Source organism: Leiobunum rupestre, chromosome 7 (assembly GCF_980474605.1).
Source record: "Leiobunum rupestre chromosome 7, qqLeiRupe1.1.hap1, whole genome shotgun sequence".
Lineage (NCBI taxonomy): Eukaryota > Metazoa > Arthropoda > Arachnida > Opiliones > Sclerosomatidae > Leiobunum > Leiobunum rupestre.
The window spans coordinates 29,569,299-29,771,988 of record NC_143390.1 but is presented as its reverse complement, the minus strand read 5'-3'; the positions used below and the strand labels follow the sequence as shown (position 1 = coordinate 29,771,988).

At 37.3% G+C, this 202,690-nt stretch overlaps 3 protein-coding genes across 4 annotated transcripts; 2 read left to right on the top strand and 1 right to left on the bottom strand.

Annotated features, from left to right (window-relative positions):
* The first annotated feature begins 17,589 nt into the window (after positions 1-17,589).
* Positions 17,590-190,934, top strand: bma (SCY1-like protein bma). Of its 2 annotated transcripts, XM_090181104.1 has the most exons (19): positions 17,590-17,771; positions 17,862-18,104; positions 136,169-136,436; positions 167,554-167,714; positions 167,783-167,930; positions 170,366-170,512; positions 170,633-170,848; positions 171,367-171,483; positions 171,665-171,790; positions 176,407-176,706; positions 178,849-178,962; positions 180,829-180,979; positions 182,326-182,444; positions 182,532-182,635; positions 184,186-184,316; positions 186,270-186,490; positions 188,388-188,438; positions 188,503-188,655; positions 189,770-190,934. In XM_090181104.1, exons 3-19 carry the CDS (start codon positions 136,290-136,292, stop codon positions 189,791-189,793), a joined length of 2,430 nt encoding a protein of 809 aa, XP_090037230.1. In that variant the 5' UTR covers positions 17,590-17,771; positions 17,862-18,104; positions 136,169-136,289; the 3' UTR covers positions 189,794-190,934. The 2 variants fall into 2 exon arrangements, with proteins under 2 accessions (XP_090037230.1, XP_090037231.1); XM_090181105.1 differs by having other exon boundaries at positions 17,590-18,104; positions 184,186-184,307.
* Positions 174,937-175,570, bottom strand: LOC149936007 (uncharacterized). The gene is made up of 2 exons (XM_090154310.1): positions 175,429-175,570; positions 174,937-175,371 (listed from the first exon to the last, which is right to left on the bottom strand). Exons 1-2 carry the CDS (start codon positions 175,490-175,492, stop codon positions 175,016-175,018), a joined length of 420 nt encoding a protein of 139 aa, XP_090010436.1. The 5' UTR covers positions 175,493-175,570; the 3' UTR covers positions 174,937-175,015.
* A 2,387-nt stretch (positions 190,935-193,321) lies between the features above and the next one.
* LOC149936005 (pappalysin-1-like) lies at positions 193,322-200,983 on the top strand. The gene is made up of 17 exons (XM_090181640.1): positions 193,322-194,013; positions 194,080-194,309; positions 194,369-194,796; positions 194,863-195,065; positions 195,646-195,862; positions 195,924-196,069; positions 196,136-196,747; positions 196,817-197,106; positions 197,217-197,584; positions 197,645-197,727; positions 197,794-197,996; positions 198,050-198,709; positions 198,803-199,212; positions 199,303-199,474; positions 199,549-199,735; positions 199,800-199,963; positions 200,703-200,983. Exons 1-17 carry the CDS (start codon positions 193,572-193,574, stop codon positions 200,868-200,870), a joined length of 4,983 nt encoding a protein of 1,660 aa, XP_090037766.1. The 5' UTR covers positions 193,322-193,571; the 3' UTR covers positions 200,871-200,983.
* The last annotated feature ends 1,707 nt before the right edge of the window (positions 200,984-202,690 follow it).

The following is a 202,690-nucleotide window of genomic DNA, read 5'->3' as shown; positions in this document are numbered from 1 at the left end:
TATATGCTAGGAAGTTAGAAGGATTAATTTGTTGTTGGTAACGGATGGACATAAAAAGCACTTTGTGTTGGTGAAGAATTTTAACAAGCTGCTGTTTTCTCAAACAAAAGAACGCTTGCTTTTACTGTCATTACTGTCTACAAAGACTTTCAAGTGAAGGAATATTGCCAAGCTTATGGTCCTAAGAGGGTTGAATTTCCTGATGAGAATGAAAAATAGTTAACATTTAACAAGCATGTTATGCAAACGAGGGTTTTTTGTCATATATGCCGACTTTGAATGTTTCATTGAGAAAATTGAGACTCCTAAGCCAGATTCAACAAAGTCAAGTACAACTAATGTTGGGAAGCATCGTCCTTCTGGTTTTGCGAACGTAATAGTTGGTCCCGAGGGAAAATTTATTAAGCAGCCAGTGGTTTACAATGGAAATAATGCGTCAAAGCATTTTTTGGAGTCAGTGGCGAAAGTCTTTTTGGGGGCCCCTTATGTGACTCTTTTTGAGAGGCTATTGTTTACTATTAATAATCAATGGCGTATTTAAGATGAGTTTTGGGGATTTAGCACTTTCAAAGATATTATTTCTGCCAACCTTCCCTAATACCTAAAAACCACTCCGAAATGGATGTCCCGTAGCTACTCAGGGCAGGACACACTGCCTATGTGAAGGCAAAAATGGAGAATTGTCATATGGCACAGTAAGAGAGGGAATATAATAGGTGCACTATGAACAAAATAGCCAGGAGAGCTGGTAGTTGGTTTCATTTTATAAATATGAAGTAGACCAGGGTTTTCTAGGAAGCACATTTTTCATTTAGCCCTTTAATTAAAATTAAATAATTTTGTAAAGTAGGCGATTTTAGCCACACTCTGGGAAATATTCACGATACTTAAATCGCCAAATAAATTCCATTTCTATTTTACTTATCACACCAACAATTCTAAACACGTAACAACTTATACTTTTCAATTTACTTACTTTGCGGGGGAAAAAATAATTAAATAAACTTTGATGTTTTCAAGCGAAAAAAATTATTTAACGTCGGATTAAGTATGTTTATTTAATATAGTATCAGTATAATTAGAAAAAGTTTCGAACCATTTAGAAACAATTCGAAACGGGGTTGATTGAACCGTCCCAGTAGCATAACTAGCTTTTTATGCGCCCGGTGCGAGCTTCTCTGCTTTGCGAGCGCTCGTTGAAAATGGGGCACCTTCGCCATCTACTTAACTTCAGGTACAATATTACGTTTTGTGAAAAATGCAGTGTTGCCAAAACTGGGTCCTAGTCTGGTCATTTCTGCGCCCCTCCAGGGTCTGCGCCCTGTGCCAGGGCACCGCTAGCACCACCCTAGTTACGGCACTTAACCGCCCTCAAAGATATTGATGTTACTTTTACCCTACTTATTTTAGTACAGTTTAACACTAAAATTGCTCTTATTTTTACCCGTCGCGTAACCCAAGTTGCCTTGCATTTTATTATTTTTCCTTTCATCAAAAGCGGCGGTTTAATTTGAACAAAATAAGATACTCTAACATCCAATCAAAAAAAGTAGGAATTTAGTTAATAGAATTTCGGAGAGCATAATCATGATTTATTTATTATTAGGACAAAAAGAATTGCTCAATAAGCCTCAGATGGGTTTTGTTTGAGTATCGCTACAGAAAGACGAAAAAATGCAATCTTTCAAAATAATTTAGTGACTGTGACCAATCATGTTAATATTGACTACCGTAGAGATTAGAAGACATTGGGATGTTTATTACTAACACCCAGTCACAAGCTTAAGTATATTTTAATTTTAATAGATAAAAAATTAACATACGGTTTCATACAAAGTTGAGTCGCGACATACTCTCTAAATCGAGAAGTGAAGAACGAGCTGCACTTACTTTGATCCCTCGAACTAGACTGTGCCTGAATTTCCCTAATTCAGCGTAGATCGGAACTCTGCCGTTATATTACTAAATAAAAGCTCTTAACACGCGTCGACTAAATACGCGAAAATTATGAGACATTGCGATTAAAGGCTGCGTCCGTTAACTGCCAGGCAGAAAGTTTGGTAATTTAAAAACAACATCTTCTACCTAGCAATTTTTCCAATTATCATTTATAATTGCCGTGCTATAATAGAACCAAAGCAAGGTTATAAAATGAACTAAAAAGGGGCCCCTTGGAACTTCGCCCCCCCCCCCGCAACGTGGGGGCGCGGGGGCCCTATTTACGCCACTGTTTGGAGTGTCTTCAAGAGAAAGGGAGTGAACTAATGAAGAGAATGAATATTATCATTCCCATAAATCTATCGGTGGAAGAGCAGAAGCAACTTGAATCATCCACCCATTGTTATATTTGCCGAAAGAAGTTTGAAGATGGTGACAGGAAGGTTCGAGACCACGAATATCGTACCGGACTCTTTTTAGGAGCTGCTCATAATTATCGTAACATCAACAGAAAATCTCTCTTCCACATTCGGGTTGTGATACATAACTTGTGGAATTATGATTCGCGTATAATAATGAAGAGTCTTGAATGCTTCAAAAACCGTCGAATTACTTGCATACCACACATGGTTTAAACGTTTTTCCGTTGCTTGTGGAGCATTTCAAGGACAATGCCGAAAGTTTGACCAGAAAGGGTGTTTTCCCATATGAGTACATGGATGGATTCGACAGGTATTAAGAATCGTCACTCCCTCACAAGAAATAATTTTTCAATAGTCTTACGACCAATTAATCTAGGATAAATTTAACCTAAATAATCTTGGGGATTACCAAATTCTTTACGTTCTAACTGATACTCTTCTGCTCGCTGACGTCTTCGAAAGGCTTATGAGTCTTAGTATGCAATACTATAGTCTAGATCCCTGCAATGTGCACAGTTCTCCGGGATTAGCTTAGTAAGCGTGTCTTTGATGACTGGTGTGAAGCTGGAGCTCTTGACTGATGTCGGTCAACATCTTTTCATTTAGGACGGCATTAGATAGGAATTTCTATGATTTCTTTGCTCTACGCTGAAGCTAATATAAGATACATGGAAAACTATGATTACTCAAAACCAAGCTCTTATCTAATGTATTTTAACGCGAATAACGTTTATGGTTGGGCGATGGCATAGGCTTACAGGTGGATTCCCGTGGAATGTATGAAGAAGAAATAGCTTCGTTTGATGTAATAAAAGTCGAGGATGATAGATAGTCCAGAAGGCTATATTCTGCAAGTTGATTTGGAGTACCCTCAGGAAATTCACGATCTGATAAATATTATAAATAATTGAGAAATATCAGAATTGTTTGAGAAATATCAGAAATATTTGAGAAATATCAGAAATATTTGAGAAATATCAGAAATATTTGAGAAATATCGGAAATATTTGAGAAATATCGGAAATATTTGAGAAATTTCGGAAATATTTGGGAAATCACAAAACAGAGAAATACAATTCAAATATTTGAAATAATTGGGAAATCACAAAACACAAATGCAGTTCAAATATTTCAAATAATTGGGAAATCACAAAACAGAGAAATATAATTCAAATATTTGAAATAATTGAGAAATTAAAAAAAAACAGAGAAATGCAATTCAAATATTTGAAATTTTTTGCAATTAGAAATCTGTTAGACATTTTCTTTTCGAAGTGGTATCCTTCATTGAAATAAAAATGCGGAATAGCGGACGACGGAAGAATGTACGTTTTCAAGGTCAAAAAAATTAGATTACTCCCGTATTGATCATTCCGTTTTCATTTAGTCATTGCCGTAAAATGTACTTTACAACATTTCTAACATCTAGGCGGAATAGGGAACTAAACACTTATCCCCAGAAAGGCGTTTATAAACTTCTGTCAATATGTACTTTTCGCAGACATTTTCAAGAGTGTATTTAAATTTTACCTTAGCCATATTTGCACACGTAGCTGTATTAGATTTTAGATCGTTCATTATAATCGCGTTACTTTTATCCCGCATCATTCGAAATATTCGACTATAGCCAACTAAGTTGCCAGGTAAGGCGTAAACGGGAAGGATTCTTACAGGCGCTTCTGTTCGGACTACATCTCGGGAACGGAGTGAGGTTCCTCGAGCGAATCTTAACTACGTCCACGTACCAGTCGCTATCTAGGAAAGGCAACCAGTAGCTCGCTTTTAAAATCTTCTCGAAAAGTTTAAATCTCCGTATTCTTTCGCTTTGAGTAACCGTGGAAGAACGTCTCGCGTATCCTGGCAAGTAGCGATATAGGTATCTACGTAATATCAACCCAATTATGAGTGGACGAAAGTGTAGTCTCTTAACCGATCAATTCGCGGATTGCAGTCTTCCCTATATCATTCTCCCGGAGTGCGGGCCGACCACTTCACTCTCTATTCGCCTCCCCAAATTAAAACAGTTGACTGAACATAACGGCGTGGGTAAACCGCATCAGGCCTCGCTCCACTCGCTCCATCTATCGGGGTTGACGCTTAACGGACACTACGCTCTCGAACTATATCCTATAACCACCCGTTATAACCCGTATTCTAGTAACGGCACGTGCCAACTGTACGTTATCGCCTATTGATAAGGCGTTGTTAGGTAACGTTTGACCTAGTAGAGCGTCGCCCTCGCCGGAGGAGGAGAGAGGGATAAGGAAAGTAGTCGCGCCTTCTCGTCCTTACTATATTGATCCGTGGCTTAGAAGAGGAATAAGTTACCTGGCCGTTTCCTAGGCCCCCTCTGCCCCCAACCCCCGTCTCTGGCCCCGTGTGCCGGTTCCTAGCTGTCGATTGGCGCTCGCCGAAGGAAATTAAAACAAGGATTTACGAACTCGAAGAGGGGGGGGGGGGCAGCGATATTATTCGTCGCTAAAGCTTGGTAGATGGGGATGGCATCGAGCTGACCATCGTAGATTTGGGGTCACGGGCTCACCGACTGCGAAACTCGGACGCGTTGACGCGTCAATCTAACTGCGGATATCACGCAACGATTTAAGCCTTCGCCGCTAACCCTCCGCCACCTTATTGGTTTCGTTCCCACCTGATCAACCTTAGATTTGCTATTAGAACACGAACCACCTCGACGTCGCTTTAGTTTATTACCGGCTATTTCCCTTCAACATATAAGCCCTTTATATTGATCCGGAACTGGTTCTCATTAATTCCCTACTATCGCGTCACATTTACACCCGTTTATTTATATACAGGTTGTTTCAAAAGGTTTGAAGAAGTTGTAGGGGGTGAGTTGAGAAGTATGTCGGTTTTGGTTCCATTTTCCTACTATGAGTTAAAAGAGCGCCAGAGAGCTTCAAAATGTGGCCTACTAGCCCCTAGAAGTAGGCTGCGACAAGCGCAAAACCAAGCAGCAGGGAAACGCGAACATTAAGGTTTGGGTTCGTGTGATAGGTAAAAAAGGACTTTGTAAACAAATCGAGGTAACCAGCGTAAAAAAGGAAACTTAAACAGTATTTAAAGTCGTGATGGACCGCGATTTGTTTCAAACTGCAACAATGGAGTTCACTTCGGAAGAACTGGCGGATATTCATTTCGTGTATGGACTAGCGGATGGCAATTCTTTGGCTGCTCAACGTATCTACCAGGAAAGGTTATGAAAAAATTTAAGGAGTTGTAGGGGGTGAGTTGAGAAGTATGCCTGTTTTTACCCATTTTCGTACGATGAGTTAAAAGAGCCTTCTAGCCCCTGGAAGTAGGCTGCAACAAGCGCAAAAGCAAGCAGCGGGGAAACGCGAACATTAAGGTTTGGTTTCGTGTGATAGGTAAAAAAGGACTTCGTAAACCAATCAAGGTAGCCAGTGTAAAAAAAGTAAACTTAAACAGTATTTAAAGTCCCTGCTGCTTGGTTTTGCGCTTCGTGCAGCCTACTTCCAGGGGCTAGTAGGCCACACTTTGAAGCTTTCTGGCGCTCTTTTAACTCATCGTAGGAAAATGAAAAAAAAAACAGGCATACTTCTCAATTCACCCCCTACAACTCCTTAAAATATTTGCATAACCTTTTGAAACACCCTGTATTTAGTAATCGCTATTGTACTTTTCATACGTTTAATTCGCGTTTTGGAAAGATTGGCGAAGACAGTTCGAGTCGCCACAGGTTGTTTCAATTCGTTAAATAGTCGAAAGCTCGATATTAGTCCAATCAACGATTTCGATCTCTCAATTTAAGCGTCTTTGTCGCGAAATTATCTCCGTCTTCGCGACCCTCGGTCCCTGAGACAATCATTCTGTAAATTTGGCGTCTCGTGGAATTGAGAGAATCGCTACCTTCGAGCGGATCGACGCCTTCTTCGAATAATGTTCGCCGGATGACTCGTTCTCTGTGTAACTCGTCTTTATTTGCAAATGACAAGATAATTATACTTGATAGACCAAACTGTACGTTTCCACCGTTAAAACAATCCATTATTTCCTTTCTCCCACCCCCCTTTGAAAACTTGATACGAAATATACGTGAAACCGAAGGAAATAACGTTTTCGTGAACGAAATAAGGGACCCCTCCTTTTTTCAATGTTTTGCATCACGCGAAAATAAGGTAAAGCACGCTATACGTTATTATGTATTCCGAACCCGTTGCGATGTAATTTAGATCATTTTTCCGTGTCGGGATCAATTCCGGTATAAACTCGTTTCCCTCCTTGTCGGTCTTTATTCGCGCGGCCATTTAACTAACGATGAGACGAGTCGAAGGCGTCTATTGCTTTTCGTCTTCGTCGAGTGCTCGTGGAAACGCGGCCGAATTGATGATAGGAATAAAGGAATGGCGTATATACCCACTTTATAGCTTGGTCTATAACCGTATACGGCGTACGCGCCGCCTTAGAAAGAGATATTACGCGTGTTCTTCAAAGTCGGAAGCTGCGGTGAGAAAATACATTCAAGATGTCCATTACTGGCGCTTTTCGTTAAAGAAAAATCCATTTAGGAATGGGGAAAAGTGGAGTACTCTCTCTCTCCCCGCTGCGGGGCATACTTCGCCTTACCTAAAAGAGAAACGGTGGGCCACAATTTGAATAGCGGCGTAGGAGGCGCCACCATCCCTAACTTCCAGCCTTCCTCTTTCCCAAGCCGCTCAGGAAGATCAAGTGGAGACAGAGCGCGAATCTCGGACGCACCAATCCTATACTCCCTCCTCTCGGCTCTTTCGAGGAGGCTCTTTCGCTTCCATCCTCCACATATCATCCAAGTATCTTTAGGAATATAGGTCACCGGGTTGAGCCCAAATAGTCCCCTTTCTTCGTTACCGAGATTCGAGAGATTTAGAAGCGACTACGTCCGTATAACCGAATTGTTGACTCTCCGTTGGGAGGCTGCGCTTTCCTTAATAAAGTATTCCCACGTAATAAGCGCTCCCCTGTTAAAACAATGACGCACTTTGGTTTTTTTATACGTCCTTAAAAACCAGCAAAATGTGTTGGTGAAGACTCGTCATCCAGTTACGTTCCTTTTTTGGGGAATTTTGTTTGAAGGAAAACCCTTACTTTAACCCTCATCCGAGACTCCGGGGAATCGATCTACGATTTTTTCTTTGCTTCCCAATTTATCTAGTTTCTTTTCCGCCTCGAGTTCTATTTTTTTTCCTTCTTTGCGCACGCCGTTCTTCGTTAAATTTTAAACAAGGCTAGATAATTAAAACCCTCAAAAATTGATCGACGAAATTTAAATAATGCGGCTTATCTTTTTTAATGGAACCGAGGCTTACTTATATCTTTTGATGACAGTAAAAATTTTATCCGCTATTTTCAAACAGATATTCCAAGTTCAAATTTTAGGTAAGGTGAACTTCAAACCTCGATTGGAAAAGACTGTTTGAGTCCTTTGTACTTAATGGCGTTCTGGAAGCTGAGACAGTAACGGCATCAAGTTTAAAACGGGAGAAGGTTCACCTTAGCTGGTAGTAGGAAGTGAAAAACAAAACATAATTCCGTCTTTAACAGAACTACGCGGTAATGGTCGGTTTCCGCGAGGGGAAAGGTCGCTTATATCCGGTAACATCGGAGATAGTTAATGCGGATAGGCTTCTTATATCAAATACTAAGCCTTGTTCGGTTGGGCCGTAGCCTAGGTCCAATATATACATATATATCTACAAGTATACAATATAGGGTTGGCAAATGTGGAAAAGGACCAGAAAACCCTCTTTCCATTCTGATCAATAGCGGAGAAGGGGAAGGGATGAGACGCGGAGCATTTCTAGTCGGCGAACCCCCTAAAAGCCGCTTAAAATCTCCGGAGACCTCTCTCTTTCTCTCGGTAAGTTGGGAGCCTTCGCTAGCCAGGAGACTGCGGGTTACTCGGCCGGGATGGGTTTCTCCTCAGCCTCCGGCGAGAAACGGATGCATCTCCATCTTCGCGAACGCTCCCTCCTCATCCTTTAGTTTCTACGCTCCGGAGTTTCGTTGAGCGTGAATGCGCCAGAAGGGCGGTCGGGTGAGGGATCGAGAATGAAGGTTTACAACTTTGTATCACCAGTTGCCTCTTCTATGGAGCCTCGTAAAGCCGCCCAACCCACTCCCGCAACTATTATTTTTTTCTCCACTATTTTCCCCCCTTTTTTTTACGAATTGAGGAGATTCCTCCTCGCTTTGATCCAGCCGCTGGTTTTCACCGACCCCTTCCTTTCACCCCCCCCCCTGTTCTTTCATTCACGGAAACACCCCCCGGGTATAGGTAGTGGTAGAATTACCGCATTTTTAGTTGACGTATTTAATTTTAATTAACTTACAAGGAGACGACCCGAGGTGTAACACACCGATTTTGTTCAAACTCGGGGATTTGGTAGACCTTCATGTAACTTGAAAAACCCTAAAGGGAAATGTCTCCATAGGCAACCGTTTTGCCATGGCAACCAAAATTTTTTTTGACAACGCAAAATGGAAATTTTCCTACTGAATATAACATGGGAATCTGACCAATTTTAAGGGTGCCCCCTGTAAAGATTTTAATCAATTTCGAACTTTTTCATAATTTTTTTATTTATATTTTCTATTTATAGCATTTAAAAAAAAAATTACAGAGAGTACCCTTAAAATTGGTCAGATTCCTATGTTATTTTCAATGGGAAAATTTCCATTTTGCATTGTCAAAAACATTTTTGGTTGCCATGGCAAAACGGTTGTCTATGGAGACATTTCCCTTTGGGGTTTTTCAAGTTACAGGAAGGTCTACCAAACCCCCGAGTTTGATCAAAATCGGTGTGTTACACCTCGGGTAGTCTCCTTGTTAGTGTGTTTGGAATTTAACTCGTCCTTTAAAAATTAAAACGATAAAGAGTCTTGAATAATCTCCGCGATAAAATCGACGGATACGCTACGAAGTTAAACCCGCGTGGTCAACGATTTACGCTTACTTAACTTAATTTTTTCCTCGCTTTAAAGGTCGGTTTATCCTTTGACCCTCTTTAACGAGTATAATTAAAGGCGCACCACTCGACGCGGCCCTTAATTACGTTTCGTCGGCAGCGGGGAAAGTCCCGCTAAATTTTCGTCATTTTTAAAGATAATGAAAAGCAACATATTGACGCGTCGCTGAATCCGATTAAGCCTTTAGAAAAATCTAAACGCGCCGCCCGAAATTCCCTTCCGTTCGTAAATCGGATTACGGTAAACCCGGCCTCCTACGCCGCTGCAATCTGGCCTACTTTAAAGCCGGACCATCGTGCCGGAAAATATCCATTATTGTTTTCCATAGCGGTATACCACACTGCGGTATAGTCACCGTAAAATTTTTTTTGGCCCCCTCAAACTGGTCGTTAATATTTGAAAGCCTACGACGGTGGAATTTCTCGAAACGTTATTTTAGACGGTCAAAGGCCTAAATCCATCGGTCAAATCAATGGTCTGAACCTTCGAATATTTTAAAAAAATTGTTCGTTGAAATTCGTATTTTTTTGCGCGCGCTGTTCTGATATCCGAATGGAATATGTTTAACTATCGGATCACCGAAGAGTCCCGAGGCACGTAAAAATTGGTCTGGTACCACCCCCCCCCTCCTGGCGTCCCTCTTTCCGGCAACGCTCCCATCGATTAGGAGGGGAGGGGGGGGGGTTGAGGTAGCGCGGCCAGAAACATCAACAGAAAGATTTTCTACCTAATCCCATGCATGGAACTTTCGGATATTGGGAACCTGCCGAGTTCGTATTGAAATCTCTCCTTAACAAGCTATCGACATGGACAGAGCGTTGTTGTAGTCGTTCGACCGTATTCTTGTTATCTTAACTTTTTCTTCCCTCTACCTGCTCCTCCCCCTCCCCCGCTTAAAATCATTTCAGACTGCCGACGACTTTTAATATTTAATCAAGCGGGAGTTTTATCCGTGATCTCTTCGTCCTTAAAGATAATAAATTATGGAAATTCGCGCCGTTAAATTTATACAGTTGTAAATATTAAAGTTTTTTTGTGTTTTTTTTTCTTTATCATGGTTAAATGCCATTTTAAATTGGTTAATATTAGAGAGGTTAAGCCAGCAACAGAAAATGTCCAGAAAACGTGTAGATGAAACTTGTAGAAGGTGCAGGCTGTACACAAGTTCTCTCTACATGTTTTCGGGCGGTGACTCAACCTCTCTATTACTTCAGGGTTTAATTTTAATTTTTAATTTTAATGTAAAAACTTAAAAATAAAAATAAAATTAATTAATAGTGCTTTTAATATTATTACCTATTTTAAATTAGAGGTTTTATTCGACCGGGAGTTGATCTTCATCTTGGTGCTTAAAACGTTTAACCTCAAAAACGTCACGTATTCTATTTTTAAAATTATAAAAAACAAAAATAATTAAAATATATATTTCATATTTAAAATATTTTAATATTAACCAATTTTAAATTAGAGGTTTTATTCGAGCAAGGGTTAGCGAAATTTAATTTTATATCTTGGTAATTTAAACCTTTAACCTCTGAAACTTCAAGAATTTTATTTTTAATATTTAAAAAGAACATGAAATTAAAATATATTTAATATTTAAAAAGAACATGAAATTAAAATATATTTAATATTTAAAAAGAACATGAAATTAAAATATATTTAATATTTAAAAAGAACATGAAATTAAAATATATTTAATATTTAAAAAGAACATGAAATTAAAATATATTTAATATTTAAAAAGAACATGAAATTAAAATATATTTAATATTTAAAAAGAACATGAAATTAAAATATATTTAATATTTAAAAAGAACATGAAATTAAAATATATTTAATATTTAAAAAGAACATGAAATTAAAATATATTTAATATTTAAAATATTTTAATATTAACCAAATTTAAATGAGAGATATAAATCAACCGGGGTTTAGCCAAATTTAATTTTTTAAACGTTTAACCTCTAGTATTTTAATTTAAACATTTTAAGCCACAAATAAAAATAAAATGTTTAATATTTAAAATATTATAATATTAACTAAATTTAAATTAGATGTTTTATTTAAAAAAATATACAGGGTGTTTTGACTTAGTCTGACTGGGCTTTTTTTTCAGATACAGCAAGAGCTAGAGTTGCGAAATTTTCAGGGTATTATTTCTAGTGTGGGATCGCTTTAAATCCTAAATTTCAGAAAAATCGGAAATAATTTCAGGTTTTTGTAAAACATATTTTATCACCGGTAGGTGCTAGAAAGAACGTTTCAATGAGAAAGTTGTAGAGTGCTGTCGAAAATGTTCAAAGAAATTGGTTTCATTGGAAAAGAACACTTTTTACGAAGATATAAGCTGATGAAAAAAACAAGCTGTCCATAGGGGCCATTAGCCTTCACATTTGGGTTGGCAGGAACGGTCACGTTCGATGGCCTGTGAGGTCTCCGGACCTAACTCCGATGGACTTTTTCTTGTGGAGGTTCATCAAAGCACAAGTTTACGTGACGCCCGTTGAGAACATCGAAGATTTGCTTCACCGAATCATTGCAGCCTTCGAACTTGTCACTCCTGATATGATCAGACGCTCATTTCAAAACATGCTTCATCGTGCCCAAACATGTATCGCGGCAAACGGGGGTATCATAGAACCTCACTTGTAAAATTCTTACGTTTATTCGAATAAAATGTTCAATTAAATCTTTCAGACATTTGTTTCATTTACGTACAAAAATTCGAAGGCTATTGGCCCCTATGGACAGCTTGTTTTTTCCATCAGCTCATGTTCTTTTCCTATGAAACCAATTTGTTTGAACATTTTCGACAGCACTCTACAACTTTCTCATTGAAACGTTTTTTCTAGCACCTAACGGTGAAAAAATATTTTTTACAAAAACCCGAAATTATTTCCGATTTTTCTGATATTTAGGATTTAAAGCGATCCCACACTATAAATAATACCCTGAAAATTTCGCAACTCTATCTCTGGCAGTTTCTGAACAAAATGCCCAGTCAAAACTAATCACACACCCTGTATATTTTACTTTAAACATTTTAAACAAAAATTAAATATATTTAAATTTAAAATTTAAATTAGATACTTTATTTAACTTGAGGTTAGACAAATTTAACCTTGATCTTGGTATTTAAAACTTTAAAACTCTAAAACATCAAGCATTTTATTATTAACATTTTAATCAATAAATAAAAATAAAATATATTTAAATTTAAATTTGAGATTTTATTGGACCTGAGGTTTGACAAATTTAACATTTATCTTGTTATTTAAAACTTTTAAACTCTAAAACATCAAGCATTTTAATATTAACATTTTAAACAATAAATAAAAAGAAAATATATTTAAATTAGATATTTTATTCGACCGGGGGTTAGCCAAATTTAATCTTTATCTTGGTATTTAAGACTTACTTTTAAACTCTAAAACATCAAGCATTTTATTATTAACATTTTAAACAATAAATAAAAATAAAATATATTTAAATTAGATATTTTATTCGACCGGGGGTTAGCCAAATTTAATCTTTATCTTGGTATTTAAGACTTTTAACCTCTAAAACATCAAGCATTTTATTATTAACATTTTAAACAATAAATATAAATAAAATAAAATAAAATATATTTAAAGGAAAGGTTCAGATTGTAATAATTTGTTGTATATAACATTCCCTAAGCTTAGAAACTACAGAAAATTAATAACATCTAAAATTAATTAATTCAAATTAAAGTTATACATTTTTTAATTATTGCTATTGATAAGAGCCATGTTTCTTATATTTCAAACTTCTAAGGCTCAGACTCCTGATTCGTTCTAAAACTAACCAATAGAGCGCGGTATACCGATCACGTGCATACTTTTCGCGTTAAAAACTATTGAATTTTTAATAAACCATTTTAATAAGGATTTTAAACTAAAAGAAATAGATTACTGGATCTATAATGTAAATTTAAAACCCTTTGCCAATATAACCAAAGTTATTCTAGCTATAAGTAAACTTTCAATATATTTCATATATAACAAAAAAATGAATAATGTCATAGGCGATAGCGCAACATTACTCAAAAACCATTTTTCAGTGCGGCTAATGAAATTTATAGAAATTGAAAAAGAGTGCCACAAAAAATATAGTATATCTCTGTACCAAGATTTCTTAGCCAGTAAATTAATTAGAGAGGTAAACGACCTTTTTGTGCTAAATGTTAATCTTTAGCGAACGAATGATATGTATAAATCTTTGAAAAAAAAAAAGGCGAAAAAATATGTAAATATTGTGTGTTGTTTTTTTATCCAATTTTAAATGTTTCTTTCTTGTTTCCCCCCACTGGCTTGTAAATATTTGTTGATTTTTTAAATAAATGCCCCTCCCTCTTTCTGGGAGAGGCTTAAACTGAAAAAAAAAAAAATAAATAAAATAAAATATATTTAAATAAGATATTTTATTCGACCGTGGGTTAGCCAAATTTAACCTTTATCTTGTTATTTAAGACTTTTAACCTCTAAAACATCAAGCATTTTATTATTAACATTTTAAACAATCAATAAAAAATATATTTAAATTAGATATTTTATTCGACCGTGGGTTAGCCAAATTTAACCTTTATCTTGTTATTTAAGACTTTTAACCTCTAAAACATCAAGCATTTTATTATTTACATTTTAAGCAAAAAATAAAAATAAAATAAAATAAAATATATTTAAAGGAAAGGTTCAGATTGTAATAATTTGTTGTATATAACATTCCCTAAGCTTAGAAACTACAGAAAATTAATAACATCTAAAATTAATTAATTCAAATTAAAGTTATACATTTTTTAATTATTGCTATTGATAAGAGCCATGTTTCTTATATTTCAAACTTCTAAGGCTCAGACTCCTGATTCGTTCTAAAACTAACCAATAGAGCGCGGTATACCGATCACGTGCATACTTTTCGCGTTCCCAGTTGTAGCCAACCACGGCCCCCTGCACGCGCTCACGGTGCTCGAGCTTCTATCGTCGCGAGCAGAGCGCACGCGGAGCGAGCGCGTGCAGGGGGCCCTGCCAAAACCAAGTCGAAACGAATAAAATTACTACTATTTCTATCATGTGATGAATGTCTAACTTTCCATTGGTTATAGAAAAAAAAAACAAATGGGAGATCCTACTACAAAGTAGATTTCATACCGCTAGAAGCCAGAGCCAATCAGAAAGCTGAGCCTAGAATAGGTTCATGGATGCATCCATAAAAATTTTAAAACAGCTGATAATTTTAATTACGTAATTAATTAAATTTCTGATTTCCTTATTAAATAGCTTCTTGAGTGTTATAAAGAACAGTATAAAAATACTATCTGAACCTTTCCTTTCAATTAGATATTTTATTCGACCGTGGGTTAGCCAAATTTAACCTTTATCTTGTTATTTAAGACTTTTAACCTCTAAAACATTAAACATTTTATTATTAACATTTTAAACAATCAATAAAAAAAATTTAAATTAAATATTTTATTCGACCGTGGGTTAGCCAAATTTAACCTTTATCTTGGTATTTATGACTTTAAACCTCTAAAACATCAAGCATTTTATTTTTGATATTTTAAACAACACCCAAAATAACTCGTATATTTCAGTCCGTCGATCATTCCTTTGGGGTTATTTATCCAACTCTGGCCAAGTCTTTTATGGACTTAAAGGAGAAAATGCCTTTTGAACCGATTCGGAGGGATTTTTTTTACAGGTTTAATATAAAGGATTTCGTACCGCACAGGGACTTTATATATATATATATATATATATATATATATATATATATATATATATAAATAGTTATATAAAAGCCGTTAAGGAGTTTGTGGGTTTTTTCCCCCGGCTTCTCCAGTGGGTGAGAAGGGAATGGGAGCGCGAAATATGGGACTACTATGTCTGGCGGATTATTCCTATCCTCTCAGGAGAATCCGAAAAAAGAAAAGTACACAGACATAAAAGGGATAAAAGATGGCGCTGTGACCTTTTTTTAATAAAAACCTTAATGGCCGATCTTCGACCGAAACGTTTCGCTTTTTTCCATGGACCAATGTACACCAAACATTCCAGGTATAGGTAGCCGTATATTTTCAACACTAAAAGGCACTGTTTAAAAAAATTCCGGTAGATGGGGCTTTGGAAAATTCCTATTTACTCATTTTCCCGGTTGAGTCATTACCACGTGTATAAACTTTACCCTATTTTATACTTTTAGCTATAAGGCTTACTGTCGCGTTTGTAACTCTAGGAAAAAGGTATACAATGGCGAAGCTAAGGGAATTAGGAGAAAATTTTCCCTCCACCTAGGCTATAAATCATTTTTGAAAAGGAGTCCGGTTATAGAGTTGTAGAGTGCGAGAAAGGGGAGGGGGAGGATATAGGGGGGACGCATTAGACGCTATTTCTGTCCGTCCCAATGATTGAATGCGACGTTTTTCGGCGTCTCTACGAAGAACACGCGATCTTGCCATACACCGATTTTAACTTTTTCTTTGTTCATTTTATTTATTAATATTTTTTAGCGTTTTGAAAGAAAGAACATTAATATAATGACGGAGTTTTGCTTTCTCGCTGTACATTTTTTCTCGTTTTCATTGAACGATCTTTTTGATGCAAACGGAGAAAAGCATCGGGCAATATTTTATGTATCTCAATTGTCGGGCAAAGTCGAACGGATATTAGTCATACGCTTTTTATACTTTTTACGTTTGGAATGGCGATATTTAGTTTAATTTACGCTCTTGGTATTTATTTAATAAGGGGGAGAGGATAGATTCAAGAAGGTCTTACATCATGTATTGTTTTATTTTAGTGTTGTTAATTTTACGGAAAAATAAAACGCGGAAAATTGTCCAGAAACCTTTCCGCAAATCAGAAAAATAAAAAATTTAATCATAAATTACTTATTAAGGGTTTTTAATGTTTTTACCTTTTTATCAATATAAAATGTCAGTAAATATACTACAAAACATTAATAGTGTTACATTGTTAATCAGTTTAAACTAGTCTAGAGGTTTAGTTTTACTTTTAGATTCGAAACAAATTGTAAAAATGCCGCTTTATTTAAATTTGCAACAATATATTAGAATAATCATGTAATGAAAACCTTTTTTTTTCAGAAAAAAGGCCTCGGTCATTTTCCGGAAATTTTCCGACTTACAACACTATTTTATTTTAAATAAAATAGTGTAATTTGTAACATTGTTTGAAACCACCCCTTCGATTTTCTATGGCTGACTTGCCCGCGGAACTTTGGTGTCAGACGTGCGGAACACTTCTACAGGCGCCTGTAGGCCAATTTTAGAAACGGTGAAAATGAAATGAGAAAACGATATTGATAATAGATCAATTTCTCGTAAATTTAATTTATTTTACTTTTAATAATGGGTGTAAAATAAAACTGTAATGGGGATAATAGTTCAATTACGGTGGTAATAATGCGGGTAGGGTTGCCTCGTTGTAAAATTTTGGACCCGAAGCCCATTAAATTTACTACTAAAAGTCGATACTTGGGTTTCATTTTTTGATATATAAAAAGCCAAGAAACAATTACCTAAACATAGTAGATTATCCGTACACGTATACAATTTCCCGAGAAGGCCAATTTCGGAGCTATTACGAATAAAAAGACCTAGTTTCTCCAGAAGGCGAATAGACGGAAAGGAAAATGGGTGGTTGGAAACTTTAAAACTCCATTTTCCAGATCCCTCTATCGAGAAAATAGTGAAAATAGAGAGAGGGGGAGGGAAATAGAGCCGGAAATGATTTACGTGAACAGTTTTCTTAATTTCGTTTCGATGTACATCTGAGCCAGCGATGATTCTACTGAAGATCGAATCCTTCGCGGAAAAATAAACAGAGGGAAAGAGAGACTATAACTAAAATATAAGTATGGGTCTTCCCTTTTGAGTTAAAAACTCCGATTCAGGCACGATCTGGGGAATAAACAGAATGATATTATTTTATTTATTTCCTTTCCGACGCTGCTATAGAGTTTGGGCCTTTGATCTTAGTCGCAATGTTTATCCGCGCGTAACGGACGCCGATTTTACCCCCTCGCTAACTTTAAATTCGCTCTCAGTTAAGGGTAAAAAGCGTCTCTTAAGAAACTCGCTCGCTAATCTTCACACAGCGGGGCGAATTCTCTTTTTTGCCGTAGCGGGGCGCTTCGATCAACGGTCTGGCGGCGTCGCTGGCCGCGAAAACGCTCGTTTGCCGGATGACTACGACAGGGGTCGCCGGCGGCGGCCCGGATTCTCGTGACGTCACTCAGGTGTCGCTGCGAGGTGGACGAGGTTGCTTCAGTTGGGGAACGGAATCGGCGCGGCGGCGGCGAGAACTTTTGGCAAGTGAACGCCGGGGCCACCACCCTCCCGGCCAGCGCTTTAATCGAAGGAACTCTCCAATCGCCAAAGTCCGTTCTTTTGTTCGTACGAGATCCGTTATCGGAGAGTAACGCGAGAAATCCAAGCCGTTGTTTACCTGTCGCCGTTTTGCATTTCAGGAGGCTCGCTCTAACATCTCCGCGAAACCAGAATCTGAGAGAAGAACTTTGGACTTGTTGCTTCGGGTCGGACTCCGACCGTGACTGTTGGCCACTCGCAACCGTGGACGGCGTCCGGGCCACGGTCTCGGCTACCAGACAATTTTGGTCCATCCGGAGTTTCTCTCGTTTGGATTTGGGAGAGGACTAATCAACGCGTATTTGGTGACTCTCTTAAAGGAAGCTCGTTACGATCAGAAAAAGGTTAGGAAGATTTTAACTTTTTTGTTTATATCATCCCTCTGTAACTTGTTGCGCGGCTGGTTAACCTACAAAGTGCTTTCGGGAACTCTATTAAGCTTTGGGGATTTCCGTCTTGGAATGCCCTAAAATATAATGGTCGCTTAAATTTCCCATTATTTTCGGGGAATGTAAATTTCACGGATAAGTATCGACGGTAGGACAATTTATTCTAGTGACTCTCGATGAGTGTAAACTACTCCTAAATTGAACGAAAAAGCGCTCTATTCAGGGGAGGAAATAGGTATTGCCTTAAATAGTTGTAACTCAAGTGGAATGTTTTCATTTTTATATTTACACTGGCTATATTATTTTTCTCGAATATCTAGTGCTTAAAAACGTTTTGACAATTTTAAAAACCATAGTTAATTAGATAACTTTTTTAAAGAGAATCCCCAAGAAATAAAGAAGCAAACCTAGTATAGAGTCATGACTTTATATCATCTTAACTACTCAAATACAACTCACAAAATTTATTTTAAAAACTAAAGAAATGTTTAGAAATAATGTTGTTGGTGTAAATATTAAATCAAACTTTATCAAAGTCATTCTAGATGAATTAAAAACCCATTAATATATTGCAACGACTCTCCTGTTATGTTATTCTGTATGTTTGGTGTATAATTGTTTTGGTGAAAGATTAATTAGACGAATTAAAAACTGGGGTTAGTTAAAAAAAAGAACGGGAAATTTAAATATATCAAAATTAAGAACTTTATAAAATTCCGCACTTATTAAAGTAGTTAATATAACGTTTTTTCGGCTAGGACTAATCTCATCAAAGTTTCAATGCAAAAGTGCGTACAGCAAAATTGTTAACGAAAATGTACTATCTTTAATGGTTTGTAAAATATACTATTTTTTTCAAAACTTTTAAAACACGGTGGTAAATTTTGAGCCAAAAATACTGAAAAGCGAATACTCCAATTTTCAATTTTATTGAGTTTCCAGATGCTCTTATAAATAAACAATTTCTAAATAAACAATTTCTTTAGGAAACAAGTGTTTTAAGTCTCAAAAAGGTATAAAAACTATTTCGTTTCTACAAAAACACATTTCAAAATGAAATATACAGGTTTTTCCTTGGAAAGTAATCCAAAAAAGTGCGGACCCTACTTTAGATATTATCCAAACTGCGTCCCGAGCGGTCTTTTGCCGATTTAAGAATTATATTTAACAACCGATGAATGGTTTTCGTGTTATTTGACCAAACGGGTTTTTAACCCGCCACTCTCAAAATGAAGCTTAAAAATATGCACATTGACCCATTGACCTTTACCTGTGTTATATTTAATTTTTGATATTCCTTAAGTTCTCTATACGCGTAATGATAGAACAACCTCCTGAAAAACAGAAATTTTCCAAGACACTTAAGTGTTAAGTTTATTTTCCGAGTAAAGCCCCGTTCACACTGTACAATTAATTGGGCCACTTAATTGTATCCAATTAATTGTAAGGAAGAAAATTGTATAGTGTGAACAGAAATATTGTAACAATGGTTCCAACTATTTCTGTTCACACTATGCAATTTTCTTGTTTACAATTAGTTGGATACATTTAAGGCTTTAGTCCCATTCGACCGAAATCCCATTCGACCGAAGGCGGTTTTTGAGGTGTCCCATTCGACCGAATTCCGCCGAAACGTGCGGTTTTTATGTGTCCCATTCGACCGAACGCTTTTATGTGTCCCATCCGACCGAACGCTGCTATATAAATTGGCTTTTGCTATGTTTTCAATTTAGTTACTGAAGTCGTTTGCAATGGAGCGGAAAATAAAATGGAATGAGCATGAATTATATTTTTATCTTTACCTAGTCAAGAAAAGTAACTGAACCAAAACTGAAATAGTAAACTTAACCAACTCTAACCTAACCTAACCTAACCTAACCTAACCTAACCTAAACATGGATCTTCGATAGTACATACCTTATAAATAAAATACCAAATCACCCCGCCAATTGGGCTACATTTTAAAATTCTTTCGGTCGAATGGGATTTCGGTCGAATGGGAATAAACGCATTTAAGTGGCCCAATTAATTTCATAGTGTGAACTGGGCTTGAGAGTCACATCTTTTTTGACTGAGCACATCTTCTAACGGTGTTGGTTTTTTTTTGTTCGGTCAAGTGATTTTTTACTAAAACTACTTAAAGGGGAACGGCCAAGCTTTTCGAAATAAGGCCTTATTTCCGTATCAAAAGATTAACAAGACGTTCAATATACTAACACGTACCTTTCTTTGTCTTGAAAAATAACTTTTGGCCCAAAAAGTTGAAACGAAAAAAAACGCCAGGTGTTTGGGTTTGAATTTCCGCCGCCATCTTAGGGGCTGCCGCCAGCGCCCTTAACCCCGTATGAGCGATTTGCGAACTATCCTAATTTTTAAAATCACGCAATTTAGGTTTAGGTCTCTTATAACTGGAAAGCGCAAAACATATTTTTTGCGTCTTCAGCAGCGCGCGCTTTTACGTTGATTTTCTGTCTCACCGACTTCTCACCAGGTGTCGGGGCGGACGCGCGCTTTTTGATTTCCCGAAATTTCTTTATTTTATTAAAAATTAACCACTCAATATTTATTGCGGTTTTCGCCATAAATTTTAGTTTTTAATGGGCTATAGGGCTATCTAACTGGTTAAAGCTTGACCGTTCCCCTTTAAGGTAAAAATTTGAAATTTTTATAGTTAAAGGAGAGCTGTCACTACCCTAACATTGGTTAAAAACCATTTAAATGGATAGAAGACGTCCGAAAATGGTTATACAAAAAATTTCGTGTTAATATTTCCAGTATTTGATTTATTATAAGCAATCAAATTTCGTGTTTTATCCCCCCCGACTCGAGAATCTTAGAACCGCTTGGTTGAACCTACCTGCAGCGCCACCTCGTGAATGAAATATTTTTCCTCGGTTTTATCGTTATTTGGTCGGAACTGTCGTCTGCTACGACATTCTCCTGGACTTTTTAACCTAGTTATATTGGTAGATTGTAGTTAATCGTATTTTTAATATGCCCTTACACGCCACCCTTTCTCAAATTTTTGCCGCTTCATTCTTTTGGCGCTGCACGTAAGTTCAACCGCGATTTCTGAAATTTTTGAAGCCGTTTGATGTAGGTTGCGGAAAAAGTTGCGTAATTTTTTAAATACTTTTCTAATAACTATAAAATTTCAGGGACATAATTATTAATATATTTTATATCTTTCTGTAAAAAAACCCCGTAAATTTTGGTTTTGGTGACAGTTCTCCTTTAAGTAAATACACCGATTTACATTGATTGGTGAAATTTCATCGTTTTCTAAATATATTTTGACACTTTTAGAAAAATTACTTTTTCAACACTAGGTTTGCTAGATAAGTTTGGTCAATTGAAAATTTGTAGAGCATCATCTGAAACCTACGAATACCATTGGTTGGATGGAAAAGACCTATTTTTCACTGAAAAACGTGACTTGAAAAATTGAAAAGTTGGGCAAGCCAAAATAAACTTGTTTGATCCTGGAAAGTGATCGTCGTGCACTACGAAAACTTAGCTTACTCATCTAAAATTTCAATAATAATTTTTGTTGCAAACGTTTTTTATCGTTTAAAAACTTGGAAAGGTATTTTGAACCATCTAATTAGACATACATTTTTAAAGTTTCCGCACATTTTTGTTTTTTAAATGGAAGTAACTTTTTAACATCATCGAGATCTTCAATCTTTCGAATTACGGTTTGTTATTCAAGAGATTAGCGTAACGAAATTTTTGCCCTCTACTTTGGAGTAGGTGGCCGTAATCAAAGAAGAGTGTGTGAGATTTTTCAAGTGCGGCATCCAAACCAAACGCCATCCCTAAATACAGTGAAGCGAGCTGTCAGCTAGGAGCAACAAACACAAGGAGAACGCAGCTAGCCTTTAAACACACCAACGAAGGGTTGTGTACGAATTTCATTGGACGAGCGTCACGAGCCTTTACGCTGAACGTTTTACGGGCCGGGGGGGAAGACAATTTCCGAATTTTTCCCTTCCGACGGCAGCAGGCGCTAAAGTGTCTAACCAATGAAAAATGTACACAAGAAAATCCACGACTTTTGACGGGTTGCGTTCTCCTTGTGTGGGGTGTTGGGTTTGTTGCTCCTAGCTGTCAGTGACTTTCAACATTTTGGTATTGTAAAACCTAGGCTTCGTGGATTGGGTCATCCTAATTTTGATTTTGAGAACACTGTTCTTGCACATTTTGCCGCATACCCTCGAAGAAGTTTCCTGACCGCGAGTGCCAATTTAGGTTGCATTAAAAACCGTGTTTGGAAAATTTTACGCAAATTTAGGTACCGTCCATACAGAGCTACGCTTCACGAAGGACTGATTGATGGGGATTTCCAAAGACGTGACACCTTCCGCAACTGGCTGCTCAATGCGATGAACGACTATCCCCAATTTACGCACCCCGTTCTCTACACCGACGAATGTTCTTTTAGACCTATCAACCATCCAAATAATCCCCTATGGCAGGACGAAAACCCTCTCTGAGGATTCGAACATCATCGCCTAGTTCAGTTCCAGCGCTTAAATGTTTGGGTTGCACTTTTAGGAAATCGTTTGATTGACCCAGTGTTCTTGCCTCAAAATCTCAACAGAACGAGTTTGAGGATGCAATCGATGACTTTCCTTGGCTGAAAGACGCTGATATTGGTTTCAGCAAGATGGTGCCCCACCACATTATCACAGAGCTGTGACCATAGATATAAGAAATGTATATAAAGGTCTAGATAAATTTTGGGGCGTCTAAGCCTAACATAAAATACGGAATTGACACCTAGCAGACACCGAGGAAGGCACGTGACCAAGAGCGCGAGCTCTCTTAGCATTTTAGTACTAAGTGCTTGACCTTTCCGCAGGCCTTAGTCTTTAGACACCATCTGTTGGTGACTTTTAGTATAATTTTTAAGCAGGAGACGATGGCTCTCGCGACGATAGCACGAGCTTTCTTACCGATAGATAGCGTCTTATAAGGATAGCCTGCAGAAATGACGCGTTTCTGCTAGCTGTCACCTCCGTATTCACTCCTTTTGAAATATTTTATCTAGACCTTTATATACATTTCCTATATCTATGGCTGTGACTTAATTTCTGAATCAAGAGTTTTCTCACAGATGGATCGGAAGAAATGGTCCAGTTCTTTGGTCTCCCGATCTGATATCGCTAGGCGTTTTTCTGCGGGGATTTATCAAAGAAAGGGTCTACGTAACTCCTAATGAAACGAGAACCAAACTTCACCGGGTAATTGAAATTGCTTGTCAAGAAGTAACACCAGACATGATAGAGCGTGCATTTGATGATATGATTGTCCGAGCTCAAACTTGCGTTATAGCCGATGGGGGTGTAATTGAACCCTCCTACGCATTGTAACCCGGCCACCTGTTTAAAAGCATTGAGCCTAAGGTGCTGCCTTGGGTATTAGCCTAGCTGATTATTTTTATTTGTAAACAATTATTTAGCGTGTTTGAAATAAATTATTGTATTTAAAAAACCTGAATACAGTTTTTGAACGTGCAAACTATTCTACGTGTGTGGCATTTACATTTTATTAAAAATAGTACAGGTATTTCTTAATTGCAGGTTTCCGTCGATTCCCATGACACCTCAATGAGTGCATATCTTTGCTATCTCTTTCCCGGATCTCACAAGATTATTTCGGCTTGCCCAACTTGTTAATTTTTCAAGTCGCGATTGTCAATGAAAAATAGGTCTTTTCCCATCTAACCAAAGGTATTCGAAGGTTTCAAATGATGCTCTACAAATTCGCAATTGACAAAATTTTTGTAGCACCTAGTGGTGAAAAAATTATTTTTCTAAAAGTGTAAAAATATTTTCAGAAAACAAAGAAATTTCACCAATCAATGTCCCCCATAAAAATGTCAAATTTCTACCTGACTAAAGGACGACTACATAGTTGCCTTAACAGCCGACTACATTGTTGTTAGGTTCACTCTGTCTTTTCACTGGAAGCTGAACGAATGCATTTTAATTTGCCTAAAATATCTTTTGAAACAAAGAAGAGCCGAGCTCACAGGCTAAAAACAAAATGAAAACATTAAAATATAGACATTATTTAGGATATATATAGAAGTAACTGACCAGGGAGATAATGGAATAAATAAAATATTTACAAATATTATATACGAATAAAGAGTATTTTTATTCTTGAGTGATAGCGCGTTTGTCCTTTGTTCTTTTAGTCCACCACAGTTTTAAAAGTGATTTCGTGACGTCAATGAAATTCGCATTTAGCATTTTAGGGCATCTCTAATGGTAGAAAATAATTTAGTAACTTCTAGCTCGTGGAGACTGTGATTAAAATCTTCACTAGACTCCCTACAAATGTCTCGTAACCTTTTACCAGTTGGCAGAGCTTCACAACTAGTTTGAAAGAACAACCGACCGCCGAGACCATTTGCAGGGGCTTCCTTACCGCAATACGTGTCCAGACTGTTATGTTTTGCGATAAAAGGTCCAGTCGATTTGCGCCTTATCTAGACTTTCTTACCCCACTCACTTTCCGATTTAGCCTCGCCTCTGTTAGTACCCTGGCCGTAAAGTTGGTCTAGGTAGGTCACCCTTCGTTCCACCTAGGAGCAACAAACAAAGCACCCCGCACAAGGAGAACGCAACCCGTCAAAAGTGGTGCATTTTCTCGCGTACATTTTTCATTGGTTAGACGCTTTAGCGCCTGTTGCCGTCGGAAGCGGAAAATTCGGAAATTGTCTTCCCCCGCTGCCCGTAAAACGTTCAGCGTAAAGCCGAAAATAGGCCACGAATAGATATCTGGGTAGGTATACGGCATATTTGGGTTCTTAAGGAGAACGCGGCGTTTACAGGGACTAAACCTGAGACCGTAGTCGCCACGCGTGTTTAGAATTTCTCGCATCTCTTCCGCTGAACTAGTCAAACCAGCGCGGTTATGGCGCAGTTAATGTCCAAAGGAGCTGTATTGGTTAGAGGAAATCCACAGGACGTCTGTCTAAAGGCACTAGGCAGTAGCGGCGCTAAGGTTTTTTCACAGGTGGGCTAATTATTTCGTGGCCCCTAAGAATTTTGTGGCCCTTACAACCATGGAGTGTAGCTACACTCCATTTTACAAATTTAGTGACCCCTTATTAATTTTCCAGGAAGCGAGAAGAGCAAGGTCGTTTTCTTGGTGCGGCTCTCGTCGGGTTTACTGGACCCCCTATGACCTTGTATCCGATCTGGAGGGGACAAGTGCATGCCCGGGGTATTTCCCTAAATTCCCTTTCTTTTTTTTCTATTGTTCATTCAACTTTCTATCAATTTCCGCTCCCGAATCTATCTGTTTATGGTTTACTATCTTATTGAGTAAACAAAATGATTTTTTTCATAAAATTTTTCGCAATAAAACCAATTTCTAGAGATAAAGAAAATTCATAAATTAAAATATGTGGACTCTTAATTATAAATATGTGGCCCCATTTAATATAAATATGTGGCCCCTCTCAGAAATGCAGGGGGGCTAAAGCCCACTTCAGCCCACCCTTAGCGCCGCTACTGGCACTAGGGCAAACAACAAGGGTGAAAGTGGGCAGCCCTGTTTGAGACCCACAGAATTCGAAACATATGTTTTCGCGTATCCCATGTGATACTTGTACATGGTTGTTTAGGCTGGGAAACTGCGATAGGCTGATAGGAATCTACTTAACAAGTCGATAGCAATCTAGAAGCGTATTATCTTTTAATCGCCTTTTAAATATCAATTTCATTTCGTTCATATTCCAAGACTCTGGAATTTCGTTAGAAGCTAGAACCTCATTAAATAGGCGAGACAGTCGGAGAATTGCAGTGTTGGGCATTTTCGTCAAAGAGCAGCTCAGCTCACTCACCAATCACCCTCGCTAGCCTAATATCCGCTCACGCTCACGCATATTTGAGCGCTGAAATTGGTGCTCCTCTCTTTTTGCTCGTTTGTGAGCGGTGAAATTGGCGCTCCTCTCTTTCACTATTTTGTGAGTGGTGAAATTGGCGCTCCTCTCTTTCACTCTTTTGTGAGTGGTGAAATTGGCGCTCCTCTCTTTCACTCTTTTGTGAGTGGTGAAATTGGCGCTCCTCTCTTTTCGCTCTTTTTTGAGCAGTTAAATTTGCACTCCTCACTTTTCGTTTTTATTGAGCGCTAAGATTGGAGCCATTCTCTTTTCGCTGTTTATTTAGTGGTAAAATTAACACTCCTCTCTTTTCGCTCGTTTTTGAGCGGGAAAATAAGCACTCCTATCTTTTCGCTCTTTTTTCAGCGGTAAAATAAGCACTCATCTCTTTTCGCTCTTTTTTGAGCGGTAAAATAAGCGCTCCTTTCATTTCGCTCTTTTTGGAGCGCTGAAATTGGCGCTCCTCTCATTTTCGTTTCGCGCTCTTTTAAAAAAACATTTTGCCGCTCAACTTCGCTCATAATAGCACAAAACGCTCACATAGAGAGGAGCGGTGCCCAACACTGGAGAATTGACGTGAAGTCCAGAGCTTTCAGATCTTCTTCTTGATCACCCTTGACTGAGAACGGTAGCGTGGCACATGAGCTATGCAGGCAGCCAACCTTTTAGTGAAAAGACAGACCAAACCGAACAATTATGTTGTCGGCCTTTAAGTAGTTTTCATAAAAAATCACTTGTCCGAACTTAAAAAAAAAACACCCTGTATATAAAAAGAAAAATCCTTGCTACGGGAAATCGTCAAATATGAAATATTTTAAGCTGGTCTTTTAAAATGTGGTTTTTTATGTAAAAAACGTTTGGAACGTTTCGAACTTTTAGAACCTTAAAACCACAGCACCACAGTGAAATTCGCTTATTTTTGGGTACATGGTATGTAGCTCAAGAAAGTAACCAAAAACAAATTGTTATCTTTAGGAAATTTAGATTGAGGCTCTCTTTCACGTCGTGCAGACTCCCTCAGTCAGCCACCCGGGGAAAATCCGCCATCTTGGAAAATGGCGACCCAATTAACATAAAACATTTATAACTCAGGATACTATCATCCAATTCTCACGAGTTATAGCTCAAACTTTTAGATGATTAGACGGGGGGGGGGGGGTAGTCCCCTGGCGATAAGAAAAGGAGATTGAAACCCAGAAACGAACCAAATTTAGTATTTTCTTGCATTTGGAAATTTAATAGATTAATTTAAATTGATAATTAATAGAAAAATAGAAGATATTATAGAAAGTTTCATGTTTATTTTGATACAAAAGCAATATTTCTTAAGGAAATGCATTATGAAACATTTTGATTCTTTGAATAAATAAGGTGACGAAAATTTAGATATCTTCACATTGTTTTATTACAGTATTATAATGTATATTATATAAATAAACAACATGGAGTTTTGAGGAATTAAGTAAAAAATATCTGCTGTACATAATACAAGAACTGGTAATGTAAAATATTTCAAATTAAAGATATTTAAAAAAAATATTTCCGTAGAAATAATATTGTGTAGGGGGTTGTTGACTCGCGTGCCCTGAAGGGCTCGCCACCACCCTCCTACGCGTTATAGCCCCGCCACCAGATTTAAAGGTATTAAAAGTCGCTCGATGACTTGGGACTAAGGAGGTGCCAAGGGAAATAGCCTGATTATTATTATTAACCTTTGTGGTGTAGAGTTTACTTAACACTTGATAATTAATTTTATATTTATATTATGATCGAAACGTAACGTATACAGAGTTACAAGACCGTCCAATTGAGATATCTAAAATTAATCTTAGTTAATTGAAATAAAAGTTTTTGAACCTTGTTTAAGATTTTTAGAGAGAAGGGGATAAATGTGCCAAATGTTTTCAATTACAAATACTTATAAAGGCTTTTATTGCAATTTTGTGAAGACAATTTGCTGTAGACCGACTGACTGTTATAAATGTGTAAGAGGGATATTTCAAGAAACATTGATTTACTTACAGTTTTACACAAAGTGGTTAAATTAATGATATGATACCTTAGAATAATAACTTCTAGATATTATACCTACATTTGGATCGATAACCCGTGAAAATTGTATTCGGGCATTTTGATTTATCAGTGTTAGCGCCATTTTCCGAAATGGTGAATTTTTCAAAGCTGATTGGAGAGATTGCACAACTTGAAAATTTGAAAAAATGCCAGATTTCGTATTCATGATGATAAATATTGGCTCCTGATCAAATCCTATAGATTGTCTAATTTTGCTTCAAAACTGATCCCCGTGTTTTCAAAATTTTTAAATAATCTCGAGAGTAAAATTTCGTAAACATTTTTGTGCCTTACTTTTGATGAGATTTTTCCCTAGCCGTAAAAACAATAGAGGTTAAGCCATCCTTCAAAAACGTGAACGGGGGAACTTGTAGGAGTGTAGTTTGTACGCCTTAAAACTACGTGTTTTCGAGGGGTGGCTTAACCTCCCTATTGTCCAATACAACTTTTAGGGGTACGAATATTTGTATTTAATTTAAAACGCTTAATATACGTGCAATCTCTAGTGGATAAAATTTTATTATGATTGGTTGAGCTGTATGGTACCAAGAGCGTCCGAATGACTCAAAGCTTTAAAATTAAACTATTTCGTGAACAATCGCAATTGATTTTCAAAGCTTAGGAAACAACGGCTTAAACGAAATCAATACGTATTTTTAAACTACGTTTCCCAACAATGAATGAGCTTTACTACTTAAAATAGTGTTGTTATTTTTCCGGAAAATAAAATGCGGAAAATTTTCCGCAAATCGGAAAAATATAAAATGTAAACATAAATTACTTTTTAAGGGTTTTTAATTTTTTAACTTTTTATCGATATAAAATGTCTAATAACCGTTAACATACTACAAAACATTAATAGTGTTACATTGTTTATCAGATTAAAGCTAGTGTAAAGGTTTAGTTTTACTTTTAGATTCAAAAAATGAGGCAAAAATGCCGCTTTATTAAAATTTGTAAACAATATTAGACTAATCATGGAATTAAAACTTTTTTTATTATTATTTTCGGAAAAATACCTAGAATTTTCTGGAAAAAAGGCCTCGGTCATTTTCCGGAAATTTTCCGCGGAAAGTTTTCTGACTTACAACACTAACTTAAAATGAGTGTGGGCCTACGTAATCACTTGTTTTTGGAGGTAAGAAAATATGCCTAAGTCAACCGGACGGAAGGGGAGGAGCAACCGGAAATTCAGACGTTTCTGTGGCTTCCTCAGATTTAGTTTTATTTCTGAACTTTGGAAAGCGGGATATTTTGGAATAACAAGGTTTCTCCGCTTTACAGAATTCATTAAATATGCTTTTGCGAAATATATAAATTTAAAAGTAAAAATAGCTTTCATTTTCAAAGAGAGAGGTTTCCTACGATACTGAAGTGATTACGTAACTAATTACAGATTTCGCAATAGCATAGGCTGCACTCAGTTTCATGTAATCCGTGTACATGTACAAATTCTTAGGACTTGGTTAGCTCATCAAATTTGCACTTACAAGGAGAGTACCCGAAGTGTTTATTGCCGATTTTGTTCAAAGTCGGGCGTAATGTAGACCTATATGAGATATGAAATTTCCCAAAAGGAGACGTTGTACTATCCATTCGATTTGCCAAGGCAACCGAAAATTTTTTGATCACTTAAAACCCAAAAAATCTCCATTTAAAAAAGCATAGGATTTTTTCGGTTTCACAGGGTCCTAGCTACGAAAATTTTAAAAAAAATTGAAAATCACGAAATGTGTCATTTGGACCTCATTTAAGTAAATTTCATCAAGTTTGGGTAAATTGGAACATTTTTGGGGTAAATTTGTAACAAATTTTGGGTAAAATAAGTAGTCAAAACATTTTCGGTTGCCATGGCAAATCGAATGAGTTTCCTTTTGGGAAATTTCATATCTCATATAGGTCTACATTACGGCCGACTTTGAACAAAATCGGCAATAGACACCTCGGGTACTCTCCTTGTCAGTGTCATGTAATCCGTGTACATGTACAAATTCTTAGGACTTGGTTAGCTCCTCATATTGCACTTAGTACATTTCAAATCTAATTTGAATTGTAAAGTTCTATTTTTATTTATTTTTATCGTTCACGTTAAGTGGATTATGTAATTTTAAAATGAAAAAAAACCACGTCATGTTTAAGAATTATTAATATTAAATATTTGTTTTGATTTAGTATATAGTATTTCAATTCGCTATTCCCCATACTTCTCAAATATTCCCCATACTTCTCAAATATTCCCCATACTTCTCAAATATTCCCCATACTTCTCAAATTTTAACCTATACTTCTCGAATTTTCCCCTATACTTCTCAAATATTCTTATTTAAAAAAAACATCAATCTATTTAAAATATTTAAAATATAAAAATTTCTTATAATATTTAATTAACAATTTTAAATTGGCAAAATTCAATTATTTAGTGGGTCCCGAATCATATGGACCAGTAGGAAATAATCTATTTGTTCGGAGAATTTTTTCGCCGATAATCTTAATTTTCATCTTCCTTTGTTTTTTTTCTTTTGAATTCGTAGTCGCCTACTCACACTAATTGGTAGTTATTAATTAAGGCAAAATGAGCCTCTTCTACATTAACGGGAAAGTGCACGAAGGGGAATCTTAGCCGAAGTAAGGAATAGAAACGTTGAACGGATAAACAGTGAAAAGGGTATTTTGAGGAAATGTTGTAAATTAAAACTAAGCTCGTTGAGATTTAGTGGCCGTAAGTTACGATAGCCGAGGCTTAATTCGAGTTCGACCAAGTTTGGAGAACAATAGCCTCAGAAATCCAATCTCGGATAATAGCCACACCATCGCGTTAACTCGAACCGCGTATTAGGCCTCGTAGGCGTTCCCCGTTGGTCGCTTAACCCATCCTTCCCGACTTCCAAGCGTCTTCCCGCCGGTATACGCACCTTCACGGTTTGTAGGTGAAATGGTACCCTGCTATATACTTACTCGTCTCACGTCGCGAAGGCGGTCGTGTGGTAAAACGCCTACGGCTAAATGTTTGACAAAGGCTGTATATCCCATTTCGAAATCTAGAGTTTAATATATGTGAATATTCGTCGCGTTATAATCTCCGTTGACGCGTACTACTCTCTTGATGGGGTCGACTACTTCTACTTTACGAGCCGGGAATCGTGGTCGCCTTGATATTCAACATACCACGATGCCCGCTAAAACGCAACCCTCCATTACCAGACCTTTTCAAGCCGAAGTACTTACGCGGCGATTTAATCCTGCTTCTGTGTCTCAATGGTACCAGACATACATCTCGGGCTCGCTATCGATATGTTCACGCATTCAAATGCGTTGTGGAAATTATCTAAGGATATTCTTTTCAAGAGGAATTAGCCACTTCATTTTTCATTCACAAATATGTATGTTTTTTTCCCATATTTTATTACCGTTATTTCTCAACTATTTCCGATATTTCTCAACTATCTCCGATATTTCTCAAATATTCCCCATACTTCTCAAATATCCCCCTATAATACTCAAATATTCCCCTGTAATACTCAAATATTCCCCTATAATTCTCAAATATTCCCCTATAATACTCAAATATTCCCCTATAATACTCAAATATTCCCCAATAATACTCAAATATTCCCCTATAATACTCAAATATTCCCCTATAATACTCAAATATTCCCCTATAATTCTGAAATATTCCCCTTTAATTCTAAAATATTTCCCAAACTTCTCAAATATTTCCCATACTTCTCAAATATTCCCCATACTTCTCAAATATTCCACATATTTCTCAAATATTCCCCATACTTCTCAAATATTCCCCATACTTCTCAAATATTCCCCATACTTCTCAAATATTCCCCATACTTCTCAAATATTCCCCATACTTCACGAATATTTCCCATACTTCTCAAATATTCCCCATACTTCTCAAATATTCCCCATACTTCTCAAATATTCCACATATTTCTCAAATATTCCCCATACTTCTCAAATATTCCCCATACTTCTCAAATATTCCCCATACTTCTCAAATATTCCCCATACTTCTCAAATATTCCCCATACTTCTCAAATATTTCCCATACTTTTCAAATATTTGCCATACTTTTCAAATATTCCCCATACTTATAAATATTCCCCATACTTATAAATATTCCCCATACTTTTCAAATATTCCTCATACTATTTCCAATATATTTCTCAAGTATTACTGATATTTTTGAAGTTTCTAATGTTTCCGATATTTGTCGAGGTTTCCGATGGTTCTTCGAAATTCGCGAGATTTCTGAGACTTTTCCGGGACTTCTCAAATTTCCTTTATTCCTGGTGAATTTCTAGATTTCCGGGAATAATTAATACGAATTCTTGCTAAATGTATTTCCGTAACGATTTTAATGGTCTAAAAGAGGATTTCCGAACTACTCTTCGGTCTTCTCGATTTTATTTTTTGACCTCTCTCGAAGTTTTTCATTTCCGAATTATTCCACCGATTAATAAGAATAGTATTAAAATTTTCGAGATATTTCCGGGAGAAAGGAAACCAAATTTTAATTAAAACTTGCTCCAATATCAGAAATTCATATTTCACGTGTGGGCGATATTAAAAATATGAACCTCACAATGTCTAGACAATTATATCTCAAACGTAAATGGAGCAATTTCTTCACTTTTTGAATCGTTAATATTAAAATATAGACCTTACGAATTTCCTATTATTAATACCTCTATAGCTCAATAGATGTCGTTGTCGGCAGTGAGAACGAACTAGTATATTTTTAACAATGGTGTTAGATTTTCAAAGCCTACAATTTAAAGGCATATTCTGCATATTATACATATTCATTTTTATTTAACACGAGCGGTGACCAAGGCTTAGCGGCAAATTTTCTTTCCTAAATTATAGCAAATAACTTTTCGACCCAACCAAAATTAGTTGATTATTAAAATTTACTCACATTAATTACGTATATCAACATACTTTGTAATATATTACATGTTTCTTTAAATAATTGCAAGTTATTTCCGTTGCGAAAACCTGGATCGATCAGTGTGATACTTTCACGTATGCGCAGAGTGAGTAACGAATTTTTTCGCCAGTAGAGGGATGACTTTTCATGTGGTTTACGTTTTAGGAAAGCTGAAATGACCCTACGTTAATTATTCCAAGCTGCAACAACAGGGTCGATACTTTATTTTATTGTAATACGGAACAGCATCCAAGGGGATATTTATCAATACTCTAGCAAGAACAAAAACAATCGATAGATTTGTTAAAAATGCAACTCGCTCTCGGAGCGCATTCAGAGTTCATACTAGAGAGCTCCATGGTAGTAAAAATTGCATTCCGTTTCCGCTCCGTTTCCGCTACGTTATATTTCCCGATGTGGTTTTCCTATCCGTTTCCGCTCCGTTATATTTCCCGATGTGGTTTTCCTATCCGTTTCCGCTCCGTTATATTTCCCGATGTGGTTTTACTATCCGTTTCCGCTCCGTTATATTTCCCGATGTGGTTTTCCTATCCGTTTCCGTTCCGTTATGTTTCCCGATGTGGTCTTCCTATCCGTTTCCGCTCCGTTATATTTACCGATGTGGTTTTCCTATCCGTTTCCGCTCCGTTATATTTCCCGATGTGGTTTTCCTATCCGTTTCCGTTCCGTTTTGTTTCCCAGTGTGGTATTTCTATATCCGTTTCCGTTCCGTTTCATTTCGTAATTAACCTTTCCTTCCGATTCTGTTCCGTTTTGTTATCCCATGTAGTATTTCCGTCTGTTTCTGTTTCGTTATCCCCTGTAGGATTTCCGTCTGTTTCTGTTTCGTTATCCCCTGTAGGATTTAGGATTTCCGCCCGTTTCCGCCTGGTTTATTTTTCTCCAACCTTTTCCGTCCGTTTCCGTTCCGTTTTATTTTTCGTCTATTAACTCCGTCCGTTTCCGTTCCGTTTTATTTATCGTCTAATTATTCCGTCCACTTCCGTTCCGTTTTATTTATCGTCTAATTATTCCGTCCACTTCCGTTCCGTTTTATTTATCGTCTAATTATTCCGTCCACTTCCGTTCCGTTTTTATTATCGTCTAATTATTCCGTCCACTTCCGTTCCGTTTTATTTATCATCTAATTATTCCGTCCACTTCCGTTCCGTTTTATTTATCGTCTAATTATTCCGTTCACTTCCGTTCCGTTTTATTTATCGTCTAATTATTCCGTTTAGTTTACCCCAACTTTACAGGTCTGTTTTTTGTTTCGTGTTTAGTTTTATGAATAAGTTATTATTTCCGACACCGCCGAAAATGAAAGAACTATCGATTCCTTTCAGTTCTAAGAAAACCTGCAAGCCTTAGACTATGTATAATATTTACAATTTTTTTGAAAAAACTGCTTTAATACAATTTTAGAGTGCCTTTCCCCATCTTCGGCCGCAGCTGGTCCACCTCGTCGAAGCCTGGAAGGCAAGCTATGTTGCTCCGATTCCGTTCCGTTACTACGATTTTTCGGGATTTTGGTTCCGATTCCGTTCCGTTACTACGATTTTCCAGGATTTTGGTTCCGACTCCGTTCCGTTACTACGATTTTCCGGGATTTTGGTTCCGATTCCGTTCCGTTACTACGATTTTCCGGGATTTTGGTTCCGACTCCGTTCCGTTACTACGATTTTCCGGGATTTTGGTTCCGATTCCGTTCCGTTACTACGATTTTCCGGGATTTTGGTTCCGATTCCGTTCCGTTACTACGATTTTCCGGGATTTTGGTTCCGATTCCGTTCCGTTACTACGATTTTCCGGGATTTTGGTTCCGATTCTGTTCCGTTTGTTTTAATTTCCAGAAGTTTGTTTCGGATTCCGTTACGTTTTTCCTACTTTTGTAAAATCGGAGATGTTTTTATCCCGTTCTCTCAGGTTCTTATATATATTAGCACCGATTCCGTTCCAGCTCCGCGGAACGGAACGGAGACCATGGAAACGGGATAAATTCCACTCCGTTGTAGCTAATCAGACGACATTTCTCGTTTGATTTCTTATTGAGATCGCATTAAGGAAACCGATAAAAGGTAAATGACATTAGAAGCTATAGCTCACAAGCTCGACATAGAAGAACGTCTATTATAGTTTTTTGAAAAGATTCACCGATAGAAGATTGATCATTATGGCTTCCAGATGACTTGGGCCTAAGGTGGTGCCTAGCTGATTATTATATTTATAAAAAAGCTCGCGCAATGGCGTCTTCCATTATGTCTGCCATCGGCTTTGATGACTCTTTGTTCTTCTCGCGCTCTAAGAAAATCCGAACAATGAAATTGTTGCTTCGGATGCCACGATGTTATCTCTCTTTCCTATACCTTTTTCTTCAGTCGATACGGTCGTTGCAACTCCGACGAAGAAGTATCGTATAAATGGGGGACGATCGCGTGATGGAGTATTTAGTCGACGAAAGGAGAGCCACCCGCTCTCGGTCGCAGTGATGGGCACCGCTCCTCTCACTGTGAGCGCTTTAATTATTATGAGCGAAATTGAGCGGCAAAAGGTTTTTTAAAAGAGCGCGAAATGAAAATGAGAGGAGCTCCAATTTCAGCGCTCAAAATAGAGCGAAAAGAGAGTAGCGCTTATTTTACCGCTCAAAAGAGAGTAAAAAGAGAGGGGTGCCGATTTTAACACTCAGAAAAGAGCGAAAATGAGAGGAGCGCTTATTTTACCGCTCAAACAGAGTGAAAAGAGAGGAGCGCCGATTTTACCGCTCAAAAAAGAGTGAAATAAGAGGAGCGCCGATTTTACCGCTCAAATAAGAGTTAAAAGAGAGGAGCTCTTATTTTACCGTTCAAACAGAGTGAAAAGAGAGGAGCGCCGATTTTACCGCTCAAAAAAGAGTGAAATAAGAGGAGCGCCGATTTTACCACTCAAATAAGAGTTAAAAGAGAGGAGCGCTTATTTTACCGCTAAAAATAGAGCGAAAAGAGATGAGCGCCGATTTTACCGCTCAAAAAAGAGCGAAAAGAGAGGAGCGCTTATTTTACCGCTCAAAAAAGAGCGAAAAGAGAGGAGCGCTTATTTTACCGCTCAAAAAAGAGCGAAAAGAAAGGAGCGCTTAATTTACCGCTCAAAATAGAGCGGAAAGAGAGTAGCGCTTATATTACCACCAAAAAAAGCGAAAAGAGAGGAGCGCTTATTTTACCGCTCAAAATAGAGCGAAAATAAAGGAGCGCCGATTTTGCCGCTCAAAAATGTGTGAGTGAGCTGAGCTGCTCTTTGAAGAAAATGCCCAACACTGCTCCGTCGCGGATTTCACTGTCGGACTTCAGGGCGTCTCTGACCTGTCAACCGCTTTTTAGGAAACCGAAATTCCCCCCCGAACGTTAGTGCTAGAGCTTGAAGTATAGCAAACTTTACCAGTCAGCCTACTTTTAAAAGGAATCGTTAGATAAGCCTCGCTACAAAGCTCGCGACTGTCTCCACTGTGAATTGTCTTCGCGATAGAATGGTTGAGGCTGGCGTCGACACTTATAATGAGACGTCATTCTTGCGTCTGACGATTTATTTAGAGTCGCAATTAAGCGGTTTAAAACTTTTATTTTCTTTCGGCTCTTAATTTGACAAATTCCTTATTGTCGTCCCCCTCCCGTCCACACTCGCGGAGATAATTTGCTTTTAGCAGTGGCGTCTCGCTAAGTCGGCTCCGGAGTCGGGCCACCAGTGCACTCGGATTAAACTAAGGACCTCCTCGATGGGATTCCGCATTCGGATTTCGAGCAAAGTGACGGAACGCGTCACTCTCCTTATCGTCGCTCGATAGAATACAATCGGACCCTTTCTACTGATAGAATTATAATCCACGCGACGTGTGTCTTCGAGGAAGACTGTTTGCGAAGGATTTCTGCCAGTTTTAAAGTCCCTTCCCAATTGATTAACTAACCAATTGGACGAATTCCTTTGAACAATTTATAAAATTAGGTGGTCATTAGCGAGATTAAGCCTTCCACGTTATTGATCGGTTACGGTACTACTCGACTAAAGTGAGGTATTCTTTTTTGTTCAAAGTCGGGTATAATGTACACCCTCATGTAACTTGAAAAACCTGCAAGGGAAAAGTTGCGACGGGCTTTCGTTTTGCCATGGCAACTGAAAACGTTTTTAGAGGTCGGGGATGGTTAACTTTTATTCAATAGATAAAGCTCTCAAAATTATTCGTAAAACATTTTGATCAAGTAATTTATATTTCTGTATTATCCGATTAATTTTTTGATAAATTTGTAAAATTAATCGGAAAAACGACGTTTTTTTCGATAAAAAGCTCAAATTTTACGAATAATACATGTTTTTTAATCATTTTCCGAAATATTAACCGGTAAATTTCTTTGTTTACATTTTTCCCGAAAAAAATCAATTTAAACATGGATAATGATTAACCGTTACCGACCTCTAAACGTTTTTGACAACATGATTAGGAATTATTTCCATTGAAAATAACATGGGAATCTAAAGTATTTTAAGGGTCCCCCAATTGACCAAATTGAATTTAAACTTGATTAAATTAAATATTTTAAATCAATTTAAATGTATTTTTAACGGTTTTGAAATTTTCGAAATTTTTCATTTTTTAAAAGGTTTCACAGGGTCCCCCGGGGACCCTTAAAATCCTTCAGATTCCCATGTTATTTTCAATGGAAAAATCCGAAATCATGTTGTCAAAAACGTTTTCGGTTGCCATGGCTAAACGAAAGCCCGTCGCAATTTTTCACTTGCAGAAACTTTAAGGTACATGGAGGTGTACAATATACCCGAGTTTGAACAAAATCGGTGATTATTACCTCGGGTCGTCTCCTTGTTAACTAGTGTCACGTCAATAACCTATAATTTCTAATACATGGTAAAAATTACAGAATATTTCATCTACATAAATATTTATGTTTTTTCGTATTTTCTAGCGCTTAAAATGGGAAATTCACCTCGAAACCAGGCCTGAGTTATATTTGAAAATACGGCAGATTTTAGATGAAATCTATAGGAGCAACAAACACAAGGAGAACGCGGCTAGTCTTTGAGCACGCTAACGCAGTGTTGTATACAAATTTCATTGGACGAACCTTTACGCTGAACGTTTTACGGAAATGGGCGAAAGACAATTTCCGAATTTTCCCCTTCCGACGGCAGCAGGCGATAATGCGTCTAACCAATGAAAAATGTAAACAAAAAAATACACGACTTTTGACGAGTTGCGTTCTCCTTGTGTGGGGTGCTGTGTTTGTTGCTCCTAGGTATATAACAAGATTTTGCAATTATTTTTCATAAGTCTAAAGCTTGATTTGGTGTACTTCTCTAGTCAATAATTGGGAAAAGATACGCTCTTCTAGAGCAGGTTATTGTCCTAAAAAATACCCATCACCGCCACGAGTGACTGAAAAATGATGTGCTGGTGCTTGAGACTAAATAAATACCTGAGTTTATATTCCCTTTTAACTTACAGGAGACGACCCGAGGTGTAACGCACCGATTTAGTTCAAACTCGAGGGATTGGTAGATCTTCATATAACATGAAAAACCCTAAAGGGAATTTATTCAATGGGCAACCGTTTTGCCATGGCAACCAAAAATGTTTTTGACAACACAAAATGAAATTTTCCCATTGAAATTTTAATTAATTTCGAACTATTTCATTATTTTTTTATTTATATTTTCTATTTTAAGCATTTTCAAAAATTTATTTTTTTAAAGGGGGGGGGGGGTACCCTTAAAATTGGTCAGATTCCCATGTTATTTTCAATGCGAAAATTTCCATTTTGTGTTGTCAAAAACATTTTTGGTTGCCATGGCAAAACGGTTGTCTATGGAGACATTTCCCTTTAGGGTTTTTCAAGATTCATGGAGGTCTACCAAACCCCCGAGTTTGAACCAAATCGGTGCGTTACACCTCGGGTCGTCTCCTTGTTAGTACAAATGTTGCCGCTATGTATAGAGAACGAAAACCAATTTTAGTAGTATCATAAGTAACATAATCATCATAAGTATGACACTTCCTATTCACCCAATGCAAATATTTTAATGATAGTCTGTTTCGCCAATGCCAACGTAAACAATTATGTACCGACGGACTGACAACTATCCGCGAACTAAAAATAATAAAATAATAATCAGCTAGGCTGATACCCAAGGCACCATGCACCTTAGGCCTAAGTCATCAAGCGACTTTTAAAGCCCTTAATCCAGGTGGCCGGGTTACAATGCGTAGGAGGGTGGTGGCAAGCCCTGCATGCCACGCGAGCCAACAGCTCCCTACACTCACTATTACTGCTCCTAGTAATTGTAGGATGCCCGTAAAATCGCCGATAGTCCGCCGGCAGTCTTTTCGACGGACCAGCCAAGGCCTATTAAAAATTGAAATGTTTTCAAAAGTGTAAATAACGCTTACTTTTGGAAAATACTGATGCATTTTTGAATCAGAACATAAAAATAACTATTATAAATACTGGCTCCATTTCAGAAGTTAGTTATTTTCGAATTTCAAACCTAAACGCGTGTACGCTCGTATTTCTGGCCATCAAACTAACGAACTATTTTGCCAACGGAAAGAGTAGGAAGGGACGAGTTTCCTGTTCGGAAACTTCCTATTTCGCAATCACTCCACAACAGACTATCATTCACCGAATTTTTACGCTTGTGGTTAATTTTGTAAAATATCGTCGGGCGCGGCGTCTGCAACTAGCCGTCCTCCGTGCTGCTCAATGGACGGTCAACGTGACGTCAAAACCGGAATCTCAAAAAAGCGTATAGTACGAATCCGGGCTCAACGTTAACTGAACGCAGCCTAGGAATCAATTGGGTTTTATTTTAAAATTTTACGAATTAAAACTTTTACTTGTTAAAATATGCAAATAGCGGCTGGAAGGTTTTTGTAGAGAGGATCAAAACTTTCACGTTAGGTACAAATAAAGTACTATATTAATAATTGATTAACGTTTAATAAAACACACCATTTAAAATTTATTTAACCCTATAATTAAACATTGATTAACCTTTAATAAAACAAATCATTTAGAATTAATCAAAATATTCGTATAACCTTATAAAACCCGAAATTTAATAAATTAAATTGAAATTTTTCAGTCGCACTACACGTATATCGGAGTCAGACTAGCAAATTTAATTTACTTTCAAATATGACCCATCTCTGTTCAAATATACTTATCCCCGTTATATTATATATTTAAATATCTTTAAGTTTGCTTGACTTCCTATATCGAAGAAAAATCCACAGCTCGACGCATTTCTAAGTCTGCACTCTCTTATATTGGGGCCGGTGGGACCCCAACCGACAAAGAAGGGAGGTTTCGTATATTCGAAAGAAAATGCGAGGTTTGGGCTCCGGGTTCAGCCTATTTTCGACCATTTTTCAAACGACTTTAAAAACGATAACCGCGAAACAGAATTTACACCGGAAAATCCTGGAAAAGTCAACTTTTCTTTTGAGAGAAGAGAAAAGATATCTTTCCCCTATATCTCGAGTGAGAGGCTTAAGTTCTGACAGTTGGCGCTGACAACGTAGTCTTCACCCTAGCCCCTTCCTTCCTCGCCGCTGTCGACTGGTTCCAGCATTCTCCGCATTTCTCTTTCCAGTATAAATTGTAGAAACTGTAAAAGGGATCCTGGAGTTATATATATATATATATATATATATTTTCGTCCGAATAGAAAAGACGGGGACTACGACTCCGCAGTTTCACTCAATTCAATTGGCGACAGATGAGAGCTCGATCGTTTCCCCTAAAAGGTTCCAATGTTTAGAGAACTGAGGTTTTCCTCTTGGTTTTTTTTGGGCCAACTTCGTACTTCCCAAACCTTATCTTCTGGACAAAATATTCTCGGTTTGGTAAGCGAAACCTTCTCTTTTTGGTGGGGGGACCGCGATAGTATCCTCCGTGATCTGAATGAAAGCGAAATTCTTCGGACCATGAAATGTCTCCTTCTCTTCAATTTTCGATCGGAGAGAGAGGACCCCAAGGAGGTATTTACCAAAATAGATCACCGCCGCGGATCCGTTTTTCCTTCCGTAGTTAACCGTAGTATGGCCCGGCCCTTAATCGTAGATTGGCGAAACCATCCTAGAATTTATCTTCAAACCCCTTCCTTTTCCAATCGTACATTTTGAAGCTATAATTATTTTTTTATATAGCTTTTCCATTGTATTTTCGGGTGTCCATTACTCAAGCCATATAGTATAGAATGGCATTTATAGGGGGAATATTCTTGGTGATTAATATTCGCTATTTAGTCGATGTTTACGAGGTCGTCATTTGATTTTCCAGAAATATGAACGACTTGTTGACGATATATTTGCCATCCTTCGAGCGCTCTCTGTTTACGATATATTTGCTAGTCGCGCTCTGTAACGAAAACGTTAATATCTTTCATTTTTGACGTAATGAGAAGAGGGATTAGCGAACGGACGCTCTCAAATAAATGTCCCTATAATTCCGAAATACCGGTAACGGAGAACGGTAATATTTCGTCCGTCTGTTTCGCAATTAATTCTTAGCTCCTTACCGGCGACCCATTCGTCCAAAAGAGCGTTTTCCTCGCCGGGGATGGACCCCTTAATAGCTGCTCTACTTTCGTCTCCCGCGCGAATACCGTGTTTTTCCGCGAATGATTTCCGCTCTCGACGGATCCCTCTTCTCGATCCTTTGTCTTTCACCGCGAATGGCCCGAATAACCGGGACGAGGCTTAAGCGAATGTGTCGAATCGAAGATCGGATATAGAGAGAGTCTCGATGGGTCTTCGTTATTGGGAAGCGCTTCGTATTCCCGTCGAGGGAACCGCCTTAAGTCCAAATACCTGTGGATTTTATCCTCCTCCGATAGTTTTGAAATACTTATCGAGCGTACGTTTCAAGGTTGTCCGCGACGAAACAGTCGCTATAAAATCAACTTAATGAATCTCGGTCGTCGGCAGCCAATCGAATTTGTAACTGGCTTCGTTCAGAAACGCGTATTTCGAGCGACAGCCGAACCGGAATCGAAGAGCGCGGATTGGAAAGGTACCAAATGCCTTTACGGCTACGGCGGAGGGAGGCAGTTCTCGCCTAATAGGCGATGGAAGCGTCATTAACCACCGGGTGGGCGCCGGCCCCGTGGAATCCACCCACCTCCCGTAACTTTGTAGGAATTTTACCGGTAAATTAACTCGCTAGGAATAATGTTGGAAGCCATGTATAAATTACTTGGCCGCGATTCGAACTTTTAATGGTATCGAGGGGGGCGGGGGCAGAGAAGGCGCGAGCGACATTCGAGTAACCCGATCAGTCTCTCGCTATTTATACTGCACGCGCCGCGATTTGGCTGTGGGGGGCGCATAGGCTTTATGAACGTTAAAGACGAGACCATCCATTCGTAGCATTTCTCTCGCAGCTGCTCGCCTTCCCGACGATTTCTCGCACAATACACTAATAGCTTTATTGTAACCCAATTTCACCGGAGGTTTCTACGCCCACTTTTCAGTCCGGTACAAAGGACTGCTTTTTTGGACAGACATTTCATTTATAGTTTTAAAATTGAGGAAACGGTTTTCTCTATTGGCCGCTATACGTATATCTAGCTCTCGTTTCCAAATCGATTCAAATCGAGCCGGGGTAAATTGCTTTAAACGTAATTATTTTTAATTTGCTAATTTGGGGAGGTTTACTAATGGCTTTTTATTTTTACTTCTTTTTTTAAATATACGATTTGGGTAATTTGAACCCCGTATCGAAATAAATGGGTGCTTGACAGCGTTGCCAGACATCCTATAATTAAAGTCCTGACTTTTAGATAATTTCGTGGAAATTTTTGGGGCATACTTTTAATTTAAATTAAAGTTAAATTTAAAAATATACAATAATAGAGACGAGATTTTTTAAATTAAAATTACAAAATTATAACATAATAATTTTATTTAATTTTAAAAATGATGAGCTTTTTAATTAAATAATTTTTAGTCATGAAGAATCTCATCTCTATTATTATATATTTTTAAATATGTTATTATTTCAGCGTTAATTAATTGGCAACGCTGGTGCTTGAGGTATTTTAGTTTTGTAAATTAAATTTATACTACTTTATTTTTAGCGATTTATATCACAATGATAGATCAGTTAATCTACGCTAATATGGGGTGGCAGAGTGGTTAGCTCTTTCGCCTAACAGCAAGAATAGCTGGGTTCGATTCCAGCTTGTGGCACTGGGTGGCAACTCGGAACCACTTCTTCCGCGTTGTGTTTGCAAGTCCTCTCCACACTGGTTAAAGGGGTTTCCCTCGAGTTCTTCGGTTTCCCCGTCCCATAAAACTTGTAGAGTTTAACGGTAATAGTTTAGGGATATGTTGGCATGAAGGGCTGGCCACCACCCTCCTACGCATTGTAACCCGGCCACCTGAATTAATCGCATTAAAAGTCGCTAGATGACTTAGGCCTAAGGTGGTGCCTTTGGTATTAGCGTAGCTGATTATTATTAATAAAAAGGCACCACCTTAGGCCTAAGACCTCGAGTGACTTATAAAGCCCTTAAATCAAGTGCCTGGATTACAACACGTAAGAGGGTGGTGACAAGCACTTCATGTCACGCGAGCCTACAACTCCCTACACTTACTATTAACGTTAGCCCCAACAAGTTTTTACGGAAAAGGGAATCCGAAGAACTCGGGAGGGGGGGGGGGATTTGAACCCGATTTAACTTCGACCTATTTTGTTGATCGGACCAATAACCTTCATTTTATTCCCAGTCTAGAAGTAGTCCGTAATATATCAGATCCACTCCGCAAATATTAACAGACGATAGAATAAATATTATAAAAGGATAATAAGTTAACTGCGTCCGTAGATGATTGGAGGAAAGCGAAAACGGGTAAAAGGTGGTCTGGTTTTGTAATACGGCAGAAGGGGGACAGGGGGTAGTAAGAGAGGGCCGTTATTGGAACATCGATTAGGCGGGAGCTTCCTACGTCACTTAGGAAACATTAGTCACGAATAGGAAAACCATTAGCAGGGCTCCCGGGATATAATGACCGTCTTCGGAACGGGTCTTAGGCCCCTTCTGCCTATATACCACCCACTAAGCCCCCCTCACGTCTCGGCCTCGCAACTGTTGCACGCGCCGAGTATCAGCAACCGATGGTGAGCGTAATGGCGCTCAGAATGTCCCGCTATTCTCGGGTGTTAGAGAACCACCGGTATGGACTTTCGTTGACCGGTGTCCGATTTCGAGACATATCCAGGAAGCGAAAGGAAAGATCAGCGGCAGCGTGACGATGGAGGGGGGGATGGAAGGGTAGGGGGAGCGCGGTATTTACTCTTTGAACAGCAGGCCCCGTTTTCCCACAGCCTGGGGCCCTGGGCCTCGGGACGCGAATGTCTCTTTCGGGGGGGACACAATTAAGCGATTGAGTGAGGGGGACCCTTTTAATCCATTAGATATCTCCCCCCTTTCCCTCCTCTCTCCCGCGTGACCTACGTGACCTCTAGGCCCAAATAGTCGGATAAAAGGACCATCCGTTAAGCGACGGACTCCGGAGAGGGATAGGATGGGCAAATTTCAGAAACTAGTTGACCAATTTCTTCTTTTTCCATCCGTTCTTCGGTAGCGTGGCACTCACCCCTTATCGTAATGACCTCGCTAACCTTTTTCCGGCAACAAAAACACTTCTACCCAATCAACAATCGATTGGCTAGTTCCGTCGCTTGCTAAAGTCTCTCTTTTCCTCTCTTTATCTTTTAGCGATTGTAGTACGTGTGTGTGCATGGACGCCCTTCTAAGCTGCAGTTTAATAATAGTGGCTCTTCTTTCTGGGGAATAAAACTTAATTGGTGTCTAGAAGGTGGGCCATTTGGATTTAAGAACTTTTTTCCGTTCTATTTACCTTTCTAGGTTTCTTTCATACCCTTAAATTTTTAGGGCTTTTCTTTATGGTAATATTTCGGAATATTATATTTTACTATCCTTGTATTTATGAAAAAAAAACTAGTTTTATTTGAAAATTTATTCTTTTATCCATAATAGACCAAAACGCCTGGAATTAAGTTCTTCACGCGCAACAGCGATGTTCAGGGAGAAGTTAATTTACAGGGTTTGTTCTACTAAGACTTTCTCTATGGGCGCCTATAGAAGTGTTTCACACGCGATACACAAAATTTCGACATAGTTGATTGCCTAATTTATCGTAATTTATCCAACTTTAAAAAAGAATTGGTTCATCCCGTAAATATTCTAAATATTCTAAATACAATACGATGGAACAATCATCAAATTAATTTGTTGAAGTAATTAAAGGCGTAATAATTTACAGCCGGTGTTTCCGTAATTAAGTATACGTCTTTAAAACTTCTCCATTTCAATTGTCTCGTTCACCGTCTTGGATTCCTGGACGACGTATAGACGATTCTCCTTTGGGTGGAATCATAATTACTTCGTAGCTTTTGCAAATAGCCTCGATGTCGTATAATTGTCCGACGCTCTTCAGCGACGTACGTCTCATTTTACGCGAGCCGACGTTTCGCGATCCAATTTCCCGAGTCTATCTCTCCTCGTCGTTCTTAAACGCGGGAACAGGTATTAGAAAACGCAAACCAAACGCTATTAAGTCGACTCGAAGAATTCATCTCCGACTGCGGAAGAATTTCAATTATAAAGTGGCGCTGACCCGCCCGAAGCCAGAAAATGTGCCAAGGAAAAATGAAATGAAATAAGATCTAGAGAGGGGTGAGGAAGAACTCCGTTCTCCGGTGACCACTACCCCTCGAACCCGATTGTACGCCCTCTGGACTAGCCAACAGTCAGAGATTATATATAGAAATATTTTGGGGTCAGCTTTGAGACGTTGCCGGGTGCTCCTAAAAAGAGAAAAATTAGGATTAAACGGTTTTTTGCGCAATTATATCCGGTGCTCGAAAGCCTAGTTTTAATAAAACTGTCAACTGAGAGTTAATGAATAATATAGGAGTGGGAGAATGCGGTCAGCGAAGAGAGGAGGACCCATATAGAGCGGGATAAAAGATGAGAGGATCCTTTTCTTCAATTTTCATTTTGGCCGTGGCTTGGAATGCGAGGTATGTTTGCCATCAACCGGCTCTCGATGTAGGTGCTCGGCTTTTAGGATGGAACCAATATTCTTCCGCCTTCTAGAACTCATCTTGTCATTATCGGACACCGCAATGAATTTGGAGAGGTTCCCCAACCTTGGGATCACTCGGAAAACCAAAATCACGAGCCGTTCTTCGGTTCGTGTTTCGTTTATTCTCTAAGTTACCTGACTTGGCTTTCATTACGTGAATAAATAACTTTATATATTTTTAGTTTCATTTGACTAGACGAGACTCATCTAAACTAATAGGTGTTTCTATAAAATAAAACAATAGATGTTTCTATAAAATAAAACAATAGATGTTTCTATAAAATAAAACAATAGATGTTTCTATAAAATAAAACAATAGATGTTTCTATAAAATAAAACAATAGATGTTTCTATAAAATAAAACAATAGATGTTTCTATAAAATAAAACAATAGATGTTTCTATAAAATAAAACAATAGATGTTTCTATAAAATAAAACAATAGATGTTTCTATAAAATAAAACAATAGATGTTTCTATAAAATAAAACAATAGATGTTTCTATAAAATAAAACAATAGATGTTTCTATAAAATAAAACAATAGATGTTTCTATAAAATAAAACAATAGATGTTTCTATAAAATAAAACAATAGATGTTTCTATAAAATAAAACAATAGATGTTTCTATAAAATAAAACAATAGATGTTTCTATAAAATAAAACAATAGATGTTTCTATAAAATAAAACAATAGATGTTTCTATAAAATAAAACAATAGATGTTTCTATAAAATAAAACAATAGATGTTTCTATAAAATAAAACAATAGATGTTTCTATAAAATAAAACAATAGATGTTTCTATAAAATAAAACAATAGATGTTTCTATAAAATAAAACAATAGATGTTTCTATAAAATAAAACAATAGATGTTTCTATAAAATAAAACAATAGATGTTTCTATAAAATAAAACAATAGATGTTTCTATAAAATAAAACAATAGATGTTTCTATAAAATAAAACAATAGATGTTTCTATAAAATAAAACAATAGATGTTTCTATAAAATAAAACAATAGATGTTTCTATAAAATAAAACAATAGATGTTTCTATAAAATAAAACAATAGATGTTTCTATAAAATAAAACAATAGATGTTTCTATAAAATAAAACAATAGATGTTTCTATAAAATAAAACAATAGATGTTTCTATAAAATAAAACAATAGATGTTTCTATAAAATAAAACAATAGATGTTTCTATAAAATAAAACAATAGATGTTTCTATAAAATAAAACAATAGATGTTTCTATAAAATAAAACAATAGATGTTTCTATAAAATAAAACAATAGATGTTTCTATAAAATAAAACAATAGATGTTTCTATAAAATAAAACAATAGATGTTTCTATAAAATAAAACAATAGATGTTTCTATAAAATAAAACAATAGATGTTTCTATAAAATAAAACAATAGATGTTTCTATAAAATAAAACAATAGATGTTTCTATAAAATAAAACAATAGATGTTTCTATAAAATAAAACAATAGATGTTTCTATAAAATAAAACAATAGATGTTTCTATAAAATAAAACAATAGATGTTTCTATAAAATAAAACAATAGATGTTTCTATAAAATAAAACAATAGATGTTTCTATAAAATAAAACAATAGATGTTTCTATAAAATAAAACAATAGATGTTTCTATAAAATAAAACAATAGATGTTTCTATAAAATAAAACAATAGATGTTTCTATAAAATAAAACAATAGATGTTTCTATAAAATAAAACAATAGATGTTTCTATAAAATAAGTTAGGTCACGTGTGAATGTTTTTTCCACGTCACTAGCTAAAGTTAACGAAGATAGAGAGCGCGCGCTCGAGTCGATAAAGATGTTGGTATTTGAAGTCGACGTGCGAAACGCGCGTGCCAATAAAGCACTAAAAAGCTTAAGTTCGTGACGCGGGAAAAAACATTTTATACATTTAATTTTTTTATTGATTTATTTTATAGAAACACCTATTTAAAAATTTGAAGTATTCTATAAAATGTTTTTATCTGCGTCACGAGCGCCAGTTATTTAAGTGCTTTACTTGCGCGCGAGTTTAATTTGCACGCGGGTTTCAAAATCCGAAAGGTCTCGCGTGCTCTCTACCTTCAAGAACTATACAGCTAAGTGACGTAAACAAAACATTATCACATGACCTGCCGTATTTTATAGAAACGTACACCTATTCTTAATAAGCAGGGCTGCGTTCAACAACTATCAACGGAGAAAAACCGTTGAGTTATCGTTGAGTTCTTTTAATCAACGCTACGTCACAAAAATCTAAAGTTGTTGCACGATTTATATAGTTCGCTGACTTAACGAACAAAATATCGTCTGCTTTGTCGAATGACGTCACGACACCGATGAGCAACGGAAAAACCATTTCGCCCAGCCGATGTTTCCGCTGAGTCTCCGATGATCAACGTGACGTCAAAACGGGAAGTCAAAAAACCCGTTCAGCAAAAAACCGCTCACCGTTGAGCTCAGCGCTGAGCTATTTTAGAGTTGTTGAACGCAGCCCAGGTTTCAATAATATCTGACACACGCGCAGTTAGACGAAAAAGCATACGAGGATGCTATTTTGATGTCATACCTCAGCGTGACCTCGGTGACCCATGACGTCAGCTTAGGCTCTCCATTGTTATTAATTAATAGTTATTTTTAAAGCCGATAGATGGCAGTGCGATTATTGAAACTGGCTTATTATGTTTATACTTAATAGATTCCTACCTTTAATGTATTCAGGGTAAAAGATGATATGTGGCAATACCCTGTATCCAAGGTAATTCCCGGAAGAAAAACCACGCCCCTCCACTTTTTCCAGAGTAATCTTACGCCATTTCTCACTCTCTCAGTTTGGGCGGAGAATATCACCCGCGAATCATGTAAACAAAAGCTATAGTTGCAACTACATATTATCTGTTAACCTAACAAGGAGACATCCCGACGTGTAACCCACCGATTTTGTTGAAACTCGGGGGATTGGTAGACGTTCATGTATGATGAAAAATTCTAAAGGGAATTTATTCAATGGGCAACCGTTTTGCCATGGCAACGAAAAATGTTTTTGATAATACAAAATATTAAATTTTTCCATTGAAAATAACATGGGATTTTGAACTCAAATTGATCAAAAGTTGATAAATTTTGATGTTTTTATTGTCAATTTTTATTTTTTTTATTTTTTTTTGGCATTTTCTAAATTTTGAAATTTGTTCAAATTTTTCACAGGGGGGGGGGGGGCTAGGAATCGGTCAGAATCCCATGTTATTTTCAATGAAGGTCTACCAATCCCCCGAGTTTGAACCAAGAACGTATATATGTATAAGAACGTTGAACGATCAAATTGGCGCCTGGTGCCATGATTCAATTGGTTACAGAATAACTCCGCCGAAAAAACCGCGTGCGGCGCGCGCTTAAGGTTAGAACTGTTTCTAGTTCAAGCGCGTGCTGCACGCGGAGTTATTCTGAAACCGATTAAATCATGGCCCAAGTGATGCCTTTTGTTCAACGTTCTTATACATATATACGTTCTTGGTGGTACCATATTCTTCCATAAGTTTGTCACTTAGGGGAATATTTTTCTGAGAGCTAGTAACGGAGTGACGTCATCACAAGAAGAAAATCTCCCCCTAGCGAGGCGCTGTAAAAGGCTACGTGGGACGCGTTAACAAGTGGACGAAAATCGGTGACGAAGCCTATAATGCAGTCTGTCTTGCGAATAGCTCTCAGTAAAACTTTTGCATGTGAAGAATAAGAAGTGTCACACTTATTTGTAATATTATTATACACTTATGGTGGCACCTTTCCTTCTCGTGTTTCCCCGAAGAAAAACCACGCCCCTCGGCCTTTCCACTTGTAATTTGTCCCACTACGGAGGTAAGACACTCATCATTAAAAAACCAACTATAGTTTCAACTACACATTCTCTGCTAACATCAATACATTCTTGATCCGATGTACCGCCATATCGATACGAATTTATGGCTGAAAGATGCTGATTGATATTTTGATTTTATAAGGTTTCGCAGTATATTAGCGTTATATACAAATCAACCTCGATTCGCCCTTTTCGATTTGGAAAAATCTAGCCATTAGTACCGGAAAATTTCATCTTAATTTCTCAGAAAACCATTAAAAGGAATTGGCTATCACAGCGCTCTGCCATTTGTCTCCGAAAGAGAAATTCTCCTCTTGAAGCGAAACTTTTTAAAGATTTTTTTTGGTCGCTTTTCCTTTCTGGTGTGTTTGGATTTCAGTTGAGGCCATTTAGTTAATAGAAAAGGGGACTGAAGACTGAGGGGGGTGTTTAATTTGAGAGAGGGCAGACGTACAGAGCCGTGCGCAGACGGAATACTTCCTTCTTCGTAATTAAAGCTAAATGCTTCGTATTTTTTAGAATTTTTGGAGGCTCGAGTGTCCCTCAGAGAGAGAGAGGAGGAGTTGATGGTGATGCTTGTTGGACTCGGCAAGATTCAGATTGTTAAGCCTGTGTTTCTCGTCTTGTCCGTTAAGGGACTAGACTTTCCTCCCACGCCTAGAAAGAAGAGAACCTAGTTCGGGAGCTTCTTACACAAATTCCAGCGTCCATTTAGCGTCCCTCATCCCGCGACTAAATCAAGACACGATCCTTCCCTATTGACAGATTTCAAAATTACGTTTTTGTACGCGACAGTACCTTTACATAATGAGGTATAGCGGACTTACAAGGAGAGTACCCGAGGTGTTTATTGCTGATTTTGTTCAAAGTCGGGCGTAATGTAGACCTATATGAGATATGAAATTTCCCAAAAGGAGACGTTGCACTACCCATTCGATTTGCCATGGCAACCAAAATTGTTTTGACCGCTTAAAACAAAAATAAGATTTTTTTTCTTAATTTTACCCAAAAAGTGTTACAAATTTACCACAAAAATGTTACAATTTACCCAACCTTGATGAAAATTTACCTAAAAGTGGTCCATATTACCCATTTCGTGATTTTCAAGTTTTTAAATTTTTCGTAGGAAACCGACAAAATCCCATGCTTTTTTAAATGGAGATTTTTTGTTTTAAGTGGTCAAAAACAATTTCGGTTGCCTTGGCAAATCGAATGGGTAGTGCAACGTCTCGTTTTGGGAAATTTCATATCTCATGTAGGTCTACATTACGCCCGACTTTGAATAAAATCGGCAATAAACACTTCGGGTACTCTCCTTGTTAGTTACCCGCTTTCATACCCACCAATTTTCTACCTTTTTAAAACCAGCGATTTCTCGGTAACGAAAATCGAGATGCGTTGCCACGGTAACGAACCTTTCTCTCTCACCGCATCAGCCCCGTCTTACCCGAAAGCGTAGGGAAAGGCGACGTCAGCGCGCCGATTGGCGGGTAATCGCTGTCGGGTGAGCTTTTCCCGCGTACGCTATATTCGGAGTTCGATCTAAAGCGTCGGCTCTCGACACCCTTTTAATAGAATTTGTTTCTCTCAGGCGCAGCCATTGCGGCCGGGTTGATTAAATAGGGCCGAAGGAGAGACCACGATAGCCGTCGATCCTTTAACAGGACTTAAAGTGATTCCCAGAATTAACTTTTCAATTGAGTGTCTATCTGTTTCGTACATCGGGATCATTCGGTATCCTAGATAACGGAGAGATCTTTGAGAGTGAATTATTCGGGTGTAAAAGGTTTTCCACGAGCCACTAGTTAACTAAATCACAATATTTTAAAAAGGGGATAGCTTTGGTGACAATGCGCAATGTCAGAAGTCAAGGAAGTATGAAATTTTTTTTCTTGAATTTTAAAGTTCAGATCCATGGTTCCTTTGAATTAGTGAAAAGATTTACGCTAAAAGAACTGCTACTTCATGGAAATAAAAATAAAATATTTAATTTAAAATACTCCGGGAAATAAAAATAAAATATTTAATTTAAAATACTCCGAGTATTTTAAATTAAATATTTAATTTTTATTTCCCGGAGTATTTTAAATTAAATATTTTATTTTTATTTCCATGAAGTAGCAGTTCTTTTAGCGTAAATCTTTTCATTAATATGAAATCTTTGTTAAGTTGGGCATCAAGAAAGTAATGGACGAGTACTGCTTTTAATTTCACGCTGTAATTTTGCGCTTTAGTCTACTGTTTAGCGTACTATATTATAGATCGCTATGATCAAGACCCTTTAAATCCTTTAAAACTTCATTTTCGTGATAAAAACATGATTATAATTACATTTCCCTACATTATAACGCGTGTAAAACATTTATATTTTCAGTTTTACTTTTTATAGTTAAATGTTTAGCTCGTAGCTGATATTTTAATCTGGTGCCATTCCAGTATACAAAAGTTTAAGCTACAATGCACAACGGAAAATGTCACAATCACACTTTAAGAAATTAACGTAAAAAATATTTTCATTATGTTTTATATTTTTCATTTACTACGCACTTTTATATAAATATTTAGTTTAAAAAAATGGTAAACCAAATAATGTTTTTTAATTTTGAATTTTCCGATTTAAACCGTCAATAATTTTACAAAATCTACTGCTTAACTCACGAATTAGTTATTGTGATATGTAAATCATTTGTTGGTCCACGTGGAAATCAATCGAGAATAATTCATGCCATCCGATGGTCCGATGGTACTGTGGTACATATTTATAAATAATTCGGCGGTGGATTAATTTCCACCCGGGTCCCTAGACTTGAACATTATTAAAGGCCAATCTGACCTCGCTCTAGCTTGGTCTCGGGCCACCCTACCTTTTGATCAGTTCCGGGCCTATAGGCCTACTCAGCCTATTGGTTATTTAACAATACTGGCAAATTTTGATTCAATTAATCAATTTTGCGTTTTAAATTTTTATTTAGTGTTGTATTACTGTAGAAAAATAGTTTGTATTAATAATTTACCAGTAAAAAATACGAAATTTTGTTTAACCGTTAATTTAAGTATCAACTTGCCCTTAAATAAAAATCTATAGTTTGAAACGTTCAATTACGGTAATTTCTTAGAGTGGAGAAAGGTACTGTTTTACAGCAATTACGTATTTAGATTATAATCCTATCATATCTCTAGTTATGTAGTGTATGGATTGTTTGAGATTTTGAACACGGTTATTCACATCTAACAATAAGTCATTTTAGTAATTGATAGATCGCGTTATGAACGATATGCGTATATTAAAACTTTTGAACGCTAAGTGTTGTTAAATTTCCGAAAAAATAAAATGTGGAAAAATTTCCAGAAAAGTTTCCGAAAAATTTACAGCTAATCAGAAAAATAAAAAATTGAAACATAAACTACTTTTTAAGAGTTTTTAATGTTTTTAACTTTTTATCGATATAAAATGTTTAATATCATTAAAAGTACTACAAAATATTAATAGTGTTACATTGCTAATCAGTTTAAACTAGTCTAGAGGTTTAGTTTTACTTTTAGATTCGAAAAAATTAGGCGAATTTGCCGCTTTATTTAAATTTGCAAATAATATATTAGACTAATCATGGAATGAAAACTTTTTTATTTTTTTTTCGGAAAAATACGGAAAATTTTCCGGGAAAAAGGCCTCGGTCATTTTCCGAAAATTTTCCGACTTACAACACTAGAAATATACATATCGATATGAAAATCCTATTCATTTTGTCTTGTTAAAAGTCAATTTCGACCAAGTTCACGCTATTGCCAAGTAAATAAATGTAATGTAAATATTTAGCTTTTTCTTAAACTTAAGGTCCCCGCCTTTATTTAACGGAGCAACACGCTGTAGAATGGTTACGTATATGTATTGGGTTTCTTTGTTTTGGCAGCTGGGAGGGACCGGTTCGATTCGGGCGATAGATTTTCTAATCGTAACGTTTTTTCCCCACAGCCCGATTTCAGCGGCGGGGGTCGCCTTTGATTCTCAGTCACGCGAGGAGGTTTTACCGGCCTATTACTTCTAATTACTCGTTCTTTCTAAAAGAAAAAGAAAAAATGTTATTTCCTTGTTAAGACTAGTCTATTTGGTAGGTGAGATTCGGAGCGCTACCGAAGTGGTCTGGATGGTTTTTCTAAATAATTTTGATTGAAAGCTTTTTATTAAGTTGTCAGATGGAAATGATTGATTTCGGCCTGATGATTCTTGAGAGAAAATTGCTCCTAATTATAGGTGATAATTAAAATACGTTTAAGGCTATACGTTACTATTAAGAATTCTTAATTGCAATAGGGATTAAACTCTAGTTTTCTGAGTTTAAATAATAAAAATAACAATCATCACTGTCACTTCGCAGCAAAAGGAGCCGGGTTCGATCCCAACTTGTGGCACTGGGTATAAACTTGGAACAACTCCTTCCGCGTTGAGTTTTCAAGTTATCTCCCCACTAGTTTAAGGGGTTTTCTCCCGAGCTCTTCGGTTTGCCCCTCCATAAAAACTGGTTGAGGTTAACGGTAATAGTTAGTGTTGGCTCGCGTGGCATGAAGGGCTTGGCAACACCTTCCTACGCAATGTAACCACCTGAATTAATGGCTTTAAAGTCACTTGGTGCCTTGGGTATTAGCCCAGCTGATTATTATAAAAAAAGAAAGTCTGAACCCGATTTTGTAAGTCTAGTCTGAAAAGTGTTTTTATCAATGCTGATTAAGAGTTAAGTTGGGTCTTGCAATTGTCAATATTTCGTCAAATGTAAAGAAATAATATTTCCAAACTTATTACTTTCGCCGTTGAAGAAATTTACTATGAAATACATTTTTTTCACGATCAATTTGTGTGGTTTTAAATTAGCAGATATAAATGGAAGTGAGGAGAAGAAAATGTCGTTTGCAAAGTTTCCCTATAAAGGAGTGAAAGGCGGATAGATATAGGGAGAGCAAAACGCATAGAAAACCTGTTTTTATTTAGCTTTCAACTCCTATAAAACGTTATGAGGCGAAGCAACTTTGCAGAAATGAGAGAGTGAGCCGGCGCGATGTACGGGACACGGCGTTTTCCAGAGATCTTTATTAGGTCATAACTTTAAAAGACAAGCCATTGCATTCCTCCCACGCGGCCTTTTCAAGCGTAAACTAGCGTTTATGGCTAGTCCCTTCGCTGACTTTCACCCCCCCCTTACCCCCCCCCCCGCGCAGCCAACGTTTTGACCATAGGCTATTGACTCTGCCAGCTCTATCCATTAACGAAGGACCAGGGAGGTCACGCCTAAAGATAGCCTTTTGAACCCGAAGTGACACTTTTGTTTCTCGTTTCGCAGTCTTAGTGGTCAGCTCCATTCGAGCGCGATGGATCGAATTTATTTAACAGATAATACAGACACGGTTCGAGAAACCAATTGTTTTTTTCTAGCGGCTATTTCACACTCCACGCGCGCCGTCTTTGTTGATAATGTAGCTTCCGATCCTAAAAGGGATTCGGAATGGCGACGCCCTCGAGTGGGTTTTCGTATAAAGACGGTCTATTTAAAATATACGCCCACGGTCATGTTTGGTAAAATAAACGAGTGTAATGAATTTTAAGGGAAGCGAGACGTGGTTGACTGTTCGAAAGGCGAAAACTCTTTCACTGTTGCGCGGAAATTCCTCTAGAGGGCAACGTCTGCATGCCTCCAACCGGGTCAATTCCCAAAATCAACAAACTTTTTGGAATGCGAGAAGAGGATATACACTTATTCCATCCCACTGGACGCTTTTGCTTGGCCGTCCCGATAAGACTTAAACTTCCGAGCCTTTTGAATCTGGCCAAGTAAATATTTAGTACTTCAACATTCAGTTTCTTAATATACTAAAGGTCTTTTTGTTCGCAAATTCTGCAAAAGGAATATTCAAATAAAATCCTACTCTCAAGTTCAGAAGCTCTTTAAAACTTTTTTCTTTCTTAATTCGATTTCTAGGAACAGTAGAAATATTTCGTATTTATTCGGAGTGTAAATTTAAATTTTCATCGCCTAGTCTTAAATTTAGAAACTTATAGTTTAAAACTTTCTGTTTTAATGGTACATTCTTTGCGTAACTTGGTGCATTGTAAAACAATTATTTTTATTCTAGAAGAATATTTTACATATCTTACAAGAGAAGTGTCTTCTTAAAATGCTAATGTTATTTTCTGGAAACTTGTACATTCGCAGACTCCAAAAGACGTTTCGAAAGACAGTGAAATTTTAATATTTTTAACGAGGGCTTCGACATACGTACAAATCCCGTAAACTCTAGAGATAAAATGATTTTAGAAATACTGAAATCCACTTGAATATCCTGAAATCTGGGTGATAAAATACGCGAAAAAGTAGATTAGTCCATAATTCAAAGGGGAAGTACGGTAATGAAATTTGGGCACCAACTACGTTTACCGGATTGTCGAAATTAATATTAGGTGATAATATAGCTAAACCCTAAACAATTTTGAAGAAATTTAAAAACTTACTAATAACTCGTACCAATAGGTCTTCGAGCAAACAAAAAGACGCGAATCTCGGATCAAATAGATTTTCGAGTAATAAACTACATAAAAACTAAATTAAATAGCCAGAAATTCGAACGGTAGACCGGTTTCGTTCTATTTGGAACTCATCAGTACCTTGCGGAAAATCTGGCTGGTGACTGTTATATCTAAAAGAGAAACTAAGCCTAAACATTTAAAATTTTAAAACGCGTTGCATAGCAACGGAAAGCCGAAAAGGGGGGAGTGTGGTGTTTGCTCTAAGACCTATTATTGGTACGAGTTATTAGTAAGTTTTTAAATTTCTTCAAATTTGTTTAGGATTTAGCTATATTATCCCCTTTGAATTATGGACTAATCTACTTTTTCTCATATTTTATCATCCTTCGCACAGTCCATAGGTGGTTTCTTCTAACTTAACTGAAATCTGGGTGAAAATCAGTTGTAAAATCTCAAAAATTATTTTAAATAAAATGTCACGGACATTTAAGCACACAGAATACCCCCGATTTATTAACTATATTAAATAAAAAATGCTTTTATCAAAGCAGTTGGAAGGTTGATTTAAGGGGTACTTCGGATCAATTAAGGCACAGATATTGGAAATGTTTTAGAATTAAAGAGTTATTTTTTGGAATTATTTTAAAAAGCAAAATATATTTCTAAAATAATTTCCATCAATTTTTTCTCACCTTTTATATATTTTAAAACTCGTTCCTTAAATTTGAGCCTTGAAACTGTAACAGTAAACTGAGAAAATTTTAAATTGTAAAGGAGTACGCGTGTTTAGTTCAGAATTATGTATATTCTAATGGAAATATTTAAAATGAATTTTAAAATCAGCCGCCATGGATATAAAATAGGGCTGTGGGATAAAAAATTCGAAAGAAAAAGACATACTACGAGCTGAGTTATGTTGCTTGATAAGGCACCATATTTTTGAAACGCTTATTTCTGGCATTGATTTTCAATGCTATAGACGCAGTGCTTCCATATGCGGGGAATTTTTCCTTTTTCCGGAATTTTTCAACCTTTAAAAACGCTAAAAGGGAATAATGCAATTTAGGAGGGAAAACGGGGAAAACGATGGAAATTTAATAAAGGGTCATTATATAAGTAATGAAAGTCACGATCTAAATATCTAAAATAATTTTGAGGATATGTTTATGTAAATTTATTCAAATGTAAGTTATTTTGTAATAAATAAAACCTTAAATTTGGATTCATTTTCTGAATTAATCTGAATATCTATATAAATTAGTATTAAGAGCGAGGGATACAAAATGGAAATTTCTAGGTCAAAAATGCGAAAAACAGGATTTTTTCATTTAATGAAATTATCGCAAGAGGAAAATTTTAAATATCAAATGTGGAAGCCCTGTATAGACGTCTGCTATGCTGTCGTAACTGGATTCTGCAGTTTTGTGTTTCAAACTACTACTCGCAAAATATTATAAGCTTAATTAATATGCTGTTTTATATGTTAAATTAAAATTTTGTTTAAATACATATGAAGTTAAACGGTCAAAGGAGTTTGCAACTTTCTATGTAAGCTAATTCTCTTAATGAATTTATAAAACAGACATGTACTAAATTCTATCTATTCAAGTTCTCACTTATTATTTTAAACTTCTGGTTTAAAGTAGAATTATACATCAGTATTTACATTTGGCATGCATCATGAAAAACTGAAGATCCTCACAAGTGAAGTTGTGGTGGTAGTAAAAAAGAGTGACATTAGAGTTACATTAAAATGACATTTCTTTCTAGAAAGGCCTGATGAAATGTGTGCAGTTACACTGCAGTAGCTGGTTTGAATTGTTAAAGGGACTTTCAAGAACGACCTAGTTGAATATAAGTCATTCGGTCGTAACTTTGGGTTCACAATGTACGGCAACTGAATTACGTATTTTAAATAGACTAGAGGGTCTCTTGAAAGTCTCTTTAATAAAAGAAAATTCATGACTTATCTTTTCTAAGCTAAAGGACAAGACACATGGCTCTCTTTGCACTTGCAAGCTCTCTCTATAGGTAGAGAATATCATCTGTTGATGGTGCACCCAAATGTTCTGTTAACTTTACTAACTTTCTTGATTAAATTGATTGCAAATCTCTTTTATTGATGACTTCTTTACTAGTTTAGTTTCTATAATGAGTTTCAGCAATTTAAATGCTGTAATTTTACACGTAATCCTTTACAATTTAAAATTTTCTCAGTTTACTGTTACAGTTTCAAGGCTCAAAGTTAAGGAAAGGGGTTTAAAATATATAAAAGGTGAGAAAAAATTTATGGAAATTATTTTAGAAATATATTTTGCTTTTTAAAATAATTCCAAAACATTTCAAATATCTGTGCCTTCATTGATCCGAATTACCCCTTAAATCAACCTTCCAACTGCTTTGATAAAAGCATTTTTTATTTAATAGCTGTCCCTTTGCTCTGCATCACAAGGCAAATTTTGACTAAAATTTATAATTGAAAATAAAATCCATAAGTTAGAAAATAAATAGGTTTTATTTTTAAAAATATTTTGTACAGACATTTTAATATTATTGAATGTAATTTAATATATTGAATATTATTTTAAATATTTTACGTAACATTGGGAAATAAAGATGATAATTGGTTATGTCAAATTGAGGTTTAATTTGCCATTAAGACTTAGATAACAAGATAATAGGTGTATAACTGGTTCTAGTAAGCAAGTGAAATATGCTAATTTTAGTAAAACTTTCAATCAAAAACAGACCTTTGATGAGATAGTGTTTATGGGTAGCATAGCATGATTTGTGAAGAGCTTCTAATCGTTTACTTTTATCTCAATCATGTATCAAGAGTTTTTCAACTCTGCGGAGCTTTCAAATAAAAAACCAACCATGTGTAATTTATATTATAATAGAATGGGGTACACAGACATTGTAAATGAAAATAGCCACAAAGGCAATTAATATATATTATATTAAAAATCTAAAAAAAAATTCTAACGCGCTTAGTGTAAGTAAGCACATTTATCAACAGTACTTGAATGGGGGGCTCCAGTCCTGTTCTGGCTGTACTACCTTACAACGGTATGGCTCGTACACTACTGATCCTCAAATAACAATAATTTCTCTTTAAGCTTTTGAATAATTAAGATGCCTTTACATAGAGGATTAAGTTTGAATGCCCAAAACGTTTATTGTTATGAAAAATTATTCAAACATTTACCATACTTCATTACTGTAATTAAAATTCTCAAAATTATTTTCACAATGCTAAATGGATACACCTAAATCAAAATTCAATGATAATTTTTTTTAAACTCTGAAAAAATTAGCTGGGTAAAAAAAAATATGTAAGAGATAAAACAAAATTAACTTCAAACTAAATTTCACTACCGGCCATTCTTAATTTTAAATAATAAATTTAAATTTGAAAAAATTTCCAATCATCAATAATTGTTGGAGTTACCAGGTTTTGGAAATAAGGTAGCGAAACGCAAATGTTTTTTGGAGTTAGATGGCGCCTGCATCAATTGGTACGAAATTCGGTTGTGGAGTCCCGCGAATTGGCCAGAAATCTCACTTAAAATTAAAATATCTTAATGCAACCGGTCTAGGAGCGCGCGAAATTTCAAATTCGAGGTAAAAATGTAACTTCATAAGGAAAACGCCTCCAACATGGGGAGTATAGCAGTCTGATAACTTTGGTTTATTTACTTCTGATATAACCTAACGTAGTTGTATTAGCTACCAAAAGGCGATTTCAAAATTTTCTATTATGATCGCAAACGTTTATTAGTCGTAGGTGTAGAGTTAATAATTAAACGCAGTATGGGCTTCAATGTTTCGGCTCTCCGCGTAAGGATGACGACCACGTGTAGACTCGAAACTTTAATCTAGTTAAACTATTAATTAAAGCTTCGTTGAAAAGCGGAAGGCCAAGGCGCGAGCGATCATCGAAACCCATATTCAGCCTTCAGCGGCAGTAGACAAACAGCGACCGTCTGCCCAGGCCTTGTGTGCTTTCCCATTACGGTAGCCAAAGGGGTTCCCGTCTCGAAATAGTAGCGGTGCAGCTGGGCCAAACCCCGACTAAGGCCCCCTGTTTACGGCCTACGCGATGCCGCCCAGGTCGATATCACTGAGGTTCCTCAAGCCGTAAAAAAGGGCCGACGTAAAAGAACGAATAACGCGGAAGGGAGCAAGTGGCGCGTAAAAGAGTCCCGTTATTAGTCTCGGGGTAAAAATATAGTAAAACAATTCGGTGGCCGCGCTTTATCGGTGAAACGCAACAGTCTTTCCTTTACTAGATGGCTCCTACACACACGCAGATTTCCTTTCTATTTAGGAAATAAGTCGAGAGAATGAAATAGGAGACTGCTTGATCATCCGGCGGTGTGCCTTGTCGTTTTCTCGTAGTCGGGGAGGATGCTAAGGGTTTTTCGGGGGCGTCCATTACGTTCCTTTTTTCCATCCGGATGAGGGTAAGGATGAAACTAAAGCCTAGCGTTAGCGGAGAAATGACAAACCCCCGAAGCCAATCCTCCCCGCTCATTTTCCCCGCGACTTCTTTAGCGGGAGAAGCTCGAGAGCAAAGATGGAAGATGGAGAGGATTCTGGCAGGATGAACGACGGAGGGTCGGGGACAAATTATCGACCCGAATGAAGGCTTTCACTTGTTGGACTCTCTCTCTCTCTCCCTCTCTCTCTTTGGCCCCGATAGATGCAGAAATAGCTCGACCCCCGAACTACACTCATTAGGGATGGGAGGATAAAAAAAGGGGAGAGGTAGGACCTTCGGCGTGCGGAGGAAGCTGAGAAGATGCTTAAAAAAGACGGTCGACGAGAAGGCGGAGAAATAACAAAACGGAAATTCCGTTAACGGGATCAAGTTCATTGTGTGTACGCGCAAGACGGTTATTTTTAGCCTTCTATTCTTCTTTTTATCATCCCAACCCGAAATTATTTTGTCTTCTCCTGAATCGAAATTTGACCGCCAACGAATCTGGTTTGAAAATTATAAAATATTAAGAGCAATTTTCTTAATTGGTGGGTCGTATTGGGCAAAAGATCTTAATGATTTTGGATGGTTCTGTTTAATATTTCTATAAAATAAAATGAATACAAACTAAGAAAAATAATATGTTGCTCTCGAGGGGCTAACCACTTCTCGTAATCGGTGTACACCCTAACTGTAATGATTACGTAATCTTCTGTAATCTTTTGTACTCATTCGTAATACCATAATCATTTGTAATCTTCGTACTCATCTGTAATCACCCGTAATCAATATTAAATCACGCGTACTCATCTGTAATCACGTGTAATCATTTGTAATACCACGTAATCATCTGTAATCACGCGTATTCATTGGAACTCTCCCGTACGAAATTACTCATCTGTAACAATTTTAAAGTTTTGGGTTGGCTGTGTACTCAGCGTAATGCACTCATCGTAATCATTCTGTACTCATCGTAATCATTCTGTACTCATCGTAATCATTCTGTACTCATCGTAATCATTCTGTACTCATCGTAATCATTCTGTACTCATCGTAATCATTCAGTACTCATCGTAATCATTCTGTACTCATCGTAATCATTCAGTACTCATCGTAATCATTCTGTACTCATCGTAATCATTCAGTACTCATCGTAATCATTCTGTACTCATCGTAATCATTCAGTAATCATCGTAATCATTCAGTACTCATCGTAATCATTCAGTACTCATCGTAATCATTCAAACCCAAACACCTGGCGTTATTTTTCGTTTCAACTTTTTGGGCCAAAAGCTATTTTTTCAAGACAAAAAGGTACGTGTTAGTATATTGAACGTCTTGTTAATGTTTTAATACGGAAATAAGGCCATATTTGGAAAAGCTTGGCCGTTCTCCTTTAATGATTTTGGATGCTTCTGTTTATATCGGACTAGGTTTATTTACTTTTGTTCCATCGTGCCGATATCTGTACAGTAGCGGTTTTTATCTCTTAATACTCCCACAGTCCATAAGCTAGTATTTGAATTAAGGTAATGCCTTAATGAATTGGGATGGTTATGTTTATACCTGACTAGGATAATTTACTTTTGGTTTTATCGTGCCGATATCTGTACTAAGTAATTTTAATCTCGTATTTCTTCCAATGAAGATATTGACGGTAATTCTTCCATCAGTACTATAATCAATAGCTCCATTTTATTGGTGGAAACGATAATTTGGTAGATTCTCTCTCTGGTCTTCGGGTAGGGGGAGCTACCGTCGAATGGCGGCCTCGTTAATTAGAGTTGATGCCTTTTAAAGTGAGCGCGCCACGACGAATTGGCGCCAATTATACGAAGCCCGCGTCTCTCTCCTTGGTGGTGGTGGTCTCGGCCTCTTTTGTCATCTCGAGACGCTGGTCGCTTGTAATCACGTTAAGCGAGCTTTTAAAAGTGCGCGTGAACTATTTCGAAGCGCTCTGTCTGAGAATAAAAGCGAGCTGGCGGTGGACGAGGTGACGCAAAGCAGACCCCCCTTCCTACGCTCGATATTTTAGCGACACTTTTCCCGATCATTAATTTCGCTATTAAGTAGGCCTAATCTGATATCAAAGGAAAACCTGATGAATATATTAACTAAGCTAGCTGTGGTCTCTTACTAACAAGTAAATATTACCAAAACTATCTTTGAAGATACGTCATCCTTCGTCTAACGGTCTTGTTGAGACTAATAATCAGCTTGGCTATTCCCAAGTCATCTCAGGGTTGGAAAAAAGCCAGACCAGTTGGTTTTGTTTTGGTTTTAACCGGTTTTTTTGGTTAAAGCCGGCTAAAATGTAAACAGCCTCTTTTACTTATGTAACTCACTTTCTAAGTAGGAAATTGTCTGTTGTTATTGTTGTAAATTAGAAACTAAACAAAGTAAGCAAAAAACTATATTAAATAATTAAATTATTTTGATTTCCCCCCAGTTTTTGTTGAGGACGCGCCGACCGAGTCACGGAAGCGAGGCAGCGAACTTTGGAACTTTAAACCTACCCCTGTCCCCCTCAATTAGAGCATAATTTGAACTCTTCCCAATTGGTTTAAATATGAACCAAAAACGGAACTAAATAAACGCTATTATTTTAGTAAAATATGGTAAATGTTTTTATTTTTAAAAAAGCCAAACAAATCTGGATTTTTACCTCTCCGAGGGGACAAAGTCCCCTAGGAGGGGTTATACAACCACCGTGTCAGTCTGTGGGTCTGTGGGTCTGTCAGGCCTGCGAACGCGTTCGCATTTTCGGTGCAAAGTGTAATCACTGCGTACGCAGTTTCTCAAAGGGTTGACGGTGAGCGTTAACGGATGCATTTGCGGTTTGGTTTGGATGGTGTTTTTTCGCTCACCGTCGTGACGGTTTGGTGTATTACGTTTTTGTAATGTTTATGCGTAGGTTGTGAGTGTTGAATTGTTGTGTTTCTGTTCTGATGGTTGTGCATGTTGAGTCTGTTGTGTTTATATGGGCGTTTTCTCTCCAACTTCTTCTTAATGACTTTGGGACGGACCGAGTGCTGAGTGTAATGCTACCTCTCAACGTCCAATGGCAGGGTTTCCACCAGTATCAATTTGCGATCGCATCGGGCGGGATTTGAACCCGAGACCTCCTGATTGACAGGCGGACGTTCTACCACAGAACCACCGACACTTGATACGCCTTATTGAAAATTAGACCTTCAGCTTTATCGGCAGCGTATTTAATAGAGTACGAAATTTTGGTTTAATTGAAATAGAATTGAAATTGAAATTATTGCATCGAAGAAATTCTAATTTAGCGTTTCTTTATTGATTAAAAACAAATGCGCCACCCAGGTTTCGAACCCAGACCATTCGGCTTGGCAGTCGAGCGCTCTACCACAGAACCACCGATAGCTGCTTAGATTCACTGAAATTAAGACAGGCATCGTAAGCTTAATAGGTAATAAAGTCTTTTTTTATTAATGAATTTATGAAGGCCTAATCTGGTTTTTTTTAAAGGTTAAATCTTTTTTTAGCGCAGTCAGCCGAGATTAGAGGGTTAAAGGGTAGACCCTGTGGGTGGTCCACTTTGTTAGTTTTTTTTTGTTATTTATTTACGGCTATTATTAACGACCTATATATAGTTGTGTTAATTCAAAGGAGATAATTTAACGTTAATTGCTTTAAGAGCTGGCGGTTAGTCAAGTGGCTCTCTGTGCTTTGTTGATGGTAAGGTTTTTGCTTCTTGTAAATATATTTGGTGTGGATATTTGGATATCTACGATTTCTAACGCAGTCAATGATTTCTTGGGTGTGCGAGTCATTATATGATATTGGAAATTGGACGGCATTGGTCTTTTTCATGCGGTATGTGTCACAACGTCAACTGGAAGTTGAAATAAAATGAGCGTTAAAGATGCGGCAAGTATTTCGTAAGCGAGAAAAATACAAATACCATCTGTAGATGTTTCTTTCATTAAAATTTGCTTAGTATTATATTCAACTGATAAACATGTACTGTAAAAAGGGTTAAATTCAATTGTGCATTGTTTTAGTGAATCTAACTCGCTGTTGTAACTACTTAATTTATAATATTCTGAATAAATTAAACTCGATTGTTTCGTCTCAATTATTTAAATTAAAATTAAAATTTTATACCGGGCAGGGTTTGAACCGAGAATACGTTTTTCGTAAATAACTCTGAATTGCGGAGATATCTTTGGGGGTCGTATCGAGAAATTAATACCACTAGGGACCATACTTCCGAGGAGAGGTATATTTTGGCTTGCCCACTTGTTTCAAGTGACTATACCTGGATGGTTATAACCGGTATGGCTGGTTCCATGCCAACCCTGAGTCGTCTAGTGACTTTTATTGCCTTTAAACAGGTGGCCGGGTTACAATGCGTATGAAGGTGGTGGCAAGTCCTTCATGGCACGCGAGCCAACAGCTCCCTACACTCGACACTATTACCGTTAAAATCTACGAGTCTTTACGGAAGACTATACGGTGACTCCTTAGTGCCAGCTACCCAGTGGCAGTGCCAAGGGGCAGGTCATGACCTACATTGAACTTATAAAGAGGTCCCAAATCTTGCGAATGAAAACCCATAAATTAAAAATTTGCTTAAGAGATTGGGGTTAAGTACTTTGGCTTACCTTTCAACGCACGGCCACTGTAACCACGGACGCACTGTCGCTTCAGACCAGGTTTCATCACGACAGTTTCTCTAAATTTCATTAGTCCAAACTGGCAATCAAATTGAATTAAAATGGGTTTTAAGCTTCAGTTTGATCGTGGCCCTACGCTAACTGGAAACGTATCAGACTTTAAACGAGCGGACGACCTGTACGTGTAGCGAAATTTAATCCAAGCACCCTCGCGTATAAAAGTCAAGCGTGACCACTGATAACGCGATATTGATCCGGAAATTGTCAAAAATCTGTCACCGAGGTAATTCTGGTCAGGCTGGCTGTAGCGCTCGTTGACCTACAATTTAGGGCCGCACGTCCGAGTTGGCTGGCTTCAGTGTTTATGACGTTGGGGGGGAAGATGGTCCTTCGGGAATTTCAGCGCGCGCTAATGCGATTGCTTTTTCGTGTAGATGCCTATAGCCCCCCCCCCTCCCGGCAGCCTTTGTAATTATTTACCCGGCCAGTCTCTTTCAATACGGCCGAATGTCCGCTTTGATAAGTTATGACCAGTGAGAGTTGCCCTCTCCTTTTTTCTCGCTGTTGCTTCTATTTCAAGCCAAAAACCAGCCAGATAGTCTAATGGACGCGCCTAACGCGAGGACTGCGTAATTGCCAACAGAGAGCTCGTTATTTCCCCCGCGCTGTAAATTAAGGAGACACTGTTTGAATAAAGTCTTCCGTCGAATGTCCAACAGTCCAGTAAGAGCTTCTTCTTTTCCCTACCTTAGAGTGAAAGTCAAGCGAGTCTGAAAACCCCTATTTGATAAAAACCATTATTTAGTTCGAAATCTAGCATAATAACAATGATAATCTAATAATTAAAATTGTTAAAATAGAGTGTAAATATATATTGAAAATTTTGTACTGAGTCACCGTAATTTAAAAACACTCAAGGATTCTTCTTTTGAATTTCTTTTAATAGTCACGTATCTCGACGTACTTGACTTTTGCTCTCAGGTAGCGTTTTGGCCCTTGACTGTGAACTGTTGGCTCAAGAATTCAGAAATTTCGAAGGGAAATCGCGGTTGTTGGCTACTGTACGTTTTAAAATATAACGGCTTTAGTCACGGACATTTAAATACACATAATCCTCCGGATGTATTAACTATATTTTAAATATTAAATTTAAATTTGAGGAATTTTATCGAAAAATAATTTTTTGAGTTACCTGGTTTTGGAAATAAGGTAGCGAAACGCAAATGATTTAGATGGCGCCTGTATCAGTTGACACGAAATTCAAATATGACCTTGGTGCGTACGCGGGCTGTAGGGTCCCGCGAATTGGCCAGAAATCTCATTTAAAATTAAAATTTCTTAATGCAAAGTAGTTCAGAAATGATCAGTACTAACTAAAAATATAATGTTCAACCAAGTTGCTCCTAATTTAAAAAAAACTATGTAGCTTTTCAGTCGAAAGTCGCTAAAAACCATTGAATGGAAAATGATTAACTTCTTGGGCTCAGATTTAAAAATATATATATTGGGATACCGAGGTCGGTAAATGTAGCGTCGATCAATCGTTGGAATTTATAACCCTAACTGGTAAAGAGTTATGTATCGGTGGCATCGTCGGCATCGGTTACACGGTACCTGAAACCAAGGGATTGCGTGTAAAAAGTGAGTTTCAATAATCGTACCGCCATCTATCGGCTTTAAAATGAACTATTAGGGTGTTACTTTTCTCTAGAAAGAGAAGGCTATGTCGATCTCACGGGTCACAGAGGTCGATATAAAGTATGACGTCAAAATACCATCCTCATTTGCTTTTTCGCATTTATTTTATTGAAACACACTTACTCCAAATATTTATTTCTAATTCGTCGATTACGAAAATTTTCTTCACTAATCTTATTAAAACCCACTTTCCCAACGTTATAGTGACGTCCGTTCTACTCTCTCCCTTTCCCAAGCATAATAGAAAATAATAGAACAACGTTATAACGTAGGGGAAGTCTGTTTCGCAAAAATGAAAAGGAAATTTTCACCCACTGATAAATATCTATTGTATAAATCTTAACAAAATCTTACACGTGGCCAAAGGCTATCTATATTTTAAGAATATACGTCTAGTATTAAACGTTTCATCGAGCTAGCTAGCGTTCTAAATTCACTCTTAATGACGCTCGATGTATATTTGTAGGCTTGTAGCAAATACAAACGGAATGTGATTCGCTATTTTGTGGCAAATTCATACATTCGTTTGAAAAATGAATGGCTTAGTCGCGGTCTTAGTTTGGTTTAGTCGTTCTGGCACGCAATCCAACAATCAAACGACCGAAATCATTGTTTTATCTGCTCGCGCGATATATACCAAATCGCTATACCTGGCCTATTTATTTGATCCCCCTCCCCTGGTCACATTACGCCCTGTCGACGGAAAGAAGAAAGTTATACTTTTATATTTAGTTTTGATCATAACAGAAGCGTAGAATGTCCGATTGCCTTCTTTTTGCAGCGACAATCCGATGACACGTTTTCTTCCTTTCATTTTGGTGCCAGATGTTTGTCGCTTTCGGATGAAAGAAAGTAATGGAGGACCTGGGCGCCTGCCCAACCGTACAAATTAGGTGGGCAGGGGAATCAAATTGCGAAGAATTATGGATAAAAAGAAAACCGTTTTTTTTTTAAAGCAGTGGCGTTTCCAGGGTTTTGTAGGGCAACAATGGAAATGAAAAATAAAAGCAATTGTACATACAACCACACGTTTCGGGGGGGGGAGGGGGGGTTACACACAATCCAAAGGATTTGTGTGTATTGGTTTCACGTACAGTGTAGCCGATGCCGCCGATGCCGCCGTGTCGTACACATAGAAATAACTCTTTTTCCGTTAGGGTTATAAATTTCAACGATATCTTTTTCTAATATACATTTTGACTTTTGATATAGTTATCTTTTTCGACGCTAAATTTACTGGTCTCGGTATTTCAATATATATTTTTTAAATCTGAGCCAAAGACGTTAATCGTTTTTCCATTTTAGTGGTTTTTGGCGACTTTCGCCTTAAAATATACCTACTTTTAAATTAAGAGAGACTTCGTTGAATATTATATTTTTAGTTAGTACTGATCATTTCCTACTACTTTCGGTTGCATTAAGAAATTTTAATTTTAAGTGAGATTTCTGGCCAATTCGTTGAACCCCACAACCCGCGTACGTACTATTTTCATATTTGAATTTCGTGTAAATTGATACAGGCAGCATCTAACCCGTTCGCGTTTAGCTTTCTTATTTCCAAAACCAGGTAACTCGAAAAATTCGGTTTGTCTAAAAATTAATTTAAATTAAAGTGTTCACGTTTCGCTTTCTTATTTCCTAAACCAGGTAACTCCAAAAATTCGGTTTGTCTAAAAATTCATTTAAATTAAAGTGTTAACGTTTCGCTTTCTTATTTCCAAAACCAGGTAACTCGAAAAATTCGGTTTGTCTAAAAATTAATTTAAATTTAAGTGTTCACGTTTCGCATTCTTATTTCCAAAACCAGGTAACTCGAAAAATTCGGTTTGTCTAAAAATTAATTTAAATTAAAGTGTTCACGTTTCGCTATCTTATTTCCAAAACCAGGTAACTCCAAGAAATTCGGTTTGTCTAAAAATTAATTTAAATTAAAGTGTTCACGTTTCACTTTCTTATTTCCTAAACCAGGTAACTCCAAAATTTCTTTTTCGATAAAATTCCTCTTGGGGTTATTAAGTTAATGTAGAAGATGATTGGAACTTTTTTCAAATTTAAATTTAATATTTAAAATATATTTAATACATCGATAGGATTGTTTGTACTTCAAAGTCCGTGACATTTTGTTATTCTATTGAAATGTTATTGAAAATATTTGTACGGGAATAATCAATAAATAATCAGATATAATACCCAACAACTCCCTACGTTTGCCGTTAACCTCAACAAATGTTTATGGAAAGGGGAAACCAAAGATCTAGAGGGAAATCCCCTTTAACCAATGGGGAAAGAACTCACAAACTCAACGCTGAATGAGATTTCACTCAGTTCCCCAAGTTGTGATCGAACTCGGTTGCAATCAATCCCGCCACCCCACCTTACGCCCCCCCCCCCCCCGTTAGCGTTTAATCTTAAAAATCACGTAGTGACCTTTGTTTTCAGTTTGTTGACTTACGACGGAGAAATGGATTTTTATTTCGGTGGCAATGCCTCTATTTTTACACCGTTCTAGCCTGTATCGATCGATACGAAATGTTTAAATTTAAAAGCTTAAAACGATCGAGGTTAGCTTCAAAGGCGAGTTTTTCCTCTATTCGTTGGGGTAGACTTTTCTTCGCTCGAAATCAAAATTGCCGCCATTGCCGTCACTTCCTGTGGCTATGTCCGAAAATTATCCCTCACCTAGCAAGGTTTGTAGGCGGTAATTTTGTAAAATTCCTTACACTGGGCTATAGTGCGTGAAAGGGTGAAAGTTTGGCCAGATTTCAAATATTATACTCATTTAAAATAATGCTTTCAACAGTCAAATTATCAGGTTATTCAGGTCATAATTCTTATATACAGGGTCTTTTAAAAAGTTATGCAAACATTTGAAGGAGTTGTAGGTGGTGAGTTGAGAAGTATGCCTGTTTTTCCCATTTTAGTACGATGAATTAAAAGAGCGCCAGAGAGCTTCAAAGTGTGGCCTACTAGCCCCTGGAAGTAGGCTGCACGAAGCGCAAAAACAAGCAGCAGGGACTTTAAATACTGTTTAAGTTTACTTTTTTTACACTGGCTACCTTGATTGGTTACCTATCACACGAAACCAAACCTTAATGTTCGCGTTTCCCCGCTGCTTGCTTTTGCGCTTGTTGCAGCCTACTTCCAGGGGCTAGAAGGCCACACTTTGAAGCTCTCTGGCGCTCTTTTAACTCATCGTACGAAAATGGGTAAAAACAGGCATACTTCTCAACTCACCCCCTACAACTCCTTGAAATTTTTCATAACCTTTTGAAACACCCTGTATGGGAAAATAAACCGTTAGATCAGGTTAATCTTTTATACTCCCCTCACCCGGCAATCTAATTTCAAATTGTATCTGATTCCTGATCACAAGTAACTGATCTGCAATAATTGATCCCAACAGATTCAGTGGCGTAGGAACGGGGGGAGGTACAGGAGTACAATGTACCACTCTTAAAATTTTTAAGAAGCGCCAAAAGTGTATTTTTTATTACGATTAATTGAGGGGCACCAAATTCAATATTCAAACTGTACCCCCCTTTATCAAAAACGTTCCTACGTGCCTGAACAAATTCAGTGGTGTAAGTGGCGCCAAAAGTGAATTTTTTTATTACGTTTAAGAGGGGCACCAAATTCAATATTCAAACTGTACCCCCCATTATTCAAAACGTTCCTACGCGCCTGAACAAATTCAGTGGTGTAAGTGGCACCAAAAGTGAATTTTTTTATTACGTTTAAGAGGGGCACCAAATTCAATATTCAAACTGTACCCCCCTTTATCCAAAACGTTCTTACGCAGATTCAGTTAGCTAAAAAAAATATATTAATATTTACGTATACAAGAAAATGACCTTTTTGGCTGGTCATTTTCAAGATACGAAATGAAATGGTTTTTTTCTTGCTGTAACTAGTTGCGAAGAAAACATACTGCCTACTTATAAACATCCAGCATATTTAGTCTATGTCATAGACCAACTTCATATCGCGTCTTTCGCTAGCTACGGGATTTATGCTACCCACGGAAATAAAATCCAAACTAAAAAATCCGTTTAAAAAAAATCCATTTAAAAAATTCCAAATGAAAAAATCCCTTTAAAAAAAATCCATTTAAAAAATGCAGAGGTAAATAAATCCACGGTAAATAAAATCCAAAATAAGAAATTTTCTAAAAAATGAGTAAGAAGCTTTTCGTCATTTCTACACTTCGCAGAAGGTTTGGCCATAGAAATATAAATGAGACTAGAAGCACGATTACTCGATTAGATTGTGGTGAGATGTACGAGTTAGAAGGCTGCCAAGAGAGTGGAATCACCAGTATTCTTTGTGGGAGAACGCCATCTATTTTAAAATATTTAAGGTTTAAATGTTTTTAATAGATGGCGCACTTTTGCGCGGAATAGTAGCAATTCCACTCTCAGCCTTCTAGCTTGCCCGTTTGCCTTGAGATTACCAGATAACGCAGTGGTTCTAGTCTCATTTCTATTTCTATGGGCTTGGCCCGATTTTTCATGAACCAGGGAGGCTCAAAAAAGGAGTATCTGGAAAACCTGCTAACCTAGTTGTCTGGATAAATAGTTAATTTTTAATAAAATAAATAATTTAGCCAAATGAAATGTATAAGTTTAAACGGGAACCGGTAAAATATAATGTATATAACTTTTTAATTTTTTTGTTTATGGACTTAATTTTGCTATGGTTGTTGCTATGTTGCTTTTTAGCTAATCTTGTATATACATAGTTATCTTTTTCTTTTGTCTTTTTTCGGACAGTATTGTTGAACTGCTTTTAGTTATATGTATTTGCCTTTTTGTATAAAAAAAATTTCTCCTTACAAAGGGCTTACAAGTCGCATGATGACTTAGCCCTTAATTTTCCACCTGTACCCAAAAATACTGTGAAAAAATAAACTCAAACTCAAAATTCTACTCATTTAACAGTTACAATTTTATACAAACCATTATAAATAGTCAATTAACTATATCTCTTTAAATTTTAAATATTTCAGTTATGGACTTACTATATTTGAAACATACTATCTTCACGTAGGCTACCTTAGCTATATGTCGAAAATTGCCTTTCTGGGTGACGCTTCAGAAAATACCAATCTTATAGTAATGGGCATAAGCAGAATTTTAAAACTAAAGGATAAATAAATATGAAAGTAGCGCTATGTTGTCTTTGTGAAAGTGTTTGGCGTGTTAAGCTAGGAATTATAGAAAGTTCTATACTATATAAAACGAGATACATTCCCAATTTTTAAAGGCTATATCTCACAATATTAGATTTAGATAACTTAAAGTTTAAGTTTTTTGTCATTGTAATTTGAAAATTGTAATAAATTTTATTTCTTGGAATTTTTTACCTAGATCCATACTAAACACCATAATAGCAAAAGTAAAATAACAATGCCACTTCCCATTGTTTTAATGCTAATTTTCTATCCGAACCTATTTTGGACACTTTCGCGCTCCACCGTATTGGACTTGCAATCGAACTGAGTGGAGCATTCTTGGTACTAGTATATTTTGCCTTGGGCATATTAAGACACTAGGGGGCTCTGTACTAAACTAAACCTTGATTGTGCAATAACAATAAAAGTAATTTCAATGATATTTTTTTCTAGAGTTTGTTAATTTTCCAGAAAAATAAAATTCGGAAAAATTTCCGTAAATTGGAAAAATAAAAAATTGAAACATAATTTATTACTTTTTAAGGGTTTTCAATGTTTTTAACTTTTTATCGATATAAAATGTCTAATAACAGTAAACATACTACAAAACATTAATAATGTTACATTATTAATCAGTTTAAACTAGTCTAGAGGTTTCGTTTTACTTTTAGATTCGAAAAAATGGGGCTAAAATGTCACTTTATTTAAATTTGCAAACCATATTAGACTAATCATGAAATGAAAACTTTATTTTTTTCGGAAAAATACCGAAATTTTCCGACTTACAACTATTTTTTTCTAATTGTCATACTTATTAGTATAGTATTACTTATGTTAATAGTAATGGTTGGGTGCGAAACAAAGCCGGTATTGTAAATATTATCTTCTAAAAGTACCCTCTTTGTCGAAACTTGGATATTCACAATCCTTTAAAATTAACGAAACTAATTCTAAACACTGGAATTTATCTCCTATTTAATAATTAGCAAACGTACAATTCCGGTAGAATTTCGCTCACAATTTGTTTCCTGGGCGGAAAATTCGCGAGTTTATAACGGAAATAACTCGCCTTAAGATAACTCCCAAATAATTCACCCCCGGGGCCTTTCCGAATATATATTAGTTTCCCGATCTCGCTCGAATCGTCTCTTTCCCAAAAATGCGTCGCTTTTAAGAGTCCAATATTTTCCCCTTATTTACTATGGCTTCATAAATTTCGGGGCTTAGCGCCCCCGATGCCCCTGGTACGATGTCCAATCGTGCGCGTGTATATAGAATTTAGTGACCAGTCCTTTAAAATAGCCCGAAACGTCCGAAAGGTCATCAATAATGAAGGCTATTGGCCATTTTATAACCGCTGACGGCCTCCGGACACTCCAAAAAAACTTCAAATCGGGTTCGCTATTTATATCACTGACATTTTATTTTTTGGTGATACCGTAAGTAACGTAATACGAATAAGTTCGTCACTTCCAATGACCAGGCGCGTAGGAACGTTTTGGATCAAGGGGGTTACAGCTTGGATATTGAGAAGGTGATTATGGGGCTCCTTAAAATCGATTTGTGGGCCAACAAGTAAAATAAAAATAGCCCACGTAGCCTACCGCTATCACCACCACTAACCGCATAAATCATAGTGCAGCAAGGGGACTGACAATACTCCGTTAGTCGTTAGTAGTCTTTGGAACTGCCGTTAGCTTTTTAACCGATCAACCAAGGCAAAGTTCAAAGTTAAAACGCTTTTAAAAGTAAGAAAAAGTATTACTTTGGCGAAATTATGATATTATTGAATGGGAACGTAAAATTTACTATAATTAAAACTAGCTTCGTTATTAAAGGTAAATATTTTTAAATTTGAAACCTAAGACTATTAATAACGGAAATCTTTCAGCGTTATACTTACGGGAATTACGTTACTTATGGTGATACAGGATTAGTCTCAGAAAAATGGGGTGAAGGGGTTTGAAATATTGAATTTCAATCTTGTAAATTGACTATTTTCGATTTCTTTCGGCGCGTTTCTAAGATGATTTTCAATTCAATTTCTTTTTTCCCCGAACGCCAGTTTCTTATAAATATCACCTTTTTTTCTCCGTATCGTTATGGCTTTTTCTTGGGTCGTTTGCTGAAGATGAGCCGGGGGGGGGGGGGGGCTAAATGATATTCTCAAAAGGGTAACTTATAATCCACGCGCCATTGGTCACGAATTTTAACACTTTAAGAATTTTGGCCGTTCAACAAAAAATAGGGGATTGGGGGTGAAATGAGGGTCGGGGATGAAATACGTCTCGCGCTTTCCTCCTAAGTACGAGGACACGGACCATTGGAATAAATGGGGGTTAGGGCTAAATTGATGTTGTCGACGGCTCTTATGTTTCGAAATAAAGCCCCCGTTTTACTACGACGGTATTATACAAAGCAACAAATTGCGTTTTTTGAGGGGTAGCAGTGGCGTCGCTAAGCCCTTTCGAGAGTGATACCAAACCAAAAATAGATTTATTTATACTTGGGAAAAAAGACTACTTTGAGAAGCCTTTACGAGGTTCTTTGTAATCTACCTCATGGTATAACAGTATGATCCTCCCCTTCAGTGGTGTTGCCAGGTTTTCAAGTTTGAAGCGCTTTAGCATACCAAACAGTAGTGCACCCAGGTTTTATTTTCGGGGGTGGGGGATTAGGAAGAAAAAACTAAAGTTAAATATTAAAAAATAGTAGATTTTAGAGAGATGGTCGATCGACTTTTTTCCATAGTAAAGATTTAATAAATTCGGTGACGATGCGCATACAGGGCCGGATTAACCAATAGGCCGAATAGGCCTGGGCCTAGGGCACCAAGCCTACAAGGGGCACCAAGCCCACAAGGGGCACCAAGAGGGTTCGAAAAAGGTAAGAGTACAAAACTTTAATCATTTGCTTTTTACAAAATATTTTCCTCAGTAATTTTAGTAAATGCGTCCACCCCTATGAACCAAAAACGTTTGATTGTCACATTCTCTGACGGACTGCCGTCTAACCCCTGACGACATACTAAATCTGGCAGCAAAATGAATTTTCCTTCCATTTCTCAATTATAAATTGAGGAAGCGCCTAGCTCGCTTCGCTCGCTATTGAAAGGGGGCACCAAAATCAACTTGGGCCTAGGGCCCCATAAAGTCTTAATCCGGCCTTGTGCGCATAGATGGCGGTGGCGTCGCTTTGGAGCCCCTGTGAGTGTTTGACTACTTCTCCGCGTTACAGTGAAATAGAGCCGCGACGTTAGAGTCGGAAAATCGAAATCGTTCAAATATATCTCTAAAAACCAATCTTAGTTTAAAATTGTAACTAGAATCTAACATTTAAAATATTTAAATTTTTTCGAGAGGGAGGGTTGATCCCCCCCCCCCTGGGTGCGCCACTGATCCCAATCCAACTGGTAACCGATATTAAAAGGCATTACTCTGGTTGATCTTACACTATGCATTAAAATCACAAGAAATAAAGTTAAACACCACTATTGTTTAGTAAATTTTTTTAGATTTTTTTATTAATATGCAATAATCCCATATAAACCTTCTGAGCAATTGTTATATCAAACCTGTATTTAAACACCCTGGCCATAAACTCAATAACACATAAGGCCCCAAAAAATACCTATCAGAGAAAACTATGGGATATGCAAAATTTCCATGTACATGTACATGTTTATATTTATGCCAATCTAAATGAAATTTCAAATTTCGCTTAAATAAACGCATACACGATGTAAAAAACCATAAATATTATTCATCAGGCAGAAAACGCGAAAAATAAGAAAAATCACAAAATTTTGTTTGAAAAAAGTAAAATTATTTGTAAAATTGATAGCTATGTAAAAAGAAAATATCTAGAAATTTTAGATCATAAAAAATTACATGTAATTTTTAACCGTGACGAAGTGCCTATTTCTTTTTTGGCCAATTTCTGGAATACGTAATTAACAGAGGTATTAAAAGTTGCAAACACGTCTTCACGACTCAGTACACATTTGATGATGTTAAAAAAATGTTTGAAACATTTTACTATGCAAAATTGTTTTTTAACTTTATTTCTAGTAATTAAAGGCATGTTTAAGAAATCTATTTCAAGAACTAAAGACATGTATTATTTAATTTTTTAAACAGTATCCAAACTTAACTATTTTTAAAGTACCTTAGTATTTAAAATATTTAATAATTTGAACTTCCATATTTCTCCTAGTTATCTTGATTTTGGGAATGAACGATTTTCTGTAGAAAAAATAAGGATTTTTCGGAAAGTTAGTAGTTAAAACTAACGTATTCCAAACCTTTTCGAAAGCTACCACAAAAATTTAGATTATAACTATATGTAGAAGAAGAATTCAAAACGTTGACACAACATATTGCAACGTAAATCGAATACAAAATGGTTTATTAATATAAATTATCACAAACTTCCAAGATTTAAGAAATGCCTGACCCTAGTACTTTCGTAATTAGTGGTAATTATAGTACCACTTTTATCGAACGCAAACTTCTATAGATCTCCAAGGGTTACGGACCCTTTCACGAGTGATCCGACACTTTCGATTTTAAATCTCAAAGTTAATTTGGAAATCAGAAACTGATTTTGAGATTTCAGAGAACGATTTTCGTGTGATTTGTGGTTTTTAGGTAGATTTCAAAATTTTTAAACTTATTTTCGGTCAGATTTTGGGAATTGCAAGTTGATTTCTAGATTTCTAAACTAATTTTCCTCTAGAGTGTACGGGATTTTTAAGAATGTCAAACCCCTCACCCTTTCGTCTTAGGTCAATTACAATCAAACATAAAAAACAAAATTATTAACAAGATTTCGATAAGTTTTGCCGTTACAGATATTTTAATTAAATCAAAAATTAAAAATACCCAAAACTTGTCCAGGAAATATTGAGTTAAATTACCATTTTTTAAAGAAATGCTGGCAACAGCTTTCCTTCACGAGTTCTTGTGATAATCCACATTACGCAAACAATTAGGAGGTCAAACCAAAACCTCAAGCCAAACAATTCAACAGACGTTAGATTTAGTTTTATTTTTACTATACCACTTTATAATTGATGTCGCAGTCGTATAAAATTAGAATGAACTATTTTTCTTGGGACAATCCTAAACTGAAAATTTCCGCGTATATTTAATGAATGTCAGTTCATTTCCTTCTCCTTTCTATCCGCCCCTTCTGCCAGACAAAACCCGCAGCGCTTCTGATTAATAAGAGTTTCAAAACCATCAGGCGCGGGTTTGCGGTTTAGTTTATGGAAAATAGTTTGAATACTGCGGACTATTTCTTAGATGAAAGGGAATTTCGGGGGATTATTATAATATTAGAAAGTGCGCCTTCATCTTTGACCGTAGAATCCTTCATCCGAAATATTTCAATTTCTTTAACGCGTTCGATCATTTGAAATTACGCGAATCGAAAGGATCTAAGACAACCGAGTTTCACCTTCGAAGCCAAATAACTTCTATACCGCTTCCCTCATCGGTTTTTGATCTAAAAAAAACGCGTTTTTGATAAAAAAAATATAAAAGGTTTAAAAGAATGTTAAAGTTTCCAGTATTCTTCAATCTTGTAAAAGATGGTTAGGTAAAATAGAAGCCTCTTATCAGGCCGGAGAGAGAAAGAGGTATTTTTGGTTGTACCCTCTCCTCGGCCGCTTTCTTGAATGGAATATAAAAATTCGTAGAAGCCAAAGGCAAACTCGGTCGAAAGCCGTTTGAACTTTTTGCCCGAGATCAGCTGCAACATTTAACGCTTTTTACCAGCCTTTATCCTCTTCTTCCTCTCAGCATCTTTCTTTCACCGCGACGTACCTGTTCCCGTCTCGCTTGCCACTAAAGAAAAAGCGCGGCGTTCACTTAATTTCGCCCTTTAAATCCGGGACAAGTAGCTTCGTCCGCTTGATCGATATTGACAAGGGGTCATACCGACCCGTTGCGGAGGAAAAAAACTTGATTCTTCAAAAAAGAAAGCGGGCCGAGGTGAGAAAACGTAGGTAGATGGCGTTGTCCTAGGGGGCGGAGGCGAGATTGAAGAAGTAGCCGTTTCCTTCACCTTTATATCTAGGCTTACGGTTCAAAGGTACCCCGTAACGACTCTCCGTAGTATTTCGTCACTGTTACGGTAAGGTTTCCTACCTGGAACGTATAACGCTACAAGGTCTTTTTTCCCTCCTAATTTGATATTTATGTAAATGGTAAGCCCTTCTTTTAAATCATTCCCCGCGGCACGTCCTCCGCCTCACCTCCCAACCGCTGCTTCGGACGCCTATCTGAATAGCTTTCCAAAACAGCTGTTCAACGAGGAGCGACTCGCGGATATAATTCCGCTCTCTTGTCTCTCCGGGCCTGTCTCGATCATCACCTCGCCGCGCCTCACGATAGATCATTCATTATTCACCAATTTTGGTGGGACGCGTGAGAGTGGAACAATTTCGAAGATTTTTCTCTTTTGACTCGCTACTCGATCGTGCCTCGCGGCCATTCGTCTAGATTTTGTTTATTAACGAATAAGGCGCCCGAAGATTCGTTGAATTCATTAACTTAAAAACCGTATTTTGACTTGACTCGGTGAAATAATTAATTAATTTTTACTTTTGATAAAACTAGTTTTGAATTAATCAAAGAGAATATCAGAAGTGGTATTTCTTTATTAAGACAAATAATAATTATAAGGAACGGTTGAATACATCGTGAAAACTTTGAAAATAATTTTAAATCCGGTAGTGTTTTTCGCGCTCCAAACATTGAGTCTTTCATTTTTTAATCTTCGAAGCCATTACCTTTATTTTTGTAGGATCCGCTGTAAATCCTTAACAGGAGTTTCGCTAAACCGAATGAGACAATGGAAGTATTTTCTAATCCCTGGCTTTTAGCTTCGGGGAAGAGTTTGGCCATCGCTTTTTCCGCTTTGAGAGAGAGGAGTGTTCTTTATTTTTAGGAATGCGAAAGAGAAGTGTTCGGTAGTTAAAGGCTGTTCGCCTTTTTCGGCTTAAGCGAGTAGCTTTTCGTTTTAATCTCGCTTCACATCCCCGTTACAGCTCGCAGTAAGTGCTTTTCCTAAAAGCCAAACCAATCGGGAGACGACAAAAATGCTCGAGGACTCTCATTAGATCAATTTTATATTTCAATAATTTGTCGAAGTTGTTGTTTGATCGATCCTAAGCCACTTTCAAATAAAATGTACACTAGATTTCTAATTTATAAAATTTTATTTCCATTTTATTTATGTATTTTTGAGATTTCTTCGAGTATTTCTTGAGATTTCTCCAATATTAACGATATATCTCAAATATTAACGATATATCTCAAATATTAACGATATATCTCAAATATTAACGATATATCTAAAATATTAACGATATATCTCAAATATTAACGATATTTCACCAATATAAACGATATATCTCTAATTATATTTATCTCGATTTCTCAAATATCCTATATTTATCTCGATTTCTCAAACATCCTATATTTACCTCGATTTCTCAAATACCCTATATTCATATCGATTTCTCAAATACCATATATTAATATCGATTTCTCAAATACCATATATTAATATCGATTTCTCAAATACCCTATATTTATCTCGTTTTCTCAAAAATCTTATATTTATCTCGATTTCTCAAAAATCTTATATTTATCTCGATTTCTCAAAAATCTTATATTTATCTCGATTTCTCAAAAATCTTATATTTACCTCAATTTCTCAAAAATCCTATATTTACCTCAATTTCTCAAATATTCTATATTTATCTCGATTTCTCAAATACCATATATTAATATCGATTTCTCAAATACCCTATATTTATCTCAATTCCTCAAATTTCCTATATATTCTGTGGATCTTATATTTCCAGAAATAATGATTGGGATTTGACGCTCCTTGTACAGCAGATTTGGCAAAAGGCTATCCCTTCGATTACGAGGATCTTTGAAAAAAAAATAATAGAATTGAAAAACACGATTGGAAAGCGAGAAAGTTATAGGCTCATTTCTCAGCGGGGATAAATCCCGTTCCTTTGCAATATGTAAATTGGGAAAACAGAGCGTATCCCCCGCTCCAGCTTTATTGAATTAGAAGCTGCATTATGTTTCGTCCTTTTATTCCGAAAGAGCCTTGGTCTAATCACTGCTATAGCAAAACACGCCTTTCTCAGACGCGATATTTTAGTTTTTGGAGAGCTATATTTTTTTAACTAACTTGACTATTGATCGTAAGGGAATGGAAGTTGACTTCACCCGGATTTGGGTCCCGAATTCGCTTCCAAGTAGGCGTGAATTGACTCTTACTATAGCCACGTGATAAGGTATTGTTTATTTGGAAAAGAAGCCCTGGGAAAGTATTTTCCGCGGGTATTCCGCGCGGGGTAAGAGCATTTGTTCCGAATGAGCTAACCCAGAATTCGCTGGTTTCTTTTTTTATCTAGCTTTCTTTTTTTGCAAAGATCTTTCGGTGATGTTAAGACTCGGCTACGTATATTTTCTTTAGACATTGGCTTTCTCTCCTCGAAACCATTGAAAATGTGCATTTAGATGGAGAAATTACTCGTTCGGTGGCGCTCTTTAGGCTCCCAAGGGGTCTCTAAATACGGGCCACTCCGCCAGGGACCTACTGCGAAGCTTTCTCAAACTTTTAAAACCAGTTGCGAAACAACGGAACGAATGCAAAATTGGCGGCCGCCCCACTCTGCCTCCCTGCCCCCTCTGCTCCACCACTGCTCAAGGAGGTATAATCGGTCCCCCCCTTTTAAATATACGCATTTTTTGGCCGAGTTTTAACAAGATGTATATTGGAAACGCTTTCGGCGCCGACATTTCCCATTTTCTGCTCTTGACAGATTTGAGTTCCCTTTTGCTCAACTATTCATATTTTCTATTATTTTGCATAAGGATAGAGTTTTAACATTTTTATTAAATGGGACGAACTTATTAGAGTTAAACCCCTGTAAATTTACTTCTCCCAGAGCACCGGCGCGTGACGTGCGGAACACTCCCCCAGGCGCTCAGTAGGCGAAATTGCGTGCAAGGTTTTTAAGATGGAAATACAAATTAGAAACAGATAATTAAAATTCGTCGAGTTCAGTTTTGTAACAAAGTAAATTCGTAACAAAGATAAATAGAAAGTTATAACATAAAGTTTCTGACCTAAAGATCTGGGCGTTTAGATACTTCAGAAGGGCAAAATATTTTAGTCGTATTGCGTGTCTGGATGTTTGTGACAGTGGGTTATGGGTTGAAAGCCCATCTCCCATTGAGTCGATGGCCTCAAAAACTATACTTTGATCTTAGTAAAATTCTCTAATAACGTTCTCCCTTATCCGTTGAGGATTATAATATTTAAATTTCAGCAAAGACCTACAAAAATAAGAACACACTTAAAATTAAAATTAAAGCGTACTTTGGTAAAATAATGATGCAAATAAAATTGATTTTATAAAGTACTATTTAGTTTTTAATGTAACAATATTTAAATTTTAGATGTAACCGCGTTTGACATCGAAATTTTAACGATCGGTCTTTTTCAAAACCATTCTTTTTGAAGATAGATCAAAGGAAATACACATTGTGAAAACATAAACAAAATTAATAATGAGACTAGAGGTCGGGGATGGTTAACTTTTATTCAATAGATAAAGCTCTCAAAATTATTCGTAAAACGTTTTGATCAAGTAATTTATATTTCTGTATTATCCGATTAATGTTTTGATAAATTTGTAAAATTAATCGGAAAAACGACGTTTTTTTCGATAAAAAGCTCAAATTTTACGAATAATACATGTTTTTTAATCATTTTCCGAAATATTAACCGGTAAATTTCTTTGTTTACATTTTTTTTCCCGAAAAAAATCAATTTAAATATGGATAATGATTAACCGTTACCGACCTCTAAATTAGACGTAAAAAAAGGCTTAAATTTACTCTTTTTACCTCTCATTAATTAATTTTCAACAATGGATTAAATCTAAAGTTGTTCTCTGAAGCCGCTACACTTTTTAAGTCGCTTTACTTAAGTAATCAGGTGTACAAATCGTAGGAAATCACCGAAACATTCTAAGTCATCACTGGTAATCACCGATTACTTTACGAAAATCAGGTGCACAAAATATTTACGAGTGACTACCCCCTCGACTTTAACAGAATGAACATCAGTATGGTTTATTTCTGAATAAAATAAAATTAAAAATGAGTTGGCGCACTATTTTTTACGAAAAGATAATACATATAACCATAAGTGTATTATATGGATCTATAAGTGTGACACTTCCTATTCTTCACATGCAAAAGTATTACTGAGAGCTATTCACGAGACAGACTGCATTACGGGCTTCGTCGCAGTTTCGCGTCCGCTTGCTAACACGTCACACGTAGCCTTTGACAGCGCCTCACTAGGGGAGATTTTCAGCCTGCCGTCCCTTCATTACTAGCTCTCAGTAAAATATTCCCCAAAGTGACGAACTTATGGAACAATATTATAGACTTATGGTGTCCCCTATATATTATCTGCTAACCTGAATACAATCTCGATAAAAACAAGAATACACTTAGGTTAAAGGGCAACGCAAGTGGTCATGCAGAGGAGGGGGGGAACTATGTTTTCTTCAACAAGTCGTAAGTAGGTTTTCCAAGGATTATTTTATACAGCGCGAAAGCCTTATTCTCCTTGGTGTAGCCACGTGGCGCAATTTCGCTCTCATTCGCGAATTTTTCGATTTACTTCGCTGAGTTAGCTCGCAATCAACGAACCCAGGAATTTAGGCCTAGCTTAATTTATTTATTATGGAGAAAAGAACTGGGTTAGTTTCCGAGAGTTGGACTTTGATATTTTCGATTTAACAATGTTTTGGAATAAAATTATTTGTGAATTGAATATTTTTAATAATGGAAGTTGAAACATTAGGCCTTGGACGCGGTAAATCTCTGCCGCTAGCCTCACATTGGATTAAGAAAATTCAACACCACACACACTCCTATATCCCGTCTCCCTTAACAATTTCCCTATCATTATACCCCGACAGAATATTTATCTTTTTTTATTACATTTATTTTGTAGAAGTTTAGGATCCGATTTGTCGGTAAGCACGGAGACTTCACTTTCCTCGGCCATTTTCGCGACTAAAGAATGCGTGGATTTTGCGTAAAAACCGCGAGAGGCGCATTTATACAAAATAAATTCGGCAAATATGGTTCTGCTTTTTTACAGAGGAAAAGGCTATGGGAGATAGCGCATGCGCAGTCGTTCTTTTTATCTATAAGATAATTTACCCCCCCCCCCCTGCATGGTCACTTGCGTTGCCCTTTAACAGATAATATTTAGTTGCAATTATAGCTTTTGTTTACATGATTCGCGGGAGATATTCTCCGCCTACACTGACAAGGAGAGTACCCGAGGTGTTTATTGCCGATTTGGTTCAAAGTCGGGCGTAATGTACACCTATATGAGATATGAAATTTCCCAAAGGGAGACGTTGCACTACCCATTCGATTTGCCATGGTAACCGAAAATGGTTTTGACCACTTAAAACAAAAAAAATCTCCAAAATGTATTAAAAAAAATTAAAATCACGAAACGGGTAATTTGGACCACATTACTCTGGAAAAAGTGGAGGGGCGTGGTTTTTCTTCCGGGGAACAGGGTACTGTCACGTATTCTTTTTTATCCTGAATACATTAAAGGTCGGAATCTATTAAGTATTAAAGCACTTAAGTAACTGGCGCTCGTGATACTGTCCAACGTCTCGGTCATCGTACTTTAATTATTTACCTCCGCGCTTTCCACTAGAAATGGAAATAGGTTCTTGGGATGGCATCGTACCCAAAAAGTAGGTAACGAACTTTTCCCCGCTCTGATAGTTCTAGGCCGCGCCAGTCCGCGAAACGAGATTCAGAACAATCGGCAAAGTTTGAGGCCACAAATACAAGTGTCCAATTTCCGAGTTTCTTTTACATTCCCAAGAGACAAACAAAAGAGAAGAAAACTGTTGCATTCCGGCGTCTCTTTCGGAATCGACAGAATCTGTCAAACTATAGAGCCGTCTGTCTGTCAGTCCGTGGTGAAACCCCACTATAGCCGCCAATTCGATAGTGGCGCGATAAAAATACCCGTACAGAGCTCGAGGCGACATCGTCCGATCCTTCCTGTCGCGGGTGTTTTTTTTTTCTCGAGCGCGTTTCGATAATCCAAGACGATTTCATCCCCTGAAAAAACAAGGTACTCTTTTGGTTTTTTTCGCCCACTCGGAGCACCCACACCACTCGCTAGAGCTCTCACGGGGTTTTTTTCTCGCCCATTCCGAAGGTTTTCCTCCAGTAATTGTTTTTCTCGCCACTTTCCAACTTTGTTCGCCTCGAGATGCTGCTAGCCTCGAGACGAACGCAATAAAAAGCTAGAAACGAATTGGAAATGGGCTTGAGACGCGGGTTCTTACTCTCGAGAAGAGGCGAACAATTCGGGTTCTTCGTACTTTCTTCTCCGTCGAGGCTGGGTTAAAATTATGGCACCTTTTCGGACATTACCAAAACGGCGACGATGGACAGCTGTACAGATGTCGAATACGATTTTTAAAAGAGTCGCCGTATCGTTAGTTGTCCTTAAACGACCGCTGGCAGACTGTACCTCGTCTCGAAGATAATTTTAAAATTTCTGGTTATCCGAGTTAAAGCGACTAAGAAATGGTTTAAATGGGTATGCGGACAAAGAAATCGTTACCCATTAGGAACTTTTTATAACAGGGAGGAAACTATAAATATTGATTCATGCTTTAAAATATATTTGCCATCGTCAAAAACATATTATACAGGATAATTCAAAAGGTTATCCAAAATTTAAGTAGTTGTATGGGGTTAGTTGAGAAGTAAGCCTGTTTTTTGCCCATTTTCCTACGATGAGTTAAAAGATCGCCAGAGAGCTTCAAAGTGTGGCCTACTAGCCCCTGGAAGTAGGCTGCAACAAGCACGGGGATGTGCCCGTTGGATACCTTTCCTGGTAGAGACATTGAGCAGCCAAACCATTGCCACCCGCTAGTCCATAAACGAAATGAATATCCGCCAGTTCTTCCAAAGTGAACGCCATTGTTGCAGTTGAAAAATGTTGAGAAATCACGGTCCATCATGACTTTAAATACTGTTTTGCTTGACTTTTTTTGCGCAGGTTACCTCGATTTGTTTACAAAGTCCTTTTTTACCTATCACACGAAACCAAGAATAAATGTTCGCGTTTCCCTGCTGCTTGGGTTTGTGCCTACTTCCAGGGGCTAGTAGGCCACACTTCGAAGCTCTCCGGCGCTCTTTTAACTCATCGTTGGAAAATGGAAAAAACAGGCATACTTCTCAACTCACCCCCTACAACTTTTTAAAATTTTTGCTTAACCTTTTGAACGAGGGGTAAGACAGTCTCAGATAATCTGTACACCGAGTGCGTGCATTTAGCACTGTTAAAGGTACATATTTTCAAGAGTTCGCGAGTTCCATTTAGCTCTGTCAAAGGTATACCGAGTTCGCAGAGTGTCTTACCCCTCGCTTTTGAAACACCCTGTATATAAGACGGTGATGTATTTGCGAAAGTGTTCTAAGTAGTCTCCGACATCGTGAAATTTCATCATTATCTCATCTAATGCGTAACACCCTTTTGTTCGACCCAGACACTCCGCTAGAAATGTAAATCCCAACCTGACTTTCGACATTAATATATGAAATATGTTTCCTCGTAGTTTCCCGTTGATTCTTCTTCTCTTTCTCTGGAGAGGATGAAGAATCCTATAGTCGAAGGCTTAAGAAGCGAAAATGGAAGTTGGAGCAACCGGTAAAAAAGAAGCTGAAGAGATAGAAGGATCCAGGTTTTGCCGATGATCGATTCATTCCTTCATTGCTGATCTATCTTTCGTCGGCCAGATCCCCCCACCCCCTCGACCCACCGACGAACGGGAAAATAGCCAAAGAACCCAGGAAAAAAATACAGAAAGAATAAAGTTTTCCTTCCTTCAAGAGTTGGGATTCTCTCCTCTTTTTTATCCATTTTTTGGTACGGCTAAAACCTTCGGAACTTTTGGCCGGCTTATGGTTTTACCTTTTCCACGCTGTTGCTGATGTTCTCCGTCCGTTATAGCCGCAGAGAACGTAGACGGAGATTTCATCTATTCCGAACCGCGCGCGATAGAAATTCTCTATTAATCATTTTCAACGTAAACAATAGGCGCTTTTGTTTTTCCCGCTTAAAAGCCGACCAATTTATTTGGGCGTGACCAGCTTGTTTCTTACGGTCGCGACTAACGCTTAGGTCTTATTTATTTGGTTCCATACGCTTCGCGACGAGCCTGTTGTTCCTGGTTTTTCCAAGATTGTAGCGGACGAATGCCTTTCGCTACACGCAGACTGCGTTCGATCGTTTCCAGTCGATATTTTCTTTTCTATTGATTTATTAGTCTTTGCTTAAGAACTTTGACGGCATTCTTTCTCTAATTGCTTAATTTAATGGAGTGTCTTTTCTTCTCGGCTATCGAGTGCGCGTTTACCCTTATTTCAACGGCGCTTTTCCCCGAGAATAATCGCTTTTTCGAAAGGATTTTTCGCGAGGGAATTTGAATATGTTTCGAGATAGGAGCTTCCGCGTATAATCTCTCCCTACTCTGATGTAAAAATCGATGTTGGCGATCAACCAGCCTAAATCGTTTTTGCTTACCTATCGGAGCTGGTTTACCGAGATATTTCTAAGCCTAGCGGGGTTCAAAAACTAGCGTCATATATCATTATACCAGCGTAACAAAACCAGAGTGCGCTATAGGACTTGACTCGGTAATCTTATCAGTAGTTTGGCGTGGAAAACGCGTTAGCTTTGTCTTCGTACTTTTACGCCGAGTGTCGATGTAGTATAGGCAATTTGGGCGCTACCCCTTTGACGAGAGAGGTGTGAGGGCCAAAATGAAACGAGCGGGATAAAAAGCCCCGAAAAGCGAGGGGAGGACCGGTAATGTCCTCTTCAGATTCCGCGATCATCAATCGACATCCAACAATGGCCATTTCCGCCGCAGTTTTTCTCGGCGGCCTTCGCGAAGAGAAACCGATTCCATCCAACGATATCCATCTGCGGGATGAAAGAGGATGGAGAGCGAAAAAAAAGAGTAGAGAAATTACAAGGAGAATAAGGATGATTTAATAGCTTTATAATGTGACGTGGGAAACATAATGAAACTGATTACTCTTCTCCTTTTTTTCACCCTTCTGTTTCTTCCTCAGCCGAAGACTTTCCTCTATCGATTTTTTAAGGGCCGCATCGATTTTCAGGACGCTCGTGGATTCTTCGGATCCCTCGCGGGGATGACGGGGGAAGCTCTTTGTTATTCAAATATGCTCCCGTCTGGGCTATACGTTTTTACAACTAATTAAGCGTACCTGTTGAAGAAGACTTACGAAGGGAGGCTGGAAGCGTTCTTTAATTGCCGCTCGCTCGTTGTCCTCTCATCTTCCTTCGTTAATTCTTTTCATATTCCTTCTTTTCCATTGTTCCCGCTTTAGCCAGACGTCCATTGGCGTCGTCTAAAGTACGTACGCCTATACCTTTCACGAGACATTGTCTACTTTACGACAGGCCCGTACACAGCCGCCAAAACTCGGGGGCGCTCAAATTCTTTTTGGGGGTGCCAATACCTTGAGTAATTTTTATCTCCCCACCTATGAAATTAGTAAATATACTAATCCGGTTGTAGCCCTAAAATATCTGTCAAAATATTTTTGATAAGCTGGTTCAATATTTCTACAATTGAAAAGTTTTTCTGGTGCAGTGAGACGCGCGAAAGCAATTTTCAAAAACTTTAGTAAAATGGTTTCAAATATTTACTGATACTAGTTCTCTAGTAAAAGTAATTTTCCTTTTTGATTAATATACAAATATTTTAGATCATATCTTTCGGTAATTGAGCAATCGATTTTTTTTGGGTCAGTCGGATTGGGGATGCTCAAGTACTCATTTGGGGGCGCTGAGCATCCCCTGGCGCCCCCCCCCCGTGTACGGGCCTGCTTTACGAAGCAAATGCTCGTGGAAGGTGGGACTTTGACGTTAAGGAAAGTCATTGTATGCCTAGCTTTAATCCGTGTTGATATTCGAGGTATTACCCTAAGTAACATAAGTATGAAAATTTTCCAAAATTATTACTGAACTTATTTTCGTAGTTATTGGGCAATTCAGGTTTTGTCCATCATAAAAAAAGGTTCGTTAAGAAAAGTAGCATTGAAATAAAAGTGTCATACTTATTGTTATTATGTTAGTTATGGTATTAAGTAAATTTTGGGTATTTGGTGGCCATTATTTTCGGACTTGAAGTACTCAGGGCTGCCGAGAGCGGACCCAGGCCCCGGAAAAATATAACTTCCGGGCCCTAAGAGAGCCGTTACTACTATACTTTTAAGGAGAGAAACCTGGGATACGTTACCTCGTTTGTTCAAACACGGGCCCCTAAACTGCTTCCCCCCTCTCTTGGGCCTGACTATCCTAAATAACATCACAACCGTAAGTAATATCAAAAAGCTTCACCTTTTAGCGACTTCCTGAACTTTACTTTTAGGAATATAAATTTTTCGTTTGCTTGACGCCTAGGCTTACAGAAATGAAGAATTGTTGAAATTGAAACTTCTTTTTGCAATTGTCCCGACACGTCAGTAACCAGTAACTGACGAGTCTGAATGTCACTAGTTTTAGAGTCGGTATTCAGGTGTTTTTGCGTCAAAACGAGTATTTTATCAGTTGTCCAAAATTCTCAAATTTCCGTCACAAAGTAAGGCGTTCGGTTATAGTAAATTTATTATTTGTGTGTCTTTTAAAGAATGGAACGGAAAATAACTCTTTCAAAATGTTTTTCAAAATGGTTCATTAAATCTTGAAATACTGACGTTCATCTGTTTTGAAAATCATACATTATGTTGGAAAAAAGTCGGATACAAATCGACCCCAAAAAGTACAGTTAGCCGACTGCGTCATGCCGACTCGTTAAATGCCCGTTGACCGACTTACCGACCGGATTGATTTATACAAGTGACTGTTTCGAGAGCGAAAAATATGCTTGATTACCGCTCCAAATGTACAGTCGGTGAACTGTGATTTTCCGACTCGTAAAATGCTAGTTTACCGACATAACATACTGATGTTATCCCGGAGTAGACTAAAAACGTGATCCTTGACTCGGTCTAGACAACTGCTGTCATAATGCTCTCTGATCCGCAGCAAAAAGTTTTTAAAACTATAAATATATTCTATGCACGACATCTAATTATGCAGCATGGTATCGCCAATAAATTTTTTGTGTAAAGGTTGTCCCGAAGTCGGCGAAAACGTGATCATTAGAAGAAATGCGGACTTGTAGGATTCTTTATTGTGTACAAAATACATTCTTATTCACGTTTTCGAGATGTGGATTAACCTAAGATTCGTGGATTAGAGGAATTTGATTTTGACTGACCAATAGGAAATGAGGAACCAACATAACCTACTAAATTTCGAAAATTTTGGATTTGATTATCCTTCTACTATTTTATTTGTTGCGAAGGAAGGAGGTGGTAAGGAAAATATACCTAAACAAGATAAAATGTATTGAAAATAATATCCACTTTTCTCAACGTACGTCAGTTAACAATCCATTCCAGTTTATTGACTTTTTCATTTTTGATTTATAGAAAGTTATCTCGAAATCCCACTTTTCTCGAGATAGATTTAGAAGGGAAAAATTCATTTCGGACCGAAAATCCCCAATTTTATCTTAATAGAAAAAAGTCGCTTTGAGAAGAATATGGCGAAATACAGAATTTCAACGTCGACCCTTTTTATTTCAACATTTATGGAAACCTTTAGGCCAACACTCAAAAAGCGGGGTTTATACATTATAGAAAAGAAAATCCACAAAAATTTCTCGGTAAAGTTTTGCGAAATTTTGGCGCCGCGCCGCGAATCCAGCAAAAACAATTGCGTCAAATAGTTTTTTGACGTTATCAAATAGGATCTGAACGCCGGCTTAGCAACACTTTGAACCGGAAAAACAGTCCCAAAAATCTTTGACGCTTTTCTTGACGTCTCCACACTTTCTCCCTCTCTCTGAAATCTCTATTTTCTTTATTCTTAGTCCTTTTGCTTTCGTTGAAATTCCTAAGCCTTGTCGAAAGGCCTAGTGTACGCTATAAAATATGTCCAGTTTAGACCATGAAAAATTTACCAATTTTCATCTTCCTTTTTTTTTGGGAGACCGAAATGACCTAGCTTTTTACTATATATACCTAAGTTTTGGCACTAACATCGATTTTTACTGTTTTTTTTTCCTCCTTAACCCACATTTTTTTCCCGAAAGTCCCCGGTTTCAAATTTTTTCATCGCTTCTTTCACTTGTATATCTTTCAGTGGAGTTTTTATATTATTATTAAAAAGGAGGATTTAAAATCATGCCGAGTGGAAATGGCTTAATTTTCCTCTCGGTTCCCATGGTAATAAGCTTATTTTTTATTTAGCCGTAAAAGGAAAATTTTGCGAAGTTAGAAATGCTTCGAGTCTTGGCAACGCGTGGATATAAAGCAGTCAACAAACTTAGCGACTGCTGTGCCAAAGTTAAAACGCGTAAAATTAATAGTACCCGGAATTAATATTAATGAACACTAAAAGCCGCGGGGTTAATTGCTTAACGAGTAATGTATATATATAACGGTTGTTTAAAATGTAATTGTCGGTAATTGCGCGTTTGTGCCAAGGCGACTTGTCGACTCGCGCAAAGTGGACAATGTATGACAATTCGCTTAATGACTAAGCGTCACGATACACTACTAAAATGTTCATAGCCGTTAAAAGTTACCTGGCGAATACATTACCAGTAGCTTACCACAACAAATTATCCACTTGATCATAAACCCCGATGTTGGGAATGTGGAACACTTAAGCCCAGTTCACAGTATACAATTAATTGGGCCACTTTATTGTATCCAACTAATTGTGAGCAAGAAAATTGTATAGTCTGAACAGAAAAAGTGTTTACAATTGTTACAATATTTCTTTTCACACTATACAATTTTCTACAATTAGTTGAATACAATTAAGTGGCCCAATTAATTGTATACTGTGAACTGGGCTTTATACGGGAATTTTGTACACGATATCAGAAGTATATAAGACGTCACTTAGAAGTAAGTTTTCAAGAGTGGTGGTGAAGAAGTGGTTTTGCACTTTCGTCTCGCAGCACGAGGAGCCAGGTTTGATTCCCCAGGGTGACCTTTAGGGGTAATCCTTCAGTTATTTCGCGTTGAGTTTGTAAGATTTCCCACGAGTTAGTCGGTTTCCCCTTTCCATAAAAACTTGTAGAGGCTAACACGGGGTCGGACATTCCCCAAAAATGTGGACGGGATTATTTCACGCTGGATTTACAGATTTCTTAACTCTTGTCTCCGATTTTGGGATTTATCGTAGGATTTCTCAATTTCTCGTTAGATTTCTCGATTTCTTGCCAGATTTCACGATTTCGCAATTTCTGTATTTTTTGTCGGGTTTCTCAATTTATCGTTAGATTTCGGGATTTCCGTATTTCTTGTCGGATTTCTCAATTTTTCATTGGATTTCGGGATTTTTCATGGATTTCGGGGTTTCTCGATTTCTCGTGGATTTCGGGATTTCTCGTCGGATTTCTCGATCTCTTGTCGGATTTCACGATTTCTCATTGGACTTCTGGATTTCTCGATTTCTCGTCGGATTCCTCAATTTCTCCATTTCTTGTCGGATTTCTCAATTTCTCGTTGGATTTCGGGATTTTTTGCCAGATTTCACGATTTCGCAATTTCTCTATTTATCGTCGAATTTCTGGATTTCGAGATTTCGCCTCAGATTTCTGGATTTCTTGAAAAAATATCCCGATTTTGAAGATATCCAGGCTGGATTTCGGATTTCTTGGAAAGTGTACGGGATTTCTTTGGATGTCCGACCACTCGGGCTAACGGTAATAGTAAGTGTAGGAAGCTCTGGGCTCGCGTGTCATGAAGGGCTTGTCAGTTGTCACCACCACAAGTGGAACTAATATTACGACTTGGCCGACTTGTTAGGTTACTCAGCTAGTGGTCGATAATCAATTCAAAAAGAACATGACCAAATCACAAGAACATTTTAAATACTACGCTTGCAACGGCAACATAAATGAGTATACCCTTATTGATCACACCGTTCTCGTTGGATTTCGGAATTTTTCGTTTTTTTGTCAGATTTCTCAATTTCTCGTTGGATTTCTCTATTTCTTGCCAGATTTCACGATTTCGCAATTTCTCTATTTCTTGACAGGTTTCACAATTTCTCGTCGCATTTCTCAATTTATCATCGGATTGCGGGATTTCAGGATTTCTCAATTTCTCGTCGCATTTCTCGTCACATTTCTCAATTTATTATCGGATTGCGGGATTTCAGGATTTCTCAATCTCTCGTCGCATTTCTCAATTTAGCATCGGATTGCGGGATTTCAGGATTTCTCAATTTCTCGTCGCATTTCTCGTCACATTTCTCAATTTATCATCGGATTGCGGGATTTCAGGATTTCTCAATCTCTCGTCGCATTTCTCAATTTATCATCGGATTGCGGGATTTCAGGATTTCTCAATTTCTCGTCGCATTTCTAGTCACATTTCTCAATTTATTATCGGATTGCGGGATTTCATGATTTCTCAATATCTCGTCGCATTTCTCAATTTATCATCGGATTGCGGGATTTCAGGATTTCTCAATTTCTCGTCGCATTTCTCGTCACATTTCTCAATTTATCATCGGATTGCGGGATTTCAGGATTTCTCAATCTCTCGTCGCATTTCTCAATTTATCATCGGATTGCGGGATTTCAGGATTTCTCAATTTCTCGTCGCATTTCTCGTCACATTTCTCAATTTATTATCGGATTGCGGGATTTCAGGATTTCTCAATCTCTCGTCGCATTTCTCAATTTAGCATCGGATTGCGGGATTTCAGGATTTCTCAATTTCTCGTCGCATTTCTCGTCACATTTCTCAATTTATTATCGGATTGCGGGATTTCAGGATTTCTCAATCTCTCGTCGCATTTCTCAATTTAGCATCGGATTGCGGGATTTCAGGATTTCTCAATTTCTCGTCGCATTTCTCGTCACATTTCTCAATTTATCATCGGATTGCGGGATTTCAGGATTTCTCAATCTCTCGTCGCATTTCTCAATTTATCATCGGATTGCGGGATTTCAGGATTTCTCAATTTCTCGTCGCATTTCTAGTCACATTTCTCAATTTATTATCGGATTGCGGGATTTCATGATTTCTCAATATCTCGTCGCATTTCTCAATTTATCATCGGATTGCGGGATTTCAGGATTTCTCAATTTCTCGTCGCATTTCTCGTCACATTTCTCAATTTATTATCGGATTGCGGGATTTCAGGATTTCTCAATCTCTCGTCGCATTTCTCAATTTAGCATCGGATTGCGGGATTTCAGGATTTCTCAATTTCTCGTCGCATTTCTCGTCACATTTCTCAATTTATCATCGGATTGCGGGATTTCAGGATTTCTCAATCTCTTGTCGCATTTCTCAATTTATCATCGGATTGCGGGATTTCAGGATTTCTCAATTTCTCGTCGCATTTCTCGTCACATTTCTCAATTTATCATCGGATTGCGGGATTTCAGGATTTCTCAATCTCTCGTCGCATTTCTCAATTTAGCATCGGATTGCGGGATTTCAGGATTTCTCAATCTCTCGTCGCATTTCTCAATTTAGCATCGGATTGCGGGATTTCAGGATTTCTCAATCTCTCGTCGCATTTCTCAATTTAGCATCGGATTGCGGGATTTCAGGATTTCTCAATCTCTCGTCGCATTTCTCAATTTAGCATCGTATTGCGGGATTTCAGGATTTCTCAATCTCTCGTCGCATTTCTCAATTTAGCATCGGATTGCGGGATTTCAGGATTTCTCAATTTCTCGTCGCATTTCTCGTCACATTTCTCAATTTATTATCGGATTGCGGGATTTCAGGATTTCTCAATCTCTCGTCGCATTTCTCAATTTAGCATCGGATTGCGGGATTTCAGGATTTCTCAATTTCTCGTCGCATTTCTCGTCACATTTCTCAATTTATCATCGGATTGCGGGATTTCAGGATTTCTCAATCTCTTGTCGCATTTCTCAATTTATCATCGGATTGCGGGATTTCAGGATTTCTCAATTTCTCGTCGCATTTCTCGTCACATTTCTCAATTTATCATCGGATTGCGGGATTTCAGGATTTCTCAATCTCTCGTCGCATTTCTCAATTTAGCATCGGATTGCGGGATTTCAGGATTTCTCAATCTCTCGTCGCATTTCTCAATTTAGCATCGGATTGCGGGATTTCAGGATTTCTCAATCTCTCGTCGCATTTCTCAATTTAGCATCGGATTGCGGGATTTCAGGATTTCTCAATCTCTCGTCGCATTTCTCAATTTAGCATCGTATTGCGGGATTTCAGGATTTCTCAATCTCTCGTCGCATTTCTCAATTTAGCATCGGATTGCGGGATTTCAGGATTTCTCAATCTCTCGTCGCATTTCTCAATTTAGCATCGGATTGCGGGATTTCAGGATTTCTCAATCTCTCGTCGCATTTCTCAATTTAGCATCGGATTGCGGGATTTCAGGATTTCTCAATCTCTCGTCGCATTTCTCAATTTAGCATCGGATTGCGGGATTTCAGGATTTCTCAATTTCTCGTCGCATTTCTCGTCACATTTCTCAATTTATCATCGGATTGCGGGATTTCAGGATTTCTCAATCTCTCGTCGCATTTCTCAATTTAGCATCGGATTGCGGGATTTCAGGATTTCTCAATCTCTCGTCGCATTTCTCAATTTAGCATCGGATTGCGGGATTTCAGGATTTCTCAATTTCTCGTCGCATTTCTCGTCACATTTCTCAATTTATCATCGGATTGCGGGATTTCAGGATTTCTCAATCTCTCGTCGCATTTCTCAATTTAGCATCGGATTGCGGGATTTCAGGATTTCTCAATCTCTCGTCGCATTTCTCAATTTAGCATCGGATTGCGGGATTTCAGGATTTCTCAATCTCTCGTCGCATTTCTCAATTTAGCATCGGATTGCGGGATTTCAGGATTTCTCAATTTCTCGTCGCATTTCTCAATTTATCATCGGATTGCGGGATTTCAGGATTTCTCAATCTCTTGTCGCATTTCTCAATTTATCATCGGATTGCGGGATTTCAGGATTTCTCAATTTCTCGTCGCATTTCTCGTCACATTTCTCAATTTATCATCGGATTGCGGGATTTCAGGATTTCTCAATCTCTCGTCGCATTTCTCAATTTAGCATCGGATTGCGGGATTTCAGGATTTCTCAATCTCTCGTCGCATTTCTCAATTTAGCATCGGATTGCGGGATTTCAGGATTTCTCAATCTCTCGTCGCATTTCTCAATTTAGCATCGGATTGCGGGATTTCAGGATTTCTCAATCTCTCGTCGCATTTCTCAATTTAGCATCGTATTGCGGGATTTCAGGATTTCTCAATCTCTCGTCGCATTTCTCAATTTAGCATCGGATTGCGGGATTTCAGGATTTCTCAATCTCTCGTCGCATTTCTCAATTTAGCATCGGATTGCGGGATTTCAGGATTTCTCAATCTCTCGTCGCATTTCTCAATTTAGCATCGGATTGCGGGATTTCAGGATTTCTCAATCTCTCGTCGCATTTCTCAATTTAGCATCGGATTGCGGGATTTCAGGATTTCTCAATTTCTCGTCGCATTTCTCGTCACATTTCTCAATTTATCATCGGATTGCGGGATTTCAGGATTTCTCAATCTCTCGTCGCATTTCTCAATTTAGCATCGGATTGCGGGATTTCAGGATTTCTCAATCTCTCGTCGCATTTCTCAATTTAGCATCGGATTGCGGGATTTCAGGATTTCTCAATCTCTCGTCGCATTTCTCAATTTAGCATCGGATTGCGGGATTTCAGGATTTCTCAATTTCTCATCGCATTTCTCGTCACATTTCTCAATTTATCATCGGATTGCGGGATTTCAGGATTTCTCAATCTCTCGTCGCATTTCTCAATTTATCATCGGATTGCGGGATTTCAGGATTTCTCAATCTCTCGTCGCATTTCTCAATTTATCATCGGATTGCGGGATTTCAGGATTTCTCAATTTTTCGTCACATTTCTCAATTTATCATCGGATTGCGGGATTTCAGGATTTCTCAATCTCTCGTCGCATTTCTCAATTTCTCGACGGATTTCGGAATTTCTTGCCAGATTTCACGATTTCGCAATTTCTGTATTTCTTGTCAGGTTTCTCAATTTCTCCAAATCACAAGAACATTTTAAATACTATGTTTACAACGACAACATAAACGAGTACACCCTTATTCATCGCACCGTTCTCGTGTAGTGATTACATTATCCGTTGTCGTAAAAAGAGATTTTACAACGTTTTAAATTTTTAGTCGTAAAAGTTTTCTAAATAATTTAAGTACTTTCAACTTCAATGTCTATTGAAGTTGAACGTACATAAATTATATAGAAAACTTTTACGACTAAAAGTGGGTTTTATGGAAACTCGAAAGTGGAGGTGCCGATAAATTTGTAATTATTTTCATAACGAAAACCGTATCGAGAGCTTCACGTGCCTTTTCTACGGGAAGTGATTATGGCCTTTATCAAGTAGAGTTCATTTGCAATTCAATTTAATTTTCAGTCGAAACAGACGCGCTCTACGGCTAGCTTTATAATTATCGAACGATCTAATTTAGCCTCGTATAGTTCTAACGCGCTAATAAGAGATGTAGGGTTGAAACTCCGAACGGGATTTCCGTGGAGAGGGTGGATCAGCGTGTACTCACCGTAATATTCCTCGCGGCGCCTCTATCAATTTGCCAGGGTAATTATCTCCTTTTCCCGAGAAAAATTAATGGTCTTAAAAGGATTTTCTGTCGAATCTAAATTTTAGCGAGAAAGAGATTTTACTCAGCCTACTGGATATTAGCAGATTTTAATTAACTTATTTTTACCCGTTCCAAAAAATATCAAAACAAATTTTTATACGTAATTCGCTGTATATAATGTTTGATGTCGAAATGGGTTGCTATATTTTAATAATAGTAATGGTTTTCCGCTAGTCTAAACAAAGATAAGAGTTGGGAGGATCCTTCATTAGCGGTAATTGTTGAACCGAGTCACCGAACTTTATCCAAGCCAGCGCCAGCAAAATTTACTCGAGATTGTAATCCATAATTATGATAATCTTTCGGCGTTAATTACATTTCGTAAGAATACGTCTATTTTATTATATTATCAGGACTTTAGCTTTTTATTAAATTTTAAATTTAAACTTGGCACTCTGATTGCAAAGAGTTCGTACGAATTTTCTCGCCTATTTCCCAAACCGTCATCGGTCCATTAACGAAAACAGTAGCCCAACCAAATGATCTGTTTTCTTCCAACGGAAAAACAATGGGTTTTAATTTTTACTTTATTTCCAAAACGGAAAATAAAATGGTTCACTTTTTGCATCGTTATTTCGCTATGTTTAGCCAAACGTGCCGAAATCATGTTTTTCATCTCGTTCCATTCGTCTTGGTTATTCGACTAGAAAAATATTGGGGAAAAATAACAATGGAATTTCTGATATTTTTCTTTTAATAAAGAAAATCGGAATGCTTTTAACGCTAAAAGGAATTTGGTAAAAATGAAAGGTAGAAAGAAAATATAAGTATATAATATATCCCGAAAAATTTACATATTGTATAGCGTGTTTATCCAACAACTATTGTTGCAACTTTGCGTGAGGGAAGTTTAGACGTTTTACACACAATCCTAAAGGATTTGTGTTTCACGTATAGTGTCCGTCGCTGCCGCCGCCGCCGGTGTTTGCGAGATACCTCGCGGTACGTTAGAGGTACAAATATCAAGTCCTCCCCGGCATGACTGACATTTCTGAGATCGGGGCCCCGAAGTGGGGCATTTGCCCATTTCAGTAATTGTTGGCGATTTAATTTCTGGAAATTTTCGACTTAAAATGTACTTAACTTTTTTAAATTACAACCGAGTTTGTTGTAAATTATATTTTTAGTTAGTACTGATTATTTGTGAACTACGTTTTCGGTTGCATTAACAAATTTTTATTTAAATCGAGATTTCTGGCCAATTCGCGAGATCCAACCGACCCGCGTACGCGCCATGTTTACATTTGAATTTCGTACCAATTGATACAGGCGCCATATAACTAAAAAAAACGGTTCGCGTTTCGCTACCTTATTTCCAAAACCAGGTAACTCGAAAAATTCGGTTTGTTTGGAAATCAATTTAAATTAACGCGTTCGCGATACGTTATTTCGAAAACCAAGTAACTCGAAAAATTCGATTTGTCTAAAAATTAATTTAAATTAAAGTGTTGGAGTTTCGATACTATTTTTTCAAAACCAGGTATCTTGGAAAATTCGGTTGGCGTTTCGCTACCTTATTTCCAAAACCAGTAACTCGAAAAATTCTTTTTCGATAAAATTCCTCTTGGGTTTGTTAAGTTAACGTACAAGATGATTGGAAATTTGTTCAAATTTAAATTTAATATTTAAAATATAGTTAATACATCGTAGAGATTGTGTGTACTTAAATGTCCGTGACATCTAGTTTTATATTTCACGCAATGTGTTCAGTCTTATTTTTATTAGAAAACTATAAAGCTTGTTTCATATTAAACCGATCTAGCCTCTAGGATAAATAAATCGCTTTTAAAGGGTTAAAACCTTTAGTTTTTATTTCACCATTCAAAAGGTTTGAAAATTGGCCGCTCTCTTTTGAAATTTTTGGAGCTGCTTAATTAGTGGTTTGTTGCGCGGATAATTTATAAAATTGATGGAAACTATATTCACTTTGAATAATTTAATTTACCCTAACTTGTACAACACGAGTGGCACTCTATTAAACAGAAACTTCAAGCAGTCGAATTTGAAATTCAGCAAACAAGTGTTGATATCTTTTGCCTAAACGTACTAGAATATTTGGCTTTCTACGGTTGCAACTGACAAGGAGACGACCCAAGGTGATAATCACCGAATTTGTTCAAACTCGGGTATAGTGTACACCTCTATGTAACTTGAAAAACCTGCAAGGGAAAAGTTGCGACGGGCTTCCGTTTTGCCATGGCAACCGAAAACGTTTTTGACAACATGATTTGGAATTATTTCCATTGAAAATAACATGGGAATCTGAAAGATTTTAAGGGTCCCCCAATTGACCAAATCGCATTTAAACTTGATTAAAATTAATTTGTAAAATCAATTTAAATGTATTTTTAACGGTTTTGAAATTTTCAAAATTTTTCATTTTTTAAAAGGTTTCACAGGGGGGACCCTTAAAATCCTTCAGATTCCCATGTTATTTTCAATGGAAAAATCCCAAAATCGGTTGCCATGGCAAAATGAAAGCCCGTCGCAACTTTTCCCTTTCAGGTTTTTCAAGTTACATGGAGGTGTACACTATACCCGAGTTTGAACAAAATCGGTGATTATCACCTCGCGGGTCGTATCGTGAGTATAGTCGTACGTTATCAAAAAAATTATTTTTAAGTACTCAAAATGCGGAAGTTACAGGTATACGAAAGAAGACTCTAAAAATAGAAGCTAGTCGTCGGTATTGACTTAAAATCGTTAGGGAAATCAATTAAAAAAAGCTTATCATTCCTCGAAAGTCAAATCTGATTATAAAAGTTTGATAGAAAAGCTCAGTGTACAGAAAGAGAGTGGAAAAATGAACAGCTTATTATCAAAAGCTTTTCCGTTGAAATACGAAGCTGGAGACCTTTTTAATCCGGTTAAACCTCTTCAGTCCAGACCTATGCCGTTACCTTTTCCTCCGCAACGAAGCTAAAAGAACTCGGAAAAATCTACTATCATTAAAGTTGAAATTTGATAAGATGTTATAAGTGGTTAAATTTAATTTTTTCGAAAACACATAGGGTTGGTTTAGTTTTAAAAAAATTTGCCGCGCTTTGAGAGTATGTCTCGACCTCAAATCATCTTCGGAAGAAAAATAATTTCTTTTTAAATCTTATGATGGAAATTTAATTGAAATGAAATTTGATTCAAAGTTAAAGTTTTCTACTCTAAAAAAATGGTTTATCTAATATTTATCCTTAGACAAATTAATTACTGGACCCGGAACTGTTTTTTTTTAAAGGAACTATCTTATAATGGAAATTTAATTGAAACGAACTTTGATTCAAAGTTAAAGGTTTCTACTTTCTAAAAAGAATGGTTTTTTAATATTTATCATTAGACAAATAATAAGCGACTGGACCCGGAACTGGTTTTTTTAAATGAACTATCTTATAATGGAAATTTAATTGAAACGAAATTTGATTCAAAGTTAAAAGTTTCGACTCTCTAAAAAGAATTTTTTTAATATTTATCCTTAGACAAATAAACGACTGGACCCGGAATGGTTTGTTTTCAATGAACTATCTTTTAATGGAAATTTAATCGAAAAGAACTTTGATTCAAAGTTAAATGTTTCTACTCTAAAAAGAATGGTTTATTTAATATTTATCCTTAGACAAATAAACTACTGGACCCGGAACTGTTTTGTTTTCAATGAACTATCTTTTAATGGAAATTTAATCGAAAAGAACTTTGATTCAACGTTAAAGGTTTCTACTCTAAAAAAGATGGTTTATCTAATATTTATCCTTAGACAAATTAACTACTGGACCCGGAACTGGTTTTTTTTCCAATGAACTATCTTATGATGGAAATTTAATTGAAACGAACTTTGATTCAAAGTTAAATGTTTCTACTCTAAAAAGAATGGTTTATTTAATATTTATCCTTAGACAAATAAACGACTGGACCCGGAACTGTTTTGTTTTCAATGAACTATCTTTTAATGGAAATTTAATCGAAAAGAACTTTGATTCAAAGTTAAATGTTTCTACTCTAAAAAGAATGGTTTATTTAATATTTATCCTTAGACAAATAAACTACTGGACCCGGAACTGTTTTGTTTTCAATGAACTATCTTTTAATGGAAATTTAATCGAAAAGAACTTTGATTCAACGTTAAAGGTTTCTACTCTAAAAAAGATGGTTTATCTAATATTTATCCTTAGACAAATTAACTACTGGACCCGGAACTGGTTTTTTTTCCAATGAACTATCTTATGATGGAAATTTAATTGAAACGAACTTTGATTCAAAGTTAAAGGTTTCTACTCTAAAAAAGATGGTTTATCTAATATTTATCCTTAGACAAATTGACTACTGGACCCGGAACTGTTTTTTTAAATGAATTATCTTTTAATGGAAATTTAATTGAAACGAACTTTGATACAATATTAAATGAACATTTCTAATTAGAAGTTTCATTTAAACAAAGGAATACCTCCGCGTGTGGTGTCATACCAGAGTGATTGAGAAAAATCATTTCACCTCGGGCAGGAATGGTAGTGGCGTTGGGACGGTAACCCAAAGTACCCGCGTAATAACCAAAATAAATTATCATTAAATGTTTCTAATCTAAAAAAGTCGTTTATCTAATATTTATCCTTAGACAAATATATTTAAACAACTGGGCCCGAATTTAATTCGCACTCCTGGTTCTTTAATAGCAGGACCGTTTGATTTTGGAAATAATTAAACCCAATATTAAACGACCCCTGAATCATTTCAATCACGTATTTTGCGAATGGGAGGAGCAAGCTGAAACTCGACCCGAATTCTTTAAACGATCCTGTGAGCCTTTAAACACACGCGCTATATAATATTTAGCTAGCTCTTCGTATTTAGGTCGACAAGTTTGGGGATTCTCGGCTTTTTTGCGTAAGATTCGTCACCATTAGTTTATTGGTCCAAAGTTTTTCCGCAGTATCAAACGCGGTGAAGGGGCTAGGCACTAATAGGTTTTCACCCTATAGCCGAAGCATCCATTTTGAAGTTGCTCAACTTGTCAATCTGTTTTCTCTCGATTTTAGATTGTATCCGAAGAATCTAGTGAAAGTCGGAATAAGGTTTCTATACCTGAGTCGATCCCCTAGAGGGATGTAAACTTCTATCTACCGTCTCAGGCAATAGCATTTTGGCAACCCAACTAAATAACTTTTTTATAAATCCACAATACTGTAGCTCGGCCGTTCATATCCTTATAAGCGAAGTATCGGTTATTTTTCGTGTAGAAGGAAAGGATCGTTGGTGGAGATGTTTGTTGAAACTTGTTGGGCCTTGGTCGATCTGGTAGCACCCGAGGCGGCGCCATTGATTTCTAGCGACGCGGCCTATCAACAATTGCCTACAATCGGAGTAGTCCTCGCTCAGTCGATGAGGACGCTTAACTGACGCGATGAACGCTGGCCTAAGCCTCGGCTCGACTAGAGACGCTGTGAGGCGCGTTCGATCTGGGTCTCCCCAAAATCCGAGAAAATGAGAAGCTGTCCCCGATATCGATGACTAGGATGAGCCACGGGCGTATAGGAGTAAAAATCAAAACTTGGGAGGATCACAGAGGGCGCAATAGCTCGGGATATTGGCACTGAGCGTCAGTGGTGGAATTCGGGAGGCGCCGGCTCTGTACAATGTATAAGAATATCCCAGGCTCTGTTTTCCCCTCGCTTGTTGATTGAAAGCTCGGGAAGAGAGGCTTAGGCCTAATTGGTTTCGGTTTCATGGGATTAAGCCTTGGCTCTCGAGATACTCGCTCCGATGCTTCGCGACTCTTCGACAGTGCCGACGTTCCTTTCTATAAAAGCCCCGCAGCCTAAAACTTTAATTCCTTTTTCAATTTTTCGCTTTATTTAGTTCTTGAGGTAACGATATCTTCTCCGGGACACACCGCGTCTAATTTTGGGGTGGAATTCTTACACCCCCCCCCCAAACTTCCATCCCTTTATCTATTTCTTCGTCCAATGATTTTTGTGACAATTTTCCGAGGTTTTCCACTAGATTTAATTCCATTAAAATATAATCGTTTATATTAATTAAACTTAGTTAAAGGCGAATGTTTATTTTACAGTTTAGTTAATTTTTAATCAATAGATCCAAAGATAATTTAGACCTTGTACCCTACCTTCATTGCACTAAGACCTTCGTAGACCCTGGGCACTAAGACCATCATAAGACCTGAGCACTAAGACCTTCGTAGGCACTGAGCACTAAGACCTTCGTAGGCCCTGGCACTAAGACCTTTGTAGGCCCTGGAGATTATCCGAGGTGTTTATTGCCGATTTTGTTCAAAATCGGGCGTAATGTAGACCGATATGAGATATGAAATTTCCCAACCGAAAATGTTTTTGACCACCTAAAACAAAAATAAGATTTTTTCCTTATTTTACCCAAATGTTGCAATTTACCCAAACGTGATACGGGGTTTTTATTATCTTTGGTTAGACCTAATCGTGCTTAACTATGTAGTTCCCTGATAAAATATATTAATGGTACGTGGAATAAATTTGCATTGATTAGTATGATTAATTTACCTTTCTTATTAGACCAGTCTGACCAGTCCACACCACGTTTTTGTAAAAACCCTTTTTTATTTGTCGAAAAAGTGTTACTTCGGTGATGGCTTAGTAGTGAAATATTGCAAACTTAACCTTTTTTTGTACGTTAGTCCCGAGTGTCAACTTACTTTATAACAAAGAGGGCTTTATGTCCGGAGGCGAATTTTAAAAGAAAAAGAGCTCCCAAAGTTCTGAAACATATTGTCAAAGGTCTTTTGCGCTTTTTCGTTAGTTTCTTTATCTTTGCGATAAGGCATCCGAGGATTTGAAACCTTTTGACTCCGAGCTATTTAAACTCGTCTTAACCGGATCTTCAAGTTTTTATTCGAGTTCGTAATAAAATCCAACTTTCTGTCATACTCCGATACATATTCCGTATACATTGAAATGGAAAGGCACATTTTTTGATTCTATTACTCGCAGGCGTAATAAATTTAATTAAATTCTTGGAGACAATAACAAAAAGAAATGTTTCAAAATGAAGTTGAAAAAATTGCCAATTTGAAAATAAGTCCGCATTTAAAAAGATTTAACGTCAAAAAAATAAAAGGGATAAAAAGGTTCCAACGACTCTTAACTTCTAGGAAAAAAACGTTTATTTTAATGTAATTACCCTCGCGTAAGAAACAAATTTAAGCCTTAAGTTAAAATCCCGTAAGATTTTGCTTAGACTAATTTATTAAATTATTCTTCTTCGCATTTGGAGGTTTGAATTTTTTCTTTTTTTCTAAGTCGCGAAATAAATTATTTGCCTTAAGGATGTTTAGTAAAATGACCGTATTTTTCCAAGCCGAAAGTAAATCGGGTGAATATTCGAGGGAACTTCTAGGCCGTAATATAATATTTCGTGAGCAAAGAAGGCACTTTAGCTGTTGCTTTTTGGGAAATGCACGTTTAGAACTATAGAAAGGGAAAATATTTTTCAGCTAGTTTGTTCGCGTTATTAAACTCGTTAACAATGAGGGTCATATTCCTCCTAAAAAATCTAGAGTCATAAAAAAATATATATATTTTTTTTAAGAGGAGCATCTTCCATGCGCTCGTTTTATTTAATTAGTGCTTTTATATTTGGCGTAAAAAGAGACTAATAAATATATGGAAAACAAGTTCGGCAAGGCCAAAATACTATTTCATTGCCCGGTTTATTTTAACGGGCTAAATTGTCAAACGGTAACGCTGAGAAAATCTGTTTAAAGCTTAAACCCACTATGAATGTGAAACTTTGGATTAAACGCACTAAATAGTGACTGCGAAAACAGTTTGATCAATATATAGCTATGGTATTTATCAATATTGATTATATAGCTATGGTATTTATCAATATTGTTTATACAGCTATGGTATTTATCAATATTGATTATACAGCTATGGTATTTATCAATATTGATTATATAGCTATGGTATTTATCAATATTGATTATATAGCTATGGTATTTATCAATATTGATTATACAGCTATGGTATTTATCAATATTGATTATACAGCTATGGTATTTATCAATATTGATTATATAGCTATCAATATTCTATGGTATTTATCAATATTCTATGGTATTTATCAATGTTCTATGGTATTTATCAATATTCTGTGGTATTTATCAATGTTCTATGGTATTTATCAATGTTCTATGGTATTTATCAATATTCTGTGGTATTTATTAATGTTCTATGGTATTTATCAATGTTCTATGGTATTTATCAATATTCTATAGTATTTATCAATGTTCTATGGTATTTATCAATATTCAATGGTATTTATCAATGTTCTGTGGTATTTATCAATTTTCTGTGGTATTTATCAATTTTCTGTGGTATTTATCAATGTTCTGTGGTATTTATCAATGTTCTGTGGTATTTATCAATGTTCTGTGGTATTTATCAATGTTCTGTGGTATTTATCAATGTTCTGTGGTATTTATCAATGTTCTGTGGTATTGTTTAGATAGCTTTAATTATTTATGGCGGAAGGGTTATCATTTACGCTTAGTTTATAAAGACAGTGGAAAATTGGAGAGTTGTCAAGTGTGTTCTTTCACAATGAGCTTTCCGCTTAATTTATCAGAAAAATAAAACCTGAAGAATCAATATTCACAAAAGTATAAAATATATGAAAATGTACTTCAATGCTGAACTGAAACTTATTCAAACGTTCGTGATTCTAGCAACGAATCTAATGATTGCTGTAGTGTTCTAAAGGAATTTATAGTAGATGTAATCTCTAGTATTTTTTTACAAGCGTAAAAATGAAATCCTCTGATTCGTAAGAATAATTAAAAAAGAAACTTCCCCAATGCTTAAAGCATATTGAAATATCTTTTCCACTGGAATTTCTTTATGACTCTGACCCCACGTCCTCCCAAAAGGCATCCCTCACCCAATACTCTTCCATAGAATAGAATTTACCCTCCCCAAGTTACCCCACGAGCAAATACCAAAATTCCGCCAGTTTTAAAAAGCGCGTAAAATTCTCCTAGTCCTTGCGCAGATATTTTCTACGAGGCGGACGTCGAAAAGTCAGTAAGTACTTCAATATACCCACTCCCCGCGAGCAACGAAATAAAAACGTTAACAGTAGAAAGCGCACAAAAAATTCAGAGATGGATGATTTTAGAAGACGCTAATGATAGCCTTAGAAGGGACGATCGAAAATGAGCGTCTCCGCGAATCCTTTCGTTAATGAAGGAGATTCGTTTCTTGTTAATAACCGCCTCCCCCCCCCCGCACCACGCTTACCACCCCCTCGAATTAATGGACAAAGGCTTCAGGCAAAAACAATACACGGCCGTGGTCGGTTCGCGTAACATTGAACAATGGGTTAAAACTACTCGCACTACGATCCAAATAATCAATGTTATCTAGCTCATTTTTGCTCGATTTGACGCGATTTGGCGCCTTTTGTTTACTTTGTGATAAAGCTAGAATTTTACGCCATTATATTTATTAGAACAAGGATATATTCAACTGAGGGAGATGAATATATTGAAACGATTATTAGCGTCGCTTGCAATCCACCTTACGGAGAAGTAGACTGTGATAAGCGTGGATCTTACCATTCTTGAAGCAGAAATAAATACATACTTGAGTAAATAATGTTCGAAACCCTTCAAACTTAATATTTCGTAGAAGTTTCCGGAGATATCATTGCCTTTAGAAGCTTCCGCTGATTACGTTATTTGATAGTCGTCGCCAGCCCAATTTTATCCGCAAATTTAGAGCAACGATAACTGAACAAACAAGACTTTGCGTTTAAGGGCTCATTAATTTGCGAAAGCTCTACTGAAAATGTAGATAAAAACCTACAATTTTAGAATATATCTATAAAAGATAATTGATTTTAATACGTGTGGGTATTTCATCCGTAATTGAATGAAGATCTAACGCACCTGAGACCACTTCCGCTACTACCGAAAATGATTTAAATTTCACTTGCAAATTTTTGATAGTCAGTATAAAAACCAATACCCATATATTTATTTTCTGTTGGGGTTAGATGTCGGGGGCGGTTAATCATTATCCATGTTTAAATGTTTTTTTTCGGGGGAAAAATGTAAACAAAGAAATTAACCGGTTAATATTTCGGAAAATAATTAAAAAACATGTACTATTCGTAAAATTTGAGCTTTTTATCGAAAAAAACGTCGTTTTTCCGATTAATTTTACAAATTTATCAAAAAAATAATCGGATAATACAGAAATATAAATTACTTGATCAAAACATTTTTCGAATAATTTTGAGAGCTTTATCTATTGAATAAAAGTTAACCATCCCCGACCTCCAGTTGGGGTGTAGGATATAAGCGTGTGGAACGGAGCATTTCGGCATAGCTTATATTTAGAAGGCCAACAACGAGCAAATGAAGAGTAATCTATTGTGAAATTTCATTGGGACCAAGCGGAAGCGTTTTGCTTTGGTACGGGTTGATATGTCCCGCCAACGGGGCATAGAGCCGTTTGCTTCTTTTTTATCGGAAAGCCTAACGAAGTTATCGGTTGAGAAAGGAGCTCCCTGTTTAGAAACGACCAAGTAGACGTGAGCTTTTTACCGGATACGGAATCCCAGAAAGACAACCAAGAAAAGACTGACGGGGCATGAAAAATACACCCAAAGTCAGCCCACCACCCTTTACCTGGCGCTACTGCCGAAAGTGGGCCAAGTAATTCGGCCAAGTCTGACGTTCGTATCGGGTAACGTCGTGAGAAAGGATCATTTTGTCTCCATTCGTTTTGCAAGAATTCTTTCTCTTCGTAAATTCCATCCAACCCGTCGCCATTTAAACGAGGTCCTTTTTGGAATGAGTATCTTTCTGGGGCCAGCAAACTCTTTTCCCGAAAATCTTTTTCGTGTTTATCCGTTAGCGAGAGAGAGAGAGAGCGCGCGAGCTTATATTTGTTTAAATGGGGGAAGAGAGGAGTAAGGGGTTTAGAGGCCTTCTTAGTTGACACTTCGACGTGGCATTACTCGGCTCTTACTACCCGCCTTCGATATTGTTGTCAGATGAGTGTAATTGAGTTGTGTCGAATTTTCCCGCTCGCCTTAATTACCAAGTTTTAACTTCCCGGGAAAAGTTCATCGCAGTCTTCGCGGCTCTCTCATTTCTTCCAATTAACTGCGCCAAAATAATTTATTCCTTCGATTAAAGTTTAAGATCCCACGCTTCTACCCAAAACTCTATTCCGTGAACTTTTTCAAAGCCAAGGGTTAGCCGGGGTTGATTCAATATTTAACTAGCGCCATTGGATAATCCAAATTAGGATCCAACTCTCATTCTTGGAGGCTTTTTACTGTAGTTTACTATTTATAAATGAAACCAAGCTAATGGTTTCTGCTTTTTTACGTTAAACTTCTAATAACCTCGTAGCATTCAGCTTTGATTGTTTTCTACCGGTAATTATAAAATATTGGCGTACTAAAGCATTTAGCTTAGACTTTTTTTCTGGTAATTAATTTAATTAAAATATAATAATGCACTTAGAAACTAAATATTATGTAATGCATTTAAAATATTGAATATTTGAATTATTCTCGTTATTAAATACATTTTTTAATTAATCCTAAGCATTCGGCTTAGATGGTTTTTACCGGTAATTAATTTAATTAAAATATAATAGTGCAATTAGAAACTAAATATTATATAATATAATAATATTAATCAGCTAGGCTAATACCCAATGCACCACCTTAGGCCTAAGTCATCAAGCGACTTTTGAAGCCATTAATTCAGGTGGCTGGGTTACAATGCGTAGGAGGGTGGTGACAAGCCCTGCATGCCACACGATCGAGCCAACAGCTCCCTACACTAACTATTACCGTTAACCTCAACAAGTTTTTATGGAAGGGGCAAACCGAAGAGCTCGGGGGAAACCCCTTACACCAGTGGGGATATAACTTGCAAACTCAACGAAGAAGGAGTTGTTCCAAGTTTTCAACCAGTGCCACAAGCTGGGATTGAACATTTGAACCCGGCTTCTCTTGCTGCGAGGTGAAAGTGCTAACCACTCCGCCACCCCACCATATTTAAATTATTAAACATATGAATGATTACCGTTATTAAATACATTTTTTAATTAATCCTAAGCATTCATCTTAGACAGTTTTTATTGGTTATTAGATTAATTAAAATATAATAGTGCGCTTAGAAACTAAATATTATGTGATGCCTTTATTATATAGAGCATTCAATTATAAGCATTCAGCTTAAACACTGTTTCTACCGGTAATTAACTTAATTATAAAAAGTAACGCACTTAGAAACTAAAAATTAAGTAATGAATTTAGTCGATCAAACATTGGGAGGAATCCCATAATGAAATATTTTTTAATCAAATGTCGTTTTTCTTTATATCAATGATGTAATTTCGTAGGGAATTTCAGAACTATATTTATCTGTTGTTTAATTTTTCACCTACTTTTATATTTTTGTAAATCTTTGAAGTCTGTTTATTTTTGGTATTAAGGGAATGTTCGAGACCCTGAAACCGTCACTGCGGAGTAAAGAACCATGTTGGAGGTTCGATTCGCTGTCAAAATGGGACACGCTAAAAAAAAAGAACTTCTTATTCGCGACGAGTGAGTTGGCGATGAAAAGAGATTCTCCAAAAAGAGTGAGAGGATGTAAGAGCCTTAATATAGTAGTTTCCCACTTCTTTGGAGATTACAGATCCTGTCTTCGACTCTTCACTCTTTCCGGAAATAATATATCTTCAGTTTCACCAAGAATGTATTTAGGTTGACAGAGAATATGTGACCACCAAGATGTTCAGCTCGTGATTCCTTGCCTTCCATGAAAACAGAGGCTCTATGCTCTAACCGATTTCGTTCAAATTCGGTGGATAAGTAGACCTTTATGTAACTTGAAATTTCCCAAAAGGAAAAGTTTCGACGGGCTTTAGTTTTGCCATCGCAACCAAAAATGTTATTGATTACTAAAAACCTATTTTTCCCTATATGGAAATTGACATAGAGAAATCGCAGATTTCAAAAATTAAAAAAAATTGAACATGGGGTAAATTCAGGTTAATTTGGGTAAATGCGTGTAAATTTGGGAAAAAATAAGCAAATTGGGTAAATACAAGTAAATTTGGCTTATATTATTTGAAATGGGTAAAAATGGGTAAATTCATGTACATTTCGTTAATATTAGTAAAGTGTATAAATTAGGTAAATGCAAGTAAAATTGACTTAATTTTTGTTATGGAAGTAAAATTGGTAAATAAAATAGTTGATTTTATAAAATAAAAAGTGGTCTTGACCAACTTGGTTAAAATGTTGCTTTTACGTCACAAGACACAGCTTTATTAGTATATTTTGAACACGAGCGATTTGCACGCGCTCTAGAAAATCCAAAATTCCTCGCGTCTTTAGCGCGATTTCGTAGACTTGTCAAAGTAAGAGCCACGTTTAAACAAGAAGGTCATGTTACTCTATAAAAAGAACTATGTGATAAATTTGTGTAAACTCGAGTAAAGTGGCTAAATTTAGGCAAATGGCAAAACTAAAGCCGGTCGAAACATTTCCTTTTGGGAAATTTCAAGTTACATAAAGGTCTATATATTATCCCCCGAATTTAATCAAAAACAGTGAAAATCACTCTGGTCGTCTTCTTGTAAGTTGCGACTATACATATTATCCGTTAAGGCGAACACATTCTTGTTTTCGAAGATCCGGGGCCTAGTTTGCAACCACGCGATTCACTTCTTAGTATTTGACCATGGACCAAGAATCTAAGGAGACTCACTGTTCAGGTTTTAAAAAGCACGCGTTAATACTGGGAATAGGAAAATCACGGATAATTTTAGTTCAATGTGGACAAACTTTTCGTCGCTGAAGTTGATTTCCGGCGTAGTTTCATAGAGAAGCTGGAGCATTCACGTTCAATTTTGACCAAATGGTGCCGTTGTTGTCAGTTAAATGATTAGACTTAGTAAGTCTTAGACCTTTTATTTTGGAAATTGGTTCTTTAAACGTTTAAGTAATGGTAATTAACCATTGTGTTAAGTAAAAATGATCAGTAAGCCGCGTATGGCTGATGTTTTTTAATCAAATTTATTGGAATCCATTTCATTTTTAAACTTCAAAAATTGACTTTCTCGCACCTAGGAGCAACAAACCAGCACCCCACACAAGGAGAACGCAACCCGTCTAAAGTCGGGCATTTTCTTGTGTACGTTTTTCATTGGTTAGACGCTTTAGGGCCTGCAGCCGTCGGAAGGTGAAAATTCGGAAATGGTCTTCCCCCTTTCCGTAAAACGTTCAGCACAAAGGCTCGTCCAATGAAATTTGTACGCAACACTGCCTTAGCGTGATTAAAGGCTATAGTTGCGTTCTCCTTGTGTTTGCTGCTCCTAGCTCGCACGTACTGTCTCTTAAGCCCCAACTCGAAGTGATAGTTGAAATGATGTACCTCAGTAAGCCTTCCGATTTAGTCAACTCCTACCGTGTCAAAAACTCAAAATATCGGGAACAATGAGTCCCCTTAAATTATCGGTCCATGATTTGACCTTAAAACGCGCTCAATAAATATTTGAAATCGGCCAATGCGCCGTGTAATAAATTGATCCTCTATTGAATCATTTCTGTCCGAAAAGAAAAATTGAATATTTATAATGACGAGGTTTTCTTAGCGCGCTTTCGATCGGGCTGTAATTCGATTGTCGTTGAGTCGTATAGGCTGGCGTAAAGGAGAGATTTATCCGCGAATGAGCCTGTGAGAGGCGATGCCGATAAAATGTCATCGCGGGGCCCCTAAAAATAGAGAAGAAAGAGCGAAGTTGTCTGTTTTTTCCCCGCGCTCTATATTAAGGTCTTGTCCAGAACACAGTAGCCGCGGCGCTACCTGTCCGTCGTAAAGGTCCCTAATAGCGTCGACGCTGAACGGACGGTCCAAACGGAAGAGCGGAAGCGGGTAAAGTTAAGCGCTCTCTATCCCGACGGAACTGTCAGCTCGTGGCGAGGGAAAGCGGGGAAAAGGGAGCGCGCTAACTCATCACCCGTTTCGCAAACCCTGACAGCGGCTGGAACCAGGTAATTACCTGTCGCTCCTTCTCCGGTTCCTTTCTTTTTCCCACCGAGTCCTCTCTTCAATAAACTCTCTTTCCCGCTTATACAGGTTGGGACGCCCACATTGGCCTCACTACATTATTTTTTATCATCCCCCCCAACACTACACACGCGCCCGGAAATATCCGTCGCGTAACCTAGTAGATCAACCGAGAAAAAATGTCGTCGTCTTAAGCCTTTCCGTTAAATAGCGGCTAAAGTAGATTCGATTCTTGACGTGAGACGGTGGGATGTTGGGAAATCATCTGGGGAATCGTCGGCAGCGTATATTATATGACGTTGATTAGTTACGGTTGAATGGTTGGATCGCGGGTTACCCGGTTTCGGGTATATAGGGTATCCCCCCCCCCCCCGTCCCTGTATACATGACGTATACCGGTAGCGAAGCGTTCGCAACGCCGCCTGGCGCGCTTCAATGTAATCTTTGGCAACTTTCGCTTCCTTCCTTTTCACGGAATTTCGAAGCGAGGCCCGGAGATTTATACGAGTTAATTATTAGCGGGCCCGCGCGATGGAACGGCCGGGAGAAAGCTGACACTCTTATGAATATTTAAAAGCTAATGACTCGAGCTTCGCGAGTTTAAAGACAATGCTTTAATTTTCTCTCCTCGTTTCGACTGATATATTCGGGGAGCACGCGCGCGTTCCTGATGGGCCAGCGCCCCACTTTTGACATCGCAGCGTCCCTCTTGCCAAAATCCATCTCTGGTATATTTTAATCCTCTCCGTTGTTCAAATATGGTCAGCCCTTCTGGCTCGCGACGGTAGTCTTTCAATCGAAAATCCCCGAATTTACAATGAACGAGACACTAGCTCTCTTCCCTCCGCCCCACCTGCCTGCCTGCCCACCCAACCTTTGGTGACGTGTCCTAGAAATGATCTTGGCCGAAGCTTCTTGACGCGAATATGCCAAAGCCAATCTTAGCGCCGTCCCTGGAAAGCGTCTTTTCCGAGCTGCTAGTCTGTGTTTAATATAATGAGGACAGAAGCTTCCGCGTGGGTCCTTTAAATCGGAATATTTGAAATTACAATCCTTATCGACGATCCTTTGTACTATTTATACGATGACTAGACTGCCCTACGTTTCGGAAACGCATTATCGACCATTTTTGACTTTTTGACTTTGAATGCTCCTCGTACTAATTTTGGGGCGCTGATTCTAAATTTGAAATCCGTATTTTTCTATCTGGACTAGTGTCGAAGATTTTAAAACGCAAAAACGAATTAAAATTGAAAAGTTTCGAAAATACTCCGTAGAAACGCATTAACGAGCGTTTTAAATTTGCAGAGACGCATTATGTCGTTATTAACCAATAAGAGTCTTTATTTCGTATAATTTTGTCTGCTCTAATTTATTCAGCCGCATTCCCAGGTTAACAGTCACAATGGCCGTTACTCACATTGTCAGTATTATTAGAACACATAATGCGTTTCTGCCAAGAGCTTTAGACAAATATAAACGTACAAAACGCATTATGTCAAATTATTCAATAGGGATGTTAATTTTCCGGAAAAATAAAATGCGGAAAATTTTCCGAATTGGGGAAAATTTTCCGCAAATCGGAAAAATAAAAATTTGAAACATAAATTACCTTTTAAGGGTTTTTAATGTTTTTAACTTTTTATCGATATAAAATGTCTAATATCAGTAAACATACTACAAAACATTAATAGCGTTACATTGTTAATCAGTTTAAACTAGTCTAGAGGTTTAGTTTTACTTTCAGATTCGAAAACATTAGGCGAAAATCCCGCTTTATTTCAATTTGCAAACAATATATTAGACTAATCATGGAATGAAAACTTTTTTTATTTTTTTTCGGAAAAATACGGAAAATTTTCCGGAAAATTGGCCTCGGTCATTTTCGGAAATTTTCCGAGCGGGAAATTTTCCGACTTACAACACTATTCTGAGATTTACTTAATTTTTGGCAATAGTTGTTGTCATATTTAGATTGCGGACTAAAAGAAACCGCTAATAACTAGTTTTCAGTTACCTAAATGTAGTATTGTTATTTTACATAAGAATTAAAAAAATTGATTTATCTCGAAATGCCATTTTGGGAGATAATGCGGTACTGAAACGTAGGCCAGTAGACGTTGAATTTTACCGAATAAGTGTATTTTGAAACGGAATTTGATTTGAAGAACTAGTGTTTGTACTTACCTATTTACCAATTTCTAAATGTCTACTATAGTTTGGCCTATTTTTGATCTACCAGCGTCTGTAGAAGTGTTAGGCCTAATGCAATATTTTTGCGTCGACTCTCACCGTTGTGGCGTTTTTGCCCACGAGAAAACCAGCCTTTAAAGAGTTAAAAATTAAAAAAAATGTCAACATATATACAATTATTTACAATATTTACAATATTTACATGGTTCAAAGCTAGTTATAATTAGGGTGCAGTCTTCTTTGGCCCCAGCGCAACAGAATCTCTATTGATTGTTTAAAGGCTGGTTTTCACTAGGGCAAAAACGCCACAACGGTGACAGTCGACGCAAAAATATTGCATTAGGCCTAACGGGAATTTTTCGCGTCGACGTTCACCGTCGTGGCGTTTTTGCCTTAGTGAAAACCAGCCTTAATGGCGTCCCAGTCTAGCGAAGCAGAGAAACCAAGGGATAAAATAACGAAGTGCTTTAAAGTCTGTACAAGCTTGCAGGATGTGGGGAACATCATTTCCGAACTGCAGAGAGGACAAGATGGATCATCACCCGTTGATGGGGTTTCTATGATGGCGTAAATAGTTTGGCTATTGCGCCTTGAAATCTCTGAAGTCCATTTTCGTGTCGAGTTTGCTAGAACCACTTTCTCGACTACGATTCTCCGTTCTCTATAGTTTGCGCAAGATGATCAACGGTGTCCCATTCCACGAAGGTGTCGATAGATTTGTTTCGGCACGAGTTCCTCATTCATATGCAAGTGCAATAAGATGACCCAAGTAGTTTCATTTGCTTTTCGCCTCTAAAGCCGGGTTTTCATGGACGCTTGTAGCTTGAAAAAGAAAAGATTGAGATTTTTCCATTTTGTGGGAAGCGTATACTTTATTTTATATTTCGCGCTCAAGCTGCAAGGAAAGCGCTTCGCGTTTTCACGATACAAGATATTTCTAGCGTGCCGTTTGAGCTGGCGGCTGCCGCGTTAAATAAATATGGCGGCTCCGAATCGCGGACGTCTTTTGATTAAGAAAAAAATGTTATTACTTAAACTTTTAGTAATTATTAAGGCCAAAAACAATAAAAGAAGGTGTAAAACAAAACGATGGTAGGTGCACCCTATTTACATAATTTTGCTCAACTCTATAAATGCAACATTCACTGCATCTCTGTCTCGGTGTTCTTTTAATTTTCGGTTCCAAATTATTGGGTTATCCTTTACATGGCTAATAAAATTGTTCTTCACTTCTATTTCCCTTTGTTGTTTTCTCTTCTTTTTCTATTTACTTTTGTTGCTTTTTGGTTAATTTGGTTGTGGTTGAACTCATTGTTATTTGTTTCGAACAGCGTACAATAGTGTGATAAGCCTCGGTACCAACACTAGCACATACTACATAACCATTGGCTGGCTGAAGTCACATGGACCGACGTCACGCGCGAAATTTTCGCTTGGGCGTAAAAATTTCTAGTTGGTTTTGATCGGCGCTAGAAGCGTGTTCCAATCTATTTTCACACGCGCACGCTCCAAGTGCAAAACACAAGCGTTCTTGAAAAGAGAAGCGATTGCAGCGTGAGCGCGAACTTTAAACTATTTCTTGCTTAAGCCAAACTTTTTCAAGCTAAAAGCGTCCATGAAAACCCGGCTTCAGTCCTCAAACGTCGACCATTCAATTTCAACTTTGATCGTGGCATTAGTGGTGAAGAAGTTACCTCCTAACGCCCATTTATCTACCGCGGTTTGGGCTCTGTCCATGGCTTGAATGGCGAGAGGAGAGAGACCAAATTTCCAAAGGGTTCTAGAGACACTATACAAGAATAAGAATGAACCACTTTGTATTTGACGGCTCCTTGATCTGTAGTGTAGTACTGTAGTTATAGTAGTGATACCTCGCGTTCCGCCAAATAGTCCGTAGACGCTATAGTTGTTATTTCTAGGTAAATTGTAGTGCATCGTAAGTGCTTTGGAATCTTCCGCTCTACACTCTTAAAAAAGGGTGTTTTAATGGTATATTAAGGGTAATATATCTGTAAAAAACACTCTTTAATGTTAATTTAAATGCCAAATTAAAAACTTGAAAAGGTGTATAAAGGGTGTTATATTACCCCGTAAATTGAGTAATTTAACACCTGGTAGAGTGTAGCTCCCTTAAGGCAGTAGTTTAATACCCTAAAAGGAGTATTTTAACACTTTAAAGGGAGTATTGTAGCACCCTTACGGCAGTAGTTTAGAACCTTAAAGGGAGTATAGTTAAAAACTTTAAAGGGAGTATTATAGAACCCTTAAGGGAGTATTGGTACCCTAAAAGGAGTAGTCTTGTACCCTACAGGGAGTAGATAATAACCCTGAAGGGAATAGTTTTATACCACAAACTGTTAACAAAGAAACCAAAACGGAGGACATAAGCACCCCAAACAGTGTAAATAAACATCCTAGCAGGAAAACTGCTTTTTAAGGTGTAGAATAACATCCTTTATAAACCTGTTAAGGTGTTAAATATGGGACAAGAAAAAACCCTTAAAGGTTGGAAAATAAACCCTTTTTTAAGAGTGTATGTTGCTTCTAAACAATTAGAAAGGAACATTTCGTTGGATTGAACTCTAATCCATACTCGTTTACAATATCTAGGATGTCCTGAAGATCTTTGCCCGTTTCTGCCGCGTTAAAAATATCATCGGCGAGAAACATTCCTGAAACGGAATAGTTTAAATCTGAATTTGATGGGTGCTTGAAGTTGAACCCTTTCTTCGCTTCGATAAGTCTCCTCCCAAGAGGTTCTAAGTATCAGGCAAATAACCGCGGAGAAAGCCCACCGTGTTTGGAATAAGGCTCGTAGAGATGTCACCCAACCAGTATCTATATAGGATGTTGGCTTTTAAAGCTTAAGACCCACTGGAATACCCAAAGTAATAAGTGTTTGCCGCAATTTTGAGAAGCACACGAAATCGTAGGCCTTCGACAGATCAAGGAAGGCAAGAAAGAGTGGGTGGCCTTCTGACTTTGCCATCTCGTCGATCTCGATGATCCGAGTAAAGATAAATATATTGTCAGACCCTCTCCGGTCTCGTCGGAAGCCGTTTTGTAATTCGCATAGCATGTTCTTTTCAACAAATTTCTCTAATCTATCTCTAAATATTGAGGCGTCAAGTTTGGACAGACACTGGGATAATGCTATTGGTTGATATGAGTCCCAGAGTTCTTCATCTTTATTGTTTCCTAGTGTTGTAATTCGGAAAAGTTTCCGGAAAATAATCCGTATTTTTCCGAAAAAATTAAAAAAAGTTTTCATTCCATGATTAGTCTAATATATTGTTTGCAAATTTAAATAAAGCGGCATTTTCGCCTCATTTTTCCGAATCAAAAAGGAAAACTAAACCTCTAGAGTAGTTTAAACTGATTAACAATGTAACACTATTAATGTTTTGTAGTATGTTTACTCATATTAGACATTTTATATCGATAAAAAGTTAAAAACATAAAAACCCTTAAAAAGTAATTTTTGTTTCCATTTTTTATTTTTTCAATTTGCGGAAAATTTTTCCGCATTTTATTTTTTCGGAAAATTAACAACACTATTGTTTCCCTTAAATAGTAGTTTTATTTCCGTCCTCTCACAGCGTTGAATAATTCGCAAAGCGTTTCTCTAGCTGTGGGAACGAGAACCTTGATCAGTTCATTTGGAATCAAATCCTCACCAGATGGAAGATTTGATATGGCAAAGTTTAATTCCACCATAGAAATGTTTTCAGCGTCTGCATTACGTACTCCAGCTCAGACGAAGAGTGCAAACCACGATGGCTCGATTCGAAAGACGCGTTTAAATCATGAAAATGGTTTTCAATTATTTCCGCTTACATATCAGTCCATCCACGTCCTTTAAAGCAGTGACATCCGGCGTGACCTAGTAGGTTTTAAACAGTTTCGATTCTTCCGTTTGCGCATTCACCTTCGCCATCAGGTCACTCACGAGTCTTTTCTTAGCGAGATAATCTTTCCACAGTATTTTTGCCATCTGTAAAAAATGGGGGATACCAGATTTTATTATTTTCCAATGTGCCTGATTCACACACTGCTGTTGTAGAAAACATAAAATTAAGTGTAGGATTTAAGTGAAATAAAATAAGAATTTTAGTATAAGTAAAATTTAGTGTATCTATAAAATTTAATGTAACAAAATAACCAAATGTAATGTAATGTAAAATATTTTCACGTTTTTTGAAAATTTAAATTTTAACCGCTAGGTGCTATAAGAAAATTGTCAATGAGAAAATTGTAGAGCGTCACCGAAAACGTACAAATAGCGTTGGCGCGAAAAAAATAGACGTCTTTTTCACTGAAAAAATACGACTTGAAAAAGTGACAAGTTGGGCAAGCTAAAATAACTTTTTTTGAATTCCATTGGGAGAGTAGTGTAACTATATGAAAGTCAGAAATTTGTTAATCTGGTGTTTAATGCTATTTGTACGTTTTCGGTGACGCTCTACAATTTGCTCATTGACAATTTTCTTATAGCACCTAGCGGTTAAAATTTAATATTTCAAAAAACGTTAACATATTTTTCTATTTAGATGCAATTTTGGTAGAAAGTGTCCTCCGGCACGTATAATGTACAGTACAAATTTCAAATTTCTAGAAAACCTAGTTTTTTGAAAACAAATCACTTTTTCGAGCAAACAAAAACACCCTGTATATTTAGTAAATATGTAAAAAATTTAAATCAATTTGTAGTGGAATTTCCCGCGAAATGTTGGTATTGTATATTCTTTTTCTGTCCAAACTATATTTCAACAGCCGTAAAATCCACTCCTAAGAATTCGGAGTAGACTAGAGGATATTAGCTGTTATTGTAAAGCGAAGAAACGTCACTGCTTTCCTCGATGTTTCGAAGCATCGTTTGGGATTATTAATCACTAATTTCCATCCTTTCAAAATTTGGTATATAAGTTGGGTAAATCAGCGAAATAATGTTAGATCGTCTTAAAACCTTGTAAGGGACACTCTGAACGTCCCAACCCAAAACATAGCTTAGAGTTCCCAATAAAACTTTAAACTTATTTCTAATCGAAATAGGTAGCGAACTAAATTTAAAATGATCTCCGTGGTCGGGTAGGATTCCACTTACAAGGAGACTACCCGAGGTGTAACACACCGATTTTGTTCAAACTCGGGGGTTAAGTAGGCCTTAATGAATCATGAAAATTCCCAAAAGGAAAAGTTTCAACGGGCATTAGTTTTGCCATGGCAACCGAAAATGTTTTTGAAAACACAAAATGGAAAAATTTAAAAAAAAAAAATAAAAAACAATTAAAATGCAAAAAACTAGAAAAAATTGATCAATTCGTCAATTTTGATAAATCAATTTCTAGTTTTTGCATTTTAGAAATTTTCAAAATCCCATGTTAATGCCCGTTGAAATTTTTTCTTTTTGGGAATTTTCATGATTCATTAAGGCCTACTTAACCTCCGAGTTTGAACAAAATCGGTGTGTTACACCTCCGGTAGTCTCCTTGTAAAGACCTTTTCACACGAGCCAACTTTTTAAATCAAAATGTTGAATCAGCAAAAATGGATCAGTGATCCATTTTTTTCTCGCGCACATTTTTGGTGGATCAACTCATCGAACTTTTATTCACACGAGCCAACTAGTTGACTCAACTCAAGTTGACTAATCTAGTTGGATCAAAAAGTTGGCTCGTGTGAAAAGGCCTTTAGTTAAATTGAATGAATTCCTATTTATTTACTTTTTGTTAAAGAACAAATCCCTTTTATAACAGGGAGGAAACTATAAATATGGATTCATGAGTTACACGCTTTAAAATATATTTGCCATCGTCAAAAACATATTATACAGGGTAATTCAAAAGGTTATGCAATAATTTTAAGTAGTTGTATGGGGTGAGTTGAGAAGTATGCCTGTTTTTCCCCATTTTCCTACGATGAGTTAAAAGAGTGCCAGAGAGCTTCAAAGTGTGGCCTACTGGCGCCTGGAAGTAGGCTGCAACAAGTGCAAAAACAAGCAGCAGCGAAATGCGATTTCAGGGGTACGATGAATTTGCGAGAAATCGCGATCCATCCCGACTTTAAATACTGTTTAAGTTTACTTTTTTACGCTGGTTACCTCGATTTGTTTACAAAGTCCTCTTTTACCTATCACCTTAATGTTCGCATTTCCCTGCTGCTTGGTTTGCGCTAATTGCAGTCTACTTCCAAGGGCTAGTAGGCCAAACTTTGAAGTTCTCTGGCGCTCTTTTAACTCATCGTAGGAAAATGGGGAAAAAACAGGCATACTTCTCAACTCCCCCCCCCCCTACCACTCCTTAACATTTTTGCATAACCTTTTGAAACACTCTGTATACAATAATTTCGATAAAAGACGTTTGTAAAAAAACTATAGGAATTTTGAAAAATGAAATAAAACAAAAGGATGGATCGGACTAAGAATAACGTTATTTACAATATGTACAGCTCAATTATGTATGGCGTAACTAGGAACTCCGCCCCCCCCCCCCCCCCCCCGCGAAAAACGACTCGGGGCCCTTTCAAATAGCACAGATTTTAATCATAAACGTTTGGGGTCCCCTAGTTATCGGGCTCCCCCTCTCGCGAAAAACGACTCGGGGCCCTTTCAAATAGCACAGATTTTAATCATAAACGTTTGGGGCCCCCTAGTTCTCGCCCCCCCCCCCGCGCCGTGGGGTCTGCGGGGGTGCTATTTACGCCACTGCATTTGCAACAGGGATTTTTTTTTATTCTACAAGTGTCTAGGGACAAGCTGACTACCAAGTTTCGAGTAGACTAAAGATCATTTTTTAGCGTCGCAATCTGATCTTTCATAAAATAATTTGGGAAATATTTCCAGCATATTTGAAATATTAAATAATGAACGTATTTTCAATAATATAGGGGAATCTGCGTAAGAACGGCACGAGCGCGATCTTTGGTTTGTTTACTTTATCCAGATTCTCGAATTCCCTGATTGTATAGGAGAAAGAATGTTTTATTTAGTCTCGGATTTAAGGGAGCCCCCGGGGGTTTCCGCGAGAAAAATGTCGCGAGAAAAGAAATTTTATTTAGGAAATGGATGAAGCAGAGAGAGTGAAGGCGGACCGAGAGGAGAAATATATATTTGCCGGACGCGTTACCATGGAAACGGCACAATTTACCCCAATTTCTCGGAAACTGCTCGAGGTTTAAGTAATGGTCCCAAAATAGAGCCGCGGAATCCGTAAAAAACAAGATAATAATTTCTTTATCCACGCACCATACCTGCACCGATATCTAGACCGTGTAAGAACGAGCGCCCCAAAAAAAACATATTTTCATCTCCATCGGACTAGTGTTCGGAATTGTCTATTCATTATCCACAAATTTTCCGATTTATTTAAAAAACGTTGGTAAAAAGAATATCATTTTAACTTATTTAATTATGTTTTTTACGCAACCAAGCATTTATTTGAATAAAAGTGGTATTTATTTAAATAATTGTTTGTTTTATTTAAATAATAGTCTTATTCACTTTCGATTATTTAAACATTTAAAAAAAATTTATTCAACTATTGGTTGTTTAAATAAATATTATTTAAATATAGCCGAGCTTATTTTGTTCATGGATAAAAATTAATCGACTGCCGACCTCTACATCGGACTTAAAACGTTTCCTCCCTTTTGATGGACGGAAGTAACATGGATTAAACACTAAAGGATGTTCCACGGGCTATCTTTCTAAGGCAAAGTCCTCGTTAGCTAGTTGTTATTTTTTGTTTTTCTTCTATCCAGGGGCCCCGGATATGAGTTTGTAGCGCCATCTGTTATTTTTTGGAACTTTTATACCGTGATTTTTAGAATTCGTCTGCTATTTTTTCGATACCATTATTTATTTAAAAGCACGTGGGTTTGTTTGCCCATGGATAGAGCCGGATAGAGCGGAGAGGAAAATAAATTTCCGGTTTTTCGGACTCGCGCCGCTAGGTGGCGACGTGACAGGGCATTTGTGTGTTTTTTTGCCAGTGGAACATCCCATAGTGTTTAATCCATGGAAGTAAGGTTATATAATTATAATATTTTAATATTTTACTTGGATAGGAAAAGTGATTAACGTGGTAAATTTACGCATCCGTGATTTGGCGGAGGAATTCGCGCCTAAGCGGCTTAATGTAATCTACTTTCGTGTATTTTTCATATTTATAGCTAGAGATCGGAGGAACAAATAAATTAACCGTCAAAATTTCGATTAATCATAAAACTTTGGTGAACTGTTTATTTACGAACATTTTATATGCATAAACAACGATTTCATTATAAATGTTAAAATTGCGATCCATGGTAAATTTAAATTTTAAAAATAACGATTTAACATGCAAAAATAATCATTTTTTTTTCTGATATTTTTTGGATAATTGTTGGTTATGAATAAAAATAAATAATTGGATAATTTCTTATTCAAACGCCGATCTCTATTTATAGCCTAGATGTAACTTCTGGTTTTATCCAATTTCAATTTACAAAACTTGTCAATTTAATGGCATAGTTCAAATATCAAAAAGAATTAAACCGGGTAGTTTGGTAGAGGTAAAACAATTTATTTATATGCACTTAAATTTAATAAAAAACACAATTCTTATACTAAATCACGAAAAATGTTGTAACAAACTTTACCAAATTTTACAATTTAATGGCGTGACTGACGTTGTTATTTTTTTAAAGGAAGAATACAGTTGAAGTTTGGTACAAGTAAAATTAATTATTTATAAATGCACCTACTTTTAAATAAATAACTCACCCTTAGGAATATAACTTGGGTCCAACTAGAATCGAGACTTATCAAGTTTCAATCCAATTCTGTTTGCATCTAATACTATTAAACAAATCGGAATAAAATAGAATTTCATATATTGTAACTAGATCAATTTATTTTTAAAGTCTACTCTGATTGAAAAATAGATAATATAACATTTTATTCCAATTTTATTGCATGAAACGTTGATCCAATCCCCTTTGATTTTATAAAAAATAATTTGGTACTATCACATTGGGTTACAATCGGATTAAAAATGTTTGGTCCAATTCCTTTTTATTTCAATTGGGAAAAATAATTTGATCTAACCACATTTGTTTCTAGTTAGATAAACACAATTTGACCAAAGTCAATTTGTTTCCAATTTGTGAAACATCATTTAATCCAAAATCATCCAACTTATTTTGATTCCTACCGGCTACAAGTAGTTTAATCCGACGGATTAACATTTTGATTCTTACCGGATTCTATAATTGGATACCGCTGGATTCAAAACTTTAATTCCCACTAGATTATAATAATGTTTCAAAACAATTTTCGACAAAGTCGAATTTGGATTCTTTCAATTTTGTATATTAAAATTTTATGCCATAAATAAATAAATAAATAAACAAATAAATAATAGCTTTATTAGGATCACCACCTCATTTTCTCACTGATTTACAGTTGGGTCCTCTACTTGAAGTTAATAATAAAATAGATGTAATCTATATAATTTAAAAGATTCTTGTTTTTATCTGTAATTGTTTAAAATTAAATATTTATTTAAACTAGTTTTAAAAGAGTTTTTAATTCGAGTTGGTAGACTATTCCATATTTGTATTCCGTTTATCAATACACTCCTTTTGGCATGTATTCCTTCCATCTTGCTCTTACGTGATGTATTGAGGTTGCACTGTTTCTTGTATGAACCATTCTTTGATATACTTTGGGGTTTTGTTGTTTTTAACTTTATGCATATATTTTTCGTAAGGAAAATTTTTTACCAATGTCCATCGTCGATTACGTGAGACAGGAACATTCTGGGTACGTTACTGGTTCCTTACAAACGTTTTGTTCGTTTTACAGAACAGGAATGAAGTAGGTCGACAACGGGTTGCCCGAAATCAAGAGTCGTATTTGGTTAATTAAACCACTTCAAATTATTTTAAATACTTCCACTTTAGTAAAACTTTATAACGCGCTCATCAGGCCAATTTTTGATTATAGTGACATTTTTTATAACTTTGGGAAAAAACAACAATTAGACTCACTGCAAATATGCCAAAATTTTGGAGCTCAATTCGCTACAAAAACTGGCAGATATTCATCGGCCACGGCCGCCAGAAACAAATGCAACATGAAATCATTACGTATTAAATATAAAGTTAATTTACTTATGTTCATGCACACTGTACGTTATAAACCAATCCCTAGTTACATCTCTGAACGTTTTCAACTATTAAAAAGTAAGACAAGAAAGTGCGGTCTAGATTTTGTAAATATCCCTTTCTCTTATTCTGAGAAAAGTGTAAAACAACGAGGTATTGTTTTGACGTATTGTAATGATTAGTACTTGTTTTTATTTTTATTGTGTAACTTAATTAAATTATATGGACTCTGTTGAAAACCAGTTTGTACTGAATGGATGATCCGAATAAAGCACTTATTTATTTATTTAAATGTTCAGTTGGTTTAGCGATTGTTGCAGCCTACTTCCAAGGGCTAGTAGGCCACACTTTGAAGCTCTCTGGCGCTCTTTTAGGATAATGGGAAAAAAACAGGCATACTTCTCAAATCACCCCCTACAACTCCTTCAAATGTTTGCGTAACCTTTTGCAAATTTGCAACACCCTATGTATAAGGTAGACCTATTCAGTGGGTCCACGAGTCTAAGAGCGCGCGAATAAAACGGTATTACAATTAAGAGATTCTCTTTATATTTGCCAAATAGATCGTTAATAGCGTTTTAAACCGAAAAATATTGAAAATGCAAACACACTCTCGGTCAGTAGAGGCTGCTCGACGCTTAATTACAAATTAATCAAGTATTGATCCACTTTTAAAATTATGGGGGTAAACAAACGTTTAATTAAATATTAGTTTAAGCCCCCTCGGGCATCTTTCATACTTCGCGCGTACTCTACGGAATAGGGTAAGGATAATTTGCATATTAAATATCACGGGAAGAATCGTACAGCGGGCCAACGGGCCTTTATCCAGTCGGGCCTTTAACGAACTATCAACCAAGCCTTGGTCGAAACTTAGGGAAGAGGGTCGAGTTTATTGTTAAAAATGCATTTCTGTCTGGATTCCCGTTGCCATGGCAATAGCGTCCGGAGTAGGAGTTAAGCGAGTGTCGGCGGGGCATTACTGACGTAAGTAGATGACTTCTCACCTCTCCATCCCATCCACCCGATCCCGCCATTTTGCAAAGAGCTACTTCTTTGATCCTTTTCAATTTGGCAAAAACCGACGTTACCCTCGTCGCATCTATAAACACCACCTGAAGTTAGAAACGCTACGAAATTCCTCAAAGTATCAACTTTTTTATCGGTTATTTTTTATAGGGTGACCCGCAAAAAATTTGAAGAAAAACTGCGAAAGAATTGTATTCAGTCTCGAGAATGGTGGCGGTTGGAGATTGTATCTTGCTGGCTCTTTTGGTTTTCTCTGGTGGCTTTAATAATCGAAGACATCCGGCCTCGTCCTTATCGCGGTTTCGCAGCCTGAGCCGCTTAATTTTTAGAGGCCGTGGCATTTCCTTCCGTCTTTAACTTTCCGAGATTATGGCTCTAGCTTGGCTGAAATCCCAATTTAATTAATTTTCTTTACCGTCGTATCTGTTAATATCTGTCTTCTGGATTTGATGCCTTTTACTCGAATTTGCATTACGTCCATCGATGACGTTCTAATATTTATGGATTGGTAAAAAAACACTATTTTACGCTTTACGAATATTCGGTGCGCTTCAATCGGTCTGACCAAGAAACTATTCATGGTACTGAAAGCAAACTAGTCTAACCGTTGACAGAAGTTCTAACTCGTTGGGTGAACAATATTTCGTCGATGGCGACATTTAGGAGAATATGATGTTTACTAAATTGTACTTCATTAACTGCCAGATTTTCGTTTGCAGACAAACATCATCCAGTTTAAGAGTTGACCGCTCACTCTCTGTTATCTGAAAAGGCTAATTAGGTGGAAAGACCATGTCGGTACATTAAGGTACTTTAGTTTTATGTGTCGTCCACCAAAAAACAAACCATCGTATATAAAATATAAAACTATGCTTTATTGGGGAAATAGAGTATAAGAAACAAATAGGGCTGTGCGAGTACTCGAACATCATCGATTACTCGGCCTTTTTTGAGGTTGAGTACTTAGCAATTCTACCACAGGAGAGTTTGGCTAAAGAAAAAGTGGTAAATAGATGGCGCGCCCGACACTGTGTAGCCCCTTCAGATACTTATGGGCGTTCCCCCAATTCATAGAAGTACTCAGGTGCAGCCTAATTTATAGGAGATAGCGGGAAATTTAAATTTTACAAGCTAACTGCGATCGCTTTAATTTCTGTTTCGTTTCTACACGTGCGAATTTTAAAGAAACTTACTTTTTTAATATTTATAATTAATTAGCGAACATTAAATTTTAGTTTCTCAAAAATTTATTTGAACTGAAATACCAAATTTGTAATTGAATTGATAAAGGAATATAGCTGACCGTAGTTTTGCATTTTGGCTATTATTTAGTTTAGGTTTGCTTAGATTGTTTGCAATTTTCAAAAAATAATTGTTAATGATCTTATAACAAAGTGACAAATATTTAATTTAGAGATCATGAAGAACCGAGATAGATCGACACGAAAACTTTGTAGTGTTCCCTTTCCTTAGGTACTCCAGTGTAATGCGGTAAAGCAAACAAAATATCTGTAGGGGCTACTTGTCGTCACTAGCGCCGTCCGTGGTAGAAAAATATTTCGTCAAATAAAAAATGTAAGTGATCGAACCATCTCTCTACAACCCTGGAATAAGCAATTAGAGAATACTCGTCGATTACCGAGTACCAAAATATAATACCCGATTATTCGAATTAGATGCACTTTAAACTCGTCGAGTTGCTTCACAGTTCGAAGAGGGGTTTTTACAACTTTTTGGGAGGCAATAAACGGTACCTACAAAGTTGTGGAAACTTTGGTTCTTTTAAATTAAAGGAATATTTTTCAGCATTGAAAGTTACTTCATACTCTTTTTAAATTTATTTCATAACCAGCTCCTAATCAAGTACTCGATAACCCGACTCGTTAAAAATATTACTCAAGGTTTTATTTTAGTTACTCGACTAAAATAAGAGAAAGTTTCCCCTGAATCAAGTAATCGATTACTCGACTCGACTTCAATATTACTCAACTCGAATACTCGATGAAAAAAAATTGATACTTGATAACTGACTCGATTCCCTAAAACCACTAATCGCATAGCCCTAGAAACAAATAAATCTGAAAATATTAACTAAAAGCCCAAGACTAGTAAATAGTAAGAAATATACTATAGAGACAGATACTTCATGGTTTAAAATAAACTTTTATTAAAAAGAATATTGGGGAAGCTTTTCGAGCCCACTCGCTCCTTTTCAACCCAGATAGAAATGGCGAAAAATCCAAATACTAACAGATAGCAAAATCAGCGTACAGTTATTTTTGTTGAAGGCGCTCTTCCCTTTTTATGGCCTAAAAACCTTTTAAAACTGCCCCAATTACTCAGTTTCACCTTTCCCCCGTTTAGGTTCATACCAGTGGCGTAAATAGCGCCCCCGCAGACCCCGCGGTGCGGGGGGCCCCCGAGAACTAGGGGCCGAAAAACATTTATGATTAAAATCCGTGCTTTTTAAAAGGGCCCCCGAGCTATTTTTCGCGGGGGGCCCCGGAGTTAATAATAATAATAATAATCAGCTAGGCTAATACCCAAGGCACCACCTTAGGCCTAAGTCATCATGCGACTTTTGAAGCCCTTAATTCAGGTGGCCGGGTTACAATGCGTAGGAGGGTGGTGGCAAGCCCTGCATGCCACGAGATCGAGCCAACAGCTCCCTACACTAACTATTACCGTTAACCTAGACAAGTTTTTATGGAAGGGGAAACCGAAGAACTCGGGGGAAAACCCCTTAAACCAGTGGGGAGAGAACTTGCAAACTCAACGCAGAAGGAGTTGTTCCGAGTTACGCCACTGGTTCATACCCCCTCTGTCAGCAATAAACATGCTTTCTTTGAAGGTCCGTCTGAACCAATTTTTTTCTTTTTCCAACACTCTCGCTTCTTCCCACTTGATGGCGTGTCCGTCGCCGCCAGAACCCCACCAAGACGTTTTAACTTCCTTCCCATCTACACTCTTAAAAAAAAGGGTTTTTAAAAAAAAAGGGTTTTTTAATGGTATATTAAGGATTTAATATCTGTAAAAAAACAAGCTTTAATGTTAATTTAAACGCCCTAAAGGGATTTTTATTGTCCCAAATTAAAAACCTGAAAAGGTGTATAAAGGGTGTTATATTACCCCGTAAATTGAGTGATTTAACACCTGGTAAGGGTGTAGCTCCCTTAAGGCAGTAGTTTAGTACCCTAAAAGGAGTATTTTAACACTTTAAAGGGAGTATTGTAGCACCCTTAAGGCAGTAGTTTAGAACCTTAAAGGGAGTAGTGATAAAACTTTAAAGGGAGTAATATAGAACCCTTAAGGGAGTATTGTAGAACCCTGAAGGGGGTAGTGTAACACCCTGAAGTGAGTCGTTTGGTACCCTAAAAGGAGTCGTTTTGTACCCTAGAGGGAGTAGATAATAACCCTGAAGGGAAAAGTTTTATACCACAAACTGTATAACAAAGGAACCAAAACGGAGGACATAAGCACCCCAAACAGTGTAAATAAACACCCTAGCAGGAAAACTGCTTTTTAAGGTGTAGAATAACATCCTTTATAAACCTGTTAAGGTGTTAAATACGGGACAAGAAAACACCCTTAAAGGTTTGAAAAGAAACCCTTTTTTTAAAAGTGTAATGTCTTATTAACCCAAAAATCATCCAGTCAATGGATTTGCTTTCCAAATATTCGTATATTAAATAAATAAATTTGATCGTCTATCAAATAAATAAATTTGATCGTCTATCAAATAAATAAATTTGATCGCCTATCAAATAAATAAATTTGATCGTCTATCAAATAAATCAATTTGATCGTCTATCAAATAAATAAATTTGATCGTCTATCAAATTAACCAATTTGAAAGAACCCCTACGTGTGTTTGACCATAACATGAAGGTATATTTTTACGCCCAAAATAAGATTTAAAAGTCATCCAACAAATTGCCCACACCGAGTCGTCATGCGTGGTAAAATAATCCTAGCAATGGTCGTACGCGTCTGGATTTAGTTCGCAAAGGTGAGACCAACAATTTCCATAAACTTAATAATTATATTAAGTATTCCACGAGAAAATATCATTTGTTTACGAATTGAATCAGCTGTTTATCGACGGAACCCCTTCCCGGAGTACGTACCTAATTGGCTAATACTATACGGCGGAAGGAAGTGAGGTATACCTTCGATCGACAATGGGACATGTACGGAGTGGAGAATGAAGGCAATTAAGCGTGACGTAAAGGCAATAGCTCTTCGGGTGTCGGTTGTCGTTAATTCAATTACCTTCCGAAATACGCTCGACTACCTCTTATCATACACATTAGAGTCTCTCTCTTTGCGTATTCTTTTGGCCGAAGAGCGGATCACGAAAGCTCACTCTCTTCCTTCTCTCTATTGGGATTGTTTTATCCGCGCGCGATTTTTATTTGGCTTATACTCTTCGGCTTGACCGACATTCGGCCAAAAGCAACGAAATCGGTACAGTCGGCGTCGTTCGATACTTCGAGTCGTTAGCTTGGACCGGGACTATAAAGGCTAGTTCCCACTTGGCGAATTTTCGAGACGAATAAAATTTTCGCGCAACGAAAAAAGACGCGTTTTTTCGGTCGCTGGGGAAGCGGTTCTCACTTTAGCGCGAAAATTTAAAAACGCTGAAAACCACTCGCGCGGGTTTTTAGTAATGTTTTAGGCCTAACATAAAACATCAGTTCAAAATGAACCAAATGGATGTTCCTGTTGATAATTTCAAAAAATAAACGATTCTATTCAGTATCTTGGTCAAGTTGGCTGAGCCGCTTTTCTAAAGACCTAGGCTTAATAAGTGACGGACGGGAGCGGAATAGATCGAGGGAACGCGTTTTCTGATTGGCTGCAGCTTTTTATCACCGAGGTGTGGACGTCAAAAAATAGAACATTCGCTAGATACCGCGGAGACGCGAATTTGAAAAAAATCGCAAATTTTATTCGCGAGCGTCAATTTTCAGCGCGAAAATTGTTTTTTTCGCTAAGTGGGAACTAGGCTTTACGCGCGTATACGTACCGCGATCTTCGAAGCGAAAGTTATTTGTCTATGGCGAAAAAGGCGTACTCCGCGAGTGACGCGTCTCCAACGCTTTAATCTAAGGACTATTGGACGGCGATGCGATCCCGGTTCGCGACGTCCATAACGCGTCTGGTATATATGTCGGGGTTCTCTTTATGATTGCTTTTCTGTCCATGGTTATACGGAAATCAGTGGAGCGGCCAATACGGTTTCCATCGACGAACTGCGCGCGGAGCGTGGCGCCGAGCACGCGAAAGCGCCTCCAATTTCCTTCTCGCGTATCTTCTTGTTTTACTCCTCCATATAGCTTGTAGCGCTCTCGTGTTTTGCGTTTCTTTTTTTATATCTATATACGCAGCGTGGCAACCACTTGATTGGATGTAGACGCGTAGAGACGGGCTGGGGTAACTGTTTGGGGTGTACCTCGACAAAGAGAAAATGTTTTTGTTTGCCCTATTACATAAAGGAGAGGGGAAATTGGTGTCTTTCCTATTCAACCGCTCTGGCCTCGATATATCGCGACCTATCTTCATTCTTCGAATATATCCATTCCTGGCGAGGGGACTCTTGAATGACTACCGTTGAAGTTTTCGCAGACCGGATGAGGTCTGTTCGCGAGAGGCCGCGATGTTTATTAAACTCGGGGTTCGAAATTTACTCGTCCGACCGTGTAAGCCAATATACGCCTTTCTCGATTCATCCTTTATCCGTATAAAGAGGTTACCTTTAGGGGTAATACTTTCGGTACTTCAGCGTTGAAGTTACGAGCTTTCTCCCCTTTCCATAAAAAATTGTTGAGACTAACGGTTAAAGTTAGCGTAGGCATGGATAGTAGATTTTAGAGGATCGGTAAAAAGCCTAGTTTTTAGCTCCCCGTAAACCAATCACACTAAGGGAGTCGTACAAGGTTATTTGAAAAAAACAAGTATCGCTAAAAGTGGACGATACTGTTCGAAAAAAGAAAAAAGATAAACACGAAGTACATTTTTACGCCAAAAGGTATTTTTTCACGTTTTTATAGATTAAATATGATATACTAAATATCAGTTGATAGTTTTTATTGAATTAAAAAACCAAAATTAAAAATTACTAAAATAAAAAGCGCAAAAAATTACGTAACAATATCAACCGCATTATATTGCCATTTTGAAATTATAAGATCACGTGGTACAAACGACCTTGCAAGACTCCCTCGGAGTCTCTCGAGCTGATTGATACGCGGGGAGAAATCAAATGCACTGTGGAAGGATATCGTAAACCTGTCCTCTTAATTTACTGTCCATAGTGTAGGGAGCAGTTGGCACCTACCTCCTACATATTACAAAATATGTCAATTTAAAAATATTTTATTATTATTTAGTAGTGTTGTGAATTTTCCGGAAAAATAAAATGTGAAAAGTTTTCCGCAAATCGTAAAAATTAAAAATTGAAACATAAACTACTTTTTAAGGGTTTTGACTGTTTTAAACTTTTTATCGATATAAAATGTCTAATATTAGCAAACTTACTACAAAACATTAATAGTGTTACATTGTTAATCAGTTTAAACTAGTCTAGAGGTTTAGTTTTACTTTAAGATTCGAAAAAATGAGGCGAAAATGGCGCTTTATTTAAATTTGCAAACAATATATTAGACTAATCATGGAATGAAACCTTTTTTTTATTTTTTTCGAAAAAATACGGAATATTTTCCGGAAAAAATGCCTCGGTAATTTTCCGGAAAAATTTTTGAGCGGGAAATTTTCCGACTTACAACACTATTCTTTAGTGTTGTTCAATCGAAAAGATGTATAAAAATTATAAGGCTTAAATATTTGTAGCTAAGCCTCGGTTCAACAAAAGCGTTCTGTTGCCAACACGTTGTGGAAAAAGTGTGTTTGATCTTTTTTAAATTATTGAACATTTGTTTATCGAAGATTCTTCCGAAGGGAGTCGTTTCTTTCTTGTTTCTGATTCTGCATAATTTATTCATTATCCCGGGTGAAAGTCTCGAGGTTATTCGGTGAAGGTGTAGATATTGCGGGTAGTATTATGAACTGCAATGCGGGAACAGTTTATCGGATTTGGAGAATGATACCGAGAGCTAGTTGGGGAGGGTTCAATGGTGTTTCTCCTTTAGCGGGTCCGGATGTTAAATATATTTCACTTCCTTTTTTCCGTTTCCCAACTTCCTATTTCAACCGATTTAATTATCCTATCGAAGAAAGAGTAGTGGTGTTTCAATGTATTGAGCCACTGTATCAGTTGAATTGATATATAATTGATTATATATCGATTAAAAGGGAGGTTCGACCGTAGCATTACAGCCATTTCGAGCAGGCGCCTAATCTGAAAACGGGGAAATGGCCTAAAATCAATGGTAGACGTAATTAACAGATTGTTAATGCAAATCAGACGAGGCGAAATTTCCAATTATAAGAAAAGTAGTCTCTATCATTTCACCATCATTTTATATATATTGAGATTAAGTTCGTATTAATTGAAATTATTTAAATTGCACTACGTTTGGCTGATTTAAATCGTGATTTAAATCAATTTTTATCTAGAATTTTTGAAAAAGAAAAAACCTCGCCAATTGCTATAATTTAGGTTTAAATATAATCTTTCTTGTAATGTTGCATTGGATTATACCTGTGGGTGGGGATTCTGCCGAATTTATTTCGTAAAGTACCAAAATAGGTTTTAAAAAATAAAAACTTCTATATGATTAAGAGCTTAAATTGAATAAATTCATTATACATATAAATAGATGAAGTCTTTAAAAAATTAACACATATTTGTTTAAATTTATGATACTTAATTATATAAAACTTTGAAATTTTAATTAAAATAAAAAATCCATAAAAATCAAAAAAATCAATAATAATCCCATTTTTACGATAAAACTTGTGCATAGATTACAATATGGAATTTTAAAAACAACGGTTTTTATTGTGCACAATATTAATAATAATAATAATAAACTGATTTTTAATATTGTGGACAATAAAAACCGTTGTTTTTAAAACTCCATATTGTAATCCGATTTAAATAAAAAATATCGATTTATTTGATTTTTTTTAATAAAAAAATTGCCAACCCTGGTTTCAAGTTAGAGCGGGTTAAAATAATAAAGCCTTTATATTTTATGGGTTGAACGATGAGCTGTCTACCGCGTAACTCGAAATATTTTTTGCCCGTGGATGTGTGTAAGGAATGTACATTCGAGACGCCCAAGAATGTTGAAAATTTAAACATGTCTTGCGATAATATTTCTATTCCGAAATATGGTTTTTAAAATAAAACAATTTCTATTTGTAACGAAAATCTTAACTTTGAAAGAAATAATCAATAATCATGCACACGCGAGTCATTCAGAACCAGACGAATATTGTTCATTTCAAAACGTGTTGAGGAAATCTTCAAAGGCCTAACTACGAGACGTTGGTAATAGGGTCTGCGCATGCGCCGTGATTAACCAGTCATCCATTACCAGAAAAGAGATATAATTTATTTTTATCTCCTTCCGAAAACCTTAATAGTATATGATTTCAAAAAACTGCCGTAGATGGCGCCAGAATAAATTTTGAAGTTCCTCGTATCTTATTGAAAGGAAAGCTCGAATCACTATGAACACAGAATTAAAATTAATTATTCACGATTATTAAGATCGATTTTTTTCTGAAATGTATTTGGGATTCAACTAAATCCCCATTTTTCGTTAAATCTCTTAATTTTTATTCGCGACTAATTAAAAATTTATTTACGCTATTGTGATTATCATTAAAAAATTCGAGTAAATTTACTTAGATTAACAGTTGACCGAATAGGAAATAAGGAAATTAATATTTCGATTAAATTTATATCCGAAAAATACCTCAACCGTATATGTACGTTGACAGTGTATGGGTCGTAATTAAGAAAAGCGATTCTAAACGAGCGTGAAGAGCCTTACACCAATTTATCGGTCTCTGTGGTCTTGTTCATAGATCATTCTATAGGCCTTTCGAGTTTAAAAAAGAAAATAAGCCCCTGAAGAGTCCGGGTAATTAGCTTCTTGTTTGTTTTAAAATGAGTGAACTAGGTCATTTTCGAGCGCAAATTTATCCTCCGTTATTGTAGTAGGTGGTTTGTAGGAGGTGGTTGGAGTCAGAAGGTACGATAGAAAGCTTGTTTATAGCCCCGGAATACTAATGCGTTTGTTAGGCGAGGGTGGCGGCTTGGCTCGAATGTTTCTTCGTCCAACGAAATTTATTCTAATAACGTCCGAGCTCTAATGAACCTTTCCCTCTCCCCTTTCAACCCGCTCGTCCACGTACGCCTCCAGGAATTTGCGCTTAACCGATACCAGGTGGCGTTACTAAGCGCGAAGTTGGGCCTTTGAGCGATAATAAGACGAAGTGCTTTCCTAAGAAGCTTTTCCAAAAAGATTATGCATTTCAAAACTCGGTGCCTCTCTCGTAAATAGAGCGTTAGCTCTTGCCGTGCCAGCAGAAATGTTTTAAAGAAACTTTGTTTGTTGTTGTAGAAATCGTGTCTTATTCCGTTTAATTTAATTAGAAAGGTTTCGTAAATAAAATTAAGTTACGCGTTGCTAGGTTTGTGATTGTGAAAAATTGTTTTGCACTCGCGTTTCGAAAAGTTTTATTCTAGTGTTGTTAATTTTGCGGAAAAATAAAATGCGGAAAAATTTCCGAAAAATTTACAGCTAATCAGAAAAATAAAAAATTGAAACATATATTACTTTTTAAGGATTTTTAATGTTTTTAACTTTCTATCGATATAAAATGTCTAATATTAGTAAACTTACTACAAAACATTAATAGTGTTACATTGTTAATCAGTTTAAACTAGTCTAGAGGTTTAGTTTTACTTTAAGATTCGGAAAAATGAGGCGAAAATCCCGCTTTATTTAAATTTGCAAACAATATATTAGACTAATCATGGAATTAAAACTTTTTTTATTTTTTTTCGGAAAACTACGGAAAATTTTCCGACTTACAACACTATTTTATTCCATCCTCGCGAATGTTTGCGGTTGACGTATTTTATTTAATTTATTTACGCTTAATTTTATGTACGACGAGTGAGAGAGATAAATAATTTGCATCTTTCCACAGAGTGACAACATTTGGGAGAAGAAGGTGAACCGGGGAGAGGGAGGCAGCCAGCGCGTGGAGATGGAGGCCGGGAGGAAATGCAACAGATGCTGACGTCTCCTCTTTGATCTAGAACGAGAGCATGTTCTCCAAGTTCAAACCGACGGCTCCGGCTCCCCTGGAAGGCAACCCCATCACCCAGATCTTCGAGATCGGACGCCAGGTTGGAAGCGCCGGACCGGAACTGGTGTGGAAAATCTTCGAGGCTGTCCGGAAGTCCGACAAAAGGGTGAGTCTCTTTTCTCTTCTCCCTTTTAATCTTTAAATGACCAAAGTCTCCGGCTAGCTCCTCCTCATCCTTACCTAACCCCCCGTGTTGAAAGAAGAGGTACCGTCTCCATCCTCGGCCGTTCTCTGACAATATTGATTAAAGCATTAAGACGAAGTATCCCCTCGAACCCTCTATCGTCACCGTTAAAACAAAACCACGTAACTTGAGATACGTGGTTTTGTAAAAATTGACATATTCAGATTCTACACCCCAATTTACGTATATAACGTTAAAAACATTAATAGGTTGCGATTGAATTACTTTTTTTAAATCGAGAAAACATTTAAACGTATCTTTGATATTCACAACGCATTTCGCGCTTATTGTCAGCTCCTATCTCACTACATGACGCGAGACCACGTATCTCTAAAAATTCCGCTTTAGCAAAATATTTTTAAATTAAAATCCTCATAAATTCAATATTGAAACGAAATTATTTAACTATAAAATTAACTCGCGTGTAAAAACCTAACACGCGATTTCACAAGTCCCTGCCAAATTAAAAATCCTTTTTTTCTCAAAAAGGCCACCGAAAAGATACGTGGTTTTGTTTTAACGGCGACGCTATATCCAAGTTCCGTCTCTCGTGTCCTGGCGGATTGGGATTCTCTTCTCTTATATCGCCACTCGGCGCTGGCAGTTCCGGAAATGGCCCGAACCAGGGTAAAGTCCGCGTCGACTGATTGACGCGGCGTGAGTCCGCTGAAATCGCGGTTCGTCTATATAAAATGCAGTCGATTTATTGGTCCGATATCCTCGGGCTCCCAAAAGCCAGATTTATTATTCTAATTTCCGTTCTCGCGGAGGCCCGGTAATAAATAGCCAGTGCAAAAGATGGATATTAACATAACGTTAACGCGGTCCTTATAGCTGATAATAGCCGCTAGCTGGAGGAGTCTTATCAATGATCGCGATTGGCTCGCTATATATTCGTCCCGTTTCCTCCGCGCCAACTTTTGTGGGTTCCTGTAAGTGGTATTATAATTACTAAAATGTGTAATTACCTAGAAAGGAAACACGCTGTTAGAGATTTAAACCGAATTTGAAAGGGACGTGTATCAAAATTTGAATCGTCAAAATTTAAATTTATAATATAATTAGTAATCAGATTTAAATAGGAAACTACGCGTATCTTCGACTATTTAAAATTCATAACGTCAAAATTAATGGATGAACCTTTCATTTTCAAGCCATTCCAAAATGTAAAAGTTTATTTTAATAACTTTTCGTCTAAAGTATATTTACCAAATTTCTTATTTCATTAAGAGCCATTGCCTCAAGGGCGTATTTAAGGGAGGGAAATGCTGATGACGGGGTGGGTGCCTAATACAAATCAGTGAAACTTCCGTCAGCACCCCCCCCCCCTCTTGAAATTTTCCATCAAAACCCCCCCTGGAATAAAATCCTGGATACGCCCTTGCATTGCCTTATATAGTTATATTTCTCAGAGCCAGGACCTGCAAGTTACAGTTTATATCAGGACCTGCAAGTTACTGTTTATATCAGGACCTGCAAGTTACTGTTTATATCAGGACCTGCAAGTTACTGTTTATATCAGGACCTGCAAGTTACTGTTCATATCAGCACCTGCAAGTTACTGTTCATATAGCACTTGTTGAAATAATGGAAACTTTTCACGGAACGTGGTGTTTTCGCTAAGCCTTAATGTGACGAAAAAGCTACCTGGTTAAAAGGGAACACTTGTTGCATACCGAACAAGTGAAAAATTTCCATTAATTCAACAAGCACTATACAAACAGTAACTTTCAGGTCCTGCATGGTTCTACGAAATACTACTTCTTGGCAATCTCCTGGAAAATGTTTTATTGAAGCCCTTATTAGAACGTTTTTGTATTCTAATTAATAATTATTTGTAATTTTATCGAAAAGTTTACATTTTTCTATAGTGTTGAAAAAAATAGTTTTAAGAATTTAAATTGTTAATTAATTATAGTTTTAAAGATAAGCCTCCGAGCTAAAGAAGCTAGGATAACCGCAAAACAAGTCTTGAATTATGACTTTATATCTTCTTAATTAATTAACTTAAGAGATTAAAATAATTAAAAACAACTATTGTACAATTAAAAGGTTTTATTACAAACAGCTAGAGGTCGGCGTTCGATTAACTTTTATCCATGGATAAAACAAGTTCGGCGATATTTAAATAATATTTATTTAAATGACCAATATTTGAATAATAATAGTAAAATGTTTAAATAATCGAAAGTGGATAAGCCTATTATTTAAACAAAACAAACAATTATTGAAATAAATACCATTTTAATTCAAATAAATGCTTGGTTGCGTAAAAAAAATATATATTCTTTTTACCAACTTTTGTTAAATAAATCGGAAATTTTGTGGATAATGAATAAACAATTCCGAGCACTACAAACAGCTACCGCCGTTTCGACGCCAACACCTTTGTAATAAAACCTTTTAATAGCTGAATAAGCAAATTGTTTTCCCCACCGACGAACTTGTTTTACTGTTGGGGTCGACGTCGTTCCCCACCGACGAACTTGTTTTACTGTTGGGGTCGACGTCGTTCCCCACCGACGAACTTGTTTTACTGTTGGGGTCGACGTCTCAAAAACGTCATAGAAACGAGTTATGCGTTTTTTTGTTCGAATTTGGCGTCTGCTTCAGGTACACTGACGTCGTGAGTGATAGTGACACAGCAGCGGCCTTTGAGAAAATAACAATTTTGGTCCTATTTAGTATTTTAGTATTTATTCTTCATGTTGGCAAAGTGTTGGGTGGGTTATGGACTCCATAAATGAAAATATTCCTAGGTAGGTTTTAATATATTTTATATTTTTTGTCGTGTAGTTTTAAGGTTTTCTTTACGTAGGACAAGGCCTATCGCAAATAATGGCACTATCAAAAGTTTGCATATGGTACATACCTTTAGATATACAAGAAAAGCAATTTATCTTATCTTGAAACTTTCAAAATAAGTTTCAAATGTTTAACTAATAATTTTCTAGTTTATTAAATAACAATTTAACCTAAAAAGATGGTGAAACGATCGAAACATAAACTTTAGCAGGCGACACTTTAGACGAAACCGAAAAAAAAAACGGCTATTACGGCCAACTAAAAAATGGCTCGGTTGGCAGTACTCCCAACAGTAAAAAGTGAAGCGCCGGATTTACGAAAACACCTATTGTACAATAGTGGTTTTTAATTATTTTAGTCTCTTAATTATGTACAAGAACGGTCCTTTATTAGTTTAGTAATTAACTTAAAATAATCACGAGGAATATCATAAAAATATAGTTTTTGGGTGTAGGGCATCCCAGCTACTCGAAGCGGAAGAGAAACAATTCCTTTTGGCTGAGTGCTGTGACGCTTTTCTGTCGAGTAGTATGTTTTTACGTCTACCTGAGTAGAAATATCCGATAGATTTATCCTTTCCCGCTCCGTGAAGCGCCGTGTACAAGCTCCCTTTGAAATATTTGTCTGGATTCGAAATCTCTCGCTTTTCTATCAATTCCTTTCTTATAAACCCATTTCTCAGAAAGTGTAGTTCTTTCGGGGGGAGACGCAACATCCAAAGAAGTATAAGTTTCTCCCCTTTTTTGATGGAGGCTTTTCTTTTTGCAGAAGTAATTTTTAGCAACTAGGCCACGTAAAAGAAAATAGAAACAGATTCGTGTTCTTTTTCTTAAATGAGAGTGTACTTTTTCCCATTTTTGTTTTTTTCCCCCGACGGGGAGGCCTCGGCTATAACTCATTTGCATTCAACTGGTCGAGAAAAGCCTCTTTGCTTTCCAATTTAGTGGTTTCTGCCACTTCACCGCTCTATCGATTTATTCTACTTAGTGCCTTCGTTGTTGTATCGCGCGCTGTCGATTTACACGCGGAGGCAGCCTTTCTGATACATACAAAATTAAAATCAATTTCTTTGTATTTTGTGAAAGGCTTTTGGGTTTTGTGTTTTTGTTACTAGTTACTATTACCATATGAAACATAATTACTCATAAGTATGCCTCTGTATAACATTTTCATTGAAAAAAATTCAATGAGACCTTGTTTCACGCGGAACATACATTAAGCGAACCCAAAAATGCAAAAATGCTTATAATCCTTGCGCTATTGAAAAGGTTACCATGGAAATGAAATCATGTGATCGCGAGGCACGAGCTAAACTTGACATGGGCAAAGCCAGAAACGCGCGAGGAATTCTCACTAACTTCCGTTTCCCATCAGTAAAGTTGATGACGCGTATTTCGTCACAGAGTTGTAAGTGACGTAATTTACGTCATATCCCGTGAACAAGGTTCATTAACGAAAATGCTTTTATGGCATACTTATGAGTGATTATGTTACATATGCTATTGCAAAAGGAAAAATACACAATTGTAGGTCGCCTCGTTAAATCTAATCCCTTCGTATTATAGTTGATTGTTTTTTGGGTATACAAAATAACAGAAAACTATTCACCTACCATTATAAATTTCAAAAAATAATTAGATTTTCCAACTAATTGGGGATGGAATAAACAGTTTTAAGAGTGTAATTGGTACATTTTTGGATTGCCAACACGAAAATTATTTCGAATAATTGAAAATATTTTTGGTATATCAGTTTGAGATAACCAACTATTTGAAATTGAACCAATGAATTTGAGTTATTCAGTGATGTCATTTGAAAACTATGTGTATAAAATTGTTTATTATTGAAATATAACAGCGAACGCCTGTTGCTTCTTTAGTCTAAATATCTTGAATAATTTTTAAATTTGATACAGGAAATAGTAAAGCAGAGATACCAGCAGACAATAATTAAAAAAAAGAATAATCCCAACTAAATAACTAAAACACTAAAAACGTTAGCTCTCTTGTGGGCAATGGACGCTTCAATAAAAGATACTCGGTTTTTACTCCCCTCTCCAAATTTATCTGGGAAGGAGCTATTTCCGGTCGGTCGGTTAAACGGTTAGAATGGCTAGCCAAAAAGTCATATTGAAGCCAATTGGAGACGCGTTTTTGCCCTCGTGAGAATTTTGCGTCAGATAAGAAACGCGTCGACTCACGTGTATAAGGAACATACTATATGTTAATTTTCGATAATATATTTGAAGGTAAAATAAATAATGTTACTAAAACTAAGTATAAGAAGATTTTACTGTTATTAATAAAATTATATGTAAACTTTTTATAATACCGGGCAATTTTAAAGCTTCTCATGGAGGCAGAGTTAATTCATTTCCTATAAAATTATCTTTTGGAAAAAGATGAAAACTCATTCCTTAAGAACTAAACGTATTACTTTTGCAGTACGGTAGGCAACAAGTGTTTCCTTTTAACCGGGTAACATTTTGGCATGTTAAGGCTTAGCAAAAAACCGATGTTACTTTCGAGAAAGTTTCCAGCTTTCTAATATTTCAACAAGCACTATATAAATAATAACTTAGGAGTCCTGGCTGTCGGAAATATTACTTCTTGGCAATTTCTGGGAAGATGTTTTATTTAAGCGCCTATGGTTCTACTTTTATTTCCCGCCAAAATCTAAAACGTTATAATAGGGTAACCGATTAGTTGGTACATCAGACATGAGTAACTAATTGCCCCAAATAAAATTGCATAGTCTGAACGTTGCTCAAGTTTCCACAGAAGTGCATCTCTAAATTGTCCCTAAATTGGTCGAGTACAAACCTAAAGTATTCGCTTATTGCGAGATATCATCTTTTCGGGTCAATTTGGCATGTCGCCTTCTTTAGGAGCATTTTGTCCGCGAAAGATGGCGCTAAATGCCGCAGTGAAGAGCCCTTTTTGAAAAATGGGCTCGTAACGCTTCTCTAATGACATACTCGAATCACACCCATTCAAATCTGACTGTTTAAAATAAGACGTCGATTAGGTAAAATCTGCGTCGCGAAACCTCTCATCAAAGTCAAGCCTCTCGCTAATCACTGACCTTTCTCCCATCACTGCAAACTAAAATTGACTAGCTTTCTCTATAACAAGCGACAAGATTCGATAGAAAAAGGGAACACGTTGAAGCGACGAAAAAACCGTCGAGCGATGGCAAGGCTTCTTCAGCGCGCGTTGTTATCACTCATTTCTTAATGGCACTAATCAACGGCGGAGCTGATTGCGCTTATTTTGCTGGCCTTAATTGGGCTATTTCGGTAATCGCAAATTGACTCCGCTATAATTAACATTACCCGAGGGAGCAACCATCATGTATTAGCCCTTTCACGTTGTTCAATATGCAAATTTAAACATTAAAAGCGAGATTTTTCCAATTTTGCGTTTACCTGTATTTCCACTGTTACATCGTTCTGCGTGTAGCGGATGTACAAGCATTTTAACAAACGTAGGATAATATTTCTTATCGAAAGTGGGTCTTATTTTTAGACGTTTACAATTTCTACAGAATGTAAATGACCAAGCCCATAAATTAACTCGAGGAGACTCTTTCGGGGCATCTTAACATCGATTTGTGGGCTGGCAAGTGCAATGAAAAGTAGGCTACAAACTACCCCTGGCGCCTCTATGGCCTTATTTACATAAACGGAAATATTCCAGTACACTAACGGCCATTCTTTTTATACCAAAGCCATGATTTAGAGAGAAAAAATTCGTATTGATAAACCATTAGTTAAATCGAGGAAAGTTTGTACAAAAGAAGGCGTTGTATTTACGTGGCCAAGAACAATTTTTTCGTAGGATTGGGGTGGAAGATAAGGTCGTTTATCGATGGTCGGCGCGTTTTGATGTAAACAGAGCCGAAAAATATTGATTTTCGTTTTATATTAAAATTTTCGCATTAGCTTACGTGGAAATTTAAAACTATACACTAAAATAAAATGTAGAATTGGTCATTAAAATTAGAAGCTATATTAAAACAAAATTTACGACATTCATACATTTGAAATTTTTAATTTTTAATTATTATTATAATTTATTGATGTCTTTGTTGTTACAAAATATAAATAAATAAAAATAAAATTACATCTTCCCATTTCACATAAGCGAAAAAAACACTTGTACGTGGAAGGGCACGGTAAAAATGTTACATGTTAATTGCCTTTGAGACAAAATAAGAAAAATGTATAAATAATTAGTAGTTACACTATCACATATTAACAAGATAAAAAAATCATTATACAAAGCCTAAGAAATCATACAATTTATCATAACCATAAGATATTAACCATTTTTATCTTAAAAATATTGATATTATTCCAGTTTTTGATATTGTTATCTAGAATATTGTACAGTTTAGGTCCTTAGTAATTAATATGCTTTTTTCCAACAGATTTTACCATCCTATCTATCAATAAATTATTACCAGCAACATAGCATGTATTATATAAATTGCAAGAGGTTATAGAATCTCTAATTTTGTACGTATGGAGTGGTATGGAGTACAATGCAATTGACGAATAGAAAAAACGGAAAAATCACTATGAATGAATTACTACTAAAAATTTAATGGTTTATCAAATTACATTATAATATATAAATATATTATTAGAGGTTGGGGATGGTTAACTTCTATTAAATAGATAAAGCTCTCAAAACTATTCGTAAAACGTTTTGATCGAGTAATTTATATTTCTGTATAATCCGATTAATTTTTTGATAAATTTGTAAAATTAATCGGAAAAACGACGTTTTTTTCGATAAAAAGCTCAAATTTTACGAATAATACATGTTTTTTAATCATTTTCCGAAATGTTAACCGGGGAAAATTTCTTTGTTTACATTTCTTTCCGAAAAAAATCAATTTAAACATGGATAATGATTAACCGTCCCCGACCTCTATATATTATATTACATTTTACGTTCTCCTGCAAAATTAAATGCGATCAACTCGTAAAATCAAAATTCTTTCAATCCTTGAATACCATAATAGAAAAACAACTTAACTCTCGCAAAAAATTATGATTCCAATTATCCACTCTCTAATGATAAGATTAATGCGTAACCGGTAGGTTTTCGCCCTAATTTCACAAGACCGTATTTCGATTGGCCACTAAAATGGTAGTTTAACAGCAACAGATGAATCACAGTATTTGAGCAATACTTCCAACAAAGACAAACTCGCGCATTAAGAGTCTGTAACCGACAAACATATTTTAATTGAGGTAAACTAAAAACATTTATAATTCCAATTCTTAAACATAAAATTCTTGCGTACTCAATAATTAAAATTATACGTCTATTAGGATTTAAACAATAGACTACTGATTACGCAAAACAAAATTATAATATTAATATTATTGATAAAAAAATTTATATATTATATAAACCTTTACTTGAAAAAACATGGATTTTAATGACGTTTTGAATAATACTATTTCATTTTTTAAAGGAGGTATACATTTAAGTTTAATCATGTCTTTATAACAGCGCCATTAAATATTCGACACAGAAAGGTCTTTCTAAAAAATTAATACGATTTAAAAAAGCTGAAAGAAATTATTTTCCAGCAATATTCCCCTTTTATATTTATATTTATATTATATTATTTTATCTTGTATAAATTTTTAAGCTAATCCTAAGCCCTCTGAAGAACTATTCGTCGTTTGTCGGAAAAAGTTAAAAGCATTACCTTGTGCAAAATTGATACATTAAATTCCTTATTGATGGTGTACTAAGAACCCTTAAAGGGAATATAACCTGCAAAGCAATCTTTATGGAAGATCCCTTCCATTTTTTTAAATTTCCCTGTACAGTGACGCCAAACATTTATAAATCCAATGGCAAGAGCGGCCAGAACTGCAAACGTTGGTGTCCCACACCAAATACCTGAGGTTATATTCCCTTTAAAGATAAACTAAATAATGAACAAAAATTCAAAAGTAAAACTCTATCCATTTACGAAAAAAGTTAATTTTAGAAATCGACAAAGGAGTACTACCAAACCGATTCACGCATATTCCTAATCTCTTATCCTTCCTTTACCCAAAACATCAACACCTAAAATTATTTTGAAATTAGATGAATTGGAGATTTAAAGTCGAAAATAGAAACCATCTCAGACCGATACTCTTAAAAAAACCTGTTTCTTTTCAAACCTTTAACGGTTTTTCTTTGTCTCATATTTAACACCTTAACAGGTTTATAAAGGATTTTATACTTCACCTTAAATAGTATTTTTCCTTTAAGGGGTTTATTAATTTATACAGTGTCTGGGTTGCTTTTGTTCCTTTATTACACCGTTTGTGGTATAAATCTACTCCCTTCCGTGTTTTAGCTACTCCCTTTAGGGTACAAGACTACTCCTTTTAGGGTACTAAATGACATTAAGAGTTCTATAATACTCCCTTTTAAGTGTTAAACTACTGCCTTTAGGGTACTCAACTACTGCCTTTAGGGTACACAACTACTGCCTTTAGGGTACTCAACTACTCCCTTTAGGGTACTCAACTACTCCCTTTAGGGTCCTCAACTACTCCCTTTAGGGTCCTTAACAACTGCCTTTAGGGTACTCAACTACTGCCTTAAGGGAGCTACACCTTACCGGGTGTTAACTCACTCTATTTGCGGTGTTATATAACACCGTTTATACACCTTTCCCAGTTTTAAATTTGAGACAAGATAAAACCCTTAAGGGTATAAATATTAACCCTAAAGAGTGTTATTTTATACATTTTTGACCCTTAATATACTATTAAAAAACAATTTTTTTAAGAGTGAACCAGAGATTGAAAAATATTATAAAACAACTATTAAATTAGACGAATGATATTAAATTATGAACGCAATTATTTGAGAACTGAATAGACGCGAAACTAGTCCCCGCTAGACATTTCAAAATTTTATATTTAAAAAATTATTGCGTAAATATAGTTGTTATTTTTAATTTCATTCGTCTGATTTCGTACGTAATTTTAGCTTAACTATTAAATTGTTTTATAAAATTATAATCACTGAAGAAATATTTAGCACAAATAAGCTCGAAAAATAACCGCAAAACCAGAAAATAAGAAACCCTTATACATACAAAACACATTCGAAAAATCAAAAAAAAATAGTAAATTTAACACAGAAGAAACATTCAATTCGTTCCTAAAACTTTCAATTCTCAAATTCCGAGTTCCAAGAAGTTAACCAAAGTTAAGGAACACAAAACAACTTCGATCTCACTAATGGCATGGGTCATATTTTGTGGACTCGCTTGTTGAAATGTGGTAAACTATCGCCTGGGGCATTGATTGGAAAGGTTAAATATTCTCCACAAAGACTTTAAATATATATAGTATCTATTTATATCTCAAAATAGGCACTCTAAATCTACAGAAAGGCTAAACTGGGGAATATTGATCTCTTAAATCATAATACCTTACCAACAGGATTTTAATCCAATTCTTAACTTAGTAGGCGAAAAATAGGCTGTGCGCCTGTAGAAGTGTTCGTCACGTCGTACACTGGTGTTCAGAGCGATGCTAGCCACCAGGCGAATGGCTAATTTCCTCGAATTGGTTATCAACTCGAATTACGTAAACGTTAAGAAGCTCACGAAACTCTGGATAAACATTCGACCTTACCAAAACTTTCGGTTTTAAACTGTTTGTTAATTTAATTCAAACTTCGTCCGGCAGACTATTGTTAGACCTCGAGAATGGCGGTTTATATATTTGTATTCATTTCAGACGCTTTTACATCTATACCTACGCAAACACCGCGAAGATCCAGTGATGGGCGCGCTCCTCTCATCTTGAGCAAAATTGAGCGCTAAAATGTATTTTTAAAAGAGCTCAAAAAGAGCGAAAAGAGAGGAGTGAAAATTTCACCGCTCAAAATAAACTGAAAGAGAGGAACTGAAATTTCACTGCTCAAAAAAAACCGAAGAGAGTGGTGCGAAAACGTCACTTTTAAAAAACAACTAAAAGAGCGGAGCGAAAGGTTTCAAGCTTAAGAAAACTAAAAGAGAGGAGCGAAAGGTTTGAAGCTTAAAAAAACTAAAAGAGAGGAGTGAGAGGTTTGAAGCTTAAAAAAACTAAAAGAGAGGAGCGAAAGGTTTGAAGCTTAAAAAAGCTAAAAGAGGGGAGCGAAAGGTTTGAAGCTTAAAAAAACTAAAAGAGAGGAGCTTAAGGTTTGAAGCTTAAAAAAACTAAAAGAGAGAAGCGAAAGGTTTGAAGCTTAAAAAAACTAAAAGAGAGGAGTGAGAGGTTTGAAGCTTAAAAAAACTAAAAGAGAGGAGCGAAAGGTTTGAAGCTTAAAAAACTAAAAGAGAGGAGCGAAAGGTTTGAAGCTTAAAAAAACTAAAAGAGAGGAGTGAAAGGTTAGTAGCTTAAAAACTAAAAGAGAGGAGCGAAAGGTTAGAAGCTTTAAAAAACTAAAAGAGAGGAGCGAAAGGTTTGAAGCTTAAAAAACTAAAAGAGAGGAGCGAAAGGTTTGAAGCTTAAAAAACTAAAAGAGAGGAGCGAAAGGTTTGAAGCTTAAAAAAACTAAAAGAGAGGAGTGAAAGGTTAGTAGCTTAAAAACTAAAAGAGAGGAGCGAAAGGTTAGAAGCTTTAAAAAACTAAAAGAGAGGAGCGAAAGGTTTGAAGCTTAAAAAACTAAAAGAGAGGAGCGAAAGGTTTGAAGCTTAAAAAAACTAAAAGAGAGGAGTGAAAGGTTAGTAGCTTAAAAACTAAAAGAGAGGAGCGAAAGGTTAGAAGCTTAAAAAAACTAAAAGAGAGGAGCGAAAGGTTAGAAGCTTAAAAAAACTAAAAGAGAGGAGTGAAAGGTTTGAAGCTTAAAAAAACTAAAAGAGAGGAACGAAAGGTTAGAAGCTTAAAAAAACTAAAAGAGAGGAGTGAAACTTACAAGGAGAGTACCCGACGTGTTTATTGCAGATTTGGTTCAAAGTCGGGCGTCATGTAGACCAATATGAGATATGAAATTTCCCAAAAGGAGACGTTGCACTACCAAATCGATTTGCCCTGGCAAACGAAAATGTATTTGACCACTTAACACAAGAAATTTTTTTGAAAATATTTGAAAATCACGAAATGGGTAATTTGGACCACATTTACGTAAGTTTCATCAAGTTTGGGTAATTGGAACATTTTTGAGGTAAAATTGTAACAATTTTTGGGTAAAATAAGGAAAAAATCTTATTTTTGTTTTAAGTCGTCAAAAACATTTTTGGTTGCCATGGCAAATCGAATGGGTAGTGCAACATCTCCTTTTGGGAAATTTCATATCTCATATAGGTCTACATGACGCGCTACTTTGAACAAAATCGGCAATAAACACCTCGGGTACTCTCCTTGTTAGAGGAGTTAGTTTTTTTTTTTATTTGGGATTGTAACGTGTGGGATAAATTCAGTCCGCTCGTCCACCTGATTAAACAGGGCGAGATATTTGTAACGGCCACTGGCCAACGGGGAGATACGTGGGGACAGGGGGGAGTTAGTTTTCCGCGAAACGTCAGCTAACAATTTTTTTGCCATAGCACAAAATATGCACTAGTTTCAGTACTAATAACCTTTTCGAACGTACAAATAACCAAAATCTTGGTTTTAGTTTGGATAATAAGTATTATGTATTTTATGGCTTATTCGTTGTAATTGAATAACAAGTTTTCAAGCCAAAATGCTACGCGTTTGAATGAGATATAGATTAGTTTAGTGAATAACTAATAAATAACGTTGAGTTAATATCAATAAACTAACCTCGTTGTTTACGTTAATGAAACGTTATTGCTACGTACTTTTGGATTTATCAAATAGGACGCGGTGAACAATTGTTTTGTATGGACGATAGGGAAACGAGTGTAGGTGGCGAAATGGCGCTAAAGCTTTGTCGTCTGCTTCGAGGTATAAATCGTGTATCAATATTCTACTAACACTTCTGCTTCTGCGGCTAGACTGTATTCGCTACCGAAAACTTCAGCGTCGCTGCGCCACCTATATAAACTCGTTTCGGTAGCGAATTAGGAAATTTTACGGTCACGGTGTTAAGACTGCTGCCGAAAGGGATTATTGTTTTCGGTAGCGATTTTAGCGAATAAGGGTGATTTCGGCTTTTTAATAGACGCTTAAATAAAACCTGTTCAGCTATTAACCTTGAAGTAGTAATACAAAGAGCCAGGACATGCTTTTAAAAGCGTTATATTTTACAGCGCGCACCGCGTAATATTTCAATATAGAAGGGCTCGTTCCATTTCGCACGCGCCTCTTGAAAGTCCAAAAATTCCGCGCGCGCTATCAACTTTAGCCTTACAAATAAATCTAACAAAGACACGTTACTATTTTATTCAGTGACTCGCGCATGCGCGTCGAGGAGGAAATAAAAAGAGAGTGACATTTATTGAAGCTCCTATTAATTGGGAAAAAATAAGCTTTCTTTGAATAATGAATATTTAAGTAGATTTATGGTACATTTATTTACTTAAAAATAACGTTCAGTTTATACCAAAATTACCCACAAAATAACCTCATGCAGTTCAGTTAATTGGTTTTTGCAAATATTAAATATCAACGTAGACGAATAGTTAATAATAAACTAAAAACGCTTTATCTACCAAAGGACCAAAACTCAACCATGCAGCAACGTTTACTTTGCTACCCGGGCAATTTCACTGCTCAGAAAGGAGATAAAATAGATGAGCAAAAATGTCACCGCTCAAAAAGGAGCGAAAGGAGAGGAACGCCAATTTCACCACTCAAAGAGGAGCGAAAATAAAAGAGCGCAAATTTCACCGAGCTCAAAAAGTAGCGAAAAGAGAGGAACGCCAATTTCACCGCTCAGAAAATATCGCAAAGAGAAGAGCGCAAATTTTACTGCTCAAAAAGGAGCGAAAAGAGGGGAACGCCAATTTCACCACTCAAAAAAGAGTGAAAATAGAAGAGCGCAAATCTCAACGCTCAAAAGGGAGCGAAAAGGGAGGAACGCCAATTTCACCACTCGAAAAGGAGTGAAAATAGAAGAGCGCAAATTTCAACGCTCAAAAAGTAGCGAAAAGAGAGGAACGCCAATTTCACCGCTCAGAAAATATCGCAAAGAGAAGAGCGCAAATTTTACTGCTCAAAAAGGAGCGAAAAGAGGGGAACGCCAATACACCACTCAAAAAAGAGTGAAAATAGAAGAGCGCAAATCTCAACGCTCAAAAGGGAGCGAAAAGGGAGGAACGCCAATTTCACCACTCAAAGAGGAGCGAAAATAAAAGAGCGCAAATTTCACCGCTCAAAAAGTAGCGAAAAGAGAGGAACGCCAATTTCACCGCTCAGAAAATATCGCAAAGAGAAGAGCGCAAATTTTACTGCTCAAAAAGGAGCGAAAAGAGGGGAACGCCAATACACCACTCAAAAAAGAGTGAAAATAGAAGAGCGCAAAGTTCACCGCTCAGAAAAGAGCGAGAAGATAGGAGCGCCAATTTCGCCGCTCTACATAGAGTGAAAAGAGAGGCACGCCAATTTCACCAGTCAAAAAGAGCGAATAGAAAAGAGCGCCAATTTCACCGCTAAAAAAGAGCGAAAAGAAAGAAGCCCCAATTTCACCGCTCAAAAACGTGAAATCGCGAGCGGCTGTATACCGAAAATGCCCATCAAGCGGCGTTATTGTATAGTCCCCTCGAAAGAACGGGCGTCCATTTTACACAATAAAAAAGGAGAAGAACGCGTGTTGGGGTTTCTATTACCGTCGAGATCTCGCCCTCCATCTAGTTTACAATCGAAACAGCCGACGGCTTTAGCGTTGTTGTCCTCCTCAGTTTGAAGTATCATTTGATACTCGTCCGGGACTATAAGCCGGCTCCTTTCAAAATGATGTCTCCAGAATCCAGATTTGAATGGCGGCCTGCTTTGAAAGCTGAGAGCAGGAAATTAAAATTTGCGGGAGATACGTACTTAAACTAGATTATGCATTTCGAATTTCGAAGCGGAAAGTGAAGGGAGGGTTGGACTGGTTCTCGAACGAATCGGCACCTTTCAGACCCTGGCGGCGATATTACCAGGGTGGTTTTCACCCTTCCATCCACCCAGTTTGAGTTTGAAGCACCCCCTTTCTAGTCATTTTAATTCTCATTTTCTCGGTCGTGTCTCCGCTCCTAATGTAATTAATATTTGAAACAAATTTATGTATCCGTCCCAGCCTTCTCCGACATTAGGGAAATGTACTGTACACAATTTGAATTGGGGGTGGTTGGTGGATTCTTCGGAAATTGAGTTTCTACCTGCTGGACGATTTCAAGATATTCTCTCTCTCAAACTTGTTCGTTCCGTCTCCGACGACGTTTCAAAGACGTTATTTTCGATTTATTTTTGGGTACACGCCTCGCTAATTAAGGAGAGTTTTAAAGGTTTCCCACTATAGAGATATGTCGGATGGTTGGTAATACGTGATGCAATTGCGGTGTATGTTACACTTCTAACCTTTGGATATCACCACGAATATTTTGTCATACCAAGAACGTATTTTGGTTACTGAGAACGTACGAGAAAATCACAATTGAAATTGAAACCACAACGCCATCTGTAGGGATTTGTTTTTTAATATTTATTTTTGTCGAAATAATTGAGAATCTAAGAACTATTTGACAATTTATGATTATTTAAATATTTAAAAATCGTTAAATTCAACTTTAATTAAAGTTGCACGAACTAATTATATAATAATAACAATCAGTAAGGCACCACCTTAGGCCTAAGTCATCGAGCGACTTTTAAAGCCATTGATTCAGGTGGTTGGGTTACAAGGCGTAGGAGGGTGGTGGCAAGCCCTTCAAGCCACGCGAGCCAGCAGCTCCCTTCACTAACTCTTGCTGAGCGACGAAAGTGCTAACCACTCCACCACCACACTTCTATGAAATCTAACTTTACGGTAACTAATTATTAATGAGTTTTCGTAAGGTTGTAGACGATGCTAGCGGGCTTGGTAATTGAAATCATACAATATTTAGAAGAGGATTATCGTCTCGATGTAAGCTTATTAATTTCCGGTAATGTTAGTACTTATTGAAATATATATTAACTGGAAGTTCCCCCCCACCCTGCATAAACCCCAATCTTTAGAGCTTCGATGTACATTTTAAAACCTTACCAAAGCTAAAATTGTTACATAATTCCTTTTCAACATTTCTATAGTGTAAACAGTGACCTAAATAGGCTCCTAGTCACTATAAAACCGGTTTAACAGTGATAATATCAGTTGTATCCAGTTAATATGGGGAGTGACGTAGAACTGACGTCATACCCAATGCACCACCTTCGGCCCAAAGCATCTAGCGACTTATAATGCCGTTAAACAGGTGGCCGGTTACAATCAATGAGGTTGAATAAATAGGGACCCACCGTTTCGCGGGACAGTATTTGTTGAGTTGGAGAGTTAGGCCTAGTAAATGAACTTAATCAAATCGTTTTGGCGCCTTCTATCGTGTTATTGGAAAACTAAACCTTAATATACTTTGCAAAAGTGTCTAATAATAGAAACAGATGACGCCAACACGATTGGATAAAGTTGAAACTTAAGCCTAATTCTCCTACTCAAATAAAGCTTGTCCCGGGAACCCCAGATTGGTTACAACGCGTAGGAGGGTGGTGGCAAGCCCTTCATGTCACGCGAGCCAACAGCTCCCAACACTAACTATTACCGTTAACCTCAGCAAGTTTTTACGGAAAGAGGAAACCGAAGAACTCGGGGGAAACCCCTTTAACCAGTGGGGAGAGAACTTGTAAACTCAACGCGGAAGAAGTAGTTCTGAGTTTTCACCCAGTGCCACAAGTTGGGATCGAACCCAGCTCCTCTTGCTGCGAGGCGAAAGCGCTAACCACTCCGCCACCCCATATAAGCGCCTCTGGTTAGAACAATACGGAACTTAAAAACAAAATCTAATTAGGACTAATGACTTAATCTGAAGTCCACCAAAAATATGTGGTCATTCTAGAAATAACTCTTAGAAAACATTTAACACGTGATTATTTATGCTAATCTAGCCATGATTATTCTAACTTTTTGCACCACTCTATACCCTATTCTAGATTATATTGCGCAAAGTAAATTAATATTATTGTGATTTCAAAATGGACAGGGAAAAATGAAATCAAAGTGTCTTCATTTGAAAAAGGTCTTAGAAATATGAAGAATATTATTTTTGGTGTTTAGAAGTTTCCAAAATCATAAGGAAAGCAGTGTTGTTGGTCCTTAAGAAACAATATGAAATTCTTCAAATAAGACTTGTTTTTGATTTCCTGGTTCTCTTAAATAGGGCATTTTTCTAATAGCAGATGTTTAGCGCTAATTTCCCACCCCATCGCGACTAAAATATCCCGTCAGCTAATTCGCTTAAATATGTATAATGTAAAAATTACACTAAAACCATATTTTTCCGATAAAATAGTTCAATAAATCAATAACAGACGTTCTTCAAACCGCACTACTTTTTCTTCCCAAACGTTTTTTGAACAATCCATTAGCAAGTTAGTTAGATGAACACTTCTCTACTAAGAGTAATATTATATACTTCTGATATAACCCATATTTCCCATATGAAATTTCCGCTTTGACTGAACTATAGGGAGACAGCGCAGTAGAAGTAATGACGTCATGCTATTTGATCAAAATAAAATACTTTTTTTCATCAAAGACTAATTCAGAAAATCAAATGTGGTAAAAACACGCTATGCTATTCCTCAATTACTTTTGGTCCAAATTTACAAAAAGAGTCTAATGGACGTAGAAATATGTTTTATATCTCTGGTAGAGGTAACAGGAAAACTGTTAAATACATACAATTATTACAAAACGTATTAAACATATTATAATATGAATAACATTTAATCTAAATAATGCCAGTTAATCCTACACCCAACGTATCCCAATCTTCAATTTAAAGGGTAAATAAATCGTGATATATTTATAACTTGAAATTGAAGATTAGGTAATCAGCAAAGGCCAAAATTTGATATTGAGTTAAGCTTATATATTAACGGCACAATTTCCATTAATTCGCTAGCATCTTTAATATTCGACAGATAATGAGAAATAACATTTTCCAATAAGTTCCATCGTAACGCTCATCAACATGAACAGATTGTTACGCAAACGAAGACGACAAAAGCAAAGAAGCTTATTTCTTAGGTTAGACTTAATTTAATCTCGGCGACCGTAAATCTCTCGGCTTAATTCTGATTTATGAAGGGATACTCTTTTCATTAATCTTTGGCTGTTTTTTATCGAGACTAGGAATTATTTCTCCAGTAATTGAAACTTCTTTCATACGGGCAGCGAGAAAAAACGGATTGTCCTATAGTTCAGTCAAAGCGGAATGCGCTTGATGACGCCTCGTCAAAGAAACCACCGTGGAGAAGACAGTATATAGTAAATTCGCCGACTTTACCAGAACCGTTTTCTAATGTCGTGTCCCTACTATGAATCTCCTGGAAAGAGGCACCACCCTCATTTACCTTCTACTCGGAAGATTAATATTTTTCCGGCCACGAGCCCCGAAAGTGGAGGGAAAAAACCCAGATTCTTTATTTAGGGGACAAAGATTCCTTCCGCTCTCCATTGCTTCAGTTTCCCTGGCTGATATCCAGTAAAAGTAAAACGAGTGAAAGAGGAGTAGCTCTCTTAATGCGCCAAAGATGTTTTTTTTCCCTTCGCGTCACGATGGAATCTAATTGGAATGGACAAGCTACTTGGATTACCGGTTGGGATACTCATACTTAAATCCTAAATTTAAAGTATGAAGTATTCCGGTAATGGATACCCGCGAAAGTGACGTAGCATTTCCGGAGTGTTTACTTACAAGCGTCGTCTTCCGTTTGAAAGGGCATTCGTGACCCGCAGACGGACGCTTGACCTTCTTTCTCGAATTCCGTTCCATATAGCAACAACAAACACAGCACCCCACACAAGGAGAACGCAACCCGTAAAAAGTCGTCTATTTTCTCGCGTACAATTTTCATTGGTTAGACGCTTTAGCGGCCGTCGGAAGGGGAAAATTTGGAAATTGTCTTCCCCCTTTCCGTAAAACGCCCAGCGAAAAGGTTCGTCCAATGAAATTGGTACACACCATTTCGTTAGCGTGTTTAAAAGCTAGCGGCGTTCTCCTTGTGTTTGTTGAAAACAATTTAAAAATTTTCCCCTTCCGACGGCAGCAGGCGCTAAAGCTAATGAAAATTTGTACGCCAGAAAATCTACGACTTTTGGGTGGGGTGCTGTGTTTTGTTGCTCCTAGGTTTCAGAAACGCATTATCTCTAAAAATGGTATTTCGAGATAAATCGATTTTTGTAATTATCATGAAAAATATTAATACTGCAGTATTTAGGTAACTGAAAACTAGTGGTTAGCGGTTTCTAATAATTATTTGACATAATGCCTTTTGTACGTTTATATTTGTCTAAAGTTCTTAGCAGAAACGCATTGTGTTGTCTAATATTACTGACAATGTGAGTAACGGCAACATTTTTCGTTGCCATGGCAAAACGGTTGCCCATTGAATAAATTCCCTTTAGGATTTCTCATGATACATGAAGGTCTACCAATCCCCCGAGCTTGAACAAAATCGGTGGGTTACACTTCGGGATGTCTCCTTGTAAAAGCAAAAAAGTTACGTCACTTCAACTCCATGTTACTCTAGGGCTATCAACATTACTAGGCCTAATCTACCGCGTTCTTTTTTCCAAATACTAATTTTGGTCACCGATAGATGGCACTATTACGTAGCGCATCGAGTGAATAATTTCCAAATACTAATTTTGGTCACCGATAGATGGAATTATTACGTAGCGCATCCAGAAATAATTTCCAAATACTAATTTTGGTCACCGATAGATGACACTATTACGAAGCGGAACCATAAAATATTTTCCAAATACTAATTTTGGTCACCGATAGATGGCACTATTACGTAGCGCAACCATAAAATATTTTCCAAATACTAATATTGGTCACCGATAGTTGGCACTATTACGTAACACATCCAGAAAATATTTTCCAAATACTAATATTGGTCACCGATAGATGGCACTATTACGTAGCGCATCCCGAAAATATTTTCCAAATACTAATTTTGGTCTCCGATAGATGGCACTATTACGTAGCGCATCCCGAAAATATTTTTCAAATACTAATTTTGGTCACCAGTAGATGGCACTATTACGTAGCGCATCCCGAAAATATTTTTCAAATACTAATTTTGGTCACCGATAGATGGCACAATTACGTATCGCATCCAGAAAATATTTTTCAAATACTAATGTTGGTCACCGATAGATGGCACTATTACGTATCGCATCCAGAAAATATTTTCCAAATACTAATATTGGGTCACCGATAGATGGCACTTTTACCTAGCGCATCCATAAAATAAGGGTCTTCTGCTAGCTGCCTCCTTTCGTGCTTTTCCCACGGGCCCGTATGCAGCGTAAGATATCTATGCTATTTCATATATCTCTGGTCCGTTCTAGGAAAACTTTAGATTTGAAATTAAAGGCGTGGTGCCGCCATCTACCCCGTAATTGCGGTACTACGCTTTTAGTCGCATGCCCTTAAAAAGAATCTCGCTTAGTTTTATAAATCGTCTCTTTTCGGGGCGTTTGGTCGTATGAACGTGAGAGTGGAAAACACGAGAAGCGTCCATTCGAAGTCTCATCCAACGGCATTAACGTCACGGAGTTGGCAACAGGTTGTAAGCGTGACTTATCTAATGGGATCCCGTCGACGGGGAAGGGGGGGGGGGGTAAGGAAGGAAATGACGGAGAGGGGCTTGTATCCGAGAAACAACCACGATACGACACGCGCGATGCCCGCTCCAATAAATAGGTGAAAGGGTGGGAAGTCGCGGCCATTTCTAAGCCTCGCTCTTCACTCCTTTTATGGATTGGCACAGTTCGCGCGGAGGAAAGGAATAAATTAAGCCTCGGACAGAAACCTCCGGGAGGAGGGGCGGAAGGCGGCTCGTATCTGCCCCCGCGTTAACTGTCTGGTTATCCGGGGTCTAGTTGAGAAACGAAGAAGGGTTCGTCTTATTATATTTCATTGGCTCGCGTTCTCGCGGAAGGTAATCGATGGAAGCTATTTCGAGCATAAAAATGCCGAACAAAGCTCTCTCTGGTTCTTTTGGGAGGGGACCGGTAGAAGTGTCTCGACTTACGAGCGTCAGAAACGCGTTATTAATCACTCCAGTAGCGACGACACAATGTTCCTCTTTCAGTGTCGCTGTTGGGGAGCTTTACCTAGATATTCTCGCTTGTAAATCCGGCCAGGACGATTGACGTCACCAATATGGCCAGGATGATTTGTCTCCGCGACGACGTCCTAAAGCGCGTTGCCTCCCCCCTCCCCCCCGTCACCCCCTGATTCAAGTCGCTCCAAAAAACACAACCCCACTCTGTTGCTAGAAGCGGGTATTAGGCTTAGTTTTGGCGAACAACGTGACTTGTCTCTGTTATTTTAAATGAAATATTGGACATTATTTGTCTCGGGTAATCGATGAAACGCATTTTTCATGGCTCGCGTCTGTTTTCTACCTTGAAATATAAATTATTCACCTGTTGCTTGAAATGGGATATTTAACATTTTGGAATACGAATTTCAAAATACGTTAAGTTATCTAGGAAGAATAAATATGGATTTAATACATTTAAATAAGAATTTAAAAATACTTTAAGGTAGGTAGGAAGAATAAATATGGATTTAATACATTTAAATAAGAATTTAAAAATACTTCAAGTTAGGTAGGAAGAATAAATATAGATTTAATACATTTAAATAAGAATTTAAAAATACTTTAAGTTAGGTAGGAAGAATAAATATAGATTTAATACATTGAAATAAGAATTTAAAAATTATTTAAGTTAGGTAGGGATAAGAAATACAGAATTAAAGTCGAGATTTCAATTTTCTTCTTCAGTAGGTTAAAAATAGGTCAGTCCCCTGTAGAAGTGCTCTACCCACAGCACACCAGTGTTTTTAGGAAAAGCGTACCACTTCCTTTATATTTATGTAATTATGCGTGGAAACAATCAAGATGCGTTTGCGGTAATCGAAAGAGTCCAATCTCATTCCTTATTCGCGAAATATCCGAATATTAAGAGGAATTTGGATAGAATCGGAAGCCGTTCGTAAGTAAACGTCCATTAGCTTCTGTTAGCGGTTCTTGATTCCATCGCGTGGTAAATACCAATCCTAGATCTTCCGCGAATGTTTTTCGATATACGGGAGTCTCTGTATGCTAATGAATGGTAATGCGAACCTGGTCGGTTTCACTCTCTATAAACAACTGCCAAGAATGTGCTGAACCGTCCCTTTGAAGATAAAAGCTCGGGATCTCCTTGGATGAGATTTTTATCTAGAATAACCCTAAATCATGGTAATAGCGGCGCCTCACTTCTAAAAAGTGACGCGGCTGAAGTACTTCTCCGCGAAAGGCGTCACGAACAAGAAAGGTCAACTTCGCTTCTATCGTTTTGTTTGTATCGATTTTAGTAGGCCCCTGTCTTTAGGGAGAGCCGCCAGGATTTTGCTGTTGTTTTCAACTCGCGTACGATCGCCATGGGAGATCCGCTACAATTGAGACCGAGCCAGGCCTATCTATAAAGTATCGGCGTAGATCCGACCTAACTGTTAGGCCTCGGTCTACCCTAGAGGTTAAGCCTCGGTTCCGTACTATAACCCGAGTTGTAACGAGAATGCTTCCCACTTTACCGTTACGGAGTTATCGTTAAAAAGATAAATACCAATTGATTCGCCTTATCTCCCGCCTTACTCGCGACTAGTATTTATTCTTCGTAGTTTCATCCCGCTCCGTCCGCTGGCGGGAGGATGTCCGCGTCTTTTATTGGAATAAATTGTTCCCCGAGTCTAATGGTTATTGATTAGGCCACATCGTTGCCAAACTTTTTAAAAGCTCGAGGGATTCTTCTACGCTAGAGTTATAGGCTGTATACGAAAAAAATACTCACCTTTAAAATTAGGGTTATTTGTTAATTTAGAGTATATACGTAAAACTTTTAATATACTTAGTGACCCGATATTTTCGAAGGTAAACGTAAAAATTGCTTCCTTAGTTCCAAAACCAATTTAATCGACTTACCCGTATTCAAGTCTCTCAGTGGATATCGTCTTTATTCGGAACTGACCACTCTTTGAGTTTGAAACGAAAACTTTCGTTTCGTTAGATACTTATTTAAATTTACTAGGTTTGTTTTTAGATTATTATCTTTGTTTTTAGATTATTATCATTGTTTTTAGATTATTATCTTTGTTTTTAGATTATTATCATTGTTTTTAGATTATTATCTTTGTTTTTAGATTATTATCTTAGTTTTTAGATTATTATCTTTGTTTTTAGATTATTATCATTGTTTTTAGATTATTATCTTGGTTTTTAGATTATTATCTTGGTTTTTAGATTATTATCTTTGTTTTTAGATTATTATCTTAGTTTTTAGATTATTATCTTTGTTTTTAGATTATTATCATTGTTTTTAGATTATTATCTTGGTTTTAGATTATTATCTTAGTTTTTAGATTATTATCTTTGTTTTTAGATTATTATCTTTGTTTTTAGATTATTATCATTGTTTTTAGATTATTATCTTTGTTTTTAGATTATTATCTTTATTTTTAGATTATTATATTTGTGTTTAGATTATTATCTTTGTTTTTAGATTATTATCTTTATTTTTAGATTATTATCTTTGTTTTTAAATTATTAGCTTTGTTTTTAAATTACTAGGTTTAAATTGTTTTTAAAATTTTAGATTTGTTTTCAAAATATTAAGTTGGTTTTAAATTACTAGGTTTAAATTGTTTTTAAAATGTTAGATTTGTTTTAAAAATATTAAGTTGGTTTTAAATTACTAAGTTTTAATTGTTTTTAATATGTTAGGTTTATTTTCAAAATGTTAAGTTGGTTTTAAATTACTAGGTTTGTTTTTAAATTACTAGATTTGTTTTTAAATTACTAGGTTTGTGTTTAAATTACTAGGTTTGTGTTTAAATTACTAGGTTTGTTTTCAAATTGCTAGGTTGGTTTTAAATTACTAGGCTTGTTTTTAAATTACTAGGTTTGTTTTTAAATTACTAGGTTTGTGTTTAAATTACTAGGTTTATTTTTAATTCTTTGTTTTAAATTACTAGGTTTGTGTTTGAATTACTATGTTTGGTTTTAAATTACTAGGTTTGTGTTTAAATTACTATGTTTGGTTTTAAATTACTATGTTTGTGTTTGAATTACTATGTTTGGTTTTAAATTACTAGGTTTTAATTGTTTTTAAAATGTTAGATTTATTTCAAAATATTAAGTTGGTTTTAAATTACTAGGTTTAAATTGTTTTTAAAATGTTAGATTTGTTTTCAAAATATTAAGTTGGTTTTAAATTACTAGGTTTTAATTGTTTTTAAAATGTTAGGTTTATTTTCAAAATGTTAAGTTGGTTTTAAATTACTAGGTTTGTTTTTAAATTACTAGGTTTGTGTTTAAATTACTAGGTTTGTGTTTAAATTAATAGGTTTGTGTTTAAATTACTAGGTTTGTGTTTAAATTACTAGGTTTGTGTTTAAATTAATAGGTTTGTTTTTAAATTGCTAGGTTGGTTTTAAATTACTAGGTTTGTTTTAAAATTATTAGGTTTGTTTTTAAATTATTAGGTTTGTTTTTAAATTATTAGTTTTGTTTTTAAATTATTAAATCCGTTTTTAAATTTTTAGCTTTGTTTGTATAAATTTAAATAATGGTAATGTTAGCTTTTGTATCCCTGTACTTTCTCTTATTTTTAGCTGTTTTATTTTGTTTATGATTCCCCTTTTGTTCCATTTATGTTGTAAATTTAAATGTCTCACTCTTTCAAGCGCGTCCACTTTGAGCGTATTTTATTTTTTTCAATTGTTAGTCTTAAGTCTTAAGTACTATCCACCTTGAAGGCATATTTTCCCCAAGTACATGCCGGTTTTCTCTTCAATAAATTTACGGTCTTCTATACCATTAATTTGCTTTATTTACTGGAAATTGCTTTCTAGGGGTACTTGGAAAGATCTTTGTTACCTTCATTTATACTCAAATTATTAAAATAGTCCCAATGCTGCTATTATTAAAAAGTAAAGTATGATGTTATGGCGCTTTCACTATTTGAGAGGCTAAGCCCACGTTAAATTCGTATTCTACGCGCAATCAACCTCAGTCTATTCTGAAACACGTTCGCTCTACGCTGTATCTATCGTTGACTTTACCGGTCTATGATGATCCAGGCTTTGGTAGTATCATCTTCTGCATAAGCTCTTCTCTCAAACTGAACCTCTCCATTTCCCCAATTGGGCGCTTGCTCGTAGCTAAGCCCCGCCTTGAATCAACCGCCAAGACCTTAATTTGACGTCACAGATCACGAGGCAAAACGTCACACGAGCCTGCGAAATAATCACGTGACCACCATGGGCGTCTTAATGTCATGGCTGACCTGTACGCGTTACCATGGCAAAGAATAAAAGCCAGACCAACTACAGCACCATCTAGTGTCGGTCGTAAGAAGGTTAAGAAAAATTCGATATAATTTAGTTCATGCAACTATAATAACACTCAAATTTAACAATTTAATTTAATTCATTTGATTGAATCGACGAAATAGTTAATAGGTTCTCAATTATTGGTTCTAGAAAAATGTTTAAAAATTTCGTCACTGACAAATGTCGTTTCTGTTTTAATCTGAATCGCGATTTTTTGAAGCAGAAACATTAGCAATCCCCCTTTTCACTTTCAAATATCCATTTCCATTACATTTATATACAAATATTTTTCGATCGATTTCTTATCTTCATAAAAACAAAACCATAATAATTGTTCTCCCCCTTTTTTTTAACGAGAGCCAACTAGGCTTGATGTTAACCTCCGTAATTATAGTGTTCTTTTGTCTCTGATGATGATCTGCAAAGCGTTTCGAAACATGTCAGACCCCTAGTTCCACTAGGCATATTAAAAATTATACCTACAAATTTAAGTTTTCTCCTTTAAATTCTTAAATTACAACCAGTATATAGAATGCAACAACCACACTCTCCTTCAATTTATATAATTCCCACCGTTACCATCCCATTTGACATAAATTTTATCGTTACCACCCATTCCCAAAATTCCCATTCCCGATTCCAAGTATCGCAACCAGATCGAAATTCCATTCCCGAACTCAAAATTCCCTTTTAAATCCTTTCCTTAACTTAAAATAAGATATCAAAATTTTGACTCTCACCCATTCCCGAAATTAAAATTCCCGATTCCAAGTATCGCAACCAGATCGAAATTCCATTCCCGAACTCGAAATTCCCGTTTCCATCCCTTTCTTAACTATAAATAAGTTATCAATTTGATTCTCACCCATTCCTAAAAATTCCCATTCCCGATTCCCAGCATAGCAACCAGATCGAAATTCCATTCCCGAACTCAAAATTCCTTTTTCCATCCTTTCCTTAACTAAAAATAAGATATCAATTTGACTTTCACCCATTCTCAAAATTCCCATTCCCGAACTCAAAATTCCCTTTTAAATCCTTTCCTTATCTAAAAATAAGATATCAATTTTACTTTCACCCATTCTCAAAATTCCCATTCCCGATCCCAAGCATCGCAACCAGATTGAAATTCCGTTCCCGAACTCAAAATAATATTATTATAATAATAATCGGACTTTTGCCACGGTTACCGTCGTAAATATTAAGAAAATACATTTCGACCCATATCTCCAGCCTGTAAATGGGTTGATTCACACATTCTCAGTAACCTTAATACGTTCTTGCGTATACACATTATTAGCTATCACGTGGTACCTCTCCTCTATTTCTCTCATCCGTGTTTGGTAGAATATGAAATGAAAAAAAAAATCGAAAAGCTAGAGATAAGAAATCTTCGGGTAGCGTGTCCCGGGTGCGTTGCATCTTAGTCGACCATATTTTTTTCGCTGAGAAGATGAAGTATCCTCATTTTTTCCCTTTCAATACTTTTCCGAGAGTTTCGGGGAGCGAAAATCAAGATACGAAAGAGGGGGAGGAAGGGGTGATGTAAAGCCCTAAGTTCCTTTACCTGAAAGTTCCATCAAACTGAGGTTAACCAATCTTGCTTCGAAAACGAGTGTTAGGTAACCGTCGACTACAAGAAATAATAATGTATCGAAAATATAGAGCACGTTGTATTTTTATCAAACTTCAATATTAAAAATTGGTGAATTTCTTTGAAAAGCCTCCGGTTCTTGGCGCTAGATGTATAAACCGCCATTTTACACCCTTATCCGAAATTATTTACGGTACGCCAAACTCGGGAAAATTAGCTTGCCTAGAAAAATCTATTCGGGGCTATCGTAAACACTTAAAAATGATTGAAATCCGGTTTTTTTATTTCATTCCTTTATACGGCTCGATAGATTGCTTTTTTTAGAGCCGTTTTAAAGATGAATGAATTATAGATGGCGTATACATAAACCCGCATATGGGAAGATGGAGTAACCTATAATGTCTATTTTCCATCCTTGTCTTTTCAACGAAATCTGTTCTCTTTGATGAGAAATTGAAAAATGTATTTGCTTAAAATATTTTCCCTTTATAAGTTTTTGATAGATTTTTTTGTTAGAAACAATTTCTAACCAGTAGTGGATTACCCAACAAGCGCACTAGGCGCCAATACCAAGGACTCTTCGTCTTGAGGTGCCTCAAAAATTGTGTAACAAAAAAAAAACACTTTTACATAAAGTGGTTCATTACAATATTGTGCGTAGGGTTTCGAACAGACAGGATGATTTTTAGAAGACACAAAAATTCGGGGACTCGTTCTTGGGGTGGTAAAATGAATCTAAAAACGTCCCAATGGCGGCCGTTGACGCAAAAAAAAACTAATTTTGCCAGCCTTATTTTGACCACATTCCTTCATAATCATAGAATTTTTTCAACCTGATTTCTTCAAATACGTTGCATTTTTGTTAACACTCTCCACGAAAGGTTACTGAGAAGAAAATTTACAAAATTTGTCAATTTACATTAATTAAGGTATTTAGTATTAAAATTATCATTTCGTTTTGTGAAAACCAAATGATATGTACGAAAGTATTTGATTTCAAAATTTGTAGCTAAGCCTCGGTCACAAATCTGCGCAACAAAAGATTTTGCGTTTCCAACACGTTGTAGATAGTTTTACCCCAGTAACACGGATACACTCGATCGGTGAATAAAAGTTTTTAAAAAATGTTGGCTACAGAATTTTGTCGGAACCTTTTTAAAACGAACCTCCAATGCGGATTAGAAAACACTAGGTAAACAACATTGTTAAATATCCCGGCTCGTGGTATTAATGTGTTAGGGGAAAAGAGGGATTTTGGGTGAGAAAATCCCCTTTTGATAAATTCGTGACTTGGGAAAATCCGTATAAATGACGGAGAATTCCTTTCGGACAACAAAAATTGAATGTTTAGGATTTGGGTCGTTTGTCATCGCGTTCACGGGGTGTTGGCTAATGTTTCAGAGATACTATTGAACTTTAAAACGCGGTACCATCTTCGTGGGCCCGTTTATCTGACAGTTCGGGCCAGGGTTTAGGAAGTTTATAAAAGGGCGGAGCGGAAATTGCGTTCGAGATTATCATCCGTCGTAGCAATAGTGTCCGGTGACCTCTAGACTCCTACCATAGAGGGAACAACGTGGCGATAGGCCCCGGGGGAATATCCCTCCAGATTTTGAGGGCCTTTGGTTTTCGGAACTGCCAAAACCGACTCCTAATGTATTCTCCGAAAGCTAATTACTGGTCGCTGACTAATTTGCCAGATGAAAAATTAGCTACTCTCCCCGTTTTTACTCCCCCAATCGATCGCGCCTTCGCGTCAGAAACAAACCCATTTCCTCAAAAAAAGCTTCACGGAAACGCTGGCGAAACGTCGGTATTAATACTCTATCCTAAGTTGCACCGAACGGTTTCCACTCTGTACTTACTCGCCCGAGTTTAGAGCTTCTGGAAGTTTCTCCTCTATTAAAATTTTAGAATTTTAACTATAGCTATTGGGGTGGCGTGGGGAGGATTCGCGAGGAGGGGAGGGTTATGGTTTCGAGAAGAACCTTTTCCGAGGGCTTAAGTCGTTGAGTTTTAATTAAAATCGAGCGGCGGTACTTCGCCCGGCCTCTTTTCACGGTCGTTCTTAATTAAAATGTAATGGACTAACAAGATCTTGGTACTTGGGGGGCGGGGGATGCTTCGGTAACTTAAATAACCCACTCAACTTCCTTCCCCTCTCCCGATTCTCTATGTGTTGAATTCGAATAAGTGCCGTTTTGAATTTAAATTCTGGAGACTTACACGGCCCACAAAGGAAGTCCCGGATCCATGTAAAACGAACTCAAACTTCGTAACATTTAATTGAATTTCTTTTAGCGAAGTTTAAACACGCGGGACGTAAGTACAAATTAACCGAAGCTTAGTGACAATTATCAGGTTTCTTTTAACGTACCAAGTGTTAAATAAATAGTCGGACTGTAGCTTATAGCTTGGGTGATATGCTGCTATACCGACATCCCGCCCAATAGTTGATTTTATAAAGTAAAAAGTGGTCGTGTCCAACTTGTTAAAATGTTGCTCTTACGTCACGAGACCTAGCTTTATTAGTATATTTTTCGCACGAGCGATTCGCACGCGCGCTAGAAAAACTTATATTTCTCTGGCGACTGTAGCGCGCACTCGTAGACTTGTAAAAGTAAGAGACTGTGACGTAAGAGCCACATTTAAACAAGAAGGCCACGTTACTTTATAAAAATAACTATTTCAAGGTCCATTTTGATTATAGGTTTAGAGCAAGGTTGCTAGAGACACTAATATAGGTGTGCTCGCGCAGCCCTTTTCAAAGCCTTCAAATAAGAGACGAGATGAAAGTGACAGGGTCTGACGACGACGTCACTAAAACATTCGATTAGCACCTCACGCGTAATAAAGAATGCTAAAAAATATATCAAAAATACATTGCTTGGGTACGGCAAGAGTCAGAGCAAATATAGTCCGAGGAGATACAAAAAACTTCTTAAAATCGTGACGTCGGTGACAGACCCTTGAAACATAAACGCAAAAAAATGACCATTTCAAGTCAAGCGTGAGCACCCCTTGGGTTTAGAGTGCCAATAGGGACTGGGCAGCATGACGACACGCCGTACCTTTGGCTATGGCCGCCATGCTGGTAATCATTTTTTTCCAATTGGAAAAAACATATTAGATACGTCATGCTGCCAAATCCCTATTATTATAAGTCTATTATTTTTATCTCTCCGAGGGGACTATGTCCCTAGGAGGGGTTTACAATCACCGTGTCTGTGTGTCTGTTTTCGTTAAGGGTTATCGATTGAAAATTATAGTTAGATCATCAAAAATTATTTTGATATAGATTATTTTAATTATTATGGAATTATTTAGCTAATTATATCGTTAAGATTTATCGATTTGAAATTATCGTTAGATCATCAAAAATATTTTCTTATAGATTATTTTTAATTGATTTTTCTACTTCGATCGTTAAGAGTTATCGATTGAAAATTATCATTAGATCACCAAAAAAATTTCTTGTAGATTATTTTAATTATTATTATTAATTTGTTTATCTGATTCTATCGTTAAGAGTTATCGAAGGAAAATTATTTTTAGATCATCAAAAGTTATTTTCTTATAGATTATTTTAATTATAATTAAATTGTTTATCTAATTATATCGTTAAGAGTTATCGATTTTAAATTATCGTTAGATAATCAAAAAGGATTTTCTCATAGATTATTTTATTTTTATTTAATGTTTTTTCTATTTCAATCATTAAGGGTTATCGAATGAAAACGTTAAAAGTTATCAATTGAAAATTATCGTTAGATCACCAAAAATAATATTATCATAGATTATTTTAATAATTATTAAATTGTTTATCTAAATCTATCGTTAAGAGTTATTGATTTGAAATTATCGTTAGATCATCAAAAATGATTTTCATATAGATTATTTTAATTATTATTTAATTTGTTATTATAATTCTATCGTTAAGAGTTATCGATTTGAAAATATCGTTAGATCTTCAAAAATGATTTTCTTATAGATTATTTTATTTTATATTTATCATAATTTTTTTGGAATTGAGGCCAAAAAAATTGATGACAGTGTGCGAGTAATGAATTGTTGTTGAATTAGGAAGCGGCTGTTTTCTTCTTCGACAAGCGAGTGGCCGAGAAACTGCACAAGCCGAAACGGAAAGAGACCATCGCCGAAATCCTTCGCTTCAGCGTCCGACAACTCGACCGGTTCAAACACCCAAAACTGCTCACCCTCTATCATCCCATCGAAGATTCCGGGTAAAGCAGCTCCCCTCCGAGTTCCCATTGCTTTCTTTATTCGTTTATTTGTTTTTATTCTCCCAAAGAGAAAGTTTGGCGTTCGCCACAGAACCGGTCATGTGCTCTTTGGCCAACATTCTGGGCTGTCTGGAGGAAAGACTGCCTCAGAATCTACCACCGGAAATTAAGGACTACACCTTCATGGACATAGAAATCAAATATGGTCTTTTGCAAGTACGTTTACTCCGTTCGCTAGTTTGGATCAGGTTTATCGCTAGACTGGGCGGACACTAGGTCACCGCCCGTATCACTCGATATACTCGCGAAGATCGGAGGAGATAGAGCGAATTATAATTTAAGTTCCCCTCTGGCTCGTAAAATCCGCTTCGAAACGTATACGGCGTTGAAACTCTGCCGGAATAGCTACTGATTACCGGCTTAAGTTTCGTGATGGGTCCTTATCGATACGGTCCCGCTTCGCTCTGGAGACCTTCTCTACATCGGGATGTATTCGTTATTAGGGTTTTGTGTTCCCGCGGATTCTTCGCCGTTACCAGAACTTAATGAAATCGCCGTAATCCGGCTCACTCTCCCCATCTCTCCGACGAGTTTATCTCGGTAGAATCTAGGAATAATTTAGCCGCAACGGGGCGCTCCTCCCTTTTGCGCCGGCCAACGGAAGCTGACGTCATCCGGGGCTTAGTCAAACATTCGGCGAACGGGTTCGATCGTATAAAGTGAATCAACGTAGATCAAGCCGTATCCCCTCGTAATTGGACCGAGGCCTCGCTACGTGTTTCCTTTAATATTCTTATTGTTTCCCTACTCTTTGCCAATTTTCCCGGACTCTCCATTTTATTGAATATTAAAAGTTTAAAGCACTCACTCTCTCTCTCTCTCTCCTTTATTAGTGAAATTTAATACCGTGATGACCCCTCGGCGACTGTCACGCGAGCTTTTATTATATCGCGTATTGAAATTGAACGCGGCGTAGGAAGTTGTTGCGTCATATGTAACATTATCACTCATAAGTATGCCATAAAACAATTTTCTTTAATGAAACCTTGTTCACGGGATAGAAAACGCGTCACCAACTTTACTGGTGGGAAACGGAAGCTAGTAAAGCGGATTTAGGTGTTTTTATAAAATAACACAATCACAATAAAAATTAGAAGTATAAAATGTTATTAGGTGGTTTCTTTTCACTTGTTCCGAGATTTCAGAGTAGGGTAAGAAGAGTAAGGCTATGACGTCATTTTACTCCGATTCTGCAGTGGCGAATAGTTCGAATCGGAGTAAAAACATTTTCCCAAAATGGCTGCCTGTGGCCTTTTCAGCAGATAAATTCTGGCTAGCAGACGACAAAATCTGATTTTCTCCTTTACACCTCATTTTCAGAAGGAGTAAAAAGAGTAGCCCTAATACTCCGGAACAAACTAATAGTTTGTGGAGCAGAGTAATTATCATCCGTGGAATATTAGGCGAATCTAACGTTTTATAGGGTATAAAGAGTACACTTTTAGTCCGAAAACCGGCGAAAAGAAACCAACTTTTATCTTCGTCACGAGTGCAACTTATTGAAGTGCTTTACTTGCACGTGGATTTCAGATTCCGAAGGGTCTCGCGACTGCAGCGCGTGCTCCCTACCTTCAAGAGCTACGGCTAAGTGACGTAGACAAAACATTGTCACATGACCTCCCGTATTTTATAGAAACACTTATTCCTAACTTTAACCTAGGAGCATCAAACACGAGGAGAACGCCGTGTTGTGTACAAATTTCATTGGACGAGCCTTTACGTTGAACGTTTTACGGGCAGGTGGAAGACAATTTCCGAATTTTCCCCTTCCGACGGCAGCAGGCGCTAAAGCCAATGAAAACTGTACTCAAGAAAATCCATGACTTTTGACGGGTTGCGTTCTCCTTGTGTGGGGTGCTGTGTTTATTGCTCCTAGCTTTAATAATCCATAGTTTAGCACGTACCTCACGATTACGTGATTTCGTTTCCATGTTAACCTTTTCAATAGCCCAAGGATTAGAATATTTTTTTATTTTTGGGTCCGCTTATTGGATGTTCAGTGTGAAACAAGGTCTTATTGAAATGTTTTCTATACAGAGGCATACTTATGAGTGATTATGTTATGGGGTTGCGCCTTAGTTACCTACAGGGGCGTATTAACCATTAGGCAAAGTAGGCACGTGCCTAGGGCGCCATTTTTCTAGGGGTGTCAAAACTCGGATAAAGCCCCACGGTCCATGTACTTGGCTTGCCCCTACTCAAAATAACGCCAAAAAGGTTTGGGGAAACTAAAATATATTTATTTATTTATTAAAAACCGATACGCCCCTCCTTAGCTGACCAATGCCAAGGGGCGCCAAAGTTTTCTGTGCCTAAAGGCGCCGAAAGGGTTAATCCGCCCCTGGTTACCTAACAGAGTCAGAAACAAATAGCATAATTTTTAATTGTATTTCATAATTATAAGTACAATAATGAATTCAGGTACCTTAGGAGACTGCGGAGATTCTGAAACCCACTATCGCCATCTATGATGTTTACATTTTGTTATTAAAAAGTAAACCTTTCGCTATGGTACCCGAATTCATTGTTACGAAGGAATGTTTCCAACTGCTGGGATGAGATCGATATAGTTCCACCGTTTTCTTTTTCAGTTGACCGAGGCCCTGTCCTTCCTGCACTATTCGTGTCGTCTGATTCACCGCAACATATCACCCCAATCTGTCATCATCAATAAAAGAGGAACTTGGAAACTCGCCGGCTTAGAGTTTACCGAAAGGTGTAATGATAGCGACCTCATGGTCAGTCAATTGACTCTGCCTTAACCAAGCTTTCAACCTCTCGGCCCTCCTGTCCTCCGATGCCTTCTTAACGCAGCGTCCTCTTCTTGTTTGTCCTTTTTATATTTCGGGGATCTACAGAGTTCCGTGCCTTGCCATTCCTTCACCACGAAGCTTCCCAAGATGGGTCAACCGGATTTGGACTACACTCCTCCGGAAGTCCAAGCCCATTCGACCTGTTCCCCCCTCAGCGACATGTTCTCCTTGGGTCTCTTAATCTGCACTCTCTTCAACGGTGGCAGGTCGCTGATCGAAGCTACCCTCAGCACAACTTGTTACCAACGGCAGTTAGAGCTGGTAAGGAATTGTAACCGTACATTTTACTTAGGAATATAATACTGCGCACCTGGAACAGAAATTTATATTCCCCCATCACGGACTCACTGTTTTAGCTTCCGCAACGCGAGAGCTATACAATTTCGGACATACGAGCGTAGCGCCATCGTAAAAATAGATTTTTTTGTATCTATATATAAATTTGCCTACTTTTCATTCTATACACAAGGATTGTTTGTACAAGTTGAAACACGAATATTCTACCTGTATTCTACGAAACTAATTTGAAGACAAAATAAATAAATCTTTAACACGATTTTAAAACTGGCACGCATTTCTAACCAAGTCCCAACGAACACGCGGACGAAATTTTGACTACGGTGTCCGCTAGGTGTCTCTAGTATCTTATGTCCGAATTCCCCACATTGCCAGGCCTATGAATCCCATATTTCCCCTCCAGTATTTCCATCCTCCTAGATTTTACGCCTTCTCCGAACACCATTATCAATTTCACCATTTCCGGTTCCTTTTTTTATCAGATGGAACACAACCTTCACGAGATTCTGGATCGGGTTCCTCACCACCTCCAGGAACCTCTGCAAGGACTTTTACAAATTGAATACAGGAAAAGGCCAAATTCACAAAACTTTTCTATGGTGAGTCAACAGTTGCTCTTTTTCGCAACACCAGCCGCTCGAATTTTAATTACGAACTTTCAACGCCACTCGACGCGTGTAAATTCGCTTCGAGGTCGAACAAAAAAGTACCCCGGAGAAGAGCGCTATTTAAAAGACAATATTCCGATGGCGTTTACCTTTTTTCTCCTCGTCGGCGCAGATCAAATACTTCATGGATCCAGCGGTTCACGGCTTGCAATACCTGGACGTTATTCAAATGAAGGATTCCACTCATAAGTCTCATTTTTATCACAGTCTAAAGGGGACCTTACCCAATATTCCCAAGGTAAGCTCTTCCGTTCCCCGTCTCTCGAATAGCCCGACGTATCTCGGAACTAAGCTGACACCTCCGCCTATATAGATCTATACAAACTCTACCCACATCCCCGCCTTTAATCGTCAACGCGGGCTATGTCGCTTCCTCGTACTCTCTGGAGTAATCCCTGTTGCTCCTCGGCCTCCCCATCTCGCTCGAAGAAGCTCTTAGTTATTCATTCATCAATTATTGATGCGCGCGCGCCCCCTCGTGGCAACGAGATAAACAAGCCCCGGAAAAGCCCATCTATTACTCCGGCGAGCGCCACTCTACGAATACCACCCCACCATCCAGCCCACTCTCCTCTTTCGCAGTGGAAAAAGTTAAATGTTCAATTTAACGTGAAGGAAGCTCGTAAAAGAGACTTCTTTAGATCATATTTTACGTTAGGCCTTGGTTGGCGGAGTTTTGAAAGCGTCTAAAGTTCGAACAACAAAAAACACTCTGGCCAACGATTGTAGAAAATATAAACAGTCGATCTATAAATCCATGATCGCGTGTAGCGGAATAAACTATATTTATTGATTTCTACATTCTTCCGATAAATCAACCTTTTTTTTAAAGTTTTAAAAATTTTATAAGATACATATAGTTAAAAGCGCCGAATCGTAAGTAAATAATTGAAAAATGTTAATAATAGTGTTGGTGTATGTCACTTGTGGATTTTTTACGATGGGTTTTACAATCACCGTGTCTGTCTGGGCTGCGAACGCGCACGCATTTTCGGGGCAAAGTGCAATCACTGAGTTAGGGAAAAGCTTTTTGCCATTGGGTGTAGTATAATTTTCTTTACAATTTGCGTTAGCATCGGGCAGGATACGAACCCGAGCCCTCCTGTATGACAGTTGAGTGTTCTACCACAGAACGGTTTGATAAGATACATAGTTAAAAGATCCGAATTGTAAGTAAATAATTGAAAAAAATGTTCAATTTTAAAATGCCAAAAAGTAAAGTTCATTGGCTCATTACACTCTCATTGTAATAGTTTTTAAAGGGATTTTTTTTGGCGAAGGGGTTACTTGCAAAAAAAAATAGTACCTCGGTTGATCGATGACTTAACGTCGATTTAGGAAGCTGCAATAAAACGATTAACGAAAATAACACTTTAAAAGAAATCAGTTTTTCGTCCCATCGACCTTTTTTTTATATATACACTTATTTCTGGAAATTCCGAGTGGCTGGTCGTTACGGGATCTCGCGATGGGAACAAAAAAAAACTCCTAGAAGGGGAGCGTTGTAGGATGTAGATTTTTTCACTAGGCGTTCTTTACTGCTATAGTTTCTCCTGATGGAAAAGTTACTACTTTTATTGGACCTTCTTCCTTCTCCTGTAGAAAACAAAAACGACTCGAGGGAATCGATTTGATACACGGAATCAATAGAAAAGTTGGTTGGCTTTTTCACTTATTCTATTTTTTAGGGGGTCCCCTATCCCCACTTAGTATATATATATATATATATATATATATATATATATATATATATCGTGTCTTGGAGAAATAAATCTTCCTGGAATTTTATGTTTTATTGTTATTTGAACCCACTACTGGCAGTCTCAAAAAACCATTATTGCGTCTTTAGAATTTATTCGGTCCATTTTACGTGACATGGGCATCGATAAACCTCGTTTATCGACTTTCTTGCAAAATCACGTCATGGTCCGAGAATCTAATTGTATCTTAACCACTTATACAGTATACTTAGGTCCTATTAACACCTACAAACATTATCGATCTGATTATGAAGTTCACACATACGACGCTAGCGAACTTGGTGCTGCGTGTAACTTCTAGATAAAAATGGTTAGGAATCTTTTTCGACAGCTAATTTTTGCGTCAGACCAAGGCCTATTGAAAATTAAAACGTTTTCATTATGAAACTTGACCCTTATTTCGGCGAAATATTGACCAATTATTGACTGGAAACACAAAATGGTTTTTTTTAAACCATAACTTCATTTCTAATGGTACTTATTCCGAAATTGGTGATCAAAACCGCGTTTTCAAAAACTTTTCATTGTTATCTCGGAGCCACTCACCCAACAAAGAGTGATAAACTACTTGTTTAACCTCACTAGCTGAAAAAACAGTGTTTCGTCTATATATGTATATATATATATACAAGTTTAAAACCCCTTTAAGAAACTCTTTCAGAATTCCGTCGACTAAAATATGTCCTGATTCCAAGTTTTTCGTATTATTGTTATTTTTATTATTATTTGAATCCCTTTACATTCTTGGTTCACGCTTCGATCTTAAAACTCCTCCGACGCGCTCCGTGAATAAATTCGGCAGCAAGATAGTCTTAAACTTTGAATCTAATTTGTAACTTCAAATACGAAGGATCATAAATAAATATTTAATAGCCTGGAATATCCAACGTCTAGCGGTAATCCCTGGCCAGCCGTAAAATATTTGCTAGAGTTCGCTGAAAAAGGCGAATACGGACTAAAGCTATAGAATTACACCTCGGGGAAATAAACAAAGCTAGCGATTTAATTTTGCGAAGGACAGTTACTCCCTGAAAGAAAGGCCTCGGTAATGGAATTCCCAGCCGGAATCATTTTTCAACGTGTCTGAATGGGGTTCTTCATTTAAAAACTGGTCTTTGAGATAGCGGCTCATATAGATTACAATTGGGAAAGCTCAAGTTTGCGCGAAGACAAATTAAATAAAGATAAGAGTTTCGAATTAATAGCCATAGTTGGTAGTAGTTTCTAAAGTCTACTTTTCCCTTTAAGATAGTGGCGCCTTGACAGAGTTGGCGGCGTTGGAATAAAAATATTTTAATACCGTAAAATGTCGTTATGTACATTTTTCTTCGTAAACATTTCGTAATAACGCCTTTTTATATTTTAAATAATACCAGAAGTTTATGTAATATATCTTACCAGATAAATATCAAAATTAAATATGGACCTTCACAGACTCGAAGCAGTTTCCAATGGGCGCCTAAAGATATTTAGTTATTTACCGATTTCTAATCAATATTTTCCTCTGTAACGCGTTTAAAACGCCACTATAAGACACATTTCTCGCAGCACAATTTCTTCCATAAACGAATTTTGAACAATTAGTAGGAGCCCGTTTCTAGCAATGAATACGTCTCGTGTAAGATTTATTATTTACTTTTGATAAAATTCATGGTTTAATCGAATATTCATTATTTAGTACGCGTACAAAATGTTGGTACTTGCTACGTAGTAGCTGACTTATCCTCAAGCGGGTCATCCAAATGAAAATCAAAATTATCAAACCACGTATATTTTCCTTTGATATTGTCTAAAGCTTTTTGAATCTGTTCTAAAGATCCTTGCATCGGATTTATGATGTCGTATAGCTCTTCGGTGTAGTAAATGGGAGGGTCCATAACGGGCTTATCCTTTAACATTTGAACATTGGAAACATTCAGGGGTGTGTCGATCGGGTCGGCGAAATCCACATTGTGCTCGACGAAGGTTCCAGGAGTTTTCGTTCGTGGCGAGGCGTTAGAAGTCCCTTTACCTTTCAGGTTCGATGTGGGTCGTTCAATTGCCGGTTTCCCTGAAACCTCTATCAAATAAAATTTAATTTTAGTAAGAGAGTTAAATTTTTTGATAACCTTTTCACCTGGATATTTTAAAAACATCCATATTGCGAAGAAAACGGTTAATTGTTGAACAAAGAAAGGCATATTTGGAGCTCATTTTAACGCGTTCATTTTAAAAACACGCTTTGATCGGAGCGTTTTAAGCAAACGTGGAAGCGACGCTATGCCCACTATCGAAATCGCTCTGTTTGTCATTCGTTTTACTACAACTATACTCCGAGCTACGTATACGAAACAGCTGCTTGGAAATGATACAAGGTGTTTGTAGCGTGCCATCTCGGTATATTTGAGGATGAAAAATTTTGCGAATAAGTAGATAAGTCCATTAAGAAAAGGGATAAAAAGCTAAACCCTAAACAAATTTGAATAAATTTAAAAACTTACAAATAGCTCGTACCGATAGGTCTTCGAGCAAACCAAATAACGCGAAAATCGGACTAAATAGATCTTCGAGTGTAAAACAAAATTAAATTAAATAAATTAGCCAGAAATTCCACTCGAAATTGCACTTGAAGATCTATTTATTCCGAGTTTCACGTCTTTTGGTTTGCTCGAAGACCTATCGGTAAGAGCTATTTGTAAGTTTTTAAATTTCTTCAAATTTGTTTAGGGTTTAGATTTTTTATCCCTTTTCTTAATGAACTTATCTACTTAAGCGCTAATTTTTTCATCCTTTGCAATGCAGTCCATAGGTGGTTCCTTTTAACGTTACATTTCGTATATATTTGAGGAACTAGGAGCGACAAACACAAGGAGAACGCAGTTCTGCGTACAAATTTCATTGCACGAACCTTTACGCTGAACGTTTTACGGAGAGTGGGAAGACAATTTCCGAATTTTCCCCTTCCGACGGCAGCAGGCGCTAAAGCGTCTAACCAATGAAAAACGTACGCAAGAAAATCCATGACTTTTGACGGGTTGCGTTCTCCTTGTGTGGGGTGCTGTGTTTGTTGCTCCTAGTTGGAGGAATAATGAGTGTATCGATTCTCCTTGGTCAGAAACTGTGGTATCAGCACGTATTGCCATCTCTGAAGGCGGAACTGCAGTCGCCGGAAGTGTTGGCAGCGGCTCTGCAACCGTTACTTTACATGATCGAGGAAAGCTCGCAAGACGAGTACCAGACGCTCATTCTTCCCGTCTTCAGGACCGTCTTCGGGATGCCAAAGTCGGTGCAAGCCACGGTCGTTCTGCTCGAGAATATGGACACTCTCATGAAGAAGACGCCCAAGAGTGACATTAAGGCCGACGTTCTGCCCATGCTCTACAACGCTTTCGATTCCACTACTCCACAAATTCAGGTACGTATCATCAAAGATAATATGGACCTCGTACCCTAGATTCTAAATCACTGCCTCGCACGAAGGCAATAGCGTTTACCCACTTCCTGCCGGAACCATAGATGTATGAAACAGCATAGATACCTTACGCTGGACACGGAATATATAGTTAGAAGAAGACACATATTTTCTGGATGCGCTACGTAATAGTGCCATCTATCGGTGACCAAAATTAGTATTTGAAAAATATTTTCGGGATGCGCTACGTAATTGTGCCATCTATCGGTGACCAAAATTAGTATTTGGAAAATATTTTCTAGATGCGCTACGTAATTGTGCCATCTATCGGTGACCAAAATTGGTAATTGGAAAATATTTTCGGGATGCGCTACGTAATTGTGCCATCTATCGGTGACCAAAATTAGTATTTGGAAAATATTTTCTAGATGCGCTACGTAATTGTGCCATCTATCGGTGACCAAAATTGGTAATTGGAAAATATTTTATGGTTGCGCTACGTAATTGTGCCATCTATCGGTGACCAAAATTAGTATTTGGAAAATATTTTCTAGATGCGCTACGTAATTGTGCCATCTATCGGTGACCAAAATTAGTATTAGGAAAATATTTTCTAGATGCGCTACGTAATTGTGCCATCTATCGATGACCAAAATTATTATTTGGAAAATATTTTCTGGACGCGCTACGTAATTGTGCCATCTATCGGTGTTCAAAATTAGTATTTGAAAAATATTTTCGGGGTGCGCTACGTAATTGTGCCATCTATCGGTGACCAAAATTAGTACTTGGAAAAAAGAATAGCCCTAGAGTAACGCGGAGTTGAAGTCACCTATAATTTTTTTTTTGCTTTTGGTGGATGGATGGCGCTATAACGTAGCGCATTCACAAAATACGCGCTGTCTACTATCTGTCACTTCCGTATCAGTTCCTCGTAGAATTGTGGATCTATACTATTTCATATATCTATGCCAGGGTTGGACATAAGGATATTTGTTTTAGTAGTCAGCCTGACTAGTGTGCCTCCTATCTTAATTTATTTTAGTAGTCACTGACTAGTGGGGGTAAAAATGGGGGAATAAAAACAAGAAGGACGGCATCATTTTGCTTTACCCGTCAGAATTAAAATAGGAGTATATTATCAGTTGAGTTACATGACTTTGGCCGATCACATTTTTTAAAAATAAAACGGGATTGATGAATGATGAATTTAAGATACGCCATATTCGCCATTATTTATGAATATTTAGGTCAATTTTTCACTAGTCCAATTGACTTGTGAGCCCCCAGATTTCGGTTTATTTTAGTAGACATGGCATTCACTTTAGTATTCAAATGCCGTGACTAGTTCCTTATGTCCAACTCTGACCTATGGCCGGAACTCCGAAAATATTGCCTCCATTGTTACCATGGTAACTAACTATAGCTACTGCCCTACAGCAATTGTTTTTTCGGAAGTTAAGTGCCGGAAGTGGGCAATTGCTTCGTTTCAAACATACAATAGTAATTCGGGGTAGGTACATTAGTTCGAATTTCAATCGTCCGAACGGTGGAACAAATGTTCTAATTGTTCGAATTGGACAACTTGTTTGTTTCATTCGTCCGAATCGGTAGCATCAGTTGTCCGAATTCTGTCGCTAAATTAGTATTTCTTATTGCTGTTTTATTTTATTTGGATTTTTTTTGGCCGATATAGTAAGTGGGAATTGCGTTGAATGTTGTGGATATTTTAGGTTAGGTTAGGTTACGTTCACGTTAATGTTACTATTTTCTTCTAGCCTATTAACAATATTTTAAAAAAAAACAACCAATTCCTAATGTTCGAAAAAACGGACAAACGATTATTCGAACAAATTAAATTCGCCAGTAAAGTTAACATAAATTGAACGACTAAATCACCAACAAAAGTTGTGCTAAATTTTTCGGGCAAATGAAATACGTTTTCGGACATACGATCCTGTTTTCCGGCATTCGGACAAATGATCATTCGGACATTTGTACCACCGTTCGGACCAATGAAATTCGAACAAATGTACCCAAATCAGTAATTCGAATCTTGGGTATGAGGTCTATGTTATCTTTGACCTCACTTACTCTTTTTCGGAATCATGACATTGGTCTTTCAACGCGAACCTCCGTCTTTAGTGTGCGGCTCTTCACGCTGTAGCTCAAATAGCGGACTATCTGGAAGAGGCAGCGGTTAGGAAAATGGTCCTGCCCAGAACGAAGCAAGCCTTCGAGACCAATTCGGGAATCAAGGTGGGCCGAATGACGCACGTTATAGCCGCACTTTTTGACTTATATACGATGTTGGCTTTCAAGTATTGATTTACTACTTTTGTTTTTTTGTTATTCTTTTACAATTTCAACCCTTCTCTTTAATTATTTTATTTGTTTTTGGCTTGGGCACTTTTGCTAGACACTATTCACTGCGTTGTTTTGTGTTTCCAGTTTTATAACAATCTGCTTAATTCATAAATTAACATTTCACTTATAAGAAAACATCCCGATGTGTTTTTCCCCGATTTTTTCAAACTTGGGGGTTAAGTAGTCCTTAATGTACTTTTAAAGCTCAAAAAGGGAAAATTTTCAAGGGCCATTCGTTTTGCCATGGCAATCAAAAATGTTTTTAACAACTCAAATTTAAACTTTTTCAATGTAAAATATCATGGGAAAATTACGGATGGTATTTAATTTCATCGATTTTACCCAAATGTTTTGCCAAAATTTTAATTTTTTTGAAAATGGCCTTTACATTTTCCCATGCTATTTTACGTAGAGAACTTTTAAATTTGAGTTGTGAAAAACATTTTTGGTCGCCATGGCAAAACAAATGGCCATTGAAATTTTTCCTTTTAGGAGCTTTCAAGGTACATGAAGGTCTAGTTAACCCCCAAGTTTGAAAATAATTGGGGTGAAACACCTCGGGATGTCTCCTTGTTAGAGTTAGCTAATAAATAGTAAGTTAGATATGTCATTGACGCTTTAGTTCCTAACCTTTTTGGAAAATTATACGAGTACTGAACCAGCAGTACTCGACTAACCCGAAGGACCATATGTAGTTATACCAGAAGTATATAATATATTATTCCCTCTATAAAAATGAAACATGTAACTTCGCATGATCTAGGCAGTTTCAAATGGGCGTGATTTTCTCGACAAACCATGGATGAGTACACCGAATCGCGGCTTAGCATTTACTAACTAAGTAAAAATGTAGAAATTAAACTGCCGTATTTTCCTTCTGTAACAGCAAAAGAAAGTAATTTTTTATGTATTTATAAGAAAAAAACTACTTTATTTACACAGTAAAATTTCTTATTTTGTTAAAGGGAATATAACCTGCAAAGCAATCTTTATCTAAGACCCCTTCAATTTTTCAAATTTCCCTGTACAGTGGCGCCAAACATTTTTAAAGGCAAAGGCAAGAGCGGCCAGAGCTGCAAACGTTGGTGTTCGACACCAAATACCTGAGGTTATATTCCCTTTAAAATCAATTGAAAATTCTACATTTAGTACAGCAACGATTAGTTTCAACTGATGAAGCCTCTGAACTAGTCGTTGCTGTACTAAATGTGGTACATTTAATTGTTTTTAACCAAATAAAATAATTTACCGTGTAACTAAAGTAGTTTTTTTTCATTCTTTTAAATACCATATACACCTGGGAGTCTTCTGCTAATTATTTATTATAACATTTCATGAAATTTGACCTATTTTTCATTCCAAAACGCCTGTATTTCGAGCGAATAAAATGAACAGAATAGAGAGACTCGTACTTCTACCGCAAGAAATATCTTATATACTTCTGGTTGTACGAATTGATTTGCATAGTGCGCAACGCATGCTTTGTTTCACACTTTAAAAACCGAATTGCTTCACTCTACAAAACAAGTCGCTTTTTTCTCGTTGTCCTCTTTTATTTCCTGTATCTCTCTCTTCGTCATCGTTGTGTCCGTAAATCCGTTATTCGCTTCTTCGTAAATTCGATATCACTCGAAAAAAAAACAATCGATGTATCGTTATGACGCACTGACACTACTCACTGTGGTTCGTTGACGTACGCGGTCGTCCGCATGATGACGGTGTCCTTCTCGTACCGGAAACGCTTCAACCTAACCGCAGGAAGATTCCATTGTTCAGGTGCAAGCTAACGCCCTCAGCTGCATCGAGAAAATCATCGACAAACTAGAGAAGACTGACATTCTCGACGAGGTGCTTCCCATGCTCGGGAAAGCCCGCCTTCAGGACCCCACCATTCTCATGCCGGTGGTCAGTAAGTAGCCGACTCGCGACATTGACAGTTTTGGGACCGAGGGCTCGGACATTCGCAAAAAATACCATCTACGTATCTGTAAATCCACAGAAAAATCTCTAATTCCGAAGTGATTTTTAAAAAAATCGAAAATCCGCGGAATTCTCGTAACCAATCCTGAAATCTGCAAAAAAATAAAAATAATCCACAAATCCAGGGGGAAATGCACAAATCCATTAGGAAATACACAAATCCAGGGGGAAATACACATATCCAGTAGGAAAGTACACATACGCAGTAGGACAATACACATATCCAGTAGGAAAATACACATATCCAGTAGGAAAAGCACAACTCCAAGGGAAAATATACATATCCAGTAGGAAAATACACATATCCAGTAGGAAAATACACATATCCAGTAGGAAAATACACATATCCAGTAGGAAAATACACATATCCAGTAAGAAAATACACATATCCAGTAAGAAAATACACATATCCAGTAGGAAAAGCACAAATACAAGGGAAAATACACATATCCAGTAGGAAAATACACATATCCAGTAAGAAAATACACATATCCAGTAGGAAAAGCACAAATACAAGGGAAAATACACATATCCAGTAGGAAAAGCACAAATACAAGGGAAAATACACATATCCAGTAGGAAAATACACATATCCAGTAGGAAAATACACATATCCAGTAGGAAAAGCACAAATACAAGGGAAAATACACATATCCAGTAGTAAAATACACATATCCAGTAGTAAAATACACATATTCAGTAGTAAAATACACATATCCAGTAGGAAAATACACATATCCAGTAGGAAAATACACATATCCAGTAGGAAAATACACATATCCAGGGGAAAAGCACAAATCCAAGGGGGGAAAACACAATTTCAAGGGAAAAGCACCAACCCAGAGGAAAAAACACAAATACAGGGAAAAAACACAAGTCTGAAAATCCGGGAAAAAATACAAAAAAATTAAAGGAGAAATCAACATATCCACAAAATCCAAGAGAAAAATCCACATATCTAGAAATGTATCGAAAAAACCCACAAATTCCCTGAAAAAAGAAGCAAATCCTTTAATTTTTTTTAAAAGAAACGGTAGGATTCTCTTTGACTCCACAAATGCACATAATCGAAAAGAAAAATGCACGAATTATTCGAAAATATTCACAAATCCCCCAAAAAATACCAATCCTTGAATCTTTTTCAAATATAGTAGGTATTTTGGAAAATCCCGAAAATCAGGGAATCATTCAATTAAATTCAGTACTTTATTTTTCTGAATGGGCGACCCCTCGACTTCAACTCCGTTCGCGATTGACCGTTTTCCCATTTCGAAGGAATTTATAAACACATGCTCGGCGACAAACGTTACGGTTTAACCGTCAGCATCTTAGCAACGAAAGTCATGCCCGCTTTGATACCCATCGTGGTCAGCCCATCCCTCAAACTTGACCAGGTAAGCTATCTCTTCGGCGTCGTTAGTTCGTAAATCCAATACAAGCCGAAATAATAACGTTACTTTCTCGCGAAAACAATCGCGTAGTTTAACAGTTTAGTGGAACTATTACACGATATGCTGGAACAAGTTTCGAAGAGTCAAAGGAATAAGCTCAAATTGGAGAAACTATCCATCCCATCGTCAGACAAGTAAGTTCAACTTGCCTGTAACAAACATACGGAAAAATATCACGGAAAAGTTTATTATCCAAAATGCGGTCACAAGTTGACTTAGGCCTGGCGTGTGGTTCATAGAGTATTAGCGGAAATAGATGAACGGAAGTTATCGAAATAGCGCTCAGAATTGGAGGGCGTTTTCCTTATGAAAATCGAGTCAAATAACTAATTTCCATCCCCGTCTTTTGACGCGATCAATTGCACTTGGGAATTGTGGGTATAGCTATTTCTATGTATAAAAAATTGTTTCATAAAAACCAAAACTTTTAAATTTTAGGTCAAAATGTAACTTCATAAGGAAAACGCCTCCAACATGGGGAGTATAACTTCGGTTCATTTACTTCTGGTATTAGCTTATCTGATTATTATTATTATTCAGTATTTTTTAAACGCAATTTTAATTTTTCTCTATTAATATTATCACGCCATTTTTAATTTTTCTCTATTAATATTATCACGCAATTTTAAATTTTTCTCTATTAATATTATCACTCCATTTTTAAATTTTCTCTATTAATATTATCACGCCTTTTTTAAATTTTTCTCTATTAATATTATCACGCAATTTTTAATTTTTCTCTATTAATATTATCACGCAATTTTTAATTTTTCTCTATTAATATTATCACGCCATTTTTAATTTTTCTCTATTAATATTATCACGCCATTTTTAATTTTTCTCTATTAATATTATCACACCATTTTTAATTTTCCTCTTTTAATATTATAACGTTTGAAGTCTTCAATTTTATTTGGCGCTACGATAGAATTTCAAATGGCAGAAAAAAAATACCTCTTTAAGTGTGTGTCAAAACATGAAATAATAATATTAATTTAATTTTCCGTTTACGGTTTTGGAAAAAGTTTCCGTGACATTTTCCAACTTTATCGCGACCAATTTAAAATCCCATTAGCTTTAATTATCGGTACATCTGCAGGGCCAATGAATAAGAAATTTAAACGTTTCTTTTAATGTCCCTCTTTTTTATTGATGTATTTGAAATCAATACCGTAATTGTCGGAAAGTAGCAGTTACCCCTTGTCATCGCCGATTTGGCATTTATCCGGGTATCTGTTAAATGGGTACGCCGTTGTAAAAACAACTTCAATCGCCCACATTGAAAGGGGTAGGCTTCTCTCGAACGAGTTAATCAACGTAAAACCTATCGAGGCTTGCAAATAAATCGACTGATAAGAATACCCCAGCTCCGGTTCGATTTTTTTGTCCACTAGGGGGAGGTAGAGAGAGAGAGATGTGTTAGCCTCGTTGAACCCTTTCATTCATCGATTTCCCGCCTTAATTAAACGGTCTTTTTCCCTTCATTAAACGAGCGTGCAGCCCCAATCTAATTTAGCTCGCCGCTCCAAAGTAGGCCGGGGCGAATCCTTGGAATATATCCCTTTGTTTAGCTGAAGAATCTGTCCACTATTCAAAACATACCCACGCCCGTCTAACCACCCCGATCGACGTCATCCGACCCGGACCAATTGTGACACGCCAAGTGGTTTTTGTCGTTCCGTAGGTTACCAGTTCAGCTGCAGTTTAACATCGAAGAACCGACTCCTTACCCTCACCGACCTCCGTCTCTACGGTTGGAATCCCGGAGACAATCTATCAGCATGGATGACGTTGTCAGGAGAACCTGTAATTCTGGTAATTTGTCTTGTAATAGAAGCCCGGACAGGGTCCCCGCCTACACTTACGCATTTTCGCTTTCAAAATATACGCCCGCCCGTCACAATGGCTTCTCCTACCGATCACCCTCCCGACTATTCAATATTTATCCGAAATAGATATCACGTTTTGCTTCTATCTTTACTCACGCTTTACAGAATATCCGCCTGGCTGTCCACGGTATAATAGAATTGTCGCTTTAAGAGTGTAGCTTCTCAATTACATTACTCTATCACGCGTTGGGTACGGTCTTATCGGCTCCCTTTCCCAAAAATCCGCGGTTCTTATTCGCTCGATATCGATTTGGGCCGTTTTACTTTTTGGGATCGGTGCTACGTCGACCTAGTTTTTGTTTTACTCTTCTTACTTGGGAGACGAATGTCGGCTGGCAGTTCCGCGTCCACAGAGCGCTTGATCCCAGATGAAGAATAATGTGGCAAGCAAATCCGGATTACTAAGCATCCGGCTGCTCGACGGAGTTTGGCCTCCGACCCCCGAGAAACTTTATTGACCGAAAAGAAAAAAGTTTTCTTCGCGAACATGGCCGCCGAAACCCTTACGCCCTCGAAACCCCGAAACAGAATAAAAGGGATATAATATAAAGAAAATATTTCTTCAATGGCCAACCCAGAAAAAGTCGCGTTTGGGTTTTCGAGGGTTAGGGCTAGTTTTCACTAGTCCAAAAACGCCACGACGGTTAGCTTCGACGCAAAAAATTCCCGTTAGGCCTAATACAATGTTTTTGCGTCCGCCGTCGCCGTCGTCCTGTTTCTGTCCTAGTGAAAACCAGCCTTTAATCTCTTTTTTCCCCCGTTCGCTTTCGACTATTGACTTTATTTTTCTATATCCGCGCGTTCGAACCTTTTTCTTCGTTCTAGAAATGCTATATACTCCTGGAGTGATAAATTCCGCGCGATATTTCTTCGACTGTTAAGACCACCTGGTCACTTTATTGGGAATCGGCCATCTTGGTGTTGAGTAACTGTACAGTCGCTGATATATTATCGCCATCATATTCGTGCCGCTATTTTTAAATTTGCTTTTTTTTTTGCTTTCTCGCGAATCTTTTATTTCGCCACTTTTATACATTTTCTTTTCTATACCCGGTCCGATAAAGGCGGCGTGACTTCTTCATTCTTTATTTGAGCATCGTGGCTCGGCCCTTATCCGCCTTTCTTTCGGGTTCTTGAGCGAGTGAACGCCAGCCACGGCCGACTACTTTTGCTTTTACAAACATCCCCCTTTCCTCGAAAGAACTAAGTTTTATCATAGTCTGGAACTCCGCAGTCGCCCGGGTTTGAGAGGCTCGAATGTTCTCGTAGCGCAGTCAAAGCGGGCGTCTCTCCGCTCGGGGCTTCGGTTCGTTCCCTGGTCGATCCTCTTCCTGACGATGGTCTGCCGGGGTCACGCTCCGCTTACCTACGTCCTATGGGAAATTCTTTATTCGCGAAGAGAAAATGACTTTTTCTTATAATATTTCGTCAAAAGGAACGGTGGGGAGCCGCCGCCTCCGCGTAACAACGCCCGTGTTTGTGTTTTTCCTTTTACGGGTAACCCTTTTAAGACAAAACTATTCGCCATTTATCACGTATTCGTAAACAGTCGACCCTCGGAAGTCGATAACGATTGAGCATTCCTACTTCAAAATAAGTCTTTCTTTATCGCGTTGCAATTTTCGACATCTCGAGAGAGTTGATAATTTTTTGAAAAGTAAATTGAAATGTTTGATAAGTTAGAAGTAAAAACGCGAAAAAGTAAAGAGACCAAGAAGTGGGGGAGAAAACTAAGCTTTATTGGGGGAAAATATGATAAGTTAGAAGTTCGATTAAGTCGGGTACTCCATGAAAGGCAGCGACCTTTGTTGTATACCTTAAAAATGATAATCGTTTGATGTTCTTTTCCAATAACCTGTCCTGGACCTCGGTACGGCAGCGACGTCATCCCCGGATTCGAACCTGCTGCGAGTGCAAGCGTCCCTTCCCGGAAGACGACATTCGGACAACACCATCCAGCCTCCGAGGATTCTAATCGCGCCCAGCAGTCCGGACGGGACCCTGAGTCGGAATCCCAGCACTGGAAACCTGCCCACCAGGAGGCACTCGTCCGTTGGAATCCAAGGGGATAGGTTCATTAGTTTCGCCGCACCCAATAAGGTTTGACTTCCTAACTGCCCACAACTTAAGTCCTCTTCACACGAACCAACATTTTTTACCAACTAGAGTTCAAAACACGCGTTACATTGCGGTAGTGTTGATAAGTCGGAAAATTCTCCGGAAAAGGAGGAGGCCTTTTTTCCGGAAATTTTTCCGTATTTTTCCGAAAAAAATAAGTAAAGTTTTAATTCCATGATTATTCTAATATTGTTTGGAAATTTAAATAAAGCGGCATTTTCGCCTCATTTTTTTCGAATCTTAAAGTAAAACTAAAACTCTAGACTAGCTTTAAATTAATTAACGATTTTTATTGTTATTAGACATTTTATATCGATAAAAAATTAAAAATTAAAATGTTTTCGGAAAATTAACAACACTACATTGCGGAGATTTCGGCCGTTAACCGGCCAAGAAAATTACTAATAATTCTTAACCAAATCCCTCTGCTTCTACAAAATATGTGAATTTAATTAAGGTGGGCAGGATTAAAATGATTAATTACTTTCGTTCAGTCAAAAGAATGTGTATGAAAAATATTCGATCTAAATATATTGAGCTAAGTCTCGGTTGTTTTTTAAAACGTTGTGCTAGAGAGCTGCGTGGGAATGTTTTTTTTTTCGTTTCCCGCGGTAATGGACGGGAATGGAAAAAATTTCTGTCAAATTGAAAGGGAATGGATGGAAAAGGGTACTTTCGGGATTGAAATGGATTGGAATAAAATTTTTAAGTTCTGGAATGTACGGAAATGTATTTTCACTTTTCTGCACAAGGCGCTAAGCCAGCGCCTCCGTGATATATCTACCATTGGCTAGCTGCAAAATATAGTGTAAAGGACTAGATCACCCTAGATTTCTAGAGTACTCGAATACTTTTCATTTAATAATATGATGTTAATTAGTCTAATAATAGTTTTCGAAATTCTTTGATTCGGGAATGGAAATTTCAGGAATATAGGGAATAGAACGGGAATGAGAAAATGTCTGTTGAATGGAATAGGAGTGGATGGAAACGGGGTAGTCATGGAATGGGAGTGGATGGAAAATGGTAGTCATGGAATGGGAGTGGATGGAAAATGGTAGTAATGGAATTCGGAGTGAATGGAAAATGGTAGTCATGGAATTCGGAGTGGATGGAAAATGGTAGTTATGGAATTTGGAGTGGATGGAAAATGGTAGTTATGGAATTTGGAGTGGATGGAAAATATTAGTCATGGAATGGGAGTGGATGGAAAATGGTAGTCATGGAATGGGAGTGGATGGAAAATGGTAGTCATGGAATGGGAGTGGATGGAAAATGGTAGTCATGGAATGGGAGTGGATGGAAACGGGGTAGTCATGGAATGGGAGTGGATGGAAAATGGTAGTCATGGAATGGGAGTGGATGGAAACGGGGTAGTCATGGAATGGGAGTGGATGGAAAATGGTAGTCCTGGAATGGGAGTGGATGGAAAATGGTAGTCCTGGAATGGGAGTGGATGGAAAATGGTAGTAATGGAATGGGAGTTGATGGAAAATGGTAGTCATGGAATGGGAATGGATGGAAGACCAAAATTTGAACGGGAATGGGATGGGAATGAAATTTTTTCTCTACGGGAATGGGCTCTAGAATGGGACGGTTTTCGACTCAATTGTAGCCTATTCAGTGATTTCAGTCTCATATGACACGACGTCATCCACCCTTTTTTGCGTGGATAAAAAAAACCCGCACAAAATGGTCGTCATAGTCAAAGCTACGAAGTGAAATTGCTCTATTGTTGGCCTACAATGTTTCGCGAAAATGTCGGGTCGTGTGAATAATCCTTTACAGTTCGGTTTAAATTGGGAGTCGATTTGAAACTCCTTCCCGCATCCAATTAAATGGAATCGTCTCGCTTAATGACGTGAATGTTATTTTTCAGTCTGTGAATTTCATGCTGAAATCTCCTCGAAGCAGAGAAGTTAGTCCTCGGGTACGAACAGTCTATTAATTCTATCTCGACTCGAAACGAACTTAACCCAATTTGTTCCCTGCAGAATTCCACGACTAATCTGGGCAATTTGGGTTCCGATCTGTTCTCCGCGAGCACCAGATCCAACATGAGGCGTTATTCGGCGGCGGCAATCGTCGGAGTGCAAAACCCGGCCAACCAAGCATCCAGCTTCTTGCAGAGTATCGGCTCTGGAGTTGTGAGTTGTTTTCCTGCTAGGTACACCGGGCTATAAATTCTGACACACTGTACAACCACCACTAGCTTTTCACTCGAAGCATAAGTAGCGTAGTAGCATAAGTAACATAATAACAATAAGTATGACAATTAACGAGATAATAATCAGCTAGCTAGGCTAATACCCAAGGCACCACCTTAGGCCTAAGTCATCGAGTGACTTTTGAAGCCTTTAATTCAGGTGGTCGGGTTACAATGCGTAGGAGGGTGGTGTAGGAGGGTGGTGTAGGAGGTAGTGTAGGCTAAGAGCAACAAACACAAGGAGAAAGCAGCTATCCTTTAAACACGCTAAGGCAGTGTTGTGAACAAATTTCATTGGATGAACCTTTACGCTGCACTTTATACAGGCGAGGGGGGAGACAATTTCCGAATTTTCCCTTCCGACGGCAGCAGGCGATAATGCGTCTAACCAATGAAAATTGTACAGAAGAAAATGCACGACTTTTGTGGGGTGCTGTCTTTGTTGCTCCTAGGTGTAGGGAACTGTTGGTTCGCGTAGCTTGAAGGTATTCCCACGTCCCTTGTAACCCGGCCACCTGGGATAAAGGCATTAAAAGTCGCTAGATGACTAGGGTCTAGGGTGGCGCCTTGGGTATTAGCATAGAAAAGAAAAATGATATTTCATTTTATTGACCTAGTTGAACTTCTCCCGTAAGATATTAGGTATTGTCAAAGCTATTTAGACTTAAAATATGACACTTTTCTAATTGAAACCAATTTCGTATCGTTAATGGTTCTCGAGATAAATTTTGAAAATGCACGTTCTATATGTCCTGAAATTTTCAAATTCGTAGTTAAAACCCATTTTTAGTTAGCTACCCCGCAAAACATTTGAGAGAGTTGGCCGTTTTCGGTCTATCGAAATCTGGCAGCCTTGCCTGCCTTCCAGCCTGTATCTCCATACCGAAAATGGCCGACGATTACGCCGCCGAAAATATTTTACTAAACTGACCTGCGGCGTTTTCGACCGTTATTTTGAATTATCGACTAAGACTATTAGCACTGGATCGTTTTTTTGTGTATTCCATTATTGTAAGTGATTTTGACTAACGTAATGTCTTTGTTTGAATGGTCAGCAACAACTGTTCACGGGGAAATAGGAAGGAATCTGTCTGTTGAAGAGAGAAGCCTCCTTGGGATGCTTTGTGTGTTTGGCGCTGCGCAGTAAATAAGGACCGAAAACTAGAGAGAGTGAAAAATAAAGAAGGATTGGAGATGTTCGGATCAACCCGAACATCTTCGTTCACAAAAAATGATGCAATTAAACTTTTCTAGAAATAATTTAAAACAAACGTCTTTTTCTCTACAAGAAGTAGAATGATGAAAATTTCGAAGAGGAGAAGCCGTTTAGGCGTTGTAACGAGTGAAATAGACAAAACCAATCTCTATTACGATAAAACAAATAATGTTTTTAAATTGAGAATAATATTTTCCAAGAAATCTACCAAATCTGGTTTCAGATGTAATGTATATTTAGCGAAATATATCCTATCTATTGTTTATATTTCAATTTAAATAAACAAAAAAAGCTCATTGGACGACGAGTGATATTCAGAAAAACCAAAATAAAAGTATATATATAGTAGGGCCTTGCGAAGCCTAAACGAAAAATGAAACTTGAGAAAATTTAAAAGCCATTGGTTACTAAATTAAATTTCTTTAACTGTTAGAAGCCATTTAAGAATGCGAAAATATATTAGGAAAAAAACTATATTTAAACGAAATATGTTAACAGTTAACGCGAAAATCGAAAATGTAACTTTATTTGGGGCGTGAAATGTATGAAAAGAAATATTCTAAGTTACCCGTTGACAATCCTGACCTTAGTAAAAGTGGGCCCTAGCTATTAATAGTCACAAATATATAAATATATATATAAATATTACGATAATATTGAAAAACCGTGCTTATTTTTTGTATAAAGTTAATACATTGGAAATATTATGGCTATCGCTTTTATTTGGAAACTCTCGGTTACGTTCACTTTCGTTGGCAAGGTTTGCGAGCGTTTTCAATTCAATGTTACCCTCCTTTTTCCACATTGTCGGTCCTATTTCGAATCGAGGATCGAACAAACTGTGAAAGGAATCGAATACTACGATACTTCCTCAAATTTTCAAATAATTTTTCAACCTCTTCAATTCATCATAGATAAAAAAAATTAAAATAATAATTCCGTAACAAAAAAGAGGCACTGAATTTTGGTGGAGTTGTTGAAAAAATGTATATAATAAATTTTCTTGTTGTGTTCTACCTAAAACCGTTGTTTTGCTTTACATTCAATAAGTCGTCTGATTCGTAGAAGCAAAGTTTTTAGAAAGTTGCTCGTACAGACCCTACGTAGTCCTACCTCTGTCAAGCAAATGAACTCTGCTTCTGGTGGGGGAGATAGAGATAGAGGTAACAATAAAAATGCCTCAGCATGCCATCTAACGACTGGTATCGGAACTATTATGATATTGGGTGCTTCGAATTTTGAAATTTTAATATCTTATATACCGTCATCAAACACATATGGGTTAAGGCCACTTGGTGTATGGGAAAATAACATGGGGTTCACGCTATGGTGAAATGACTATCACGCGCGATATCTCGAAAACGGCTTTATCAACAAACTTTAAAATTTACATGGATAATCTTTAGAATATTGAGGTGTGCCTTATGATAATTATATGAATTTTAATTAAATTTAAGGCACTGAAAACGAATTTTAAAAATCTAAATTGTAATTAAAATATACCCGATGGCAATACGTCTGATGCTGCCAATTTTTTTAGCATTATTGTTTTGACCTGATTGAGTTTATTTCGTAGTCCATCAACAATCAATAATTAATAATAAAATGGCCAACCAAAGTTCTATTTTAACTTAGTTTATTAACTTACTTTTGAAGTAAGTAGGTAAAATATATGTATGATTAAATATTAATTTAAAATAAAACTGGGTTTATGGTTACTTAAATATTAGGTATAAAGTACACTATCTAGTTTACGTTAAATTTCGACTAAGTTTTACAATAATTACATATTAGTACAATATAAATGTAACTAATGATGTATTGTTTTAAAATTTTACCGCACATCGTTTTCGATTATCAGTAATGAAAAGTAATAAAAAGGCGGCTAAGTATAGGCTGAGGAGAATTATTTTTGTACATTGGTCTTGTACACTTGCTAAATATGTTAAAGGACAATCTTGTACAAAATAAACTTAATAAATAGAAAAGCCACTATTGTACAATAAACAAACATTTATTTAAAAACTGCTACAGCCGTTTCGACGCTATTACCAGCGTCGTCGTCAGGCAAAATTACAATAAGTTCTAGCTCTCGAGTCTGTACCAATCACCCAACGGGTGGTCGGGATACTTCCGCCACGGGTGTCCCCATCCCTGTCCCCACGTATCCCCCCGTTGGCGTGGCCGTTACACATATCTCACCCTGATTAATCAGTTATTGTGTGTGTGCTGGTGTCTAAGGCCTCGGGTCGACACCGTTGTTTGTGTATCTCAAAAAAAAAAAAGCTCTCGAGTCTGTAGAGATAGCGACAGAAAAAATTCACTGTAATTACAGTTCGAGTAGCGCGTACATTCCATTTATGTACCGAATACCTAAAAAGGAAATCACCCTGGTTTAAGCTAAATTTTTATAGTGAGATACAATCTCATGGGCAGGGCCATCTATATTATAAATTAATTGGTTGTTTATTTTTAATTTAACAATTTCAACAGATTCTCTAATATATAATTTTATTAAGTTACTTTCCCTAGAAATTAATACAACTTCTTTTGTATCTATGTCGTGTAGGGGGCCTTTTTTAACATGGTCTACAATTGCCTTTTATCTTCCTAATCTCAGGTCAACCACGTGCTCTTTTACTCAGTTGTGGTTGCCACTACGGTTATGTAGTTTTTAGTATGCTCTGATATATACATACCAGATGGCGACGGTCAAAAACGACACAAATTTAAAACGTACGCGCTAACCTCCCAAATAGCGTACGAGTGTATTTCATCTTACAATTATTTATTTTCCTCTCAAATACCCGACTTTTATATTGAAATTATTGATAAAACGCGCGGCAATTGGCAACGCTGGCTGGATGCGTTTGTATCTGGTATTGTAAATGGGGAAGACCTTATACGAGAAAATGTCGCGATTGTCAAGTGCGTGTACAGGCAACAACATTTTGTACTTCTAAAATCTCTGACACGCCAAACATTAAAGGCGTATGTAAAGAAAGGGAAATTTACTAACACTTAAAATAGCTTTTCAATATATTTTTATTTCGGCAGTTTAAGTTTGATGTAACAAGTGGGTCGAGAGACAACCGTTTCCAAGTTAATTGACGGATTGTACCGAAGTCAAAACGATAAAGGGAAATCGGATATTATCAAGTTCGCTATCTGTCACTCTAAATTGCCGATGTAAGCTTTACCCTTGGGCTATTAATTAATTAATTTCCCAGGAGGCAGCCGTGACCTCTCATTGACCTTTTACGTAAGACGCGACGACGGCGACTGGCGTTCGTCTCTTTATCTTATCGGGGCAATTTCGCCTTCTAGTTGGCGCTCCGAAGGCTGCGTTGCTCGGAGTTCGTTTATTTATTTACACGCCTAATTCGAGAGGAGAAAAACTTGGGCGAAATAATTGAGATCGGTTGAAGTGGAAGCGACGAGACACGATAAGGAAGTCCCGTTTGGTGAGAGCCCGCTGATTTATACAGCTCCCAACAACAAAAAGAACTTAAAGCGAGTGCTAACTGCGCGGATGAAAACCCCTTTGGTTCGGCGTTGGACGTGAAAGAAAATGCAAAGAACGATCGTAGGAGATTTACTCATCGAAAAACGTTCGTTCGTCAAGTTAGAAAGGCTCAAGAATGTGTGGCTGGACCCCGCGCGACGGTCTCCTCCTAGTATGCTTCTTGCAGTCCGGTTTCCTGCAGTTTTGCAGCTCTGACCTAACGACCAACTTGCGGAATGTCGCGAGTTTCGAATACGCCCGTCGTTTAGACAAAGCTTACCAACAGTGCAGTTTCAAACCCCAGGTTCAACCGTCCATCGTCGTTGATAACTCATTCTCGGCCAAATTGAGGGACAACGGAGTCAACGACGCCTCTCAGTCGTCGTATAGAGGTCGTAGAGACCAAAAATTCCCCGCTGGTCGCGTTTTAGCTCTACTACCCGATCAGAAAGGTTCATTACTCAAATTGGGTGATGGCGTCGACAAAGACGAGGACAGTTGGTTACCGGATGCGGATTGGACAGTTGACGTCTGGCTTCGTGCTGATGGTGGCCAAGAGAATCCCGCCACTATTTTAGGTTGGTTAGCAAAGCTCGCTTCGCTCGTTCAATCTGAGCTCTTAGAAGCTCCGTTCTTTTTTGTAGCTGCCGAAGACTCGTGTTCTCCGTTCAAAGGTGAGAGCTGGGAATTAGGAATTAAAGCCATCGGCGCCAATGGAGAGCGGGATCCTCGATTCTACTTCCGAATTCAGTCCGCATCCAGCTTCGTCGAGACAGTGTTGATATCTCCCCTTCCTTCGCATTCGAACAGATGGGTTCATCTCGCTGTAACTTACGACGGAGAAGAAACAAAGTTTTTCGTCAATGGTGCCATGGCAAGTTCGTTTTCGACTATTTAATATTATCGTTGTACGAATTAGGTCTTTTTCTATAGATGGCTCGATCCTCCAGCCAAAAAGGGAACCTATTTCAACGCCTTCACGTTCTCGATTCTCCAGTCGCTTGTCGAAAATTGTACATTGGTGGCGGTTTACGCGGCCAAGTAGCTTTATTGAGACTTTGGAAGACCGCAATGAGTCACGAAGACATAATGGTGTCCTCGAAATTTGATTCCACTCGGAGGGATATTTCGGAAATACCTGAGAAATCCAACTTGATGATGTGGGAGAACTTCGAAGGTGAGCAACGCTGGGACTGGTCCGTCGGAAACACGACGCCGCAAACCGTGCCACGCGTTTTCGTTTATCAGTCTTTCGATATATTGCCCACGATACCGGATTGCGGTTTCACGTTGTGTGACTCTCCGGAAGTTGTCCAAAGTTACGTGACGAATTGGGAACTTAGAATCCAGAAAACTCTCAGGTGCCCCATTTAACGATCGATATTGTCCAATGTCTTTAATTGTTAGTTTCGCTTTTTCGATTTCAGGTACAAGATCATCAATGTCAAGAATGACGACGGAACGAACGAGACTGTATCCTCGATTCAAATTCAAAAACAACACAAGGCCTTGAATCAGGCGTTTAAACGCTACAACATCAGTTGGGAGTACGAAGAAGTGAAAATTACAAACACTTCCCTTCGGGGGAAAAAAGTCTTAATCGGATGCGACGTCAAGCTAATTGGAGATGGTAATAGTTGTAGTTTAAAGGGGAACGGCCAAGCTTTTCCAAATATGGCCTTATTTCCCTATCAAAAGATTAAAAAGACGTTCAATATACTAACACGTACCTTTTTTTGTCTTGAAAAAATAGCTTTTGGCCCAAAAAGTTGAAACGAAAAATAACGCCAAGTGTTTGGGTTTGAATTTTCACCGCCATCTTAGGGGCTGCCGCCAGCGCCCCTAACCCCGTATGAGCGATTTGCGAACTATCCTAACTTTTAAAATCGCGCAGTTTAGGCTTAAGTCTCTTATAACTGGAACGCGCCACGCGTGCAAAACCAATTTTTTGCGTCTTCAGCAGCGCGCGCTATTACGTTGTTTTTCTGTCTCATCGACTTCTCAGCAGGTGCCGCGGTGGACGCGCGCTTTTCAATTTCCCGAAATTTCTTTATTTTATTAAAAATTAACCACTCAATATTTTTTGATGCAGTTTTCGCCATAAATTTTAGTTTTTAATGGGCTATAGTGCTATCTAACTGGTTAAAGCTTGAATGTTCCCCTTTAAGAGTTTCTAATTAAACCAAAGATTTTTCGTTCGATCTTTCAAGGAACCTGCCATCCGAAGTGCGCTCAAATACCTTCGACGAACAACGACGGCGGCGATTGCGACAAAGGAAAAAGATCTTGCAGACGCTCTATGAGGGGAAATGGCAAATGTGATACCAATTGCAATGTAAAAAATCATTCTTGGGACAAGGGAGATTGCTGTAATCCCTCAATCACCGATACCTCCGTCAACTGTCTCGATCCATTATCGCCAAACAGGTCGATATAACCACTTAACTGGTCGATTTTCAACCTTATATCTATATAACTTCTTTATCAGAGCATTTCTGACACTCGAAGAATTCAAAACTTTAACAACCCTAGACGCAAAACACGGTGTGAACGTGTATTTTGCCTATTGGAATAATAAAGAAATAGTGGGCTTAGCTACTTTTCCGTGGCAAAAGGAAACCTTTGGGGTCTTTGGTGTGTAAACCGTTATAATAAAAAAGCTTAAGTCTGTTATATAATTAATTGTTTCTTCTTAATAAGGTGGCGTGTTAGTCCGGCCGGAAGATTTCGGGGTCGAAGGGCAGCTGGATACTTTGATTCACGAGATGGGACACGTCCTGGGCTTGTGGCACGTCCATCGCGGAATTTCAGAGTTCGATTGCGACCATCCTTGCCTCGAATCGAAAGCGTCCATGACCGAGGGAGATCTGTGCTCGGACACTCAACCAACGATGGCTTCGGCGTCCTGCCGAGACCCGGATCCCCAGCGAACGCGCTGTGGGATGGGCCCGTTTACAAACACGCCTTTTAACAACTACATGAGTTACGCGAACGGTTCTTGTACCGATTCCTTCAGCCCGCAACAAGTGGCCAGAATGCACTGTTACGTCGATTTGGTATATTCGTCCTGGCTTTCACCGAAAGCGGAGAACAAGCCCCCAGCGCCACCACTCTCTCCAGTCGTAACCGCTAGTTCTTCCGGAAAAGGAGTATCTCTCAACTGGATTCCGCCTTTAAGTCAAGAACTCTATCTGCCCAACGAAGCGAGCTGTGCCGAATGTACTTACGAAAGAGCTTACATTCAGTATGGCCATATTGCGACTGAATTTGGGGAAATATTCAAAGAGTTCAACGCGCCTAGCGAAGCAACTGGTACGACAAAAATTTAAAACTGAATTTTTGCCATTGAAATAATAAAAAATTTGACGTTCATCCGTATAGGCCCTCCTGATTCGGAACCGTGCAAACTCAGTTATAATACTTGGGTTTCGGATCCGAGTTATTGCTTTCCATTTAACTCGGAATTTTCTCAGGAGCCTAATATTCAAGCCTGTTCGTTGTCTATCGCTTTTAAAATTTCCGTCATACCGTATTCCTTATCAATCTGGATAAACTACAAAGCCCGCGAAGGTCTGTCTGACGTTATACTCAAATTCGTGGACGGATCAACGGCGTCCTTAGGGCCCGCGAGAAGTACTTGTGACGAAACGTATACCATAATTATCCCTCAGGTTTGTGAAATCTGTTTGACATTATTTTATTCGATAGAGTTACCCCAAGAATGTATTTAATAGATTCTTGGCTACACTTAAAACGTTATAGTTTAATCTGCGTTTTCAAGGTTTTATCTTGGATGTCATTAGAAAAGGAGAGAAAGGAAATAAAGGGTTTGGTGTTGGTTGCTTCGGAACCACTCGTTAGTGTCGATGCGGTTCAGATTGTCTCCATACCGAACCACGGCTCGTGTTCTCTTTGTAAACCTCCCCGATATCGCGTGTTCCGCAACCCGCCCTTTCGAATCGGTCAAAACGAACAAGAGTACGTCGATATGGGTGAACCGGAACTAAAAGACACTTCTACGGAACCGGGCACGACTTATACGTATCGCGTGAGCGCTTTCCTGGGAAATAAAATGTCGCATCGATCACCTCCTTTAATCTACGAACAAGGTCAAGATGTTTGTGGAAACGGTGACGTTAATTCGTTACGGTAAGTATGATGATTTGAAAATTATTTAATTACGTGGAATTAAAACTCTAATGGTAACAGGGAGAAATGTGATGACGGCAATATTTTAAATGGAGATGGTTGCGATAGAAATTGCTTAGTCGAAGAAGGATTTCATTGTGTTGGTGAGACATTGGTGGGTTATCTTAAAAATAATATGTTACTTTATAAAGTATATTCTTTTTATAAAGGAAGCCCAAGCGCTTGCTACTGGCATAGAGGGGATGGGATATGCGACATTTGGGAAAAGAACTCGGTAGTAGAAGATTGTGGATATTCGACGCCAACGGGCTTCAAGGACCAATGGGCTGATCGCGTTGAAATATCTTCGCAATTGAATAGCGCAGAGTGTCCGAGCTCTTCACTACTCGGGCCACCATCGATTAATCCAATGGTAAGAAACTAAAACCACCTAAGAGTCCATGAATTGAATCTTCAAATATTTAGAGGTGCAACGCTGACGAGCATAATGCGAGCCTGGCTTGGTGGTCTTGCTCCGGAATCGAATCCAATTTTCAATTCGAAGTTTATTTCAAAGAACCGTCTGTCGCCTCTTCGGTTACTCTGTACCTGGAAAGAGACGGCAAGGTTGGGCTTACGGACAATGACTTCTTCCATAAGAATTTCAAAGAAGAGGACGAAATCAACCATCCCAAAGCAACTGTGCATTTGATCTTCCAGGATAACGAGCTGCAGCATCTCGGAGATGCGCATCTTTCGTGCGCGCTCAACCCACTGACCATCAAAGTCCACCATGATTTGTCTCAAGCATTCAAACTGACGAAAGGCGTCAGAGTGACCTTTCAGTCTCAGCAAACGTCTTTCGATTCCGTTAGGCTGCGTTCTTTAAGTCACATTAATCCGAAGGAATTATCTCGATGTTTGGCGGAATCAACCAACTCCTTATACAGCCCGTACTTGGGAAAATGCGTGACTACTTCGGGTTGCGGGACGACTCAGTGTCAGGAACCATTAGTTAAGAATGGACAACTGCGATGCACCGGCTTTAAAGAGGGGGACACTTGTACTTTATTGTGCGATCCTGGTTATTATCATATAAACGACGATTCGAGCAGCTTTTTCGAGATCACAAGGACGTTTAATTCGGTAAGTGGTTTTATTTAGAAAGTACAATTGATGTCGGAAGTAAATGAACCGGTTACTAAAACTGATAATCATTCTACGATTTTCTTCGTTTAGCCTATTAGGAAGGACTCGAAAGTAAGATGCGTCGCTGGAAACTGGGTAGACGATAGCTTGACGTGTCGTCCAATTGATTGTCGTGCTCCGCGTATACCTCACGCTGATGCCGTTTGCCCGGACGGGACGACGTACGGCCGCAATTGCACTTTCAAGTGTCGTCCACCGGCTCGATTGAGATCGGCTTCCAACGGCGTCAATAGTTTAGGAGCGGTCGTGACTTGCACGGAAAAGGGTTTGTGGTCGGAGCCAGAGCCGTTGTGCCACCTCAGCTGTCCAGTACCGACCGCGCACGACCACGCCGTTCTTACCGACGAGGGTTGCGAAAAGAGGAAATACTTCGCCTTTGGTCAAACTTGCAAATTCCGTTGTCACGACGGGTACAACGTAATCTCAAAAGGCGTCAAGAAGTAATTATCCGTCAAAGTTTTAATTTGCTTATTAAAAGTGGTTTGCTTTCTCAGGTCTGTCATTCGGTAATAAATATTTATAAATTGTAGAAAGTCTTTCTATTCTCGCTGCGATGGTTCCGGAGTTTGGACAGGGCCCGTTTACGTCCCTGTGATCTGTTCTCCGCCGGATATGACCGATGGCGGTGTCTTGAAATGCACCGATGGTTACCGTTACGGAAGCGTTTGTAAATTAGAATGTCCGAAAGCGCAAAAGCGAAAGGTTATATTGATCTCCTATAAATGTAACAACGATCAAACGCCATTGACCATTCTTTTTTGTGGTGTCCTTTTTAGGATTCAGTTAAACCTGTCGATAATATCGATCATTCACACTTCATAAGTACCTGCGAGAGTGAAGGTAAATGGGACCCACCCTTTAAAGCGTGTCCTCCCACCGCCGATTACTGTTCATCACCTAAATTAGACTCATCTGTGTTATTTAATTGCGATGAAAACCAGGACCAAACTCAATGGCCGATCGGTAGGTTTCGCTTCAACGGCGTTGTCCGAGTATTTTAATTTCGCTTATTCTATTTGACTTTAAGGTAAAAAGTGTACGATTCGTTGCGCCGATAATAACGAGGAATTAGCGCTTTCTCCGCACTCGAGCCAGCGCAAATACTTCCTGGAGAGTGTAATTCGATGCACCGGTCAAGGAACGTGGCAACCGAACCCTGAATTATTCAAATGCCACTTTCAATGTATGACGGTAAGAGACAATAACCGATACCATTTTAGCTTGAATGTATTCATTTTAACCATAAATATTGAACTACATTAGGCAGTATGGCCCCATTCGCTTGATGGGAGGGGCTTAGTTATTATGACGTTGGTCACGCGCCACTGCCCAAAAATTGTATAGAGTGCCAGCAGCTTGAAACCCTTCTACGTCACCAATGTTAAACGTCTATTTAGAAAAAACGCTAGTTTTCATGACAACCATTACGGAAGCTACGGCTGTGACGTCACTCACTTTTAAAAACGCTTCAACTGCTAGCACTCTATTGAAGGGCAAAGTTTTGAAACTTGACTAGATTTCAGTGCCAAGGCTTAGCTCGAAATTTAGTTTTTAAAATTTTAATACACATCTTTTTGATTGAACGAAAATAGGTAAGAATATTAATAATAAATTATTTTATTTATGATTATCAAGTAATTTGGTTAGAGTACAGGTATTTTTCTAAGAATCACGAGTCATTTTCTTCACCGGTTAAATGATTTTATTCGCGTAATTCCGGAAACGTTTGGCGGATCGAGTCAACGACAAATGCCTGTCTCCTAATTGGCTCAAGTGATTACGTAAGACGCAAAAGGCACCGGCCATCTTAGCCCCAGATGGTAGAAAGGGTAATGATATAGTTCGATATTCACGGTTGAAATGAATATATTCATGATTTTAGTAATTACTTTCGCTTATGTCTATTCCAACTAACCATTTTCTTGGTCAGGAGTTTCTTAATGATACGTATTGCAATCCAATTAACAACCGTCCAGATTGCGGTTGGGACGGAGGAGACTGCTGCGAATCGACCCTCAAAGTTAAAGGTCAAAAGGTTATACCTCTACCTCCGACTTGCGCGAAAGAATGCGAATGTTTGGACCCCAATGGAAAGTAATATTTATCGAATATATTGATATTTTCCCCGCGAATCTACGCTGTTAATATATTTGAATTTACTTCTCAATAAGACGAAACTTGTATTAGCGGGATTTATTTACAAATTAAATATTGATATACAAATATATGGCGTTTTGATTGAAATGATGTTGCTTGTATACAATACGACGTTGCTAGTAGCGCTGCTTTTGAGGGGCCACATTGACTTGTCCTAGTAGGCGTATCTTACAAATTTGTCAACCATTCGTCGCTTTCAAACCTAATTATATTCTGATCTTTTCTCGGCGCGCCTCTATTATTTTTGATTGAAGTTGGCGATTAGTATTCCTTCTAACGAGCTGTGGCGTTTTCCAAATGAGTTCATAGTATCGCATTTAATTTGTAAGGTAACTTCTTTTAGAATAAAGAATGCGCACGTTAGTTACTAGTCCTTTGGTTAATTATTTTTTAGTTTTTTATACTCTTAAACTCATTTTTAATGCTTACGCCGGCAAACGCCGCTGATTAAATTACCCTAAAGCCGCCGCCGAAACAAAATTGTCGGTGCGCCAAGCGCTCTAAAAATGGGCTACGCCGCTGTTGGGCATTTTTCGTAGAGTAATCTACTGCATCGTAAAATGAAGTTGTGTTATATTTCGGAATTTAGCATATTAACGCTTTGTTTAATTGCTGTTTCTAAGGTGCGACTAGATACTTTTTAAGCCTGGTTCACACGGGCAGTGTTTTCCTGGTTTTCTATATTTTCTAGTTTTACCACCTTTTCCCGTGGTTCTGGCGCGCAGGAACACGACAGCCACGACTGTACACACGGACAAAATTTGACGGATTTTATCACAGAGAGCGCTGCCGGGGAACGAGGAAACGAATAACCCTTTTTTGAGGAGCGTTGGGCTCGACCAGTCAGCGAGCGTTATGCCGTCACGTGGTAGACGCAAAAATTCTTAAGCCTACTTTTAAAGACTTTCAAAATTGCTCTTTATATCACGTGACAGCGAAACGCTCGCTGATTAGTCGAACTCAAAGAGCTTCAAAAACCGGGAAAATAAAGTAGAGATATTTCAACATTTTTTCTCCGTTTTCTCGTTTACCGGCAGCTTGAATGTGAGAGTCTCACCAACTCAAACTCTTTTTAAATCCTTCAATGATTCTCGCTTGGATAAGAATTTAAATCAAAATGGCGGCTTGTCTTCGTGTGACTTTGATGCCGAAAAATATGTTTCACCAACTCAAACTCTTAAATATAGTGAAAAAGCCTTCAATGATTCTCGCTTGAATAAGATTTTAAATCAAAATGGCGGCTAGTCTTCGTGTGACTTTGATGCCGAAAAATATGAATTTTCATTAAAACAAGTACGGAAATATTTTTAATGGTCTCTTTTCAAGTTCTTTTCAATGCTACTGTTTCAAAGTTCGAAAAAAAAACATTATCCATACTATTTAATAACATTTAAATAATACTTTTAGAAACTATTTGAATTTTTCAAAATTTATTTCAGGCTTATCGCATTTCGCTTCATTGATGGGTGAAAACAGCAAAGCTTTATTTCCATTATTTATAATAATTTTTGAATTATAATTTGATAAATTTATTCGTGCACTAATTATTTAATTGGCGTAATGACCGTTTCCATTTTCTTAAAATATCTAAACATGTGCTATAGTGGATTAATAAAATTAAATTGTACAAATTCTTCGTTTCCCGTTCTTTAATCATATTTGGGCCTTAAATAAAATATCCTTCTGCCAACGAGCCCTAAATACTCCTTAGGGCCCCAGTTATCATCTCTGTAAGCCTTTCTTCACGGAAGACGGTATTAT

Excerpts from the sequence above, each read along its gene's own strand:
- LOC149936005 (XM_090181640.1), top strand. The coding sequence starts at position 193,572 with ATGTGTGGCTGGACCCCGCGCGACGGTCTCCTCCTAGTATGCTTCTTG. Across the intron at positions 196,070-196,135 it reads GGAAACCTTTGGGGTCTTTG|GTGGCGTGTTAGTCCGGCCG; the intron begins GTGTGTAAACCG and ends CTTCTTAATAAG. Across the intron at positions 196,748-196,816 it reads CGCGCCTAGCGAAGCAACTG|GCCCTCCTGATTCGGAACCG; the intron begins GTACGACAAAAA and ends TCATCCGTATAG.
- LOC149936007 (XM_090154310.1), bottom strand. The coding sequence starts at position 175,492 with ATGCCTTTCTTTGTTCAACAATTAACCGTTTTCTTCGCAATATGGATG. Across the intron at positions 175,372-175,428 it reads GATGTTTTTAAAATATCCAG|AGGTTTCAGGGAAACCGGCA; the intron begins GTGAAAAGGTTA and ends TTTATTTGATAG.
- bma (XM_090181104.1), top strand. The coding sequence starts at position 136,290 with ATGTTCTCCAAGTTCAAACCGACGGCTCCGGCTCCCCTGGAAGGCAAC. Across the intron at positions 167,715-167,782 it reads CATCCCATCGAAGATTCCGG|AGAAAGTTTGGCGTTCGCCA; the intron begins GTAAAGCAGCTC and ends ATTCTCCCAAAG. Across the intron at positions 186,491-188,387 it reads GTTTCGCCGCACCCAATAAG|TCTGTGAATTTCATGCTGAA; the intron begins GTTTGACTTCCT and ends GTTATTTTTCAG.